The 288358-nt window shown below is 46.7% G+C and overlaps 3 protein-coding genes across 4 annotated transcripts; 1 reads left to right on the plus strand and 2 right to left on the minus strand.

Moving 5' to 3' along the window:
• Positions 1-53074: 53074 nt before the first annotated feature.
• Positions 53075-210893, minus strand: LOC8054090 (nuclear factor NF-kappa-B p110 subunit). 2 transcript variants are annotated; one of them, XM_040501061.2, is made up of 18 exons: positions 210788-210893; positions 200693-200867; positions 197461-197594; positions 183287-183438; positions 175232-175329; positions 170909-171058; positions 169248-169343; positions 153719-153816; positions 149543-149684; positions 139677-139757; positions 116097-116150; positions 105902-105961; positions 102298-102378; positions 95965-96172; positions 83583-83691; positions 68773-68839; positions 55567-55751; positions 53075-53197 (listed from the first exon to the last, which is right to left on the minus strand). In XM_040501061.2, the coding sequence occupies exons 2-18, from the start codon at positions 200733-200735 to the stop codon at positions 53141-53143; spliced, it is 1815 nt and encodes a 604-aa protein (XP_040356995.1). In that variant the 5' UTR covers positions 200736-200867; positions 210788-210893; the 3' UTR covers positions 53075-53140. The 2 variants fall into 2 exon arrangements, with proteins under 2 accessions (XP_040356995.1, XP_040356997.1); XM_040501063.2 differs by lacking the exon at positions 116097-116150.
• Positions 118483-120029, minus strand: LOC121837145 (piggyBac transposable element-derived protein 4-like). Its single transcript, XM_042292651.1, has one exon. The coding sequence runs from the start codon at positions 119902-119904 to the stop codon at positions 118543-118545; it is 1362 nt and encodes a 453-aa protein (XP_042148585.1). The 5' UTR covers positions 119905-120029; the 3' UTR covers positions 118483-118542.
• A 34117-nt stretch (positions 210894-245010) lies between the features above and the next one.
• LOC121837352 lies at positions 245011-250804 on the plus strand. Its single transcript, XM_042292945.1, has 6 exons — positions 245011-245193; positions 248203-248342; positions 248692-248898; positions 248971-249430; positions 249493-249668; positions 250037-250804. Exons 1-6 carry the CDS (start codon positions 245011-245013, stop codon positions 250518-250520), a joined length of 1650 nt encoding a protein of 549 aa, XP_042148879.1. The 3' UTR covers positions 250521-250804.
• The last annotated feature ends 37554 nt before the right edge of the window (positions 250805-288358 follow it).

Consider the following 288358-nt stretch of genomic DNA (forward strand, 5'->3'; position numbering starts at 1 on the left):
TCTGAGTCCACAGCGTGCGTTGAAGGATCCGCAATGGTTTCTCCACTTCTGTCTGCTTAGTTCCTTGGAGTATTTTGTTGCCTTGGCAGTTGCCATGTTAAATTTAATTTTCAGTTTTGTTGTCTTCTTTTTCTGGAACCTTTTAAAGGCTTGTAGTCTGCTAGCCCATAGGTTGAGGAGGTGCGTGTCTAATGTGGGGTCTCCTTTTTTAACTAATACTTGTGTCTTGGCATTCTTCATAGCTTCGCGAATGACATTTTCTTTGTCCTCATTCAGCTTGAGGCTCTCTTCGAGCATCTCACGAAATTTGTCCCATTTTATGAATGTTCTTGATTCCTTTCCATTATTTCCTCCTGTATGCTTGATTTTTATCTCAATAGGGTAGTGGTCGCTGCCGTGTGTGTCTCTCCATGGAGTCCACTGAATATCAAGGTTTGCTGTGGCCCAAGTTGGTCTGGTGTGGTGTCTTTGTGGTTTTTTTTGTTTAGCCAGCCTTGTTTTAACGCCCGGTTTGTTGCAGAGCTCGAAGTTTTTGGTTTGCATGGCTTCTAAGATGTCTCTGCCTCTCTTGGCGTTAATTTCGTATCCCCATTCGCGGTGTTGCGCATTGAAGTCTCCTCCGATGATCGTCGGGTCTCCTTCCGCTAACTCTGACATCTTACGGATCCACTTCGCCGTTTCTCCGTCGTTTGGAGTAGCTCTTGGTCGGATGTAGACCGAGACTACAACGAGCTTCATATTACCCCTCTTTAGTCTCACTGCAGTCACTTCCCGTTCGTCCGAACAGAGTTGGGAGGTGTCGAGGTAAGCATGTGGTATGTGTCTTCGTACGCCGATGGCAGTCCATCCTTTTTTCTCTATGGGGTTTTTCTCTCTGTAGCTGGGATTTGACTTTATTGTAGGTGTCACATAGAATTCAAACCCGGGTAGTGTCATACTGGGCGTTTTTGTTTCCTGTAGGAGCAGGATGTCAGGTGGCTCCTCTCTATCTAAACGGAGCCTCATCTCCGCCATTCGTGCCGAGAACGTGTTGCAGTTCCATTGAACGATTCGGGTGGTTGCCGTGTTTGTCGGTCCGGATCTTTTACCTTTATTTACCGTGCTTGAGGGCGGCAATGTCTTTCTTGAGATCTGCAATAGCTCTGAAAACTGCCTCAAAGCTCATTGTCATCTCCGTGCTCATCTTGGCTACCTTTGTTTCCAGTCTAGTTGCTCTGGACTCCAGGTCTTCCTGCTTTTTGGGCTGTTCTGTCATTCCTTTCGTTGTGCGTCGAATCCAATCAGATGGAATCCATTTCGGGATCGTTTCTTCGTGGTCACCTTTTATTGCCGAATTTTTCATATGATTCGCGTTGAACCGGAAGACTTCCTGAAGACTTCCTGTTATGTCGGTTTGGTTTATTGGAGGGGCTGGTACTAGCTTGGCCGCCGCCGCGTAGCTCGCCCTTCCTTGTTGCGATCGCTGCCGCTGATTGGTCTTGTTCTTGGGGATCTGTCTCTTGGGGCATTCATTGCTGAGTGCCACATGAGGTCCGCCGCAGTTTCTACACTGCGGTTCTCGTTCGCATTCCTCCATGTCTTCATGTGCGTGTCCACACTTCCCGCAGCGGCGCTCCCTATTAGGACAGACATCGGTCATGTGGCCGAGACCGTGGCAGTGGAAGCACACTATTGGTCTCGGGAGGTATGGTTTCACATCGCAAACCTCCCTGCAGAATATAACTTTTCTTGGCAGTGTTGTTCCTTCAAATGTTATGACCACTGTATTGCTATTTTTTCCCATGAGGCTAGCGTAGACGATCTTGTTTGTTCTACAATCCATGTCTTGCTTGAGGGTTTTGGGGGGTCTCATCATTGTTGTCACCATGTAAGTATATAACTCCACGTATTTGATTGTTCCCCATGGCCTTGTATGGGCGCAAGGCATATGAATTGTCGCCTTTTTTTACCTCAGTAATTTGGAGAAGCTTGTCCGTTATTAGTCCATTCCGAGTCGTTAGTGCGATGGTGTTGGTTTTTGGTTGTATTTGGATCTTGTAGTCGTTCGGGCTGGCGATTCCTGCCCCTTTTACTGCCTTCTGTATATTTCGAGTAGTGAAGTCTTTGACATTTTCTCTACAGATCGGCTTCAGAACTATTGTCTCTGTTGGCAGTTGATCTTCGTGTTGTTTTTCCGCATTTGTCTTCTCTGCTGTAGTGGACGCCAGCGGGCTCACACACCGGCGCTTGCCCGCGACTGCTTGTCGATCTTCTGCCCTGGAATGTTCTCCTAATAAGGAGAACTTCATGCTATCGGGCTCGTCACTTCCCCTGGCAAAAAGCGGAATTTCCAGCTTTTGCTTTTCTTGACGCGGGGCTAGTGAAGGAAAATCGCGAGCGTATTGAGCGCTTACTTCATCGTTTCTTGAGGCGTCGCATGTCCGTTGGCTTGCCGTCTGTTCCTGGGTTCGTGTTCCTCTTATGTAGCCGCGTAGAAGCTCAGGCAGTAGTTTTCCGACATTCTCTTCGGAAATTCCCAATTCCTCTAGAAGACCGCAGTCCAGTTTTACCATCGCCATCTGCTTATCGCTTGTTTCTTGTGAGTTCCCTGTCGCGCCACCATTCCCCGTCAGGCTTAGGTCAGCGTCCATAGGCGTTGGTTCCGGTCCTCCCAAATATGGGTTCGTTGGGTTCAAAATTGGTGGTCGGAGTAAATCCGGAGGTCTTCCGTGTTCCATGTCATTTTAGGACTCGTGATGAAGGTGTTTCGGGGGTGCAGGCCTTCCGGGGCGATCGTAAATATCGTTTTCGTTTAGGAGCGTTCAGAAAACACGACAGATATCTAGCAAACTTCGTCTTCTTCCTCTAACACCCTAATAAGTGTAGCAATAGACCTTATAAAAAATGTAAACCTCACAGCCTTAAAAATGTGTGATTTTTTTAAACACGTTTCTTAAAACGTGTGATAATGAACTACACCTTTTTATAAACATGTAAAACTACAATACACCTTCTCGTAAAGGTGTAATCACCACAGTACACTTCTTTGTTTTTTGGGGGGGGGGGGGGGGTGTACACAGTGGCCCGGGACCCAATAAAATGTCTGAACAAATAAATTACACAAACGAGTCGCCGAAACAGCACGTCGCTACTTGGCCAATGTCGAGGCAATTTCGGCCGAAAACCGGCTCCAATATTGGCCGGATGCACGGTTTTGCGCCTCGTCCCGACATCCAGCAGGTATGGGCGTACCGATGCAAATAAACGATTTATGTCTAATAGCACTGGCACCAATTATCTATGTGGAATCTTGCTACCAACACAGGTACCGATAAAGGAACCAAAGGGTTGTCTCAACAGCGGCGGCGATCTCAAAGGAGCCGTCAAACCTAGTAGCTCGCGGTCTCCACATCTCCGCGGCAATATAGACGACGTTTAGGGCTAGATTACCGCGGGTCGGTTCGATTAATTACATCCGTCGGTGCCAATGATCGTCTACCTTGTCTCACTCTCTCGGATATAGCGGAAGAAAAGACACACGTACCAGAGTAAGGACAGAGTGCAAGAGCATTTATTAGAATACTCTTCTAAATGAACTACAATGTCCCCATCCAAAATGCCCCACTCTGGCGGTCACCTGGTCGGCCAGTCTGTCGGCGACAGACTGTTCGGCCAGACGGCGAGAGAGAGAGAGAGAGAGAGAGAGATCGCGTTGTTAAGAAACGCGGAGCCGGAACTAGCTTGCCCTCCACCGATTGGCCGGGACACAGGAGCGCCCTTCTACGTCACCGCGCGTTTTTGTGCGCGTTGAGAAAGAAGTTGAAATCAACCAACTTTTTTTATGCGCGCCCGGAAGGAGCGAAGAACCGGCGCGACGTCACGAATTACGTCACATCCGGGGCGCGCACGACCTACAGCCGCAAAAAGAAGCGTTGTTTTGGAAGCGGATCCGCCAACACGAAGCGTATCCGCGCGCTATCAACCGCAAAGCGGCTAGGATCGAGCGGTTGGAGCGCGTTTTTTCCAACCGCTTCGGGACCGATTTCTCCCAATCGCTTTCACGAACCGCAAAGCGGCAGCCAATCACAACGCGACGCTGACGTGACCTGAGTGACTTTCGAAACAAGATGGCACCCTTCGCTGGTGACAAGCTCAAAGCGCTGTAGTCCTAGCCCTAGCTTTCGACAAATCAACGGAGAAACGTGATGTTCACCTCCGTCATTTGGATCCGCCGCGAAAAGAATTGAGTCGTAATTTTTAACGGACTTCGCACCGGTGATTTGGTTCCGGTAAGAGTTAGTTTTTTATTCCGGGTGCCACAGCCCAAGCTCGCTGCCTTGTTAGTCTCTGCCCGTAGAACGCCGGAACCCGCCCCTAATCGACCAAGGTGTCAGTTTTTCTACACACTAAGATATTCGCGTGAACTATTGAAAGCTTTCGACACCGTGCGTGACCACCACGAAGGCCGATAGAGACGTCGTGAGTTTGCTTGCGTAACCAACGTACTACCGCGGAGCGGGCAGGGTACCTGCGCTAGCTCGACCTGTAACATTTACTAATAACAAAATAAATAAAGGGAACCTAATCAAGGAATAAAGTGTACGTACCAGACGATGCAGAGGTAATCCACACGGTCCCACTGAATGTGGCAGTTTAGGTACTTTTTGGCAGGTCATTACTCATCTCCTTTTAAATACTGCTTTGTGGGATTGACGTCATTTGAAAGGCAATGCAATCCTCTTTCATTTGATATTATGTGTGTGTTGGGTTTTACTGTTCATGCGCATTTGTAGCGTTGCGAATATGGTTGCGCGGACCCGCACTTGCTCCGCTAGTTCATGTTTTATGAACGATCCATTAAAGATAACACGGTTCCAATATAGCAGTTCTGTTAAGATGATGTCTGAGCAGAATGTAACGATACACTTTTTTGGTATTTGCACTACTTTGTTTTTTTCATCCCTCCAAATATTGGTCGAAAATTGACATTTTGCAGCAGAAATATGTTTTTAATGACAAGCGCTAGGACAATGAAATTAGCTACAGATGTGGTGCTTATAATTGGTAATATGCAAAAACAATTTAATGTTGTTAAAATTTTTTTCTTTAGATATTTTATGTCAAACGTAGCACTTTTTTGTGCTTCGAGTCATGGCACTTCAAATGCCGCTGAGAAAATAATTAAACTATGATAAAATCATTTATACATTTAGAGCTACAATGGTTGCCCAAGAGGTGGACGATGGCTTTTTTACATTTTCAAAGTCATAACGCTCCAGGAGCCCTTCAAACTTACCTGTTTTTGACGCATATCTTTTTTTGACATCAAACAGATTTATTGGCATCTAATAACATGTATTGTTTGGAATATATATACATTGCGATGTATTAAATTTTCGCAATGATCTTGCTTTGGTTTTTTTAATAAATGTAGAGCTTAGCTAAATTTTAAAAAAAAAATTAAAAACTGTTTGGGTGTTTAGTTGCGCTACCTGGCGGATGGCAGACAAACTGCTGGTTTCTAATGTTCAAAAAAATTCCAAGGGCGGCGTTGGCGTCTGTATCATCATCAATCTCCGTGTCTTTTTACCTTCATATTTAAAAAAAAATATATTGGAAGATTTACTATCGATAAATGAATGGTTTAAGTACTGGGCCAGGTTACTAAAATCTAAGACAAATAATTACACAAGCGTAGCGTGATATAATGTGTTCATTATTCGATATGATTGAAATCAATAAACAATAAAGATGAAGAGGAAAAGAATACACCCGAGTTCACTTTATGCATACAGTCACTAAATGAGCTTTAAAGAATCGGCACTCCGTTCCCCAATATTGTTTTGGGCGCCGTCATTTTGGATCTCGTTCAGATCAAACGCAACTGCCGATCGTCATGATCCAAAAGTACGACTTCCTCAGCGTTAGATGCGGTGCTAGGTATTTGCACTACTTTGTTTTTTTCATCCCTCCAAATATTGGTCGAAAATTGACATTTTGCAGCAAAAATATGTTTTTAATGACAAGCGCTAGGACAATGAAATTAGCTACAGATGTGGTGCTTATAATTGGTAATATGCAAAAAAAAAATTTAATGTTGTTAAAAAATTTTTTTTTGGATATTTTATATCAAACGTGGCACTTTTTTCTGCTTCGAGTCATGGCACTTCAAATGCCGCTGAGAAAATAATTAAACTATGATAAAATCATTTATACATTTAGAGCTACAATGGTTGCCCAAGAGGTGGACGATGGCTTTTTTACATTTTCAAAGTCATAACGCTCCAGGAGCCCTTCAAACTTACCTGTTTTTGACGCATATCTTTTTTTGACATCAAACAGATTTATTGGCATCTAATAACATGTATTGTTTGGAATAGATATACATTGCGATGTATTAAATTTTCGCAATGATCTTGCTTTGGTTTTTTAATAGGTGTAGAGCTTAGCTAAATTTAAAAAAAAAATTAAAAACTGTTTGGGTGTTTAGTTGCGCTACCTGGCGGATGGCAGACAAACTGCTGATTTCTAATGTTCAAAAAATTTCCAAGGGCGGCGTTGGCGTCTGTATCATCATCAATCTCCGTGTCTTTTTACCTTCATATTTAAAAAATATATTGGAAGATTTACTATCGATAAATGAATGGTTTAAGTACTGGGCCAGGTTACTAAATCTAAGACAAATAATTACACAAGCGTAGCGTGATATAATGTGTTCATTATTCGATATGATTGAAATCAATAAACAATAAAGATGAAGAGGAAAAGAATACACCCGAGTTCACTTTATGCATACAGTCACTAAATGAGCTTTAAAGAATCGGCACTCCGTTCCCCAATATTGTTTTGGGCGCCGTCATTTTGGATCTTGTTCAGATCAAAAGCAACTGCCGATCGTCATGATCCAAAAGTACGACTTCCTCAGCATTAGATGCGGTGCTAGGAAGCTGATGCAATATTGCAATGCTCTGTCGCGGGTTGTTTAAACATTTGTGGGGGACGGAAAAGCGTTTCCTGTGATTTTAGATAAAGCTTCAGATAACTGGCAACCGTGATTTTAAGCCACAATATGGCCAAGTGTCGTTACTCTGAACCGTACCTAATTTACTGGCACAAGCGGGAACAATGAGGAAGAGGCAGGTGTCCAAAAATAGTGGCTTGTGGAATCCACGGGGCTTACATCATGGCCCCTCCAGGTATTACAAGCCTTTTGAACAAGAGCATGAATAGTGTCGTTAAATAAGCTACGCTTCAGAGTAGGAACACTTGCCCATATTGTGGCTTATAATCATGGTTACCAGTTATTTGAAGCTTTATCTGAAATCACAAGAAACGCTTCTCCGTCCTCCACTTTAAACAATTTGCGAAAAAGCAAAGCAACATTACATGAGCTTCCTAACACCGAATCTAATGCTGAGGATGTCGCACTTTTGAATCATGACGATCGGCACTGCGCCTGCTCTGCACAAGCACCAAAATGGCGGCGTTCACAGCACTGTCGGGGAAGAGAGTGCCGATACTCTAAGCGGAGCCCACTTATTGGCTCTAGTTCCCGCGAAACTCCTTTTCCCTGACTGAAACTGAAAGTAAATATGAATAATACACCATTATTACAGCTTATTTAGTTATAATTAACTACACATAATGATAGGAGTAAGCGGCCGGGTAGGAGAAACGCGGGTTTTATGTGCGACCGTTCTAACCGTCTCAAAAGAGAAAACGCGCGAGCTTTCGCTGGTTTAAAGAAGGCATCCAAAGAAAAGAGGCGGCACGCTGTGTCCTTTGTTATTATGCGTCTAATTGCAAATTGTTGTGTGTATGTTTATACAGCCGGAAGTTAGTCCGCCTTAGTGGACGTCTGACTCTCAGCTGTAGATGAGGAATTTAACCAGTGCGGTACCACCGCAAACCTGGGGTCTTTAACGTGCACCACGCAGTAGGGATACACGACCGGAGGCCGGTACGATGCTCTTCCAGATCGAACCGGGCAGGGGCGGGGTGAGTTCTGCAGCGCGAGCTTTCGCTCCAAGTGCTCCGAGCTGGTGTGCGCTAGACCATGCACTCGGCCACCGACCCCCCACCCCCCCCCCCCCCCCCCCGACCCCCCCCCCCCCCTTGTGCGTCTAATTTATATACAGGTATAAGTATTTCAAGATCGACGATGGACGTCGATCGTCTCGAGGTAATGTAACGTAATAACATTATATAAATAATAAACCCGTTCAAGGACTGAACGACTCAATTTTTCAATTCTTGGATTGTAATATGGCGGTAGCCTATTGTACTTACTGTTTATGAAGAGCAATATCAGGTGACGAGGTAATGATTAAATGATGAGGCTCTATAAGGACGACGACATTAGTGGGTGTCGAACCACAACGTACAGTGCCAGACTTGTTTTAAGTATCTTGTACCCAAATATTTTTTTCACCCGAAACAGAATATGGTAGAATCAACGAGAATGCTGCTTTGACACTGTGTCCTTCACAACTGAGTCTTTACAGAAAGCGCTCTCCAAAATCAAGCCCTCTCACAGCTGCGGTCCAGACGGTATCGCGCCGACGTGGTTCAAAAGGCTCTGTCCACTAATGCTGCCGACCACCTGCCAGATTCTGCAAGGGCTGTTCGACAGCGGTACTGTGCCAGGAACGTGGTAACGAGCTTTGGTCACTCCGCTACACAAGGGTAAAGGGAAGCCGACGAATGAACCAAAACATAACCGTCCTGTGTCAATCACCTCGATTGTCTGTCGAACATTTGAAAGGATAGTTAACGGCCAGCTTCTCAACCACCTTGAAGAATCCGGCTATCTCTCCGACAGTCAGCACGGCTTTCGAAGAGGTCGCAGCTGCGAATCAGCACTGGCAACTATTACCCATTTTATCAGTGATCACATGGATAATCGAACCATGAGAGATCTAATCCAACTTGACCTATGCAATGCATTCGATACGCTCGACATTAATCTCCTGCTTGAGAAGCTCACACACGCAGGCATACACGGCTTCCTATCCACCTGGATATCAAGGTTTCTGCGGAATCGCAGCCAACAAGTTGTGTACTGTGGGGCACGCTCTACAAAGAGGGTCATCTCATCAGGAGTGCCACAGGGCTCTGTCCTCGCTCCGACGCTCTTTCTGATGTACGTGAACGACATGCCACGCAACGACAAGTGTATTCTAGTGCAATACGCAGACGATACATCGATCGTGACGACAATTTCGTCCCAGTCTGACGCACGTCGCTTGCAAAGCTATCTAGAAGATATAGAGAGATGGATCTCGAGACAACACCTAAGCCTGAGCGCATCCAAGAGTTCCGTGATACGTTTCTCAAACTGCAAAAAACCGACAAGCCCTGTATACAGTGTAGTAGGCACTCCATTACCCGCATCAGACCACCTGTCCATCTTGGGTGTCACGTTTTCCCAAAACTTGGATTTTTCCGCACATATTGCCGGCGTTATCGCGAAGTCCCGCAGGACGCTTGGCTTCATCACCCGCGTCGCAAGGCCAGGTGGGCCGGCGGTCCTGCAGGCACTATATACATCCTTATTCCTGCCTTCATTGAAATACTGCTCTGCAGTTTGGTCTCCCCCTCAACAACACCTAATCGAGAGACTGGAGAGTGTGCAGCGCCGCGCAACCCGCAAACTCTGCGCCTAGTCCCCTGGCACGACCGACGTGCCGCAGCACACACGGCTCAGAACCCTTGGCTGGCGGCCCCTCGACCAGAGACGGCGGATTTCTCGAGTTCCCGTACCGTGCCGATTGCTCGACGGATCTCTTTCGGGGACTCGCCTATCGGCAGCCGTACGTCTCGGTAGATCAGGTCAGCCCGAACTTCTTCGAAGCAGGACTGTTCGTCACACCGAATCCCTGCTGCCTGCCGCCATTAGAGACTTTTTGACCATACCATTAGCTTCTCGTAGCCCTCTGCCCACATCACACGATGAATCCCGGGAACTTTGCAAGGTATTTGCTAGACTAATGCCTTCCCGTCTGCTGCCATCATCATCTTCACTCCTTCACCCCCTCTTCTTCGTGAATCATAATCATCACCATCACCATCGTCATCAGCAACATCATCGTCATCACCACCACCTTCATCATCACTTCCATCATAATTTTAACGCTTCTAAAGCTGGGTAGTGCTATAACTCCCAACGCACACGGCGGCAGGCTGGCAGACGCACACGCGTAAGGGTTTTTGCCTATCTGCTTTGCCTGGCACGCCGCCGCGTGCGCACTAATTTAAGTGCAAATAAATCACTTACTCACTTACTCACTTTACAATTGTACGTGGAACAGGAAAGCTGCACTGTGCAGAAGTGCAGTTTATTCGTTAATATGAGGGACGGATTTCTAGCAGCATTGCCTGATTGACTTCTTGGAACAAATGGCCTCGTTGACGTAAAGTGTCCCCGTTCCAAAAGATTCTTGGAGCATACTTAAACCGCAAAGGAGTATGAGGCGAAAAATAAAAAAAGGAGCCTGATGTGAAAGGTCCAAATCACCACCATAACTTCTACTATAAAAAAACTAGGCAGTTACACAATACACAACGAGAGTTTTGTGATTTAGTTATATTTACACTCAAGGGCATTGATATGCAATGTATTCAGAGGGATGACCTTCTGGTCAACCAACATAGAGCCTTTTCTACTCAAGTTTTACATGGAAGGCCCGACTTCCGCTGAAATTCCTCACGTAGACGAGTTGTCCGCCCGAATAAACTGCCATTACTCCCGATATGGGAATCTCTCTATCTTCGTTTGTAGGCCATAGTATCATGAGATCGAGGGGTGTGGCTCTTCGTCCGCCGAATATTTCTTCGGCGGGTTTTTTTACCAGGGTATTGAACCGAACCCGATCCGTGAACCGAAAACCGGAAAAAAAACGTTATTTTTGCGCGAACCGGAGTTGACCCGGAACTAAATAATTTTTCTCGCTCCGGAGCGGAACCGATATGTTTCCTATGCGGTTTTCGGTTCATACGCGAAGGCAGGTTGCGCGAAAAGTGCGTGGCGAAAAACACAGTAACCTTAAAAGGAAACAAAAGAATGAAAGAAAAACCAATATTTTTGCGCAAACCAGGAGTTGAGTTGGACCGAAATAATTATTTTTTCGTTTCTGGGCAAAACTCATCAATTATTTTCGCGGTGTTTCGTTCATGTGAGAAGTCAAAAAGCGAAAAAAAAAAAAGAAGAAGGCACCGGAAAGCTCTGTAACGTTGATAAGAAGGGAGCGCGTGCACCGAACTGATCGGACGCACTTTTCCTTGCTCTGGGCATTTTCGATTATTTTAGTCATCAGTCGCAACTACGAACCACCGGCTGCAATTTACAGCGGCGCGGGTTACTTCGAGTAACCCGGCACATGACATGACCTTCCAACCCGGTGCAAACGTACTGGAATCAGCGACCAACCTTCCTTCGTGCTCAAAGCAGACTCCTGCTAGGAGGGACCACACATACAATGCAGCTCAAGACACTCAGACTGGACTCTCGACCCTTGGAAAACGTCGCAACGACGGGGACGGTGAGCCTGCGGACTTGCTGGCGACTCCTGCCAAACTGCAAGCACCACCGGGTGACTCAATGGAGGAAGACTTAATTGAAGGTGGCCTAGAGGGCTTCGTTCTTGCCTCACATCGCCGACAAAGAACGACAGGTATCCCAGTACTCCTTACACCGGTCAATGAGGAGCATCGTCTGCAGCGACAGAATCCACTGACCTTGAGTACCGAGGTGAACGAAGCAGCAGCTGCTGCCATTTTGCGACATCGCTTCACAAATAGAGGTGGCCTTATGGTGGAGGTTGCTGAAACCACCACAGTCGACCGACTCCTGAAACTTCGCCTTCTCGGTGGGGTTCCCATCAAAGCTACAGTGCCGAGGACTTACCTACAGAATGGTGGTCTTGTCAAGGGAGTGCCCCTTTGGCATACCGATGCCGACATAACATCATTTCTGCAACAAGACGGAGTTATTGCAGCCCGCCGCTTATATCGACGTCAAGGAAAGTCCGGAGAAGCTGCGCAACCAACAGACCGTGTAGTCCTGACCTTTCGCCCAAATACAGACCGCCCAGTCCGAGTAAATCTCGGATTTACAAAACATGACGTAACAGAGTTTATTGAAGCTCCAACCAGATGCTACAACTGCCAAGCACTTGGTCATGTCGCTAAATATTGCAAAGGTGCCGCAAAATGCAAGAAATGCGCCCAGCAACATTCCACCAAAGACTGCAAGGGCGAAGCACCATTCAAGTGCGCCAACTGCGGCGGAGATCACCCAGCAAGCTACGTCAATTGTAAAGCGCGGCTGACGGCTCTTGCAAGAACCAAGAGATTCGTCCATGGCCCGAAAGTTGCGCCGTCAACAAATGAGGCAGAGGTCCCTCAAGGCCCCTGGCCTCCTCTTGAATCATCCACCGCCGACCCTCAAGCAACACAAGACACGGTGTCCCCTGCGTTAAACATCAAGGACTCACCCCCCAAGGGTAAAGGCAAGAAGTCTCGACCTGCTGCGAAATCCACCCTTATGGCCAACCAATGGCCTCCTCGTGACCCCGCACCCGCTTCAGGAGAGCTCAACGCATCAGGCGTACCTCCTAGCACTGCAGGTACGCGCCCACACAGCAAAACCTCCGCTGTAGTCCTGCCTCGCCAGCAACAGGTTCCCTCTGTCTTTGGCGCAATGACAATAGGTGACATCATACGCATTATATTCTCCGTCCTTCGAGGTCTCACGACCCAACTGCCGCCATGCACATTCAAAGACATCTTGCAGAGAATCATGGCATTCGAACCGGCAGTTATTGCAATGACCGGAAGTTCACACCAGGGTACTGGATGATTCCTCATTTGATGAAAGAGTCAAAGGAGCGACCGTTTTTCAATGGAACGCGAGAGGGCTTAGTGCCCGCCTTTCAGACTTCCGACAATTCACATTCAAACATAAGTTCCCAATTTTAGCTATTAGCGAATCGCGTGTAGCATCAGACTTCCGGCTTTCAGGTTACGAAGTATTTCAATCAGCTCGTCCCTCTAACGCCAGTCGGGTTCTTCTTGCCTAACGAAAAGACTTGACATATGTTTCCCATAATATCACATCACATCAAGACAATGAGTACGTCGGCGTTACTGTTCGCAAGGGCAAACTAACTTTTACTGTAATCGCTGCCTATATAGCTCCAGCTTGCAATTTTGATGCTACGCGACTTCATGATATTATTCAACAATGTAACTCGCCAGTTTTGGTTGTTGGCGACTTCAACGCCCATAATATAGCTTGGGGTAGTGTAAGAACTACACGTCGGGGTCGTGAACTACTTGAGCTGGCAGATTCTCATGACCTATGTCTTCTAAACGACGGTTCACCTACATTCATCCGAGGCAGTCACTGTAGCAGTTGTTTAGATATTGCCTTCATGTCACGCGAACTCGTAACTCGAAATTCCTGGTTTGTTGACGTAGAGAGTCATGGTAGTGACCACATCCCTACCTACATCACAGTACGCGGCTTCCAAGCTGATAGAGCCAGACATGATCGAACCTCATATATAGACTGGACATGCTTTCGGGAGAGTGTCGAACAGCGCATACATATGACAACGACCTACGAAGAGTTTGTTTCAGTCATGAATCAATCAGCAACAGAAGCAACCAGGACAGTCAATCTCTCGGCCTCACGAACTGTTGTAGATTCAGAGTATGAAAAACTTCGAGCTATTCGCCGAAGGGCTGAGCGACGCGCACGTCGAACTAAACTACAAGCTGACATTAGGGAAGACAGGCGCACACAAAAACATATTCGCCGTCATTTAGATAAACTCGGACAAAAGAAATGGAGGGGAACCTGTGCGTCATTTGATCCCCGTGCTCCCCTCTCAAAAATATGGCATATTGCACGCGGGTTAAGATTTCCACCACAACAGAGAATGCCTTTTCACGCGATATCACTTTTCCTAAGACGCTCGCAATTGCACATTGCTGAGGAATTCTGCGCATCTCTTGTCCTATCAGCAGTGAGTGACAGTGATATCTCAGATATAGGGCACCAAGCCTCAGTTACTCCATTTTCACGTTACATGGATGATGTATTTAATGCCCCGGAATTGGATCAAGTTCTAGCTTCCCTCAGTCATTCTTCTTCTCCAGGTTCAGATAACATAACCTATGGCACACTCGCTCATTTGGGGCTTGACGCTCGCCAGCGTTTGTTGGACATATTCAACACTTCGTGGACAAGCGGCAATATACCACCTGACTGGAAAACGGCCTGCGTTGTGCCCATCCTTAAACCGGGCAAGTCCCCCCTGGATTTAAAGTCTTACCGACCAATCGCTCTAACAAGCTGTGTCAGCAAATGTATGGAGCGATTAGTTCTATCACGGATTGAATGGCTTCTTGAATCGCAATCGATATATCCAGCTACCATGACAGGATTTAGACAGGGTCGTAGCTCCATTGATAATGTCGTAGACCTTGTAACTCATGTTGACGACAAGAAGCTTCGCGGGAAAATTACAGTAGCTGTATTTCTTGATGTCTGCGGAGCTTTTGATAATATCAAACATTCGGCAGTCTTACGGGGACTCCAATCTATCGGAATTGGCGGTCGTCTTTACGCATGGATATCTGACTACCTTAATAATCGAACGATCTACATGCGCACAAAGGAAGGGGAAACTTCTCGTCACAGAGTGACCAAAGGAGTGCCTCAGGGGGGTGTTCTAAGCCCGGTCCTCTTTAACATTGCTCTCATTGGGATCACCGAAATTCTCACAAGAGCTGTACACCTTACAGTCTACGCAGACGACATTTGCCTCTGGACGTCTGCAGGCTCACCTAAGCTCGTACATGCACGCCTACAAGATGCGCTGTCCAAAATTTCTCAGTTCCTTCACACACGGGGGCTTGAGATTGCGCCAGCAAAATCAACTGCCGTGGCCTTTACACAGATGAAGATGACACGATATCCACTTTCCATTAATGGAACCCCAATCCCATATGCGCCGAATCACATATTTCTTGGCGTTTCCATTGACAAAGGCTTAACTTGGAACTCCCAACTGAAACACCTAAAGACTAAGTTGTCCGCATTCACAAGTTTGGGGCGATTTATAAGTGGTACAACTTGGGGGACGTCTACCTCTGCTCTTCTTCGTTTATACAACAGCCTGTTTGTTGGCATCCTTCGCTATAGCTTGCCTGTTATGCACGGCTTAAGTCTGACCAACATGAAAGCACTCCAATCGCTCCAGGCCCAGGCACTCAGAGTATGCCTTGGGGTACCGCGAGCAACCGCGACCATAGACACGATTGCAGAATCTCATTGTCTACCTTTGAAAGCTCTGCGTACCCAAGAAACTCTACGACTACATATGCGACATCTGACACGGCATCACTCTCATCATCTAGCTGACATTCCGGATAGTTGTTTTTACAGCCGCATCTCTCAAACTATAATTGACAACAAGGATGTCCTTCCAACAGTGTTTCAAGATCCTGTGGTACTCAATACACCACCCTGGTCACTGCCTCCACTTCTAATCTACAAGACTATTCCTGGAATAACAAAAAAATCGACGCTCTCTTCAGTTGTCCTTCGGCAGCTTTTTTTGTCTTTATTGTACACACGGCACCGTTCTTCTTGCCACATATATACCGATGCATCAACTACGCATAACGGGTCATCGATTGGACTGGCTGCCCCAGTGCTTCATATCAAAGCTGGTTACAAGCTGTCCCACAAGACCTCATCTACGGCTGCTGAACTGGTGGCCATTCGAGAGGGGCTCCAACAGATTAAAAAAGCATCACCTCGCGCTTGGACGATCATGAGCGATTCACAGTCTGCCCTCCAGTCGCTTCAGTGTCTACGTAAAAATAGTCCAAACACACAAGTAATTTTAGACATATTTAAAGTTCACTCAGAAATCGTTTCCCTTGGCCACTCCGTATCATTCCAGTGGGTGCCCAGTCACTGTGGTGTCATGGGTAACGAAATGGCTGACTCTATGGCTGCAAAGGCTCACGAATCTGCCCAAAAAGTCCTAGCTCCATGTACAAAATCGGACGTCTGTTCAAGAGTGGCGATATTGGGGAAATCGGCCGCAACGAGCCTCTGGAAAGAGGATATCAACCAAAGTTCCTCTCTAAAAAATATTGACCCGCACTTACGGTTTCGAGTACCTCGAGGCCTGAAGAGACGACGGGAAGCGGTTCTCCATAGGATTCGGCTAAAGGTCGCCTACACTAACTATTACTTTCATCTTATTGGGAAATTAAAGTCCCCAAACTGCTCCGTATGTGGAACTGTCGAAGATATTCAACACATTTTACTTCAATGTACAAGTTATGATGATCAGCGAAAACAATTTTTACAAGACATTAGGAAGACTCCGGGACCACCCCTTACAATACAGCACTTCCTGGGGCCATGGAACAGCGAAGACTGTGCTTTAAACACCACAAAGGCCCTCCTCCGTTTTCTTTCAGCAACAGGTCTGGATAAGAGACTCTAATGCTATGTACTGAACTCTCTTGTCCAAATGGTTGTGTGTGTGTTATGTGTGATTATGTCTCTTTTGTTCTTTATGTTTCTTTTCCTCTTTCCTAACTCTGTTATATCCCTTACCCCTTTCCCACCAGAGTAGCCAGTCAGGAGATTGTACTCCCGGCTAACATCTCTGATTTCCTTTTATTGCATCAATAAAAAAAAAAAAAAATCGGTAACGTTCCATTATCAGGTTTTCAGATAACGGTTGTCTTCATAATTTATAAAGCTCGTCTCGAGAGCTCAAAAGAAATGAGCACAGTAACTATAAATTCTCCAGGATTTGTAGTCTTACGTATTTCTTTACCAAATGCCCACATTCGTTCAAACCCTTTCTCGGAAACCGAAAGTGGCTTGTTAAAAAAAAAAAAAAATTAACACCAGAACATACCCAATTTGTACGTCAGCAAAAGTGACCAATAAATGAGCCTGTTTGGTGGCAAAATGGTGAGTTGGGCTAGTTGGTTTTTCATCTCGGACTAAACGCAAAAAAACACAAAAAAGAACAAAGAGAGGTATAGACAACAACACCCTTAGTGTTGTCTAAACCTCTTTTTGTCCTCGTTATTTATTTATTTTTTTTTTTTTTTGCGTTCAGTTTAAGCTTTTTTTTTTCAATTTTCTAGAGTTGTGTGCATTTTACTTTAAACGCCTTGATTTCAGTGTACAACTGATCGGATAAGAAGGCGATACAAAGGCCGATGGATATTTTAGAAGTGCACTGGTTGCCACACTGTGGCGCATCGAATCTGCTTTCAAAATAACTCAGCGAATTTAATAATCTGTCCGAAATGAAAGTCTAGCACCGGGAAAGGGAGAGGGGATTTATTCAACAGTTACATCTACAAAGAATAACAAAACAGCTTCAATCTGTGGTAGCAGAAACAGCAAGGACCAAAACGTTTTCTCCTCAGAAACACAAACATCAAGGCGCACAGCTCTTCTCAGCATTGCTAGACTATAGCTAGACAAGGTGCCGCGGCTTTCAAGGGACGCTAGCGTGTTGCAGTTTTGGGTGGAGAGAAGAGAACGCCATTTATAACTCTACACATTGGCGCAAGTAGCCCTGGAAGTGCATGCGAACCAGGTCAGCGTGCAGCGATCCTTTTCTGCACTGAAGTTCATTCTATCGTCTCAGAGGTGCCGTCTCTACCCGGGATTCACGGCCCTGTCACTCTACTATTCACACCGTCGATATCGTTGCAGCTCGTGCCCCTTCCCGAGGATGACAGCGCCGGTACCAGCTTGACAAATCACGACGACAAACCTCGTGACCCAACCAAGCCCCACCCACGCCAGCACCGACCGAATTCCAGGATCTACAAATACAAGCGACGCAAGGGAAACCGCGGGATTCACGGCCCTGTCACTCTACTATTCACACCGTCGATATCGTTGCAGCTCGTGCCCCTTCCCGAGGATGACAGCGCCGGTACCAGCTTGACAAATCACGACGACAAACCTCGTGACCCAACCAAGCCCCACCCACGCCAGCACCGACCGAATTCCAGGATCTACAAATACAAGCGACGCAAGGGAAACCGCGGGACTCACGGCCCTGTCACTCTACTATTCACACCGTCGATATCATTGCAGGTGAGCGCAAAGCTTCCCGTACGCGGTGTTCTTCTCTTGAAGTGGCTGTGAATCCCCAAATAGTGTTTCTGTACTACATTTTTTTTTTCGTTTGTCTGCTGTGATGGGTGTCGACATCGCTACTTTCAGAGCACGTATAGGTTCTTTTGTACCTAAGAAGAAAGCGACCTCACCTGAACAGTAAAAGAAATCCCGAAAATTCAGGAAAACTTAAGCGCGATTGAAACAACAGTAAACAGCATTAAGTGCGACTCGATATCTTTTCGTGATCACCTGACTGAAATCAATACGGTCGTTGACGACTTAGAAAACCGAATGAGGCGAAATAATTTAATATTCAAAGGCTTACCTGAACTGGAAAACGAGACGTGGAATGATGCCAAAGTCATCATTACTGGCTTTGCACAAGAAATGCTCGGAATCAGTTTGGGAGAAATTGAAAGGGCCCATCGGTTGGGACAAAAACGATCCGGAACAAAGCGACCGATCATTGTAAAATTTCTTGGCTTTCGAGATCGAGAAGAAGTTCTCCGCAATGCGTTCAAGCTTAAAAATGTAACGCCCCCAATACGAATCTCTGAAGATTTTTCTGATAAGGTGCGCTCTGCGAGGCAGAAGTTGTGGGAATTTGCAGAACAGTTCAGAAAAAGCGGAACGAAATACAAAATTACTTATAACAAACTAAACGTTGGTACGCAGTCATTCATTTATTACTCGGCGAGTGATTCTGTTGTTTCCCTTCGCACGCGCCGGGATGTCACTGCGCGGAATGACTGACAAAGGGTAAATCGCAAGTCCACAAATCGCACTGTTCCTGCTAATCTTTCTTTTATTGTTGCTAGCTTTCGAAGTATCTTATCCAAACAAGACGAACTTGAAAACATCACGTCCAGTAGCGAGCCTGACGTCATTCTTGGCACGGAAACCTGGTTAACACCTAATATAACAAATGACGAACTCATCTTAAATCGATCATATGCTATTTTCCGGAAAGACCGAACCCTCGCCAGGGGCGGTGGTGTTATCATTGCGGTCAAAAGAGCTGTATCATGCTTCCAAATAGAATGTTTATCTGACCTTGAAGTGCTTTGGATTCGCGTCAAGTTGGATTACCGCAGTGTCTTAATCGGCGTCTGTTACCGACCGCCTCATGTCAATCGAACTGAATTCAATATATCATTATATCATGTCATTGGGACTGTAACCAAAAATTTTCCCAGTGATCACTGTTTCCTTGCTGGCGATTTTAACTATCCCGAAATAAACTGGTCTACATTACTGCCCTTTCCCAACTATGCTAATTCTCGTCAGTGTACAGAGTTCCTTTCGATAATCAGTGTGTTTGGACTTCACCAGATGATAACCACAGCAACCCGTAATAATGCTATATTAGATTTATTTTTCAGCACTCATCCAGAATGTGTAACGTCTATCAGTACTATGGAAGGTATAAGTGACCACGCTCTGATCCATATTCAAACTTCACAGAAGGTTAACCGCTCCGCGAATATTCCAAAGCAAATATTCGTGTTTTCGCGTGCTAATAACGATGGGATGACGGCAGCCATACTAAACTTCAAAAGATATTACATGTCATCTCATGACGAGAGAACCGCAAGTGAAAACTGGCTCCTTATTAAAAACATGTTCATAGAATTACTTCACACTTTTGTGCCAAAAACTGCTATTCCATCTGACCTTGCATCTCCATGGTTTACCAACAGTCTAAAACGTATGTTAAACAAAAAGAAAAGACTATTCTTAAAAGCAAAAAGACTGGACGACTTCACTGCTTGGTCATCATATCGCTTTCATTCAAAGTTGTGTAAATCCGAAGTAAAAAAAGCAAAATTAACATTTTTTTCCGTCACCCTACCTAACATTCTTTCCACGGACCCCAAGACGTTTTGGAAAATAGTTAATCCAAAAGAAGCTAAGAATAGCCCTTCGTTTCTAAACGACCAGGGGGAGGCACTTAGTGATGACCAGACGGCCAATTCGTTAAATTCATTCTTTTCCAGTGTATTTACACGTGAAATATTTCCACTGCCATCTTACTCTCTATCTCATCAGGAAATATGCATGCCTCCAATCTTATTCATCCCGGAAGGAATCCACAAGGCAATTCAAAACCTGTCTTCTAATAGCGCCCCTGGAAATGATGGTATCTCGGTCAAACTACTAAAAATGACACAGCACTCAGCATCAAAAATACTCAGCGCTCTTTTTCAACAAAGCTTAAATTCTGCTGATGTACCAGCTGACTGGCGATTCGCCCGAGTTCAACCCATTTTCAAATCAGGCAACAAATCAAATCCATCAAATTACAGACCTATCTCACTCACCAGTGTGCCGTGTAAGCTTATGGAACACGTTATTTATTCTAATATTATCTCATACCTGGATCAACGCAACTTTTTTTTCCCCAACCAGCACGGTTTTAGAAAGCGCCACTCATGTACTAGTCAACTGTTTGAGTTTGTTACGGATCTTCATTTTAATAATCATTCCTCACTACAAACAGACGTTATATTTATAGACTTTGCCAAAGCATTCGATACGGTCCCCCACCAACGACTACTCCTAAAACTTTCTCTCCTCCAGATTAACCCTGTAGTAATAAAATGGATAGCTTCGTTCCTAACAAATAGACAACAGTCAGTTTCGGTGAATGGTTCGTCATCTAACTCAGTCCCAGTATCTTCAGGCGTCCCCCAAGGTAGCGTTCTCGGCCCCCTTCTTTTTCTTATTTATATCAACGATCTTCCCTCTTCGATTACCTCAACTATCCGCCTATTCGCAGATGATTGTGTTATTTATAGAAAAATCTTAGACCCGACAGACCATAACGTCCTCCAAAATGACCTTGATGCTATATCTTCCTGGTGCTCAAAATGGCAGATGACGGTTAACCCCAACAAATGTAAACAAATGACCGTTACTACGAATTCAAACAAATCATACAGCCAATATACATTACTCATGCAGCAACTTGAATGTGTTCCACTATACAAATACTTAGGAGTAAACATCTCTGAAACTCTCTCATGGAAACAACACATCGATAACTTAGTCACCAACTCATTTAAATCTCTAGGTTTCTTAAGGCGCACCCTACACTTGGCCCCCACTTCAACAAAACTGCTAGCATATAAAACAATCATTCTCCCTAAACTAGAATATGCAAGTATCATATGGCATCCGCATCAAAATTATCTTTCTTCGAAATTAGAATCTGTCCAAAGCAAAGCAGCCCGGTTCATATCAAACGACTTTTCGCCTCAAACTAGTGTCTCAGCTTTAAAAACAAATTTGGGTCTCACTCCATTGTCTACCCGGCGCAATATTTACCGCATATGTTACTTTCATGACTTATACTACAGCAACTCGTGCTTTAAAAACACCTATTGTCATTCCGCACATTATATTTCTCCTCGAACCGATAATTCCTGTAAGGTGCAGCAATACCAGTCACACACTAATTCCTTCCTGTTTTCACCCTTAATATTATCGATTACTGAACGGAATAACTTGCCAGACGAGATGGTTACTAACACAAATCCCGTTGAATTTAAAACAATGTGCGAGCGCCTGTGGCATGAATAGTACACGTACATGCTTGTTTGTTATTTTCATAGTCGCTTTTCGTTTCTCCATATTGAAATTGTTGTTTTATACATAGTTACGTCCAGTTCAAAATTGCAGTTGTGTACGTACAATGTGATTTCCTTTTTGTAAACTGTGCTGGGCTGATTGCGATGATTTTGTTATACCAATGATTGTGTTTGGAAAATTGTGTTACTATGTTGTTACAAATGCATGTACCACCTACCCCCCTCATGTAATGCGTCCTCAAAGACGCCCTTGAGGTAAATAAATGAAATGAAATGAAATACATTCTTCAGTCAGCTACCTGACATTGAACTGCGCTTTCACTCACGTCCCGAGGTGCCCCAGCACTAGATCGTTCGTTCCACACACTAATCTGAGCATTTGCTTTCTATATGTATCACTTTTACAAAATATGCATAGTTTATCTTTTGCTGTCAATTGTTTTTGTCGCATATGAGTACGAACCGGTTGGAACCGGTTTGAACCTTTATTTTTTCACTTCGGAGCTGAACCGGAGCTGAACCGTTTACCCTGAACCAGAACAAAAACCGGAACGAAAAACATTTCGGTTCGACACCCTGGTTTTTACCGTGTAATATGAGACCGTCGCGTGCTGCTGGAACAAGAACCTGGCGATTCTTCACTGAACTGCTTCTTCCGTAAGCTTCAAAAGGGCTTTTTTTTTCGTTTCGCACACCATCTGGTCTGCTTCCCCGTTAGTTGCAGGATGGTATGGTGCACTAATGTGATGCCTGATGCCGGTTTTTTGTTTTCTTCAAAAACTTGTTTATTTTATTTGAAGCAAGATTTGGCGCTTTATCAGAGAAAAGTATTTTCGGTAGGGCAAAAGTAGGTAAAAGAGACCGTAGAACGTCAATGACGTGTTCGGACGTCGTGGCAGGCATCGTGTAAACTTCCAGCCACTTAGAGTACGCATCGACCATGACTCCACAGATGCGGATACGTTTCGCCACCCACCGACTGAATAGTGAATCGTTTTCAGTTACTGTTCATGATGGCGTTGGACTCAATGAAGACTTCGAGTCTTTGTAACAACCTTTACAACATCTTCAGGACCCCGTGAAACACAATATTACGTGACGTTATTTTAGTCGTCATTAAAATGGTGAGGTAATTACCTTAAATCGCGAAGCAGTTTACTTGACGTCCGCTTCCACTGGTGTCTTGGAACATTGAGTCTGCTGAGCGTGCATTCCTGCAGAAGAAATTTTCATTGATAGAATATTGACACGTCAATCAACATTTGATTCCTTCTTGGTAAGATTTATTGCAAAAGCCCGTTACAACCGCCGAGCCGCATCTCCCTATTGGCGACGTGCGCGATCGAAAGCGTCGCTGTGGTCGACCTTCCACGATTGGCCGAATGCTGACTACGACGTCAGCAAAGGATTTCTCATCGACGGAAATAAGAGGAATGGAAGAACTTCAATTTCGACGGTGTTGTTAGTGTTGATTTAAGAGCGCAATGATTTCAAGCTTCCACCATGCTTCTTACAAATACCATCGAACTTGTTGTTCGCAAGGTAATGACGTCACGAAAGGTAACCACAGGAGGGCGCCACTAAAACATCTCGCCGCTAATAGCAGAGAACAATTTATACCCAGCCTGACATTCTCGCATACATCCGTTTGCTGGGCCACGCTACTTGAGCCAGCTGAGCACAGCTGGCAGTGGCGCAAGCAAGGCCACGAGGGGAACGTGATGGTGCTCGAGCCATCCCACTGTGAACCAATGTTTCGGCCACCCCCCGGGTGCGTGTCGCCATCTATTGGTTGAACTAACGCCTTGTTCAAGATGGCTGCCGTGGGACCGCAGCCTTAATGTCAAACAAAGAGTAGACTCGATCGACGTGCGAGTGACGAGAGGAGTCCGCCACCAACGAAGCCACGACCGGCTAGCACCGAACACATCCCCCTGCAGCACGGTCCACCCCACCGCTCAGTCACAACTTCGAAAATGATAAGAGTGAACAACGAGGGGGGAAAACTGGCCCTCTATCCCGAAAACAAGGTCAGCTATTCGTGCGGGAAGGGTCCACTTCGAAGAAAAGGTTGGGGGCATCCTGTTCTGAGTTAGCAAGGCGCGCCTAGCTGGGCTTTGCTTGTGGGCGAAGTCGAGGGAATCACAGGCGAGTTTGGCGGATCCATGCTTCTTTTTTCGCTGCCTGAACTCGATATGCGAGCGAACATCCCGGCAAAAATTCTCAGAGTGGCAAAACAGCAAAAGTTCGGCTTTGGATAGTGGATTAAAGTGGATTTTGGGTTGTAAAACAGGGTTGCCAAACGCAAGTCACAAAAGATCACGCGTGATCGCCCTGAAACCGCCAACCGCCTCTCGGTGTGTCTGAACGGGGTCGCTCGGGAACCGCATCCGCTTCGCGAACGCGGATCCGCTTCCAGTGCGAATGCGCCATAACCCGCTTCATAACTAATATAAATACCTAAAAAAACAATAGACAGATCTCACCAGCCAGTTTGACTACGCCACCGTTGCCGCAATGAATCGAGGGAACTTTAGTCTCTCGGCACGTGCGATAACCTCGCTGGGGCTTTGCGCGTGTAGAGCACGAGACAGGACAAGCCAGCTTGTGCACTATCGTTAGCCTCCTGTGAACTAAAGTTATGGCGGCGGCACGCATGCGCCAAAAGTACGGTGTACTAGAATACTTGGGTAGTGTTGGGACCGGAGCGGCTCGGCAACGGGAGCTCGTGAGGGCGCGTGTATTGACAGTTCGTGGCGGCGCTGTAGTCGAGTTATCCGAAAAAAATCGCGCAGCCCGCCTTTTTTTTTTTCACTTTGAGAGAGAGAGAGAGAGAGAATGACGTTTTAATAGTAAGCGGTTAGCCTAACATTGATGTGTTGGCTTTGTTGCTCACATACAACCTCACTCATACATATTCACATTCACACATATTGTCCTAAAGCAACACTTGTGTGCGCTCCAAAGTACGCAATTACATCGGGAGCATCTAGCGGTGCACGCGTCGGGACCACGATTTTATACAGTTGAAACTAAACATTTGAGAGAAATCTCTCTGGTTGGGGAATACAATAATTAAAATATGGCAACCAACCAATTCCTAAACATGTAGGAGCCCTACGTTTCGAACCGACTCGGTTCTTCGTCAGGGGCGACTGTGGCCGTTGAGGGGCGGCGTTTTTCGATCTTCTTTTTCTTCTCTCAGGGATTTGGCGCATTTCTCGATCTTCTTCTTTCATGAATATGGCGAAGCCCGTTCACATACACTGTTGGTAAAGCACCAAGGCACCTATTTATGTTGCCTGGCGTCGTTTGAATATGCCAGGACTCGATGAAAAGCCTATGTCGGTTGTTAGTCTCTGCGTCGATAATGCTGGTATTGTCGAAGTCAATCCGGTGGTCTTTGACTTCGCAGTGCTCGGCGACTGCGCTGCGCTCGTGGTCGAGCTTGCGAACGTCGTTTTTGTGTTGGCGTATTCTTTCATTAAAATTCTTTGTCTCGCCGATGTAAGTGGCTGGACAATCTGCACAAGGGATCTTATAAACCACGCCCTGCGCTTTTTCTTTCGGAGGGCGATCTTTTGGACGGGGCATGAGTAATCCAAGCGTGGACATCGGCTTGTGGGCTACGCGGATTAGCACGCGTGCAAGCGCCTCGCTTGTTCCTTTGATGTAAGGTACGCAGATGCGCGAGGTTGGGCGTGGCTGCGTACAGGCTTGTGGTTGCTGGTGTCTTTGACCTCGAGCTTGACGACGTGCAACGCGTTGGATGTAGGTGCTCGTGTATCCGTTCTTTTTCAGATCAGCACGGACGGTTTTTTCTTCCTTTCTTCTGTCATCCTCAGAGGAGCATATAGCCTTCGTCCTAGACAGCAGTGTCCTAACCACCGATGCTTTGTGGCAGGCTGGGTGATAGGAATCAAACTGGAGATAACGTCCAGTGTGCGTGGGCTTCCTGTAGACTGAAAACTTCAACTTTTCTTTTTCTCTTCTCACGAGCACGTTCAGAAAAGGCAATGAATTGTCTTTTTCAAGTTCCGCTGTGAATTGGATAGCCGATTCGATGGAGTTGAGGTGTGAGAGGAATCTGTCCACTTCAGATCTTTGAAGGATGCAGAAGCAGTCGTCCACATACCGCACAAATATTTTGGGCGCAGTGGCAAATGACTGCAGGGCCTCTTCCTCAATGGCTTCCATGCACAGGTTAGCCGTGGTAACGGAGACAGATGCGTCCATGGCGGTTCCGCTGGCTTGTTTAAAATACTCTCCCTTGACGCTAAAGTGGGTGTTGCTAAGGCAGAACTGAAGGAGGCGGCACAGTTCCTCCACACTAAGGGCGGTCCTGTTGTGCAGGTCTTTGTCTTTTTCGAGAGCCTTCCTGGCAGCTGTAACTGCCAGGGGAACCGGCACACTTGTGAAAAGTGAGATGACATCAAAAGAGACGGCTTTCCTCAGCGCTCACCTTCAATTTCGAGATGCGCTCCACGAAGTCGCTGGAGTTGCTGATGTAAGTCGTCGTTTTTCCGACGAGAGGAGAGAGGGTGTGGTGAAGATAGTTCGACACGGCTCGAAGTGGTGAGGTTCTAAAGTCCACAATGGGCCGGAGAGCAAGGCTAGGCTTGTGGATCTTGGGAAGGCCGTGTCTTGGTGATTTACCAACAGTGTATGTGAACGGGCTTCGCCATATTCATGAAAGAAGAAGATCGAGAAATGCGCCACATCCCTGAGAGAAGAAAAAGAAGATCGAAAAATGCCGCTCCTCAACGGCCACAGTCGCCCCTGACGAAGAACCGAGTCGGTTCGAAACGCAGGGCTCCTACATGTTTAGGAATTGGTTGGTTGCCATATTTTGATTAATGATTTTATACAGTCCATTTCACCTTATGTTGTACCGCAGCGAAGGCTAGAAGCGCGAGCTCATAGCGTTGGCAGCTGCCCTTAATGCACGAGAGCTCATGCCGCCGAGATGTGCCATACAACAAGGAGCTCGCGCATGTAGCCTTTCCTGCGGGTCAACACAAGGTGAAACAGAGTATAGGGTACATAAAAAAAACGGTACTTTCAAATCTTTTTTTTTTTTAACTTTTGTGGTAGGCAAAGGGTTAAGCTAGTGCCACTAAATAAGCTACGCTTCAGAGTAACGACACTTGGCCATATTGTGTCTTAAAATCATGGTTGCCAGTTATCTGAAGCTTTATCTGAAATCACAGGAAACGCTTTTCCGCCCTCCACAAATGTTTAAACAGTTCGTAACAGAGCAAAGCAATATTGCGTGACCTTCTTAACAACGAATCTATATCTGAGGAAGTCGCACTTTTGAATCATGACGATCGGCAGTTGCGTGTGCTCTGCATACGAGCCAAAATGGCGGCGCCCACAACAATACCGGGGAACGGAGTGCCGATACTCTAAGCGCAGCTCATTGTTTGTTTGTTTGTTTGTTTATTTTGGGATGAAGAGAAAGGGGGGAGCCAGGAGATATGTGGGCCTCCAGTCAGGGGCAAGTCGCTACCTGGCTTTTTGGGAGATGGGTAAATAAAGGAAAAAGGAAGAGGAAATGGTTATGTACAAGTTCGAACATATCTGATGCATTGTAGTCCAAAAGTCAACGGGCTTGTTTAGAATTGGGCTTGTGAGAAAATGACTCCACAGCGAGCAGGAAGATAGCATCCACTCCTATCGAAGTGCCGATCCGAGATGGCAAAGTCCGTCAATGTACCGCGGAGGTTCCCATCTCGGCTCCGCACCAGACCAGAATGTTGCTAACTTGCTGTGCTACCTATTCACCGCATACGTTAATTTAAAAGTAGAATACTTGTCCTCGATCCGTCGTGTAAGTTTTGTTTTGTGTCTGCGAACATCAGAGTCGATCCGAGAGCTCACTGTCCCGGAGATATTGGAGGAGAGCACGAAAGGCCTTTTCAACTATTCCCCGCGTTCCACTGGGGTTCAAAAGCTCTTGGGCAGTGGAGTGGGGAAGTCCACTGCAGCGTAGGATCGCAATAGCACTTTTCGGAGATCCTCATGGGTTGGGCACAAAAGTAGTGCATGGGTTGTGTCTTCAGGATCACCACAAGTTGGGCATCCGGGATCTGTCTTGCGGCGGTACATATGGAGACGCTTTGCGGTATGCGGGCAGCCAGTTCGAAGTCTGTGAAGGAGTGATGCCTCTGAACGTGGGAGTTTGCATGGGATGCTTGGAGGTGATCTTCCTGTCGCTACCCCTGTGTGGGGGTGTTTTTTGCGGATGGTATCCCGTATAAGTCTGTGTGCCTCATTAAAGCGATCTAAAATGAATGTAGGGTCACCGTCATTATGAGCCCGCGCAGCTAGCTCGTCTGCTCTCTCGTTGCCGGGAATTCCAACATGGGAGGGAATCCACTGCAGAGCCAAACTCCAGCCAAGGTCTTCCACCGTTGCAGCTGTTAATGCTACTCTATTTAAAAGGGGGGTGGCCCTCTCGAGGCGTTGAAGTTGTTGTAGTCCGCCTCTGGAGTCCGTGAGCACCACAGCTTTGGTTGGCGGAGTGATGTTTTTAATGGACTCAAGCGCTGCCCAGATAGCAACAAGTTCTGCAGTAGTTGATGATGCCTCGAAGTTAAGCCGGCCAGACACTTCGAAGTCTATTTCGGGAATAGTAATAGCAACAGTTGCTGTTTTCTTGATCGCATTGACTGAGGCGTCCGTGTATACGTGGATCCAATCACCGTAAGCTTCCTCCAGGCGTTCGAACGTGATCGATCGGGCGACTATCGTGGGGACATTCGCCTTACGTTGGAAAATTGGTAGTGTTTCTTGTATCAACAGGGGCGCTCTCTTTGAATGTGGGGGAGGTGGATATAAATATTCCCCTGGTGCTCCAATCTCGTGCTGAAAGTTGGATGCCATCTGTCCGAGGTGAGAATTTTTACGGGCCAACAGGTGGGAATTAATATTGTCCACCGCAGGAACACTGTTAATGCGAGCAATGTGACGCATAGCTCTCTCCTCGAGTTTTAACGATAGAGGCCATTCTTCTGCCGCAACAAGGGTCGGGCTGTTTGCTGAAGATGGTGGAAGTCCGAGGCAGCAACGCAGCGCCTTCCTGTGAAATGTGTCAATGTCCCGAATCTGGGCCCTTCCTATGTTGAGGAGTGGCAGGGAGTACAGGAGCCTCGACATTATTAGACCTTTGTAGAGTTGTAGGAGAGTACTTTGTCGCGCTCCCCACGAAGGGCCTCCGAGATGTCGTATGACTCGTAGTAGCTCACGACATCGCTCCAAAGTCCTCCGAACCTCAGGTCTCCAGGTCACGCGGTGATCCACCTGCACCCCAAGATAGAGATGACTACCAACTCTCTTAACAGGAGTTCCAGCAATCACTAGCCGCAGTGCGTGCTCGGGTGCTCGTCCTACTGGTCGGTAAAGGAGCGACGCGGTTTTTTCCACTGATAGGGAGAAACCGAGTTTTGAAATCATCAGAGCCGTAGCATCTAGGCCTACTTGAAGTCGATTTCGGATAGCTACGGCACTTTCGGAGGGACCCTCGCACCACATGGCAACGTCGTCAGCGTATATTGCCATGCCGACATGGAGGGTCTCGTTGTTGGTCGGAAGGCATTGAGGAAGCGATGCCATCACCACGTTGAAGAGTAGGGGGCTGAGTACGCTGCCTTGGGGAACACCTTTGGTGATTGGACGTGAAGTGCTAGTTGCACCAGGGATCTTGACAGTGAAGCTCCGTCCAGTGAGGAACGACTCTATGAATGTGAGGATTCGGCCACAGATAGCAAAGTACTTGAGTCGCTGGATGATGATAGAATGAGGCAGTGTGTCGAACGCACGACTAATGTCTAGAAAGACACAGTGCACCATTCGGCCAGTGGATTTGGCTTCTTCTAGGGTCGACACGAGGTCTCCTATCGCATCGGCTGTGCACCTCATTGCTCGAAAGCCCGCCAACGAAGGTGGGGAAGCATTCGCTCGATCTAGAAGCCACGCGAGGCGCCGGAGAACCATGCGTTCTAGGAGTTTTCCAAGGCAGCTTGTTAACGATACAGGCCTGTAGGATGAGATTTCGTCCAGTGGTTTTCCTTGTTTAGGTATTGGGATGATTATTGACTCTTTCCATGTATTTGGGAGTGTCCCATCTTTCCAGATGGCGTTGAGTTTCTCAAGAATGTCGGGGCGATAATCTGGGTCTATATTTCGGAGAGACTGATATGTTATACCGTCAGGACCTGGAGCGCTCTTCCTTCTAGTGTAATTAAGTGCGTGCGTAAGCTCTGCCAAAGTGAAGTCGGTGTAGCTGGCCATTGTGCTCTCGCTGTCTGGAGGGGCACTGGTGAACTGTGGGGCATTCAATGTTTGCTGGTGTACAGGCTGTGTAATAGAGGACCGAGCAAACTCGTCCGCCAGATGCTCCGCCACTTCAATCATGGTTTGACCTGTCTTGATTGCAAGTGCTGTTAGGATGCCGCGGAATTTTGGCCCCTTTAAGAGCTCGAACGAGCCCCCACGCCCGTCTTCCTCCCCCAGGGCCACTCAGCGATGCACAGTCACTACTCCATTGCCACTTTTGCAGCTTTTTTGTGTGGCGACGGAAGCAAGCATCTATGCGGTTGTATCGTGCCCAATCCCATAAGGCGTCCGTATGCAGTGCCCTTCGTTGGGCTTGTCGTCGAGCGGCTCGGAGATTAAGCCACTCAAGGTCAGGTGTAGGACGTGTCGCTAGAACCTTAACAATGCGGGTCGCGCATTGCAAACACTCCGCAATGCAAGTAGTGATGTCTGTATGGCTTTTACTATCTGCGGCGGAAGTGAAGTATTGACGAAAAAGGTCCCAGTTAACCACCTTGCACTCCTTGGTGGTCTTCGGAGCCGCTCTGGGGTGTATCACGTTGATTGGAAAATGGTCACTTCCGCCCGTGTCCGGCTCCACAGTCGAGAAAGCGTCGATTTCTACCGAGACCAGCGTTATGTCCAGGGTGCTCGCCTTTGTGTGCCGTCGGCAAAATGTAGCCGATCCGTCGTTGAGAGCTCGGAGATTGAACGCTGCTGCCGTTGTCTCTATCTGACGTCCTCGCGTGTCCGTGCGAGTGCCACCCCATATTTCATTGTGAGCATTGAAGTCTCCACAAATAATTAAGTTTCCTCGGCTTCTGTTACTTATTTTTTCAAGTGGCTTTGTGTCCCAGAGGCCTTGTGAAGTGACGTACGCTGATACAATTGTCGTTTCATTCTTTCCCATTCTGATCGTCACTCCAATATACTCTTCACATGGTGAACAGAGGTCCGAAAGGTCAAGCTCAGAGTGATGTACTTCATCTCGCAGAAGTATAGAGACTCTTGATCTTCCATTTGGGTTTATAGCCGCGCTATGATATAACACGTAAGGTGATAAGCGTATCTCCCCGGGCAAGACAGTCGTTTCCTGAAGGGCCAGGACATCAATTTTCTTATCTGTGAGGAATTGCCGCAGTTCAGAAAGTCGAGTGCGCAGTCCGTTTACATTCCATTGAAGCAGTGGAGGAAACAATGGACTACGCCTGTGCCATGCTGTGCCGCAGTGTTGAAATTCGCTTGAAATTCCACACTTAGAGGCTTCTCTTCGTTGGTAACGATGCGCACTTGTGTTGAGTGATCCTACTGACAGCCTGCTAGAAGGTGAAGCATTGTCTGGATAATGGATGCAAGGGTACCCGCCCAGGAGGCTTCAATTTTCGCCAAAACTGCAAGTGCTATACTAGCACCTGCCTTTATGATTGATATCCATCCAGGAGCTTCACTTTCCTGTGTCCCTTGGTTTCTAGCTTTGTCTTCTTTTTCAACTTGGTCTTTTCTGGCACAGGGGCGTGTCGAAGGTCCCGCGTTGGGTGATGGCTGATGTATAGATTTTTCTGACGAACCTTGCGTCAAGATCTGACTGATTGTGGTATTGGTGTTCATCTTTTCTTTAGCGTTTTGGCCAGTTCTTTTGAGCGCTGAAGCATAAGTGTCCTTACCAGTTTCTTCTGAATTTGGCTCTGTTCTTCTGGTGCCCTCGGTGGTGTCCCTGGTCGTTTTTTGACGGAAGATAGCGGATCTTGCTTCAAGAAACCCTACAGTATTCATCTTTGAATATGTAGCTACAGACTGTGCTTCCTTCCACTTCGGGCATATGTGCGATGTAGCCTCATGATTGCCGCTGCAATTCATGCATTTCACTGAACTGGACGTGCATCCCTCAGCTGTCGGAACGTGGTTCTCGGCACATCGATTCCAAGCTTGGGCGCGTTTGCAGGCGATTTTTTTGTGTCCGAAACCGCCGCAGTTGTGGCATTGTATGGGCTTCTCTTTGAATGGGACAACAGAGTGTCGCACATATCCTAGTAAGACATGGCTCGGAAGGTGGCTGCCGCTGAAGACGACTTTGACGACTCGAGATTTTCCAAGTCGTCACACATTGGCAATCTTGGCTTCTGATCGTAGGTGTTGTGCCAGTTCTTCATCGGTGACATCCGCATCAACGTCGTGAATTACTCCGACGCTTGTTTTGCCTGACAACGGAAAGTATGGTCGAACTTGGATACCGCATAGTAGTGTATTGTTCATCAGCACTTGTGCTGCATGTCCGTTTCGGACGTCAACTGCAATAAGGTTGAGTCGTTGATTGTAGCGCACTTGAAGAATGCATTCTGGACTTATCTTCTCGAGAGCCTATGTGACCTTGAGACTGCTAGGGGACGTTAATTTCTTCTCTGAGTCAGTCGGGGCATATACGGCGGTGAGACTGTTGGAGACGTTGTTTGACACACGTGTTGTGCCAGAATCGGAGAGCGAGTCATCACTTCGGACACGTTTCCGATTTCCAGAGACGCACCATTGTCCTCCAGAGTCGTTGTCCTGCTCCATGTCGGAATGTTCTAAGTTAGAAAATTCGGGTGAGGCGTTTGGAGTGGCAGCAGGGCTGTCTTCCGTGGGGTTTACCGTTGGGCGTTGCCCAGGAGTGACATCAGAAGATGAATGGTCGCCGATGTTCGCTACTTTCTCAGATGAAGACATGATATCTTACATGCAGAGGCGTTTGGTAGTAAGAGACAAGCCCAGTTCCACTTGCCGAAACAAAATGCCAGGTCAGCTAGGATACGAGCACATAGGTTTGAAACGTAAAAGATACCGAGAGAGCAAAAGTTTGTGTTCCTTGCTCAAAGCACTTCGTCGTCTTTTTCCTCCGCAGCTCATTTAGTGACCCTAGGTTAAGCCACTGTAGTTTGGTGTTCGTATTGATAGATGGCGCTACCTCCTTATCGCGATGGCTCGCGACCACCGTGGTTTATTAAAATGAACATAATCTTTTTGAAATGTACCTTTGGTTAAATAAGAAGTACGAACAATAAAAGCAAAACTTAAAGTGTAAAAAAACGCGTCTGCATAACCTCGGCGCTTTTGCTGCCAACGAATATCGTCTGCTTGTCGTCTGCTTTCTTTCGCTGGTCGGCTGCGCCTTCGGACGCTGCTCTCGGCGACATCTATCAATGCGAACGCCAAACACACCCCGCTACTGGACTTGGTCGTCTGCGTCGCCGCCCGCCTTAGACCCTGGCAAGCTTCTTGGCCCTATTTTTTTACAGAAAGAGAGCTACGCTTTGTAATTTTACAAGAAAAACCCGATCTGTGAAGACTGCTGACTAGGCGTATTGGTAGTTCATGTTAATTAACCTTACGGCCGCACCACAAGAGAAATACTCACAAACACAGACACACTAAAAAATGTACACTCACTCGGCGCTGGTACAACAAGAAGCGGTGAGCGAGCGAATGCGGGACCACAGCTGGGAGGAACAACCGGAGCGGTCGGTTTGGGAGGGACCCTGGAGTTCCTGTATAAGTAGGCAGCTATACAGGAACTCTAAGGGACCCGACACTTCGGCGCCATCTATCTCCGTGCGAGTGAAGCGCTCGGTGCGCCGAACATGATGTGGTCGCCGCGTCGGACAGAGTCATCACTTAAATGTATTGCTTTTACCGTGCTCAAGACTCATGGTTTGCACTGTCTTCTTTTATGCGCAAAGAAACACCTTCCCTTTTTTGACGTTCTAAGAGCGAGATGACGACATCAAATTAAATTACAAAAATAAAAACAATTTATAAAAAAAATTAGGAATTTTTGTTTTTGTAACTTCACTTGATGTCATCTCGTTCTGACAACATAGCAAAAAGGAGGTTGTTCTTTGTGCATAGGAGAAGACAATACAAACCATCAGTTATCAGCCAACGCCGAGTGAGTGTATACTTTTTTAGGGTATCTGTGTTTTTGAGTATTTCTCTTGTGGTGCTCTGTAATGTTAATCAACACGACCCGTGAAATACACGTTTTACGAAAAGTTTAGATTGCTACGTGCAGGCGCCGATTTTTACGGTCCATTTTAGATCGAGCCTGGTGTCTTGGGTCACCCTGTAGATCTCGGGAGACTTCCCCTATTACCGCGGCTTAAAGTTGTGCCATTTTCGTGTATTTTTTGGGGCGACCTACCATACTTCATGTTAACCTTTCGATTGTATATATGTGACTGAGATAAACACATGGATGTTAAGTCGTATAAACACGACGTTTAGTATGTTAACCTAGGCTTTCTTTTACTGTTTCGTCGAAATAAAACGGCACAATTTTTTATTTTTGCTGCATCAAAATAAAAGTGGATTGTATGAATGATAAAACGCTCTCGAGACCGGCTAAAGCGAAGTCAACGGAAATCGGAAATCACTTACCTATATCCCCTTCTTCGTTATATATAAACTCATAAAAATACCATGAAAAAAAAAAACGATAACACGGGCTGTCACTGCCACATGTTTATCGAATCTGCAGAAGGCGGTCGAGGCTTCCCTGCACGCGTCCTCTGCTAGATTGGAGCCGCCTCTCGCCAACTGCGACAAGCTCCGGTCCAAAAAAGATCCTGCTATGTACGGACCGTGTCGACAGTTGTGACAGCCCCACGGAGGACGCCGGCGGTGGACGGCATTTATTACGTTTATGCGCAATCCTTCGAGGACGGCACGCTTTTGATTCAAGGAGATTGCCTTCTTCCCCGTCGAGGTGCCGGCAATGCCGGGACTCTCCATTGTTGAGTAACGATGATTCGCCGAGTCGGTGCTTGAGCGAAGTAGACTTCCGCGCAGGAGCGAGCAACGAAAATTATCAGCATCCACAACCCACTCTCTGTTTCCCAATAACAGCAAATACGTGGACGCTGACTTCACACACGTCACTTTGACAAGCAACCATCTCACCATATCGCCACGCACAGAGTGCACAAGAACAAGCCCAGCCACAACAAAAAACCTCGGCACAGATCTGCGCTTTTCGGGAAATATCTTCACTTTCTCCGTTTTCTCACACGTTTCACTTGCCATGTCTGACCGTAAGAACGACAAACGTGTCCGCAGTTTCCTAAGTAGGAATAACTATGTAGGTGTGTTTCCCATGGATGTGTATGGCGTTGTTCGGCAAAAAAATACAAGGTTGTCAATTCGATGTTGCAGTAATCTTCTACTGCCTTTTTTTTTTTTGTCCTCAAGCAACTGTTTTACAGTGCTTTTTGGTTGTTTGGACCTCACGTGCGGGCGCTTCGTTTGATTACGGATGGTGAGGAGGCTTAAGGCGGGTGCTTGACACCGTGTTCTTTTAGAAAACCCTCAAACTCTGCACCTCGAAACTGCGGACCGTTATCAGTCACAACGATCCATGGGTAAACCAGGAGATGCGAACAAAGAACGAAGCGTTTCAATCGCTTTTCCTGCTGTAGTCGAGTGCATGATTTTGATTTCGAACCATTTTCAGTAGGCGTCAATCACGACAAGAGACATCTTTCCTTCTGGCTCCGCAAAAAACAAGTGCACTCCCTCGCAGGGGAGTACACCTGGAGACAAGGGTGTGGGCTGGGCTGAGGGCAAGTCGCTTGGACAGATTTGACACTTTCGCACAGTTTGTCCCAGTTTGTGTCTATACCCGGACACCAGATCATGGACCGTGCCACTACTTTCAGTTTCGTTATTGCGGGACGCTGTTTATGCAGCAAGCCCAATACAACATTTTGCAGACGTTTAGGAATGACAATCTTGTTTCTCTAGACAACTCGGCCATCATCGACAGAGAGCTCAAAACGACGTGTCCAAAACGGCTGCAGTTCCTCCGACATTTTTTTTTTTTTCGGCCAGCCATGCAAGATCATGTTTCTAATAACACTTAACTGGTGCTCGCCGGTTACTTCATGCTCAAAGTCTTTAGCTGTAATCGGAATAGCACTGACTGTAGAAAAAAATAAACAGCGTCTCTTATGCTATCCCTAAGACGACTTGAAGGCGAAAACCCAAGCGCCGATCCCGGTGACAGTGAACCTCCGAAGATAGTGCGCAACGCTCTCGCAACGCGCTACGATACCCGGAACTCTACAGTCAAGGCCATCGCCGCAGAGGCGCAGTAGCGGTTTCTCCGTTGCGGAGGGCTTAGCGGAGGGGGAAACGCGGTCTACGAAAACTCCCTATTCTCACGGCATGTCGCACGCCCGCTCTTCTCCGCTGATCGAGCGAGAGTGTCCTCCTCTCCCGCTAGGTTTGCGCCGCACGCGCGCATCACCGATTCTGGCACAAGTAATGCCATCACGTGGTCCAGTGGCGAACAGTGGGTTTGGTACCTTTTGTGTCGCCGACGTGTTTTCGCTCAAGGACTGAACGATGGGACAGGCTTTCTTCTTAATAAAAAAATGTCTTCCGACGATGCCTTAGTGTCTGCCAGCGGAAGGCGAGACAAAGCATCAGCGTGACCGATATCTGCTCCTCCCTTGCTCTTCACATTGTATCCATAATTGGCTGGGAATGGAAACCATCGATGTACTCTAGCTGTGGCAACGGCACTTCCCTGCCAGTATGAATCAAACAGAATCGTCAGTGGCTGGTGGTCTGTGAATACATTAAATGTTGGACCGTAGAGTAGGTGCCTGTGGAACTTTTTTGTCCCGAACACAATGCTCAGGGCTTCTTTTTCTATCTGATTGTCATTACGCTCGGACGCAGACAGTGATCTAGACGCGAACGCGATGGGTCTTTCTTCTTCGTTCAGAACATGGGCCAAGTCTGCCCCAGGTGCATACTCGGGCCCGTCACACGTAAGCCGTATCTCCTTTGTAACGTCATACAAAATCAATACACTCTGATATGTCAGCAACTCTGCACTTTTTGCAGCAGGTCGTGCGTAGGCTCTAGCACAGTGGCTAGACTAGGTGAGAATTTCACATAGACATTTATCAAGTCCAAAAAGGTTTTCAGCTGGGTCACGTTGGTCGGGGTTTGCCGCATTTTTAATGGCTGATACCTTCTCTGCAGTCGGGTGCAAACCATGTTAGACAATTTCGTACCCCCAATATCGTAGTCTCTGCTGAAACAGTTTGCATTTCTCGGCGTTGACTCTGATGTCGTGATTACTTAGGCACATGAGCACGTGCTTCACCCTCTCATGACACTGCTTGTAGTCCTCACCTGCGTCATCTAAGTAGCAGGCAGTTCCCGGCATATCGCGTAGGATACGATCCATTACGGCTTGAAAGAGCCGGCGCGTATTCCACGCCATATGGCAAGACCAGGAAGCTAAATGGGCCCAAGCGCGTGTTGACAGTGAGTAATTCGAGTGCTCGATCATCCACTTCGAGTTGCAGATAGGCCTTTGACAACTTCAGCACCGAAAAAATACTCCCACGTAGCAAGGCTCCGAAAATATCCTCGGGTAACGGCAGAGGATAGCGGTCAACTCCTATGGCAGTCTTCACAGTGACCCGGTAATCACCACAGGTCCGAAGCACATAGCTGTTCTCATCCGGCACGATAACGAGTGGAGTAGCCCATTCACTCTGCCTTACCCGGTACACGACACCACTTTTTTCTACACTTGCCAATTCCCGCTCAACCTCTTCGCGCAGAGCGTATGGCACTTGTCCCGCTCTACAGAACACTGGGCTCGAGTTTTCTTTCATGACAATGCTTGCCTTAAATCTCTTTATCGCCCCTTATTCGGGCGCAAAGACATCGCGATGCTTTTCGGTTAGCGGCATTTCAACATCCACTGCGTTCACTCGCACTGCTTCGTGCCATCTGAGTTTTATCTTGCTCAGCCTGTCTCACCCAATGAGCGTAGGTATTCTCACGCCTTCAACCCCTTTTCGATCACCAACGGCAAATGAAAGCATTGGTCGTGATACTTAACTTCCACGTTCACAATTCCTTTTGTCGCGACATGCGTGCCATTGTAAGTCACGAGTTTGACATTTGATTTTCGGAAGCTGGCATTGGGAAATTGCTTCGCACACTCATCGCCTTGTATTACCGACACTGCCGCAACTGCATCGAGTTCTATCGGAACATCCTTTCCATTTATCTGGACTCGAATTACAATGGCAGGCGTGCCCGAACTCCGGCTCGTGTGACACAACGTGAGCAGCTCGCTTTCGCTGTCAAGCCAGACTTGTGCCTCTCTCAAATACTCTACTCAAGATACTGTATTCCAAATACATTTTGAAGTATCTTGGTATCTTGCAAATACTTTTGATAAAGAGTATTTGATACTCTATCTTAATTACAATTCTGAGTATATTGTACTCATTATCTCAAATACATGTTTGACATTCGGCCATTTTCCGAGTGTTTCGGTATGAAGGGGCGTGGGCGTGGCACGAGCAAACGTGAACACTTCCCACCAACCAAATCCCGGTGCTAGCTGCGATTGGCTACGGTTACTTTCATTGAGCTCATGAAAACATCGCTTTTTTGCCGATTTTGATTCATATTTCATATTTCAGCCCAAAGCTCGTACAATGAATGTTTCCCCTCACCTTCCCAAAGGTGCCTTTTGTTTCCTAGAGTTTCCCCAAAAAAAAATCCTCAAACAAAAGGGGTGGTTTTACGGAAGTAAAGATTGCCACACTGACGCTCAACGCAGACCGGGAAACGACCTACCACAACAATGCAGACTTGAGCTTCGAAAAAAAAAAAAAAAAAATAGAAGAAGATGAGAAGTGGACACAAAAATAAGACTTTTTGTGCTTGTATATTTGACAACGCTACCGCAAAACGTCGAGGTTTTCTTTTTTTTTTCTTTGCGTCGTCACTCCGGCACTTATTGCTCTCGCGAACACTGTGTGTAAACGATCATTGTTAAGCAGAGAACAGGACAGGAAATGAACTACGAGCTTGATGACCACTCAAAATGCCAACAAAGCATACCCCCAACGTTGAGTGCTTTTCTGAACGCAACCTACTTGAAGATGCGACCCCTGCTGTGGCTATTATGTCGGTTCTTTTTGTTATTCATTCACTCATATCCGTATCCCAAGTTCGTTTATAGTGAACTCCCCATATAGGGAATATGGGTTGTAGTTAAACGATGCGTCTAAGGTGCGCCGCAGGACATGATATTCAGCGATGTCGCTACTGGCGAGGCGCTGTGTACCGTTTGTTGTCCCCACACCTCGGTGTTTACGCAACACAAGGCCTGCGCACGTGCCCACAAGCCTTGTGGGAATGTTCATGTCATTTTCTTCAATAGAGCGCGGGGCAAAGTGTGATGTAAAAATACAAACAATAAACGAAGTGAGGTTAAAGGGGCGGTGCAACGATTTTCGTACTTCAGTCAAAGATTTCTGGAAGTTGCCCTCCGACAGTTCTGAAGTAAAGAACAGAAAACGGATTTCGCCTGCGTGTTCTAGTTGTTGCGTAAAAAAATGATAAAGAGTGGCATTTGTTGCACCCCTCAACTCACTCCCAGCCTTCAGGGTCACACCTGGTCCCCCTCCTAGTGACGTCATTCGGAGTGCCATGTAGGTTCCCGCGTGCTATCTCGGAGGACGCTTCCTCTCCCTCTCTCTGCTGACAGTAGCGGGCGCTATGCTGCAGCTTAGAGCCGAGCGAGGTCACGTAATCTTTTCGCCGTAGTTCCTTCGGCTGCCACTTGGGGCTGCAGGTGGGGGAAAAAGCTCGACTTTTGCTTTGCGATTATGCAGCGGCATCGCGACATTTTTAATGAAAGAGGTGTTTTCTCTATTCTCCGGGACACGATAAACTACGTAAAAATGACGAGATGCAAATTATTTCAATCATAAAATCGTTGCACCGCCCCTTTAAGTGCAGGATCTCTCCCGAAAGCAGTCGTCAGAGGATGCGAGCTTGACCCACTTCGGCTTTTGTGCTGATCTGAGGACCCTGCATGCTGCATTGTTCATGCAAGCCGGAGTGGTAACAAAAGAGCCCCTCCTCCCCCTCACCGGAGAACACGAACTCCAGCCGAACGCTGACGCCGCGTTCGGTCATGTCAGCCGAGCGCTGAGTCATTGTATTTGTTGTCCCCATCCGTGTAGTTCTAAAGTTAACCACTTAGGGCGCCACGGTCTGATCTCCTCCCCAAAGCGACATTTCTTTTTGTCCCACAGATGTTTTTTTAACATTATCAGGGATATTGCCAGGCGCGTTGCAGAGCGAATGCGTGTCCGAATGGTTGCCGCGCTTGGCAAAAAAGAGGAGCGAACTCCTCTTTTTATTTATTCTTTCCACTCGACATTCTCGCAAGTTGGAAACCTTGTCGTCTGATCGAGTTACGAATGTTCTCGAACAAGCAAAGAAAAAACGGAGGAAAAGCTGTTCGGAGGCCCACGCGGGGAACGAAACAAGAGAAATATTTGGTTGTCGCGAGTCCAAAGGTAGGATTTTGTATTCAAACCCACGTCCAGGCTGTGTGACGTAAGTTGAATCTCCTAAGAGAGTATTGTTTACTATATATCCCAATAATACACTCTGCTTTATTATACGTGCGAGGTTGGTTTGAAGGCCGCTTTCAACGCCGAGAGTATGCGCGCGTGCATAATAAGTAGAATTAAAAAGCTTTTCTGTTTTGAGTATTGTTGTCTGTTGATCGTGTAACATTTCGGTCTGCGACAGACAACTTCAGCTGGGAGTTAATAGTCTGATGAGGTGGGCTGAAGCCAATGGGCTTAGTTTTTCACCAGAGAAGTCAGTATGTGTCAACTTTTCATTACGTCGGGGCATGATCCTAGAGCCTCGTCTGACCTTAAATGGATACTGAACCAAAGAATTTAGTGTCCATAATAAGTGGCGCACGTTCTTTCCACGATCCAGCAGCCGCCGGTGTGCGCGAGCACACGCAACAAAAGTGCCGTCACAGACCTCCATTCGAGGTTGAGATGACAGTGAAATGCATGGGCTTCGGACTAAAGGAGAATAAAGACAGGATTTTCATCTCTACAAGTGAAAGCTGCGTGCTTGTTAGACCAATTCATTGCTCACTTTTTACACCAGGCACCACTGTGTAGATGAAAAACTTGTCTTTATTCTCGTTTGGTCCGAAGCCCATAGATTTCACTGTCATCTCAACCACGAATGGAGGTCTGTGACGTCATTTTTGTTGCGTGTGCTCGCGCACACCAGCGGCTGCTGGATCGTGGAAAGAACGTGCGCCACTTATTATGGACACTAAATTCCTTGGGTCAGTATCCCTTTAAGGGGGCAGGCAATTCCTGTTCGTAATGAACACAAGTGTCTAGGAGTGATATTTGATAAAAAGCTGAACTTCCGTAGTCATGTGCTTTACCTGAAACAGAAATGCTCAAGGTCAATGGACCTCCTAAAGGTGCTTTCACACAAGTCTTGGAGTAGCGATCGGGAATGCCTCGTTCGTCTCTATCGCTGCTTGGTTCGTTCGAAATTGGATTATAGGTGCGTATTCATGGATCCGCACGTCAATCTACCCTTCAGGTGTTAGACCCGATCCACCATCAAGGTCTGAGGCTTTCCACTGGTGCTTTTCGGATGTCCCCTATTCCTAGCCTATATGCTGAGAGTAATCAATATTCACTTCAAAAAAGACGGTTTTATTTAGGCTTCAAGTATGCATTAAGAATTCGCTCTATACCTTCTAATCCGATCCAGGAAGCAATTCAGGATTCTCGCTATGAAACTACATTCCAGAACAAGCCATCTGTCGTACCTCCTTTTACGCAGAGAATTAAAGCATATTCACGGGCTTACAACCTTGACAGTTTCAGCCTAGTTGCCCAACTTCCACTGGCAGTAGCTCCTTGGGGGTGCGTAGCACCCATAATCAATTTTACTCTGATCAAATATAATAAGCGGCAAACTCCTGTTGCTGCCCTACAGCAGGGGTTTTCCCAGGTTGCTTATACGTACAGCGACTGTAGGAGCTTCTTCACAGATGGTACTAAGAGTGATTCTGTTGTTGGTTGTGCTATTATAAGCGAGACATGGAAGGTTGTTAGGCGTTTTGATGCCAGAGCCTCAATCTTTACTGCAGAATTATATGCTTTAATTTTAGCTGTTGAATTCATTAGAGAAACTCTATCCAGCATTCTGTTATCTACTCTGACTTTCTAAGTGCATTAAAGGCGCTTGCTTCTTTGGAAGTACCGAGGAATACGTTCGTTACTGGGCTCCGGAGCATTGTCCGCACTGCAGTAAAATTACACCTACACATCAATTTCTGTAGGGTGCCTAGTCATGTCGGTATTCAGGGAAATGAGGATAATGATAGAGCTGCCAGTACGTGCATTGGGAGGCAAGTGGATATCAAGTGCATTCCATACACTGACTACAAACAGAGCAATCCAGAAAAAACTGGCAGTTAGAATGGGACACGGAAATACACAAGCTTCATTGCGTGGAACCAACCCTACGGGAATGGGCAAGTTGCCGACACAGGGAGCGCTTTTTTGAGGTTTTGCTCTGTCGTCCGAGATTGGGGCACACCCATCTCACGCATGGGTACCTCCTACGGGCAGAGGCAGCTCCAAAATGTGAATATTGTAACGAGTCGCTGAGTGTCATGCATATTCTACCTTTTTCGGCAATCACGTCCCGTTTCACCCGGCATCATTATTGGGTGACGAACCTCTTGTGCCGCACCATCAAGTTTTTAAGTTTTTAGATAGCATTGGCATCCTACACGGCTATGAATTTTAGTTTGTTTTCACTTCTATTACGTTTGTCTGAAGAATAGCGGTGGAAGAGAGCCGGCGATCTTGTATCGTCAGCACATTCTCCCAAACTTCCCAGTGTGAATGAAATTCCTTTAGAGTATCTCTGGTTAGCGGAGCATCGGTTAAAATTTTCTGGAGGCCTTCATAGGCTGTATCTTGTAAAGTTTTTAAACATTCATTCCCGATATTTTTGATGGAACTACCTACTATAGGCCTTTTCGGTATTGCCTTTAACCTACCCTGTGTCTGGCACACTATGGCCTTAGTTGCCGCTGTGCCATTAAACACCTCATTTTCTTCGTTTGCTTCAGTGTCCCGTGTTTTTTGCGCTACTCCTTTACCGTGTCTTTACGTATTGGGTGTTCCAGAGTGAAAACGTGTACAGTCGTTTTTCTGGCACCCTAAACTAATTATTCCTCCGAATAGAACAACTTGCATGAATACTTCCGATGGCAATATTGAATTTCAACCTGGGGTTTCTGGTGGCTGCAAGAATTTAGTCAGTGTCTGATAAAGCAGGCCAAACTGTCCCAGAAATGCATTTTAATGTCTGAAGCAACAGCTCATGGGACAGTCAGGAAAGGTCAGTTTTACAAATTGCTGAATCATGCTCAAAGAATGATTGCACTGCTACTATGTATTATTTGCACTACTGGGTGTTCGGTTTCTTAACCTATCACGCTACGACTATGCGCGGCGTTGCCCACAGATGGTGCTTCTCTTTTCTTTTTTTTTTTTTGTAAAATTTGCAAAGGACGAATTTATCTGAGGAAAAAGAAAGAAAAAGGCTTAGCTCCTATGGAAACGCAGCGAAGCCACCGGTCTTCAAACGATAGGGCGCCGTTTCGCACGGGAGACAAGAGATGGCGCAAGCGGTCGCGACGCCAACTGCCGCCAACGAACGGGCATACGGCGCCGAGAGCCGGCGCCTTTAGCAGGCGATATTTTTGACTCAAACACGGCGCGAGCTTTTCTGATATCAGTTGCCAATGCATTATTTTATCGTCCTTACTAATAAAACATATTGAATGGATACATAATCGATTAAAAAAGTGGTCTGTCGGGGTTTGACTTTTTTTAATGGTACTTATGTCGTCTGCTTTGCAGTTCCAAGTTGTTACCGCGTCTGTTTTTGTTTCTGCGACCGTCGCCGCCTGCGGAACGCGCGCCGCTTTTGAGTAGAAAGATCGTCTGCTAAAGACGCCGGCTCTCGGCGTCGCGTGCTTTTTCGTTGGCGGCAGTTGGCTTCGCGACCGCTTGCGCCATCTCTTGTCTCCCTTGCGAAACGGCGCCGTATTGTTTGAAGTTAGTTTGAAGACCGGTGGCTTCACAGCGTTTCCATAGGAGCTAAGCTTCGTTCTCTCTTTACTTTTTCCTCGGGTAAATTCGCTCTTTTGCAAATTTTACAAAAAAAATGCATCATGTGTAGGCAACGCTGCACAAAGTCGTAGCGCGATAGGTTAAAGGGGCAATGACACATCAAAATCAAATTCTTTTTTTTTATAAGAAACGATTGAAAACGATGTCGGGACATTACCCGCAAAATTCGAAGCTTGGGAATTCAGTATTTGTGAAGTAAAAAAAAAAACAATTTCCAAATGCCGCGCCATTGCTAGTGACGTCAAACTTTGCGGTCTCCTGAGAGTCGACTTTCTCTCGGACCTCCGCTCCACGCTACAAAGCAAAGCGCCGTTGCCACCGCGACCCGAAGCGCCGGCGGACCGGGAAAAAACCGGTTTCTTCTTCCGACTGACCGATCATCCTCTGCTCGAGCGCCGCCAAGTTTTTCGAGGGAGGATACAATTCCAGGAAGCGACATCACAACGCACTGATTTTTGGTATTTCATACAGAGGGGCCCTAATTTTTTCGCAATTGCGTTAAAAAGATGTTTTAAGATTGCCGTTATTAAATGTTATAGAAATGTCGCCTACAGAGCTTCTAAATTTCCTGATTTTTGACGTCACCGATCGAGGAGGCGAAGAGCGGGAGAGGAAAACGCCAAAAATAAAAAGGCGCTCGCGCGCGGGAAAAATCTTTTTTTCGCGATGCGTTATTTTTTTTTTGCGTGTCTACTAAACTTGCATCGTTTTAGACAATAAAAAAATAATACGACACTTGGGGTGTCAGTGCCTTTAAGAAACCAAATTTTGCGGTCGATTTAAAGAGCCTGGCCGCTCCTTGGGACACCCAGTATATCTAGAGCCACTCGATATGGCAGCGTAGCTACGCTGCCATATAGAGTGGCTCTAAGTATATCTAACAAATATTCCGCAAGCACGTGTGATTGCACTGCTACCATGCATTCTCTGCAGCATACTTAACAAATACTCCTAAGCCTGCCTGAAACTCTAGCGCTATTTATGCTCATAAACAATAAACTAAAGCCAACATTTTGATCCTTGCATCATCTGTCGCAGCTTTAGATGCAAGTAATGGGCGATAATATATATGCAAACAGATTCTGTACCATTCTTTAATTCTACAGTATTAGCCAACAGTTTTTCGTTATGCTTTCTTCATATTTTATGTTGGGTGTATTTGCGCGCTTTGTGTTGCACTGCCAGTGCTCCTGATGTAAACTTGCTTTTGTGCATGCCTGCTCGCAAGTGTAATGTGCCTGAAATAAATGGATGGATTTGTAAAGTTGTGCGCGAGAATGATGGCCAGTCATATTCCAAGGAATTTTACTCTCGGGTCTGCTGCATATAGTCGACCATGCTGATCATATCTGGGAATGTCTTGCCTCATATATTTTCCCTACTGGTTTCAGAAAAATTAGGCCAAAGGAAGGTCAAGCGGCCAGAAGTGCCAGTATTTTGTACTGAAAATTTGGGTTGATGGAACCTTGCATCACCAAGTTATGAAAAGAGCACAAACTGAAATGAGAGTGCTTATTCTTGTAGTTTCCGGAAAATGAAACCTCAATGGTAATGTTTAAAGCTGTGCCCAACATGCAGTGCATCTTTTCGCAGCTGCATTTTGAAACCCTGTTGCTGAAGCAAAGTTCATGCTAGCTGAGATCGGTCTCCCTTTATGTCTAGGCGCTGCCTATTCAACACTGCCTGGTGTGTGCTGAGAGAGACGATAGTTGAATGGCCCCACCTACATACCACATCGTACACGAACCCGTAGCCAGCGGAAAGCAAGCTGCACGCCGAGCAGACAGCTAGCACAGGCGGCCCGGTGCGCTGCCGGATGGCCTGAAACTTACGGCGCCATCTGGGGGTGGCTCCGTGAAGCCAAGCGCGCGGGATGTCATTATCTGGTCGCGGCGGAGCGGAGTCTCTACACCTAAAGAGCCTTCCTACACCGTGGAAGAGCCCCTACTGCGTCAGCCAATCACGGTATTCTTTCCTCCTCTCCCTCTTTCTTTTCCTCGCGGCTCTATGCTAAGACCCTTCTAGCAGCAGTCTCGAACGAAGCGATTTACAGCGCGCGTCCCTGGTTTTGAGAGGGTACGTCAGTGTTGTCCGACTGCGCTGGGCTGTGGGTTTTCGCGTCAGTGGGCTGTGGCAGCCTGCGTAGGCGCACTTGCGGACGCTAAATTGCCGCGTTCTATTTTTTATGTTGTGTTCTATGGCAAATAGATTTTCTCGGGGCTTTTAAGAATGGATTGTACTATTTTTGGGAACAAAAAAAGTGAAAGCTGCTTACAACTCCCTGTAACGCCGAATTAGAGCGCAGCTCTTGAGGAGGAGGAGGGAAGGGCACTGGGGGGGGGGGTCACGTGACCTTGAGGGTCACGTGACCCCCAATGCCGATGATGTCATCACTGAGGTCACTGATGACGTCATCATTGACGATGACGATGCGGGTACCGATAACGTCATTAGTGACGTCACTGATGACTTCACCAGTGATGATGACGATGACGATGCGAATGTCGGTGACGTCATCAGTGACGTCGCTGATGACGTCATCAGTGATGATGACCATGACGATGCGGATGTCGGTAACGCCATCAGTGATGATGACGATGACGATGCGGATGCCGGTGACGTCATCAGTGACGATGACGATGTGGTTGCCGGTGACGACATCAGTGACGTCACTGATGACGTCATCAGTGATGATGACGATGACGATGCGGATGTCGGTAACGTCATCAGTGATGATGACGATGACGATGCGGATGCCGGTGACGTCATCAGTGATGATGACGATGACGATGTGGATGCCGGTGACGTCATCAGTGATGATGACGATGACGATGTGGATGCCGGTGACGTCATCAGTGATGATGACGTCATCAGTGATGATGACGATGACGATGTGGATGCCGGTGACGTCATCAGTGACGATGACGTCATTGGGGGTCACGCGACATCGGCGGGGGTCACGTGACCTCAGGGGAGTCACGTGACTTCGGGGGGTCACGTGCCCCCCACGAGGTCACGTGACCCCGGTGGGGGGCTCGCGCGGTGCATTATGGGACATTTCCCATGATGCGCCGGGGTCACGTGACCTGGGGGGGTCACGTGCCCTCACGAGGTCACGTGACCCCGGTGGGGGGCTCGCGCGGTGCATTATGGGACATTTCCCATGATGCACCGCGCGGTTACGCCGACGCCGACGGCGACGGCGACGGCGACGCCGCTCAAGCCGGAAAGGGGCCCCTAAGAGCTGCGCTCTAAAACAAAGAAATAAAAGCTGTTTTCGTGAGTCCGTGCGCGACAGAACAAAAAATACGCAACTGGAATGCTTGTTTGATATTAGGTTGATCTTTTTACGGCACAATACACTCAGCCGTGTCAATCTACAAAGGTCTTAATCGTCGAAAATATTTGACGACACTGAATATCCGAACTACATGGATACTCCCCGCTCACAACGTGAAATTCAACGAGTCTCATCAATTGAACAACATATATTGTACGTACGTACCCTGCGGTGCCCAGTTATCCGAACATCATTTGAGGATGGTCTCATAACACAGCATATCCAATATACAGTGTCGACGATAGTCACTTCACGACGATCAGACGGAATCCGGAGTGTTTTGGGGCACATGTAGAAGAGAGCTGCTCTTTTGCGCAGCTTCAATGCAAATGAACGAACGTGATTATTCGGTCCCCACATCTCGAACCCAACCCTATCAGCTATTTTTCGCGAAGACCCGGAACATAGCCGGGACGGATATTCGGAGATTATCTCAGCAGAAATAATCCTCGAAGAACGTCGAATGGCCGGCGTCGTTGACTACTTGACGTTCGCTTTCTTCGCTCGTTTTCTGCGAAGGCCGAACAGCCTTCGTATTCCTTGGTTCTCACAGTGGAAGAAAACAAAGAAAGGGTAACCATCCTGAACAGGCAAATAAAGTAAAAACTTACAAGAAAAACTGGCGAACTCCGAATGCACAATACAGGTGGGGAGTCGCGCGGAACGGGTTTCCACAGCTCAGGCAGGTGGCAGAAAATTGTGGCTGATAGGGGTCGCTCGGATCGTGAAATGGCGGTGGCCAGAGAGCTCTTTTTGCAAAGGTCTATCGACCTTTTCATTTTAGTAATTGCCTCACCGGCGGATAGAGGACGCTGGCGCACATGGCACCATTAGGTTGCTTCAATGCGGAGGGCAAGTTCGTCTGCTCCTTGCGCAGGGGGTAGCGGTGACGTCAGAACGCCGAGCCCTGATTGGCTGATAGAGCCTCCCTATCTGAGCGTCGTCTGCTTCTTTGCAACGTCGTCTGCTCGCAACGTCATCTGCGTCTGTCTTACGTTTCCTGCGACTTTCGGGAGTGCAGAGGCCAGATTCACGAAACGATCTTACGCCAAAAATGTGCGTAAGACAAAACTTAAGGACAAATTCGTATTCACGAAACGAAATTTTCGTAAGTTTTGCGCAGGTTACGGCGAAATCCTACGACAGCTCCGAAGCTGTTACGCACTTCTTACGATCAAGTCAGCATGGCCGACAGCGTCGCGGTCGCGACGACCCACGGACGTTTATTTTTCTACGTGAGCTTCTCACGCGTCCTGACTTCAAGCAGCAAAAAAAAAGTAAAAATTATTTGAAACAGAGCACGACGAACAAGAACGCTGGATCCACAGACACCGGGGAAAAGCTCCAACGGCGACGATTCCACCGAACGCGACCAACCGAGCTGGGCAGTTAGGCCTAGCAGGCACTCCGCGACTCGGCGACCGTCTGCCCACGACCGGCTGACGTGCTGAATGGAATATGCCCGCGCGACCCTTGTGAACCCTTCCCGTGTTATACTTTGATCGCTGACCTCAATTTTAGATTAAGAGGTCAATTTCTTCCTCTTGTTATCTCCTTGTTTCCCGAGGCAACGGTGACTCTCGCCGGTGAAAAAGCGGCGAATCTCCGACAGACGCAGGAAAGGTAAAGCAGCCATCGCTTTGACTAGCAGACGTAAAGCAGACGACGTTAACTGCGCCAACCCGCCGGCGCCGTTAAAGAGTGAGGGGTCTCGCCGCACACGAATGGAGGGAAACGTATTTGGGAGGGAACTTGCGGACACAAAGCAAACAAACCTTGGCGCCCCGGGACACCTCGCCAATGAGTCCTTTGACTGCCCTCCTTGATGCGCGTCTGCTAGTTGTTAGACGAAAACAACGTACCGCTCGAGTTATTTCGTCTGCCCTCCCTTAAAGGCCAAGTCGAGTTCGCTCCGAAAGTCGCAGGAAAGGTAAGACAGACCCAGACGATGTTGCGAGCAGACGACGTTGCAAAGGAGCAGACGACGCTCAATAGGGGGTCGCGATCAGCCAGTCAGGACTCGGCGTTCTGACGTCACCGCTACTTCCTTTCTTATGCGCAGAAGACGAAAATGAGCCCCCTTGCGAGGCGTATTAGGTTGGTTTCCGTTTCAACGGGAACGCGGCTGTGTTGCTGTTTTACGTTGTTTGTGGTTAATTTCGTGATACGATTATTTTCCTTGTAGCACACAACCAATGAAACAGTGGTACTGAGCCACTTTGAGGACTACGAGGCGTATTTTAGCCTATATTGAAAGCTATTTTACCAAATTCTTTGATGTATTTGATTATGGTCGGTTGCGAAACGCCTGACTGATGTACAGGGAAGATTACCATCGTCCACGGCTGTACCCGATGATACCAGATTCCAGAAAAACAAACTAATGAAGGGACTAACACGTGAATATAAATAAGCATGTCGACAGCTTGATTAGCAGTGTGTTGAATCGATCAGAACAGATGAAATCGCGAGTTTACTACTCACTGTTTGGTTTTCGTTGGCACCCAACCTTTAGTGAACTTAGCAGACCAAAAACGTAGCGTGTAATGACGCAGATAATTGATATAAACAAGTAGTATCGTTTCAGCCACTTTTTTTTTTAATTCAGTACTTGAGCATGTTTTGGCAGCCGAGTAGGAAATTTTGTAAATTATCCACCCTGCTAAAGTACTCATAAGCATCAATTCGCAATATTGACCCTATGAAATAAATTATTTTTATAAGGCTATCTGTTTATTCAAGATATGATATAAGTGACAGGCCCGTTAAGTTAAATCTGGCATTTATCTTCCGTAAAATTGGCCAAATAAAATGAAATGGCGCTGGAGAAGAAATACCTCGGAACGTTTGGCTGAATTCTAGCACTAGGCACCACTTCACGGACCCGGGTGAACAAATATTTATTTGTTTGAACAGATTCGCTTTGTAAATTTAGGCGTCGCCAGCCACCAACAATCCTGGACTCAGGTAATTGCTATGCAGACGACACTTTTTTTTTTCGGTATCAAATATTGCGGATTTTACATACTGGCAAAAGTTAAAACAGCGTAAAAAAAAAAAAAAAATCATTATTGCGCATGCGCCGAACCCAAACGGCGTTTTGGATTTGCAGATAGAAACGACTTTATTTCTTTATGCACGCTATTCTAAAACTCGCTACTGTTATTAAGTGTCTGTGGCAGTTCCTTACGCAGAAGGTCCCAACCATTGTGTTAAAATAAATGGAGGGATGGCACTGGTTATCTAAATATAATCAATGAATCACCTAAATGACTGACGAACTGTCTTAAAATTCATAAGTAAACCGACCAGCCAAATGTTTACGTCGCAAAAAAAAGAAAAAAAAAAGAACCTCATACAGATGTAGATGTACTCTTACGAACGAACAAATCGCCTGATGTTGACCTACCATTAGTTCTAACCGCAGATAGAATAAAAGTTAAACGTTCGTTGTTTATCTCCTCCGCGAGTTTCCTCGCATAATCAAAAGAAGCTGTTTTCGATATATTATGAGTACAAATAACAATACTTGCAGGAAATAAAGATAATCTCCTTTTACTGACTATTCTTGACGCGTTCCGATCCTCAGTGTCCAATATAAATATACGGGCTTCTTACTGAAAATTTTCCGCCACTATTACTAAACAAACCTCAGTTGTCATAAGGACCTTTGAACCCTCGTCGAGTAGACATATCGAACTACAATTTCCGAAGCAAGGCAAGAAAGTGCGGTGAAACACGACGCAAAACACGAATACAACGCATCCGCCAAGGCGCAGAGGGGAGAGCGGAGCAGCAAGTTAAAGTACGTTAAAGCAACCTAATCAGGGTTGCCAGGTAGTTTCCAGCTGAAACTGCCAAAAGCCAAACGGTGTGGCCCAAAAGTAGCCAAAGGTAAGAGATTTATATAGCCCAAAAGTAGCCATATTCTGCAGAGCCTAAAACATTGTGCGCTTGAAAGTGCGAGCTCAATTCGAAGGCAGTGCGTCTGCATGTCTAGGGTTTAGGAGCAGCTTCCAAGATCTACGTCATCTTGAAAAGTATTGGACGTTTTATTTCAAACACAAAAGTACAAAAATTCTCCACACGCGTTTTTGCAGTCACATATAGTTATAAAGCACACGCTTGTGCCCGGTTTACCCGCCTCATACATGATTTCCGTGTTAAAACGGGCAAAAACTTCTTTAGTAGGGTTGATGTCCTTACTGAATTCCTTCCTTCCAAGGAAAGCAAAGTTTACATAGGGGACGTTTTGAAGAGTTGGAAGGGACATGTTCTACCTTAGGACTGACTGTGTGAGGGACACGTGACTGAATACTCTCTCCACGGCGGCATTCGACATGGGCAGTGTCAGGAGCGCGATGGCAAGCTCGGATAGCAACGGAAACAGGGCTGCTCCTGCGCATTGATCTCGGCCTTGTTCGGAATATTCATTGTCCCAAATCTGTTGTCTTTTGTTATGGCTCATTGTGCTTTAAGAAACTTTCATGTTCCGCGGAAAAGCCTCCTTCGTTATATCCGGTACAGCACGCGTTATCGGGCGACATCAGATTCTGCAGGGTGTCTTGAGTTGCCCTTAGTATCATTTTTCCTCGGATGATGTGCTTCCTGTAGGAGGATGGTGGAAAACTAGTGGAATTAAGAGACGCCAGTAGGAAGCAGAAAGAACTTGGGATCATAAAATAAGCCACAATTACTACAAAAGCGATGTCGACGGAGCTGAATCTAGGTCACACTAGTTCACTTGAGCTAATAGGTTCTGGCATCACGCCCACGAATCTTCACGCAGAAAATCCCTGAAAGCGGGAATCCAGAAAGGGTGGACTGTCGCTTTGTGTCCATGCTGAAGTGTCTTTGGCACAACTACTCTAAACCAAGAAGAAAAAAAAAAAGTGCCGCATTAGGATTTAAAATAGTCCAAAAATAGCCACATAGCCAACCGCCAAATTTCGACGCCAAATACCTGGCAACCCTGAACCTAATGGCTGCCGCGTCACGTGATTCCAAGATGGCAGTACCCATGCAGAGGAGGATGAAAAGGTCATCCCGCGTATGGAATGCAAAAGACTTCTAGAAACACGAGCAACGGAAAGCAAACGAGACGAGGATATCGATTCAACTATGAAAGGGACGAAACTGGACGGAATATGTATACCGCTCCCGTATCAAATTATTTCTTAGTTTTTACTAAACCATTTTACAGTCAACAAAACCGCTCATTCTGTTCAGACAGCAGCCCTCACGCTTCAACCGTGTTTTGTCTTCCTAAAATTGAGTGGCTCAGAGGTTTTCGATGATGCTCAGCAAGTTTCAAATTGAAAGAAGACGTCTATTTTCAGTTAATGAGTAAATTTTAGTTAATTAATTACCTAATACTATGTTTTATGCAATTCATTGCAGGTGGTACTTTGTTCTTAAGAAGTCTTTTTTCGCAACCACCTATTGGCAGAGATATTTTAAAATCCGCTGAAACACCTGGGCCAAGCTGGGTTATACTACTAACCACCTCTTCAACCAGAATGACTTGTAATGTTACATAATTTCTCTTTAGGGTAATTAGCAGATGACACAATGAGAGTAAGATTTCTGCTTCAGGGGTATTATTAGAACACTAGCAGACACTAAGCATTTATTGTAGTTTGCTGGTGATGTCAGCTCAATGCCTGACTTGCGATGCTTCAAGAAGTGCTTGAACCTCGTCTCTTGTTCTCTCCTGCAAGTGAAACATACAATGTTCACGTTAAAAGAGGCAGACTTAAGCAGCTTCCCAGGGAGCCCATACCAGCTGAGGCCCTTTTACCAGCCTTCTCAGATGCAAACTCCAAGGGGTGTCTGACTGGCATCCCTCACTCATTTCATGGAAACTCAAAATTAATAGAATAATGAGTGAAGAGTGCACACAAACATTATTATTTGTTAAGCAATCAGATTCTGTTCACGACATTCAATGGAACCATGGCTGTCACTAGTGAAGGTACCCAGGACCTTCTGACTGGTTCCCAAAATTGAGTAGTCGACAAGTCGGGCATGGTATGGCGTACGACTTGCTTAAAACAAGTTATACACCCTACCAACTAACCCGCACAGAACCTACGATTCCGAGTGGGTTAGGTGTCCTCACTAGAACAAAAAAGCAAAGTATAAAGTCTACACTTTGGAATGTTTAATGTACAAGGGTTCATTTAAAAGAAACACTGCACTCCCAAAGCTATTTTAACTGCATGATACGACACAAACATCACAAAAAGCATTGCCCCCCTTAAAAAAGAAATTTACAATTTTATGGAATATTGACGAGGTGACACAGCTCTTTAGTGTGGAGAAATACCAGGTGCTTCTTGTGTCAAGCCTGGCAACCTTCTTGTTTCAATTCTGCTTGTGCTAAATTTTGTATCAAGGGTACATATATGAGAAAAATAAAAGGTGTTTTCTTTTTCCTAGGATGCAAAGGTAGTGCATTTGTTTTATGATCCGTTCTGCTCTGTTGTTTGTGCAGTAAACAAAGTCACGGTTCAAAATCATGGCGGCTATAAACTAAAGCCGACACCTGGTACAGAGTATGTGCTTAAAGCGGCACTCAAGTGCTTTTTGGAGAAGTTTCTTTTTGAAAGCATATTGTTGGTTGGGCTTCAGTCAATGAAAATGACCAGTTCTAGATGGCAAGACACCGAAATAATAATAATTGTTAATTTCGTGGACATTCCGAAACTTACTAGTATTGCTCTTTTTAGACACATGCACATTATATTTTGACAACCACGTCAAATCTTAGGATGTAGATGACGTAATACAGCTAACATTGTTTGAAAACGAGCGAAATATGTTTTCTCCTTGCCTTGTACATGTGAGTGATATGCCCGCGCAGCGACGCGGCTGACGCGGCCGCGTCGCTCGTCAAGTTCAACTCTGTCGTCTACCGGTTGTCTTTCCGAGGCTCCCACTCCATCCCGTTCTCGAAGCAAGGTCCGCGAAGACGCGGATGGTTACGTTGCACCAGGCAAGAAAACGACACCGAGGACTTCCTCCACATTCCTCGTTTCCGTGCGGACAACTTCGAGGCATTCGCCAGCGGTGACCGTAGTTCTGGATGCCATTAGTCTGCTGTACCGACGCTTCTGCTTCCAGTCGCCGACGGGACGGACGGGACCGAGCGAGGAACCCGCGAAAAAGTCCTGGTTAGTGTTTTGGCGAGTTTCGTGAGTTTCATGAACGTCGCATTTGGCAGCAGTCTGCATGACATACGTGTTCGGAACTAAGGGTACATATTTGGTAGAGGAGAGAACCGTGTTTTTCAACCCGCGCAAATAAACTATGCGTCTTGGAAAACTGAATACCGCTGAGACGCTAATGGTGGCGACAGAATGCGAAAGTTTGCGAGCATGACGTTACCTGAATCAAAAGGATACAAATACTTTATCGGTACTCAGTGGGGGAGGATTAACCACGCGTACAGGGTCACAAAAGGCAATGCTGCCCATACCGGAATGGAGCTGATGTCCATGCTTATCCAATTTGCGTGCTGTCCTTTGTATTTTGTTCCTAAATAACTTTGTGAGGGCATGACAATCTTGTTTTTTTTTCAAAAGTTGAACTAAAATGTTTTAATAAACCCCCCAAAAATTATGAATGTGTGTTTGATCGAAAACTGAAACTTCAACGTTGTGCTAACATTTTTCTGCAAAGAAATTAAAAAAGGCTCTGTTATGCCCTGGGGTACCTATCCAGCAGTCACCATGACCAATTTCACATTGCCACTGCCTTTTGCAAATTTTCCCCGACGGGGATAGGCGACACATAGTACCCATCTCTCTTATAACTTGAGAATGAATAATGACAGTGTCATGAAACTTTGCCATTAGTCTTAAGCAACTGTTATAAACATGCCCAAAACATTTCATTCAGGTATTTTTAGAATTAAAAAGGTTCATTTTCCGTCCCCACCTCCCACCTTATTTAAGCATACTTGAGCCCTCATTGAACGATCAAAAAGGTACTGGGTGAAATACAAAGCCAACTGCCAAAATTATGTCACCATGAAGGCATTGGACGTAGCCCAGGGCCCCGAAATATGATCTTCCTTGCCTTAAGGAACCTATTGAAGATGGCTTCTCCTAAGCCCTGTGCTTCGAAGAGGGAGAGCATGTCAAGAACCATGGGCAGTTCGTCCGGTTCCAGCAGGACTTGCAGCAGCTTGCTCGCATTCTCGTAGGTGTCCAGGAGGCTGACAACGTGAGTTTGGAACGACGGACTGCACAAGTCCTCACGCTCTGCAATGGGTTTCAAAGACGGTAATCAGAGACGGAACACAGGCCACTTTGCCATTGCAGGTATATTGCTCATTCATTAAATGAAGCTCGTTTTTTGCCTCATGCAACTTGCCAGCAAGCGTTACATACTTGCTCGTTTCCTATCAAGTATTGCACAGCGTGAGCCAAAGTGATGGTTGGCCGTTTGAAGGGACCACATAAATGGGTTTTGAATGGTCATACGTGAATAGCAAATTTTGAGTTGAAATCAAATAGTTTTTCAAGCCTTTCTAAACGACAACAAAGCTAAACTTACAAAGGTTGTTCCCAAGCTTCGTCCATTTATGCGCCAATATAACATGTTTACGAACTGCGACCTTAAAAAGTCCAATGCCTTGGAATGGCAAGCAAACAATGTATGTGGCATAAAATGAAACCTATTAAGATGGCCAGGTACACCTAATTGCAATGGAGTGGATTTAAAAACCTCGCTATCTTTCTTAAAATCTCGAATGATGAACAAAGGTTGTCAAGGCATCTACTCTTGCATAACAGCTACAGTTTTAAAGATATGTAGAGATGAGCATTCACAAAGTTTCTTTTGAAATAGACCAGACATGCACATGCATCATCCTGTTTTGAAGCTGTTCTCCCAAGCAGCAATTGCAATATTCCTACTTCTTCGAGTGGTGATCGCCGCAGGTTTCCCCGTTGAGAGCGCTTCTTGCTAAGCAAAGCTCGCATCCGCAGGTGTTGCTTCTCCGCAATGCACCCATGCTCGGTAAGAAGCGCACTCAACAGGGTAACCAACAGCAATCAACATAGTGAAAAATACAAATAGACTGCAGTTCATCCCCAAGCGAATATTGAGTAGTGGATTATTCGAAATTACTATTCAAAATTTTGAATATTCTCACAACACTAGTGTTTAACATATCGAGCTAGATTTCTTCCAAGAGGTGGCCAAAGAATATGCATTAAGTGTATCAGCATTTCACTATATTTCTATTTTATACTGTTTTAACATCACAATAAAGATAAGTAAAAGTGTGCCTGATGCAGAGAATGAGTAATTTTACGCTGCAACAAATCATTGTTTGCGGGTTTATGGCGCAAGAGCTCCGAGGGCCCTACTGCGCCAAACTAGGTAAACTAAAATCCACTAGAAAAGGTAGGCTAAGGAAGAAATTTCACTATAGTTTGTGTAAAATCCCTACATTTTCTAGAAAAGCTAAAAAAACGGTCAATTGACATCAGAGGCTGCTCTTTTAGGAACAGTACTGGAAAAGCTCAGGAAAAAAGGACTTGTAGAATAACAGGCTGAAGTTGAGCTAGTTGGTGTCTCTGTTTCTCCCTGTCTCTGTTTTGTCCCTATCGTCTAGCTGAACGTTTATTCTTTTGTTTTGTTGTAGAAGACCAGGGAAAAGAAGAATATGTGGAACAAAGTGCCTCCACAGTGGTCGCACACCGGTGGTTCCTCACCAACAAGCGGGTATCGATGGGTGAGGAACGTGTGGCCAATCCCCAAGCAGCAACCTCACAGAAACGGTTCCATTTATGGCAAGTTTCCCAGGCATCAAAGCCTGGCTTGATGGTATGTGTTGTTATCGGTCAAATCGCACTCGGACTGCCAGAGTTTTAAAAGCGCAAGCCGTCTGGACATTGTAACGTCTTAGTTGTAAGGGCGTGTGATGGTAACAGGTTATGCAAGGAGGCGGCCAGTCTACCTTCACTGCCTGCAAAACTCGCATGGCTAGGGATCCCATAAAACTTAATTTTCTTCCCATTTCTGAGGCCCATTTGAACTTTAGCACATACCAGTTGGGTCAACTTGTTCTTGGTTGGATTATATATCCTGTACATTTGCTAGTTGATTGTTGTAAACCTTTTTAATGTTGTGTTATTTGTTTGTTGTTGTATGTGTGAATTCATATGTTGTACCCCACTCCTACTTGGGCCTTCAATGGCCTGTAGTATCCTCTAAATAAAAAAAATAATTAAGTGAACATGCTGCAAGTAATAACGCTCCGAGTCCACAAAAAACAGCTTTCGTCACTTTGCTCCGGATAATATAGTCAAGTGCTGACAGTACGCCATATGGATCGGCAGTAAAAATGCTGGCAACACTATTCCGCTGTGTCACACGTGTAAAAGAATTTGAATGAACAGCAGAGCCTACATAGGACTTGGCCCCATCAGTGTAGTGGAAGAAATTGCAGTGGAAGAAATTCCCGTTGTATAATGAGTGGGGAGACATTATGTTTATTAAGTTTTTTGAAATACCAATCACAAGCGCTTGATACCGCATGGGGCAGTACAACATGCACCTTCTAGGAGGTGGACATTTTCACGAGGCAGGTCAAGGAGAGACAAAGGTTCTCAAAACAAAGATTCAAGGGTCAAACAATCAAAGGTATGACAAAATCTAGACTCGTGTATATAACTGTGGACTGGATGACTAGAATCCGATAGAACCTTGTTTTCTCGAGTGACATTTCATTACAGTCTAGATACAGTCTAGGAGATGTTCGAAAAGCACCACTTGGTAGATGCAAGGTGGCGCACCGGAGGAAGCACCTTCAAGGCCAAGCAGATGCATACACGATATGTGACCGTACAAAAGACGAGACAAAGCCTCTTGTCGGAGCCCCAGGACTTGGGAGAAACAACTTTGAGGATGTTTGCCGTCTGCATACACTTTGGCTTCAGCTACTTGAGCTGAGATACAAAGCTAAGTTTGCAGTCGAAAATCACTCCCAGGAACTTATGCTATGGTCTAACCGCAATGTTATTTCCGTTTAAAATGAAAATCAGATCTAACCGATGCCCACATTGCACAAACGGGACACAGATTGTTTTTTCTGAAGAAAACTTAAAACCATTTTCATTTGCCCATTTAGTCATTTCCTTTATGGTGGGCAGTAGCTGCCTTTCACAGCTACACATATTACGAGACGCCAGAGAAATTTGAATATCATTTGCATATAGAGAGTATGATACAGAAGAAGCATGACCTGACAGAGAGAATTAATTTTTATGGCGAAGAGAGGGACACTCAGCCAGCACTCCACCCTGAGGAACACCGTTCTCCTGAACAATCGGGCACGGAAAGTGCGTCCACACAGGAGGTTCTTGATGCAATGAAGCAATCTGCCGCATACTCCATGCATAAAAGGTCACGAAGGATGCCAAGTTTCCGAGTGGTATTCATAAGTCTTTTCTTTTAGTAGGGTACGTTGTTGGGCTATTTGGTTCATATTAGTTAAACATATAAAATAACGCAAAAAAGACAAATACAAGAAGTATACAGGTAGCGCTTGTCCTGGTATACTTCTTGTCCTTGTCTTTTTTGCGCTATTTTGTATGGTTAACTAAAAAGTCTTTTCCAAGTGAAAAAAGACTGATACACAATGCTGCTTATTCACAAACACCTCGCATACAAACTGAACCGTCGGTCGTGCAGCGTCCACGTCAACAGCCGCACTAATTTATATCCAAAATATTAGTATGTTGTTCGAGGAAATAAATGACCGTTTATTAACTAACCTTTCAAAAGTCTACCCAACCAACTCGTCAATGCTATTGGCCTATAACTAGAAGAAGGGTCTTTTCCAGGCTTCAGCAGCGGAATAAACTCTGCCCGCTTCCACCCGGCACGGAAGTAGGAATCTTTCCACGGACCACTGAAGCAAGCGAGAAGGGCAGCGAGTGATTCCTTCGAAAAGTGCTGAATCATCTCGTAATGTATCTGGTCATGACCTGGGGACGAGTGCTTCCGGACACTAAGAGCCATTTGGAGCTCGGCCATTGTAAACGGTTGATTTTAGGGCACAGAGGCTCCTCCTGCCAAGCTGACTTTCGCTCTTTCCACGTCTGTCCTAAACTTAAAGGCACTGAAGAGTAATGGAGGAGTTAAAAATGGCTGCAAAATGCTCGCCCAACACATTAGCCTGGTTGCGCAACGAGTCCACTGAGGGAAAAAGAGGAACTGTAAAGCAGCGGTATTTCCCTTCAACTTCCCACGCTTCCTTTGCTGGGGCTGCTGAGAGAGGTCAGATAACCTTTCCAAGACTTCCTCCTTGCCTACTTCCTAGTTGAACAAGCTTAAACCCATTTCTCTGAGACTCTATCAAATTCACAAATGTCGGATATCTCCGAAATATACCTCAAGCCATATCCTGTTTTTTTTTAGTGGTGGAACATTCTACAGTCAAACCCACTAATAACGAACCCACATATAACGTTCATCGGTTATATCGACCAGGTTTCAGGAAATGTATGAATTCAAGGCTCTACCCATTGAAATTGCTCCAGATAAAACGCTTTTCAAAGCATCATACTGTTACAATGAACACTCAAAGTCCGCTTTCTGAAGAAAGAAAAAGAACTCCCGCGCGCGAAAAAAAATAAAGATCAAGAGAGCTACATTCTGGGCGCGGCGCTCCGGGAGATGCTCAAAGTCATTTCCACGGACTTCCTTAGAGAGGAAACAAAACTACAAAAATGCCCTCCCGAGTCGTGGATTCACTACAGTGTTTGCATGATTCTAACGCACACTTTTTTTCCCATAATTCGTGCCCAAAACTACATGCGTGTTACAATCGAAACTGAAACTCAAGAAAAACTCTATGCTCGGTGTAAAGGTGGCTAGCGCTAGCGCCATCGCCATCGTGACCATTTGTTTATGTTCGCCATTTTGGTATCTGTATCGTGCACGTTCTCTCGCGTCTACGAACTCGTGTCTGTCGTTTTAAGATTGAGAAAAAGAAAAGAAATCCAATAGGAGGCTTTATTTAAACGAAAGGGCATCAAGCTGGCGGAAAAATATAACAACAGAGCAGCACGGCGTGCAATCCCAGCCACCCGACGAGCTCGCAGTGTTGTTTGAAAGACAACCCTGTCAGAGGCAACGGCCGCGCACTCGTACATGCGCAAGAAGTGCGGCACTTAAAACGCTTTAGACGAAAGCAAGTTAATTACTTGTGTGGACAGCGAAGAACCATCGTCCGACACGGCATTTATTTTTGTGTTGGCGTTAGTTTCATAAAATATGCTCTATGAGGTATGTGGTAAATCTTCATTATTTTACCTGCACGGTAGGATCGGCAGCAATTTACTTTTTGATTATCTGGAAGCTAAATCTGCGTGCGCGTTAGGATTGGGGGCGCGTTAGAGTCGTACAAACAGTTTCTTTAAATAAAGAGCTGGTAGAGTTAAACTACCAATACCAGCTTCATTTATAACATGTGTTAAAGGTAAGTTCAGATATAACCAACTACTGATTAAACCATCAATTTTCGCGAAACTATCGCATTTGTTATAAATGGGTTTGACTGTATATTCCACCATGGCTTACATTTTTTGGCATCTGATTGGGTTGAGCGAAATTCGGCATTTATGATCTTATCGGTAATGTATGTGGTGGCTTCACCATGTGTTAATAGCAAGAACATGCAATGTTTGAGCTCTGAGTTTAGGCTAAAAAGACCTGTTTTAGCCTCAAGGGAAAATTTCAGTCTCACGCGGCTTGCATGTTTATTCGATGAAGCCAAGAATACAACAAGCCCGTAGGCACACTGGCAGGTGCTCTCATACTGATAGCAGCTGCGCTATCTACAGGAAAGAGTGACGTCACAGTTAACGAACACATGGCACTCGATGCGGACACAATGACACAACATTCCTTGCCCTCTAGAATGTTTGTGGAGTCTAAGGCTTGTAACGCTCCGGAAGTCGGCTTATCCGTGTGGTGCGCCGAGGCAAGAGCGGAGAAGCCGGCGGAGCTTCTGGTCTGGAGGCCCCGTTGTCTAAAGGTGGGGCATTGTAACCAACTGTCACAGCACTGGCAGGCTGGGGTCTGGGTCTCCGTGCTCTGCTTGTGCCGGGTCACGGTCGTCAGGTGATTCATTTTCAGTTGTAGCCGTACCAGTCTTGATGTCCGGAAGCGGCTCAGTCGGTTAGGTGCCCTCAGGTCAGTCTGACATGATATCAGCGGCAGGTTGTCAGCATGAATGTACACGAACCACATACACAGCTCGGCTCACACGCTTGTTTACTGTGCCCGTACGCCATTTGGAATCTCTGGCCCTTAGGCCATTCACCATAACTTGGTCACCTTCAGAGAACTCTCCAGGCCCCTCGGTCCGCGCATCCTTTGGCTAGCTGGAGTCTCTTTTTCATTCGTGGCTCGATGTCGGAGTGTAGCAGACACAGTCTTGTTCAGGGCCTCCAGGACAGGAACAGCTGGGCCGGTGTTTCATCTGTTGTCCTGGTGGGTGTGTTCCCATTACTAAATAGGAACTGATCGACACGATGCTGCAGAGACTTCGCATGGCCGCACCAAAGCTTTTTTCACAGTTTGCACGCAGCGTTCCGCACTGCCATTGGAGGCAGGATGGTAAAGCACAGACTTGCTGTGTAGGACGCCATTCCTACTTAAATAAAAGACAACAAAGCACTTCTTAGAGTTGTGAATGCGAAAGCAGGAATGGAACGTCATGGAGTGACCTGAGGAGTTTTGTGGCCCGAGTAAGTTTTCGAGTTGTGGCAGAAACACCGGCGACGATGCGGATGCTAGAGGTGGCGCCATGTTCGTCGGCGACGAGACGAGCAGAAGCACCGTTGACGATCTGGATGATGGAGGCGACAGCATGTTGGTCAGCAGCGAGACGAGCAGAAGCCTCCAAGTGTGGGCCGACGTGTCCATTTTAACCGGCGTGGGGCCCGTAGTGGCATAGGGTAGCAGCGGTTAGTTTTATCAGCACGCTTGCGGCACGGACACGCAGCGCCATCTGGCGGCGGTCATTGAAACTGACGTGCGCAGCGGACAATGGGAGCCTCGTCGCCGCGTGCCAGCGCGGCCAGTGGCACCTTTGGGACCAGAGAAACTAGGTGCCGTTTTCGCGCTTCAAACTGATGACGTCGGCTCGCTCCATGGAACCGTTAATGCTTTCGCATTAAAACTTTCAGCCTTTTCACTCTGGTGAAGAAGGAACACCAGCGAAGCTGCACTATGGTGGGACGACCTGAAGGACTTCTTGGACGACCTCAGGGACGCCTAGAGGACGACATCTAGGACGACCTCAAAGACAACTTCTAGAACGGCGCCTAGAGGAATTCAGCCTTTCCACTCTGGCCAAAACCAGAGTGGAAAGGCCTGGAAAGGTTGCTACTATTTATGAACGACGGCGGCAAACAGACAACCAGCAAGCCGGTTGTCTGGTTGCTGTCGTCACTCACAGATAGCGGCAGCTGTCCAGAGTTTTGTGCTGACATTTACTTGATGACGGACACGAAATTGGGGAAACTAGCCCTTAACAGCTCCGCTGTAAAACAGTTCAAAATCTGTTGAAGTGAAATGAGGTCTGTTATCGGTTACAACCTCTTCTGGTAGCCCATATGCCGCAAACAGAGTGCACAGTTTTTCCACGGTCTTCTCACTACTGGTACTGTTCATCACAAACAATCCAATCCATTTAGAATGGGCATCCACCAGCACAAGAAACCATTGCTGATTGCGATACGCATAGTCTATATGCACGCTCTCCCATCTACACGTAACAGCTTGTGTGGCTACGCTTAACATCTCCAGCAGGTTGAATCCAGGGATGAGGTCGCGTCCACACAGGTTGGGGCCAGAGCAGCCAAGGTGGCCTTGGTCTCCCAAAAGCACCTTGGGCTTCAGCTGCCCAAGCACGCTTTCTGAGGAAACAAGTCAACTTCAGAGGAGAATCATGGAGGCTCAGCCACGCAGCCTTGTGCTGCATGTAGGTAGGCCACGTTATGACCGACATTGGAAACTCCGTATTTAGTAGTTGAACGTTGACAGACACACTCCCCCAGTCCAAACTATGCACAATAGGCTGAGTGGCATCCATGTGCCCGACATGTTCAATCGACACCCCCAACATGAATGAGCCTTCGGTGTTGGTATTCTAGTCTTGCTCACTCTGCGGTGCCAGGTGCTGTTGGGGTGGCCTCGTTTCCGTCGCACCGACTGGTCTGTCGGTGCGACGGAAACAGGCCTCAGCGATATGACCTCGCTGGCGGCAGTTGTAGCATTGAGCTGATCGGAACCGGCACGCGTCTGGCTGGTGTACACCACTGCCACATCTGGAGTTATTTCCGTCCTGTTCCCCACAGCGTGCGTGCCCCATCCTCTACCGTGGAGCGTTGCTTTTCCTCAACATTTTCTTCCGCTATCTCTGCTGGTACGGCGATTTCCCCTGCTTCGGTTCTCGCCAAGAACGGCTTGGCCAGAAGTTGCCAGCGCACAGTTGAATTTTGGAGGCCGCAGACTATCCATTCTCTCAGCATCAGGTCCAGTGCGTCCCCGAAGTTGCACGTGTCTGCTATTTGTCGGATGGCCACAACCAAGTCTCTCACCAGTTCACCCGACAGCTGGTTGTATGAAAGCAACTTGTACGACAGAGCCGTTTCATTCAGTTTTGGCCAAGAGTGTTGATGTAGAAGGTCGACCACTTCACTGTACGGAAGTTCATTCACCTTTGCTCGTGCACACCGTTTGCTGATGACGTCCACAGTGTTGGTGCTCAGCGCCGCGACGAGCGAGGCAAGTTCCTTTTTCACATCCGTCACCTGCAAAGAATGCCTCCAGTCGGATCTAATGGGCGGGCCACTTGTCAACAGCTTCGTCGAGCTGCGGCAGACTTGAATAGCTAGCTGGCCACGTTTGCTGGGACTGAGCAGCGAAAGACACTATCCCATTGTCGTCACCACTGTTACGACGCTACGGAAAACATGACAATAGCAACTGGCAACCAAACATGTTTATTCCTGTGCAGCTTGCACCTAACCCTTTCGCTTCTGCGGCATCGACGCCCGTTCCCGCAAGCTGCACCCCGCAACTTTTCCACCACGCGGACTGCCGCGTGTGGTGTCGTAAAGAAAGCTCTATAACTTCTGCTACAGTGTAGACCGCATATAACGTATGTCGCGGGAGTCGCGAAAATCCGCACTATAAGCGGTACCGCGTTATAACCAAAACATCAACTTTTCAGGCCAAAATACATGCCATGAGACAACTTACCTTTGTAAAACAAATTTATTTTATATTAGATGAAAAATAAAGCTTAGTTTTAGGAAAGTCTTTATTTCACCAGACTAGTACACTAATTCTCTCTCAAGTGTATCACACATTTCGAAAGAAATGAGCGACTTTTGCCTGGCGCAGCCTTTAACGGCGTCGCAGGTTGCGGACGGACGTTGCTAGCGTTCAGGATTGCTAACCCTAATCACTTTTCTGCGGTGATGAAAACGCGTGAAAATTCGCATCCTTTATACGGTACGCGCCAGTAATACCTTCAAATTTAGCACAGGCATGAAATGCTCCAAATAAGAAATCCGGGCGATGTTCGAAAACACAAATGCAGAAGTCACCACTGTTGTCGAAGTAAACGAACACGACGACACGGGCGTTTCTGCCGTCTTGAGAGTGCCGCCACGACATCGCCGCACGAGTAGGTGGATCTTCCCTTCTAGTACGTGCTGGGTTATCATAGCGACACACAGCGAAAATTCAGTCAAGGATAGCGCTTTTACGCGGAACGATTTACGCGGAACGAACCACACCGTCCATGCCGACGATCACAACCGACGCCATGTTTGCGGATAGAAGTAGCCGGGCCGGGACCGGCATGCAACGCGCGCGAACACTTCTCCTCGACCTGCGATTGGCCTGTCGTTGCGGTTGCGGAGGGACGCACGCACGTGAACGACACGTGCGTGCGTCCCTCTGTCGCTATGGCAACTGAAGCCTCTCTCTTTGTTTTTCACCGCTTCTTCGAGCACCCTCCTTGCCCCGCGAGTGCTGCGTGTTGTTGCGGCTCGCGCCGTTATCTAGTGTCGCACAGGGAAGCGTGCTCTCTGCGTCGGTCAGTCGGCGCGGTCGCCAGGCTGTTCCGAAAACCGCACTATAACCGGTATTTCCCTTCGCGCGCCTGCATTTTAAGCGGTATGTAATTACATGGAGTTCTATGGGAGGCAAACCGGTGGTTTAAAAAAGCCGCGTTATACCCGGTCCTGCACTATAAGCGGTTACGTTGTAAGTGGTCTATACTGTATATGACTTGCAGGTGAACACTTTTTACTTTATTTTGTTCGGGAATGTCTTCCGGAAGCAATGCACTCCGAGTACCTTGCAGGTGTGGAAGGTCTTGAAGCAGACAGACATGTGGATTGCCACACACATCGCCCTCACAATCCTGCAGCTCTCACCGTAACTCTCATCGTCACTACTTGCTTGGTCCGATATAGCTTCTGGATCGTCACCACGGTCACTTTCGTAATCACTTTCCCACACCAGCTCGGGAATTTCCTCACATGTGAGCATCTTCTTCTTTCGCGACGCCACGTTTCTGATGCAGCGAACGAATCGACAGAGAAAACGAAACTGCAAACTTTGTTTTCTTTTCATAAACAACCGAAGCTCAAAAATAGTGGACAACTATGTCCATCTGGTGTGAAAAAGAGGCTAAACAAAACAACCAGATACCAGTGTACAGGAAAGCACCATCTACTGGGGCTTTTTAAAAACAATGTGTTTTCCGGAGGACGGCGATTCACCAAGTTCTTGCACTTTGGCCTTGGCGGAAGCGGCCGGCGAATTGCCGGCTTTGAAAGCGAATGGGTTAATGTGAAAGCCAGGTGAGGGGAAGAGGAAAAAAATTACCGCATCTCCACGTGGTGAATGATGTTGATTGGGGTGAAGCTCGGGTGGTGCTGATGATACTGATTTTGGTCATAGGTAGTGCTGATGGTGCCGTCTTCATTCACGTCAGTAGGAAAATGTGTGGTATTCTTCTTTTTCTTTTTTTAAGAAAACAGATGGGATGGCATTTCAGAACCCTCTACTTTTTTTTCTTCTTTTTCTTTTTTTATAATTTTTTTTCATCTTTTTCTTTCCATTTTTTTTTCTTGCTCTCGCTGCTGAACTCACGAGCAGGGGCACGCCGGACGGCGGACGGACATACGGATATGGCTAGTCCCTAAGGAGCTTCGCCCCTAAAAGCAAGAGGGAAGGCGCAAAGAAGGCAAGTGTCAAAGCGCTGCGGTGATCTGCAACAATGGGAAGCGGGTCTCTCTGACCTCTGGGGTGGCCTCTTCGGTGTAGCGCTGTGGGCTTCTGCAGGTCTTGCACAGGGCTAAAATCGTTGAATTCCCCGTCGCCAGATTTTGTGCTGTCTTTGCCTCGTTTGAGGCGTCCTGATGCACTGGTCACTCCAAGACAGATGATTCCCTTTTATTATTACAACTCGTGAGCTCCATCAATGGGTCCCCGGCCCAGTCCCATCTTGACTTCCGACATGACAAGCCTGGCCTTTCAGGTCCTTTTCCTTTTGTGCCACGTGGCATAGATGCGTGCCCTTCTAGTGTCCGACGACACTAGAAGACCCATATGCTGATAGACAGATACGCCGATACACCAAAATGCCGATAGACAGATACGCCGATACACCAATATGCCGACCGTACCACTACACAGATACACCAATATGCCTATAGACCTGCTGTAACATCCTCAGTCATCGCCCATCCCACTTTTCGAGGCAATATGGATTTCCAAAACAAACACAGAGTCATCGCCCACCCCTACTAATACCCCAATCAAGACTCCACGATCCGCAAACATTGATCCTACCTGAATGATGCAGCCGCAAACCTTACAGTTGGAGGACGTCCGTGACTAAGTAAAACGAAGGAAAGAAAGACTTTTCTCTTTGTTTATGCATTTCCTCCGCGAGTGACCCCAAAGTCGTAGTGCATCCATGCGAAAACAATATAGACAACAGTATGAAACTTTGTTTTGCTTACAAAAAATCTGCCCAAACAAAAACAAAAAGAAAAGTCGGAAAGATAACACAACACACACATTCGGGGATTGCAAGGTAAACGAACGCCCCATATCCTGGAATGAAACTGCAGTGTCTGTCTCCGCTGATGTAAGGTCGCCGCAAACCCGCTCCTTCTCTCAGCACGTTGCGACCCCAGTTTTCAAATGTTTAAGACAAAGCCAACGGGTGAAGAAAGATTTCCGGGGACGCAGCACACAGACAGTTGTAGAGTGTCCCATTTCGAGCTCCGTGTTTGTGGTGCCGTCCACTTCACACAGAAACGCCGCCTTAACCCGCGTTGATAGCACACCGTGCACGAACGCACGCATGTATGCACCAAACAAGAAAGTTGCGCAAGAGTTTGCGAGTGACAAGGCGCCCAACTTGGTGCGACGCCAAAGTATTTGCCAAGGCGATCGCCAACTTCCCCACCATCGCCCTTCGTCACTTCTTTCGTCTGCCCGCTCGCTCGTAGCGCCTGGTTGGGTTTCCTAGTCTATTGTGGACTTATTTTATTTTTTTACTAACGAGGAGAACATTGCAATGTTAGAAACGTGTTTTGTTCACGCTGTATGCCAATCGGCAGTGTTCATCACACGTATGCAAGCAACAGACTTCGCGATACTAAAACATTCTTTCATGAGCATATTTTGCATGAAACAATGAAACTAATTAGAGTTTTGAGTTTAATGTATCTCCTGTGCAGCTGCGCTAGATTCGCGCAGAAGAAGGGGCGTTTTTTTTTTACTTTTCATTCTCACGTATGGAGACATGGCCCACCCCTTTTTTAGGAATTTCAGGCGGCAGGGGGGTGGGCAATGACTCGGCATATTATGGTATACGTCAACAGACCTACGAGTGTCAATAAACCGAGAGGCATATTTGGTTTACTCTTGAGAAATAAGACGGTCAATGCTGGATGATCGCAGGTTCTAAAACAAAAAAGTTGCTGCACGATAATCATGGCAGAGCAGCCTCGCCTCAAAATACAGAATCAGCTACCGAGATGGCCGCACGTTTCGCACATCCCCAATTGTGTACTGGGTCAGTGGAAACTTGTGGAGGCGACAAGCTGCACAATATATTTGGTTCGGGTTTTGGCGGGGGTAAACACATTGTGATGCCTTCTACCTTGGTGCGACAATCTAGACGCTAGTGCCATAAATTCCATTTCTGGGAAAGCGTCTCACTTGGGACAACCATTTCACCGAGAGAGCTCCGTTGTTGCTGGCTGTGCTCCTCCCTCTGGTGTGGCTCCTGCAAAAGTAGTTAACACCTTGCTCATTACCCAGAACCCTGTTTGCAAGGGGGTGGCACTTTACTGGACGTTTACACCCACGTATGAGTGCAACGCACAAAAGTACAGGTGTAAACATATTTTTTACGCTCTTGGAGTCGTTTTGCTGTGAACTTTTCTAAGCGAACCCGCACGTGTCTGCGTACAGACTTTCCCCGCTCTTCTGATGTATGATATCCACATAATAAAAACAGCGCAAAGACGAGGACAGAGTAAAAGGTAACCTGTAATACCTGGCTTGCACGTGACGTCATCCAAAGAGCGCTCCGATAGCCACCAGAGAGGAGGTGAAGGAGGAGCTCCCCCCTCATTCTCTTTTGCATCTCCCAGATTTGTCCAGATGTCGCCCCTCCCAGATCACAAAACCCGTCACTCAAAATCCCTACATGGTGGTCAGAAGTAGTTATGTGACCTCAGTGCAGACCAAGTACAAAGTTGAGAGTCGAGCTAGTTGTTGTACACTGTGATGAAAAAAAGCACAAAGGACAGGACAGTGCCTGTCCTGTCATATAAGTTTCTCTTTTGTCCTCGTATTTTTAGCTGCTTTTGATCACCATGGAACCGACAGCCGCGATGAAAGCAGAATTTGACCTTTCGTAACATGTTCTATAGCAGGCAAAATATTGGTTTCAAGCAGCCACTGACACTTTTGGGGCAGATGACAACATCTGTTAGCACATCATTTGAGAATGAAAAAGTGATTGCATCTCTAAATGACTTAATTTATGATAATGATCGAGGGTTCCTCTTTGATAAGAATAGATAAAAGAAAGTCTTCTTAAAGTCTAGGTAGGACCAATCGGACAGCGTCAAAGGCTCATAGTGTTTGTCATGTTTCTGTATGTGTTCTATCATGTACAAGAAAGTGACATGCGCTTTTGGCACTGTTTTGCTTCGGCTGCATCTGGACTCAAGCTGAAACAAAGTCAGAGTAGGTTTCATGGTATGACTATACAAGTTTCAATTCAGCTAACACTTGCAGACGCATTATCGCGTGCTCCAAGGGACACACACCTGAGGAACATGATGCCCATGCAGTCGCAACACTGTTAAACCTGGTGAGCAATACCACAATGAGCAAGCTCGCAGCTGCATCAGCCAAGGACACTGCTTTGGCAGAGGTAATCAGCTGCCTTCACAAACGCCGGCCACTGCCTCAGTCATGCCCATACAGGTCGTGTGCTGAAGAAATTTTAGTCGTTCTAGGAGTGCTTCTTAAGGGACTCGAGGTGGTTATTCCAAAGAGGCTCAGAAGGGAGACGCTTACACGGTTGCATGACGGTCGTTTGGGAACCAACAAATGCAAATCAAAAGAGCGCCTTTTAATGTTCTGGCCTGGAATGCCATCGGACATTGAACAAATGGCCAACAACTGTTCAACATGCAAGCACTATGCGCACCAGCTGAACCACTGTAGAGAGCAGTGCCGCTCATAGGTGCGCAATGGTGTGGACTGGTTTAAGTGTGGTGGACACACATACCTACCGTATTTATTCGAATATAGGTCGACCTTTTTTTTTTCGGAAATCTTGTCAAAAATTAAGGGTCGACCTATAATCGTGACCAAAGAATTTCGACCTAATTCGCGACCAAAATTTGAAACCCTACCGAGGGTATGGAGTTGTCAATCACCTAGCCGGCGTCGCGGTAGAGCCGCGCGGCTTCTTTCAAAAAGCTTTTGATGCACAAAAACAACCGAACAGCAGCAGCCGACAGCCCGTGGCCGCCGGCTACGGCTCTCGTGCACATTCCTCCGGCGTCGGGTTTCGCCATCACGCCTGTAGCGTTCCCCTCGCTGGGCAAGGGGGAAGGGGAGGGAGAGGAACGCGATGCGCCATGCACTTTGCCCTCCTATGCGCTCCATTCCCCTCTCCCTCGCAAACGCGCAAAAAAAAAAAAAAATTTGGAGGTACTTTAGTTTGTTTTTCTTCGGCGGGTTGCGTGTTGCTGACGGGGCTCGCAGCGTTGCTCATGTCTTTGTATTTTTTCTTTCGTCGCTCGCCCGTCTCCACCTTCTTTCGTTTCTTCTTGTCGTCATTTTACAACGGTGTCAGTGAGGTATTGTTGCCAATTTGCGAGGATGTCTACCAAGCTGACGAAGCTTCGGACGACGATAGGTCCGGACGTTCTGACGATGAATAAGTTTTTGACATCACCCTGTGATTTAGCTGAGAGTGCTGTAAGTAAAGGTTTGTTTCTTTTGCCCTAACTTTCCCCTGTTCCTTAAAAAAAAAAAAAAGAAAGGTCGACCTATATTTGAATTATTTTTTTTTTATTCTCGGTGGGCTCAATAAATAGGGGTCGACCTATTTTCGTGGTCGACCTATTTTCGGGTAAATACGGTAGTCACTTTCGATGCATTCTCTAACTTTCTGGAGGTCGAGCAGCTCACAGCCACCACAACAGATGCAGTGGTCAAAGTGTTATCAGCGATCTTTGCAAGGCATGGACTACCGATGGAGGTGCGTACCGACAACAGACCCAAGTTCGGTTCTAATGCATTTAAGACTTTCGCACGTCACTTCAAGCCCACACTTCCCGCGCTCAACGGACTAGCCGAGAAAGGCATACAAGTCGTTAAAAGGATCATGAAAAAGTCCACCCATGCACAGGAAGACTACAAACTAGGCCTTCTGAACTACAGGTGTTCACCGTGGTAGATGGCCGATTGCCATGTGAACTCTTGATGGGGAGAAGAATCAGATTGCGACTGCCCGACTTCACGGAGCAGGCCCCAAAACCAGTGCACAAGCCAAAACTGAGCATGAGGTACAACTCACACTATCTGCTTTCGCCGCAGAGTAAACAGTAACGGCAGAGTTGAACGCCGTCGATTTAGAAGTGTGACGACCCTGAGCTTTCATTGTGCTTTCTATACCCCTGTCAGACGGGCTAATTTAGTGCACTTCAACGAGTGCACTTGGCCTTTAATGACATTTCTGTAGCGTGCCACCTGAAGAACACGCTCGGCTTCAAATGAGTTTGACGAATTCACCTCACACGATCGAGCACATACCCTTGCGTTTCAAGAGCAAAACAAAGCTCGCAGTTCACGCCGACGAATGCATTGGATGCACACCTGAGTTCCCGGGAACCAAGACAAAGGGGGAACACCGCAATCGCTACGGACGTGAGATCATCGAAACCTTCCTTATCGAGAACACAGAAAAAAAATGTTTCATTGGCTTTCTTATTAAAGGGACCATGAAATGATTTTAAAATCGAGTTTCATCCACCGCACGTCGTAAAAGGTGTGAAAAGAAACACAAAAACACAAAAATAGGGAGCCCAAAAAAATTATTTGCTATAGAACTTTTAAAAGAAAACTGGACTCTTTTGCGCCTTCCTTCCTTGCCTGTTCACTACGATGCATACGCAGAATCGGTGCACGTCAGCCGAATCCACATCGCCTATTGGGTAAGAGCCTACCTCACCAGCACTGCGATCGTAAACAATAAATAGCCGGCGAATGTTTCCTAAAAGTTTTGTTAAATAATATTCAGATCCACATTTTGTAGCATAATTAGAGATGTGTGGCGAAAATTGCCAAATTTGATAATGCTGAGAGCCAAGCGCCATCTATCGTGTGGTAAACGAAGCAACTACTGCGCGTGCGCAGTAGGGCAGGGCCGCCAGTTACTTGAGTGACGGCGACCGACGAACATTTATTTTCTTTGTTTCCCTTCCTCTCAAAACTCTGACTGACTGAACGTTTATTTTTCTACGTGTTCTTCCCGCGCGTGCCGACTTCAAGCAGCAAGAAAACAGTACTTAAAACAGACCACGACGAACAAGAACGCTGGATTCACCGACTCCGACGAAGCGTATAGGCCTAGCAGGCATTCCGACTCGGCGCTGCGTTGCTTCGTCGCAAGACCGTCTGCCTACGACCGGCTGGCGTGCTAAATGGAATATGCCCGCGCGACCCTTGTGGACCCTTTCCGTATTATAGTTTGATCACTGACCTCAATTCTAGATTAAGAGGTGAGGAGGTCAATCTCTTCCCCTTGTTTTCCGAGGCAGTGTTGACGAACACTCGTCGAAAAGGGACTCTCGTCGATTCTATCTTCTTGTTTTGTGTGATATAGAGCTGAAATAAACGCCGTATGGATTGCCTTCGTAACACGGTATGTACACTTTGTTATTGGTATGCCATTTTTATTCTGACAGACTGCACGTCACTGTCGACCCCGGTCCAACCTTTCTTTGCCGAGTGTCGCGTCAGTATCGAGTTGCAATCGTAAAAGAACGGTCCCGAAGCGCTTACCAACAGCGCGAATACAAGACTTCCATCAAGCGCGCGCGTCCGCTCCGAGTGTAAACAGGCCTGACACGGGCCGGCCCTTCTGCCAACAATGACGGGGTGGTGACAAGACTCGCTGCACTTCCCAACAGGCATACCGGCGTATGGGACTAGTCCCATGCTGTCGCTGTAGCGCAACATATCTCATTGAATTTCGCTCAGCTGCGACGCGGCGATCAGAGGCGCCGATTCAGGAAATACGTCGGTGACATCAGCGCAGTAAAACCTACCGGCGCACCCCAACTCGTTGCCGCTAACACTCCCATTCTCCTACTGCCGAGAGAACTTCCGGTTCCGGAAACGGTTTACGTCACGGCTTCTTTTGCGGTCAGTTGGAGAGAATGAAAAAGTCGATATTTCAATAATTTTTTGTGTAAAAGTTAATAAACCGAGACGAAAACGGATGCCTGTTCGGCATTCAGTGAACATTGACGGTTTAATGTAAAAGTTATCTGGAAAAAGTAAAAAGGTCATTTCATGGTCCCTTTAAGACTGGAAATAGAATTCATCAGGCCTGAACTTGAAAAATATCGCAACTCCCTGTGAAAAAACCATCACTGCAGTTGTGCCTTGTGGTTTCCTCCTGACCCTTCCCATTTTTCCTTTCCCCACCCTATCTTTGTTGGGATCTCGTTCAGGGTGCAATTTCCCTGCCTAAACCTTGGTGCTAAATGAAAGAATGTGGCAGTGATGTGATTGGCCTAACCCGTTTTGGAGCACCTTTGGAGCAGCCAAAACAGTGTTTTGGAGCAGCAAAAGTGGCCTTTGGAGCAGCCAAAACAGTGCTTTGGAGCAGCAAAACTGGCTTTTGAAGCAGGCAAAAGTGTGTTTTGGAGCAGCAAAGTGGCCTTTGGAGCAGCCAAAACAGTGTTTTGGAGCAGCAAAAGTGGCCTTTGGAGCAGCCAAAACAGTGCTTTGGAGCAGCAAAACTGGCTTTTGAAGCAGGCAAAAGTGTGTTTTGGAGCAGCAAAGTGGCCTTTGGAGCAGCCAAAACAGTGTTTTGGAGCAGCAAAAGTGGCCTTTGGAGCAGCCAAAACAGTGCTTTGGAGCAGCAAAACTGGCTTTTGAAGCAGGCAAAAGTGTGTTTTGGAGCAGCAAAGTGGCCTTTGGAGCAGCCAAAACAGTGTTTTGGAGCAGCAAAAGTGGCCTTTGGAGCAGCCAAAAGAGTGTTTTGGAGTAGCAAAAGTGGCTTTTGGAGCAGCCAAAACAGTGTTTCGGAGCAGCAAAAGAGGCTTTTGGAGCAGATATTCATAGAAAAATAAAAATAATATTTGTTTTATGTCCTGGGCAAACGAAAGGCACTTTGCTCGCCGCAATAAACAAATTATGATCAAGCTAGACCACCTGGGAGTCTTTCAACGCGTAACTGAAGTGCCAATGACATGACACATTTTGCAGTGCTTCAGTTAAATTATACATAAATAAGTACCCGCTATAGATTAGTAAGAACCAAACTGCAGATATTAAAATTTATTTGAAAATGACCAGCTTAGTAGTAAATATCACAGCAGTAGGTTGATTAGTTATATAATATGATAAATGGAAGCAGTCTCCTACTGATGAAACACGTAACTACTGCAGAGCAATGCCAAATTGTACACAAGACAAAGGTGCATTACGAGTCTTAGCAGGTGCTTTTCTTTTCGCTTTTCGAAACTTTCTGCAAGGCTGCTGTAAGTTTCGCTTTGCCTTCGGCTAGTAATGAATGTCAACTTTCAATGTCTCCAAGGAGACATTGAGACATCCCATAAGTGTACAGTGCTGTAGGCGTTGCCGAGCGATTCCGAAAAACTGCTTGCCGCCGTTTCACTGGTTGCCGACGTGCCAGATTTTCTTCAAAAGTAAGCAAACGTAAAAGAATGGATTGCAAGCGTCCCGGCTGGTGCCTTTGTCGTGCAATCATATTTGCATGCACATGAGGGCAACTTCGGCAGGCTTGCAGTTGCACATGCTTCATCATGTGAGTGGAGATGGCTGTTCGATCGATTTCCCAACACTATTAAAGAGTGGAACGCCCTGCCAAATGACACCGTTTCTACCTTGTCAAACTCACTTTTCTTTGACAGACTGTCACGTGACAGCTGGCCAGACTAACATGACTAGGAAAATGTTTTGATCCTCGCGATGTGAATTTCGAGTGATTACTGGGCGCAATACTGTTGTATGTTTATTTGTTCCTACTTCAATTACTTTATTATTCTTTGAACGAAGTTGATAAAACTACATCTGTGTTTGTTTTTTTTTGTTTTTTTTTGTGTGTGTGTCATGCGCCAAGTGAGTTACTTAATTTCGCTGTTAGCACATATTTTCCTCAGTTCATTCTTTTATCTGGCACATACATGGAATGCGAGTCACCGATGTTTCTTTTATCAGATTCTGGGCTTGCTTTTGATTGAGTGTGTTTTCCTGTGGGTTTGCGTTTTTTCTTGTCTTTTTTGGTACATATGCACGTGTGTATTTCTACCCTCACAACTATGTACCTCCCCCCCACCTGCAATAATGCCTTCGGGCGCTGCGGGGTAACCCGAAATAAATAAGTAAATAAAAATAAATAACCATGCCACTCCGCTCCACTGCCAACTGGTTCCCAAAACTGTATGCAAAATGTAACTGTCCAGCCTACAACAAAAAAGTCCAGCGGCACGTGCTTGCCAGGCGGGCAAACAAGGTACACATCGCAACACTGTTAGCGCAAACACGACATCAGTACCTTTTCTGATTTTATTAGGAAAGAGTATTCGTGGGCACACAACTTTACGCCTTATATATTAGAGCCCTAAATGAGCTCTTTCTGTAACAAAGATATCTTTGATGATAACCTTTCGGTTCTAAGAGAAAAACACAGAAAACTGTTGATCGCTTGTTTGCGCTAACAGTGTCGCGCTCTGCACATGCTAAACACACACAAAAAACAGAACCTGAGTGCATTGATGCAAGACATCGTGAGCCAAGGTCAAAAAGTTTTAGAGTGCTTCGTGCAACGACTGAACTCGAGACAAACAAGCGTACTGTGCGGGTTCAGCGTGCATACTTTGCCTTCTTTGTTTTAGCTCACTTTTCTTCACCCACTTTCTTCCGCAGGAGATTTTTCACGTACTGGGGGTCCCTCTCGAAAAAAAAACCTACAGAGAGAAACCTAGGTAATCAATAATTTGACACAGCAGCCTTTAAGTTTAAAGTTCTAGGGATTCTTGTAGTAGCGTATGATTTAAAAAAGAAAAGGAATGTTGATGAGCATGCGGCAGTCCTTACATTTCAGTTTAGAAAGCGCCACATCTGCAATGACGTGGGGACGGCAACGCCCAACGTTGCGCGACCACGGTGACTGGCAGACAGAGACCAAATATAGTTTTCCAACGGCCGTTGTGTTCAGGAGCGAGTGCTTCAGCTCGCAAAGTAACTCCTGCCGCGCAAAAACGCGGTTTCGTTTCACAGTATGACGGCATGGCTGACCTGGTACCCGGTACGCTACCGTCGGAGCATCCACACATGCCCGCGTCTATCGTTGAAAAAGTTTTAAAAAGACGCAAGACCAGACTTATGAGACGACAAGAGCGCGAAACGAGAGACGGCGGTAAAAACATGCAAGACTGAATGGACCATTGATGCAGGGTACTTCGTGTCGGGCGGCCGCTTGCGCCGCCTAGCTCACACGTGCTCAATTATGGTACTCTGTTTAGTTTCGGTTTCAAAAAGCGACCTCCTTTGGCGCAGGCTTGGCGCAGATTACCCATATTTTGGCAAAATGTACCAGGATGTAGCAGGGTTAGTCCCTTGGCGCAGTTTGGCGCAATAATCACATCACTGATGTGGTCGTCCTGTGCTTGTCTTCTGCGTTTTATTCTTTAGATTTTTAGTATAACAAAAAAAAGATTGTAGAGCCCCTCCAGTTCACGTGAAGATGGAGGATCAGCGAAGCTGTTATCTTTACGATGTCTAGGACGGTGCCTAGAGGATGATGTCTAGGAAGACCTCGAGGACGACCGCTAGGACAACCTCGAGGACCGTCGTACTCTAGGACGACTTCGAGGACGACGCCTAGAGGACAACGTCTAGGACAATCTCAAGGACGACCTCATGGACGACTTCTTGGACAACCTTGAGGACGACGCCTAAAAGACGACGTCTAGGATGACCTCAAGGACAACTTGTAGGTTGACCTCGAGGACGACCACAAGGATGATTTCAAGGACGATGCCTTGGACAACCTCTTGAACGACCTCAAGGACGACTTCTAGGATGGCCTTGAGGACGACGTCTAGGACAACCTCAAGGACGACATCTAGGACGATGCCTAGACGTCGACCTGTCAGATGACCTCAAGGACGACTTTTACGATGACCTCGCGAACAACTTCTACGACAACCTATGAACGACTTCTAGGATGACATCTATGACGGCGCCTAGACGTCGACTTCTCAGATGACCTCAAGGACGACTTCTGGGATGACCTCGAAGACAACTTCTAGGACAACCTCAAGGACAACCTCAAGGACCTCTTGGATGACTTCTAGGATGACCTCGAGGATGACATCAAGGACGACCTCGAGGACGACATCAAGGACGACCTCAAGGATAACTTCGAAGACGACGCCTAGGACAACCTCTCGGACGACTTCTAGTATTACCTCGAGGACGACGTTTAGGACGACCTCAAGGACGACGCCTAGACGTCAAACTCTCAGATAACCTCAAGGACAACTTCTAGGATGACCTCAAGGACAACTTCTAGGACAACCTCAAAGACATCTAGGACCACCTCAAGGACGACATCCAGGACGATGCCTAGATATAGACATCTCAGATGACCTCAAGGATGACTTCTAGGATGACCTTGAGGACAACGTCTAGGACGACCTCAAGGAAGTCTAGAATGACCTCAAGGATGACCTCGAGAACACCAGGAGGACGACCTCAAGGACGACTTCTAGGACGACCTCGAAGACAATGCCTACAGATGATACAGTCAAACCCGAATATATCGAATTCAAAGGGGATCGTGAAATAATTCGATATATCAATAATTTGATATAGAAAATTATGTTAACTTAAGCCCCGTTGAAATTTCCGCGCATCTCTGCTAATACTGAAGGCTGCGACTAATCGGTCATTACCAAATAGAGCCTCTAAGAGCCACTAAATACAAAAGAGCTTAGTTGGTAAAGATCACAAACACCGCAGCATTTAGGCGATGGTGTTTGCAATCCAGCGGCAGTTACAAAACATGAAAATAATTTTTAAAAATGCAAGAACGGAAAAAGCGAGCAGCATAAGAAAGAACACTGGGTCCATAGAATAAAGTTAAGCAAGCAAGAAAAAAGAAACCTCACTAAATTCAGGCAGCAAAAAGAAAGGCAAAAAAATAAAAAAAAAACTGGGAAAGCAACACAGAGAAAGAAAAAGGTAAACAAAGATAAGGCGTTCAAAGTGTGATTGCTCAACCAGGGTGTCAAGCAAATTATTATTTTTAAATTCCCTGACTTTTCCAGGTTTTCCCTGACAAATTCAGGTGAAATTCCCTGACTACTGTAGAGGCGGTTAAGTACATAAGACCATTACAACAGAAGGCATTGAGCATTAAGCACTGTGAGGATCACAGTGCTCATCGCGCGCCTAATCGATATTCGGGTTCGTCCAGTCCGGATTAAACAAGCACTTTCTTGCCGTCGACACCGTCAGCGAAGAGGCCACTTCCAAAAACACGACGAAAACGTGACACTCAACAACACACACCTTGTTAATAACCCGATGGCAGCATGGCCGTCAAATGAACACTTTCGCATAGTTTCGGCTTCGATTGAATTGTGGTCTGCGGCTTTCCTATTTGTTACAAAATCTAGTAGCTCTAACTGAACCTAGCCTAGCGTTGCACCCTCAATTCAATCAAATCCAATCCAAAGCTTGGACTGGATTTGTCGGCTGTTCCCTTTGCCTTGGGTAGCACACTCTACATCGGGTCAGCGGAAAAATAGGCAATTTATTGCCTATTTTCTTGCCCCCAAGTCCGCAAGTCTTTGCTCAAGGCACTCGATGGCGTTTACGGCAAATTTTCCCTGACTGGGCTCGCTCTTTGACAATATCCCTGGCAATTCACGGTAATTCAAATTTCCCTGACGATTCCTCGTTTTACCGGTTGCTAGACACCCTGCCAACAGTTGTTGTCAAAACACTCGACCTAACAAAAACTTTTAGAGCGCAGCTCTTAGGGGCCCGTTCCCGGCTTGAGCGGCGTCGCCGTCGGCGTAACCAACGTCATCCCAAGGTCACTCGACCCCCAAGGTCACGTGACCCCAAGGTCACGTGACCCCTCCCCAAGGGTCACGCGACCCCAAGGTCACGTGACATGCAAGGTCACGTGACTTCCCAAGGTCACCCCAAGGTCATGTGACCCCTCCCCCAGGGTCACGTGACCCCCAAGGTCATGTGACACCCAAAGTCATGTGGCTCCCCAAGTCACGTGACCCCCGGGGTCACGTGACCCTTGATGACGTCATCAGTGACGTCACTGATGACGTCACCGGCATTCGCATCGTCAGCGTCATCATCACTGATGACGTCATCAGTGACGTCACTGATGACGTCACCGGCATCCGCATCGTCATCGTCATCATCACTGATGACGTCACCGGCATTCGCATCGTCATTGTCATCATCACTGATGACGTCATCAGTGACGTCATTGATGACGTCACTGGCATCCGCATCGTCATCATCACTGATGATGTCACCGGCATCCGCATCGTCATCGTCATCATCGCTGATGACGTCATCAGTGACATCACTGATGACGTCACCGGCATCCGCATCGTCATCATCACTGATGACGTCACCGGCATCCGCATCGTCATTATCACTGATGACGTCATCAGTGACGTCACTGATGACGTCATCGCTATCCGCATCGTCATCGTTACTGATGACGGCATCGTCATCGTCACGTGACCCCCACCCAAGGTCACTTGACCCCCCCCCCCCCCGAGTACCCTTCCCTCCTCCTCCTCAAAAGCTGCGCTCTAATTCAGCGTTACAGGGAGTTGTAAACGGCTTTCACTTTTTTTTTTTTTGGCTTTGTTTATTTTGTGGTTAAGAAGTCGCGCAGCGACAACGGTGTTCGGAGAAAGAGCGCACGCTACCGTTTGGGCACTTCCTGCCCTCCCTATGTGCGCGCGTGCCCTTTCCCTTGCTTTTGCCATCCTCCACCTTTCTTTTTTTTTTTTTACGGTTGCTTTTTTCTTTCTTACAAATGTTCTTTCGCTGGGTATCTCCGTGCGCGTATGCTGGCTTGGCGGTCTGCCAGCCTTGCAACGCAAACTATGTGCTCGCCGTGGGCGCAATCTGACCGCGGGAGAAGCGACGGGCGGCCGTGCCTAGTTCGCTATATCGAGTGTCCCCGCCATGGGAGTTTGATACAGAAAAACAACGCTCCTATACTATGACTTGTGATTTTTAAGGGGTTGTTTGGACTGTTTGATACAGTGTAGACCGCACTATAAGTGCATATAACGTATGTTGCGGGAGTAGCGAAAATCCGCACTATAAGCGGTACCGCGCTATAACCAAAACATCAATTTTTCAGGCCAAAATGCATGCCATCAGACAACTTACCTTTCTAAAAGAATTTATTTTATGTTAGATGAAAAATAGAGCTTAGTTTGAGGAAAGTCTTTATTTTACCAGACTAGTTCACTTCTCTCTCAAGTGTGTCACACATTTTGAAAGAAATGAGCGACTTTTGCCTGGCGCAGCCTTTTAACGGCGTCCCGGGTTGCGGACGGACGTTGCGAGCATTCAGGATTGCTAACCCTAATCACTTTTCTCCGGCGATGAAAATGCGTGAAAATTCACATCCTTTATACGGTACGCGCCAGTAATACCTTCAACTTTAGCACAGGCATGAAATGCTCCAAATAAGAAATCCGGGCGATGTTCGAAAACACAAATGCCTAGGAAGCACCACTGTAGTCGAAGTAAACAAGCACGACGACACGGGCGTTTCTGCCGTCTTGAGAGTGCCGCCACAACATCGCAGCACAAGTAGGTGGATCTTCCCTTCTAGTACGCGCTGGGTTATCAGAGCGACACACAATGAAAATTCACAGTTAAGGATAGCGCTTTTACGCGGAACGATGAGCTTCCACCACGCCGTCTACATCGACAATCACAACTGATGCCATGTTCGCGGATAGAAGCAGCCGGCCAGCGACCGGCATGCAATGCGCGCGAACACTTCTCCTCGACCTGCGATTGGTCTGTCGTTGCAGTTGTTTTCCGACGCAGCGAAGGGACGTACGCACGTGAACAACACGTGCGTGCGTCCCTCCATTGCTATGGCAACTGAAGCCTCTCTCTTCGCTTCTCCCCGCTTCTTCAAGCAACCTCCTTGCCCCGCGAGTGCCGCTTGCGGCTAGCGCCGTTATCTAGTGCCGCACACGGAAGCGTGCTCGCTGCGCTGGTCGGCCGGCGCGGTCGGCGGGCTGTTCCAAAAACCGCACTATAACCAGTATTTCCCTTCGCGCGCCTGCATTTTAAGCAGTATGTAAATACATGGAGTTCTATGGGAGGCGAACCGGTGGTTTAAAAAAGCCGCATTATACCCGGTCCTGCACTATAAGCGGTTACGTTGTAAGTGGTCTATACTCTATAAACAATAATTCGAAATGCGCGGGTGTCATATAACCGGGCTCGACTGTAACAAGAGATCAGGACCTTACTATCTAATAATGCCAAGGAAGGCTGACTCATGCTGGTTGTCCTCTTTTAGGGGCGAAGCTCCTTAGGGTCTAGCCTTGTCCATCCGTCCGGCGTCCGTGCTCACATCGATCGCACTGCCTCTGGGATCGGCCAACTTTAAAAAAATACCGCATCTCCACGTGGTGAATGATGTTGATTAAGGCGAAGCTCGGGTGGTGTTGATATGATAATGATTTTGGTCATAGGTAGTGCTGATGGTGCCGTTTTCATTCATGTCAGTAGGAGAATGTGTGGTTTTCTTCTTTTTCTTTTTTAAAGAAGACAGATGGAATGGCATTGCAGAACCCCTACTCTTTTTTTTCTTCTTTTTCTTGATACTGATTTTGGTCATAGGTAGTGCTGATGGTGCCGTTTTCAATCACGAGCAGGAGCACGCCGGACGGCGGGCTGGACATGGCTAGCCCCTAAGGAGCTTCGCCCCTAAAAACTTACGCCCGCACCGAGGTTAGAACTCAGGACCGCTTGTTTACGAGGCAGACGTCTTAACCACTACGCTACACTCCAACGTTGCATGTAGCCGCTCAACGTCTATACAGGAGAGGGCGCTGCGGTCCAATGCGCGTATATAATCGCATTAAACTTTGCATGCATTGGCTCAACGCTTATAGACGAGAGGGCACTGCGGTCAGATGCTCAATTGCGTATATAACCACGATCCATACCACACATTCTCTTTCTGACATGGACCGTTGACTTAAGCGGTAAAGATGCATTCTCACGGCTTCTAGCGGATCCAAGCTGATCCGCTAGAAGAACCACTGGCTCTGCATTTCACCGACCACAAAGCAGTAATAATGAAGTCAAAATGCAACCCGGAACTCAGCACTACCTATTAGCAATAAAAAGAAATCAGCACCATCAGCACTACCTATGAACAATAAAATCAGTATCATCAGCATCACCAGAGCTTCGCCCCAATCAACATCATTCACCACGTGGAGATGCGGTCTCTTTTTCTTTATTCACACTTGCCACGACCAATGAAGAAGTTTTCTGTCGACATGTGAGGGCGCATTTTTTCCGAGACCCTAGCGCATAACAGCTTCGCTGTAAGATGTGTAGTAAATCTTTTTCTCAAAAGAATTCTATATTTCTGAAGGAGGAAAGAGCGAAGTGTCCTTGCAAAAAAATAGTTTGGTGGACTTATATTTGGTTTTAGCTCAAAACGGGACGCAGCCGACGCTAAGAGCTAATGAAACCATTCATCAAAAGCAAAAGTCCCTAGGCCTTTTCTGTTCATGATTTGTTCTTTAGTGATGATTACAGAAACATGACGACCACCACGATGGTGTGCTTTTGACGCTGTCTGATTGGTCCCATCAGCATCGTCTGGACTCGAGGTGAAACGAAGCCTTACAGTTTAGGGCTTCCAATATTAGCGGACAACCGATAAAAGGAGACGACAAAGTCAGTCATTCCAATGTGGTTAGCAGAGAAGGATAGAGCCTATACTTAAGCATGTACAAGACAATGATCATGATCTAATGCATAAGGCCCCCTCGCAGACCTCTGTGGGACCAAGCGGAATGCCACGGAACACTGGAAGTGACATTCAGTGAGCTCAAGTGCACTAAATTAGCCCATCTAACAGGGGTCGCACGACTGTAATCTCGTTGCCAGTGGACAAGAGGAAGGCAAGAGCGGCTCACCTGCCCCGTCTCATTTGGCTGGTTGATGTCTTCTAGGCCCCCTGCCGCCTCCAGCACTGGCAGCAGGATGCTTGGGACGCGATGCTGCAGGACCGCCAGGTGCAGGATGCTGGAAGACATGCATTCTGTCGACAGACCTCCCTGGCACGTCTGGGCATCACATCCCAACAAAGTTTCTTTCCTCCGTTTCCTTCTTGCTTTTGTATGTCCTTCTCGCGAGAGACTGTCACTTGACTAAGGCAACACTCCATATTTGGTTTCTTTTTTTCTTGAGGTGTTGTGTGACAACATCTCAAGAAAGGCCCACTGCCTCGGAGAGGCAGAGCAGGCCTTTCGTGGTAAGGACACCTAGTGAATCATCTTCGTGTTCAGCATTTGCTTCTCTTTGAAAAGGATTGAACATGGAGAGATATCATTATCGGAATCATCGGAACAATCTACTTTAACTCTGTCGTGGCAACCTCAGACTAAGCTGATGCTATGCGGCTGTCTTCAAGAAGGATGTGCAATAAAGGCTCAGAGACCTCAGCATTTCTTGCACTGTAAACAACTTTATTTTTACGGCAACATAATTTCCTGGATTTTGCTAAGAACCGGGAATTTTGGGAATATTTAGTGGGCAGGACATTTTACAATTGGAAGTGGTTCTCTATGCGCTCCTTATGAGGGAGTTCATTCTTCCACCAGGTTTTATGTGTGGAAAATAGCATTCAGCAGGAGGTAAGTGACTGGAAAATCTCAAACTCTTTAGTAATTAATACAGATAAGAAAGTTTCCACCCAAAAATAGTGTTTTCATCATCTACTCAAGGGCTCTTTCTCCAAGGACGAAATATTGACTTTGTACAAAATGTGAAGGTTCTCGGTGGGACATTTAATGAGTACATGTGCTGGGACGCCCAAGCACAATGTATGGCTGGAGGACTTTCAAAAGTTGCCAGCTATACTTTCATTATTAAATGCCCAGATATATTACCGCTTTCGGTATTTTACTCTCGCTATAATTACTGCTTTCTTGTTTGGGGTGGCACACAAATGTGCATCACCTGCACGTTCTCGAGAAGGAAACCATCCAAATCTAACATATCAAACGTCTGCAAGGAAAAATCCACTTTCAATCAGTATGAAGCGGAGGCTGTCTGCATATGCAGGCCGTCGTGTCGACACACGGTCTTGCTTGACAACAGGGTGCTGCGGTTTCCCTTGTCTAATCTTATACACACAGTCTGAGTAGAAAGGATATTCATTCTTTGTTTCTCCAGTTTTATATTTTTGATGGGACCTCCAACCTGTCAGAAATGTTTGTATCTCGGATATTTTTTGGTTTAATGTTGCGTGTTTAGCTTCTATGTAAACTTTGTTGGACGGATCACTAGTACGTAAAACAGTTTCTGTCATTGCTGGTGGAAAGGGGAAACTCTGTCGAACGACAACAGTCTGCTCTTTTTTCGTCCCTCCCACTCTCCCCTGGGGAGAAACAATAAAGTTGAATCTGCATGCTAAACTTTTCTAAATAATTTTAAATTGTGAAATTTGCGAAAATAAATAGATTTTCTTTAAATTAACTCATTTTAGTACCTGATGCACTTGCTGAAGCAAAAAAAAAAATACTTTGATTCTACAAGAAAAAACTTAACAAAGAAAAACTGAGATTTTTTGAATGGAAAACGTCGGACAGAAAAAACGTTATCATTAAAAAAAAAGCCGTTGTTCCAGACAGACGTTGAAACGAAGGAACCATGTGAGATGCCCAATGGGGCAAGCAGGTTCCAGCATACGAGAATAGTGACCTTCTTGAGTTCTAGTGTACACTCTATGCGGAGCGCAAGCTCGTCTGCTTCTTTTGCAGAGGTTGCGACGCCAGAAAGACTCCGAGCTCCGATGAGTTCTGAATGAAGGATAGTGGGTAGATCTGAAGGCAGTCTGCTTTGAGGTCTGGCCACTAACCTTCAATCAAAGCCAATCAGAGCTCGACATCTTTCTGACGTCACCACAACTCCTGCCCAAGAAGCAGACAAACTTGCGCTCCGAATTCAGTCCAAAGCTGACAGTGCAGTGGGAGGTATGCGCTCGGCGGACCAATCGACCGCTTCCCTTTGGCCGACTTCGCCCTCTGCGTGTAGGTATGGGCATAATCCCGTGGGGAGATGGGCATATGACTGGTACGACGTAGCTTCCACCACACTGCCGACTTTGGGTACCGTATTTGCACAAATACAATGAGTCCTTTTTCTTCTACATTACGCGCTCCAAAACGCACCTCGCGTTACATTCAAATTGAGTTCAGAAACAAAGTGCGCGGGAGAAAGCCGTCCCTCCGGCTGAATGCAGGAGGTCAGGCGGGAAAAAAAAATGGTGGTGCTGGAGGGAATTTATTAGTTATTGGGCCACGAGACGGGAGGAACAGAAAACATAAAGAGCATTTTCCTCGCGTTTGTGTTTGTAGGACGCACGCCAAAAATCATGCCGCAGAAATGCAGCGTGCCATGCCGGAATGCGGGCGCTGGCCGATTCGAGCCAAGTCAAGCCAGGCCGAGTCAATACAAGCAAAGTCAAGACCACTTTCCATGTTAACGCAGTCCCGCATCGCAAGATCTTTGTTTATGCAGAAGGACAAGAACAAGAATGTGATCGTGTATCAGGTCCAGCAGTCTTCTTTCTGCCGGTGCATTTTTTAATTTCTGCTCCAGAGTGGTCTGGTGTTTGTGTACTGGTGCTTCTGCTTCGTGCCTTGCTTTGCTGGTGGGAAGCTGAGTAGCTCACGCCGAAGAAAACAGACGAGCGGTGCCCTGCTGCGTATGTGCGAAGTCACCGAGTGAATTGCAAATGCGACAGTAAGGTCTTGAGCGGCGAGGATGAGTGCATCCGCCCTATGTTATAAAAGGCCGAATAAACCCTGAAAGGAAACTTCCCCGCCTGGACTAAGCCAAAGTCGCCACCCACTCTACATGGCGCCAGAAGTGGTTAGACCCGTATCGCCGCTGATCCTGTACCCACAGCTCGGACAGCTCGGAGGCAAAGCCTCGCTTTCACTGTCAACCACTCTGCTTCACCGCACTCAGCCGTGGTGGAAGGCTTCACTCTCGCCGCTTGGCCATGATTATCGCTGAAAATCATGGGAATCCCGCCGCTCCAATCCCGTCGAGCCTGGTGCCAGAATGTCCACCGCCGGCGTTTGACTTTGACAGTCCCAGCGCTTGGCCCATGTCGCTCGTAGAGTACGAGGACTATGCAGAGAACAAGTCGTCCGCTTCCTTTGCAAAGGTTGTGGCGACGTCAGAACGCCGAGTTCTGATTGGTTCTGAATGAAGGATAGTGGGTAAACCTCAAGGCAGCCTCCTTTGAGGTCTACCAACTATCCTACTTTCAGAGCCAATCAGAACTCGGCATCTTTCTGATGTCACTGCAACTCCTGCGCAAGAAGCAGACGACTTGCTCTCCGCATTAGTTTGCCACTGGCCACAATGCCGCTGTGCCAGAAGACCAAGCGCGTGATATAACGATCATAAAAATATGTTGATTAGGTCACACAGCACAGCTTGCTGAACTTCATCAAATATCGTCGCAGAGAGGCGGTTTGACAAACAAAAAAAAAGTCATTAAGAATGTTATGACCTTGACACTTAATTAGCACGAAAAAGCCTATGTCTAGAGTGTTCCCAAAACATTATATTGATGTAGCGTAAAAAGTAGGGAAAAGGGGTGGAGCGAAATATGGCACCTCCGATAAGCTGAAAAAACGTCAGTTTCCACCTTGGCCGCTTCAACGGTCCATAACTTGAAAACAAAAAATCCGAGTAAATTGTTGTTTGCATCTACTTTTATTATAGGAATTGCCCCAAAACATATATTTTTTTCGTAAAAATTAAAAATTCTACCCTAAATCCGTGCCTGAGTTTAGATGAAATTGCCCATATAGAAACCTTTTACGCAAAAGTGCCAAAATTCAACTTTTTAAATTACTACAGTCGAGCGCGGTTAAATCACACTCAGGTATTTCGAAGTATTGTTTATATCAGACAGTCCAAACATCCACTTGAAAATCACATGTAATACTATACGAGCGTTGTCTTTTTGTATCCAACTCCCATGGTGGCGACACTCGAAATAGCAAACCAAGCCCGGCCGCCCGTTACAATCCAATTGCGCCGGTGGCGAAAACATTGCGTGGTTGTGGGGCTGGCAGACTGCTAACAAGTAGTATATGCACCGCAAGAGAGCAGTTGTAAAAAAAAAAAGAAACAATTAACCGTAAAAAAAAGAAAAAGTGGAGAACGGCAAGGGAAAGGGCACGCGCGCATGTGTAGGGAGAGCAGGGAGAGCTTGCCAAATACTTTACTAAAAGGAATACAGGAAAATCCCTTCATTTGCATTAGACAGAGCGATGGCCGCGCTGTCCTTTGGTAGCGCGGGATAATTTGGGTGTTGTAGTATTGTGAGTTTAGCAGTCGTGTGGGCACGAATTGTGAACGAGAGAAGTGCATGCCCCACTCAGAGTGGCGCGTGCTCAGCTCGTGCGTGCTTGCTTTGGAACAGTTGACCCAGGGATTTGGACTAAACAAGTCTACAGTCACCGGTGTCTTTCCTCGCCCTTGGCAAGGCCCGTAAGCAAGCGAGCCCCTGCCGCTATCGTGTCGCCTTCGCGGATAAACCCGACATCTACTCCCCGGCCACGACGACGCCTGCAGCAGCGGCTCCTTTCTCGACATTGACGAGGCAAGACATCGCCACCACCGGCCTTCCAGGCCATCCACGCAGCCCTGAGCCGGCACCCGACACCACCTATCGGACCACCACCTCACAACCAACACTGGCCACCTACAAAAAATACAAAAGGTGTGTCCCTCTCTCTATTTTCTCTTCCCTCCCATTTTCTCCTCCCGCCAAAACATGTGACCGATATGCGCCACCGACGATGCCAAACACGGGTGAGCGATCACGCGGGCACCGGGCTAGGCGTGACGACTATCAGCGGCCACCATTGTGCGACCTGTCACCGCATGTTGATGCCGGTGTCCTTCTCTGTGGATGACACAGTGTCCTGTTGTAATGCACCAAGTATGACGCGTCTTCCGCTGTAAACAATCAGGGAAAATGGCAGGAGGGACAGTGTGCTCCGTTCTCCACTGCAAGGACCGGACCTTGCAGGGCAAAAACCAGTCATTCTTTTGGTTCCCTCGAGGTTAAATCACGCAAGTAAACAACTTCGGCATCTTGTTTCTCATGCTGACCTTTTATCGTAAGAGATAACTTGACAACATGTTATCGTTTCAGATGTCAGGAATGGGTCGTTTGCTGCAACAGGTCGGACATCAATGACAGTTTTAAAAGTTGTGGAGTGAAGTACTTGAACAGCAAATATTGGATGTGCTCCGACCACTTTCATGACAGTTGAATGCTGAGGTGTACATATTTGTTCGAAGCGTTATTGTGTGTGTAAACACAGATCTGTGTTTGTTGAATGTAAAGTTGTACATATTTGTTCAATGTGCAATAAATATTGTTTCCCCAAACAAAATTGTCGATGACATTTATGGGTGGAATCTGAGTTCGCACCTTCAATTATCATCGTAGAAATACTAAAATAATCCAAACCAACTTTGTTCAAGGCCAGCATGGTCTATTAGGAATAATGTTGACTATCCACGAAGTAACGAAAAATGAATCCTAACTTTCTGAATATTTTTCCTGTTGCCTTGGGCTGCTGCAAAGCACCACCTATTCGCAATTCGAAAATAGTGAGAAATGCATCACTCGATTAAATCACCTCATATATAATACACAGAACCCCACTCCTGATTTCGGAATTTTGCGCCAGCCAGACATTCCCCATACCAGCACTTTGAAAGATTCCCGACATACCGAGCTCGCGAAAATAGGGTCGTTTACCCACGGTGCCGTCTCGCGCACTTCAGCGATAATCATAGTAGCAAATACTTTGCGGTGAAGCATATGACAATACGTTGCTGTGGCTGCTAAACATGCCTCTCGTGTCGACATAGTTCCTTAACATTAGTTGCTCCGTACTGCTTTGAAGTGCGATTACGACTAACCACACTTAGCAGAGCGGCTTTCAAAACCGCTCGTACAAACTTCGATACCCGCTGATCGAGATACATGCGTGCTGTTTATACAAAAGAACGTAGACATACAGCTCATCCTACGTATATGCACCCTCTAAGTGGGTCACCAATGAAGTGCCCGCTGGTTTTTAATTTCAACAGACGACCTACGTCGCCGCGACCAAATAGCGTGCACATATTAAAAAAGTTTGGCCGGTATTAAAATATTCCGCACCGAGAGACGGCGCTAGCCACCAGCCGATTCCAAAGGAAAAAAAACCGCAACGCCATGACACATCCAGCCATTCAAAGTGCGCAAAACCTGTCGTCCCCGAGGCCATTGTATTCTCGGGGAGTGTCCTGTATTCCCCCTTGTAAAGTACTTGTGCCCGCTGTCGGAAGGGTAGCCTGCGCCCTTTCCCCGAACACTGCTGATGCTGTGCGACTCCCTAGCTCCAAAATAAAAAGAGCAAAAACAAAAAGTCTTTGGCTAGTCGAGTAAACGTTGACAACAACAGTTGTGCAATCGCACTTGGAAGGCCTTATCTTTGCTTACCTTTTCCTTTTGCCGTTATTGCTTTGCCAGCTTTTCTTTTTTGCTTTTCTTTTTTTCTTGTTTGAATTTAGTGAGTTTTCATTTTTGTTGCTTGCTTAACCTTTTTTTATGATCTTTTTTATCAACTTGCTTTTCCATTTTTCTTTCATATTTTTTGGTGTGTTTTGTTGCTTATGCTGTGTGGAGGTCCGGGTCAGGTGCGCGTGTAAGCGCGGTGGTGTTTGCGGTCTCGGCCAACTACGCTCTACTGTATTTAGCGGCCCTTGGATGCTTTATTGGGTAAGCTCCCAATTGTCGCAACCTTCGGTATTATAGCAGGGACACTCGGAAATTTGATCTCGAGCTTAATTTAACATATTTTTTTATATAAAATTATTGATGTGTCGAACTATTTTACGATCCCCTTTAATATCCGGGTTCGACTGTATTCTATCCCATCTTATGCTACATGCACCTAATGTGGGAGTCTACTGGTATAACAAATTTAAAATACTCCGGATATTGCAAAAAAAACAAGCTCTATGAGCCATAGCAAACATCCCTTTCACCTCTCCACCCTTGCCTCTCTTTGATAAACAATCGATACTTGATGTAACAAAAATTTATTCTCAACGAGTAATATGAACTTTCCAGTCAGCAATGAAAGAAAAGTTGGAAACGTTTCTCACTATTGCTGACCGTGACACAATTCAAATCGTCAAACCCGTCACATACATCAATGGCATATACCACAATCACAAACAGACTAGACAACAAAGAATTAAACGAGCAGTTTCCAAGCCACTAAATCATATCACGTTACTAGAGATTGATGTTATGTCATTGAGCAAAAATGATGTACCTAACATTGTATATAACTTACTAATTAGACATACCTCAAATGGTATGTATTTGTTTTATTGACTGATATCTTTTTTTTTTTTGTATATCTTTTTTTTCCTCTTACATTGGTGTTGCTTACCTTGTAGGGGTACCAAGCCCTGGTCAAGCAGCGGAGAACAGGTTTTTCCTTTGGATTTCCCGCTCATTGTGGATGGAAATAAAGCAATGTTTCAAGGCCCACCGTCGTTCCAAATGTCCGGCATCCAATGTGAAATGTTTCAACTGTAGCAACCGTATTTGCGAGGCTGTGCAAGAGACCACAGCAGGGTCACCAGGATAGACGGTCGTCAGTCCAGCAGGTTAGCAACACCCGGTTTCTCGACTCTATTGGCAAGCCGGACGGGAAGAAAGTAACTCTTATTGGTGTGCCCTTGCCAGCCAAGATCGACTCCAGTGCCCAAGGATTGGTGGCGCCAGCATCCTTCCGCGTCGTCTCGAAAAGGCAGACAAAATTTTGACGGGCCCCAACGGACAGCCATAAGTTTCGCAGTAAAACAAACCAGTGTCGCCATAGGCCAGGAACGTGGATTGAAGAGCTCATATGTGAACCAATGCTGCTCTGCACGTAGCCCCATATGAGGATCGCATCTGCTGCGTTGCGACTCGGTTTTCAAACGAAGCTTGCCAACCCCCAGACATGTCCCATAGGGCCAATGGAGTCGACTTTTGTACAGCAGCGCCAAATTCCTCTTCCGTAATGGTCTCAGGAACGACCAAACGACGCGCAGCGATGCAACCTTTACAATGGGCGCATTAAGTCTGCACTTTTTTCCTCCTACTCCGACGCTCCGAGTCTCATACTCCGAGCGCAGCAACTAAACGACAGATGGCGTACGGGACCCAGCTGAAAATTCCCATTAGATCCAATTGGAATTCTAACTGTTTTTAATTGGAACCAATTGGTTTTAGTGGGTTTCAACTGGAAGCACACTGGCCAATGGGTCTCACCAATTGGAAAAAAATTTCCAGTTGGAATCTTAATAGGTTCCAATTGGTTCCCATTGCAGTGACCAATTGTTTGTCCCATAACCTAGCTGGTACCAATTGGAAATTCCAATTGGAATCTAATGGGAATTTTCAACTGGGGAGCGCGACACACCGAGGCTGCGTTCCAAACCTACTCAAATGGACCCGAATTACCCTGGCGGATTATGTCACATGACAACAAAAATAGAGAAACACTGGACGCGGGTAGGTTTTCGAAAACCACCTTTACCTTAGAGTTAGATTGAGTAAGTTTTGGAACACGGCCAGAAACTATCGACGAGCCACACACGCTCCTTCCGACCGTGGATACGGGTGGCAGAAGCCGAAAATATTTCGAAGATAAATAATTAGGCCCGTATGGCGCAGCAGAGTCTAAAGCAAAAGAGACGTCGATGTTATGAAGTTTCTACAAACGTTTTAATATTCCTGAAAGGTTTGAAGACTAACATTGTGCCCACATGTGGATGGTTACCTTGGCCAATCTATTTATTGACTATGCATGCTGTTCCGATTTAAATTAAAGACAACGTTCTAGAACCTGCTCGTCGACGCAGGAAACCTTCAAATTTATCAGAGATTCCGTGGCTCTGTCGGTTCCGTCTCGCAGCGAGACGGAAGCTACGCCAATACCGGCACACTGTCGTTCGATAGCACGTCAATTGGTTTTAGGCGGTATACATGAACAAACCTTTCCCGCAACGCTAACTGGTGTTTCGGCTTTCCAATCTAAGTATCTTTATTCGCTGCGCCTGGGCTAAGCATTCTAAGCGAGGCAGCGGTCTGACTGTCTTTTCATCAGAACTTTTCTGTCGCCGAGCTATCGGCACGCTCGTTCAATGGATCAATTCATTTCCAGGCAAGACGCACGAACAACACTTTTCCTCAACGCTCACTGAGGCTTTCAAATCAAAGTATTTTTATTCATTGGGTTAAGCAACTATTCCGTCGCTGTGCTATCTGCACGCTACCGTTGGATAGATGAATTTGTTTTTCAGGCGAGATGCACGAACAAACCTTTTTCGGAATGCTAATTGCTGTCTTGGCTTTCAAATCAAATTGTTTTTACCTGCTGGATTAAGCACGAATCAACTGAAAAGGGGCGCGGTCCGGCTACCCCTTTTGTCTCGACAGCAGCGCAGCCATCTTGTTTGTTTACGTGACGACACGGAGCGCGAAGAAGTCACTCGCGCTCCAAGAAATTCTCGGTGCACATAGAGCGCGCTCGAGTGTCCGTCTCCGGTGGCTTTTGCCTGTCCGTTTAGTGAAAGGAGCGCCAAACTCTCGCGCTCCGGAGCACGGACTTAATGCACCCATTGGTTACAATGTTGGGAGAGAGAAGCAGGGTCGGGCGACCTGACAGCTCACGCAAAAGCCATCCAGTCGTTTGATGGTTTTGTTTTCAGACCAAAAGAAACACAAACGGAAACAAAATTATTAAATAAATCATGTAGCATTTTCACGACGTGCCAAACACATTTCATAGAAATACATGAAAAAGTTTAATATTTTCGTTTTTAGTTTAATGAGAGTGCCCCAGCACCAAAGCGCAGCTGCCGGTGGCGACGCTATTGAGAGCGCCGCTGATGTTGGCGATGCTAATGTCGACACCCCGATATTCCGACTGTGACCGGGGGTTGGCTCAGGAGTTTCGGTACTCTATGGAAACATAGTGACTCTAGCGTCACCTAGCGGTAGGGCTTATCAGTACCTACTGAAGTAGTGCTGCCAAACCGAGCCAATTCATGTGGAGCCAACGTAGAACCTAAAATTGCAGCTTTTCGGTGGTGTTTCCCGCTGACGGTTCGCAACAATTTTGCCCGAAAAATACAACTTTCAGACTCGAAGCTCTCCGAAAAATTGGTCGTGAATTTTCACTATTAATATCAGGTAGCTAACGGTTCCTCCTTTAGGTCCAAAATATCCAAAAAGTCTGAATTATCGGCGTCCGAGAAATCAGTCGGTGACTATGTATACAGTCGAACCCAGATATACTGAATTCAAAGGGGATTGTAAAATAGTTTGATATGTCGATAATTTGATATAAAAAAATATGTTAACTTAAGCTCCAGTTGAAATTTCTGCACGTCTCTGCTAATACTGAAGGCCGCGACAAACGGGACCTTACCAAATAGAGCCTCTAAGAGCCGCTAAATACAGTAGAACTTAGTTGATAAAGATCACAAACACCGCTGCATTTAGGTCATGGTGTTTGGGGTCGTTTAATCGTTTACGTTTGGCCACAACCTCCACACAGCGCCAGCAACACAACCCAAAATAATTTTAAAAAATGAAAGAACGGAAAAAGCGAGCCACATTAAAAAAGAAAAAGAAACTCTCGATTCATAGCATAAAGTAAGCAAGAAAAAAGAAACCTCACTAAATTCGGGCAGCAAAAAAAGAAAGGCAAAAAAAGAAAAAAACGGGCAAAGCAAAAACGGTGAAAGAGAGGGGTAAACAAAGATAAGGCGTTCAAAGTGCAATTGCTCAACCGCTGCTGTCGGCACACTCAACTTGACGAAGACTTTTGTTTTTTGCTCATTTTGCTTTGGGGCTAAGGAGTTGAATAGTTACAGCGGTGTTCGGGGAAAGAGCGCACGCTGCCCTTCCAACAATGGGCCCTGCCCTCCCTAAGCACATGTGCACATGCCCTCCCTTTGCTTTTGCAATCCTCCACTTTTTTTATGGTTGTTTTTTTTATTACAATTGCCCTTTCGCTGTGTATCCCCGTGCGTAGGGTGCCTCCATATCCGAAGGCACCCTACACATAAACACGAAGGCACTCTACCCGCACGCGTATGCTGGCTTGGCGGTCTGCCAGGCCCACAACGCAAGCTATGTGCTCGCCGCGGGCGCAATCCGACCACGGAAGAAGCGACAGGTGGCTGTGCTTAGTTCGCTATATCAAGCGTCCCCGCAATGGAAGTTCGATACAGAAAGACAATGCTCCTATACTATTACATGTGATTTTCAAGGGGATGTTTGGACTGTTTGATATAAACAAAAATTTGAAATACCCGTGCGTGATATAACTGGGCTCGACTGTACAATAGCAACGAAGACAGGACGGTCAATTGTAGGCCCAAGTTTTAACTTTCACGCCACAGTATTATCACAAGTGCATTGTAGAGTGTGTGTCTGCTCAACTTTGAAACAAATGAATGGAAAATCTGCTAGCAACAGCAAAGCAAACCGTGCGGACGGGGACTGGATGGGCTCAAACGAGTGAGGCATCATAGCCACAAAGCCATGATTACTTTCTGGTTTAGTCACAAAGGCTGTTATACTGAGATCTGTCTTCATTGTACAATGTTTCCCTAAGCACACCCCTTCAACTGAGACAACGCCACAGCAAAAGTTGGCAAGATGCGGGCATGGTCCATAGCCAAAAAATTCAAAGTCAACGGAATTGATATGTCTATCCAGTTCACTTTAGTCTCCAAATATAACAGAAACTATATGCTCCCTCTCTGCAAAATCTATCCGGAATAGGTGGTGCAGGAAACAATTATTCATGATGGAGCGGGTGTAAATATGTTGTGTTCCTTGCGCACCTATATTATGCAGGCTAGATCATTTCTAAGCTGTCTAGAATGCGATATTCAATTTTTGTTACTTTCGTTAGGACTACTGCAGGAAGTAGCAATCACCGAAACGAGCAAACAGATGGCGGCACTAGTCAAAATCCACAGCGGAAAAAACTGAGAAATTTTTATATCGTCATCCCTCAAGTGGAACCACCTATCAGTCCCTACTGTTCCCGCCGCACATTTTTAGCAAAGTGTTAGCTAGTCCCAATTTGTTTTCTATTTCTTTCTTTCCACATGCACTCGCAGTTTTGAGAATAAACAAATAAAATAGGGTTTTCAAGAAAGAGCAAGTTGCTGGGACATGCTTACTTGTTTCCCCGCTTCCTTGTCAGAAGAAGGAGCTGGGAGAGCAGCTTTATCACGAAAGCTCCCGATCCCTGCTTGACGAGCAGGGAAAGGAGCCAGCCAACGGCCACGCATGCCAAGTGCTCCAATTGTGCCGTGGGGTCAGTCATCCGCTCGGCCAGCGACAGGGCCCCCATGGACGCCTCCAGCCGCTTGGAATCTGTCGCCATGACTGGGACGCGTAAAAGCAATCAGGCAGAGCTATACCGCGAGAAACCTACTGCCCCAACCCCAAAGATAATCCACCCCCGTTTTTGGCAGACAACTTGGTAATTTATTTTAAAAAAAATACCCCTAAAGGCCCTCTGTATAGGGGCATTACATGGGGGGGGGGGGGGGGGGGGCAAGCAAATACAGTGTAGACCGCATATAACGTATGTCGCGGGAGTCGCGAAAATCCGCACTATAAGCAGTACCGCGCTATAACCAAAACAACAATTTTTCAGGCCAAAATACATGCCATGAGACAACTTACCTTTGTAAAACAATTTATTTTATATTAGATGAAAAATAAAGCTTAGTTTGAGGAAAGTCTTTATTTCACCAGACTAGTACACTTCTCTCTCGAGTGTGTCATACATATTGAAAGAAATGAGCGACTATTGCCTGGCGCAGCCTTTTAACGGCATCGCGGGTTGCGGACAGACAGTGCGAGCATTCAGGATTGCTAACCCTAATCACATTTCTCCGGCGATGAAAACACGTGAAAATTCGCATCCTTTATCCGGTACGTGCCAGTAATACCTTCAACTTTAGCACAGGCATGAAATGCTCCAAATAAGAAATCCGGGCGATGTTCGAAAACACAAATGCTTAGAAAGCACCACTGTAGTCGAAGTAAACAAACACGACGACACGGGCGTTTCTGCCGTCTTGAGAGTGCCGCCACAACATCGCCGCACGAGTAGGTGGATCTTCCCTTCTAGTACGTGCTGGGTTATCATAGCGACACAACGAAATTTCACAGTCAAGGATAGCGCTTTTACGCGGAACGATGAGCTTCCACCACGCCGTCTACGTCGACGACCACAACCGATGCCACGTTTGCGGATAGAAGCAGCCGGCCCGCGACCGGCATGCAACGCGCGCGAACACTTCTTGACCTGCGATTGGTCTGTCGTTGCAATTGTTTTCCAACGCAGCGGGGGGACGCACACACGTGAACGACACGTGCGTGCATCCCTCCGTCGCTATGGCAACTGAAGCCTCTCTCTTCGCTTCTCCCCGCTTCTTCGAGCAACCTCCTCGTCCCGCGAGTGCCGTTTGCATCTCGCGTCGTTATCTAGTGTCGCATAGGGAAGCGTGCTCGCTGCGTCGGTCGGCGCGGTCGGCGGGCTGTTCCAGAAACCACACTATAACCGGTATTTCCCTTCGTGCCTGCATTTTAAGCGGTATGTAATTACATGGAGTTCTATGGGAGGCGAACCGGTGGTTTAAAAAAGCCGCGTTATACCCAGTCCTGCACTATAAGCGGTTACGTTGCAAGTGGTCTATACTGTATATAGTACACAGATAAAACAAATTATACGAAAGACAATTTGAGAACAAGGAATAAAAAAGAACATTAAGTATTACAGTAAAACCTCGTTATAACAAAGTTGAAGGAGTGGTCGTAATTATTTTGTTATAACCATTAGTTTGTTATAGCCACTGTCCATTTCTTCCCACTATTAGCAAGCAAGGGGAATTATGATTGCTTTGTTATATCCATTAGTTTGTTATATCCAATTTTGTTATAATGAGGTTTTACTGTAGTATAACTATGCACGAGCTCTTGAAAGTTAGACATATCTAGTTCAGTTGCAATGCGAGGCGGTAGGTTGCTCCAGTCGATTATGGTCCGTGGTATGAATGATCGTGCGTAACTAGATGAGTGGCATGTGGTGCGCACTACTTTGAATGAATGATCGCGACGTGGAAAAATAATGGGTGGTGTTTTAAAAAAATCGTCGTGAAGCGATGCATGGTGATAGAGCTTGTGAAATAATGATTGGTAATTGCAGTGCCCAGGTCAACATTGGCGAAAATGGGGATAGTTAGCCATGGTGGAAGATAAGCAAAAGTTTCTGATAGGGGGGGGGACAGTCATCTATGCTTCATTGCCCCTCACTGAAACAGCAAGCTTAGCTTGTCACGTGATCTAGAAAGAGTTCAACTTTGGCTGGCTGCACACCGAAAGTTATCCCAGTACTCATTTTCACTCGGTTGGCTCTAAATTTCAGGTGAGCTAATTTCAGGTGAGCTATCTCTCGAGATGTTGTTGCGTGCATGAGTGAGAAGGAACGGTTCAGCATACATCTAGAAGAATTCTGTTCACTCTTACCCCGAATGTACGCGAGATAAGGGATGACATTGCAAGTCAGGCCCAAGCTCATGCCTGAACATTCGAGGTTGAATGTTCGAGATGCCCAGTGTAGTAGATGACTGCTGCCTTGCCGACTGACTCAGACTCTCCCGACGACGACGCACACTCTTGCCAACGCTCAACTCTGCTCTTCCGCCTCCTCCGATGTGCGCGACGCTCCGTAGTTATCTTCGTCTACACCATTTGGTTGTTTATTTTAGCGTAAGTTCGCCCCGTTAAACATTATTTCGGATCGTTATTCTTCGTCTCCTAGCCCTCATCCATGACATTTGTGGTGGAGGTGCAAGGTCCTTTCCTCAAACGTTCCCGACGATCGTTTGGACCAGATCCATTTCAAGCCTTGAAGAACTTCCTTCTGTGAAGTCACATGAAGCTCGAGCGAGCCGCCGCACCACAGACCAACCCCTGGAATATGGACTTTCGCCGGCCCAAGAAGAACGACGCTGCTGGCTCTGTCGTCGTTTTTGCACCCCGGGTGCCCACTTCCTTCCACGGAGACGAAGGCATCAAGGACTGGATCGACCAGTATGAGTGAGTGGCACAATGGGTGGGGTGGACGCCCAAGCCTTTGGAGCATCCGCTTTACCCCAAAGACATCACTGGTTCGAGAATCATAAAACCTCGACTACGTCATGAGACCAGCTGAAAGAAGAGCTTTGACGGATGTTCGCCGGTTAGCACTGACGAGAGAGAGCCAAAGACCTCCTTCGAACTCAAGGCCCCAACGAAAGCATCACCAGCTACGTCCAAGATGTCCTACGCCTTAGTACGTAGGACGGCTCGGGCTTTGTAAGAAAGGAAGCTGAATGACCTCGTGTGCAACGTAAAGGAGAACGTCTTGGAGGCCTTGTGCCCAAACTAGCTGCAATCATCGAGGCTATAGTGACGAAGGCGTCGAACATCGAACGTGCCCTCCTTACGAGAACCAGTCACTACCAGTGATTTCCCAGTGTCACTGGCCCCATGCTGTCCATGTGCGACATTAATTGGCACTAGTATTCTGGGCATCCGCAAGATTATCCGCTACGTTGTCCGTGAAGACCTCAAGAAGCTGCTTCCTACTGCCAAACGCCCGGCTTTGCTCTCAATTACTGAGGTCGTATGAGAAGCACGTCGAGCCTTCCAGACACAGGCTCCAGTCGACGTGAAAGCCCCTGAGGAACCGACACCAACCTACGCCGCAATGGCCTGACGACCGCCGCCAGCTGCTCGACGTTACCCGGTGGTGCCACGACGAGACTCACCAATGCAGCCGTACCCCCGACGAACAACTCCGTCTGCCGAAAACGACCGGCGCCGAGGAAAACTGACATATGGACGACGGCGGATCGACGACTTGCCTGCTATTGTTGCGGTAAAGTGAACCACGGCTATTGACCATGCCCTTTCCGTTAGCCGGGCCTGCGAGGGTTTGTGCCCAATGACTCTCGACCACGTCTTGGAGAGCGACCTCGGGACGTCGAGGACTACCTACGTCACTCGACATCTGAGCTGTCTCCCCGCCGAAGATATCGTTCGCCTTCTCCTTGACGCCCATCATCACTCTTGCAGCGCTCCCGCCGGGAGGGACTGTCGCCTTTCCCTCCTCATCAAGAAAACTAAGGGCGGCAACTCCTGGTATTGCCGTAGACGGAAGCAGCAAGTATCCTCCAAAAACGTCCGAGGGCTCCCAGACTGAAGACAATGTTGAATGATCTTGACATTGCCAATGACGATGGCACTGATCAACACCGGACTATTTTTATTCCCGGCTAAAAATTGCCATTAGATCCCATTTAAATTCCAATTGGTTCTAACTGGAACCAATTAGTTCTAATGGGTTCCAACTGGAAGCACGCTGGCCAATGTGTCTCACCAATTGGAAATATTTTTCCACGTCGAACCTAAATGGGTTCCATGGTTCCCATTGGCAGTGACCAATTCGTTGTCTGAAAACTTAACCGGTACCCATTGGGAGAATTCCAACTGGAACCTAATGAGAATTTTTAACTGGGTTGATTTATTCAGTTACCTACATCGCCCAGGGCATTATTGTAAGGGGGCGGGGTCAAATTTGGGAGTTTTACGTGCCAAACCAACGACGGGCATCTGGCCCGTCCCAGCGGAGGAATGAGGAATAATTTGGACCACCTGGGGATCTTTTGACGTGCAACCGAAAGCTCAATTACACGGCGCCTTTTCCGCAATAAGCCTCTGTCAGATTGCGGGCAACTCGGCCGGGATTCGAACCCGCCACATGGGGATCCGTAGGCCGGCGCTCTCGCCTCGGAGCAACCGAGGCGCCGGGGGGGGGGTGACAAAATAAACATATATAATAAAGTTACACAAAAAAAATGTGCACATGATTCAGAAAAAGTTCCAATCACATCAGGAATGAAAATAGTGACATAATAGGAAATTTGCAATAAAATAAAAACAGCCAATCGGCAAACAGGCCAGCAATCAAATTCACGACACTAAGCCAAACAAGAAGCCCTGCAAAACCAAGGAAAAAGGGACAAAACTGACGAGCAGACAATTTCATCTGGGAGGCTCTTCCACTCCTTTACAGCTCTCCGAAAAATCTCCATTTATTAGTGATGGCCCAAACTTTTGCTGAATCGAAAGTTTGCGCCAAATCTTAGGGTTCGGCAAAGCCAAACTTTTGCCAAACTTTTCTAAAGATTTGGCAAAGATTCACCAAAAATACATTGATACCAGACTTAATGTTGATATTTAGTTCTTTCTGGCAAAAAAAGGCTTTATGTTTTTTTTTTGTTTTTTTTGAACTTAAAGGGGTATGAAAACGAAAATTTAAATTTCGTTCAGAAATGAGTTAAGCATGACGGATAATAACCGTAAATGATAAACACACGTTTGTATTTTGAACTACTGGCTATATTTTTCGTTCCAAACAGTGCACTCGAGCAAGCGCTCGAAGAGAAGCGAACAGAGAGTGCGATGCGTCATGGGATATCTGGCGCAAACAAATACAGAAAAAAAAAAAGATTCCCCGCATTTGCAACACGGCAACACTGGCGCGGTTGTGAGCTTTGTCATTGGTGGCATTGTCAACATTGTGATGATGTCAATAGCGCCAACATGTTACAACCGAGCCATTCGAGGTGCCCGTGGGGTGACGAGCGTGTGGTTGTGAACGGGGTGGGGAAAGCAATTTTTGTCCGAGTTTTGAGCAACAAGCTAATCTTCTAGGAGGAGAATGGCTGTGTCCGGATACACAAATGAGGGTCCGAAAAAGAGGGGAGTCTGTCCTTTCCGTCATCTTGAACTGTTTGGTACAATGTGTGATTTGTGAGCTGAGGAGGAAAGCTAAGAAGGAAAATGTTGAAATGCCAAAGAGCGGCGCTGCTCCGATAGAACTTGCTATGTCCTGACCACGTAGCAAGTTCCCCAACGTTGCTAGATTACCTCCCAAATAGGCTCACATGCATCCACGACATTGAAAGACTGTTTAATTAGCTTTAAAATTAGTTTTCTTGTGCCTTTCATCGAAAGACTGGTAATTTTGAGGTTATGCTGCAACATGCAACACATTAAAGCTAAAAAAAATGAGCGCTAGAATTTCGTTTCTCTACCCCTTTAAATGCAACATGTAATGCATCATATTGTTACAGTTATTACTAAATAACGTGATATTCTACAAGATAATTGTATCGTGCTGTTTTTGTGTGTTTACTGGCAATTTTAGTGACTCCTTGCAGAAGTGGCGTGAAAACGAGGTTAGGTAGAAGTTATAAGAAACTTGCTGAAATTTTCTATGAGAAAATGGGACCCGTTCTTGGTAACAGACGCCATAGACCTCGACATATTTGAGGGATTCGTTGGCTTTCCCTGTCGAAAATTCCCATTTCCATCTGTGCCAAGCTGTGAAATCTCGGCGCCTGGTCGCAAACACCAGTTAGGACTTGTGAGAAAAAGTGGGGTAGACTCACTGTTTGGCATGACAGGATCGTCCAGCATCATGAAGGCGTCCCTGATGTCCTGCCAGCCTTCCGGAAGGGGGACCTCGTACCCTGAGGGGAAGACGCCAGTGTTCAGAACCTTCTCACACTGTCGCAAGAGGCTTCCTTCCCTGCCATCGCAACAAGTTCAAAGGGACTCCCTTGTATTTGAATTGGGCAGAATTACACGCGCTTTTATTTTGCTGAAACATCCGGGGCACTGGACGAGCCTCCGAGCCGGCCGAGTGAGATTGAGCATCCCCGCTAACAACCTCACATGCACGGTAGCAGGCCGGTCTACCTTCAAATATTAAATCGTGATTAGGACGCTCCAACTTATTAGGTAAAAGAAAAGCAGTCACTCTTAAGGACATTCAAGCTTTCGCAGTTTCCCCAAATTTAAAATTCTCTTAAGTTTCCCTCTAAGAAATGTGCTCATTTATGAGGAATGTAAATAACGACACGAATTAAGACTAATGTGCAAAGCCAGGATTAAGCTGCGAATGCACTCGGCCTGAAAAAATAAAAAGAGTGCATCGTTCTGGTGGGCAGAAATACAGTAAAACCTCGTTAATTCAACCCCTGCTAATTCGGAAATTCGGATAATTTGAACTGCCGATCCGGTCCCGTCAAACGTGTGTATTAGTCAATGGCAGCAAACACTCATTAATTCGGAGGGAACGTGGCGCGCTACGGTTAGTTCGGACGAATTCGGCAGGTGGCGCAAGCTACCGTCCGTTCCAAAGGGTATGACCGCTATCCATCTGGTGCATAAGTGGTTCTTCCGGTTTTCCCATGGTTCTTCGCTCTTCTGGTTCTCCGTGTTTCACACCAGTTTTGTTCCGGATTGCCGTGCATTAGCGCGCTACTCTCCTGGCATGGAAACGGCAGAAGCATAGCTGCGGAAAAAGAGTAGCACAAGTGACCAACGACCGGAGCGGCAAAATAAAATATGAATGTTAGGAAGTGAGCCAAGCATTTTCTTTTTCATCGCTACCATTTCGTCCTGGGTCACACAAATGCCACGCACGTTCACACTGTAAAAAAAGTGTTAATCCTAAAGGATCCAGGTGTTTTTCAGCCAATCCGGAAGCCTTACATAGCCCCCATTAGCACTTTCTCAGGAGAGCGAATGTAGAGAATTGCCTGCCAGTCGTACGAGCAGCTCTTCTTGCACCCTCGCCATTGGCACAGAAGACATTCAATGCTAGAGAGTTCATGTCCAAATAGAAAGAAAATAGTGACAGCTAGACAGGCCCACCTTCCCAACGGTCTTGCCAGTGGTGCCCACAGCTACCAATGCAAAAGGTGTGTAAAGGTACACTGAGAGAACATCAAAATGCAGGTTCTCTTGCCATATTACTCATTGTATCACTGCTGTCATCGGCATTACTGCTCGTAGTCCCCCGTTCCGCGATTGTGTAACCATGTTACAATTCCTGCCCAATCTCAAGAATATTGTGCGTCCCGTGTCGTAACTATTGCATACTGTCAACCTCAGATCTAGCATTCTCATCAGTCTCTTGCCCTCTGTTAGTATGTCAAATCTGCTATGCAGTTTTGATTTATGTCTGGTGGGCTCTGTGGGTCACAATTATTTCGTAGCGTCGTAATTAGCGACATAAAAAAAACCGTACGTATTCATCCACCTTACACTTTCTAAGAACTTTCGCTCTATTTATGATTTCTGCTTTTAAATGCTCATTTAAAAATATTGATTTAGTATTTGCTCGTTTCTTTTATGGCCCGCGGTGCCTCTCAGACAAGACATTAGGAGAGCCTTGCTCTAGGTCGCAGGTTCTCAAATTCGGTTTCCTCGAGTCATCAACGCTGTCCTTTTCGGTATTGCCGGAGTTGAAACATGGCCGAGTTGTGCATTCATGCCAAGAGCCAGTTGAAAGGTGAGCACGATTAAAGGGTCACTCAACCATTAAAAAACATTCCTTCAGGAATAAAACACCCTCCAAAAAATTACTTTTACCGCAACATCTATGTCGCGAGACACGTTTGGAGACAATTCCAAACCTATTTCTAGATGTCGATCCCGAAATAGAGGTACCATGGTGAGTCGGTCAAATGACAGTTACTTTGACACGCGATTGAGGAACTTGCAAAAGGGCCAAAGTCAAACTTGGTGGTTTTACGCGCCAAACAAACACCGGCATCTGGTACACCCCAGCGGAGAGCTGAGGATTTATTTCCACCACCCGAGGACCTCTTGGTGCGCAACCGAAAGCTCGGTTACACGGCACTATTTCCGCAGCTTGCAAAGGGCAGTGGCGTAGGCAGAGGGGGAGTTCGGGGGTCAACCCCCCCCCCCCCCCGGCATTGGGCCCACTCACTACCCTGCTTACGCAGTCGGTCTTGCATGGGGCACGAAGCAAAAAGGGGAGTGCGGACTAGCTCCAACCCATATGCCTTTGGGAGGAATGTTTGTTGGGTAGAAAATGCTCAAATAAATAAAATAGTCAATATTCTTCCTTCATGCTTACTTGATGGGATGCGGAACTTGATCTCAGATATATAGTGAATGGATATTTTGAAAGATTTGTGGGGTGAAGGATGGCAATTTCAAGGCAAAGTATAACAAACTATTTTCACTGAAATACATAGTTAAATCAAACTAAAGTGGACATAACAAAATGCACACATGGTGATAATATAAAACAATGTCAGTGATGTAAGGAATATTAAATGAATTGCAAAAACAACTGCGCTGTAAGCAATGGATGGCGCTGCGCTTACGCACACCTTGTGTACTGATCAGAATTACGCGCTTTCGACTAGAAATTGCCGCAAATAAGTAACCATGATAGTTATTTCGGAAAGCGATTTACAGCCTCTCTTGGTCATTTCGTTTACGCCAAGGACCTACATTTTAAAATGCAACCGCCTGCGTTCACAGCAAATAATATCCAGGATGTCCACCGCTTGAACTTCAATGTCGCGGTGAACATTCAAAAGCACTAGACTGAGCAGTCGCTCGTTCAAAGTGCATGCAACCGTCGTAGTGAAGAGAACGAGTGCTCAGCTTCCGCCGTTGTTAGACGCATAGTCGCTAGGATCCTGAGGAGACGATAGATGTTTGGGAATAGGGCCTCCGAACAGAAGGGCGACCGCCCGTAAATTCCTATTCCAGTAAATAAAGCCTAATAATTCCAGTAAATAAAGCCAGTAAATAAAAAATAACAATGCAGCTTTGACCGTTTTATCCTAACAGAGCCTCCGTAATCTTGGCGTGAGCATCCATACTGCCGAGCTCACCCTGCTTGGTCATTGAAGGAAGGGGGGGGGGGGGGGGGGGGATTCATACCATTGGACCACTTCCAAAATAAAATCCTGCCACTGGCAAAGGGGCAGTCAAGCAACCCGTAAGCATGTGGATGCTGCAAAAGGAGCGAGGTTCTTTGGATGTCTTTTGGCTAAGGGCTCAAACTGGCCATTGGAGGATCTCTGCTCTAGCTTTTCTATTATGCGAGAATATTTTAATGAATAGACTAGACAGACTTTTCTACTGCCACATGAACGGTCCAAGCATGTCCCTCAGTACAAGACACAAAGATCATCTCATAGAACAGAGTTTGCGAACGGTTACCTGGGGTAAATGGCGCATCCGGTGGAGTCCTCTCGTAGGCTTGCGACGTCGTCTCACCATCTGGAAGCAGAGCACCAAACACTTGAACGAGGCGGTTTCAGAGCCGCTTACAAAGGGGCCGCTTCAAAATCAAGGCCCCTGAGCCCGTTTGATCAAAATGGCCGAAAAGTGACCCGGAAGCTATGTTCAGCTGCAGCACCGCACTCTCTGCGAGGGTCTCTTGGGGAACCCGGCTTTTTTCCTGCCCCAATAAATGCCCAAGTGTCGCCCAAAAACCACTTCCCAATTCAAAGAAAGGCTGGAACAAGTTGTTGAGAGAGCGTCTGTTGCATGGATCCCTAGCAAAAAGCAGGTAATAACAGTAGCAGCAGCGACTTCCACCCAGGTTTTGACAGTAAATTCTTGACAATACCAGACTAGTGGCATCCAATGCCACCAAAGGGTACTCTACCAGCTTCAAAGCACTGCTGTCCACAAACTGTTGACAAGATACCTTCAGTAGGAGTCACGCAGCCAGTTTGGTACGAGGGCAAAAGCTTTGCTTGGCCACTTGACTCCAAACTCGCCATCGCGAGCAGTTTAAAAAAAAAAACAATTTCTTGTAACCTGAATTGCGTTATGCCTCTAGTTGATCACTGTATGTAAGCACCAGTCATTTATTACTTTAACCAAACAAATCAGCTTTTCTCTCGTTTCCTTCAAATAGAAAGAATAAAAAGACAAAAGACTTTCGCAGGCAGTCACATTCTTTCAAATAGTATAGACGAATGTTCATCTCCGGGCGGAAAAAATTCACACATTGACCAGAACGGGGGAGGGCTAAAGGAGAGGACACAATCGGAAGCACCGGTGAGGATTGAGTCACCCAACCGTGACTGCCCAAGTTTAGAATTTTTCTTTTTCCAGTTCTGGCCAAATAAATTATATTTTGCATCTTGTCAGGGCTAACGACGCAGATGAGACATGCAATCTCTCCGATTTCACATCCGGTGATTGCATAGGTACGGGTCTGGCACCAGTATTAACTGAAATCTGTCCTACGTAGACCGGGTCCCTGAAGCAAACCTAAAGACCCCCAGTGTAAAGTCTTCCGCTACGTAGACCATGTTACGTTTCTTCGTTAAGAGGATTAAATGTAGCGAGTTCGTCGAAGAAGGAAGGGTTTATGTACAATATTTACATGTTCGTTCCAGTTGCTGACGGAGTCACCATCGATTCCTCCGTTCTCGTCGTCTATATATATCTTTTGTTTCTCGTTACATCTTCTTCTTCTTTTTGCAATAATTGTTCAACAAACTCCCCCGAAAATGAGCACAAGCTCATTCTTACAGTTCCAGGGGATATAATAACTGCATCGGCTGGCAAAGTTCACGACCACTGAGTGTAATTATTCTGCAAGACCGCACCTTGCCGTCCCTTCCTGGGAATGTCTCGTTGACCCTGCAGAGTTTCCACATGTGTCGCGGTAGTCTATTGTCCTTGAGAAGGACCAGGTCACCGGTTTGTACACAGCTTGAATTGCTGGGTTTAGCGATGTGGGCTGACCTCAGTTCTAGTAAATATTCTGATCTCCATCTTCTGCAAAATTGATTCATAACTGTGTTTCGATATTTCCAACCTCGCGCCAAGTTTTCGGGGCTTGCTTGATCTTCTTCTGGCATTTGATGGGAGGGAAGGCTGGTCAATTTGTGTCCCACCAGAAAGTGTGCTGGGGTGAGAGCCTCTCGTTCTTTTGCATCGGTGGAAATGAAAGTCACCGGACGGGAGTTGACTACGGCTTCTACCTCCGTGAGGACAGTTGTCAGTTCTTCGAAATTCAGACTACTGCGGCCTAGAACCTTACGCAGCGAAACCTTGACTGACCTCACTAGTCTCTCCCAAAACCCACCCCACCAGGCAGCTCTCGCTACGATCGTTTTCCATCTAATTCTATGGTTTGCAAAGTATGTTTGCACTTCCTCCCCTTCTATCGATTCAAACAATCTCTGGATGTCTTTGGCTGCTCTTTTGAACGTTGAGGCATTGTCGGAATAAATCGTTTTCGGGATACCTCTGCGTGCCACGAATCGTGTGAATGCTAATAAAAATGCTGTTGTTGTTAGGTCACTTACCAGTTCGAGGTGCACAGCACGTGTCACGGCACAGGTAAACAGGACGATGTAAACCTTGTAGCTTCCGCAGTCACGTCGACAGATAAGCGGCCCAGCAAAATCCACCCCTGTTTTTTCAAACGGTTCGCACCTTAATACTCGGTCTGCCGGTAGTGAAGCTACAGGCTCGGAGGCTGGTGCACAAGTTTGCCTTTGGCAAGTTATACAGCGACGTATGACCTTTCTTACGGCTTGCCTTCCCCTTAGAACCCAATAAGTTTCACGTATTTGCGTCAACGTGTCTTGAACTCCGGCGTGCAGTAGTCGACGATGTTCTTCAGCGATGAGAAGGAAGGTGAATCGGTGGTCTGCAGGTAAAATAATTGGATGTTTCACTTCTTCTTCGTTGTCGCTAAATTGCAATCGGCCACCAACTCTTACGATCCCATCACAGTCTATATTTGGGTTAAGCATCTTGAGTTTTGAAGTCTTCTGAACTTGTCGTTGATCTCGCAAGAGTTTGATTTCCATTGAAAAGGACTCATTCTGTGTTGTTTTTATCCAGAATTTTTCAGCTTCTATAATTTCCTCGCTCGTTAGGAGACCACTTCGTTGGCCTTGTTGTTTTACGTTGTTTGTACACCGTTTTATCCACGCCGTCACCCGAATCAACTTAATAAATGAACTGTAGTTTTCCAAGCTCACCAGTTGATTATCTTGCGGTACTGTGAGTTGTATAATAGTCTCTTTCTTTTCTTCCGCGAGGTATTCATTGCCTTCTGGTTTACCCTGAATTTGACTCGGCCATGATGTTTCGGAGCGATGCAACCAGATGGGTCCATTCCACCTTGTCTTGCTCTGTACTAGAGACTTTGGCATAAGTCCCCGTGTTAGGAGGTCTGCTGGATTTTCTGTACCAGGGCAATGCCTCCAGTTCCTTGGTTCCGTCAGAGCTTGGATTTCCGTGACTCGATTTGCTACGAATAGCTTCCACCGGGTTGTTGAACCACGAATCCAATACAGGACAATCGTAGAGTCCGTCCACAGATATATTGAAAGTCCTTCTAGCTTCAACTTGCTTGTGAGGAACGGCATCAGTCGAGCGCCTATTAATGCCCCCATGAGCTCTAGTCGCGGAAGAGTCAACCGTTTGAGGGGTGCCAATCTCGATTTTGCCATTACTAGAGCCACCCTCTTCCCATTTTGTTCTTTTGATGTCAGGTATGCTACAGCTCCGTATGCTCTTGTACTTGCATCGCAGAAGACATGTAACGCGTTTTCTGTTTCGTCCTTGGAGAAGTCGAGAGCAATGAGTCTTGGGACCGCGATGTTTTTTAGTGCAGTGAGGTCTTTACACCATGCGTCCCACTCTTCGTAAAGGTCAGCAGGTAATGTCTCATCCCAATCAACTCCTCGCTGCCATAGCTGCTGAAACAGAATTTTTACAGTGATTATTGCAGGAGCCAGTAGTCCCATTGGATCGAAAATGCGAGATGACGCTTGCAACACAAAGCGTTTGCTGTCCTCTCTTGAGCACAGAAAGTTGATGAGAGAAGTGAGATCGACTTTGATCATGTCCGTCCGTGTTTCCAAACCAACACCTAAAACTTTCGTTGGACCAACCAGTTCGATTAGTTCCTCTTGGGCGGAACTTTCTTTCGTCAATTCCTCTAATAATATTGGACTATTTGACTTCCACTTCCGAAGCTTCATTCCTGCCCTCTGCATTATTTCCCTTGCTTCTCTGCAGAGGACTTCTGCTTCTTTCAAATTTTCCGCGCCCGTTATCAGGTCATCAACATATAGGTGGTCCTTTAAAATCTTCGTGGTTTGAGGAAATTCTTCTTCCATTAGGTCTAAATGGTGTCTCAGCGTGGCCGCGAGGAGAAACGGACTTGATGTTGCTCCAAAGGGACCTCTGGTCATTCTCCACGTTACTACTTGCGGTAGTTGATGTCCTTGTTTGGGTGTGCTGTCATACCACAAGAAACGTAATGCGTCTCTGTCTTGCTCCGCCAAGGTGACTTGCAAAAATGCCTTCTCGATGTCAGCTGTTACTGCGATGTTGTGTGTACGAAACGCGATCAGTAGATCGATCAAGTCAGGGTTTAAGTTTGTTCCGCTGGACAAGACGTCGTTCAGAGAAAGTTCCCCAGCGGTGCTAGAAGACGCGTCAAATACAACCCGTAACTTTGTTGTTTGTCGGTCTTGTCGCACAACCGCTTGATGTGGCATGTAATATACGGGATTTCCGGCTTCCTTTGTATTTACGACCTTTTCTGCGAAGCCATTTACCAAGTATTCCCGAATGGTGGTGTCGTAGTCCATCATAAACGCTCTGTTTTTCATGAGGCGTGCGGTTAACGACCTAAGTCTTCTTTTTGCATTATCCTTGTTGTCGTTCAGCTCTTCAACTTGATCATTCCATGGCAGAGAAACTTCATAACGTCCTTCTTTATATTTTACTTTGCTCTCAAATTCTTCGAACAGTAGATTTCCTTTGGTCGGCGACTCTTTTGCAGTTATCCCAATGTGTTCTAGTTCCCAGAATGACCGCAGCTGTGCAGATATGTCAGTTATGTTAGCTGTAGTCACTTTCAATACTCCTGTAATCGATGAGTATATAGCAGTAGACGAAGTTGAGGGCACGGGACCTTGTAGAGTCCAGCCAATGATAGTGTCGACGGCCATCAGCCCTTTTTCCAAACGCTTTACACTTCCACTTACTACTTCCCAGTAATAGTCAGCTCCGATTAGAAGGCTGATGCCTTTCTCACATTCGTTGTTGCTGAAAGTGCTATCCGCAATGAGCATGTCTTCAGGTATGCTCAGCGCTACCTCTGGTGGTGCGGCAATGATGTCGGCACAAATCTGTGGGACCTCTAAAGGTTCAATGCGTACGTCTTTTCTGCTGTATTGATTGCGCAGCCATAGTTCAACTCTTCGACACGTTCTTGGAGCAGTTGCTGCGCCTTCTCCAAAGGTAAATATGTTCAAGTTTTCCTCTCCGAGAACCTTCAGGTGAAGCTTCTCCGCGATGTCCTTTCTAACAAAAGTGCGTTGACTTCCACCGTCAATCAGGAGCCGAACGAACGCACGGTCTCTTTCTCCTTCGGTCCACGCTTCTGCTGTTTGTAGAAGCACTTAGCAAGGCCCTCTGTTTTCCTTATCAGTTGCCTTTAGAGAGGACTGGAGCACATTTCCGGTAGGGACTGCTTTGTTACTTCTTATTAAGGGCTTGTTCAGAGTTTGCTTTTCCAATGCATTGTAATTCGGGTCGCACATCGTTGTTGCATGCCTTCTGGAACAATTATCACACTTTAGCCACCTTGCACTTTTGCAATTCTTCGCACAATGGTTAGGTTTAGTGCATCAAAAGCAACGATTGTTCCCTTTCAGGACTTCTTTTTTTCGGTCCAGGGGCATGCGCACCGAACAGTTGGCAGTTATATGGTCAGCTGATCCGCAGAACAGGCACTGGTTTTCGTTGGTGTTCGTTCCTGTCGCGAACATAGCTGTCGAAGGTGGATATCGTCTAGGTCGTTCGTTCCTCCCAGTTGAAGAACTGGCCATACTGGCAGTTGGTTGGACTCTTTGGTTTCCATGCTGAGTCCGCTCTCAACTTTCAATTTCGCTTTTGAAGAAGTTCAAAAACTGTTTTAGTTCGTTGCCTTCGTTTGTCTCTTCCGGTGTTGTTTTTCGATGATATTCTAGTTCGAGGTCTGATGGCACAGCCTTTCGCAGGACTGTTAGTAGGAGTGTCCCGTAGGTGTTTGAAGAGACACCAGGCTCCTCAAGGCTTCGGACTCCTGTCTCAACTTCGTCATACAACAACCTGAGCTTCTCCACGTTGTGAGAGTTACTGACTGTTCTCACTGCCAGTAATCGTGACATGTGTTCTTCTATGATGAGCCCTTTTTTCCCGAATCTTTGTTTTCAGGAGGTCCAGTGCAACGGTGTAGTTTTCAACTGTCAGTTGTAACCCCTCAATTGCTGTAGCAGCTTTAGCTGTAAGGTAACTTTTCAGGTATTTAAACTTGTCAATTTCAGACAGAGAGACGTTTTGGTTGATTGTAGCGTCAAACTGGTCCCAGAAACCTTGCCATGACCGTATGTCACCCGTAAATTTTGCAATTTCCAGCTTTGGAAGTTTGACCGTTGCGTGTTCTTGACCGATGGGCCGTGGTGGTCTTGAACTTGCGCCTGGCATTGAGGTGTCCAACGTCATATTAGTCATTTGTTCATGCTCTTTTAGTTTCCGTAGGACTTTTGTTTTCGTTGAGCTAATTCTTTCGGCGTAGCCTTCTGCGTTTACCATCTCCTGTTCCAGCGTGTCATCGATGATGGCTCTCTCAATCTGATCGTCGATTTCTTTTAACGCAGATTCTTTGAGTGTCAAGATGTTAAGCCTTTCTTCCAACTCCACTATGGACGTTGGTTCCATGCCTAGAAGAGTGACGATTTCGGAAATGATCCTGGTGGTCGCCGATCGAATCACGGTTCTTCTTCTTTTAAGTTGTTCGATGGCGGCTGGCGTTAGTTGATCCATTTTCGTTGAGGTAAGTCCACTCGGGTGATCGTTCGGTTTTACGATGGATGTTCCAAGTATTTTTTTTTTTTTTTTTTTGCCTTTCCTTGACTCAGCTACTCCCGGGTTTCGGCACCAATTTTATGTTACGTTTCTTTGTTAAGAGGATTAAATGTAGCGAGTTCGTCTAAGAAGGAAGGGTTTATGTACAATATTTACATGTTCGTTCCAGTTGCTGACGGAGTCACCATCGATTCCTCCGTTCTCGTCGTCGTCGTCGTCTATATATATCTTTTGTTTCTCGTTACATCTTCTTCTTCTTTTTGCAATAATTATTCAACAGACCACTATCTCATCGTTTTTTTCCCTTTTTTGTCAGGCGATTCATTATGAGGTCGGAATACTACCCAATTAATATTTTGCTACAGAGTCACGTATTTTTTTAATAAAGCCAAAAAACGCAACTGCCCGAAACCGAAACTCCCGCACCGCACATAGAAGAGGAGAGGATAGAGCGAGTGGCAGAAGTCACGTGGCTACACCCGACCGTGCGGGTTTTTTTTTTTTTTTCTCCGCAGGTAGCAGACGAATTGCATTTGTTTGCCGTGCAATTCCTTAGCAGTTATGTTTGTTCCGCTCGCTGTTCTGTACTTCAAGATGAGTTGCTCTAAACATTTAAGTGTTGGCAATTAATAGTGAGTGCCCGAGTGCCGTGGTGAATTCTCGTGATCGGCTCCGAAAAGAATACCCCCAAGGTGTTGCAAGAAGAGCTGCCTCACAGCAGAGTTTGCACAAGTTTCGGAAAGATCAACGGGTCGGGATCAATGGCTGGCTGCAATTCCTGTAGAACATTTACGGGTACCTCGGAAAGCGGACGCTACCCGATTTATTTGCTCCTTGCTTTTTGTGGAAAGTGACTACATTGAGTTCGCAGGTGTCAAAAATGGAATCCCATACCATTTAGTTCAGCGACGTATCGTCCACAAGAATTGTTTCTTTGTTTTAGAGCGCAGCTCTTAGGGGCCCGTTCCCGGCTTGAGCGGCGTCGGTGTCGGCGTAACCAAGGTCATCCCAAGGTCACGTGGCCCCCCAAGGTCATCCCAAGGTCATGTGACCCCCAAGATCACCCCAAGGTCACGTGACACCCAAAGTCACGTGACCCCCCTGAGGTCACGTGACCCCCCGAGGTCACGTGACCCCCCCTCCCCCCCAAGGTCACGTGACCCCCCCGAAGTCACGTGACACCCCCCAGGTCACGTGACCCCCGCCGAGGTCACGTGACCTCCCCGATGACGTCATCGATGACGTCACCGGCATCGTCATCATCATCACTGATGACGTCATCAGTGACGTCACTGATGACGTCATCAGTGATGATGACGATGACGATGCGGATGCCGGTGACGTCACTGATGACGTCATCAGTGATGATGACGATGACGATGCGGATGCCGGTGACGTCATCAGTGACGTCACTGATGACATCATCAGTGATGATGACAATGACGATGCGGATGCCGGTGAGGTCATCAGTGACGTCACTGATGACGTCATCAGTGATGATGACGATGACGATGCGGATGCCGGTGACGTCATCAGTGACGATGACGTCATCGGGGAGGTCACGTGACCTCGACGGGGGTCACGTGACTTCGGGGGGGCATCCGCATCGTCATCGTCATCATCACAGATGACGTCATCAGTGACGTCACTGATGACGTCACCGACATCCGCATCGTCATCATCGCTGATGACGTCATCGGAGTCCGCATCGTCATCGTCACTGATGACGTCATCAGTGACGTCACTGATGACATCATCGGCATGGTCACGTGACTCCCCAAGGTCACGTGACCCCCCCCCCCCCCAGGTCACTTCACCCCCCAGTACCCTTCCCTCCTCCTCCTCAAGAGCTGCGCTCTAATTCGGTGTTACAGGGAGTTGTAAACGGCTTTCACTTTTTTTTCAGTGATAATTGTTAAAAAAGAAATGTAAACATTGCAAAATGCTCAACAAAAAAAAGGTAAGCCTACATCAGGGATCGAACCCGTGCCCGCTGCATGTGAGTCGGACGTCTTTCCCCTGAGCTACTGAAGGAACTCTTTCATGCGTATAAATAGAGCCGGTAGGCTTAATGTTGGAAGTTTGATGCCGATTTCCCTTCAATACATGCACTCCCGGCTTGAAGTCGGGCAGGCCACATTCGCACCTCGTAAAGAAACATACGCGTGCGTATTCAACTCAAAGTACGCACTCCGTGCTTGACGTTTGAGCGAGCGATGTCTTCAGCCACAAGAAGGGACGACAACGACGGCTCGCCGACGTCTTCGTGCAATCGGCTTGCTGGTCGGGCGTGTCATACGAGATGAATATCGGTTCTTTTGATCGGTCCAAAATTTTGCTTTCGAAACAAGACAGAATTTGCCGGTACCGTGAACGACAGTTCTGAAGTAGAGGTGCAACGCCCGTTGTCTGCTGCCATCCGCTAGTCCCACGATACGCGAAACAACGCCATGTTGAGAATTATGCAGTGAACGCACAGAATGCTTCCGGTGGTCTGTGCTACCTTTTTTTTTTTAAATCAACATATTTGCAGCTTTCTGGAAGCCACAAAAAATGGGTTTCATGTTTTTTTTCTATTTTTATTATTGACTGTGTGGCTTCAATGACCGACGATTTTGATTAAATTTGGTTGTCGCATCGAAACCTAAGAAAACGACCCGTGACCACACAAAAGAGAGTGAGCGCGACTCAAACCGGCCAGTTCTCGATCGGCGGTTTTCGGGCGGAAAGAAACCGAATTTCGAGCCGAAAATTCTGTCCTGGGTAGTTGGGCTCTCATATGTTACGTACAACTAAAAACCTCGGCGAGCATAAATACCCTGTCAGTGTCCCTTTAAGGCCCTACTCATCTCGGCAAAAACTAAATCATGTCCACATTCAGCAACCGAAACCATAAACACCCAAACTTCTGAGCTCAGGATATTTAGTGAAACGGATCGCCTCCTGTTTTCACCAACTCGTCACACCAAGAACTACCAGAAACTCGCCACTTGCACGACAAAGGATCACCAGCATCCCCTACTTTCACAAGGTATCCGATCAATCGCTACCCACTTTAACACAAAAGTGGTCTTCTCCAGTAGACTCAAACTGGCGAGCCTGTGATCAACCGGCAGGAGACTAAGCCGCCCGGCGAGAAAAAACACCCACTTCAGAGAAGGTGTATTCGGTACCCCTCTAATGCGGAGCTGAATGGATTGGGCAAACAAGCCGACGCACAAACGACCGTCTACCAGAGCATCAAAATGAGGCAACATTGAAAGCATCCCACACATCATATTGCGGCTCATGCCAACAAGTGTTTTGGGTGCGCACCCAACTTCGGCAGACCCAAGATCCTGGGAACGCATCATCATTTGATTCAGACATGAAATCATTCAAACATTCTTCCTCCAAAAAGATAAAAAGAAGGTCTCATCCGCATCATTAGCCCTGAAAAGACGTAAAATAAAATTTTCCTGGCCAGAACTGGAAAAAGAAAAATTTTAAACATGGGCGGTGACTCCGTACTTACCAGTGCTCCCGATTGTAGCCTCCTCTCCTTCAGCCCTCTCTCGTTCTGGACAACCTGCGACACCCGGAAATATACATTCGTCATTGCGAAATGAAGGAGCGTGGTTGTCAGCGAGTCCTCTGGGTTTTAATTTTATTTTAAGTATTCATAATCACAACAAACTGGACTTGACTCATTTCTTGTTTGTTTTCAAAGAAAATGAGTTTTGCGAGCAAAAAAGAGCTCGGCAATTGAGTGTAGAGATTAGCAGTGCCTCTACTTGACATCGCTGCTCTTGAATTCTGATTAAAAAGTCCTCTTAGGAAAATAAAATATTATTATTTTTTGGAGATCATTGCAGATACTCAACTTTGGGCAGTTGATTGAGTGTATATACAGAGCCAAAACGCTTTCCGAGAAACTATGTCAATGCAATGACAAGTCAGCTCTACCTACGAGTGGCTCACTCGGGTTCAAAATTCTACCACACTTTCTGGTTGCTAGACCTCACCTCTAGCAGTGAGATTGGTGCACGCAAATCAAGCCCTCCCATAGCGTTACAGAAAAGTTTTGTAACCAGTAAAGGATGACAATTAGTGGAACACACATTACAGCCAAATTCATGGAGAAAAAGTAACCTGTTTTTGCAAGTTTTCATTCAAGTAAGATAGGAAAGATGAAGCCATCTGCAAGGAGATGTTGCTACCAATATCTGTGCTTTTGCAGTTTTTAACAGACGACACACTTTCTTGAAAGAAGCCGTCCGAGCCATCGGCGTCCGAGCCTCCATTCATATTTTTACAAGTTTTTATCATTACGTTTTGTTTGTTACGTTATAGAAATATGCTTTGACCTTTGCCTATCTTAGTGCACCTTTGACAAAAACATCAGCTTGCTAGGTTAAAACACCAATGTTGTCAACTTGTTCGACAGTATGCCATTTTATTCTTCATTTTGAAAAACTTTGGTTTACATAAATTGACCCTGCGTAGCTTCGTACATTAAATGTTTTTGTGGCTTACCATACGAAGAAAAAGCAATGAAAGGCTTTGGGTCTTTCTAGACCGCCAAGTCAGAGGCATAGTGGTGCATTATACTTGGTGCACACTTTTGTGTCAATAGACCTCTTGAAACCTAGATCCAGCTCACCTAAACAGGCAAGCTGGATATTCGCAACTCCAACGCCCTATAGGTGGCGGGGCGGTAGTTCCAAGATGGCGGAAGAGACGGGGATAGATTCTCCAGGATATCCCGTGTGCCTGTTCGCTGACGCTGTTCAGCGCGCTCAAAATAATTTATTTGTCTACAAATGCGAAGCGGTTAGGGAGGGATAATATTACAGGTGACGGAGATGCTGATGCACGTTAGGAAAACGAGCATGCTGTTATTTAGAAGTTGCAGAAACCTCAAAGTGCGAAGTTTTGTGGTGAGCCTGCGCGTTTTTGGGCACCGGCCACTTTACTGTTTGTGGCAGAATATTTTCGAGGGTAATGAAGATATGTTTGCGCTTTGCCTGGCCATTAGTGCTCAAAAAAAAAGAGCCGCGAACGGTGATCGTCAAGCTTCGGAAGAGCAGCGTTCACAGTATTGGTGTCTTCGCGTCACTGCCTCAGAACTCGCAGCTGACCGTCTCGGTTTTTGGTGTATTGCAACACGTAATCAAACTGCTCTATGGTTATTGATTGAAAGTTTGTTACCGCAGGCTACCGTGCGGTGTAGCATTACAGCTGCAAGCTGACGCTGCGTCTACGAAGCACAATTTTCAGTGCGCGCCAGGAGCGTTGCCGTGCTCATTATTAAAAAAAAATGTTGTAGTCCTTACACTCCTCGTCACATATACGACACTCCAAATCTTCAGTTCGCCGTGAAGCCCACTGACGTCAAACTGACGGCCCCAACTTTTACAAGACGCTTGATGACGACGCAATATAAGATATTAAACAGCTAAAGTATGCGTCAAAGAGAAAAAAATAAAAAAAACAACACTTAGGTTTTGCAATAAAACCAAAAAAAAACGATTACTCTTTTTTTTACAGTCATTTAGACTTAAGCTATTTTAATAAGTTGTACAACTCCCTTCTTTAAAACATACACTACCGTCACTTTTAACTCTTTCGTTACCGCGGAAAAATGACTGATTTTCAGTGCTTCTAGAAAATATTTTTTTTCTCTGCGACTACTAGCCGCATTAAGCTTTGCTATTTATCAAACTGTAGGTTATTAGCTGGGCATCATAGTTAAATAAACTGTAGTGTTATGAGTGCAAACAGTGAAGAGAATTTATTTGTCAAATGAACAAAAAGTTGACAAAAAAAGTACAAACAAAACAAAAATCAGTGGCTGTACTGAGCCAGAAAATTATTTTCGAAATTCTGAAATATACAAAATGTTGCAAGTGGCCCTAGCCATCATTTCAATATCTTCCAGTTCTGTGCGCCGTGTTCTGTATTTTTCGTGGCCAGCAAAGTTAGCGGTTCCGAAGGCTGTGCCACTCAGAAAAGCAGTCACGTGAAGGTAGGAAGCAAAGATAAATTTCGCATGTGGCGCAGAAGACGTTTGTTCTGGATTGGGATTTTGTCTTTCGATAGCAGAGCTTGCAGTTTCTTCTCCTCTCCATTCTTTTTGGTTGGTGGCAAGCAGGGACATGAGGTGAGAAGGGGGTACCACTTTGCGCTGCTCCATCGTACTCAAAGATCTGCTGAATTAGCTCTTCTCTAAATGCCAGCTGGTCAAAGTAGGCACTTCTGGAAAGTTCTGGGACGTCTGGGTTCTCTTTGCGGTGTTCTTGGAAGAGTATAAAACTATTTACGCATGCAATGTCCACACAATGGAAAAATAGCGTCTTCCACCAACGCACACATTTCCTCAGGACGTTGTATGTTCCAATAATTTGGTCCGACTTGTCGACTCCCAACATTCCAGCGTTGTATTCGTGGACTAGAAGCGGCTTTTTGATGGTCCTCAAAGTCCACTTGTCCCCTCTTTTTTCTCTTCGTTGGGCCGAAACATGCTCGTTTGCTGTATGCATCGTGCTCATCAGGTTTACCGCACGCCTGTCTTTCCACTGCATGTAGAGGATGTTCCCTTCACGAATCCATCTAACATCTCCCCGCTGAGCTCTTCTTTCCCATTTAGCATCTTTCAATTCAGCTGGAAAACATCGGCGATCTTTGCGAGATGTGCCGCATGCAAACGTCTTGCGCGCAAGGAGGTGGTCGAAAAGTTTCGTTGATGTATAGAAGTTGTCCATGTAAATCTTGTACCCTTGATCAAGGTACTCTGTGCAGAGCTTGGTGACTACGTCAAAAGCTAGACCATGAGGTCCTGGTGTCTCACGCTTGCCAGTGTACACAACAAATTGAAGGGTGTAGCCTGTTCTTGAGTCTGCCACCACCCAGAGTTTGTATCCCCACTTCGTCACTTTGTCTCGAATGTATTGCCTTATTCCTGATCGGGCTTTAGATTTTACCATGCGTTCATCGACTGAGAGATCACGCCGTGGTTGGAAAAAACTTGCTGATTTTTCATTGATGTGCTTCAACAGCCAGTATACCTTCCAGGTTTTGCCGACAGAAGCTGCAGCTCCACAGTCCTCCGGGTCCGATACGTGTAAGAACGCCAGCAGCGCAGAAAAGCGCTTTCTTGGCATAATATTTGGTGGTAGAAGGCCTCTGAATATTCCTGTTGTTTTCCAGTATAAGTGCAGTCGCGGAACTTCAACCATTCCCATGTAGATGAGAATCCCAATAAATTGCAGCATCTCGAGCGGTGTGACCTTCTCCCAGGAGCCGTCACGCCGAGCGTATGTCTGCCGGTCCAAAATGTGCATCCAAGCATATTTGTTTGTGTTCTCACACAAAGTCCTTACCACCTCGGAAGTGAAAAACAAAAGAAAAAAATCTAGTGCTCTTGAGAAGCGCCGTGAGTCGCTCCGCAGTGCTGCGCCAACATGGACACCGGGCTGTCTCTTGGGCGAAAACTGGATACGGCGCGACGCATTCGGAAAAGTATCCTTGCCGTACGTTGTTGAGACTCTAAACATGCAAGAAAAAACGCTGTCGTCAAATACAAAGCGCGCGTTTGTATAAATACAGTGTGCAAGCTAAAACGAAACACACCTGCGAGCTCCTGTTGACGTTCCCGGACCTTGAGCTGGAGTGTCGCTGTCAGAACTAAAATCTGACGACCCTGCATCGTTACTGGAGTCATCACTGCTGCTTGAGTCACAAAAATCGGCAGAAAAAGCGGCCGAAGTGCTTGCAACAGCCTTCCGCTTTTGAGGTGCGCGCGGCAAACTTGACGCCATGGCTCCCGACTACGCGGTAACTTTTGGTTTAAGTTTCGTTTTTAACAGCGCCGTCTCACGTCAGAAGATGAAAACCAAAACCGAAACTGAAAAAGTAGATGTCTACGAGCAAACTAGGTGGCGCTGTCTGTCTTGACGCGCCAATTTTGATTTTTTCAGACGCTTTGAAAGTCATTGTAACTCCGTGTCCGATTTTCTATGGCGCGGTACTGAAAGAGTTAAGGAGCTCGAAGGTGAAAATATTGACATTACTAAAAAATCAAAAGGTATGCTACGCGAAATGCTATCGGAAAACAGTGTTAACACTCTTTTTGTAGATAATCCATGCAATAAGGTGTAGTACTTTGTTTTTTGCTTGTCCTGTTTGAAATGTCTCTGCTGCTTTACTACACGGAGTAGGGCCTCGTCAACCTGCAAGCCATGCAGCTTTTTGCCCTATCTTCCTCCTTTGTAAATAAAGGAAAATAAAATTATTGATTAAAAAAAATTAATTAACTCGGCTATCAAGCAGCTCGTGAAAGTTGGCTGCGCCGGTTTAACGTCAGTGCGCTGTACGTCCAACTGAAGTTTAGGGGAGTCGTACGCTATGCAAATACTTCCTATTAACATAATCGGCGTGTTTAGGGGTTTTATTTATTGCTCTATCAAAAGTAAATATTTTAATATACCGAACATTTTTTGTACCATGTTATTTGCAACATTCCAGTCCTTCTGGCCAAAACTGCGCGTTCTAAGCTCTCGTCACGAACGGCTGGCTAGCACAGACGCGCTTAAAATGCTTCGAGCATTTCTTTATTTGCTTTGTAATTACCTGAAAGCAAGTACGGATATTCTGTCTTTTTAAAGTGCTTGGAGTAAATGGTAATGTTCCTTGTAATGGCCTTAAAACGCGAACCCATTCCCGATTTGTATTGCTCGACATACCGTTGCACGACGAGTTTTCTCCTACTTATGGCAAAGAATAGACTTTCCGTAGTCCGTACTATAGTTTTTCAATATTTACCGGGTGCGTTTTCCGTCAAGTTCAGCACAGATTGAGCTGGCAGCCATGCGCAAGACCAGAAATCCGCAGCGTATGCGATGCACGAGAAGCACTAATGAAATTAGACATCCCGGTCCTTCGTGCAAAGCTGTTGCAAGACGGAGCATCAGAATTACTTTTTTAACGCACTCACTTTTTTCGTCAAAACGGCTTCCCGCATCAAGGCAGACAGTCCCTGCCACCGTTTCCGCGCCGCCGCCCCGTTCCTCTGGTTCTCCATGCGTCCGCTTGAGGGCGAGCGGCGCGCTGGAGTTGCGAATAGGTTTAGGTTTTTGAAGGAAGGTGAATACACCGTGAAGCCGAATTCCGTAATAAGTTTTGACGACGGCTTAAGTATATCAATGTCCAAGTGCAAGCTAGCATGCGTTTCAAGGAGTTACGATGGCATTGAATGCCGCTGCTTCGCTGCACCTTTGAGTCATATGAACAAACTGTCCATAATAGAAATAATTACCCAGTTCTTTCGCTATTTGGGGTCCTGCTGAGAATGGAAGGATCAGCAGGATCCTTCTCTTTCTTACCGCGATGGTTATGAGCAGAGACGAAACACACTCCAACATTGTGAGTTGGAAACAAAATTGTTTCCAAGCTGGAACTCATCGTGGCCGAGTCAATTCAATAGCCATTTCATTGCAATTCACATCAATCTGCCAAACCAAAAGAAGCCCGACACTGCTCCAATATCATGTACTGAGCAGATGCTTCTCTCGCCGATACAGTACCACGTTTTTAGTATACATGCAAGTTTTCTTTTTCCGAGACCTGTCATGTTCCCAATAAATAAAATATGAAAATTGTATCAATATGCAAATAATTCAAACTGCTGCAGACGGCATATGTGATTCACTGCACATGTGTTCATCGTCTGCTGCAGGCACCACGATACGACTCGGGGCCAGTGGGCGCAGATATTTCGGAAACGACCAATTCTCCACAAGCTTCTGTCGGGTTAAGTGAGACTGAGGCTTCGTCTACTTTTTAGACATTTAAATTCCACATCGGATTTTTGAAGAGTCATTCTTTTGGAGTGGAATGCTACCCCATGTAATCATCCATAGCGACACCCCCAGCAACTGTTCGTTTGGACCAATGAGGCCACACATAGCCAATAGTTAATGCCTTTTAAAGATATATGAGCACAATAATGTGTAACTGTGCGTCTATATAGTGCATTCATCTATAGTATCACCCCTAGCAACGGTTCGTTTGGACCAGTGACGTCACACTTACAGGGTCAATGTTAAAGGATTTGTTGACAAAACAACAAACATCAAGCGGGCGCTTGCGGCCCGAGCTCACCACTACCATCGGCTCCACAACGTCTCAAGTCTGGCATCGGTCCGCTCCGAGCTCACCATCTGCGTTGACAAGCTTCGCAAGATCATCTGCGACGTTGTTCGCGAAGAACTGAAGAAACTGCTGCCTGCTGCCGACCGCCCGCACCGCTGCCCATCGCCCAAGTTGTGCGGGAAGAGCTTCAGAAAGCCATTGAAACCCGGGCTCCTGTCAACCCTGCTCCGCTCCAGCAACCGACCCTGAGCTATGCCGCCATGGCTCGACGACCACTGGCAGCAACCAGCCAGTAACAGCACCCCTTGAAAGGAAGCCCCTATGCCGCGTTACGCTCACCGCACTGAGAAACAAGCTCCGTACGTCCGAGCCGAACCGCCGGCGCCAAGGAAGACGGACAAGTGGCACACAGCTGACCAATGCCCACTGTGCTACCACTGCAAGGAAGCCGACCACGTGTGTCGGCAATGCTCCTACCGGCAGTTTTCGCTTCACGGGTTCGCACCAAATGCCCCCCGCCTGAGGAGCGGGCAACGACCGCTGGACATTGAGTAGTACATGCATCGCCCGCCGTCACCGGCACCCGCTTCCCCCCGAGAATCCTGTTCGCCGTCACTACGACATCCGCCGTCAGACAATCTGTAGATCCCGCAGAGAGCCTGTCTCCCCTACCTCGTCGGGGAAATGCGGCAACCCCTGAAGGTGGAGTTGCCAAAGACGAGCGTCGGAAACGTCCCCTAAGAGTATCGGAGGGTCCCCACTCTAGCGACAACAAGCATCGGAACGACGATTCTACAACGGTGCCCAACTACCTCAACGTTGTCATCGACGGCCACGACGCGTCGGCACTCATAGACACCATAGCACATTACTCCATTTTGAGTGGGAAGCTCTCTCACCGACTTCGGAAAGTCACAATGCCCTACGACTGGGACGGCCCGCAAATATGCACCACCATAGGGCACCACATCACCCCTGTTGGGACGTGCACTCCTCGCGTCGAAATTCATGGGAAGACCTGTCCAGTAAAGTTTGTCGTCCTTCAGGACTATGCGAGAATGTCATCCTTGGCATGGAATTCCTATGCGAGTACAGTGCCGTGATTGACCTTGGGACAAACAGGTCGACGCTGTAAAAGCCCGTCCTACCTCCGGGGGGATCCAAAACAATGCCAGCCGCTGTCCGAGTCATTGCGGACCACACGAACCTGCCGTCGCGGTCAAGTACTCTTGTGCCCGTCGTAACTGATGCAGTCGCCTACAAAAAGGTCCCTCTGAAAGGCAACGTCCAACTGCTTCTAGGTAGAGGAATAGGTGTTGCAAGGGGCGTAACGCAGCTGCAGGTTGGACGTACTGTGACCCTCGTGACAAACTTTGGCTGGGAGGCACATCCCCTCAGGAAGGGTGCTGCTGTAGGCCACATAGAAGAACTCCAAAACACCGCCGAAATTGCCGCACTCTCTGATGAGATAACTTAACTCAAGGAAGAAAACAAGAAGGACAGTGAGACCTCGCCATCTCAGCCGTAGAGTACACCGCCGCCACAGCTCGACGTTAACCTCAATCTCCGACAAGGAATGACGATAGCTCAGGGACCTCCTCATCGAATACAGCGACTGCTTTCCGGCGACGTCGAAAGTGCTTCAAACAACACTTGCGAAGCATTGCATCGTTACCAATGACGATGCGCTCCCTGTGCATCAAACGCCGTACAGAGTCTCCCAAAAAGAAAGGGACGTGATTCATGAACAAGTGCAAGAAATGCTCAACGACGACATCATCCAGCCGTCAAGCAGCCCGTGGGCCTCTCCGGAACGCTTCAATACTGCATAGATTACTGGCGGCTCAATGCGGTGATCAAGGACGTGCATCGGCTCCCTCGCATCGACGACACACTGAACACTGGACCAGCTGCGCCACTCCCGATACTTCTCATCAATGGACCTGAAGAGTGGCTACTGGCAGATCGAAGTCGGCAAACAAGACTAAGAGAAGACTGCCTTCGTCACTCCGATGGACTGTACGAGTTCAAGGCGATGCCCTTCGGGCTCCCGGCGCCAGCAACTTTAGAGCGTGGCTTGGATACCGTACTGGCAGGCCTCAAATGGCAGAGTTATCGTTTACCTCGATGACGTCGTGGTATTCTAAACCAACTTCAACACGCACCTGCGACGCCTTCGGGCAGTTCTTGAGGCCAACAGGACCACCAAACTCATACGTGTTTGTCTCAACCCTGAGAAGACTCGCGCTGTAGCGGTGCTTCCACCGCCCACCGACAAGAAGTCCATCCAAAGATTCCTGGGACTTTGCGCATACTACCGGCGATTCGTTCGAAATTTCACCAAGCTTCCTGCGCCGCTTACGCACCTCACGAAAGACGCCGTGAACTTTGAATAGGGTGGAGAAGAACAGGCATTTGACAAACTAAAGGAACGGCTCCAGTTGCCACAGATTTTCGGCCATGTCGACCAATCAGACAAGACGGAAGTTAACACAGATGCCAGCAATACAGGGCTCGAAGCGGCACTGGTCAAACAACGAGGGTGCAGAGCGCGTGATCGCATACGCTAGTCAGACACTGTCCAACACGGCACACAATTACTTGACGACTGAGAGGGAATGTCTGGCAGTCGTCTGGGCCATCCTGAAATTCCACTCGTACTTGTACGGGAGTCCTTTCTGAGTGGTCACCAACCACCACTAGCCGTGCTTGTTAGCGAGCCTGAAAGACCCATCGGAATAGGAGGTAAAAGCGCTAAAAAACGACGGACAAGTTGAAGAATGACGAACACCACAGAGCGCTAACATGGCTCGGGATGCCTTGCTCGATGGATCCTACGACTGCAAGAGTACGACCTGACTGTGGTCTACAAGTCGGGCCGAAAACACAGCAATGCGGACTGCCGTACAAAGCCCCCGTCGAATCAGCTACCGGCTGTGCCAAAGACGACGACGACAATCGGTTTCTTGGCGCAATGAGCATTAACAGCATGGCAGCACTCCAATGGGACAATCCTGAACTCTGCACTGATCGACCACTTGGTGGGATGAGGGGGAACAATTCGTTGAGCCTTTTCCCATGCCCTACCAATGTTCGCCGTTCGGCAAGGTATTCTCTACAAAGAGAACTTGGAGGACAGCAACTCGACATGGCTCTTGGTGATTCCTACTAGTCTTCGAGAAGAGGTCTTCCAAGCCTGCCACAATGACCTGACACCTGGTCACCTTGGCTACAGCAGGACTCTTGCATGGATACGAGAAAAATACCACTAGCCCAAGCTCCCGAAAACTGTACACCTCTACGCCCATTCGTGCTGCGAATGCCAACGATGCAAGAAACCACCGACGAAGCCGGCAGGTCCCCTGCAACCGATCGCCCCGAATGCACTGTTCCAGCAGATTGGAATGGAACTACTTGGACTTTTCCTGCCGTCGACGCAGGAAAATTCTTGGATAATTGTGGAACTGATTATCTCACCTGGTACACTTAGACAAAAGGACTCCCGTCGGGAACCACTGCGGAAGAAGCCAAGTTCTTCGTTCAGTCTATCGTCCTCCGACACGGCGCTTCCCAAGTCCAGATTACGGACCGAGGCTCATCATTCATGGCGCAACTGACAGAAGAGATAATCCGCCTGAGCCACCCCGGCCACCATCAAACAACGGCATAACACCCACAGACCAACGGGCTGACAGAGAGATTAAACAAGACCATCGCTGACATGATCTCAATGTAACTGGACGTGGAACACAAGACGTGGAATGAGGTGCTGCCCTACGTCACGTTTGCATACAACACAACAGTTCAGGAAACCACTGGAATTACACCCTTTCAGCTCGTGCCTGGCAGACAGGCGACGACGATGCTCGACGCCATGCTGCCCCAAGACCCGACGCACGACGGCACCGATGACGCCTAGCTGGTCACCCAACGAGCATAAGAGGTATGTCAGCTAGCCCGCCTTCGGATAAAAGACCAACAATGTGTCCACGCTAGCCGGTACAACCTTCGTTGCAGCAATGTGGAGTTCCAGCTCAGAAACAGGGTGTGGGTGTGAAAGCCCATTCACCGCAACAGCTTCAGCGAGAAACGGTTGAAGTGCTACTTTGGACCCTACAAGGTCATTAGCCGCCTTGGGGACATTAACTACGAGGTGCTCCCCCGATGGAACCAGACCGTCAGGACACCGCCAGCCATGACCCAGAGACTTAGACTCAAGCCTTTCTGTGCGATTTAGCATTGTGACACTGCATGTTTATTTCGGCTCACCATATTATTTGTTGTTTCTAGCCATTTTTGTTTTCCTTTCGCGTTGCATTGGGACAGTGCGCTTTTAGAGGGGGGGATAATGCTGCCCGCAGGGTCGAGAAAGCAAAACTCGGTCACGGGCTTCTAGAAGATCTGCGTTCGTTCTTGCACCGAACGTAACTTTCATCATTTCGTTCTGCTTTCTTGTTCTTAAACATACCTGTTGATTCTCAATCGTAGCGCGCTATGATCGAAGCTTCTTTGCCGAATTTTCAAGATAGTCACGCACACTAGACAAGCTGCGTCCTGCGACCTTGTCAAGTCAGTCTCGCTCTTGCTTGACACCCCTAGCAACGGTTTGTTTGGAGCAGTGACATCACACTTACGGGGTCAATGTTAGTGCATTTTGATATATAAGCAACACCCCTAGCAATGATAGTGTCATTTAGATATATAAGCACATTAATGAGTAACTGTGTGTCTACACAGTGCATTCATCCATAGCGAGACCCCTGGCAATGGTTCGTTTGGAGCAGTGACGTAACACTTACAGGGTCAATGTTAGTGCATTTTGATATATAAGCAACACCCCTAGCAATGATAGTGTCGTTTAGATATATAAGCACATTAATGTGTAACTGTGTGTCTATGCAGTGCATTCATCCATAGTGACACCCCTAGCAATGGTTCGTTTGGAGCAGTGACGTAACACTTACGGGGTCAATGTTAGTGCATTTTGATATATAAGCAACACCCCTAGCAATGATAGTGTCATTTAGATATATAAGCACATTAATGTGTTACTGTCTGTCTACACAGTGCATTCATCCATAGCGACACCCCTAGCAATGGTTCGTTTGGAGCAGTGACGTAACACTTACGGGGTCAATGTTAGTGCATTTTGATATATAAGCAACACTCCTAGCAATGATAGTGTCATTTAGATATATAAGCACATTAATGTGTAACTGTGTGTCTATACAGTGCATTCATCCATAGCGACACCCCTAGCAACGGTTCGTTTGGAGCAGTGACGCAACACTTACGGGGTCAATGTTAATGTCAATTAAGGATATTTAAGCACATTATTATGCAATTGTGTGTCTATTCAGTGCATTCATCCATAGACACCCCTAGAAACGTTTTGTTTGGAGCAGTGACGTAACACTTACGGGGTAAATGTTAATGTCAATTAAAGATATTTAAGCACATTAATGTGTAACTGTGTGTCCATACAGTGCATTCATCCATAGCGACACCCCTAGCAACGGTTCGTTTGGAGCAGTGACGTAACACTTACGGGGTCAATGTTAATGTCAATTAGATATTTAAGCACATTTATGTGCAATTGTATCTATTCAGTGCATTCATCCATAAACACCCCTAGCAACGTTTTGTTTGGAGCAGTGACGGAACACTTACGGGGTAAATGTCAATGTCAATTAAAGATATTTAAGCACATTAATGTGTAACTGTGTGTCCATACAGTGCATTCATCCATAGCGACACCCCTAGCAACGGTTCGTTTGGAGCAGTGACGCAACACTTACGGGGTCAATGTTAATGTCAATTAAGGATATTTAAGCACATTATTATGCAATTGTGTGTCTATTCAGTGCATTCATCCATAGACACCCCTAGAAACGTTTTGTTTGGAGCAGTGACGTAACACTTACGGGTAAATGTTAATGTCAATTAAAGATATTTAAGCACATTAATGTGTAACTGTGTGTCCAAACAGTGCATTCATCCATAGCGACACCCCTAGCAACGGTTCGTTTGGAGCAGTGACGTAACACTTACGGGGTCAATGTTAATGTCAATTAAAGATATTTAAGCACATTTATGTGCAATTGTATCTATTCAGTGCATTCATCCATAAACACCCCTAGCAACGTTTTGTTTGGAGCAGTGACGTAACACTTACGGGGTAAACGTCAATGTCAATTAAAGATATTTAAGCACATTAATGTGTAACTGTGTGTCCATACAGTGCATTCATCCATAGCGACACCCCTAGCAACGGTTCGTTTGGAGCAGTGACGCAACACTTACGGGGTCAATGTTAATGTCAATTAAGGATATTTAAGCACATTATTATGCAATTGTGTCTATTCAGTGCATTCATCCATAGACACCCCTAGAAACGTTTTGTTTGGAGCAGTGACGTAACACTTACGGGGTAAATGTTAATGTCAATTAAAGATATTTAAGCACATTAATGTGTAACTGTGTGTCCATACATTGCATTCATCCATAGCGACACCCCTAGCAATGGTTCGTTTGGAGCAGTGACGTAACACTTACGGGGTCAATGTTAATGTCAATTAAGGATATATAAGCACATTAATGAGTAACTGTGTGTCCATACAGTGCATTCATCCATAGCGACACCCCTAGCAACGGTTTGTTTGGAGCAGTGACGTAACACTTTTGGGGTCAATGTTAATGTCAATTAAATATATATAAGCACATTAATGTGTAACTGTGTGTCCATACAGTGCATTCATCCATAGCGACACCCCTAGCAATGGTTTGTTTGGAGTAGTGACGTAACACTTTTGGGGTCAATGTTAATGTCAATTAAAGATATATAAGCACATTAATGTGTAACTGTGTGTCTATACAGTGCATTCATACATAGCAACACCCCTAGCAACGGTTTGTTTGGAGCAGTGACGTAACACTTTTGGGGTAAATGTTAATGTCCATTAAAGATATTTAAGCACATTAATGTGTAACTGTGTGTCTATACAGTGCATTCATCCATAGCGACACCCCTAGCAACGGTTCGTTTGGAGCAGTGACGTAACACTTACGGGGTCAATGTTAATGTCAATTAAGGATATTTAAGCACATTATTGTGTAATTGTGTGTCTATTCAGTGCATTCATCCACAGACACCCCTAGCAACGTTTTGTTTGGAGCAGCGACATCACACTTATGGGGACAATGTTAATGTCATTTAGATATATAAGCACATTAATGTGTAACTGTCTGTCTATACAGTGCATTCATACATAGCAACACCCCTAGCAACGGTTCGTTTGGAGCAGTGACGTAACACTTACGGGGTCAATGTTAATGTCAATTAAGGATATTTAAGCACATTATTGTGCAATTGTGTGTCTATTCAGTGCATTCATCCACAGACACCCCTAGCAACGTTTTGTTTGGAGCAGCGACATCACACTTATGGGGACAATGTTAATGTCATTTAGATATATAAGCACATTAATGTGTAACTGTCTGTCTATACAGTGCATTCATACATAGCGACACCCCTAGCAACAGTTCGTTTGGAGCAGTGACGTAACAATTACGGGGTCAATGTTAATGTCAATTAAAGATATTTAAGCACATTAATGTGTAACTGTGTGTCTATACCAGGGGTGGCCAGGCTGACCCGGCCTTTGAGCCGCAAACAAAACTAAGAGACTTGTAAGAGCCGCGGGGGGGGGGGGGGGGCTATAAATGACTTCAACTCGGGCTTCCACGACCTTCAACAAGAAACGATAGGGAACGTCCGTTATCTAAAGGGGACAAGTATCACTGGCGAGTGGCAAAGGCCGCGAGACTGAATATTTCCTCGACCCCAAGCCAAAGTGCATGCATGGTTTGACAGTCTGTCCTTGATGCCTTCCCCCCTAGGGTCCGGCCAACTCCCTCGAGCAATGAAAGAAACAGGATCTGTGGAAACATACGAGTGAAAAGCGGTTTGACTACGTATGGGGGCACAAGGCTTCCAAACCACAAGCTGCTCTTTATTCTGAAATCCTTGGGAAACGCGGAAAGGGCGGAAGGGGAGGGGGGGAGGGGGGGGGTCCCCTTACGAGGGATCCGCGAGCCGCACATGGACCAGCGAAGAGCCGCATGCGGCTCTCAAGCCGCGGTTTGGCCACCCCTGGTCTATACAGTGCATTCATCCATAGCGACACCCCTAGCAACGGTTCGTTTGGAGCAGTGACGTAACACTTACGGGGTCAATGTTAATGTCAATTAAGGATATTTAAGCACATTATTGTGCAATTGTGTGTCTATTCAGTGCATTCATCCATTGGCACCCCTAGCAACGTTTTGTTTGGAGCAGCGACATCACACTTATGGGGACAATGTTAATGCCATTTAGATATATAAGCACATTAATGTGTAACTGTCTGTCCATACAGTGCATTCATACATAGCGACACCCCTAGCAACAGTTCGTTTGGAGCAGTGACGTAACATTTATGGGGTCAATGTTAATGTCAATTAAGGATATTTAAGCACATTATTATGCAATTGTGTGTCTATTCAGTGCATTCATCCATAGACACCCCTAGAAACGTTTTGTTTGGAGCAGTGACGTAACACTTACGGGGTAAATGTTAATGTCAATTAAAGATATTTAAGCACATTAATGTGTAACTGTGTGTCCATACAGTGCATTCATCCATAGCGACACCCCTAGCAACGGTTCGTTTGGAGCAGTGACGTAACACTTAAGGGGTCAATGTTAATGTCAATTAAAGATATTGAAGCACATTTATGTGCAATTGTGTCTATTCAGTGCATTCATCCATAAACACCCCTAGCAACGTTTTGTTTGGAGCAGTGACGTAACACTTACGGGGTAAATGTTAATGTCAATTAAGGATATTTAAGCACATTATTGTGCAATTGTGTGTCTATTCAGTGCATTCATCCATAGACACCCCTAGCAACGGTTCGTTTGGAGCAGTGACGTAACACTTATGAGGTCAATGTTAATGTCAATTAAATATATATAAGCACATTATTGTGCAATTGTGTGTCTATTCAGTGCATTCATCCATAGGCACCCCTAGCAACGTTTTGTTTGGAGCAGCGACATCACACTTATGAGGACAATGTTAATGTCATTTAGATATATAAGCACATTAATGTGTAACTGTCTGTCTATACAGTGCATTCATACATAGCGACACCCCTAGCAACGGTTCGTTTGGAGCAGTGACGTAACATTTACGGGGTCAATGTTAATGTCAATTAAGGATATTTAAGCACATTAATGTGCAATTGTGAGTCTATACAGTGCCTTCATGCATAGCGACACCCCTAGCAACGTTTTGTTTGGAGCAGTGACATCACACTTATGGGGTCAATGTTAATGTCATTTAGATATATAAGCACATTAGTGTAACTGTGTGTCTTTACCAGGGGTGGCCAAGCTGCGGCTCGCGAGCCGCATGCGACTCTTCGTGTGTTGAAGTGCGGCTCGCGGCTCCCTTCTCTAACCTCCCCTCCCCCGCCCCCCTTCCGGAGCACTTCCCACCCCAAAAAAATGGAACGCGTTTTAATTCGAAAGACAGGTGGCGGTTTGGCAGTCTTATGCTACTGCTACCTTACATACAGTTGAACTGCTTTCGACTCGGATAGATTGAAAGTAGTTTGAGTTTAATTTATTGCTCTGGACAAATGTTTGTCCCCCCCCCTCCGTGGCTCTTGGAAGTTTCGTGGCTTTGTTTGTGGCTGTTAGGCCGGATCAGCCTGGCCACCCCTTGTCTATACAGTGCATTCATCCATAGCGACACCCTTAGCAATGTTTCATTTGGAGCAGTGACGTTACACTGACGGCGTCATGTTAATGTCAGTTTCCATTTCGTTTTAAATACACCGGGCACAAGCGTGCACCATCCTGCTTTAAAAGTGTGCTTTCTTTCCTAAGCTCTCGACCGCGATATTTACTTTTCCCGAGTGTCGATCGCGGCAGCTTCACCGTTGGGTGCGCTTCTTATCGAGCACCTGTGCACTGCAGAGAAGCAACACCCACAGAGCTTGAGTCACCTCTCCGCAGCGTACAGCCGCTCGGCAGAGGCGCGCTCGACGGGGCTATCCCGCTACGATCGACACTTTAAGAAACAAATATTGCGCTTCATCTCGTATCAAATACCATACTATTCTACTACTATTCAGAAAATCTAACATTCACACAGCCCTAAGAACTGCAGGAAAGTGTGCAAAAACAATTTAAGAAATGTCTTTTTCTCATTAACAGCTCGGGCAGCAATGCCCCCATGACCGGCACGTCCTCAAGATAGGACTCCCGTCATTCAGCACCTGTTGCCAATTCCACTTCGGCGACGTGGGAATGCAGGTAAACCTAAAAGCGGCCACGGGGCAGCCGCAAGCTTGCCTCTAGATGAGTACCCTCAATGAGGAGGAGCAAAACGCAATCAAGCAGGGTGTCACAACACGCAGGAGCTGAATGCAAGTGCCACACACAGAGTGCACAACTGCCCCCCTTTCTCGCAGCCTGTTAATATCTACTGCGGGGACAGACTGGAGCTCTACCTTACGACAAAAACTGCAAAAAAATGCAAGGTCAAGGTCACACATTCACAGTAATCGAGCTAGTTTTTTTTTTTTCTTAAAAAAACAAAAGGATACCTTTAGAGAAGTGCCAGGATGTATCACCCGATTTTTAGTGACCCAAAATTGAGACAAAGCAACAAAGTGACATTTTTATTCGTTTCTCTGCCAGCCCTCACAGGGTGAAGAAACCGGAGTGTGATGCCAAACAGGTGGTTTCCCTAAAAACAATACAGCACTGTGATGCAACCTTTATTCTGAAAACAATGACTCTACTCTTTTATTTGTTTCTACTTGCGCAGTAAACCTCAACGACATCCGTTTTCGTGCAGCTCTTTTTCTTGGTGCTCTTGGCTCGAATGCTCGCAAGGTGCTGCGGCGTGTGAGCGGCAACTCTCTTGGTCTCATTGCGTTCCCACAGAGAGATTGCGGCCCTCGCTGACCCAGTGACCTTGTCACGAGCTCAGTGAGAAAAAGCACAAACATCCACGGAGCGGCACTGTATCCATCCGGTGGGCCCCACTGAGTTTGATGAATCGCAATGCCCACACTAAGTCAGCAGTAGAGCAAAGAGAACAAGCCCCGAACCAGTGTGACAGCTTAGAAGCATTCCCTACGTAAATCACGAATAAAAGCAACAAGCACCCAGTTGCAGACTCAAGCGAAAAATGCGGCATGAAATACAATACACTCGTCATCTATGCAGGTTCAAATCCCAGAAACAACTCTCCAGGTAGTCAAACGCCCTTATAACCAGGTCCGCAAGACCTGCGAAATCTTTCTTGGTACAGGTAACTTCATTGTAGTAGTTGAGCGCGAAACATCTATCGCGCAAAACCGAATTTCTGCTATCGCATATTGAAGTACCTACGCGACATTCAAGATGTAAAGAGTATACAGTCGCAGACTGCTTTTTCAGACTTCACAGGGAGAAAAAAAACGTTGGAACAATAGAGCAGTCCGAAAAATCTGCAGATTAAACAAACTTTCCTCTATCGCATCGAAGCGGGCTTAAAAAATCTGCAAATAGTGCTATGCACCAAGTTACGCCGACACACCTCGTTTCAGGTTACCGCTCTGTTTGCGTTGGGCCACTTTCTATTAGCTTGAGAATCGCTGCCTTCTTTTCTAGCGTAATGGTCGAGCACTTTCTGTGCTTCTTAGCGATACTTGGCGCCAGCGGAAGAACAGATGGGGACATGATGTCTAAGTCAGCATAGTCCGAAAACACAATTCACCTAGACGAGATGTCTCCTCGACCGCAGATTATCGCTTTAAAGGGCCCATGAAACAAATTTTGGGTTGGGATGAATGATTTTAAATTGGGACTTTACTAATAGCATATTGCTTAGTTGGCCAAAAGAAAGAGGCTAGAAAGTCAAGAGCCAGCTTTTTGGTACGAACATTCGAAAATATAGCGGACTATTTTGTACCTTCTTGCCTTCGAAAGCTCTCCGCCTTTTCACTATGATACATCCGCGGTTCCAAAAGCGCGTCACCGGCGCCAAACTGATGTCAGCAGAGCCCAGCTCACGCATTGGACACAAGAACTGCGTCACTCGGACGTATGCGCTCGTCAACAATCAATCCGTCGACGAATATTTGGATTCGCGTTTGTGGCCAATGAGCGCCCAGACGGAACTTATCGTCACTGGGGAATGACAAGTTCTATGGTGTGCATAAAAAGCACGGTGGAAGCAAGGAGTCATCGCACCGGTGCCTAAGGAATGTCACGACCACGTGATTTCACAATTTGCATTTGAGTTGAGGATTAAAGCTAAGGAGGAAGAAGTAGGAAAATCGTTTCATGACCCCTTTAAAGAGAAACAATTTGGGGCTCGAATCTCGCAAGATTGGGAATCTTGGTGGATCCTGACGAAGGTTGGCCTGTCGGTCGAATGAATGCCAAGACAGCATAAAAAAGTTGCAACTGGCCATGAAAATACATTTTTTTTTATATATACTCTCGTTTGCACGAGTCCTTCCAAATGCGCCCACACATGCAGAATAAGAAAACGAGTGCTTTGCGCATTGCCTGGACAGAGCGTTGAAAAAAAACAATCCTGGAGCGGAGTGGCACGTACTCAACGGCGTGAATAAAACTAAATTATGCACGAGCACACGCAGGCATTTCGCAGCAACTTAGTCACATAGCATCATCTGGACAGAAGGTCTAACAAATGATTTGAGGCCAAAAACGTGCCACACTGTGGCAGCAGTGGTTTCAACTGTCGCCACTGCCACAATATTTCTGTCTCCACAAGTGTCACTACAAGAGCAATCATTAACGTGAAATTGATTCACACAGAAAATTCATAATACCAATCACTTTTGCTTTGCGAGGTCGCGCAACGGCTTCGTTAAAAATAAACATTCGTTAAACAGGAATTTGCTACAGTAGTCGGAGAAACACATTGACCACGGGAGAGTGGCCGGGACTTAATTTCATTCGGTTAAACGGGTGCTTTCGTAATAGAGGCATTGCTTATAAAGGCGTTTGACTGTACTAATGCACACCGGAACATGTGTTCTGGATTCGCAGGTAAAGGAGGTACCACTTTAGCAGGGTTGGCCAGAGGTAATTCAAAGGCAGCATGCATCTTAAGGTCAAGGTACAGACACTGAGATATGTTTTTTGTTGGATATCGCCGCTTTCCCACTTGATCTGTTCACAACCACCAGGTGGCTAAAAAAATATTCTCACGGCCAACGACTGGCTCCCCCAGTCTGCCCAAGCGAACTCTGTTTGGCTCCGAGGGTGCACCTCCAACTCGTGTGCTTGGGGGAAGTCTACTCATTTCCTCCACCTCTCTAGCAACTCTCAAGTCCAAAGAGCAACTATGCTCCACTCCTATACATCCTAGAGAGGAGGATGTGTAGCAACTAAAAAAGCTACTTTTCAGCTTATCCTACAAACCCCAAATGTAACGAGATGCCTAAGCCTAGCAGAGGACCGCAACAGAATCGATACGCTCGAAACATATTTTACTACCAAGATACCAAAGCACTTTTCTCTGTACCTCTGTATCTCGATAGAGAGGTACAGATACTTCAAAGTACCTCTAAGGTACTGTCGGGACACTGGCCTATGCTTTAGCAGACAATATGTAGCTCGTGTCAGTGCTCTTTGAAAAGTGGTCTTCTTGCTGTCTGGTTAAGTCTGCTAACTGAAACAGTGACCTGCTTCAGCCTCCTGTCTTCTCTCTAAAGTTAGGTCTGCCACGTCTATATGGCTAATGAGAAAGCTTTATGGAAGATTTTTAGCTGAACCCTACGCTGTTCTTAGAAGCTGCACATAGATGGTCAAAGGAATCCATTGGCCTCAGAATTTGGAGGATACCCTCCAAATTCTGAGGTCCTAGCATGACAGAGACATTAGAGGCAAATGTAGTAGCTTCAAAAAAGACAGCATCTCCATCTATTCACTCCTACATATTTATACATGCCTTTCTCCGTAAAGCGGAATCGGCCACTTGGAACGTACCAAATGTGTAAAAATTGAGCCACGGAAGGCCTCGAGAAAAGTCTCAAATTAAATTATTCCGGCACTCCGCATATTCGTAGCACCACAAAGTATTCCTGTTGGCAAACTTCCCAGCATCAACAGCCAACACTTTTGCGGCAGTCTTCCCCAAACAGAAAACATGCATAGACACAACATTGTATGGGTACATAAATTTTTTAAAAAGTCACAAAAAATGCTACTTCTAAATTTTATGGCCCCTGAAACATGCGATCCCAGCTAGGGGCAATGAAGCAAAGATCCTTCCAAGTCAGCAGTCAACTCTCATTAATTCAAACTTGCGGATAATTCAAACTAACATGCAGGTCGCATCCTATGCATCCCTATGGGAAGAAACTCCCAATAATTCAAACTCTGCTTTATTCCATCAAATTTTCAGCCCAATATTCGGCCCCCCTCGAGTTTGAATTAACGAGATTCCCGTCGTTGGTAAGGGAACACCATTTCCGCCCAGGTCCCCATTGGTCAGGGCCCCGCAATTCCTAGGGGTCTTCCGGCGTTATTGAAGCACTAAAAAATCTTGCCGAAAATAACGGTGGGTTCAGGGATGTAAGAAAAGTTGTAGAGGCACATTTTAAATATCAAATACGACGTCAGCATTTTTATTTGCTGGGCCCTTGCAACCCCATCGGCAACGAGGAATACCCGACATGTGGATGCGCGCACTTCCAAAAAATGCTAATTGTAGCACTGGACAACCTTTTTTTTTTTTTCTTTCTGCGGCATTAGAATGTGCAACAATGTCCTCCCACAAAAACAGCGGAGTGATCAATGGAATTTGGTGAATGCACAATGTGTATGGCACTATGCTTTCGTCTAAAACACCACTGCAGAATGCCTCCGCTTGCACCTGATGTCGTTTTGCTCCGCCACTGCTAGGTAGAATAGAGGACTGTTGAGAATTACAAACTCCGTGTACTGAGGCAGTAGACGGGAAGTGAAACTGAGCTTTTGAAGCAACTTTTGAGAGAGACCCACCTGGTAAGTTTTGGGGCAGTCGAAACTGGGTGCGAGAGCGCGGCTTTACTACAGACTCAAAACATCTATGAAGGTGACCAGTATGCTACTGACAGTGGAAAAATTTCTCAGCAGTGTTAGGATTTTTGGGAAAAGCAAGGTTTTGGGACTCGAGACTCGACCGATAAATTCTCACGAGCAGTTGGCTCACAAATTCGAAATTCAGGTGCTTTGTGCAAGGCTTTGGTACGAGTCTAGGCTCACTTTGGCATCAGGATGGTGCAGCCAAGGTACTTTAGATGTCGGGGAAACGCTACCCACGGCGACACTGCCAGAAGGTCAAATGACGCGAGTTCGAGTCACATTTTGAAACGCGACAAACAAATTGAACTTGCTACCAAATTAGCACCGGGTGCCGATTTCACTGATTTGGGCGAGTCACGAGGGCATCCTACCTCACGAGGGCATCCTACCTGAGATCACTGCAATCATGAAGGGTGTAGATTACGAAGGGTGTACACAAAATCACTATAAATAACCGGGACATGGCCTACTGCCCTGGAATGGCCTCTGAAATCGAGCGTTAAATACATTCATGCTCAAATCTGAGCCCGATTTGTCTCGTAGGTAATCGCGGTATTTCATATAATTGTTGCCTCAAACTATCGCTGCGATCGGGCAAGTTGGCGAGAACAAACGTCCCGCATTTCTTGTGTCCCAGTTTTGCTTTAGAAAGCTCCCGAAACGAACAGTAGAGTTAAACAAAGAATAACAAAAGCGGGGCTTTGCCCTGTAACACAGTCCAACCAAAACGTCCATCCCAGGCAAAAAAGAACAAAGGGTATGTACGCACTAGATAAATAAAAATATAGAGGAACTCATATTATCTCGCTGAGCAACGTCACTCGCCGACAAGAGCACAGTCCAAGCTCGTTATAACAGACCTTGATTTTGACCAAGGTTTCGGTCTGTTGTAAGAGGACTATGTTCTATGCAGATATGAAGTTGAGTCAATGGTGTGGAGAGGAAAACCAACCCAACTTCACAAATCGGTATGTTATATCCAAATGTCTGTTGTAATGAGCTTAGACTGTGTGCCCATCCGGTTGGCAAACAATAAATAAGTAAAAGGGTCGTACCCCATCGTGCTCTCCAGCTGTCAGCTCTCTGCCCTTTTGCCACGGTAGAACCAACTGACAATGAAGCTGTCAACTTTACAGCATGCTTCAGTTTGTCACGCCACTAAGTCACGGAAGGAAATTAAGTGTCGAGAAATGTTAAAAAGCGCGTTTCGTCGCCCAAAATGGAACGAAATTTCCCGGTTTTTTTAGGATCGCCAGGATTCCCCAACAATGTAAAGTTGGCAGGGCGAGACAAGCGCCCCTTCTTCAGGAGCTTGTAGCAACGAAGGGAGTTGGGCAATCATGTTGCTAGCTTATCCAGACACGCGTCCAAAAATGACGCAAAATACTTTTTATCAAGACCGACGGAGAAGGTGCGTATGTGCGGCTAGGGCAAGATTTTGATGCAATTACTCGCAGACTTGCGCACAGTGCCCGGCCCTCGTTATCGTCGGGCAAGGGGAGACGTGCGGGAGCAGGCCCCATGACGAGAAATTACGGCGGGCAGGGCCAAAGCTTTCGGGGCACCGGAATTCCCCAAAACATTTGACTCTCTAAAAGAAAATTTTAAAAACAAAGTCCGAGGAAACGACGGGGCAAAAGGCAACCTCATCCTAGCGTGGTACTCGAGCGACAATCTTTGAGCAAAGAATGGTTGTTCCCTCCTGGCAGCGCTAGGGCGGGGCCTGCCCTCAGCTGCGCTTGTCCGTGGCCCTCCCATCGAGGGTGAGCAGGGCCTTGGCACACTGAAACTCCTGGTTAGACAGGGAGGGCCCAAACTTGCCCTCGGGGTCCGACGAGGAGCCCTCCAGGCAGGGGCTCGGAGAGACCAGCTTCCGCCGCTTGTGCACCAGTCCGTCGTCCTCTGCGCAAGAATGCCTGTTAGTCTGCGTCTCCGCTCAGCTCACTTTAGCAGAGTCAAGGCCAGGGAGGAGGTCCCCTCCGGCATTTGCTCTGCTCAAAGACAAGTTTCCCCTCGCCGACTACAGTCTCGGAGCTTTCTAGCTTGCTCGGCCGTCGAGCATGCTGCCAGCCAAACCCTCCCCAAGACGTCGTCATGATCTGCGAGGTTCATGGGATCCCTGGCCAATCGTTTCACTTGAACGAGGCACAAATGGCCGAGCTCCTCTAGAGCGGGGGTCTCCAGACTTTAAAGAGGCACTGACACGTCAAAATCATTTTTGGTTATTATCCGAAACGACTGAAAACTATGCCTGGACATAACCCTCGAAATTCGAAACTTGGGAATTCAGTATTTGTGAAGTAAAAAAACAATGTCCAAATGCCGAATTTCAAGTTCCCGAGCGATCCGCACCAGTGCAGTGACGTCAATATTGAGCAGCCCTGCGACTTCCTTTCGTGCCTCCGCTCCAAACCGCCGTCCGACCCGAACCGAGGAGGTGAGGAGCGGGAAAGAAGGCCTTACGGAGCCTTACGGAGTCTTTTCCAATATTTGTTTCGAGTGACAACCAGAAACTTGGTATCATTGTGCTTGTATGGATTAGATCTAGCTGGTGATGCTATTTATATGGGGCTAACACTCTTTGCCATATCATAATCGATAATAATAACAAAGTAATTAATATGAAATTTTAAGGTCTTCAAACATTGATGTCTTTTTGCGTTGAAAAGGGCTTTTAAAAGAATACAATTAGCATCACTGGCTAAAGCAAGTCTTAGGCATTATAGCCATGTATTTCATGTTCGTGTTTGATGAGGTGAAATTACCCTAAAGCCCCGCAAGAAATGTCCTAAATATATATCTAAAAAGCTTTGTATCTTTTGATTGCATGCAGCTATTTAAAAAGTACCGTATTTACATGAATGTAGGTCGACCCATTTTTCAATTTTTGAAAATCTGAAGTGGGGGTGTCGACTTATAATCGAACCAAAGTATTCCACCTCCGACAAAAACGAAAGAATCGCGATATCAAGAACACCTCTGCTTGTTATGAGTACAGCCAGCTGTGCCTGCAGCATTGCGCTATTCTCCACGTTTAATTTACAAATTCTTTTCTTTATAATTTGCGCGAACGCGTTTTATTGATAGCGTTTCCGCAAATTAACTTGAATGTACGGCTGTGCACAGCGCACCTGACTTCCGGGGGTGGCAGCACTTCTTGTAAGAGCCAGTCCGGAGGCTCCTGAAACAGCCTCACTGCTCACTCCCCGCGGCGTCTTTTCGCAGTTTTTCGCGCAATTTACGGTCGCACGTCATTCGATCGAGTGTCGAGATCATGCTGGAGTGCTAACTACGTTTCTTTTTTTAGGGGCGAAGCTCCTTAGGGTCTAGCCTTGTCCGTCCGGCGTCCGTGCTCACATCGATCTTGCTGGTGCTCGTGCTCGTGAGCTCACGTGCTCACGAGCACGTGAGCACGTGCTCCTGTAGGGCAAAAAAATAAATAAAAAAAGATAAAAAAAAGAAAAAAATGCTTGCGCAGGTGACAGGATTTGAACCTGTGCGGAAAGACCCCAATGGATTTCTAGTCCATCACCTTAAGCACTCGGCCACGACTGCAGGACGAGTAGGGGGCTCTGAGATGTGGTAGTAAATCAAGAGCAGGGGATGTCAAGTGGTGGTTGGCCCTCATGTCGTTGGAGGTGATATGGTGATATGTAGCTATGACCGCATCGTGCATGGCATCGACGTCGCCTTCGTGAGGCTTAAGGGCCCATCCGTAGTATGAGCTCAGTCTTGTGATGAGCTCTGCTGTGAGCCTCCCTTTGCCACCAAGGCTGGTGCTTGCTGCTCCCTTCTGCTTCTGCACAAGGCTCCGCAAAGCTGTCGCCATTCTTTTCTGTACGAGATTAACGCAGTCTTCCATCTCTACGGGAACAAACCCATAGACGTTGGTCTCTTGGAGGGCTGCGAATGAACGGCTGTCACCATCTGAGAGCATCGTGGTGTAACGTAAGCCGTGCCGCTCCCAAGACCTTGCAAAGGGAATGAGGGCAGCTTCAACCTCCATTTGGCCAGCCTTGCTGTTGGTATTTTTCTGGCATTTCCCCGTAGCCTCGTGAGAAGACTTCCAGTCGCTGTAGCCCACGGTGCCCTCCTTTGGCCCTTTTTCGCAGGCTAGGCAAAAGTTTGAGAGCACAACATGGTCTAGCACAAGCCCAGTGAACAGCTCTATTACTGTCCCCACTCCAATGTGTGAGCAGTGGCCCCTTGTCTTCCAAGTGCCGTCATAGGAAACTGCGATGTTGTTCATACTTCCGTAGGACAGCTCCTTGTACAGGGTGCTCACGATCGTTGCGCACTCCGAGGAGATTTTGCATGCAGCTCTCTTGGTTGCAGGATTGACATATCGCTGGTATGTCTTATTGTGCAGGCTTCTATGCGATATGTTTAATACCGCAAAGATATCATTGAGGGCTGTTTGTCCATTGCCGGTAGACTGCATGGCGCACGCCACGCGAACGTTGATCTCAAAGGGGGTGATCTTGTTCGGTCCTCAAACCCGCGGCGAACTCCACTCGGATGCGACATCCCCGCAGATCTTGCAACATACAGTTGAACCTCGATTTAGCAAAGTCACCGGGACCCCCTAATTATTTCGTTAAATCGGGAACTTCGTAAAGTCGAGAAAGACATTCTTCGGGATAGGCTGCGCGGGGAATCCGAATTTGTTCGTTAAATCAGGAAACTCGTAAAATCGGGTTTCGTTAAATGGAGGTTCAACTGTAGCTTGAGTTTCACTGCAAGTCCATACTCGCAATCACATTTTATGAGTTCGACATCGCCGCAACAAGCCTTACACTTTGCGAGTTGAAGGAGCGAGTTCACGACGTCGAGGCTTACGACGATGAAACTCTCTGTACTCTCGGGAGCTTCTTGATCGGCGCCCGAGACGCCAACCATCAGGGCAGCTTTCCGCGTCATAGCGGACGTCGACAAAAGTTCTTTGAGTTTTTCCTCGGCTTTTTTTTCTTTCTCGTCGATCTCGGAAGCGCTGAGCATCACCGTGTCGAGCCGCACTCGCTCGCTTGAAGTCACCGATGTCGACGGCGCCGTCGATGCGACATCTTCGTGTTCGGGCTCCCGCACCTCGTCGTCGACGTTCAGGCTCGCGGGAAGTTGAACTGCGCCGTGGATTAGCTTCCTCGGGCCTTTTTTTTTTTTTGTTTTTTTCCGAACTTGTAGGCCGTGTGAAGCTTTTTCCGCGGAGTTGTTGTGATCGGCATGGTCAGAGACGCGCACGAGAATCAAACAAGATGGCGGATCGGAAACAACGAGCAGACGCTGCGTAACCCTAACGGCCAATGAGAAAGCGCCATTTGCACACGTGATCTGAAACAGCCAACCGCGTGGCAAGATTTAGTTTTTTATTTGTGCTTCGTTCTCGGCGGCCAATCGCCGTCTAGCATCGTGAATGGCGGGAGAAAAAAGAGCGGGAGCGGAGCTTTCAAATGAGACCAAGATGTCCCCCTTCTATCGCGTTGTTCTTGAGCTACCGGCGGTCAAATTGTACCATTTTTTTTTTTGCTTTTTTGGGAGGAAGCATTTCTGTTTAGATACTTCAAATCAATACCCCAAAATAAATAGGGCGTATTTTGAGATAATACTTAGAGAAAAGATGCGAAAATACCTGTAAATATTAAAAAACATAATTTCAAAAATTCGATTTTTTTGTCATTTTTTTTGTTTTTCCCCTCTAACCGGACGACGCGGAAACCTCCTCCACCTACGAGGGCGACCCGCGTTGCTGAAAGCGCGCAAAATGTGACGTCTTTGGTCCTGAGCTTACTACTGGTCAGAGCTGCTAAACGCTCTCTTTTAGTCGAAATACAAAATATAAGTGGCGCAAACCGTTTATATTATTTATGAAAGTAGTTTTTGTTCAGTATTTTAGATGAGAAAATAAACAAATGCAGTTTAGAAAGTATGAAAAACAAGAAATGACCCGTCGACATACCTGCCACCAAACGGTGGAAAAGGCGGCGCATACTAGAAAGGGGTAGTGGGATCAGGCACCGATGAGCGGCGAGCATAGAAAGGTCCCGGATGAGTGCAACGGCGCTGCGGTCGTGTACGGGCTCAAGGATCCGACCGGTTTCGAGCGTTCCGAAGGCCTTCGGCGAGAAGGTTTGGCTTGCAGTTTGGCCGTTTGGCGGTAAGGCAGTGCAAAGTGGCTCCCGCTCTGATTTTATCTTTACCTCGTATTTGCAGTCGTTTGTGGCCATTGAAGTGTCATGCCGGATTAGTGCTCAATCGCGCAGCAAATGCAATGTGAGCCACCCTGGCTGCCCGCTTCATACAGCCCATCCGGAACATGTTTTAGTAGCGCCCTCTCGAGCCGTCGACACAGAGTGCGTCAGCCGTGAGCACTCGCTGAGCTCACTACCCCTCCTCTAGTTCACGGCCACTCAAGCGGCCAAAGACGTCATGAAGGAGGTTATTTTTTGCTTGCTTTTGTAAACTTAATTAGCCTAAAAATTTTATAATAAAGCGAAATACGAGAAAAGAACAGTTTCATTAAGTTACTACCTTCAGTGCGCTCAGGTTCGGTGCAAATTAAGAGCCAGTAAAAAAGACCTTGCAGGGCCCCTTTAAGGATGTTGCGAGACTTGCGAGCTCAGTTTCAGGTTTTTTACACGAGCATTAAAATTCAGTTTACTCTCAAACGTGAGACCCAAAATTTTGTGCTGAGGTTGGACACTAACATTACAATTGTAGATTGTTAGGGATGGTTCAAGAAGGATTCCACGTTTGCGGGTGAAGCAAGCACATGCAGTCTTTTCAGGAGAGAACTTAAACCCATTACAGTCAGCCCACTTAGTGAGTTTGTTGATGCCTAGCTGAACCCTGCGTTCACAGACTGAGAGGTTACAGGAGGAAACTGACATTTGTAAATCATCGACGTAAAAAGAATACTGAACCGACGGAGGGATTACAGAAGCAATGGAGCTTATTCTAACTATGAACAAGGTGACACTCAGCACTCCCACTGTGGCACTCCATTTTCCTGCAGAAATTCACGAGTGTGTGTTTCCCAGCTGGGCTTGAAAGGTGCACCTGTCTAAATACCTTTGAACTGTGCAAAGTATGTGACCCTGCAGTCCGAGGTCAAAGAGGCATTTCCAAATGCCGTAGCACCAAGCCGTGTCATACGCTTTCTCGAGGTCGAAGAACACGGAAAGGCAGTGGTGCCCGTGCACAAAGGCTTCAAACACAACGGTCTCGAGACGGACCAAGTGGTCGACAGTAGACCTATATGAACGATAGCCGTACCGAAATCTGTCTAGCACCTCCCCATGCTCCAGAGAGTAACAGGCTTGAGCTGAGCTAGTTGGTTCATAGTTCACTTAAGGCCAGCTGAACTAGAAAAAACATACACATAAAGAAAAGACCATTCACACCGCTGGACTAACAACTGATTTTCTTTTTCCTCCTCTTCTACTACAAGCCACACTTGAGGGAACAATTCTCTTCTCCTCTTTTTTGCTTTCTAACCCACCTTAATTTTTTTTTTTTTCTCCTAATTTCCCTTAAAATGTTAACCCCGAAGAAATCTTTTTTCTTTTTCGTGAAGCACGAGAGAAGGTGCACTAACGCAGTCATCCCCTTTTTCCTCAATGGCAAGTACCTCTAGGATTTCACGTCCCAGTTTTGTTTTGAAAAATTTTGTTTTTCAAAACAAGACAAAAAAAAAAGTTTTGTTTTGAAAAAACAAAACAAAGAAAAGAATGGTCTTTTCTTTATGTGTATGTTTTTTCTAGTTCAGCTGGCCTTAAGTGAGCTCCAGAGAGTACCTACAATTGATCATTCACTCCAGTGTCTTACAGAGACAGCTGGTGAGAACAATGGGCCCATAACTGGAAACAAGCCTTCAAAAGTGGTAGGACATGCCTTCCAAGATGAAGGGAAATAGCCCCCCTGCCATAGTGCTTATAAAGATATAAAATGACATCGAGTGTAGAAAGATGGAGATGCTGTAGCACTGAATAATGTAGACCATCTGGTCCAGGAGTTGACGGCTTTGTGTTACGAAGAACAGCCAGGAGCTCGTGCAAGCTGAATGTAGCCTTATATTCCTCATGGTCAGCTCCTGAGGTTTTCAAGGGATTCCTCTCAGCCTTCAGTTTGTGTTGAAGAAAGGCAGATGAATAATGATGTGAACTGGATACATACTCCAAATGTTCTCTAAAAATATAAGCTTGTTCCTCGAGAGTGTCTGGACATGTTCCAGTCCTAAAAAGCAGGGGGATTTTAAATGGATGATAATGAACCATTGATCTTGCGCATTCGATCCCTGACCTCCTTAGGTGACGTACTGCTATTTATAGTAGAACCATAGCCTTGCCAACTTTCCCGTTCGGCTTTTTTCCAGACGTAGCGTGCACGGGCCTTCATCTTGCGAAAGGATATGAGGTCATCTCTAGTGGGGTATCGTCTCAGAATACCCCAAGCCCAATTTTGTTTGTTGCGTCTCTTCACATTCCGAATTCCACCAAGGTTTTGGCCTCCTAGGGAGAAATTGAGATGTCTGCGGGATGGACAGCTTGGCTGCTGCGATGATGTGCTCGGTTAAAAGACGATTGAGTTCATCAATTGTGAAACTATCTAGAAGAGAATATACTAAAACCGACGCCCGCTCAAAAGGGCCCCAATCAGCCTTGTTGACCTTTCAACGAGGAGGGCGTCTATGAATAAAAGAAGGGCAACACTGCAGGTTAAAAAAGTAGGAAAGTGATAGCTTCTATGTGGATTGCAATCCACACTCCAGGAAAAATCTGCAAGTAAAGTAGCAGAGCCAATTGAAAGGTCGATGGAAATTGATGACAAAGACGACGGACTAAAATAGGTTGCCTGTTTTAAAACCTGTATTAAAACTTTGTGTGGTTACAACTGACTCAACTATTTTTGTTTAACATCCCAACGTGTGATCCCCCATAAAGGGTTGTCACAATTAAAATCGCCCATCAAAAGGAAAGGCTCAGGAAGCTGGTCTAACAGCGAGTTAAAATCTGAACATTTCAAAATAAAAGGAGGTGGAAGATACTGTCAAAGCTTTCTAATGCGTGAACCGAACAGCCACTGCTTCAAGTGGTGTGGACAGTGGAACCTCTGTGCAGGGAACTTCTCTCGGGAAAACCAGCGCAACTCCCCCAGAGGAACTGACAGAGCTCGAATGATCCTTCCGGGAAACCTGGCAACGTCGCACAAAATTAGTACGATTGCGACTCCAATGAGTCTCTTGCAAGCACAGTGCTCGTGGCTTGAACTCTTCCAGAAGATGCTCTACATCGTCCAGGTTTCTTAGAAGGCCACGACAGTTCCATTGTACGAGCACTGAAGCAATTTTAGGGACAAAATCCAGATGGAAAAGTGAATCAGTTGCTTCACTTTGGAGGAGTTAAAGAGTTTTTTTTATTTTTGTTTCTTCGGAGTTTGCCACTCCATCTCATCCTGGTCAGAAACCAGAGTCGATGAGCGGGCAGACAAGGCAGCCCCCCTGTTCTCCTGAGCCCCGCAGGCAGAGTCGCCTGCTGGCCTGGGAGGGTCCCTGCCGCGGGGCCCCAATCCGCAAAAGTGCGCAATCGGTCCCTACCCGTGACGTCCAAGGCGACTGCCGAGCAAGTGGTTGATGCTGTCATTTGCAAAGTGCCAGATTTCGCTGGATGACGCTGACAGCGTGCTCCGAGAACGTAGCAGTGATGACAGGACTGACAACACCAGTGCGTAGAGGGCATAGCCTAATCGCGGACAGAGTGAGAGTGACAGGGAGCAGCCTCAGTTGTCCCGCCTCCAGCGTGAGCTTCCTAGTTCCGACAATGCCTGGGCATCTCATGCACCTCGTCCCTGCATGTGCAGCCAAAGCACGCCAGAAGGCATCGATCGCGTATTGGAGGCTGGGCTTTCAAAACGAATACTTTGCCGTTCTCACGTGTTCGCAATAAAATGCGCATCTAAAGATTTTTTTTTTGCTGACGTAATGTGAGGGGTTAACTTACAATTGTGTAAATACAGTATGCCAAATGTTTCATTTTGTAGAGTAGGTAGTTACCGCTTTACCCAGAGTTCAGATGCTAGTGAACACATGCCAGCAGGCTCTTAGCTATGCTGATATATTATAATGTCCCGAAAGAACGCCCACGGAAAATGAAAAGAGAAATGTTGAAAAACATGGGTTAAGTCATGCATAGCAAAATTTTATGAAAAAGATTGGTGATATGCACGACGCGGGGGGGGGGGGGTCCTACAAATTACGTGAAACGGGAACTGTACGCCTTCAAAGCTTCCTACTTTTTTCCGTCACCAGACTCGGGTTTCAAACATCACAATTAATTATCGCCAGCTCGCCCGCACACTCCTTATCTCTTCATTTCAGATCGCAGACAATCTCGTCCCAAGGTGCAATAGGTATGCGGGAATTCGCTCTAAACTCCCCTGTCATGGGTATGGCAGCAGAGCGCGGACCTAGCGCACTCGGGCTTCACAATGCTATGTACACGCAGGAAACCGCCACAAATAAACTCGTGTGTCACGGGAACCAATGTTAGGAGTTTGTGTGTCACAGGAATGCATACCGGAGATTGCGGACGCTGCAGATTCACGTGTCACGGTGCGATAAGCATGGGGGTACCCACGGTGAACACGCTTAATTGTCATTCAAACCAACACCACATATATCACACGGTTGATGCGAGTCCCGTCCGATATCGCGCGATCGATATCCGGCCGGACTCATTTGCAATAGGTTGATCACAATGTAACTAAACTGCATTTTACATGCGTCGGAATATATGCGAGGAAGAATGCTTATCAATATGTTTCGAAATTTCTTTTATGTTACGGATACTATTCAGCCCAAAACAGAATGGGTGATTTCTCGGCGGCGGGCATTCATACGAGACTTTACGGTACGCGCAATTTAAAGCGAGCAATACTTCGGATGCACGCGGCCATGCTCGGTGCCAATGCGCGAAGAAAACAAATAAATAAATAAATGATTTGACATTTGAGTGCTTCTGACAGCGCAACCTATGCATGTCCCGCTTTCGGAGACACCTATACGGCGTTGTTGGCTGAGCACTAATGGCACAAAGAAACGCGCCCAAACAAGTTCTTCCAAGGCACTGGTACGGGGAACGGAAAGAAACGCGCACCTTTTCTTCTGGGTTGTTCGTATTCGTCCAAATACGGTATATTTCTAAACAACAACAAAAGCCTTTACATTTCCTCGTGTTTAAAACGGACGACTTAAACAACCAACTTGCGCGGTTCTCCCTCATGCTGCTGGTGCTTGACGGCTTATCATTACGGGACCACAAAACGAGCCTGGCCAGGTATAAATCGTGACCATTCTCATTAGACAAAAATGGGCACTTGGCGCCCGTTTTCATCCGAGTCACGTGCCTTGACATTAACGGAAGCTTAAAAAAAGGAAAAAAAGAAAAAGCTGCCTACTTTTGGCGCAACATTAGCATTTTTGAGCAGCATGGCGCAGCAGAAGTGGACTGGCACACAATGGCACAATCGGTCCACAATGGCACAGTTGGCGCAGCACTTCCGCCCCTGCTGATTTTGTGCTCACGACAACGAAGCTCCCAGAAAAAGACACCGTCAATTTCGTTGTAGCGGAATTGGACGGTTCCAGCTTCGAGTAGACCATCCCAGGGCACCAAGCGTGGGCAAAGACAGCTCACCGGTCAGAGCGCTAGGCAGGTAGGTGAACTCGACGGGCTCGCTGAACTCGTTGTCCGACTTGCGCAACAGCTGGAACTTGACCTTGGCCTCCTGCTGGAGCTGGGGGTCCCTGTAGCAGGGTGTCCGGAAGATGATTGCAACCTGGGAGCATTCACAGGCCGTCACCAGAGGTGCCTCCCTTGCCCCACCCACAGGGAAGCCCCCACCAAGAAGCGTCGCAGAAAGCTCAAACTCCAATCGCGGTGCGGGCGCTAGCAATGGCCACGTGGTGGAGAATGTGGCATTGCCCCGTTGCGAGACAAAACAGAAAAACTAAATCTCTCTACAGCATCCATTTAGGCCTAATGTTCGTCAAACAAAGGAAGGGGCATACGTGGCATTTATTTTGAAGACCAAGGCAATCTTTTGTCCCTCGGCGAGGGGATTTATTTTCGTCAAAATCAATGCCACAGAGTCCACAGTGTGGAGTCCACAATGCTATTTCTTTGTTCGAGGGATCTAGAGCCACATAGGTCAAAAGTCAAGTATTTATTTCTCTCTGTTTAGAGAGGGGAGGCAGAGAAAAAAAAAGCAACACTGTTGCTTGACGAGCCTCTGCCCCCCCCCTCCCCTCTACAGCAGCAGAAAAAGAAAAAAAAAAACACACATATACATACAAATGCACAGCCTCTACACTAATAAAAAAGAAAATAAGTGAGCTAAATCATATAATCAATTTATGCTTTAACTATTCAGGAACGTATTTAAGAAAATCATTAACAAAAACAGAATGTACATCCTTCCGAGTTCCACCCAAAATATTTATATTCAATTCACTGCAACAATTTAAAAGGCGCGGTAGTGTATATCTCAACATTTGATCGCCGTAATTGGTCCTGGAGTGCGGTATTGCCCACGCATCTTCAGAACGACTGTTGTAGACCATTTCCTTAAACTGAAGATTTGAGATCGATAAAAGTAAACTGTTGTTACAAAACAACTTTTTATATGCAAGAGGTAATTTGTAACTATAGTGACTGGTAATTGGCACAATATTAAATATCTGAAACAATGGTTTCGTATGGTTGTCGTAGCTAGTATGACATATCATACGAATCACCCTCTTCTGAAGAATACGCATTTGATTGATATTCGTTAAAGTCGTATTTCCCCATACCAAAAAGCAATAGTTGTAATGAGCGTAAAACAGAGTTGTAAACGAGTATCATAGCCGAACTAGGAATCATGTGGCAATCATAGGTCGGCATTTTAGAGCCCCTTCATTCACCATCATATCACAGACAAAATCACGCCTCCAAATTCATTCGCATTCACGTCACAAGGTACTCTGACCTCCCAAATTCGTAGCCCTTCACATCGCGGCGTTGAACCGCGCCAAAACTTCATCCCCTTCACATCACGGCTTTCAAACTCCGCCGAGAATTCATTCTCTTCACATCATGTCGTTCAACCGCGCCAAGAATTCATCCCCATCACATCACCGCCGCCTCCAAGTTCACTGAATCATTCACCATCACATCACCAATTCACGAATTCATTCACCATCACCCTGAATTCATCAGAATTCACCATCGTGAATTCACCATCACATCATGAATTAGTCCGAATTCACCATCACTTCACGAAGTCATCTGAATTCACCATCACTTCACGAAGTTATTCGCCATCACGGTCAACACGAATTCACCGGAATTCACCATCACATCATGAATTCCGCATGACTCATGAAGTCATTCAGGTTCATCCTGACTAAATTTGACTTCACGGCTGGTAGCCGTTCACGAGTTCGCAGTTCTCGTGGAATAGGACTGTGGCGCCATTTTGTGTCAGCCACTTAAAACCAGGACCTGACTCGACAAAAGGCCACCGCACTGAGGCGCGCACGGCTACGCAGCGAGGCTGATGCCCAAACCGCTAAAGTCAAATGGGTCCCTGTCGAGCATAGTTGTAACCCGAGACTGGGGATACGGACAAGGGACAAAACACAGAACGACAGGGACGAAGTCTCAAACGCAGCTACAAACTTTATTTCACAGGACAAACATATATGTCACTCGCCACCCTCGTCCCCCTCTTTTTCCCTTCCTTTTCCCAAAACTCCACCCCTTCCCTCTTCCTTTTCCCAAGCCCCCGTACATTCCAGTCAAAAACAATTTTGATGGCGCCAACTCCAAGTTGCCGACAGATCCCGTGTCAACAGCCCACACCGCGACATCCCGAGGTCACTCCGGCTCTCCCAAACACAGCCGCAAAGACGCAATATGCTCAATTTACACCAGCTAGCCTGCACCCTCACCATTGCTTCATTACGGGTCCCTGTCGTTTGCGGTGAAGGATGAAAACAACCAGCAAGCAAGCAAGCGCCTGCGTAACATGTTTTCCGCCTATTCTGAATTCATAACCGTACTCACTATCACGTCGAGAATTAAGTTTACGGTATTACTTCCCATCACGAACTTGTCAAGTTCAAGAGCCACTCACATCACAGATTCATCGTGTTCACCAGCCATTCACCATCACGTCACGAATTCATTGAGTCATTCACATCACAATGAATTCTTCACTTCACGAAGTCATTCACCATCACATCACGACTTCATTCAACACCACATCAGGAATTCATTCAAATTCACGAAGTCATTCACCATCACGTCACGACTTCATTCACCATCACATCACGAATTCATTCAAATTCACGAAGTCATTCACCATCACATCACGACTTCACGACTTCATTCACCATCACATCACGAATTCATTCAAATTCACGAAGTCATTCACCATCACATCACGAATTCATTCAAATTCACAAAGTCATTCACCATCACATCATGATTTTTTTCAATTTCAAGAATTCATTCAGGGCCATTCAGATTCACGCCGTGAATGTGAATGAAGGTGAATGAGCGAGTTCATGAATGAATTTGCCGAGGTATGGTGGCAATATCTGTATATTATACCCAAAGCCTTCCATAGCCTTTTACATGTGTATTGCACCATATCATTCCATGTACTGATTAATAGTTACCCCTGGGACTTTCATGCTCTCAACTAGTATATCAATATTGCCTGTCCCAAGCAAAACTACAGACCTAGGACTGCAATTTGTATTTCGAGATCTAAATACCACGACCTTTGTTTTACTTATGTTTAATTGCAGGGAATTTAATGATGCCCAAGCTCTTAATTGATTAAGATAATGGTTTGCATTACTTATATTTTATCTATGTTAACACCGGAAAAAAATATACTCGTATCGTCCGTGTAAATAATGCAGTTCACATTATTGTCAATATTTACTATAGTCGGTTGCAAGCTAAGAAAAAACCGGAAATGCCTCCCAGAGGAAAATGTAGTCCTACACCGAGAAACGCCAGCCAATCGTTTTCATGACGTCACGATTCCGTAAACCAATCGCGATCGTTTTGAAAAAAAAAAAGCTCAACATGCCTGCTGGCCTTAGCAACGCGACGCTAGTTTCTCGTGACAATTATTCAGCTTTTTTGCACCGTGTTTTACGTGCCCGAGGTTACGTCACGAAATCTTAATGGTATTGGCTTGCAATTGAAGCAGTTTTTGCGCGACAACGTGAGAATCCAGCGACGCTATTGCCAACGAAAATTTCGAAGCGGGCGCGAGGCTCAGCACTGCCGAGAGGTGAGAAGCTACGCCGGACGTCGTCTGCTTCGTTGGATTTCTGTCGCCTCTGCCCCACATTGCTACTCAACATAGTACCGGCACCGCTGCTTCAATTCGCTGTGGTTTCCGCGGGCTGAGCTGAGATTGCCGTGCTTATCAGTCGCAGGTGAGATCTGTATACCGGGAGTCCCAGCGCGCTGTTCCGTCGTAGAATGGACCGCGTAAATCAGTCGGTGAACGGAGCGCGATAAAACTTTCCACGAAGGTGTATTTAGACGGTGCGTTTATCATACTAAATTTTAATGAGCCTAGGTTTCCTAAACGAAAAGCGAGAAAAGAAATGCCGTAAATCCATGCAGACTGGGACGCGGTCTGCGTCCCAGTCTGTCTGCCCATAGAGATTTACGGCTTTTCTCGCTTTTCCGGGTTACCGCTCTCTCCCAAGCAGCATTCCCGGGTTACTGTCGCCAAGAGCACCACAACGTCAGGAGACTCCAGGCTCCGAAGGCCCAAGCAGTGGGCCCAAGAGCGCTCACCTGGTAGTGGACGTCCGACTCTGCGAAGGAGGCCAGGGCCTCCCAGGTCCGCACCCGCGTCTCCTCGTCCTCCTCAAAGAACTTGATCTGGATGTCCTCTGCAACCGTTCAATGCGGTTACACTTCCGGACAAACCACTGCAGTGGCAGAAACTTAAGAAATGCACAGGCGTAACAAAGACTCCGCAAGCCTCCGCACACGCCGCACAAACAAAAGATCCCAAGTCTGCGCATCTGCTTTCCCTCTAGAACCATAAATAGAGCCGGGCACAACGTTCCACTTAGTTTCGTATTTTGATACATCGTTATCAGTATCAGTGAGGCAATCGGTCCGAGTCCTTTTGGAGCACCTTCTGGGGCAGCCCAAAGTTCACTTCAGAGCACAAAAATAATCTTGGATCCTTAGACCGCATTTGCTTATTTCACTGAAATAGAATATTATAAGTTGGCCCATTGAACTAAGCATTAAACTAGAGCTGGAAGGGGGATTAGAAACTTTCCAAAATTGATGCGGATAATTTGGCAATATGGATGATAACATATTTAAAAAAAAATTGCGGGAGGACACTTAAGGGGGGACACGGTCTTGGGGCCCAAAATATTAGCAAAAAAAAATATTTTTCATTTTTTTTTTTTTTTTTTTAAATTCTTTATTCCCTCTTGCATATATTGACCAAACTTGACGTCCAAAAAATGTGTGCGTTTATATAAAAATGGTTATTTATTAGCTGAACAGGCGGGGCCCGCTCGCCAAAAATACTCCAAAATCCTCGACATTGCACCGTCCGTCATTTCGAAACCAATCGGCAGAGCACCGCCATCTTGGTTTCGTTTCAAAGAGCGTCTCTTTGGCTTGCTTTCCCACCAAACACGAGCGGCCTACGCCGCGCAGTAAAAATATACAAAGCAAAACGCAAAAACGAATAAAGCTACGCTATTTGTCCTTAGCCGACACGTTACGAAATGGCCGCTTCTGGTTGGAGCACGACTACTTCCGGTGACTTCCGGTCCAAAAGTGGGCCGCGCCATCTTGTCAAAGCCATCGCTTCGCGCTATCGTCGCTATGCCTAACCCTAGACCAAGCCCGCGTCGAAAATTTAAAACCGTGCATAAGTTCGGAAAAAAGCGAAAGAAATGTGCGACGCGTCGGCAGGAAGGGTTGTCGCAATCAACGGTGACGATCGCAGATCCCCTCGCAATGACGGAAAGCCTGCTGACGACAGAACGTGAGCCGGCGAGCGAGACGGCTGTCACGTCAACGATTTCACAACCGCCCGTCTCCCCTGTTCCGGACAGCCGAGGCAGACGCACGAGGATCGACTCAATGTTCCTTACAAGTAAAGATTGCAAAGTTCTCCAGCGGCAAGCAGAAAAAAAAAACGCCAAACTTTTGTCGACTTCTGCTACAGATCGCAAGATGAAGATGCTCGCAACTGAGTGTGATGCTGCTCCAAGTTCATCACCCCTGACATACACGATCGTCGGTCTCGACGCAGTGAACAGTTTACTGGAACTGACTGCGTGCCTGGTGTGCCGCGGATCAGTGAGCATTGAAAGGGACACGCATGACTTCGGGCTAGCTATGAAACTGAAAATGCACTGCGGCAACTGTGGCAATATTGGATCCGAATGGAGCTCGCAACAAGCCGGGGGCGAAGCGAACTGCAACCTCTTCGCGATCAACCTCCTCGTGGCGCGTGCTATGAAGGCAGTGGAAACGGTCAAACGGCACTAAACAACATTTTCGCTGATCTGGGAATATCCCACAGAGGTCTCCATAAGACCTTCCAACACTACCTGAAGACAAACCTACACCCAGCAGCTAAAAAGGCCTGCAAGAAGACTCTGACCAAGTGTGCAACGGCAGTGAAGGAAGTGTATGAAGAACTGATCTTTGGAAATCCGGGGAACATTGACGTTTCTTTCGATGGCACATGGCACACAAGAGGACACTCATCCCGCATAGGGGTGGCCACAGTGATTGAGCTGTTCTCAGGCTATGTTCTGGACTATGTTGTGTTGTTGAATTTCTGTCTTGGCTGCGAGTGTGGGCCACAACCAGGGAACCCAGAGTACGATGAATGGAAGGCTCGGCACTTGTGCCAGAAAAACACGACATGCAAGGCAGGTCAGATGGAGGTTGAGGCGGCACTGATTGTTTTTCAGCCCTCGCTCTCCCTCCACGGCCTAAGGTATACAAGAATGCTTTGCGACGGCGACAGCAGATCCTACCACGCCATCGAGGAGGCCAAGGTGTATGGTTATATTGAAGTGGAGAAAGAGGACTGCACAAACCATGTGCAAAAGCGCATGGGAACCGCACACCGCAACCTCATGCAAAAGCACAAGCAGGACGACGGAGGGCGGATCAGTGGCAAAGGAGGACTCACTGGAGACCTTATCAGCAAGTTGATCAGCTATTACGGCTGGGCGCTCAAGTCGCATGCTGGCAACGTAGACCGAATGTACTCACCAGTGATGGCCACCTACTACCACATCACTTCAACTGACGAGAAGAAAAACCACAGTCTGTGCCCAGGTGGTGTGGATTCATGGTGCAAGCACAATGCCGCCACTGCAAGGGACGAGCCCCCACCAAAACACAGATACAAGCTACCAGACGTCACCAACGCACTACTTCCAGTGTATCAGTGTCTTGCTGACAAAAGGCTCCTGCGGAGACGCCAAAGAGGCAAAACTCAGAATGCTAATGAAGCACTGCAGTCCGTCATCTGGAGCCTAACGCGGAAACACAAGCATGCGTCACTGTTTGCTGTGGAGACGGCAGTTGCAGATGCCATCATGTGCTTCAGTGTCGGAAAGCAGCAAGCTACCTCGAGCATCCTACAAGAGTTGCAACTTGACCAAAGCTGCAAGGGCGGTCAGCGGGCAGCTGAGAAGGACTGTCACCGCAGTGTGAGGGCAGCAAGGAAGCGTGCAGCCTTGGCAGCTTTCCAAGCGGCAGCAAAACGAAGGCAACGAGGCAAGCCTCACGGAGATTACTCCCCGGGAGCATTCTGAGCTGCCTGCATGTTTCCTGGGCGTGTTTTTCATTATATTCATTGATGTGTCTATGGTCGTTTGTTTTTTGTGCTTTTCTCAGATAAAGGTTTTTGTTACATGCAAGTTTTGTGCAAGGCGTAACTTCTCTCCTACTTACTGGATTCTCATCATTTTTGTTTTGACTGGGTGCTGGCTGTGCAAGGAGTGCAATAACGGTATAACATTGTGACTCTATGTACCAAAATATATTGTAAATTTGAGAAAACAAAAATATGAAGGATGAGCACTTATTGAGTCATGGCTTCGAACTTCCATAACTTTGGATAGAATAAAGATAAAAATGTAAAACCTCCCTTGTTGCACTCCTTGAACATTCAGGAACATACACATATATGTTTCAGACATTTCCCTGCTACATGTAGTTTCCTGGCCTTCTCACAATTGCACAACTGGAGAAAGGCTCTAAAACATGACCTACTTCGTCTAGAAGAAAAATAATTGCTTATTTGAAGTCAGCCAACCAAGTTACATGTAGCCTGAAAGTTATTTCTTTATTGGCCTCGAGATCGACCTAGAGGTGGCGCTACCGTCGCGCTATCATCATCATCAAAGCGGGGATACGAGAACGGCCGCCCCATAGGCTCTCCACGTTCGCGCGCGAGACGGCGTAGATTCTTCCGTTTATTTTGTCGCATACTATCGGAGGGAAAACAATTCTTGCGGAAAAGGATGCAGTACTGTTCGGTGCTTCAGTGAAAATCAAATCGTGTTGCCAGCGTGCGGCCTAAATTTATATAATCGCTTCTGTGGGTGCGTCGTCTGCTCTTCGCAGACGTTGGAAAGCATGGATCACCACAACTGATGCCTGTCTCCAGCTGAACTGGAATATTTATGTTAAATATTTGTTTCTTTTAAAATGAATGTATCGGTTCATCAACGTGCGAATTAAAAACAAGAATAAATTCCAGCCCAGATAACATAATCATAGAAGCTGTGAAATCGCAGCTTCTATGATTTTTTAACTTCTATAGCTTTTGCAGCAATATACATATTTAGAATAAAGATAAGTTAGCGCTGTATTGGAAATTACCATGCTATTTAGTTCCTCTGCCCTTTTACTGTGCGATAGAGTGTGTAAGTTTTTTTGGAGTCTGAACAAATCTACTGCGTTGCGATGAGGAGAGAGAGTCTCTTCCAGTTAAATTCTGCAAACTGCACGGTTGACAGGACAACTGGAACAAGTGAAACAAACTCTTCTAATATATCTGCCGTGACTGTAATAAACGGGTGTGACCGAGCAACGCAGCAATGTTCCTGCTATTAAATGCTTTTCTCGGTAGTGTGGGTTCACCCGCTTCAATTTTCCTGGTGAGGGCCGCGGATGTCAAGAGGCTACTACTATAAATTTCTGGCTATATAATTGTAGCGGCAGCTCTCGGCAGCGATCTAGCGCTCGAACGGCGAAGGGCCCCTCGATTAGGTAGTCAAAAAGGACAGTGTAAATATTGTAAATAAATATGTAGAGTATGATTTACCGAGCCTCTGCTCCTACATAATCTTGTATTCAAACACAGTAGACACTGCAACCCCAACAAACGACGCGCACCACGACAGAGACAGCATCGGCCGCAGCGATACTCTTTTACTGATGATGGCTAGCGACCTTCACGACCGATCACCCTCCGCCCTCACCTAACGTATATCGGGACTGGGCAGTTCATCGATTTACTTTCAGATTATTCAAATAATGCTTTAATTGCAATTTTTTTTTTTTTTTTTGCCAGATAATTGGAATCTTGTGCTGGAGAAAGTCAACAAGGAGTAAAAAATGCCTGATTTAATATTTTTCACGTCTTTATTTCTTTTGTGAAACAGGCTTGCACGGTGAATCACTTCAGCGTGCTTGTCATTTCGTCGAGGGTGATTACACTGTTTAAATATAAATAATAACTAAAAAAATACTTCATTTTAAAAGGCTTAATTCCCGCGTTCATATTTACGTAGGACTCACAATAAAGTTTAGAATGGGAATGCAATATGCCATTTATGGCATAGTAAAACCAGTAAAAAATGTGTAGTTTTAACCTCTTTCACGCATTATGACCGGCGAAAAATCAACATACGGACTTATTGATTGATTAGTCTATTAAAGGATAGCGATCAGCCTGGTTAATTTTCTGCTCAAACCACAGACCCACTCAAGGTTCAGTGCTTTATGAAAGCCACGGTTTGTGCGAGATAACAAAAATATGTGGGACCAGCGATTGTATACAAACCAACACACTAAGATTATGGAAGCTTCCGACTTAATAATAATCGCTTTGCTGAATTTTTATCCATGGGAAACGATACAACACAACCTTTAGTAAGAAGAAACGGCAACAAAAACATAAAACATTTAATAAGGAATGTCAAGCTCAGCCTGAAACTGGCTTGCGTCGTCGAGATCCATGCTTCTGAGCGTGCCCGTAGCAGACGACGTACGGCGGTATCCCCGCTTTCGCGCGTTTCCGATTTCGGCCGCACGGTGGCGACACGGTTCGATCTCGAGGCGAATACCCAAAACGCTTGAGCAACTTTTATTCAAGCCCCAGGTCTCCCCTTAAAGGACACATGCAAAGGAAAAAAACGTTTTTTTTTAAACAGCTTAGATAGAAAAAGGATGTCATAAATCAATTTTACAACGAAGAAAAAAAATTTTAGAGCTATATTTACGGCGCTATACGAATTTGTAGTTGGCACCCGCGGGCGCCGCAAAGAAGTGGTCCATATTTATCACGTGACTGGCCCTTATTTGTAACGTGGTGCTTGCGCTCTTTCAGAAGCTTCCTATGGCGTCTAAAAGTAACTTATTCATCCTTGTTTGAAGTATAACAAAAAAACTAAGATGAATAAGTAACTTTTAGAGCCCAAAGGAAACTCCTGAAAAAGCGCAAGCAGATGTGAGAGACCTGTGCGCCGGTCAGACGACGGCGGCGGTGCCCCGAAGCAGACGAACTTGTGCGGCAGCGGTGATGGCGGCGTGGAGAAACGCATTGAAGCGGCGTCGCAAAACACTCAGCGTATGGCCGCGGCGGTGACGCAGCGCGGCGGTGCGCGGACGCCACCTACAAATTCGTTTTGCGCCGTAAATATAGTTCTAAATTTTTTTTCTTCGTTGTAAATTCGTTTTATAATATTCTTTTTCTATCTAGCCTCTTTAAAAAAAAAAGTTTTTTTTGCTTGCATGTGTCCTTTAAGACTGCTTACGAGCAGGAACGCGAAACCATTATAGTCCAGTGCGCGAAATGTTTTCAAGTAATATTTTTACATGTATTAAAGTTTAGGACGACATATAGGACGACGTCCTAGAGATTGAAGCCAAGTACGGCGCAGGAAGACATATACGACAACTTGTAGAACGACCTCCAGGACGACATCTTAGACGACATCAAGAATGACATCTAGGACGACTTCTAAGACGTCGGGAACGATGCCTAGAGAACGACGTCTACAGCGTTGAGAATGACGCCTAGAGGACGACGTCTAGGATGACCTCAAGGAGGGCGCCAAGGATGGCATCGTCCATGAGCATAAAACTGATGATGCCGAGGGGGTCAATACCAAAGTCCCCCCTCATGTGAAACAGCTGCGCGTACCGGTTGACTACGTTAGACCTACAAGCCAGCGCATACCCGCCAGCAGTTCGGCTGGCTCTTTAGCAAAGACCGTTGCTATGAAGCTACATGACGCGTCGCAACCAATGGCAATTTTTTGCTCGTTCGCTGCTACAGAGAACGCCGGCTTTGCTCCACCGGAACGCATTAAAAATAGGCCTTTTCATCCTCGACTGCATATATTTGAGCTGCAAGGCTGTCTAGCATTGTTCGTCGCCCAACAGCTTGGCAGCAAGAAATATGCATTTTTTCTTGGCCTTTTCAGTCAGGGCGCAGATGATGTTCATGAGTGACGCAACTTCTTTAAATAAACGCCAGTTAATATCTACCCAGCACTCCCCCAAAACAATGAGCATAAAAATCTAAAAAAGGCAGTTCGTTATTGATTTCATCAAAATCAGCCCTGCAGTAATCATAAGGAATGTGCGAATATTGTAATTTACAAAAACACAAATAGAATATGAATATTAAGAAATACATAGTTTTGAATATCGAATCTGTTTCACATATATGTAGTCCATTAAGAAATGAGAAAATATGCAAATACTTTTTTTATTGCCTTCAAAACCAAATATGATGTTAACAAATTTAAAAAAAAATGAAACCACCTGACTAAGCAGCATATACACAATGCAACTGGTAACACAGCTCTTACACCTTGACTAGTAACCACCCGTCAACAGTACATGAAAGCAGGCAAAAGGTGCAACTGACGAGTTATGCAAATTGACAAAATTAAGAGTGTACAAAACTGCACATGTCTAGAGACTAAGTTTAATTAGGTTACATCAAAACCAAGTACATATTTGTAGTCAAATTGAAATGGGAAATAAGCTATGTAAATTTCATTTGAATTAAATTGCAAGTGATATAAAAGAAAGCTCTAGAAGCAGTGTTGCCCCTTACACAAGATAGTTAAGGTCCTCTTCCCATTTCTCTCTCATGGAGGGAAGCTGAAGCTCTTTTGTTGGGTCACCGCAGATGTGGGGACGGTAACCCCATATCCGCCTTGGCCAACGGAGATGCAGTGGCGACACCCAGGTGGAGGGTACGAATACACCCGTTTATAACGAACAGCCAGGAAACGCTCCCATCAGTTCGATAGAGCAAGTAGTTCAATATAGCGAAAAACATTTACAACAAACTTCCACGATGCGTTTGTTGTAAGGCGAGAGCTTCTTTTTCTCTCTCATCTTTCGCTTCCGCCTTGTAACAAAGCGCTGGGACGTGTTGTTTCTTTTCATGCTTGCAGAGTTTTTTTGCTTTTTTTAGCTTATCTCCTCTTTCGAATCACTTCTCTTCGTAGGCAACCGCTTTGGGATGAAGTTTCTTTTCTTTCTTTGCATGCGTGCAGTGTTTTTTAGTTTTTTTTTAGCTTTCTCCTCTTCTGAATCGCTTCTCTTTGTCAACTTAGTTCGCGGCTCGAGCTTTCAGAATTTTCTTTCTTACCTAGATTTTTTTTGGGGGGAAGGGACAGGCTAGAAGACGATTGTTTGCACGTTTTTGGAAGCCTTCCCGTTTATGTTGCTATGTTATAAAAAGTACTTTTTACATGCCTTTCTATTTAAATTTTCCGCGAGTTCGATATCGACAATAATTCACTGAACGTGGGTTCGTTCTCAACCGGTTTCACTGTAGACATATCTGATTTATTTACATAGACTGGTTTCCAAACCTTAACTTTGAGCCCCGCGAGTCCTCTGGGAGTTTGACACCATCTTGTCCCCTCCTATGATGAGCGTGCCTTTCTCTTTCCCGTCCCCACTTCCCCAGGCACCTGGTCAGCCTCACTTCGCTGGGTCGTTCCCCTCCCCGTGTCCTTCTGGACCCTGCGGCAGTTGTGGCAGCCTCCCCACATTTCCAACCCCTGTGCTCAACAGTTGGGTTACTTTGGAATTCTTTAAGGGGGAACACTACCCAAAAAAGTGAATGTTTGAACTGTTCACTTCATTTCTATGAAAATTGCAGGGTATGTTTATATTGCAGCTGAGGCCATCTATAGCAAATTTCATCATTCTAGCTGAATTGTGAAAGAACTTATGCATTTTAGAAGATGAAAGAGGGTCAGTGTGTCGTTTTGTAAAAAAAGATAAATTTCAAATCTTTTTGTGTTGCACAGCCTTAGGAATGACCACAGCACTTAACTGTAATGTAATTTTTTTATGTTTTACCTCTTCTCATAACAAAAACATAATAATCTCTTCTTCTTTGGTTTTCTAACATGAAAGAAGACAAATTAAAAAAAAAAAATAAGCAGTGTTTTTCATCACAAAATATTAATCCAGAAAGACCCCTAATACAGTTACCGGTAAACCCCAATCTGACAAAGTCGTTCTTCGAGCGGGAAACTTGGTTAAATTAAAAAATTTGTTAGACCGAGGTTTCTACTCTTTTGCACTGTAATTCCTCTCCCAGGTTCCCAAAACCCTCCAACTACATCGGATGTTGTAAATGCGCATTTAAAAATAATATTCCACTACAAACTGCGTGGTAATACGGGAGTGAGCTGCTTCGATCCTTATACTCCATAGTTACGGGAGCAGAGACTAGAACCGCACAAGCGCATACAGCCCAACGCCAACAGGATAAGCGCTGCACGACGCAGGCCATGGCTGGTGTTCGGAGTAGACGTCAGATGGCACCACACGCAAAGAAAAAATTGTAGAGCCCTTCCACCTCACTTGAAGATAGAGGACCAGCAAAGCTGTAATCTTCACATCTAGGATGATGCCTAGAAGACGGCGTCTAGGACGACCTCAAGGATGACGTCTAGGACGACCTCAAGGATGACGTCTAGGACGTCTACGACGACCTGAAGGACGATGTCAAGGATGACCTCAAGGGTGACTTCTAGGACAACCTCAAGGATGACCTCGAGGATGATGTCTAGGACGAACTCAAGGACGACTTCTAGGACGACCTCAAGGACGACTTCTAGGACGACCTCAAGGACGACGCCTAGGACCACCTCTCGGACGACTTCTAGGACGACCTCGAGGACGACCTCGAGGACGACTTCTAGGACAATGCATAAAGGACAACCTCTCCGACGACCTTAAGGACAACTCCTAGGATGACCTCTCAGACAACCTCGAGGACGATGCCTAGAGGATGACGCCTAGGACAGACTCTCGGACAACCTCAAGGACGACTTCTAGGACGATTTCGAGGACGATGCCTAGAGATGTTAACAAGGAATCAGGACCTCACTATCTAATAATGCCAAGGAAAGCTGACTCAAGCTGGTTGCACCCTCTTTTTCTTTTTATTTATTCATACCAGACCCCTCTTTTTGTTTTTATTTATTCATACTTGCCACGACCAATGGGGAGTTTTTTGTCGACATTTGATTGCCCGTGGAGACGATAATAGGGGAAATAGCCCTTAACAGCTTTGCTGTAAAATAAAAAAGAAACTATGACATCATCACCGTTTGTCAACATGCCCCGTTCGTTTGTTTATGCGCCAGACACAGTCGTGCGGGTACGTTTTGAAGCACCTCAATACGGAACACCCATTCCAAGGTCAGATCGAGTAAGTTGTGGAACACAGCTTTAGGGTCCCGTGTGACTCCCAAGTTTCGAGGCAGCGAAAGTGACCAAAGTCGATCGAACGAACAGATCTAGAATCAGCCACGCTGACAACGGCTCCGAGTCAAAGAGTTTAGAGTCACGATCTCATGATCGTGATGCTGTCTTTAAACTTCAAAATTCTTGAAAGGGAGCTTTGCGAGATGCCATACTTCTCGGCAACTGTCATTTTCTTCTCGCCGTTCCTCGCTTCGGTGATTATTTTTACTTTAATGTCAAGCAACAGAACTTTTGTTTTATGTGGTGCGTCACTCGTTCAAAGAAAAGCAGGGATCGAGTCACTAAAAGATCCTTATTGCCGCAAACGTAGTAGACAGCGTGGACAACTGAACGCACGTCAACTGCAGAGTTGCGGAGTTGCTTCGTTCTTGATGCATTATGGCGGGCAAATTTTTCTTTAATGCAAGCTGTCATTATCACCGGTATTGTTTTTTTAATTTTTAAACCAATAAAGGCTTTACGTTTTTATGTTTCATTTTCGGGCAAGAAAACTTCTGTCAAACACTTTGTTTTTTCTGGTGGAGGCTGCCGAAATGTCCATAGGCGACGCGCAAAGACTTCGTTAAATTGAAATTGCGGTGCAAACTGATGTCGCTAAATTGAGAGAAAAAATACAGGGTCTTCGATGGAAGGACAAAATTGCGTTACATCGCAAATTTCGTTAAATCTGGGTTTGTTAGACAGAGGTTCAAATGTACAAGATATGAGTTACAAATATGGAAAGCACAGTTTTCCTAAGTGAACGGTTTGCTAAAAAAAGCATGAAATGAAAAAAATGGTGTCAAAGCGTCACGTATGTCCCATTTTACTCTAGGAGTGTGTATGCTGTTAGAAACCACCAGGGGCAAAGGTGGAGCCTTGCTCTTCAGCTCGATGCTGCCGAGTGACAATAGTTTCGAGCTACCGCTCCTTCTTTGCCACTTTGGAGCTCTCCAGTGCCTTTACTCGTGTTCGTGACTTGCCGTCTTGTGGCCTGCTCCACATGCTTGCTGGTGTGTGCACCACAAGCTATGCCCAGTTTCTCCAAGACTCGCTTGATGCCCTTTGGGCCAGCATTGAAGTCTAGAACAGTAAATTCTGTCTTCGGGCACCTTTTCCACACCAACGGATTATGATTCATTACCATTCTGCATTGTAAAGCGGCACCACCTCCTTGGCGATGCCCTCCCTGAACGCATGGCGGTGAACCCTATGCGCCGACGGCTTGCCAGCGTTGAGCAGGGCCTGGTGCCTGTTGTAGGGGCACCAGGAATCCTCACCACGAGGACAGGCAATGTGCCCAGGCGTCTGTTGAATAGGAGTGCAACAAGCTCGCAAAGACGGCCCGCTGCATCCTCTTGACGTCTGGAGAATTCTCCTTGAGGGCAGCAGCGTAGTAAGCCGTTCTTCAACACAGCTTTTGAGTTTATCCATGCCCGCTTTTTCATGCTCTCAATGCCATAGAAGACTCGTTTGGAAACCTGGTTTACGCAGTCATCTTTCACTATCTCTTTATCATACTTTATCGTAAAGATTCAGCTTAGAGACATGCATAAACACCTTACTTCCTCCATCGCCGAGTACAGTGGTGCACTGCATTTTGTGGAGTTCTATAGACCGGCTGAATGTGGTCTCAGCAGTCCCAACTTGCATGGCATTTGACGAACTGTTCCAGTTCTTTTGCACGTCTCCCTGCAAGCTTCCATCCACTCGTCGTGCCCATCTTCACCCTCCTTAGGGAGGATGCAGCAGCCATAGCAGCGATTACTCGCCATCGAGAAATCAAGCACAAAGCCAGAGTCCAGCTCGATCACAGCCCCAAGTCCCAAATGGGAGGTGCGGCTCCGCTTGTGCCATGTGCCGTCGAAGCTCACGCACACATCAACGACGCCACTACTGTCTCCCGCTTCCAATTCTCTCCTAACCGCTTCCGCGGATTCCTGCATAACTTCACGCGCAGCATCCATGGCGGCGCGATGAACTTTGTCCGAGACGGCTTGGTATGCCTCGAGGTGCATGGGCGAAACGATTGTAAACAATCGGCATCGATAGCACTAAACGTGATAACAAACGTAATGGTGGTGCTGGCAAAGCCTCGCAGGGTGCAAAATGGCGTTTGAAGGGTCACGCGTTGCATCTGCACCAACCACAGTTCGAGTTTCGTTTCCCTAGCCAATCGGGACGCGTCGTTTCTAGATCTTTACTTCTAGTTTATTGGGCTCTGCACACGCCTCGCTGCGCTCTCGAAAACATTGCGCGTATGAATTAGAAAGAGAAAAAAACAAAGCTTCCAAGGAGAATACACGTGCCGCACTAGGGCTACGCAGCATCCCCTGGGCGCGAATTTAGAAACGGTGTTTCCTGCAACTCTCCCCAGACCCAAAGTGGCGTGCGGGCGTCTGCGGCACGTCAATAAACGTAAATTCTCACTTTTCTACGGCACAAACGTCGATAGAACTTTGTTAGTGAGGATTAAAAAAAAACAATCCAAAAAGAGGTTTTCTTTTCTTGCACCGTGTCCCCCCTTAGGGGCACTGACTTGCGTCTAATCCTCGACAGAGTGCAATGGCTTGAGGGTTGCCATGGCAACAGCTGCCAAACTGGTTTGCTTGGAGCAGCTGTTGCCATAGCAACCTGCACAAGATGTTGCGAACGTCAGTGTTTGACAGTGATAGAGATATCAAATAGGCTATTGTGTAGCTAAATCAAAGGTTCCCGAAATTCCCACAAGCGTACCAGGACGATCCGGACGTGTGGTGGGGCCCGAGCCCAGTATATTTTCAGCATTTAAAAAAGTAAAATCAAGTTTTGGCAAAATATTATCTCAAGTTGCTCACATTTGGGATGAATATAGCAGGATCTAGCAGGGTACCGTATTTACTCAAATGTAAAGCGAGTTTTTTTTGTTTTTTTCAAATTTCCCTTACCTAATTTGGGGGTTCGCGTTATAATCGAAACGCCTCAAAAATTGCCTTAGCGGTGTCGCAGCACAGGCTCTTTAAATGGCTACGACAAATCTCGCAATCTTTCAATCTTGTGCTGGCAACATATACACGCCGGAAACAGCCAATCCAATCCTATTCTTGTTTGCAACTCGTTGCGCCCATGTTAGGGTTATGGGTTACCTTCACAACGCTTTTTCTTTCTGTTAGGGTTACCGTACCCATGTGCCCGTGTTGTCCGCGTTTTGTGAGCTGCTGCTACGTGCTCCCGCGACTGGACTCGAGCAAATGGCGACGCAACGAGCTCAGTACGACGCCCGCTTTAAAAGAAGTGCAATTATGATGGCTGGGGAAATCGGAAACTCTGCCGCGGTTCGACGGATAGATGTGACAGAATCGACTATCCGTGGGTGGAGGCTCCAGCGTGAAGTGCTCTTCAAGTGTAAACCCGGCCGAAAAGGCTTTTGCGGACCATGTTGTAGTACTTTTTGAGGTACTTTTTTCTCCTCATGTAACTCGCGTTACATTCGTGTTCTGTTTTTTTGTTTTTTTTTTCGCTGTGAGAAGTCACCCCTCGCGTTACAATCGTGGTCGCGTTACATTCGAGTAAATACGGTAAGTCCTCTGGAGCAGCAATCGCATCACTGTACACGTCTTGAATGTCAGAATTAGAGGTGTGTTGCTAAACATATATACCTCTTTGTTTTTTCGCGACTCGTATTTTCCAGACTATAAGTTGCACATCCGTATATTGAGTCGTTTTTACAGAGGGGTCGGTAGATAAAGGCCCGTTCACACTCTAGCGACCTCTTAGAACTGGGTGCCTAGAAACCTCTTACAATGACAGGACACACTGGCGCCACCTATTGGGTAGCAGTGCAAACTTGGCAGTCAGGCATATTTTCTATTTTTCTCGCGCATTATCCCGTCTTTCTTGGCTCAAAAACCTATTGTCAACGTTATAAACAAGCCTTTCTTATAGGTATTATGCACATTTCACCTCGAAAATTGTGCAAAATCTTCACTCTTGTGAAATGCAGTTCCAGGGTCACCGCATAGATGGCGCCAGGGTGCCAGTGTGTTCTCTCGTTGTGAGAAATTTTAAGAAGTTTTAACAGATCTCTTCTCTCTCGGTCGTACACGGTTGCAAGAGTGTGAACAGGCCTTAAGACGCACCTTCGTATAAGTCTTTGCATGGTTCACGCGATGAGTTTTTTTGTTTTACGTGCACTGGTGTCGTGAAATTGGAATTTCTTACAATAGGACAGATTGCACGTATTTTCGGATGCGCAACTTTGACGTTTTGACTCGCAAGAAATGCCCATAGCACGGCGCTGTCTGGCGGGGGCAATCGAGTGTTTCGCAGCAAAAGGACATAAAACGCACAAAATGAGAGGGCAGTCGGCTTTCTTCGAGCGAACGCAAGTTTAACGTGCCAGACACTAGTGGACCAAGCCTAGGCCAAGCATCGATGCGCAGGCAGATAGATAAATCTTGACATACTTCTCTCTGTACCTCTAAAAGATTAGCTGGCCACAATTCTTCCTTTTACACGTAGCAACACGGCTGGAGCATGGCAGAAAAAACTGCTCGTGAAACGAAAACTAAGAAAAAAAGTTGCGAGAAAATATTTTACCATGTGTATGTATATCAGCCCACTTACCTTTGAGTGTTACTGGACTGAAGCAAAAGAATACAAAACCATGGCTGAATTAGGCTACGTCAATCACATGCTGTAAACATTTTAGTCGCACGGTCTTGCCTATCCACACTGAGTCGCTCCTGGGGAAACCGTAAAATCTCTCGCTTTCCAAGTCAGGTGGGAAAAGTGTAGAAAAGTGCGGTGACAGCAGTGCCTTTTGGAAGGGTCAACACCACCTATGGCTACGTAGTTACGGGGCTCAACAAAAGATGGCGTACAAAAAAATGGCGTCGCGCCGTGAATTTAAAAAAAAATACACGTAAGCCGCATTGTTGCATAAAACGCTCCACGAAAAATGTTTGAAAAAAAAAAGAAAACTGTGATTTATATGCCGGAAATTAGGGTAGTTTTGACTACCATAAAATAACGCGGAAGCTCCCAATATTAACATTTCATAAATTTGGAAATTCTACAAATTGTATGTTAAGTGCCCGATTTTACCGTTGAAGTGCCCGTGTCTACGTTAGCCCAGTTTTCAGTTGAAGTAGGGTGGGGATTCCCCCGGTATTTTACGGACATGAGAAACATGATACTAACCAGCAGACACAAAAACACAATGTTACATTTTACGTTAATATTTCCTCGCAGGTCTTTACACTACCTAGCCCTACATAAGTACAAGTTTGAAGAATGAAGATCCTAAAACAAAGAGGCTCACTCTTGTTTATCTTCTCGCAAAGTATCCAGACTTCGTCCCCTCCGCTGCACGAACCAGAGGTCCTGTTCACTTTGGTGATCTTGAGTTTCCCAGCCTCTACACGAGCAAAAAGATACATTCGTCAGAAGAAGCGCTATGAAGCTCTGCGATGGAAGTAGACCTTTTGTAGCCGGCAAAATACTGGTTTGGTGGAGGATGCTTTGGGAGCTCATGCCTACAGCCGTTAGCACCTCCCTCGAAACTAAAAGATTAAAGAATCGCTAAATGATCTTTGGTAATCATTATCTGTTTCATACTCGGGCATATTACTTATTATCTAATAATGCAGAAGGAACACACCGTTTTCTCTTTTAGGGGCTCACGTCAGAATAGGTCCCAATTATAATGGGCATTAAAAAAATGGTTAAAGAATGAAGTCGAGATAACACTACGCTGTTTATTTAGCCCGTAAAATGCCAGCAAAATCCAGCATACCGTTTTTGCACGAATATAACGCGAGTTTTTTTCTCGTAATTATGCGCTCCAAAACGCACCTCGCGTTATATTCGGAACTGAGCTGAGCCACGAGGTGCGCAAGTCTGGAGAAAGCCAGAGGATTAAGACCCCCACCGGCTCAATGCAGGGGGTTGCAGGAGGCCGGGTGGGAAGGGCTTAGCTATTGGGCCACCTGAAGGGGCCAAGAGAAAACATAAATCAAGCATTTTTGTCCCTTTTCTGTTTGTACAACGCAGAAACGCAGAGCGCCATGCAGATATGTGGGCACTGGCCAATTCAAGTCAAGCCAGGCCAAGTCAACAAGACCACGGGGTTACGGATTACGCAATCAAGATGTTTGTTTATGCGGTGGGACCAGAACAAGAAGAAGTGCGATCGTGTATGGGGTTCTGCAGTCTTTTTTCTGTCTCCGCATTTCTTAGTTCCTGTTCCAGAGTGGTTTGATGTTTGTGCGTAGGTGCTTCTGAGTCCGGCCTTTCTTGGATTGTGGGCTGCCGAGGAGCTCATGCCAAAGAAAAAGGAACTACCAGACAAGCCACGCTGTGCTGCTGCTTATGTGCATAGTCGCCAAGTGGACTGGTAATGGAAGGACCTGAGCAGTGGGGATGAGTGCAGTCAGAACATAAACTGATATTTCTTCTACTTCCATTGCCTTTTCACTTCTGCTGTGGCCCCGAGTGTGGGAAAGAGATGCAGCCTCCGCTCGCTTATATAATAGTAATATTATTTTTTTTTTTCCTTTTGAGGTCATCAAAACATGCCCTCGCGTTATATTCGTGGTTGCATTATACTCGTGCAAATACGGTGTATCCTAAAACCTCTATCAATAAAAATATGTTCCACCAAGTTTTATGAACACCAAACACAAGGTTTTAATATCGTACACTGCAAAGTATGACAGCACAAAAATCTTATGAAAACCCAGAGTTGGGCTTTTAAAGTGACACTGTGCTTTAGCGGCATTGGAACCGGAGTTGAGTCGCAGTTTGGTTCCCTTTCGATGGACTGTCGCAGGGAAACTACCTCGACTAGCATATTTTTCAAGTTCTTTTAAGCTTTTAAAAGTTAGAGGTGAACCCGGAGTTGAGACCACATTACAGAAGCGTTCCAGAGAGCCGGTCGAGTCTCGTCCGTATCCACTGTCTTCGAGGAAGGAGACCACTCACTGGAATTTGCCACGGGATTGGAGTAGACGCAGCAGAGGGTCCTCCAGACGCCGTCCTGGCAGCACTCGGCAGAGAACTGGATGCGCACCAGGTTCAGGTTCAGCTCCGCCGCCTCCTTCTTGGCCTCGCCCAGCAGCCTTCTGGCCTCCTCTGCAACACGGTCCACTTGGCTCCCTTTTCTCGCTAGACTGGCAACATTGCCACGAGCCAGTGCACTACCGCAGCCAGGTTGCATAATGCAGCGGTAACGGGCAGAGGCGTTTCTTTCCAAGGTAGTAAACATGCATCCGGGACTTTAGGAGCGATACCCACATTTAAGCAAATACAGCTTCCACCAGGAATTTCTTGGGCATAAAATTAGTCGAGCGGGCTGACGAAAAAGATCCCAAGGTTACAAATTTGCGGCATATACACGCCGAAATAAATTCTCGAGTTAGAGAATTAAAATTAACCGTTGGGCTAGTTGGCTGAACAAGTACTGAAGCGCAAAGGAGGAGATGCAAGAACGACAAGGACACGGGACAAGTGCTACTTACAACCGACTTTTACTAACCTACACCCGAGGGAAGGCAGAAAGGAAGTGAAGCTAGGAGATTAGCAAAAGAAAAGAAAATTAGAAAAATATATTCTTGGGTGAAATAAGAGATGTGCAAATAAGTAAAATGAAACAAAAATAAAATAAATTAAGCGAAAGAAAAACGCAATCAAACTAGGAAGTAAAGAAAGATGATGTTCAAGTAAAAGAAGCCGTCGTGAGAAAACATTCAGGTGTTTGTTTGCCAGGGCCACAGAGTGATGCTTTAGAGGCCTAAGCTAGTCAAAAAGGGAATTGTGAAAAGCTGCTCGAGCGTGGAACTGGTGAAATCCTGCGGCCAAGAGGAGCTTCGACTCACGAGTGGAACGACTAAAGAAATCTCAGTGATGTGATTAGCCTAAGCTGTTTTGGAGCACCTTTTGGAGCAGTCAAAACAGTGTTTCGGAGCAGCAAAAGTGGTTTTTGGAGAAGATATGCTTAGGAAAATGTAAACAATATTCATTTTGAATGCTGGACAAATGAAGGGCACTTTGCTCGCCGCAATAAACTAATTATGGTCAAGCTAGACTACCTGGCAGTCTTTCAACATGTAAATGAAATGCCAATGACATGACACATTTTGCAATGCTTCATTTCAATGATAAATATATATGTACCTAATATATATAAATAAAAACCAAACTGCAGATATGAAAATTCATTTGAGAATGACCAGCTTAGTAGTAAATATCACAGCAGTAGGTCGACTAGTTATATAACATGATAAATGGAGGCAGTGTCCGACTGATGAAACACGCAACTATTGCAGTGCAATGCGAAATTTTACAGAAGACAAAGGTGCATTACGACTTGCGGATGCTTTTCTTTTTGATTTTCAAAACTTTCTGCAAGGCTGATGCAAGCCTCACTTTGCCTTCGGCTAGCAATAAATTTTTACTTTCAATGTCTTAAAGAGACATTGAGACATTCCACAAGTGTACAGTGCTATCGGCGTTGCCGAGCAATTCCGAAAAACCACTTGCGACCGTTTTACTGGCACCCGAAGAGCCACATTTTCGTCAAAAGTAAGCAAACGTAAAAGAATGGATTGCAAGCATTCCGGCTGGTGCCTCTGTAGTGCAATCATATTTGCATGCACATGAGGGCAACTTCGGGAGCTTGCAGTTGCACATGCTTCATCGCGCGAGCGGAGATGGCTGTTCGACCGAAACCATGCCACTCCACTCCATCGCCAACTGGTTCCCAAAACTGTATGCAAAATGCAACTGTTCAGCATACAACAAAAAACAGTCCAACGGCACGTGCTTGCCAGGCCGGCAGGCGAGGTACAAGTTGAACTCAAAGAGAAAAAGAACGTGAGCACATCAATGCAAGACATTGCAAGCCGGGGTCAAAAAGTTCTTGGAGCGCTTTGTGCAACGACTGAACTCGAGACAAACAAGCTTGTTGTGCGGGTTCAGCGTGCAGACATTGCCTTCTTTGCTTTAGCTCACTTCTCTTCACCAACTTTCTTTCGCGGTAGATTTTTCACGTACTGGGGTTCCCCTCGAAAGAAAACCTATCAAGAGAAATTTAGGTAATCAATACTTCGACACAACAGGTTTGAGTTAAAGAGGGATCTTTGTAGTAGCGTATGACTTGAACAAGAACAAGAATGTTGATGAACATGTGGCAGTCCTTACGTGTCAGTTTAGAAAGCGCCACATCTGCAGGGACAATGGGGACGGCAACACCGGACGTTGCGCAGGGACCAAGTAGAATAGTTTTCCCACGGCACTTGCTTTCAGGACCGAGTGTTTCAGCTCACTAACTCCTGCCACGCAAAAACGTGGTTACGTTCCACAGCATGATGGCATGGCTAGTACCTTGCACGCTAGCGTTGGAACATCCGCACACGCCCGCATCTATCGTTGAAAACATTTTAAAAAGCTGCGAGAGGAGACACACGAGACGGCGAGAGCGAAATGAAAGGGGGGGAGAAACCATGCAAGACCAGATGGACGACTAATGCAGGGTACTCTATGTCGGGCGACTGCTTGCGCCACCTAGCTCACGCATGCTCAATCACAGTACTCAGTTTAGTTTCGGTATTGAAAGGAGACCAAAATTGGTCCTTTGGCGCAGGCTTGGCGCAGATTATTCATATTTCGGCAAAATGTAGTAGGATGTAGCAGGGTTAGTCCCTTGGTGCAATTTGGCGCATTTGGCGCAGCAATCACATCACTGGAATCTGGACATCCACATTCTCTTGTTTTGGATGTCGCAAAATGCTCGGCAAATCCCAACGGACGAAGAGAAATTGGACCCGAGAAGAGACGTCGACCGGCAGTTGCCCAGAGATCCACAGACTTTCATGCAAGGGTTCCTTCCGTGTTTGAGGTTCCTGTAGCCCTTCCTGGATAAACTAAAAAGACCGTGCCCCAAAACTGCGAGTCAACCTATTGTTCGGTCAACTCAAAGTCCTTCTTTAACCAGAGAGCTCCTCGAGACAAAAACTAGAAAATCTAAAGGCGTACCATGCAGCGCGAAGTCAGTGGCCCTGTTGGACAAAGAATTCCAATACCCGCACTTTTTCTCAGGATGGCTTCTTTTACTTGAACTTCGTCTTTTATTTATTTATGGTACCACAAAGGCCCAATTAAGGGCATTACATGAGGGGGGGTACATTCAGGGTAAGTATGACTCAGAACAAAATAGAAACAGTAAAAAAAAAAAGCATGTACACATGCACACACCGAAAAAGAAACTTTTATTACAAGGAAAGAAAGCAAATGCAAAGCGAAAGTATGTAGATAAAAGAAAACGGATGTGAAAATGAAGTTATAATGCTAGCATGCGCGGCAAGAACCCAAAAAGCAATTATTCAAACTAAATGATAACAATGGCAAGACAAAAAATGCACTTTAATGCAAAAATGACAGAGTAAAAAAGGCAACAGAACAACAAAACAGCAAAATTCAGGATGCAGTGGGAGATCATGGGGGGAAAAAATGATCGGAGAGGGCATTGCGAAACATTTTTTTATCAGATATGTTGACGATGGCTTCGAGAAGACCGTTCCAGTTCTTGATTGTGTTAGGAAGTGCCGAGTTATTAAATTTCTTTACTTCCTAATTTGGTAGTGTTTTTCTTTCGCTTAATTTTATTTTATTTTTGTTTTATTTATTTTCTAATCTTTTACTTCACCAGTGAATATATTTTTCTCATTCTTTTCTTTTCCTAGTTCCTTCCCTTCACTTCCTTCTTGTGGTCCCTCTCGTGTTGGCAAGTAAACGTCAGTTATAAGTAGCGCTTGTCCCGTGGCCTTCTCGCTCTTGCGTCTCCTCCTTTACGTAATTAGAATGCTCAAATTAGAGGTTCGACAGACTTTTACGCATAATAAATGTGCGAGTTTAAAAGCTAGCCAGCCTTCCTAACCTCGGATATGAGGAAAAAGTTCTCCAAGAGCCAGCATGCATTGGGACTCCTCATACCCTGACGGCAATCGGGCGAGGATCCCTTTGCTAGCTAGACCACCCGGGGTCTGCCGTCAAAAATGGAGAAAGTTTCTCCTTTGAGACGCCATTCGGACAACTCATTGCTGCATGCCAAGTTATTTACAAACGCGTCGAGAGCGCCAACGTCAACACTCAGTCGTGGGAACTGCTTCCGGTTATCCACTTTTTCGTGGGCACTCTGTCGACGCGAAAACATTCAGTGCACTAACCGCAGAAGTAGAGCATTGCTAGTGGGAGTTCCATTTATTTTGAGGGCCAGAAAGTGCCCAATGGGGTTTGCCAAGTGCTCACCTGGAGACGGCTGCCCTCCGCATCTCTCCCGCTTCCGCTTGTACAGAATGTCCGCCACCGTTTTTTTCTGCTGGAAAACAATGGACATGCTTGGAAACCTGAAACATACGACGACACCGTTGAGGGCATGCACCTCCTTCAGCCCAAACCGACAGCAGTGCCATGGGTTATCCAGATGGCCCTTTGGAAAGCTCTTTCCAATCTCCCCTAGAGGAACTTTACGCGCTTTGCAGGCAAAGCAGAATGTCGCAACAATCTCAAATTTTTTTACTAGACGTAAAGCACTTGCAGGCGGGGTGTGCAAGCGCCGCCAGGCATGCACCGTCGTACATCTCCCAAATCTCTCAAGAGCTGTGAAACTGCACTCGCGTAGCATCACAGTTACTCCTATCTCTGTGGCACACATAATGCGCCAAGGTTCGAGAAGAGCTCGTCATACTTGGGTGCAAGATCCCGCGAACACAAAGCAAAGCACATTCCGCCCCAAACCCGAAGCTCTCAAAAGCGGCTTCCCGCGAAAGTACGCGTGTCCAATTTGCCAATGAGGAGTTGGCAGCGCGAGGAAAAGAAAGGCTCTGGCTTCACCATTTGGTTACTATCGCAATTTCGCGGCACCACTGTTGGAGCGTGACACAAACTGGGACAGTGTGAACAATTTCCGTACGCCACGGGTTTGTGCGGTGGTTACAATTTCGGCCGGTATCTTCTAAACAAGTGTTCCACTTGTTTAGAAGTGGAACACGGCGGAGAACTCTTACGCAAAAAATAGAGATCCTACCCAGCACCGCAACATTTCACCAAATACGGGGAAGCCTTTCGACGAATCCACCCGAAGGTCTATTTTCTCGCGTGAAAAATATAGAGGAGGCCTCACCAATCTATGTTCGTAAACTCAAACCATCTGGGCGTGCCGAATGAGGAAGGCTAATAAAAATATATTACGTTATCGAAGGGGTTTGCAAACTCTTCAATCTCCAGAAAGATTCGCGGACAGACTAGGAAGCCCTTCCGTTCTGGGGACCGACATGAATGAGCGGCGCAAGAGCCGACGGACCTAGCAAATTATAGTGTGCATACGTTGGACTCCCATAAAACAAAACTCGCTCAAACAAAAATTGCAGATGAATGGAACTATGGTGGCTACTTTGGTCGGCTTGCTCTTTATGTAATGCTAAAAAATTTGGTATAATCGGAACATTGTCTTTCGCTTACTTTGGTTGAACGGGACAGAAACCGAAACTACCCTGCCGACAACTGAAATGATTGCGGCATTTTTACTACCAAAAGGAAACTCCATAGCCAAGCAGCTGTGGCCGAGGCAAAAGTGAAGATATTCAAAAGCTGGATTGTGGCAATCTCACAAAGAGTGAAATCACCGAGAAGCTGGGCATCTCGAAGTCCATGCTCCCGAGGATATCGAAGGAAAAGAAAAAAGATGCTGTCAAGGTGGGAAGCTTTCCCACAGCCCCAAAGCGGATGTGGAAGACAACGTACGAGGACGTGGAGAATGTTATTTTCCGGCGGTTTAAGCACAGTGCGAATCTGCCGATCAGCAGGCCCATCTTAGAAGGGAGGTCGCCTCTCAGATGGGAATAAAAAACTTTAGGATGCACGTTACGAAAAATGGCCCAGACTTTAAGGCTAGGAGAGAGTGCAGCGGTCAACAGAGACGTCTGTAGCAACTGACTGCAGGGGCGGCTGCAAAAAATTCTGCAAACCTTTGAAGCACAAGATGCCTTCAACACCTACGAGGGAGAAGCCTGCGCAGGAGCAAAGTAAAGAGCACATTTCGGTGCTCTTCACAGGTACCGACATGGACGGCAGCGAAAAGCTGAGGTCGGTGCTTCGAGAAAAGCGGAGAAACCTCGTTGCTTCAAAGGCTGCCTGTCACTTATTACGGGAAAGCCTGGATGATCTTCGAGTCCCGGCTGCGTGACGAGGATGCGAGGTTTACCCGGGAGCACGATAAAGTTGCCTCGATTGTGGACAACTGCCCCGCCCATGGTCGGGTGGACGGACCATGAGCCTCGAGTTCCTCTTGGTGAATGCAATGGCAGTAATCCAACCAATGGACAGAGGCGTTATCTTCGGCGTTTATTACCGCCGCCAACTGCTCCGACCAATTCTTCTTTGTGCGGACAATCTACAACGTGGACTTGCTCTCAGGTCTTCCTATGTTCACCTTTATGAAGAGCAGCGTAAATTGTGCAAAGATGCTTTTACCATGCGGACTTTGCGAAGCAACGAGTCATTCTCGAGGAGGAAGAACACACTCCCAATGTCCTTTATAGTAAGCTGGTCCCCTCCACAAAGTTCACACAACAGGACTATGAACACGAACGTTGGCACATGCCGCAAGGAGAGCATTCAGGAGTCGGGGATCATGGTGAGGACCAGTGACGAAGACGCAGAACAAAATGGCCCTGTGCCTGTTGCCGTGCCGCTCAGGCTGTCCATCTTTTGTGGCGCTACTTCCAACGCGAGGGTTGCGCCCAATTTCTGCCCAGCCTCCAGGGACGCTTCGTAAAAAAGCTCTAGCAAAATGCCCAACCACCATTAACACTTTTTTTTCCTAGTGAGCCATAGGAGCTGCATTCATGCCGTTGAAATAAAGTTATATTTCTCCAATGATATGTACACTTTGCTTAAGGGGGGACACTACCCAGAATAAAAAATTTCTGCAAAAAAAAGTTGATTTTGAAAAATGCCATATTTACATCCACCGACATCTAGAAAGTATTCTTAAAAAGTTTCATTAGGTTACACTGCACAGTTATTTTTTATAAATTATTTTCGGTCCAGTGAAGGTAAAGAAAAGGTAGGGTTTGGGGCACTTTTAATGCATTTTTCTCCGTTCCACTTTTTGGCATAAATTTCACATTAGGGAAACTATCATTTGTTAATGGGACAAGAGAAAAGACTCACTCATTGTTTTTCCTATCTGGAATTTTATGGACAATGACACTGCGAATTTTTTCTCGACTTTGTGGACATGTTTTATGAAAGATGTTAAAATTTTCTTGGCAACATAAAAGGCAAAAAAATTATTTGATTTTTCACTGCGATTTTAGCATAAAATAAATTACTTTTTGGAAAATTTGTTTTCCCAGTTGAACTCTCCAGACACTGCTGCAGATCTAGGTGATTCAAGGAGATCAATTAAATCAACCGCAAAATTCGGTTTCTTAACCTATCGCACTACGACTTTGTGCAGCGTTCGCCACAGATGGTGCATTTTTTTTTTTGTAAAATTTGCAAAGAGTGAACTTACCTGAGGAAAAAGTAAAGGAAGAAAAAGGCTTAGCTCCAATAGAAACGCAGTGAAGTCAACGGTCTTCAAATAACACGTCGCCGTGTTGTTTGAAGACCGGTGGCTTCGCTGCGTTTTCCATAGGAGCTAAGCCCTTCTCTTTCTTTACTTTTCCCTCAGGTAAGTTCACTCTGCAAATTTTACAAAAAAAATGCACCATCTGTGGGTAACCCTGCACAAAGTCGTAGCGGGATATGTCAAAGGGGCGATGCAACAATTTTTGTACTTTCAGGGGTGGAACTCATGAAATGTGCTTGGGAGCAGCCACGGGAGCAGCTAAAACAGCTGTTTTGGAGCAGGTTGGGAGCAGCTAAAACTACACTCTGGAGCAGGCAAGGAGCAGCTCAGATCAGTTTTCATTGCACTCCAGCTTGTATCTTAGACAAGCACGGGAGCAATTTCAGTTGTGCTTAGCAGCCCAGATAAACATGAGTGGTTAGGGACCTAGGCAGATGGGATAACAGTGTAACAGATGCGAAAACTTGGAACTTTGTGACCCTTGATATTTTCTGAGTGGCTTTCAGGTGCTCAAAATGCAAACCAGCACCGCTTATCGCACAGACCACACGTCCTCGACAGAGTGATTTTATGTGCGAACCACGTGACATGCGTAAGCAACGGACGTGCAGTTGCGCGGAAGAACAGGGAAACAAATTTCGAGTTTCTCATACTGCGCAACTCAATATCGCAACAAAATTCAAGTTTATCCTATTGTGCAACTCAATATCGAAGCAGCAGACTACGATTAACGGAGTTATCGTATTCGAAGCGATAAGCAGGAGCAAGGTTAACGTATGCCGAGCAGATCTACCGCTCGCGTGAGAGCTGCTGGCCGGCAAGGTTTCGGATCGGACTGCGTTTCAGATCTATCAAATCACGATTTATCTTGCAGGAATGCGGTTGCAACTTCTAACGATGAAGTGCTCAAAGGAATCTTTTGCTCATTTGTTTTCAACTGACTGACGTCCGGATCCCGGGCTTCGGAGCCTCAGGCAATCTGACACTTAACGACTCGACCTTACCTCGACCGACTTGTTTAACCGCTTATGGTTGAAAAATAACAATCCAGAGGCAGATGGTGTAGCGCTTGGAATCCGAACCCCGAGGTTTTTTCGCACACTTCCTACTCGGGATACACAGGGAGAATAAAGAGAAAAAAAGGATTGCAAGGCCGACCAAGCTAAACGCGATCATTGTTGCCAATCGAGTCGATAGAAACCGAAACCAAGACAAAATACAATTTTTTTGGCGCACGTTTTCCAATTTGGTGCATAATGGCGCGAGGTATTGACTGTGGCGCAGTTTCCGAAACATGGCGCAGGATGGCACAGACAAATGCGTCTGGCGCAAAATGGCGCAAATGGCGCAGCCGTTCCACCCCTGACTTTGTGCAAACATCGTTTAAAACGGATCCCTGACGTTAATGACCTTTGAAACACGCGTTCGTTTTTCACCCCACACAATAAGTTCCAAAAAAAAATTAAAGAAAAACGAGCACCGTTCATTCCCTCAACTCGCAGCGAGAACAAGCTGCCACGTGATCTGGAGCCGATTATATGCCGCCAATGTTGATCATAGCCACGCACTAGGGTTGGCAAAGCACACAACAAGCGCTGAGTTCCAGATATTGTTATGGCTCGGCTATTGTGGTCGTTGCAGCGATTGGACACGGGCCACTACCCGAATGCATGTCGAGGCATCGATTGTCACGAGCCCAGATTGAATGCGTACGCAGTCTTCGCGTCCACTGTGTGAGCAGCATTTGAACATCATCGCCGCAAAGCTCGATGACGCATTCCTGGGGATCGTACTGTTGCCATTGTCCCCACAGCTCCGTCATCAAATTTCGCGAAGGAGCAAAAGGCGGCTTTGGAAGGGGAGACTGAAAGAAAAGCTCCGCTTTCATCTTTTAAATTCCCCCGCGACGAAGACGCTTCTTGGTCAGTGGTGTTGCGTTCGAGTATTCTTGTGTCCTACTAGTGCCAGGAAGCTGGTGTAAAGTAAGAAATATTCCTACCCAATGCCGTTGCACAGCCCCTTTAAGAAACCAAATTTTGCGGTCGATTTTAACCCCTTAAGTACTTTATGGCGAATTTGCGTGGTTCTTTCTGCGCGCTCTCGAGCGCTCTTTCCAGATCGCACACAATCAGGTGGTTGAAAGAGAGTGCTGTGGCCTGATCGGGTGGTTTATTCCGAGGGCGCCTATCCCTCTCAGAGCGCTCCCTGGCACTCCGTCTGTAGCCGTTGGAGTGCGGAGCGATGCAGGCATCACGTGGTACTTGGACGGTGATCACGTGGTTTTGTTGACGATGGCAGCAGTGGTCTGCGGTGGTGTGTGGGGTACGGCATGACGGCGAGTGATATGTGGTTCTACAAAGTGCTTGTGCATTCGACAGTGCGAGGACTACAACGGACAAGACGACATTCGTTTGCGACCGTAACAGGAAAATTTGACGTGTGAAGAATTTCCAGTGCTTTCACGAGATCGTTCATCTCACGGCAGTGAATCCGCTAAGCCTAACCGACGACGAAACTCCTCGCAGAGCTCGCCACTGTTTTACCGGGTTTCGTGGTCGCTTCAAGAAATTTTGAGGTTTGGTAAAAGTGCGTTCAAAGGTTTGTGTTGTAAAACAAAGGGAGAGCCGAACATAATGCACTGTGGTTTGTGTCACATGGCGATGCTTGCACAATATTTTGCCGTGAAAAAAATGTGGTTTATTAATTATTTTATATTTGCCTGCTCTATCGTACAATGACCGCTATCGCAGTGCATTCACTGCCGAAAACGCGATGAGTTGACAACTCTTTCTAAGCGTTGGCTTTCGTTCCGTTCTGCAAAAATCAGTTCGCATACAGTTTATTTCTCTTTTTACATGCCGATGCTTAAAGGGGCACTGACACATCAAAATCATATTTTTTTTTACTATCCGAAACGATTGAGAACGATGCCGGGACATTACCCTCAAAATTTGAAACTTGGGAATTCAGTATTTCTCAATTAAAAAAACAATTTCCAAATGCCGAATTTGAAGTTCCCGCGTGATCCGCGCCAGTGCAGCGAGTCAAATTTTGCGGTCGCCTGCGACTCGACTTTCTTTGGGACCTCCGCCGTTTCCACGGCGACCCGAAGCGAGGAGGAGGTGATCGGCGCCGGCACGGGAAAAAACCGGTTTCTTCCCCGAATCGCCGATAAGCCTCCGCTCGAGCGCCGCCAAGTTTGCCGAGGGAGAACACAAATCCAGGAAGCGACATCACACCGAAATCTGATTTTTGGTATTTCAAAAAGAGGGGCCGTAGTCCGTTTGCCATCACGTTAAAAAACATGTTTTACGATTGCCGTTATTAAATGGTATAGAAATGTCGCCTACAAAGCTTCTAAATTTCCTGATTTTTGACGTCACCGATCAAAAGAAGCGAGGAGGTGAGAGCGGGAAATATAAACGCCAAAAATAAAAAGGCGCGCGCGCGCAGGAAAATTTTTTTTCGCGATGCGTTTTTTTTTTCGTGTCTATGACTATAACATGCATCGTTTTAGATAATAAAAAATAATACGACCTTTGGGGTGTCAGTGCCCCTTTAAAACAACTTACGTCACAACCGTTATTTCATCACGTTGCGAGCGTAAATGTTACTCAATAGTCCACCGTACGCTGCAAGATCGTGTTGTTTTTAATGCATTACGAATGTCAGGAAATTTTAATTCCGTGACTGGTCTGAGAGTCTCGGAGCGCTCTGAAGCCAGCAGTTGTGATCGGCTGAAAAGGATCCCGAGTAGCTCTGGCGGCGAGGAGGGGGCGCTCTGCCGAATCGAGGTCAGAGGAAAGAGGTGACCACCCGAATTCACCATTAAACGAGCTGGGCTCGTTGGCCACTTTCTGGCTAAAAATGCCGTGGACGAGCTCAGCTCGTCCAGTGGTTTTTTCCATAGCCCTCAATTCCACGGACGAGCTAGGCTCGTCCGAGTAGTTTTGCGGCACTGATTATAGATGGCAGCACTCGTTTTAGTTGGCAAATATTTTTTTCGCCTCCGCTGATTTTTGCGTAATAAACTTTTCAAATTTTATGTGTACTACTAGAGGAATAACAATTCAAAATAAAAAAAATATGGCACTTTTAGGTTATTTTTGGAAAAAAATTTAGGCACTCAAGGGGTTCAGAGCCTGGCCGCTCCTTGAATCGCCCAGTAGAGTAGAAAAATGTCGGTTATTACATTATTCGTCTAACAATAGTTTTCCTAAACAAAGTCTGTGTGTTCCTGATAAAAACAACTACCGCAAAATACCGCGCATCCGCCCATTCCACAGCAAGCGCCCATTCTCAAATTAGTAAGATCTGAGAAAATATCTAGAAGTGATGACTGGACAAGCGCTCATCCCCCACTTTTCGCGATTATCTCTAAATTTCGAGTGGGCGCTTGCCCGGTATTTTACGGTGTAATTTGTCTTACAATTCATGCACACAGATGAAACTTTGCACTGCGTTCTGCCTAGCAACTGCCAGTATATACTGTAAATTTCATTCATATGAAGCCCTAGGTTCAAAAGTTAACCCTCTTGAATAGTGTCCCTTCTTAAATGGAACAAATTCTCCCGTCCCTTGGAATTTCGTTCAAGAGGAGTCCACTGTACTGAGGAGTGTCTGGTTTGCGGTTACGCATGAATGGATGGCTCGCAAAAGGGTTGGGAGTACGACTGAGGGTACTCCCAATCGCCTTTGGCCCCGTCCAAGAGAGTGAGTGCACTCACGTGGCCCTGCCGTCCTCTCTGACGGTGACGTAGCAGCAGTCCTCCTCGTCCCGGCCCTTCATGGTGAGGCGGTGCACGTGCGGCTCTTCCCGGTCCGCCAGCCACAGGCTGGCGCGGATGCGGTGCGGCAGCCCCGGGTCGTGGTTCTGCAGCTGTGCACGAGGGTCGCCACGCTTCACCTTGGTCACCCGCTCTTTTAACTCATCCCCAAAGTGGCGCCCCACCGGCTCGAGGCAAACTCCCGTCCAGGCCGGCTCCCAGACGACGGGAGCTTCCAGAGCGGATTACTTTGGTTACCTCCTCGCGATCCAAAAGCGCAAACTCCCGGTGCCACGTGCGCCTTCGGAGGGAGCGGAACCTTCTCGCCAAGGCACACCCCTCGCGCTCTTCTTTATACGTTTCAGCTCAAACTCCATCTTTCAGACCAACCCAGGAAGCATGCGAGTTTGTCATGCGTGCAAGTCGTCCAAAACCACCCCAAGCTACCGGTAACCTAGCGTGACAAATCGGGTGCACGTACAATGCACGCACGTTCCATGCTCCCTGGGTTGTTGACTGGAATCATCATCACTACCATCATTTATTTTCTTCAAGGGCCCGTGGGTATAAGGGGGTGGCAATAGAACAAGAAAAAAAAAGAGAACAGTCAACACAATTATAACACTGTAAGCTGGCTAGGTAGGTTAGATAAAGAGAGGGTAATGGCTTTAACAAATTTAGCGGTACAGTATAGACCACTTACAACGTAACCGCTTATAGTGCAGGACCGGGTATAACACGGTTTTTTTAAACCACCGGTTCACCTCCCATAGAACTCCATGTAATTACATACCGCTTAAAATGCAGGCGCGCGAAGGGAAATACCGGTTATAGTGCGGTTTCTGGCACAGCCCGCCGATGCGACACTAGATAACGGCGCTGACGGCGCGAGCCACAAGCTGCACTCGCGGGGCAAGGAGGTTGCTCGAAAACACGGGGAGGAGTGAAGAGAGAGGCTTCAGTTGCCATAGCGACGGAGGGACGCACGCACGAGTCGTTCACGTGCGTGCGTCCCTCCGCTGCGTTGGAAACAAAGAAACAAACAATCCCAACGACAGACCAATCGCAGGTCGAGGAGAAGTGTTTCGCGCGCGCCGGCGGCTGCTTCTATTCCGCAGACATGGCGTCGGTTGTGATCGTCGTCGTAGACGGCGTGCATCTCATCGCTCTGCGTAAAAGCGCTTTCCTTGACTGTGAATTTTCGTTGTGTGTCGCTATGATAACCCAGCACGTACTAGAAGGGAAGATCCACCTACTCGTGCGGCGATATCGTGGCGGCGCTCTCAAGACGGCAGAAACGCCCATGTCGTCGTGTTTGTTTACTTCGACTACAGTGGTGATTTCTAAGCATTTGTGTCCTCGAACATCGCCCGGATTTCTTATTTGGTGCATTTCATGCGTGTGCTCAAGTTCAAGGTATTACTGGCGCGTACCGTATGAAGGATGCGAATTTTCACGCGTTTTCATCTCCGGAGAAAAGTGATTAGGGTTAGCAATCCTGAACGCTCGTAACGTCCGCCCGCAACCCGCGACGCCGTTAAAAGGCTGCGCCAGGCAAAAGCCGCTCATTTCTTTCAAAATGTGTGACACACTTGAGACAGAACTGTACTAGTCTGGTGAAATAAAGACTTTCCTCAAACTAAGCTTTATTTTTTATCTAACATAAAATACATTCTTTTACAAAGGTAAGTTGTCTCATGGCATGTATTTTTGCCTGAAAAATTGATGTTTTGGTTATAGTGCGGTACCGCTTATAGTGCGGATTTTCGCGACTCCCGAGACATACGTTATATGCGGTCTACACTGTACCATTAATAGAAAGGATGTTGTGAGGTAGTGAATTCCAATCCTCGATGGCCAATGGTAGTGTGGAACTCTGGTGAGAAACAGTTGATGATCAAATTGGACGTAGGTAGTTTACATAGGTGATCTAGACGCGGGAAAATACGACGGGCAGGTGATACCAGTGATTCTTCAAGGTGGCTATTGCGATAAAAAATTCTATGGAGAGAAATGCGTGATACTCAGCAGTGAAGGGATAGTGAATGAAGGTTAGCTGATTGGCGTAACCCTGATATGCTGGTATATGGTGAGTTGTTGTAATAAATAACACAAAGGGCTCTGTTTTGGACGGATACTAGATTATTGGCAAGGTAGGATTGGCATGGTGACCATAATGATGAGGCATATTCTAACTTCGATCTTATAAGAGTAGCATATGCTAGTTGTTTTACAGAGGGTGTAGCAAGTTTCAGGTTACGGCACATATATCCGAGAGAATGGTTAGTACCAGAAATAACAGAAGTTATATGAGTAGTCCATGATAGATCAGAGGTGAGATGAACACCCAACTATCTATAAGATGAGCATGCTATTACTTGAGAATTAGTGAGGTATTTCAAAAATGGTGTAGCACGCGAACTGCGAGAAAATGATAGGGATCTACATTTATTAAAGTTTAATGTCATCTGCCATTTTTCACCTTAATGAATTACAGACTCAAGGTCTTCCTGGAGAGCATGATGATTATGGTATGAAAGAATGAGTCAGTAAATGACACAATTGACGGCGAACAGAACAATCTATATTAAGGTGAAGATCATTAATACAGATTAGGAACAAAAGGGAGCCAAGTACGGTTCCCTAGGGGACACCTGACGTTACATTAGAGGTGGGAGATTTTACGTTGTTAAGGGAAGGATATTGCTAACGGTTAATTAACAATTCAGAAATCCACTTAACAACAGAGGGGGCGAATATTAATATCGGTAAGCTTTGTTAAAAGACATTGGTGTGGAACTTTGTCGAATGCTTTGGAGAAGTCAATGAAAATGGCGCCGGTCTGCATATTCGAATCGAAGCTCGAATAAATATCAGTACGGAAGGTCGAAAGAAGCGCTTTAAGTTAAGACAAGTTCTTTAATGATTGAGACAAGTTCTTTAAGTGCTTAGATGGGACAAGTTGCAAAAAAAAAAAAAACTTCCTCAAAAAGAAAACAACAACTTTTGAGCGCAATATTCGCATCACGAGAGTCATTTCAAGTCCACCGAAACGCTAATGGTTGGTTCAACGAACTAAAAATATTAGCGAATGAATGTTCGAGTGATAGGCTATTCGATATTCGCTACGAAGTAAACTGCGACACCCCTATATTTCGAAGCGTCGATTGAGGCGGGTCAGTCAAGTGCACTTCTTGCCGAGCACCTGTGCAATTCTGAAGCAATACCCATTGCTTTCCCACATTGCACAGGTGCTCGGCGAGAAGCACACTCGACGGGGCTATGTGAGAGTACCAACATGACACGGCAAGGTACTGTGGCACACCTCCAGTGATGGAGGCGTGCCCATGGCTGGTCGGGGGCGTCCCTCAATAACCATGCTTTATAAATTGCAAACCTTTTTAGGGCGCTTTCAAGGTGCCTTTTGCCGAAGGAAAAGCACCCTACGAAGCTCACTCAGCACGAAAAGCAACAAACCAACACGACCGTTCTTAGGCGATATATATTGCTAGTATCCGGTAGGCACGCTCAGGTATATCCGCGACCACCCCCGACCCTTGAAGCCCGCTCGCACGGATCAAGTTTCGTTCGAGGAGAGAATACCAGACATTCTCAGCCTACAGCCGAGCGTGTACTCGCTGTGCCGTTCTGTTACAGATTAAATAAACGCATTTCCCCGGAGTATGTGAAATTAGGCCTAACCACTTTCACGATTTCACTGTCCGAAAGAGAGCAAAGACCCACAGAAGACGGCTTGTTTGTTGACATCAATGCATCCGATAGGCAAAGAATGTCCGGGGCTCGGCAATTCCTCGACTCAAGCTTCATCAAGTGTGCGCGACACTCGTTTTCACGGTTGATCACTTCCAGAACTACCGCAATTACGCATTTGCGGCCATAAGGAGAGCGGCTTGGCTTGACTTGACCGCTTGGCGGCCAAAGAAAACTGGCTCACGGATCAAAAATTGGAGGTGCGTTGAATACGGGAGGGAAAGAAAGTCTAAATACCGTATTTACACGAATGTACGTCGACCCTTTTTTCAATTTTTCAAAATCTGCAGTGGGGGGGTCGACTTATAATCAAACCAAAGCATTCCACCACCGGCAAAAACGAAACAATCGCAATATCATGAACACCCCTGCTTGTTACGAGTTCAGCGAGCTGTACCTCTAGCACTGCACTATTCTATGTGCTCATTTTACAAATTAATTATATTTTTTATTTGCGCAAACGAGTATTATTGGTAGTGATTCGCAAATTAACCCGAATATACGGCGGTGAACAGCGCACGGCACGCCCAACTCCCGGGGGGCGGCGGCACTTCTTGTAAGACCCACTCCGGAGGCCGCTGGAACAGCCTCATGGCTCACTCACCCCGCGGCTTCTCTTCGCAGTTTTTCGCACCATTCACGGTAGCATATTGTTACAATTTCTGCTTTCCTTTTTAACTGGTTTAATCACCACCCAGGGAGGTCCGACATCTTCGGTGGCTGGCTTCCAACTGCCTCGCGCACACGCACGAGCACGACGAACGTTCCCTTCGTTGCATGCCGGTTGCTTCTCTTTTATGTTTTTTGTTCACCCCGCAATCAGCGTCTCCGCTACACTATCCCCCTCCCGTCCTTTGAAGACCAAGCAAGTCCTACAGAAGTCCCTGATACAAACACAGCCGGTCGCGGTGGACCACGAGGGCCCGTGATCTATCCTTGCGACGTATGCGATAGACCACATCACTGAGACGTTTGATGACGATGAAAGGTCCTTGCCAGTTACGCTGCAGTTTCGGAGACAGTCCTTTCTTGCGAATCGGGTTGTAAAGCCATACTCATATGTGGTGATTAAACCAGTTAAAAAGGAAAGCAGAAATTGTAACACTGGTGTCAGAAGTGGAGCTCCGTTCGGGCCGACGCCTTCCCCGGGCAATGGAACCTCCTACCAGTCCCGAAGGGGACCACACCGCAACTACCGGCGCCGAAAACCTCGCTTCTTCAGACCCGACAGCGTCCGAACCCATGGCTTTCTTTAAAAGCTGGCTCCAACAAGCCGAAGCGTCCTACGCTCGACGAGAGAGCCTGCTTCTCCAGACTATGACATCATCCATTCAGGACTTCACTGCCTCCATGACAGAACGTTTTCAACGCTTGGAGTCTCGATTCCCTGAACTTGAGGAGCAGCGCACCGCAAGCCCCCCGGTTCAGAACGCTACCCGACTTTCAACCCTGCGTCTCAAGCCATCCACATTTGACGGTACCGTTCCTTGGGCGCCTTACGTATCCCAGTTCAACCTCATTGCTGACGCTAACCAATGGTCTCCGGCTCAAAAGGCACAAGCCTTGGCCGCCCATCTAACCGGACCAGCTTTGACAGTACTACACTACCTACCACCCGACACCCGCGATTCCTACGAAGCCTTGGTCGCGGCACTGAACGAGCGCTACGGGGAAGGACCCCTCCGCTTTCTTCATCACGCCCAACTTCGCAACCGTCGTCAGTCTGCAACCGAGACAGTTTCTCAAGTCGCCGACGACATCGAGCGCCTCGCCCATCTTGCATTTCCTGGTTGCCCACAAGACACAATTGACGCTGTGGCAACCATGGCGTTCATTGACGCCATCTCCTCCGTTGAGGTGCAGGATGCGGTTCGCCTAGCACGCCCCAAGACTCTCCGAGCAGCACACACGGGCGCGCTGGAGATAGAAGCTGCTCGACAAGCATCACGATCTACGGTTCTGAGGCCTCCTACGCAGCCGCAAGCCCCGACAACAGCAACACATGCGCCTCCAGCCCCAGTTTGCTGGAACTGCCATCAGCAGGGCCACACGCGGGCACAATGTCCCACGTATCACCCCAGCAGCCGGAACCCAACAGCAACATCGCCGCGGATAATCACATCAACGCGTGTCCTGACAGCACCACTTACATCTATCTACCTTCAGGGCGTCGTCAACGGAGTTTCGGTACGCGCACTTGTTGATACCGGAGCTACAACCTCGGTAATTAGACCGGAAGTTTTGATGAAAGCGAATCGTGCTGTTCCACAAAGCTCTCACAGCTATGCTCTGCAAACCGCAACGGGAGACATGGTAGCTGTACTAGGCTCCACAACTGTACCCTTCTCCGTGGGTAGCCTTCACGCTTCGCTGCCTGTTGTCGTTGCCGCTATCGAGGAGCAGTGCATCCTGGGCGTCGATTTCCTCAAAGCACACAAGTGCGTGCTCGATTTCAACGCTGGATTGCTGCATCTCGGAACTGACTCGTTTCCCCTAGGCGCCGCCAAGGTGACGGTCCTCTACGACACTGGGCTGCCAATAAACGACACCCTCCCGTATATGTGTCCTCGCACATCCTCTATCAAGCTAGCTGCGCACGTATTACCATTATACGAAGGCGCGTCTGCTTGTCTCGATAAACTCGATGCTGAGAGGTTTTGCCAGCTGCTTGAAAAATTCACAAGCCTTTTCAGCACGGGAGACGCAGATATAGGGCTGACATCGGTGGCGACACACCGGATTGTGACAGGACAGGCTTCTCCGATTCGACAACCCCCTCGGCGCATTCCTCTCACACAGAGGTCTCACGTCGACGACTTGGTGAAGACAATGCTTCAACAGGGCGTGATTGAACCAGCATGTTCCCCCTGGTCATCACCAGTTACGCTAGTGACAAAGAAGGACGGTACAACTCGGTTTTGCATAGACTATCGAAAACTCAACGACGTCACTAAGAAAGACTCTTTTCCACTTCCTCGGACTAATGACATCTTGGATGCCCTCGCTGGGTGCACATGGTTTTCGACACTCGACCTCAAAAGCGGATATTGGCAGGTCCCGGTGCAACCAGAAGACCGCGAGAAGACTGCCTTCACCACAGGTATTGGCTCGTATCAGTTCAGAGTAATGCCATTTGGACTCTGCAATGCTCCAGCTACATTTCAGAGGCTAATGGAATCTGTCTTGAACGAGCTCATAGGCACTATTTGCCTTGTATACCTTGACGACATCATCGTCTTCGGCAAGACAGTCACAGACCATCTGGCGAATCTAAACTTGGTTTTTTCACGCCTGCAAAATGCGAACCTGAAGCTCACACCGAAGAAATGTTCGCCGTTTACAAGGCAAGTGGAATACCTCGGCCACATCATTTCGGCGGACGGCGTTTCCACAGACCCTCGGAAACTCTCTGCTCTCGTTGATTGGCCAACCCCGAGATCCACCACGGACGTGCAGAGCTTCATTGGACTGGCATCGTACTATCGAAGATTCGTCTCCGATTTCGCTCACATCGCCAAGCCTTTGTATGCTCTGACTGAGAAGAAAGCGAAGTTCGTCTGGTCCTCGGAATGCCAGCGCGCGTTTGAGACGCTCAAAACAGCCCTCACGTCTCCGCCAACACTTGCGTATTCGAAGGAGACTGGACGCTTCATTCTTGACACCGACGCCAGCGCCTCGGCAATTGGCGCAGTTTTATCACAAGAGCAGGACGGACAAGAACGCGTCATTGCTTACTATAGCAAGGTCTTCACGAAGCCCGAACGAAATTGTTGCACCACCCGACGGGAGTTGCTGGCCATCATCAAAGCCATCACCCATTTTCACCACTATCTACTGGGCCGGAAGTTTGTTATTCGAACCGACCACGCATCGCTGACATGGATGCTGAGCTTCAAGACACCTGATGGTCAGGTCGCCCGCTGGCTGGAACGCCTGCATGAATACGACTTCGACATACAACATCGTTCCGGCTCAAAGCACACCAATGCCGATGGGCTCTCTCGTAGGCCATGTAGTGAAAAGTGCAAGCAGTGCCTGAGCATTGAAAAACGCAGCTTCGACACGCTTAACGCACTAACCAACCTACCCTGCGACTACGAAGCGTGGACGCCAGAAGAGCTCCGAAACGCTCAACTTGACGACCCGAACATCGGCCCATTAGTAAGATGGAAGAGACAGAATAACAGGCCCCCTCCTAAGGAAGTATCTCGGCTGTCTCCGGCCCTCAAGAGTTACTTGGCGCAATGGGACTCTTTGCTGCTGCGCGACGGTGTTCTTTACCGACGCTGGGAGTCCGCTGCGGGCAACTCTGTTGTATGGCAACTGGTGCTGCCACGAAGACTCTGCTCTCAAGCGTTTCATCAGCTGCACACAAGCCTTGAAGGAGGACATTTCGGCGTGAACCGCACCCTGAAAAAGATTCGGCAGCGCTTCTACTGGCTCCAGTACCATAATGACGTAAAGCAATGGTGCCGTCTATGTGACATGTGCGTCTCACGGAAAGGTCCTCACGTAAAACAGCGAGCACCGCTTCAAGAACATGTCACGGGAGCACCTTTTGAACGCGTCGGCATTGATGTGCTTGGACCGTTTCCTCGATCTAAGCTTGGCAACAGGTTCCTGCTGGTCATTGTTGACTATTTCACGAAGTGGCCGGAAGTCATTCCTATACCGAGCCAGACCGCCTCCGAGATCGCCGACGCTCTGGTGAGGAACTGGATTACACGGTATGGAGTTCCTCTGAGCATCCACTCGGACCAAGGCAGGAGCTTCGAATCTCGGGTGTTCCAAGAAGTCTGCGAATTGTTCAACATCAAAAAGACAAGAACGACGCCTCTCCACCCGCAGTCAAACGGTTTAGTCGAGAGGATGAATCGAACGATCCTACAACATCTGTCCATGTTCGTCAGTGATCAGCAAGATGACTGGGATAGCATCGTGCCTTTGTTTTTGTATGCATATCGCACGTCTGCTCATGAGGTCACTGGCTATACGCCTGCCACAATGCTCTTCGGTCATGACCTTCGCATGCCCTGTGATTTAGCCCTTCCACGAGCATCAGAGCCCACCACAAACCCTGCGTCCTACGTAGGTGAACTGAGAACAAACCTCGAGCGGGTGCACGCATTTGCTCGACAGCGTTTGGCGAGCGGCTTGGATCGCATGAAAGCCCGGTACAACGCGCATGTCACAACACGCCCGTTCTCTCCAGGGGAAAGAGTATGGCTTTACAACCCGATTCGCAAGAAAGGACTGTCTCCGAAACTGCAGCGTAACTGGCAAGGACCTTTCATCGTCATCAAACGTCTCAGTGATGTGGTCTATCGCATACGTCGCAAGGATAGATCAGGGGCCCTCGTGGTCCACCGCGACCGGCTGTGTTTGTATCAGGGACTTCTGTAGGACTTGCTTGGTCTTCAAAGGACGGGAGGGGGATAGTGTAGCGGAGACGCTGAGTGCGGGGTGAACAAAAAACATAAAAGAGAAGCAACCGGCACGCGACGAAGGGAACGCTCGTCGTGCTCGTGCGTGTGCGCGAGGCAGTTGGAAGCCAGCCACCGAAGATGTCGGACCTCCCTGGGTGGTGATTAAACCAGTTAAAAAGGAAAGCAGAAATTGTAACAATATCGTTTGATCGAGTGACGAGATCATGCTGGAGCGCCAACTACGTTTTTTTGTATTGACACGCGTGATCCGAGCAGTTTAGGTTTTCGGTGCTCGTTTATGGCCATTCTTCACTCAGAAGCAACCAACAACTGCGCTGTTGGACGCAATTTCGACCCGTCAGAGCGGGTGATGCCCCAGCAGAGTCTGCAGTGGTGCGGGATCTTAAACTGTGACGGCAAACAAAGAGGCTTCCGTAGGCCAAAGTCTGGTTCCAAAGTTGGAAGTCAGGCTTGCAACGGTACGCCGTAAAAGTGCAATCGGTCCCTACCCGTGACATGCAACGCGATCACCGAGCAAGCGCGGAAGATGCGGTCGATCCTGATTCCTGTCATTTGCGAAGTACGAGATTTTGTTCGACGACGCCGAAGACGTGCTTCGAGAACGTAGCAGTGATGACGAGACTGACATCACCAGTGCAGACAAGTCGTAGTCTAGTTCCGGACGGAGTGAGAACGAGAGTAAGCAGCTTCAGTTGTCCCGCCTCCAGCGTGAACTTCCTAGTTTCGATAACGCCTGACCATATCGTGCACCTCGCACGTGCATGCACAGCCAAGGCAAGCCAGAAGGCATCGATCGCGTGTTGGAGGCTCGGCTTTCGAAACAGATACTTTGCCGTTCTCACGTGTTTGCAGTAAAATGCGCATCTAAAGATTTTTTTTTTCTGATGTGCAATGTGGAGGGGGGTCGACTTACAATTGTGTAAATATGGTATTGATGCCCGTTGTGGGGGGTACGTTTATTATATGAGTAACTACGGCATACACCTTTTTTTGCAAGGGCGCAGCCATATTGAAATATGTCCACTTCCAGTATGGGCAAAGGCAATTTGTTTTGTCGTTGCCAATAGAATACAAGAGCACAACCGTCACCCATTCTGGTTTTGTCTCCCCTCTATTTTTCTTAATATTTGGGGGTTGAAACGTTTCATTATTTTTTCGTCGCCCATACCGGATATGCCTACCAGGTGGCAAAAGTAGGCAAAAAAGGTGTATAGAGGGCACTGTTTAGAGTGCATGCTCCTAACAAGTTCACATTAGTGGGCTGCTAAGACCGGCAATCTTGATGGTGCAGGATGCACACTGCAAAACCTGCACAAATATCACGTCTTAAACAGCCAGAAAGGAACGCTAGGGCTGTATATTGCTGCTACCGTATCGCCGATGGGATGCACTGGGCACCAAGTCCAAACCACCCAATTGGCGACGCGGGCTTTCATTGGCTTTGCTCTTCAAAACCGCAAGCAGAACTGGAGCTTTGAAATGCGTTATCCAATATTCTGCTTGTCTCGAACATTCGTATCGTTCCGAATATTTAAAAATACCGATGACTTACTTTACGAATCGAATACGAATAATTAGTTATTTGAAATTTCAAATATTTGCCCACCCCAGCATACAGCGAGCATATGTACGTAAATCCCCTCGATTAGGATAGCCGCAACAAATCTGTCGTTTATGTGCCGCAGTTCATATAGTTATATTCAAGATAACTGAGCTTGGAAGTGGACAGGTGGAAGGTTGGAAATGCAAGTTCAGCTGAATTTTCGTTTTAGCACGATGCACAGCAGAGGAAAATCTTGGAGAAACTAGTCAAACCCGGCTATAATGAAGTCGACGCAATTTCGAAATATGTTTGCTATAGCCGCGTTGTGCTATAACTGGGATTTGCCCAAAAAAGTAGTGCTTTTTTGCACACACTACACGTCACGGTTATGCAGCATATAAGATAGGCTTTCGTAATGGGTGCCATTCTGTTATTGCATATTGAAAGCGCAAAGGAGCCACAATAAAGCCGCTTTTCACTTCATTAGAATAAAAGTCACGAGCACGCATTGTAACACAAACTTTGAGAGCCCGCGTTGCAGCGTGCCAGAAAGCGCTTCTCTTCCGAGAGCTCGCACGCTGCGGGGAGAGCGTACGTAAAACATGGCGCCTCGGATGTGCACAATGCGTGTGCACTACCTTGGCGTGACTGAACAGCATGTTGTAAATACGCTACAGTATCTGCAAAAAGGAAGAAAAAAAAGAAAGTGGATTGGAGGGAGCTCCAGACGGTAAGAGACTAAAAGGGAAGAAACTTTGCGCAAGTTCTTTCTGCGTGTATGTTTGCAGGTGGCCATAAGCACGTTCGGCAGTCTGGGCAAGCGTTGGAAACAGGCTGATCACTGCAAGTGTGTTTTCGCATAACTTAATTCATCAGAAAGACACACGCGATTCCACCATTCTCAGGCGCATTTGAAAAATTGTTTTCTCTCCCTCTTTGGGACGATGCCGTAACGCACCCGTTAAGCGCATAGAATCTCGATGTTTGGAACACGTTCCAGTGACTCTCGCTAGCTCTGCAAAGCAAGCAATCAAAATGCACGCAGCGTGTCGAAATCCGGAACAGGCTCGCAAGAGGCGCAGGGAGAGTCAACTCTCGCTGACTCTGCGAGGCACGTGATTCAAGCGTACACCGTCTCGGCAGCGAGTCTTCCTTTAATGATAAAGCCATCAACCTCTGCGACGATTTGCTGGATTTTCAGTCGCCCCTCCGCAAATGCGGGCACCAGTCGGCCATCTTACGTCGCCAGCTCTAGCACCATTGAGCCTAGACAGTTACCATGGTTACCATCTATAGGTCACGCGACAACTGCATCGGCGGTTGGGACCGATAAGACACAACTGGCGAGGTATGCGTCTTGTTGGCCGGCTGCATCTGGCAAGTGTACTGGATGGTTCTGAGTGTCACTCGTCCAGGCAGCGAGACAGGTACCACTGGCCCCGCAGAAGCCGGGAGGAACGCATGGAGTGGGCAGCTGTCCTGGGCGGGTCCCCCGGTTATTGTTTCGAAAAAAAGACAGCGAAATCCGGGTACGCATCGACTCCAGGAAAAGCAACGGGAGCTTAAAGAGCAATCACTATGTAATGCAGCGGCGGGAAGATGTAGAAGCTAGCCTGTCGGCAATAAAGTGGCCAAAAGAAGACACAGTCCAGACGTGGACCTCACGTATTCTTTCATGTAATCAGTGTAACCTTTTGAATTTTAATAAACAGTTAAAGTAATCGTGCTAGAAATTATTATTTAATTGGACCGAACGCTCTAAAGCTCCAGAGATCCAATATTGAAAGAAAGGGTAGATGCAGCGACAGGAAGACATTGGTAAGCGTGATCCCAGAAAACAAAATCTCTCAAAATAGACGTGCAGACGGTGTTCACGCAAGCAACCGCGACAACCGACCACGCGCACAATTGTTCCTTCCATTACACCGTCCCGACGGATACGCGAGTTGCTGGCGTCCTACGACAGCCGCCAGGGCTTCCACCACAGTGCTTGTCTAGTATACTCGCTAGAAATCATTTCTATTTTTAGCGAGGCAACGCGTTAAAGGCCGACGTACACTTTGCGCTTTCCCTTTCTGCCTACCTCCTCCTTCCCTCTATCCTCTTCACTTCAACTTGACTTCCCCCGCAGCTTAGGGGAAAGGGGAGCTAAGAGGATTATCTTCCCTGCAGAAATCCGAGGCTATACGTCGGCCTTTAGGGAGCTCGTGTCGCAGAAAAGAGTGACGCGAAAATCCCGATCGGTCGATAGGGTCACGAGGTCACAGCCACGTCACCTCGCGCAGAAATTTCGAACAGCCCACAACACTCCTGTGAAATGTGACGTCGCGCGTGGAACGAAAGTGATTAAAAAGCGTGACACATAATGCGAATTATAGGTCGCCGCGCGTCTCAAATGATATTGATTCATACATTTGCCTTAAAGAAAAAGTGGAAAAAATTCAGCCTGGATTAAAAACCCCTTGGTTGCAAGCCAGACACGCCACTCACTAGGCCGTGCCTGCCGCATTTCCTGCTCACTCGCAGAGAGAGTGGGAGAAGCGAATGAGAAGGCCATGCGAACAATAATGGCATTCCACTCTTAAAGGCCTCCTCCAAGTTTTTTGTGTTGCGGAGTCTCATTTACGGTTGAGAGTCCATTTCTTTCGTTTCCCATAACTGTGTTCTCTCCCGCCTGCAATACTTTAGAGGGCGGGTGGCAACGTCTGCTTCGCACGCAACGAAGGACGGAACGGCGATCGCCGACTGGGAGACAGGTCGTGCGTTTGGGGGCGTCCACAATAATACCTTGGTTTCACTTGCCCAAAAGGACACCACCTCCACCTTATTACTGAGGACGTCGGTGTCTTGCCGGCAGAAGGCCAAACGCCGATTGTAAATTGATCCCAAAAATTAATTTTGCGAGCTATGATACTGTATAGCAGCAAAAGGCAGCTACGGGGTGCATTTGTTTTTTGATAATGTCAAAGGGAGAACTTGTCTCGAAGAGAAGTTACAACTAGAAACAACCAAGCTCCTACGGACCGATACGGAGACAGACTTTTTCCCCGCCAACGCAAAAGGGGTTGTAATGAAAACAAAAAGAGAGTGAAGCAAAGAGCCCCCATTTTGCCCAATCAAATGCCCCACAATGGCCAATGGGAAAAGGCAAGATTGCCTTTTGCCTTTTCTCAATTAATCCGAATAAAACTCCGTCCCGAGTGGCAGAAACATTCCCCTTATGAATCTGCGACTCACAATGACGACGAGTTTCCAACCGGACATTTTCATGACCAAACACAGCGCACGGCCACGTATTGGTACTCCAAGTGGGAGCTGACGGGGCCGAGATTTCTTCAGAGTGGGTGTAATATGCAGAGGCCGGGAGAGCTCACCCTGACGCTGGGGTAGGTCTTCCTCTGGGGCGTGCTCGACTCGCCGATGAGGGGTCCGTGGGAGCCACTCTCGCTCTTGTAGCGGTACCGTGTCTCCTTCATTGGCTGCTCCACGATGGTCAGGGTGGCCGCACCTGCGCAGGGCACCGCGCTCAGTCCCCGGCTTGACTACGCCCCCGGGAGTGTCCCGCCCGCACATCCAGAGTGGTCCCGGCAACGAACGACCTCGTACGAACCAGAGTGTCCCGCCGTCAGACGTCTGCGGGCATGACACTCGCACAACCTCGCCGGGAGGAAATCGAGGGATTTTGGATGCAATAAGCACGCCGGTCGGAGACATGGGCACCGAGCCCCACTGCGCCCGCACGATAGGACACGCACCGTGGAACGCAGCGGGGTGACACCGCGTCATCTCCGCTCGCGCGTGTGTGGAGAGAGTGCGGTCGTTCGACGACTCCTAAACTACTCCGTGCAACATCACCTCTGACGAACGTGCGGCAGAATCTGCCACTGCGTCCTTGTCTTCGTTACTAGTTTTTACATTGAAAAGGTTTTAGCGCTCAATAGGTAACCAAATTTGCTGACTCGAGAACTGTTCCCAGTAAAGGCGTCTTTTTAAAATTAAAACGCAACGTGGCACGCCCATCTGTACAAGAAACGAGTGCCACGGGACCCTTTCGCGATGCACGAAGTACGCTGGGAATCAGCCTCTCTGTCGGCCGCTCCGTCGTCTGCCGCCTGGCCGAAGGGATACTCCACGTTGCGAGCTTCCCTAATCCCCTCCGGAGGCCCGCTCGCAGACTGCCGCGATCCTTCGGCCGTCCTCCATCAGTTAAGGTGCTCCGAATTTAGATGCACGCTCAATATTGACATGCATGCTCATTTTAACGGGAGCATGTTTTGCACTCACACACAATGTACACCGTTGCCAGTAACAAGAATGCAGAAACTTATAAACAATTTCGGACCCGCGAGCCTCTATTTTTAACAACTACGCTAATTTTAAGAGGAAGTTGCGCAAGGTATCTTACCTTATTTAGTGGCGCTTATCTGCGTTCACTCGCTCGTGAGCTTGACATTCTATACGCATTTTACTCCGCATAGTTGAGCACCCTTTACGTTTGTATATCGGGCGTTGGAGAAAAAAGGGAACTTTCCTCACCACAAAAGTCTTCAAACACTCCGTCTCCGTCCAAATTAACGTGCCCTAGAAATGACCGGCGGGGGGCACCAGAGTGCTAACTCTAAAGCTTTGTTAAGAATGGAGGGCGCTACGAGTAAAGTGGCTTCAACCGGGTCCTGCTCTGCCATGCATCCTTGATTCGGGGAAGCATCGGGGTATGATTCTAGTTCCTACTGGCATTCTAGTTCCTACTGGTGGGGTTCACCAGCTTGTCCCAGATGTCTCGGCGTCCATCCGTGGCAATAAAAGAGGAGTACCAGGGCCATAACTCCATGCTTACTGTCTGCAATACTGGGACCACAGGGACCATCGCATAGTCAACTCCTATTTGCATAGACCATCGATAAATGAAGGCTATTACGGGAGTTTCAGCGAGCCATTTTGAGGGAAACAATTCATCTCCGACCATTCGCCAACGCATTCTCGTATGCCATTATAGAAAAGGCTCGCCATCTTCCCAGACACTTGGGCTCCTCGGATTGGCAGAAGACTGTAGCCGCCATCACAATGCCCAGATTTCAGGTGCTCTATTTCGACGAATGCAAGCAACTGTTAAAATTTCCCTCTGAAGGTCGTTACCTAGGTAGTTTGTTGTTGCTGTCTCGCTTTAGTTGTATTCGTCGCTACTGGCAGGAGGCATCGTACAACCTAGAACTAATATGAGGTACTTTCCTTCCAAAGCTTTGAAAGTAAATGTTCAACACCGCCAAACATGCACTTCGAAAACTACGTGCCAATGTTTGAAAGGGAGTATGATAACATATGAACTTGCTAGCTCTATAGTGTTATTCGTGTGTGACGTGGTGTTATAATTTTCAGTGAGTGTAATTTTGGAACAGACAAGTTCAACAGAACGCGTGATGACTGAACTGCTGTTGTCAGCGACCACATCCAGAACACGGTGCAAGATATATAAATAGGTGTGGGCACCGTGCACCCTGCAGCTTCTCCCTATGCGGCTAATGGCAGCCTGTTGCGCTTCTCTCTGGAAGAGATGCTTGCTTGTTAAGTTGTTTTCTGGGCGTACCACATCATGCGAGCTAGGCGCTACGTGCATTTAGATACTGTTTCGTCATTGACCCTAGTTTCAGGCCTCAACGATAAAGGTTTTACGAAACTTGGGTGAGGAAGAGGCCAAGTCTGCTCCCATTATTGCCAATGCAAACAATTTGCTACGCCGAAAAGCCACGCGAGCCACTTGGAATCAACCGTGCAACCACGCCAATTTTCTGCACGCTTCAACCGAAAGAATTAGCGGAGCCTGTGGCCTGCCCACTCACTAAGCTCTAGTCCAGACATAGCACCAAATCCTCAGATAAACTACTTACTGGTCTGGAAACCTTGTCAGTTGCCGCACTAGGAAAGGTCACAGGCGGCACAGATGAAAAAGAAAACAAAATCTAAAAACATTTATGGTAATGTTTTCAAAGCAGACTAGGCACTCTTAATGTGGCGTGTCAATTATTCCAAAATAATACAACATGTAAGCCTCAATATATGTTTCCAGTCATACATCTTTTTCACGATTCTAATGGATTTTATGAACAAGCACATGTGTTTTTCTCCACAACGGCTTCGATCATCTGCTAGGTTCTCCGAGCGACCCGACTGGTTGACTCACAACGTCACCAACTCCTAACGTCAGTGCTTCCATTTTTCCCTAGAGAAACTTCCCAATGTGCAAAAAAATTATTCCGGATCCTGTACTAGGGACTGTGGAGGCGCTACCAGTTAAGACCAGATGACAGAGTTGAAAAAATTACAATCACTAACAGGAATTTTCGGAAACTTATTAGAAAAAGCAAATAGGGTCTGGTCTTAGCAGCACACACCATTTATCTCCATCTATTTGCGGGCTTCCTTAGCCGCAATTTCCTCATTGAAAATTTTTATTTCTAGCAACTTTTGAACTGCATAATGTCGGGAAACCATCACCTGGTCTCGGCCACTACGATTTGGACGGAGACCCCAGTGTTTGCAAGTCACTTCTTTTGATCCCCCGTTTCGCGTGCACAGCAGACTGCCTCGTGGACACAAAGGAAGGCTCACTGGGCAGGCAGACGGGAGGGGGGTACGGCGTGGAGATGGGCATGGCGAGGTCTGGCTGAGGCTCGAAGGTCCTCAGGAGCAGGTCCTGGAACGAGCGCAGCTGCTGCTCCTCCGCAGAACCGGCCTCCTCCGTCACCGGGAAGGCAACGTTGCCCAGGGGCGTGTAGGGCTCCTCCTGCAAGCAGACACCCCCTCGGAGCTCACCACTCGCAGTTGGGCTGGAGACGTATTACCACTGCCAGAAAACACAACCAAGTAGGTGCGTGCAGACGGAACACCAAGTGGTAACTATTCTCCAAGTCGTCGGGCTTTCCCCATTTCTGTGCGCGTAAACGATTGTCCGTAATATGGCATAACCATTAGATGGCTACGTGGCCCTTAGCAGTGTTGATAAAGCCTGGAAGCGAGAGATGTTGGCAAGTGCTGTTCGAGGTCGTGGCACGTGCCTCTGGAACACCTCCAATTAGATACGATCCGTTATTCGCGAGAGACATAGAAAAACGCCCAGAAGACACATTGCAATGACTAGCATGCCTGATCAGTAATCGGGAGAACAAAAGGTGCACACCTGGCACCGCCAAAAATGTTGTATTTCGTTTGGTTCATTTGTTCGCGTATTTTGGGTGAAGAGAGCAGATATGCCGAAATTGTGCATCCAAAGAGAAGCTCACCCCCTCACCCCTGCATCCAAAGCTTATGAACGCTGCTTCTTTATGAAAAAACGCACTCATCCTTCATCTCCAAACAAAAGACGCTTGCGTCTCTGGTCACCTCTCCCAGGATTCTCGTTCTAAATGGGGTGCAAACCTAAATCTCTCACAACGCACAGCCTCCGATAGTAACCAACAAAGGGCATCGCTCCTTATCACCTCCAACTTGCTGGTCTTCCATTTGACTATGGGTGTGCCTGTGCGGACATTACAGGGAAACATTTTGCTGCGTTTTTACGTCTGGACCCCGACCCAGGGGCTTTGCGCATGCCATCCAGATCACCCCTACTTCCCTGTGTCTTGTGTGCCTTTTTGAACTAGTTATTTGTAGTCGAAGCTCGTTTTACTGTGTGTTCTGTTTCCTTAGTGACCATTGGCATGTGCTGTTAAGGGCACAGGGCAAACAAAAATATTTTAAGGAAATTATTTTAGTTTTCTATTAAAGTTCATTTCTTTCCACACATTTTCCATTGTCACACTGTTCTTAGAAAGTCACAGTTCATACTAAAAAAAATGTTCTTTCCTAAATCAAGTAGCGGGTGGCCACACCCCTTTAAGATACGCTCCCTGTTTATCCATAAATTTTCCAACAAAAGAAAAAAAAAATCATCACCATATCTCAAAGCATGTCCAGAATGAGCTACGTCTTAGAAATTACCTGACTACTATTGGATAGCCCTTTTTTAACCAAGACAATTCCAAGACGCTGTGAACATTCTTTCTGCGTGCATACTTTCAAGCGCCCATGTCTTTGAACGACGAAATGGCGACATTTGATGCTGTTCCTTCATTCAATGGTGGTAGCGTCGCATGAGCACATATTTTCCAAGTCCTGTGGATTGAACCTTAGGTGGAACACCATCAAGTGGCTGAGGGAAGTTGACCACACTCAAATAGACAAGCAAGGCGATGAGCCAAAAAGTGAAGACATGGCTAACAAGCTGGCCGCCATTGAAGATATGATCGTCTCTGAGGGTGTTGCCACCAATAGCAATTTGTTATTCACCCTTTTTTTTTTACTTTAAACTCAATTATGTCAAAACAGTGTTTTTCAGTAAATAGGTACGATTATTTCCTTAACCCGCCATTATAGAGGGTTGATGTTTTATTCCTGCCATCTACATAGGTGTTGAAAAGTACTGAGCTAGCATTAAAAATATGCACCTAACAGTTTTTGTGTTATACATCTTTTAATACATTAATAGAGCTAAAATTTCAGTGCTATGAAAAAAAAAAATTATAAAAAGTTTACTTTTCGATTGGTTTAAATAATTTTAGTTAAGTGGAAAAAAACAAAAAATATGGAACAATATGATATACTGGGTGATTCCAGGAGACGGCAGGCTGTTTAAATCGACCGGAAAATTCGGTTTCCTAACCTATCGCGCTACGACTTTGTGCAGCGTTGCCCACAGATGGTGCATTTTTTTTTTGTAAAATTTGCAAAGAGCAAACTTACCCGAGGAAAAAGTGATTAAAGAAAAAGGCTTAGCTCCTATGGAAATGCAGCGACGCCACCGGTCTTCAAACAACACGGCGCCGTTTCGCACAGGAGACAAGAGATGGCGCAAGCGGTCGCGACGCCAACTGCCGCCAACGAAAGAGCAGACGACGCCAAAGGCGGCCCTTTAGCAGACAAGGAACTGCAGTTTCATGCTGTTACCGCACCTGTCTTTTTTGTTTCTGCAACTGCGGAACGCGCGCCGCTTTTGAGTCGAAAAGATTGTCTGCTAAAAAGGCCTGCTCTCGGCGCCTTATGCTCGTTCGTTGGCGGCGTTTGTTCCGCCATCTCTTGTCTCCCGTGCGAAATGGCGCCGTGTTGTTTGAAGACCGGTGGCGTCGCTGCATTTCCATAGGAGCTAAGCCTTTTTCTTTCTTTACTTTTTCCTCAGGTAAGTTCGCTCTTTGCAAATTTTACAAAACAAAATGCACCATCTGTGGGCAACGCTGCACGAAGTCGTAGCGCGATAGGTTAAGAAACCGAATTTTCCGGACGATTTAAAGAGCCTGCCGTCTCCTTGAATCACCCGGTATATATCGCAGGAATACTAATAGTTATTGAGCAAAGATGTTCCTCAACATGGCCAAAAATCAGGGTGTCTATCAAATTATTATCTTGAATTTCCCTAACTTTTCCAGGTTTTCCCTGACCCATGTAGAGGCGGATAAATATATAAGACCATTACAACACAAGGCATTGAGCATTGGGCACTGTGAGGATCATTTTGCACGGGTTTAATCCAACTTGCATATTCCAAAATATTCGGGTTCGTCCAGTTTGAATTAAACGAGCACTTTCTTGCCGCCGACATCGTCGGTGAAGAGGCCACTTTCCGAAGGAACTTGCCGTGTGCGGCAAGGAACTTGGGGCCGAGGTGCAACTATTGGGGTTGAGCTGCCGCTAGCGGCAGCAGCAGCATGACAGTCCCTGTATCACATTCGCTCTCCCGCGTAAATATAACTACAGAAACATCCATCACGAGTCGTCCGGTTCCACGGGGCACAAGGGGTGCACAGAAACGGTCTACTAAAACTCTCTCTCTATTAGCAAGACTGCCTGCAAAATGTTGTTAGAAAAATGTGCGTCGGCGGAGTGGAGCAGTGAGGATATCGAGAGATTGATTGTATTGAACGCGCATTAATTTCAAACATTGAGTCGAAGAACAAACTCAGAAATCCCCCTTGCGGTCTTTAGAGTGAACGGAGTGCTTACCTTACGCGTCTCGCGGCGTTTACTCATCTCCGTCCGCGTCGCATTTCCCACGGCATCGAGTCGACGGAAACCCGTGGAACTTCCCTCCTGCTGGGCTTTCGAGCTTACAACAGTCCGACACGCGACGGTGCCTAGAGCTTTGACATTTGCTCTTTTTGCAGAGGCATCCAGGAGTGTATGTAGCAGCCAATAGTGACGATAAGCTTAAAAGACCAAGTCTAGGGGTCTAGAGTCTAGGGCATTCAGGTCTATGGCATCGTCACACACTTTCATTTACTCAAACTGCTCGGCAGATCGGCTCATCCTCTCGTCGTGGCCCATCGCCCATCCATCAGGGTCTCGCCTCAGCTGACACCTAGCGCACTGCGTTCGCTCTTTGAGTTTTGTGCGTTAACAAACCTTCGGAATTCGCGACGGACCTCAACGAGCTGATCGCAGTCTTTCGTCCGCTCCTCGGGGCCTGGCCGCCAAGGCCTAGCCCGTCCTGCCTTGGCTTCACTCACGTAAACCCTACCAGATGGAAGCGAGCACGAGGCTAATGCCACGTCCCATGCAACCAACCACCCAACTCACACCTGAGTGCACTATCATTTAAACCACTGCCACTAATAAGCTACGCTTCAGAGTAACGACATTTGGCCATATTGTGGCTTAAAAGTATGGTTGCCAGTTATCTCAAGCTTTATATAAAATCCCAGGAAACGCTTTTCCATCCTCCACAAATGTTTGAACAGTTGGCGACAGGGCAAAGCAATGGTAAGTGAGCTTCCTAACAATGAAACTAAGGCTGAGGAAGTGACAGTTCCATCTGCTCTGCACAAGCACCAAAATGGCGGCGCCCACAGCAATGTCGGGGAACGGACTGCCGATACTCTAAGCGCAGCTCATTTTGTGGCTCAAATTGAAACTTTTAATGGCTGGGCATCAAAAAAGTCACGCGATGCCCTCCCCGTGCATCCTTCCATCCATAAATCGCCGAACACTCATTCTCCGCCCAAATGTAGCGCTGGAGCTGCGAACCAGATGCCAAAGTTTCAACACCAACCGTTATCTTATTCAAAAGTTACGAGCGATTTTCTAAAATTTTTAATGGGAAAATGGCGCCCATTTTCTTTTACAGGCACCACAGAGCTCCACGTATTCGAGAGCTCTGTCGGCCGTCATTTTCCCATTGAAAATTTCAGAAAATTTTGAATAGGATAATTTTTAGTGCTGAAAATTTGGCGTCTGGTTGGACCTCTAGGGCTACGTTTGGGGAGAGAATGAGCGTTCTGCAATGCATAGTTTATTTTTGCTATTGAAAAACACCGTAAATTTATTTTCGGAGTACACCCTCTATGGAGCTGCGTAGCGAGCACAAACATATTTTCCCATTGAAATGAAAAAAGTAAAGCTATACGCACTACATTGTGCATCTCGACAGGGAATGGCTATACGCACGACACGTTGAACTCATGCCACTTGGGCCACCCTTTTCGGAAGGCGCATGTATCACTGGGGAGCACATTAACCTACCCCCCGCCTGCGTTTACTCCGCTTCGCGGCGACAGTCTGTGGCTGCTACTTACTAACCTATTAACCCACTTGGCTCTCCGTACACGTTACTTTGAGGGGTCCAGCCGGCAACCCAAGCCCCGCTGTCCCCCATTGCACCTCCGGAAACGGAGGCCCATACCATTTAGTTTAGTGAAGTGCCCATAGACGCTGCTTGCACGAGCAGTACCTCCCTCACTCACCACGGCCGTGTTCCAAAATTTACTCCACCTTACTCTAGGGTAAAGGTTTTGTATCTTGGCGTACTAAAACCTACCCGCGTCCAGCGTTTTTCAATCTGTGTTGTCACGTGACACGATCCATTCGGGTAAGATTTGGAACACAGCCCACGACTCGCCTCACGTCTTTTGACGCGCCGGACGGCTGCTAGGGTAACTGCAATATGTAACTGCTATGTAATACGTACAGTCGGGAGCAAAAGTTTGCGGGGCACCAGAGCGCGTGCCGAAATGCATCGCTGCGTCGTCTAACGGTGCGCCGCCATCTTAAAGAGCCCCGCTTTCCGCATGCACGCCCTTCGTGCTTGCAATCATGTCGTTTTCATTTGATTCCGTCCGACACATTCCCGATAACCGGAACCGGCACCAGGGGCGCAAGTTGCCGCTTGGCCAGCTGCCATGTCGTGCGTCTGCTTCACCTGCCTCAGCCGCCGCTTTAGGCGACGGAGCTCGCACACTTTCCTTCGCAGAGCGGATCACTCTCGTGTTAACGTTTCACGATAGGCTCGGCTGCGCACTGCGCAACAACTGACTTTTACTTTTAATGTACAATAGCAACCTTACTGAAGCCCACTGATTTTGCCAATGACCGCAGTGAAATGTCCCGTGCCACGGCCAGCTTCGAAACATCTGCGCCGCGAGCTCCAACGAGCTAAATAAAGAAAAAAGAAATGGTGCCAAATAAAGAGGAGCCTTATTTTGCACCCTAATTTTTTTATATGCATTATTTCCTCGGGTTAGTTGTGGTAAACGATGTAGTATCGAGGTGTGCGAAGAAAGTAATTAAGAGGGAACACGAGACAAAAAGAACGACAAATAAAAATATATTGCGAGTCCTCTTATCGCATAAAGTTAAAAAATAAAGCTAGAAAGAAAGCTTATATGGTTCTACCAAACATGCGGGAATTACTGCGGAGCAATGTTAATAACGACTGAATTTGCCAGCAACGGAAATCACTCGGACCAAACGTCACGGATCCAGCCACGGTGTCAGAATGTCCACAAAGAATCTCTCACTCTTGTCTTATAAAATCCCATAGCGAGTCTGCCGTGAGGCTGCCGAGATTTTGTGATGAGAGGCGTTTTTTCATCAGTCCCCATACGTTTTCTATTGGTTTCCTATCGGCCCCATTGGGTAGCCACTGCAGCTGCCGCACGCCACGAGCTCCCAGCATTGTGTTCACCCTACACGCAGGTAGGCACCATCCGGAAATGGCCCGTCCAGGACGTAGGGCAGCAGAGTCTACTCGATCAAGTCGCAGTAGGCAGAGGCGCTGAAGTGCCCATAGAACCGGATGGCGCCCCAAGTGGAGACAGAACACTGGCCACTCTATAGCACACTTTGTGTGTACTCTGACAGGTATCTATATAAAAATGAGTGGCAACAGTGACAGAAAAGTATATAACTCGTGGCGTGTTAGGGTTTCCTATTACCACAAACAACTGCACTTATTTATAAACGTAACGTAGAGCTGTGCGAGTCATTTGTTAGCCAATAACTGCGAACGTAGCGTCTCGCCAGAAAAAGAAAAAAGCTGCTGCAATGATACGTGTAAAATCCAAACCGGAAACGCGCTTATACGAGCACAGATAGACGCTGCAAAATAAAAAATACAGTTAGTTTGAGCAGCTGATAAAGCCGGCTGACTACACATTTAAGCATTCATTTCAGTTAACAAAGTAATTAGTCATCCCTACCAGACACTGAAGGGCCGCCAAACATGCTGCTGTTGGTCCCACCGGGTAGAGAATGTGGACTCATCCGTAAAAATGATTTGACAAAAATCGAGCAAATTCGAGCCTCTGCCGGCGCTGCCTGTCGGTTAGAAGCAGCTTTTGTGCTGTCATGCAGTTCTCCAGTCCTACTTGCTCAAGGCGACGCCGTATCGTGTCCCAGGAAAGGCTAAGATCCAGCTGTGCGCTAATCAAGGGGTCTGCTACTGCCGCGGCTAAAATTAGCCGGTCTCCTTCTACAGTTCCTTTCGCCGACCAGAACGATGAGCATCAGCAATCCTGCCCTCTCCCCCCAAAAGCCAGAATAATTCGACTCACGGCTGTTTTCGATCTCCCTGTACGGCGGGATTTCATGCTGTGACACTCCTTCTGTGAAAAGCCCTGCGATTAATCTTCTTTCACTGATCTGAACTCTAGGCGGCATTTTCGCAGAATAAAGAACGTGCCAAGATGAGTTAGTTAATATATGATTTATTTGTATATCACTGACCAATAGACACTGTTAGATCTTTGCTATTGAACATCGAAAAGAGGGGCGTATTCACTGCAAAAGGCAGAGAACAGCCCGGAACACGTGGGCAGCCGAACCTGATGCGAAAAGCTATCTGGAGAGTGACCTGCTCGGTGAAGGGGAACGTGCGAGCCCCGTCCCCAATCGCGGTGGCTAAGGCGGCTGAAGCAGAACCACGGCATGCTGACGAAGCGTCAACTTGTGCCCCTGGCGCCGGTTCCAATCATCGGGAGTGTGATGGATAGAAGCGAGCAAAAAACACAAGATAGGAGGCACGAAGGGCGCGCATGCGCAAAGCGTGGCTCTATAATGCTGCGACGCATCGTTAGAGAGCACAGCAACGCAATTCGGCGCACGCTCCGGTGCCCCGCAAACTTTTGCTGCCGATTGTATGTTTCGAAACACGGCGTTCCAGCTCTGCTCTATGGAAAACACAGTTATGAAACGAAAATCTAGATGGCGCTTCAAACGACGAGAGGCGGACTGAAGTGAGTGAGGGAAGTGCCCCCTTCCGCGGGAGTTCCACAACTGAGGTAACCTAGTAATGTTGGCTATGCCACCGCTTGAGAAGCTGGTTTTGGCTAGGGGTGTCGCGGACTTTTGTTGAACAGGATTTTTAGATCAAACTTTCAAGGTTCGACGGAAGTTCAAACTTTTAACCACATTCGAACGGTTTGACTTTGTGGACGGTGTGGCCAGACCTTGATACAAGCATGCCTAGGTTTGGAGAATTTTTTTAATGAAAGGGTTATTTTAATTTTATGAACAGTTGCAATTAAAAGAAACTAATTCTAATCACGAAAGAAGTTAATAACTTAATTTTGTGTACAGTATTAACTGAAATAACCAATCAGTGCTACCCTTAATTCAGCCCTTAGCCAAAGTAAACTGGCCAGCCTGTCGCGCATGCCCATAGCAGTCGAACCTGAGTCGAGCTCGAACCTCCACCTGTTCGTGACACCCCTAATTTTGACCATTAGTTTTAAAGGAGACCCAACAAGTTTAGCGCCGTGCGTATACCAGTTTCCGGTCGAGATGCACGGCGTAGTGCGTATAGCTTTACTAAGAGTAAAGCTATGCATAGGGCAAGTTCGTCTGCTTCTTGCGCAGGGGGTAGCGGTGACGTCAGAACGCTGAGCCCTGATTGGCTGATCGCGACCCCCTATCTCAGCGTCGTCTGCTCCTTTGCAACGTTGTCTGCTCGCAACGTCGTCTGCGTCTGTCTTACCTTTTCTGCAACTTTCGGAAGTGCAGAGGGCAGATTCACGAAACGATCTTACGCCAAAAATGTGTGCAAGACAAAACTTAAGAACAAATTCGTATCCACGAAACAAAATTTTCGTACGTTTTGCGCAGGTTACGACGAAATCCTACGACAGCTCCGAAGCTGTCTTACGCACTTCTTACGATCAAATCAGCATGGCCGACAGCGTCGCGGTCGCGACGACCCACGGACGTTTATATATATTTCTATGTGCGCTTCTCACGCGTCTCGACTTCAAGCAGCAAGAAAAAAGCAAGAAATACTTGAAACAGACCACGACGAACAAGAACGCTGGATCCACAAACACCCGGGAAAAGCTCCAAAGGCCACGATTCCACCGAACGCGACCAATCGAGTTCGGCAGTTAGGCCTAGCAGGCACTCCGTGAATCGGCGACAGTCTGCCCACGATCGGCTGGCGTGCTGAATGGAATATGCCCGCGCAAGCCTTGTGAACCCTTCCCGTATTATACTTTGATCACTGACCTCAATTTTAGATTAAGAGGTCAATCTCTTCCTCTTGTCATCTCCTTGTTTTCCGAGGCAACGGTGACTCTCGCCAGTAAAAAAGCGGTGAATCTCCGACAGACGCAGGAAAGGTAAAGCAGCCATCGCTTTGACTAGCAGAAATAAAGCAGATGACGTTAACTGCGCCAACCGCGCCAAACCGAGAGTGTGGAGTCTCGCCGCACATGAAAGGAGGGAAAAAGTTTTTGGGAGGGAACTTGCGGACACTAACACGCTCACTCTCGGTTAATAGCAAACAAACCTCGGCGCCTCGGGACACCTCGCCAGTGAGTCCTTTGACTTCCCTCCTTGATGCGCGTCTGCTAGTTGTTAGACAAAAACAACGTACCGCTCGAGTTATTTGTCTGCCTTCTCTGAAAGGCGAAGTCGAGCTCGCTCGACTTCCGAAAGTCGCAGGAAAGGTAAGACAGTCGCAGACGACGTTGCGAGCAGACGACGTCGCAAAGGAGCAGACGACGCTGAGATAGGGGGTCGCGATCAGCCAATCAGGGCTCGGCGTTCTGACGTCACCACTACTTCCTTTCTCATGCGCAGAAGACGAAAATGAGCCCACTTGCGAGGCGTATACGCACTTTGTCGTGCACAGATTTACTAAAAAAAAGAACACTTTTGATTAAGACCACAGTTAGTGCTGACATTTTGGCATTTGATTCGGATCACTAGCGCTACATCTGAGCGAAGAATGAGCGCTCGGCGATGCGTTTTGCGGTGAAAACACTACTAACTTTTGTGTTTTGGTGGGGACACACTGCCATCATCTGACGGCCCATCAGAAACTTTGCCAACCTTTCACTGCCGCGTGTGCCTTGGGACGATGGTAGAACACTTACGTTGAAAAGAATCATGCTTGCGTATACCACTCACCTCAAAGGCAAATGGTGTGAGGCCACAGCGACCCGAAAGAGAACAACCCGCAGAAGCAACGCGCAAAGCGTGCAGTACGGTTCAGCCAAAGTAGCCCTTACGATTCCGAAACTTTGCAATGTCCTGGTTGCCAGAGTGCCAGTGTGGGCGATGCTGTATTTAGGTTCAAACTCCCGTAGGCCGAGAGCATTTTGTTTAGTTTTAGTTTACTTTTGATCAAATAGATTTCTTTAAGTATCTTTTTTTTTTCTTTTTTCATTAGGTGTCTTTAAAACATGCTGCGTTTCACGGCGGTTGTGTATTTTGGAGCCAATCGCGGACCGGCCCGGACAAGACCATGGGCACAGTTCATAGCGGTGACACGGTGACACGGTGAGGTGCCGCAGCGCGGAGTCAGAGTCAGTGGCTTTTTCCACCAGACGGCAAAAGCTGGCAAAAACTGACTTCCGCAGGTGTTGCTGAACGTGGTGTGGGCCCATAGGCCTCCTGCGTTGCCCAGGGGGTGCTGCGAAAAGGGACTTGCTAGGACTTGTTTTGGGTAGTACAAATTTTAGCGTCACCAACTGTCACGCATGCAGAAGCGTGCCTGCTCTGGTTCGGAGCGCGAGATCGCAATTAAAATACAAAGAGACAACAAAAATTCGAACGCCGTCAAAGCTAAAACGCTAACCGCTCATTCACACTGGAAGCGGATCCGCGTTCGCGAAGCGGTTGCGAACGCGGTTGTATAAAGATCCAGTACAATTGCACGCGCACTTGATGTCATCGAGTGCGCGTGCAATTGTACTGAATCTTTATACAACCGCGTTCGCAACCGCTTTGCGAGCGCGGATCCGCTTCCAGTGTGAATGAGCGGTAAGGGCGTGAGCCAAGAGAGGCCGCTTCACGCGTTCCAAAGTAGACATGAAAATGAAAACAAAATGAAAGCGTTGCGGCACAGGTGTTCTGACGTCACCACCCAGACAAAAGGGACGCGTGCCCTTGCGGTGGTGTCATGAATTTGGCACTTTCGATTGTCTTGCGGCGTTGAGTCAGGCCCATTTCTGACGTCCAAAGGTGTTTTTTCGTTCTTCAAAACCACACAGAATTAAAAAAGATCAACCAACGTTCCATAAGTAGTGCGAGGCTTAATCAGGTGAGCTTGTACTACCCAAAATGAGGGCGCTACAGTTTGTTCAAAGCTTCAGCGCAGGAGGCCTATCGCTTTTCGACTATTTTCGACCGGCGGCTTGACGGCTCTGCTTGACGGCTTGACGGTCGTTTTGGATCGGAGGAGGCGTCGTAGCATCGTCGCGGCGCGATTGGCTGGCCATTTCGTGTCGGTGACGTCGATTTAGCGCGTAATTCAAAACTACTTTTGTGCCGAGGTTGAAACTATGCGCCGAGAAATCAAGGAGACGAGAGCGCGCGGAGACACCTGAGCAGACATGGTAACCAGTAGTGTACCAACAACGTTGTGTACTAACGTGTTTTTGAGTGGGAGTGGGGGGGGGGGGGGGGGGGGGGGGGGTGGAGGGATTGCGTTTTTGGTGTTAGCTAGAGCGCTATATAGCTCCGTCGGAGCAGAGTAGCGCAACCTAGAACGCCGTCTCTCGGCGACTAGCGGCGAACGCCCGGGGGTTCCAACTCCGGCCACAAATGCATGGGGAACGTGAGAAAATCGCTGCTTTCTGATTATTTTGGGGATCTACGGTACGACAATAGTTTTTGACATAATAAGGGAATAGTTTACAATAATTTGCGCCAAGTTGTGAACCATGAAATAACATTATTTATTTATTTTTTAAGATTGCCTGAGCAGCATCATACAGCAGACGACGCGGCGACGTCACATCCATAAAGTCCATCGCTGCTGCGTAAAACAATCGTCTGCTTCAAACGCCATTGCTTTGAAAATTGCCTTCGCAAAATTTCACACGCATCCAATATTATTAAAACTTTGATAAAGTGTTTAGTGCTTTACCAACTTCACGACAGACTGGTTTCGAAAAGTGTGAACTTTGCGTTTATTTTTTAATCAGCCGTGTTGAGTCGATCTCCGTGTATTCTCCCATAGGGCGGGCCGCTTCCTGGTACCCTGAGTACCACGTGACTCGCGCCGAGCTGCTCTGTCGGCCATGTTGCCGGCGAAACACGCGGATCAAAGAATTGCGCTACTCTGCTATGTAGGAGCTATATAGTGCTTTAATGTTAGCGGCTGTATTCTTTATAACATATACGGCTCTGATGTTAGCGGCTGTACCCTTTGTAACGGGCGATAGCTTTCGCCACCTATCCTAAACAATCTTTATACCCCCTTCTGTATTTCTGCAATCATCACCGGGTCGGTGGAAATAACTACCAGGATGATCTTCGGGGATCGGACAAAACAAAGGAAGAAGAAAAATAGAAAACTCACTCCCGCCTTCCCCCCGGCGAGGGAGTCGCCAATCCTCCTTTTGGCGAATATGTGCTGCCACCTAGACACGCGACTGGGTTCGAGACTAAGTGGCTAGAAAACAAAGCGCGCGCAAGGGGTCTCCCACCCGTTCGACACCCAAAATGTCAGCCACATCCTGTTCAAAATTAACTGTTGGGCTAGTTGGCTACACTTTTCCTTGGTGTTTGCGCTTTTGAATTTTTACACATCCTGTTCGCCCATCGAGCCGCTGGGACGGCTCCCCCAAACTCGCCTTTGTCCCCATCGTGGATTAGCTTATGCCCCGAAGTCGACACAAAGAAACCATCTTCCATCTCTGCTCGGCCAGAAGGAAGAGAGAGAGATTACTAGATCCACTTAACTCTCGTACCGATGTTTCTGCCCAAGGTCCATTTTCCTCTGGTTAACCTATTTTATCGGTACTCCCAAAATCAGAACCACTGGGTGACATGCAGGGCCGGATTAAGGTACGGGCTAAGGGGGCTGCAGCCCTGGGCCCCAGGCTGTCAGAGGGCCCCATGCTGGCCCCTAAAAATTTTAAAATGTTAGTCTTCTTTTAATTTTTTTTATTTAAGAAAGTTTAGGCAGAAAGCAGATGAAACATTCCAAAGGGCCTCTGGCGCAATGGCCTTCTCGTTCTCTTTTCCTCAACAAGGAAACAATGATGCCATAAATTTCCCGTCTCTAGATCAGCTGGCGTTTGTGAGCTTGTAGTACAAGGGCGTGCCAGAACAACAAAATTTAACACGGCCTCCCATGCCCCTTGTAAGACTTTTTTCTTTTAATTTGAGCTTGATGGAAGGACGGTTATGGAGCTTTCTTTTGTACTGGAGCCCCCTTAGCGTGTTTTACGGACAATTGTGGGCAGGAAGTTAAGCAAGCGTCAAGCAAGCAACGCAGATGGTTCACACATGTTGTTTTAAACCTTTTCGGGAAACTCCATATGAAGTTCATCAAAGAACGATAAGTTTGGAAGAAGTGAAAAGGTGCCTGTAAATCTTCCGGGCACCGTCTCTATAGCCACCAACAAAGAGGCGTTTCAAGGAGCCGGCTCATAAGACGCGCCTCAACAGTTTTCGAAGGGTACTGACTCTCTGGTCTGCCAGTGCAACTGAACACTCTTCCTTTCAGCGACTGATACGAATACTGCAATGGTTTCACCAACCTCTGAGATATAACCTCTTATTTTTTAACGTTGAGTCACAGAACAAAATGCCCGCCGAGGTCTAAATTACTGCATTTAAAAAGAACAAGATTAGCACTACATCTGATGCGAAACATTTTCCCCATTCAAAAAGACAAAAAGACATCTCGATTCTCATGATAAATTCTTTAAATGCATATGTGTCCGAACGACAGCGGTCGATGTCTTAGAATCGCACGCAGTTTTTTCTATGCTTTAAATGTGGGAGTCTGTTTGCCCCGATAAAGACTACTTCAACCAACAAAATTTCTCTCTTGCCTATGTCACTTCCTTCACTGTTCACACCAGTAATTAATTAACAGAGGGCTAGTTAGAAGTTAAAACATTTCCAATCATTTGGGGCAATTACAAGATTACTGGTTATAAATTTTCGTGGCAGTTGTCGATTTGCGAGACATGCCATTTAGGGGAAGCGAAATTAGAATGGGAATTTCGCAGGTACCTTTTCGGTTGTTGCATAACTCAATTCATGTGTGATTAATGATGTCACTCGACATGTTAGCAAGAGGGTCACCTGTGCTACAAGTCGACATCGTGACCAATTTGTACAAACTGGTCCGGGCATGTACTTTATGAATCTAGCTGTAATTCTAGTCAAACAAATTCATGAACGGAATCAACATTTTAAACGGAAACAATTTAGTGTTTTTTGTTGTTGTTGTTGTTTTTGTGGTTAAGTTGCTGGATGTGAACGACAAATCCTAATATTTTCCACCTCAAAATTACTATATTGTAAATTTCTAGAGCGGTTGATTATTTGCGAAGTAGCTTCTAAACAATCGCGTCCGCCTCAACGCCAGCAAGGAAAGCTTGAATTCCATTGAATCTACGGATCTAGACAAGGCTTGAGAATAATCATAGGATGAAACATATCTAGATTTAATAAGTTCAAAACTATGCATATTCCCGTCGTCATCGTTACCTCCACCCCCACCATTATCATAGGTAGAGGCCTCATAACAGCCTAGGCCCAGGGCCCCCAAATGCCTTAATACGGCACTGGTGACAGGGTTGAGACTTCGGGCCGGAGCCACGCGGGAGGGAGTCCCCATTTGCCCATGTCCTCCCTCTCCCCAGTCGTGCTAGCTGCTTTAATCTATCTCAGTTTTCCATGGTCTGCTTCCACCAATTCGGTAAAGAACAGATGTTACAGTTATGGGGCGATATGACTTGATATTGTCCTTGTCCCCTTTACCCTTGTACAATAGTCTCATCCTGATTTGTCGCCACGTCTCAGGTAAGGAACTTACCTGAGACGTGCCTGTCTCAATTTCAATTTACTGATTTTACTCAGGATTTTTACTGGTCTCATTGGTAGCCGTCCGGTCAAGTTGGTGTTCCTGCAGCCACTCTACTTTCTGCTTTGTCCCGTCGTGTTGTTCATTGCTGTCGTCGATTCCCTGCGAGGTTTTCCGGTTTTCTATTTCTGAAAAAGCTAGCATATTTGGCACCTCCTTTCCCTCTACCCGAGAACCATCGCGAGTAATTAAAGCATTATGTATTTTCTTAAGCGTGTTTCACATGCAGCGGTTTTGGCCCTAGAGCGGCGCGATTTCTGCCGTCGCGGCGCTCCAGCACCAGCGGTTGAGTGGCACGAGCGCCGTGACGGCAGAAATCGCGCCGCTTTGAGGCCAAAATCGCTGCATGTGAAACACGCTTTACTTCCGTGCGAACTAATCTGTTTCCAAAACGTCTTAACCGCATTCCTGTCTTTGTTTAACTTCCTTTGTCCACTGCATCTCTGCTCTCGATCCCGACCTTGTCTCGAATTAGTGCACATTCCTCTATTTTCTTTAATTGGAAAACACCCCATGTTGCCTCTATTTCTTCTGACGTATCACCGCTTTTCTTTACCAATCTATGTTCCCTTGATGGTTGGTTCTGGCTGCCTTAGCCTCCTTATCCCAGCAAATTTTTGGTTTTTGTCTACGCGCGTCTCCTTATATTTAGGGTTCTTCGTTTTCGGGTAAAACCCGGCATTACCCGATTTTTCCACCCCAAACAGTTTTTATGAAAATCGGGTTTAACACGATTTCTCCCCAATTAATGGTCTTGAAATCAGCTGAAATAATAGAAAATAAGAACAGTTCAGGATCTGTTTAAGAGCTGCTTCCTCGGTCACTCGTTTGATGGTAACGAACTTCTTCGATTTGCGTTACCTCTGCATGCATTAACTTCAGAATGAATACGAAGGCAGAAATATACTGTAAGATCGAGCACCATTGCTATATGCTATATTACATACTTTGTTGAATTTTGTTCGTGTAAATAACACATTTCAGGTACTTGCTATTCATAAATAAGACCCGAGAAAACTCGATTTTCTGATGTCTTTAGAAAGACCCGATTTCTCCCCGATTATCAGCCTAAAAAATATAGCGCCCAATTTTTACCCGCCGATTTTTGAAAAATATAAAACGGAAAACGAAAAACCCTACGTATATTTGGCTTGGTTTCGTTCTAGTTAATACTAGAAAGAAATAATTCTATAATTTCTATACATGCCTTGCAAGTGACGTCACGCTAGAAAAGGACGGGGCCCTGCACCATACTGCAGGTGGTTGACTTCATACCGCGCGGATGCGCTTACCAAGGCGTACGATGCCGCAAACGGCCCGGACATGCGCTGACGTGCACCGTATTTTCAACAAAAGGTACCGTGAACTTAGGAAAACGTGCCGAGCTTACGATGATGACGTTTATCCAGTACGTGCGGAATTTTTCGGCACTGGTGCGATTGCGCTACGAGCAGAAAGTTTCGAAATGCCGCCGACGAAGTTTTGACGCGAAGGGCTGCCGTGTCGCCAAAAAAAGAACAAAGCTTAATTGCGCACTTTCTTATTTGACGAGCGGCTCTAGGAGTCGCTTGCAGAAAAATTGTTCCGCTTTTGCGAAATACGGGTAAACAACGCAATGTTACCGTCATAATCTTAACCTCGAGGCAAGGATAACTCAAATAACGGACAAGGCAACTCTCATTGTCTCAGGGTTTATATTATGATGTTTCCTAACCGGCTCGCCTGCATACTTTCGCTCCTAGCAAAGGTTACTGGCTCGCGGACGGCACAAACCGATGACCCGGCGGCGGCGGCTCGGCGAGCTCGGCGAACCGATGACCGATCGCCGTCGGGACGGGCTCGCGGCGCGGCACTCGCCCGGATTCGGCCGGGAGCCCCGAAGGTGCGCTCGAAGCGTGGAAACGGCATTATGTAACGAAGGCCAAAGGTCATATACACCACGAACGAGCACCACGAATGTAAACAACGGTAGAAAAGTGCCGTCGCTCGCCGCTATGAAATGCGTCCCGCAAACTCGATAATCCGCGGCAGCATCCCTTTCCTGCCGCTAGTACTTTTAACTTGACGGCTACTCTGTCTCGCGGGGCATGCCGACAAAACGATCGGACGATTCTCTGCAATGCGGAGCATTGCAGAGAATCGTCAGAATGGGCATGCCGACGAAACGATCGGTTTACAATTCTCTGCAATGCGGAATTAGAGCTGCGCTCTAATTCCGCATTGCAGAGAATTGTAAACCTCTTTCATTTTTTCCTACCTCCATGCTTTATCCTTCGTTTCAGCTTAAAGGGGCGGTGTAACTGTTTTATGATTAAAAAAGTTTGCATCTCGTAATTTTTACGTAGTTTATCGTGTCCCGGAGGATAGAGAAAACACCTCCTTATTCATTAAAAATCTCGCGATTCCGTTGCATATTCTCAAAGCAAAAGTCGAGCTTTTCCCCCCACCTGCAGCCCCAAGTGACGGCCGAAGGAACTACGGCGAAAAGATTACGTGACCTGGCTCGGTTCTAAGCTGCAGCATAACGCCCGCTAATGTCAGCAGAGAGAGGGAGAGGAAGCGTCCTCCGAGAGAGCACACGGGAAGCTACACGGCACTCCGAATGACGTCACTAGGAGAGGGACCAGGTGTGACCCTGAAGGCTGGGAGTGAGTTGAGGGGTGCCTGAAATGCCAATATTTATCTTTTTTTTTTACGCAACAACTATGGCACGCAGGCGAAATCCGTTTTCTGTTCTTTACTTCAGAAGTGTCAGAGGGCAACTTCCAGAAATCTTTGACCGAAGTCCGGAAATCGTTGCACCCCCCCTTTAAAGACCGACGACCATGCAGTTGGCGCTTTCCACTTTTGCCCCGCTTCCTCTCCCCGCTCTACGCTATCCACCGTTGCCTGTTTCCTCATCCCCCAGGGCAAGGATGATCTTCTACCTTGCAGAATCTCGTGTCTGGTCGCCGGCCTTTAAGTCCAGACGCAGCCGAAGTTACGAGCAAATGGGACCAATCAAGCAGCGTCAAAACCTCAAGTCGATTTTTTTTTTTTGTTTATGATTGGTTCAGAGAACACGTACAGAACCATGATCAACACTATGATGGTGCGCTTTGACGCTGTCTGCTGGGTCCCATCAACTCATAGCGTCGGCTGCGTCTGGACTTAATGTGAAACGAAGTATAGATGCTCTCAGGGGCCGGGGCCGCACTGCGAGAAGCGGCAGTTGTTTTTTCAGGAGTCACAGAGGCACGGCTGTTTCTTGACGTGTTGGGGCGTGCGGAGCAAAAACTAGTGCTGCGACGCGCCGCCCGTGCGCCATCGTCCCGTCATTTGTCTCCTGCCTCCTCTCGACGCCCTCGGTAGAACGTAGCTGCCGACGAAAATGTCCTATCTACGCTTTCGGTTTCCGAGCAAGCCGTAGCTATACTCCGTTCACCAATAAGCTGAGACTACATTGGGAGCTACGTGCCCGCCAGACCAACGAGGCGCGTCCCTCTTATCACCTGACCCGACTCTCTGCACGCGGGTATGGGTGGGAGCATGATGACGTGCGGAAGAGGGGAGTATGACTGCTCCTAAGATTGTGAGATGAATTTTGCTTTGTTTCAAACTTGTTTTAATTAAAAATATAAGTAAAGAATATCGGGAAACAAGCGTGCCCTTAAATATAAAAAAAAACTGGTTTGTGTCGATTGATATTTCCGCGTTTGCATTAGATACTGGCGACCTTGCCAGTGGCAACACTAACTGTTGCACAACAAATCTTGCATAAACTCATTATTTCAATTAATACCAGTACTTTGAAATAACTAAACATTGGTGAACGTAGTCCGTGGGCATCATTCAAGCTCCAGGTGGCCTAAGCCCTCCCTATATAATCTAAAGGATTGTACATACCTTTCACTCGCCCCTCCAAACCGGAAACCGTAACAGTGACTTTTGTCGTGACGCAGATGTACAATGACACGTTGTTCTGAACGAACCTTGACGAGATAACCAGTAAACCCTTTGGTCAATAATCCGAGATTTCAATGGAAACTGAAGTGGTCGCTCCTCATGACCACCAACCCTGTGATCTCAAAAAATGTTTTTCGTAAAACAGCATCTTTCGTGTTTTTTATTGCTTTTTTTTTATTTTGCCATCGTGACCTCGAAATTTTAAGTTTTCTGAATAAATACGAATTGACGAAATGTTAACCTGCGAGTATTTTTCGGAGTCGGAACTGCAGGAGGGCAAGAATGCTTCCGGTTGACCAGCTGTCTGCGCTTTCTGTTTATGTTTGAATGAGCAATGTTGAGCATTTCGTCTTCTTTCTCGGCGAAGAAGTAGAAAAGATATGTCGAAAACCTGACGTAATATCCATTGATGTGTGTTTCTGGACGCCGAGAAAATGCACGTTTCTCGTTTTGTTTGGCCTCCGTGGCGAAACTGCGACCCGACATGATGGCCCAGCGGAAAGTTTTCACACGCACCACAATTCAACTGAGGCCTCTGTAATTGTTTCGCGTTTTTCGTGCACGGGAGAGTGTGTGACGACCAGCCAACGTCGCTTCGTCAACTGCACGCCGTCGCCGTGAGTGTTAACTGGCCAAAGCGAAGCTGCGCTACGCCTGGCGGACGTGGTTCATCACCACTGTGCACCTAGACCCATTAGAGCTCCCTACCACTGACTGCAATCTTTTGCTTTTCCTGCATCGCAGGTTTGGTGGCTGTCGTAGTAGAGGGCTGCCGATCGGCCCCGCTGCCTTTGCCGCCCCACTTGTGTCTATGTCCTCTGCTCTCTCGCTCCCTACAACCGGCACTGCGTCAACTGCTCCTCCCTCCGTCTTCTGTTTCTTCATCTCCTGCAGCTCACGTCCCTCCTTTTCTAGCTCATTTTCCTCTGCCTCTCGCCCTTCCTTCTTTTTCGTTAACCTCACCTACGGTTGCTACATCATCGCTTTATGTTTATCTTTGTTGGACCTTTGCGTCGCCTTCACCTCCTCCAGCTCACCTTGCCAGGCCTCCTCTAGCACGTCTCGCTTCTTTCTCTCTCTAGTCAATTCCGTCCGTATATCAACTAATTCCTCGAACATAACTGCCCAATGTCTTTCTATCCTCTTGAAACCTACCCCAAGATTTTCGAGTTTGGCCCGCTTCTCCCGTTCAGCTCATCGTCCAGCTCCTTGACCTGCGTCTCGAGCACAACCCGCTTCCCCCTATCTTCCTTGAACTCCCTCCTCAAACTTAGCCGCTCACTCTCCTTCTATCCTCGTAAAACTGACTCAAGAGTTTCACAGAGACGGCAAGTGAAGCTATCCTCCACCGCGTCAGCTAAGCTCTCGAAGTCGGTCTCCTCTAAATAGAACCATCGCTTACACTCTTCGCACTCTACTAATTCCGCTTCCCCTTTTCCCTTCCGTACTTTACTACTCATCCCCCGGCAAAATTTGAACAAAGCCTGACCCTAATGGCCTACCCGGATGCCGGTGCCTACGCTAACCTAATTTCTTGGCCCTATTTAAAACTTGCACCGCAACACCTCGTACGCTCCACTTAATAAACACCAAAACTACTCAAAGTATGGGTCAGCAAAGCTGGTAGATGCTCCACCGAGTGACCTGCCTATCGCCCTATCGGGCACACAAGACCGTATGAGGTAACAATTGACACGGCACATATCCCGACAAGTATTCGAGCAAAGCACTGTCCCCTGATATCGCAGAAAAGAACTATAAACTATTGTATCTTGCTGTCCCTAATGGTCTTTATATATTTATTTACTATCCCAAGCACACATAATCACGCAAGAAACATAGAAAAAAAATGACCCCATGTCCACGTGCTGAATGATGTTGATTGGGGCGAAGCTCTGGTGGTGCTGATGATACTGATTTTATTGTTCATAGGTATGCCGATGGTGCTGATCTTTTTTTATTGCTCATAGGTAGTGCTGAGTTCCGGGCTGCGTTTCGACTTCATTATTACAGCTTTATGGTCGGTGAAATGCAGAGCCATGCATGCAAAGTTTAACGCGATTATATACGCATACGACCGCAGCGCGGACATGCAACGTTTCATCCATGACATCCCCAGCTCTTGAGTTACTACCACATCTCAGAGCCCCCTACTCGTCCCGCAGTCGTGGCCGAGTGGTTAAGGCGATGGACTAGAAGTATATTGGGGTCTCCCCACACAGGTTCGAATCCTGTCGACTGCGCAAGCAGTTTTTTTTGTTTTTTTTTTGTGAGCACGGACGTTGGACAGACGGACGAACGGACGGACAAGGCTAGACCCTAAGGAGCTTCGCCCCTTAGACGAAACATAGCTTCGGGGATTCGGGGAGCTTCTAGAACACGTCCGATTAGTCTGAGACGATGCCGATGATCGCGCGAAGTCGGTGGCGGTATCGATGAGTCGTGTTTAGCTGACGACAAGCTCAAAGTCTTTGTTACGCGGAATTCATTCGCTCCCGGAAAGCGGCTGTCAATATGAAACTTTTCTGATCTGCTGGCTTTGTTCTCCCAGTGTTTCTTATGCTGCAGTTCTCTAAGGTGACCCCATTGTGGAAGGTCCGATCAGGGTTTCCAGGATGGCTCTTGCTCAAACCGCCAAATGCCAGACGGTGTAGCCCAAAAGTAACAAAATGCAAGAAATTAATATAGCCCAAAATTAGCCATATTCAAAATATATGCAGAGCCCAAAAAATCGTGCGCTCGAATGTACAAGCTCAAGGCGAAGGTACAGCGTCTGCATGTCTGAGGCTAGCAGTTTGCAAGATCCTCGACATCTTGAAATGTATTGAAAATGATTTATTCCAAACACAAGTACCAAAATTTTCCACACGCGTTTTTACAATCGCACGGTTATAAAACGTTCACTTGTGCTCGGCTGACTTGTCTCATACATGATTTCCGTGTTAAAACGGGGAAAAAATTCGTCAGTAGGGTTGATGTCCTTAGAGCACTCGGTATTCCCAAAGAGAGTAAACTTTACATACAGGATGTTTCGAAGAGTTGGAAGGGACCTCCTGTTCCTTAGACCTGACTTTGTGGAGGTCACGTGACTGAAAACTCTCTCCACGGAGGCATTCGACATGGGCAGTGTCAGGAGCGCGATGGCAAGCTCGGATAGAAACGGAAACATGGCTGCTCCTGGGCTTAGAACTTGGTCTTGTTCGGATTATTCATCGTTCTAAATCTGTCATGTTTTGGTATGGCTCATCGTGTTTTTTAGAAACTTCCATGTTTCGCGGAAAGGCCCCCTTTGTTATATCCGATACGACACGCGTTATCGGACGACATACAATTCTGCTGAATGTCTTGAGTTTCCTTTAGTGTCCTTTTTCCTCGGAAGATGTGTTTCCTGTACGAGGGTGGTGGGAAACTCGAGCAAATAAGAGACGCCAGGAGGAAGGAGAAAGAACTTGGGAGTATACAATAAGCCACAATGAATACAAAACAGGTGCGGATGCAGGAATTTCCTGAGGGGGGGGGGGGGGGGGGTCAGGTGTTGGTCAGCGTACCATATGTTTAGGCACCGCCTCCCCCTCTCCCTCGTTTAACGCCCTAAATTTTACACATGCAGAAATCAAGAGGGGGGTCAGGACATCCGGACCCCCCCCCCCCTCTAAATCCGCCCCTGCAAAAGCGATGTCTTCGGTGCTGAATCAAGGACGCAAGCTCACTGGAGCTGATAGGATCCGGCACCTCGCCATCGCATCTCCACACTGAAAATTCCTAAAAGCGGGAATCCAAAAAGGGTGGACTGTCGCTTTGTGATAATGGTGAACTGTTTTCTGTACATCCACCCTAAAAAAAAAAAAAAAGAAAAAAAAAAAAAAAAAAAAAATTGACGCGTTAGGATTTGAGAAAAGCCGCAAAAATAGGCACATAGCCAGCCAACCGCCAAATTTCCACGCCAAATGCATTACAAAATAGCCCAACCTGGCAACCCAGGGTCCGATGTCGTTTACTCATCTGTTTCAAACGAGAGTGGCGAGATTGGGGAAGCGTCTTTCTCTTCAGTTTGTTCAACCTTTATATAAAGGGTTTTGTCCAGACCTCCTAGATACGAAAGCCTAAGTGCCTGTTGCATCACTCAAGACCGTCAGCTAAAAGTCATAACGATCGCAGCAGAATGTGACGTTCAGCGAATTCGTCACAAGTGGAGCGCACCCTTTTGACTATTTGTATTATTATATTACCAGTTTGCCAACTATACTTGCCAGTACTTTCTGAAGTTCGTAGTAAAGTTAGTAGTAAAAGTAACTTGAGCACTACTTTAAATACATTTTCAAATGGGTAATTGGTTCGGCACTACACTGGATTGTGATTTTGTTGCTGTTCGGGTTGAATATGAAATGTTCGATTGATGTTACGGTTTTGTTCCTGTTCGCATAAAAATAATGATTTCAATCTGTTTTTGAATCCGGTTTCAATTCCACACCCCGAAATAAGACCAAAACCACCTAAAAATGTTGTTGATTCGGACTTGGCTCTGAATTTGTCCGAATAATTGGGCAAAAAAGAAATTAACAGGTTATCAAAATATCAGTTACGGCGCTGTGTAAGGCAACTCTGTTTGTTAGTCAAAACGTAGTAAAAAAACAAATACCTATGCCGATCTTTACTACCCAGCTGTACATCCAATATACTCATCTGCACAACAGCCTCGAGGGGACCAGCCGTGTAAATCAGGGAATGATACAGACCACTACAAGCAAAACGTGTCGAAATATTCTGTCTTTTTGAGGCTAACGTTGTTGTGCCCTACGTGAAATAAAGTGACAAGCAATCTCTAAATGCGAGCGGGCAAAGGTTTAAAAAAAGTACTGAGATGCTACGAGCAACGTGCACATACCGCAGCCGGGCTGTCTGCTCCCAGGGGGCTCGAAGACTTAGACGTAAACATTCTTGTCAGAAGTTTGTCTTGTTGGGTTAATTTTTTGATAAAAGAAAGTAGCCACCAACTAATCATGCGAGCGGGTCCAAAGAGGGTTAACCCACGCGGTGTCTGGCAAATCACTTTACATTTAAGAACTTTTGTGAAAATGTACGAATGGTAAAACGGATTGAATATGGAAAGATTCGGATATAAAAAAAAGCTTATATTCCTCATGGATGAGAAGAAGGTAAAGGTAAGAGCGCAGTTTCTTAGTGCCCCTCGAACTGAATGAGAACGAACGGCGCAAATAATCTACCAGAATGTAAAGAAGACACGTGTCTCGGTGAATTACAGCATCGCCTGCTGACGATAGCTGAACAGGTTAACTATGTAGAGCTGAAAGGAAAAACGACTCAATTTGGTGACGGGTTAAGGGTTCAGTGGAACCTCCTGCCACCCCTTTTTTACCTTAAAAGATAGAACGCTGTAGAGGTGGTCGCCTCCTTTCCAGCGTTTTCTCCTCTTGTCAACACCTCCTAATAATAAAGCCTAGGTGCTGAAGTTTCCTGCGTCACTAAAGAAGGAAACCCCGGGGCACAGATTGGACACGATACGGCGTCAGCGTTCAGCTAGTAGTCGTGTTCAATCAGTGAGAACACGACTCTGAGCCGAACGCTGATGGCGTAGCCGTGTCCACACTTTGCCCCGGGGTTTCCTTCTTTAGTGACGCAGGAAAGCACTCAGCTTTCTTACCTAGGAAGTGTTGCTAGCATTCGCTCTGATAAAGGGGATAGAGGTGGGACGAGCTTCCCCTAAACTCGTAACCTGTCACTTAGTATATACCTTTGCGCCTAAAATGCGTTATCGGTATACTTGCACCATATTTAATATATATTTATATATATATATATTACACATGATGCAATTATATCATTAACATATTTTATAGGTCGTATATGCAAGTTTTCGGTGTCAATGGGTTTACTACCTTTAAGATTAATAATTGTTGAGCACACTTCCGACTCATCAGTGGGGAACAAAAAGATTGTGTTCGTTTGCGACAATGGCATGAAGCGGTCTGTCCTGTCCACTCTTCTTTTTCTTGGTGTTTGCGCTTTTCATTTTTAACAATGTATAGCCAACTAGCACAATCTTGATTGAATGGCATGAACTTTAGAGCTTTATCTATACAGGAAGTCAAATAGACGCACTAACATTTACAAAAAAAAAGCCATATGTAAGTTATCTCCTGACGAAGCCAAGTCTATCGGCAAAACTGTAGGTTAAACTTCCGCTGTCTGTTGTTTCTCACCCTGAGTTTTTCACTTCGTTTTATATACACCTTAGGCCCATTGGCTCCTATGCCACCATGTAAATATATATATATTGTCACGAATGACAAGTGATGAGGTGGCGAATAACTGAGTAAACTGAACATTTAATGGGGCGAACTTGTGCCCAAAAGAAAATAAAAAGGAGACAGTAGACAACAGCAGAGCGTCGCGAGCGTCGAAGTCGGCGTAAGAGCAGAGTCGAACGCAGGAGCGAGACTGACTCCGCTTGCCTTGCGGAATCTCTTATGTACCCTCGTGGGTTTCTGGATCGTTCGGCGTATAACTTTCGGTGCGTAGAACATTCGGAACTCGATCAGACGAGATTATTCTCGAACTTAGGAGAAGGCCAAGTTGAAAGAATAAATAAAAGGACAGTCCGCTAACTGGAACGGAACCTACACCTTCCGCGCGACAGTCAAGCGCGGTAACTACTCGGCCACGAACGCGCTTGCTCGCCAACGCGCGTGGCAATATGTGTATATATATATATAAGACAGAAAAACGTACTTGAGATGGTTGTTTGGAGTTTTATAACATGTTATTTGTAAAGTTCGTCGACGTTTCGGCCTGAGACAGACCTTTCTCAAGACTGGTAAGATGGGACGAAATATTGACACACCTTGGCTAGATCACGCGGCCCATGACGTCAAGGGATTATGCTAATTCACACACACACAGACACACATACACACACACACACAGATATAGAGTATATCTATGACCTTGTATTTAAACCTGGCTTTTTTAAAAAGTTAGTATCCTACACAAAGGCGGGGATTTATTCGACATGAGCCTAGGTCTATTTCAATGCTACCTGTCTTTTCCAAAGCACTCGAGAAACTTTTGGATCAAAGGCTCCTAACACATCTTGATAAACATCCTTTAATTTCTGATTCACAATTTAGAATCAGTAAGCATTGATCTACTAAAATAGCGCTAGTGAATTACGCAATGCAAAGGCACTCGACAAAAAAAAAAGAAAAAAAAAAGACAAAGGCGTTTTTCTTAACTACTGAAAGTCGATTGATTTCATATATCATAATAGTTTACTTGCAAAATTACTTTTTTTTTTTTTGAATAAGAGGCATAATGTTTCATATTTTAATATCGAACTTAATAGAAATAAGTACAAGTCCTTTCCAAACTCAAGCCACCCAGGGTCGGTCAATACGCTAGCGTCCTCTATACGCCGGTGGAGTAACTACTGAGATGGAAAATTATATAGTCTATAGCGAAACGTGAATACTGCAAGCCGCAGCAGTCTTAGAAGCTATTGGGGCAAGGAGATGAAATTGTTGCAAAGAGACGGCAGACACAGATTTTTTTTTTGAACATTTCTGGCGCATATTTTAGACAGTTTTAGTGGACCGTGCGCAAAAGATTAGCGTACTCACGAACGTTGAGCGTCGAGACTGCGTATGCGCATAACGCTGAATGGTAACGTACTGCGTACGCACGCTACGCTTGGGATTTTGCTTTGCAGGCTTTGCTGGCCCCTTGCGGGAAGTTCTCGCGGTATCTCGGGCCCAGCGAGAACACGACTTTCAAGATGGTTGCATCCTCGACAGACATCATGGCTGATGGGGTGTTCAGGAAGTTCAGTGTTACGCGCAATTAAATTGAGTTCAACTCGGCAATTGTTACCGAAACCTACCGCAGTTGAGCCAAATGCAATTGCAGCTGCCAGGGTGCGCAGTGAAAACATATTTACCACCCGCAATGTGCTTGAGCGGTGTGTCCTGCTCACCGCTAGGCCATACTCATCGCGCAGTTCGTCGCGGACGGACGGACGACTCTTAAAAGAAAAATCGGCGAAAGCTGTCGTCCTGTATCTGAGATGAATAGGTGAGTAGGTAGGAAACCCATGGGTTTCTTCCCGCGATGATATCCCACAAGACGATGACGGAGGCAGCGTGGTCGAATTTCGCTACGCACTCGTAGCCCCGCAGAAAAGCGCGGTTGATCAGACAGCTGCTGCTTATTTTAAAGAAATGATTGGAAACGTTTTTATTTATGGTATCCCTTTTTGAAGGGCACTCGAAATAAATCAAGACGAGAAATACACTTGGCAACGTTTAAACAACTAAAATCGGTCCAAGCAGCATTTTTTTGGCCCATTTTTTTATTTTTAGGGTACGCGTGAGCCAGCATTGCTCTACTAAAACTTTCTATTAGCTTCACGGCTCTATCATTCCATATCGGAGTGAGTGTGTTAGATCCCACGGCATTATCGGTGCTGTGAAAAAAGTTCAAGCGAAGCCTGAAGTTTTTTCACTGCATATATCATTCCCAAACCGGAATCCCACGTGACACCTATCATTTTTCACCACATTATCAATCCGCCCGAGCGAATACGGACATAGAACTGCAGTTTTTAGTAGTGCTTTCTTCCCGAAAACACTTTGCCTATGGAACCGGTTACCTTCTGCCTTAGTATCAATTTTGCTAAACGATGCCTTTCATTCTGCCCTGGAATCAGTCAAGTTGCTGAAATAAAAGTTATGCAATGTGTGTCACGGATTCGAGATCTGCTTCGATGTACGTAAACTATCCTGCCGTTATTTGTAGATATTAGGGAGTCTTCGTAGACCGCGTTGCCCCCTCCGCTAAGCGTTCCGCAACGAAGAAGTTGCTACTGCGCCTGCGCGCCGATAGCCTTGACTGTGGAGTTCCCGCTATCGTAGCGGGTTGCGGAGGGCCTTGCGGGACGGCGAAAACGATCTACGAAAACTCCCTATAGATTGACGCTGTGTGTTGCGAAGTTGTGATTTGCTTCCATATGTATAAGTAGTCTTGCCGTCTTTTAACCCTACTGTACTTCACAAGAAGCCTGCTTGTGTGTATTCAAGTAATGTTTGGCGTGTGTACCCCCCCCCCCCCCCCCCCCCCCGGCTGTATTGCCGAAAGGCGCTCCGGGTATTGGGTAAATAAATAAATAAATAAATGAAACGACAAGTTTCAAAATGGCGGCGACACCGTCGAGCCAAATGCCATTGCAGCGGCCGGATGATTGATTGGGAGTGGGTAAATTGGTGCTCTCGGAACCAGAGACTCAAGTAGGCTCGTCACAGAGGGGAGTTCCCCGCATTATCGCGTGTCGAGGGGCACTTTCTCGCGACGGTCGCTCTCCCGCACCTCGGTAGGACCCAGGAGACGTACCTCGTAGTATGGCCAATCCTCCATTGCTGCGCAGCGAGAGATCCAGCCGTAATCCAACAGAAGCGACATCCCATGGAAACGCACCGCCGCAGTTCTGAGCTGTCACGCCGAAAGTCCTTCTTCGAAGTTGATTGCGGCCTCCGTGAGCGACACCCACTCATACGTTCGAAAGCAGGCCCTTTCTGCAGCGATTGCACCACGTGGTGTCCTAGAGGACTGGCGGCGCCTGGGAGAGCGCTCTCTGAAGAGCAGCCGTCGTCTGCTCGGACCCGAGGCGAAAGGGCATCCTGCTGCGACCACAACAGAACCAGGAGAGGAAGTCCAGAGGTTCATGCGCTAGCAGCGACCGCGGAAGGGGAGAGCGCGGCAGCCTCTCTGGGCCAGCCCTAGTCCCCCCGGGGTCATCTCCTCGTTCGTCTTCCAGTGCCGGTCAAGCCGCGCAGGCATGGCACCTGCGTCCATCGCTCTCCAGACGGAGAGGAGAACCGCCTGTTTTTTCCCGCGCGGAATATCCGTGAATGAACCAACCCCCGCTGGCCGTGATTGAGTCACACGCGACGTACGTGGACGAGATCGGGCCGCTAATAAGATGCGCTCTTTGTCGGCGTTCGGGCGTCCGTGGCGACGGCGGCGTTCGGCCGCCGCTCGGGTTTCGTCGGGTTCGGGAACCGGTTTCGACGTATACACTTGGGCGGGATGACGGCGTCGCTTTCGGGCTTTCGTTCCACAGCCTCCTCGAACTTGGCACGGGAGGGGTTTTTACGGGCGTAAGCGCGTCGTAACGGACGGACAACGTCACGGTAGCGGAAAATTGGCGGAGAGCGCGTCGCTTTCCATAGGAGGCGCCCCACCTCTGTCAATGTTTGGCGTTGCGAGCGCGGGAGGGTGTTGCGGGTCGCGGGGACGCTCGCCACTTCTGGTGGAAAGTCCCGATTGCGACTGCGGCACTGTGCCCCGGCTGGTCCGCCGCACTGGCTGTGGTTTTTCTGGCATCCTCGTACGCGTTGCTCATGTGCTCTGGCTTGATCATGTGCTCGTTGGGAATGTACAGAGTCTATGCGCGATTCCGTCACGCTCGTGAGATTGGTTTTTGTCCAGCCTGATACTTCGTTCACGGCATGATTCATGATTCAGACATTGTTTCTTGTTTTTCTCGTCACGAAGGAGACAGCACCCCCTTTATGTGGTTTTCAGAAGAAACTTTGCCGCCGTTTGGTGAAACAACCGCTCGAACGTCGCTTCCATTGCGCATTTAGAAAACAGCGGCTGCCGCGCACGAAGAGTAAAGAACTAAAAATGAGGTCATCGAAATAACTAAATGCCTCCGGTTTCGGTCCTTCAAGAGGTGCGACTTTTACGAAAGCGTTGAAGCATTTTGGACTGTATACATTGAGACATTTCGAAGACCTGCCAAGTCTTTCCGACGAGCCTAACTACCCAGGCGATATCCGTGTGCACTTGTTTGCACTTAGGCCTCTGGACGGTCTGAAAACGTCCATCGAAATTAGAGCTCAAAATTTAATGGAGGGGGAAGGTATATTCAGCTGAGTATTATATGACTCTTTTAGCCCCCACCCTATTCTTTTAGATCTTCCGTTTTTGGGGTTTGGCTGTTCGAAGTTTTTTTACGCAGTATAAGGTTTTTCCTCTAGAACCTAAAGAGCCCAAAATTAAAAAAAATAAGAGGAAGTGCGTTAGCATTCCTTTAGCCCTGGAGCTAAGAATTGGGACGCATGGTTCACTAGAAAGCGACATCAACATCCTCATTAACAAAAAGAACAACAACAAAATAATAATAATAATAATAATAATAATAACAACAATAATGATAATAATAATAATAATAATTTTTTTAATCGACATTGAAAATATAATTACTTGAATATCGTGTCTGATCAAAGCAACAGAGGCTTGTGGGACCAGATCCAGCAATTGATGTTGCAGACCGGATATTCGCACGGACTCACATCACGTGCAAAGAGGGGAAAAGACACACAGACACATATTTCAATGTATCATCACAATACAGGTGGAAAGTCAGAGTTAGTGTTTTATCCGAATTTGTATATAGCTTGGAGGTGAGTCTTAAAAAAACCCCTGACTTGTAGACACATCCACATACAAAATCACGCAAAAATGCAAAAAAACAACACCAAAAAACACTATATGGGAGAGTGGTTTCATAAAATAGAACAGCTTGTCCGCGTGAGTCTTTCGATTTTTTTTTAATATATGTAATTGCTCCATTTTTGCTAAAAACAAAACCGCTTTCCAAAATTAAAAAAAAAAAAATCGCTTCACAAAAAAATTATTAGTTGGACCAGGGTGAAAATCTGTTTTTTACTCAGTGATTTCTGTACTGAGTTCCGTACGCTGGTGTGAATACGGAAAGCATAATAAACTCACAGTAATTTTTGTGTGTGCTTCCATACTGTGCCGACTATTTCTTAGTATAATGAAAAATATTATTGTATTTTTGTTTACTGAGGTAACAAATGTCAAACCCTGTCTTTTTGACAATCCGGGGGCATATTCAGAGCCTTGTATCTCATGAGTTATTATATTTGTCGCTTACCAAATACTATCCGGGTGTAGTCCTATACATGGGATATCGACGGGCATAAGTTTAGTTTATTTTATTTTCACGAAATATTTTATAAACAAATTTGAAATATCGTCAAAAGTAAGATTTACCGATATTTTGAACCAACTTTATCGAAAAACCACATTTCTCATTTCGTTAAATTTGTTATTGTTGCTGACGATCGTATTAACTTTCAGTTGGCTCGATGTAATTTCCCCCTTTTTTGTTGTATCTTCTCAAGAAGTGATCCAAATTGCACCCACGCTCTCGGAACGGCCAAACGCAGTTTCCGCAGATCGGCTTTGCTGCAAAGACTGTACCGCTTATTTTTGTGTTAAAATGCAGCGGGCACATTTACTCTGATTGAGAACACTCGTGCTTGACTACATATTACGCGCCTGCGCTGTGCCGGCGCCCACCTCGCACATGGTCTGGGAGTGCCCGACCTATGGCAGAGCCCGGGAACGCATTCTGTCGGAGTTACCGGCAGAACACCGACCCACCAGCTACATCGACTGGATTCTACCCCAGGACACGTCGCTCGGGACTGTTCAACTCCTGTGGAAGCACCTCTGCCTCTTCGTCCACGCAGACGGAGGGCCTGGAGCCCTGCTTCTACACGGCCCGCCAAGGAAAGAAATCCCCCGTGTCTCTCCCCCGCCGCTGCTGATGCCGTAGGACAAGAGCAGCCTCGAAAAGGCCCAATAAAGACGTGTACAAACAAACAGACTACATATTGTATATTCTTAATTTTCTGATGATGGCAACTCACATTCCTTAATCCTATCGTTAGCGGTGCAGCGGATGTTCCATTATCCGGTGTGTAAAGCCGGGGCACAAAGGGCGGAGAAAACGGAACGAGCTCTTCTTGTAGGGAGCGCTTGGTTTTGATGGCAGCGATGGCCGCCTGCGGGAAGCGGTCGCCCTCCTTGATGAAGAAGTGGTCGTCGATGAGCTGCTGCTGCGTCTTCTTGACCATGCCTATTAAAAGCATTGTCCGATAATCCCAAAGAGTTCTGGATTATGATCAATCCTAAACCTCTCACCCCTCTCGCTTTCACTAACATCGAAGGCCTGGCTTTAACTGACAAGCAGTGCTTGAGCAGTGTGCTGATTGCTTAAATAAATATTTTTGTTCTGTATTTACAAACGAAAACCTTAATAATGTTCCGGAGTTTCGTATTCCTAATTACAAACAAATGGAAGCGATTACTATCAACTCGTTCGGTGTCTTAAAAACCATCGAAAATCAGAAATGTACCTCAAGTACAGGGGATGACCTCATCAATTCCAAGTAACTATTCAACACTAAACACATATCATCTCTCTTCCTGTCTGACATTTTCCGTGAATCCCTTGCTTCTGGCTACATTCCCCTTGACTGGAAAATCTCCCGTGTCACCCCTATACATAAGTCCGAAGACCGAAATTCACCTTTTAATTATCGCCCCCCCCCCCCCCCCCATATCGCTCATTCATATCCCATCCAAAATTATTGAACACATCATATTTTCAAATGACATAAAATATATTGAGACCAACAGCCTTCTCAACGTTAATCAACATGGATTTAGGAAAGGACTATCATGTGAAACGCAACTCCCTAGAATTTGTACAAAACATTCACTCAACCTTGAACATAAAAAAACAAAACAAGTCGATGCCATTCTCCTTGACTTTGCAGAAGCTTTCGAAGGGTACCTAATAACTGTCTTTTAACAAAACTTGAGAATTTTAAGATGGATCCCCTTATTGTCGCCTGGATATCAGGATTTCTTTCTGGTCGCTCCCAATACACCGTCGCAAATAACTCAGAGTCGTCTCGATCTAACGTAACATCGGACGTCCCTCAAGGTAGCGTACTCGGACCACTCCTTTTCCTAATTTACATTAATGATCTCCCTCTCTTCCACCATCCGCCTTTTTGCCGATGACTGCTTAATTTATCGCACAATCACGAATACTGACGATCATTCATCTCTGCAAACCAACTTATCAACCACTGCTCATTGGTCTGACAAGTGGCAGATGTCCCTTAACTTAGATAAATGCAAAGTGCTAACCTTTCCTCGTATTTTATCACTGTCCTTTTACACCTACAGTATTAACGACACAGTATCCAGTACTACTTCATCCTACAAATATCTTGGTCTTCATATAACAAACGATTTAACATGGGTCATTCATATTGATCACGTAATCGCTAAGGCAAATAGCACACTGGGTCTTCTACGAAGGAAGCAAAGACTCGCCCCCCTCTCCCCCTAAAGTGAAACAGATCACGTCCCTAAATTTAGTCCTCCCAAAGCTAGAGTACGCTGCATCTGTATGGTCCCCGTGGAAAAACTACCTTAAACGAGCACAAGAAAGTGTGCAAAATAGAGGTCTGAGATTTATTTCTTCTTATTATTCTTTTTAGACTAGTGTTTCTGGTTTGCGAGAGCGAGCGAATCTTCCTGAGCTGGCTTTCAGGCGGAAGATATCTCGATTGACTCAGTTTTACAAGACCTAGCACCTCAACCCTACGCTTAGAAAAATTTCACTCCCACGTCCCATTTCGTTTTTCCCACGACTAGACAACAGCTGTAAAATAGAACCGATTTTTGCCTCCATTACCTCCTACGCCAATTCTTTTCTCCCCTTTGACAATATCAGAATGGAAGGCTTCACCTGATAAGATAGTTACAACTGACAATGTAAACGTATTTAAAAATCTACTAGATGAACATTTAGATCCCTGTGCAAACGATGTTGAGTCTTAGCATATTAATAACGTGTATTGAATTTTAATTTTAATTTTTTAGTATTTATTTGTATTTTTGTCATCGCTGCTCACTGGTTTGTGTTACTATATTTATACTAAAATAATAAGGTGGGCTAGTTCGATATCCATTTTCGGAATAAATAGCGCAAAGGTCAAGTACAAACTGACGGAACAAGCGCTAACTCACAACTGTCGTTTTAAAAATCACACAGAAGACGAGAAAGCGGTAGGGCATCCCTCTCGTCTTTCTTTTCGGTATGAAAAAAATTCCAAAAATGAAATTGCCTTCATGCGAAGAGGAAGTGACGTTGAGAGAACTGAGAAATAACAATAAAGGAAGAGGGCGATACGTTAAAAAAAAAAACAAACAAAGAATTAGCAAAAAGGAAGGAAGAGGAAGTTGTCTACAGTAAACCAATAAAACAACCTCAAGTAGGGAAGTTAAAAAGACCATGAAGGCAATTTAATTAAAAAAAAAAGGTGTTTTCGGAAGCATTGGGGTCCTGGCATGCCACACAATTTTTTCTAGAACTTTGTGACTCTTATTTTTGTACCTGCAAATAAATTTGCGAAACCGAAACAAACATTCAGATTTCTTCCCTTTTTCGCCTCTGGAGAGAGAAGTGACGTCAGGGAGCACTGTCGGCATCGGTAGGATTTAGTGCACACTCAGTGTGGTTCCCGTGGTTCGCTCTAGTGCACGGCGGTCTGTGAAGAAAACCTGGAAGAAATGGACGACAACGCCGCGCTCGCAAACGAGTTTGAGCTCCCGTTCAGCGACCTCACGCCGATTGAACGGGAGATGCTGCTAAGGACGCAGAACTCTGAATTGGCGACCGATGCAGCAATGCTGCGCATTGCTGCCTCGGTCGGCAGTTTATGCAAACTAACGTCGCCCGATCAACCGCACGTCTTTAGCCGACCTTTCGCGCAGCCTACTACTGCACATAAACGCGGCATGATTGGTGAGACACCAGTTCGCAAAGCGAACACGAGACGACGCACGAAACCAAAACCAAAAGTCCGTCGCAACCGGCGCTCGTACCTCTTTCTTTTTTTTGCCCATGGTTGCTCGATGCTTGTTGCGCGCCCGAGGTAGCAGTGCGGGATGCGTTCAACCAGTGACAAACGGAGGGATCGCTTCAGATTATGCTTTCATACACGGTATGAAACCTATTAATTCCGAACTACAACTTCAAAATATTATCCAACGTTCAAATAAACTTTCTTCATCACATCTCACCACCGAAATCGAAACCAAGAGCGCGTCTATCGTTTGAACCAATCGCCAGACGAGGTGCCCGTTGTCGTCACGCTTCGGCGCACTTTAGTTCACCTTTCTGCCGCCGCCTCGGTGGGGTCTCAGGCATCGTTCCCGGCGCTATTATTACCGCGCCTGTTTGCCCGATTGGTGCGGCACCCAAACTTCTGTTCGGGCTAGAACTTGGTCAACAGTATCTGAGACGTGCCTGACATCCATTTCAATCGTCGAATAAAACTTCGAAACTGCCTTCATGGTCCCTTTAAGGTAATGAAGTTCTTTTTCAGTTAATGCCACTGATGGTGCACTGACACACGAGTTCTCCTTTTCTTTTATGGTCATTGCTTCGTATAGTTCCCTTGATATCTTCTCACGGAACCTTCTAAGGACGTCTTTGTAAGTATAGGCTTGCAGTGACAGTCTCTTACGTGAACTGCGAGACGCCCCGATGGTGTTGATTTGAGTGACGCCGCGTGTTCACGTAACCTGGTGTTCCGTGCCAGAGCTGGCAGTAATGTAATTACTGTAATGAAATTACAGTAATTTAATTACTTGTTCCAGTAATTAGTAATGTAATTCATTACTTTTGTAGCAGGTAATTTAGTAATGTAATGAATTACTCCAGCGACGGTAATTGTAATTAAATTACCTAATTACTTTTTCGCACCAGGCATATTTTTTGTGTCCACAATACACAAGAGCGCTTTTCTTTTTATTTTACTTTTTCTTTGTCCTCTACACCTTTCCAAAAAATGCTCTTTGGCCGCCGCTATGTTGCTGATGCTAATGCGGCTGGTGCGACTCTCGCGCCCGCTATCAGCTAGACATTTTCTGTCACTCTCTTGAACTGAAAACCCGCTCAGCGCGATTTTCTACCTATGTTTTGCGGTTTTGCATTCGACGTTTTCTGGCCCCTCTTGAAAGTTTCCGCTTACTTTTTCTGATGCATGCTGCGTACCCTCTCTGTGTTATCTTCCACTGTGAGAAATAGGGCTGGTAAGTGCCTGCCATTCGAGCATTTCTGCTCGACATTCTCGGGAAACGAAGGAGGGGAAGTAGGTCGAACTGAGGCCCCTGGTGGAACGGCCCTCGACGCGATTTTGCGAACAATGAGAATTGTTCTCCCCCCTGCAAGAGATAATCCGCGTAGGGTCCTCAGCCATCTCCAAAAATAGTTGTCCGGGTTGCGGTGGGAAACGGATCAGTCGCGTGCGTTCCTCTGTCCATCGGTAAACATGTTATTTGTGAGCGTGAAAAATGCATGCCTTTCGGCTATCTTCTGTTGTAAATTATTTTCGACAGCTAAACGCTTTGTCGTTTGACACGCGGCTAATCGAACGGCGCCGTCAAAACTTACCGTGAAAAAACAACAACAACAACTAACATTCCAGTCGCATTCGTTCTGTCGCGCGCGTACCCAACCAAAAAAGTTTATTGCTTTTTTTTCCAAATGTGGTACAATGCTTCCCAATGTCCTCGGGAAAATGCATGCACCATGGGACACAAAATGCAGTGGGAAAACACGAGAATTTAGCCGCCAGGAGTGTTTGAAGCTGCGCCTACGCAGGCTGCGCCTATCGAAATCACAGTCCACTCGGTTAGGGTTAGCAGGGACGCCGGTGAGAGTCTAGCCTCAAACCCAGTGACTGGGCTTGAAAACGGTTTGTTGCCCCTGGGGTCGAGTGTTTCTTGGAAAGGTGTATAGTCTGAGCGTGTCCGCTCGCCCCTAAGCTGGCAGTACGGTGGAAGCTACATGCTCGCTCGACCAACCAATCTAATGCCGCTTAGCGCTTGACCCCTTTGTCCCCGCACAAGTATAGGGAGAGGGTGTGATCACGAAAGGGATTTTAGGCGCAAAAAGAAATAGTAAAAAAAAAAAGAAAAAAATATATTAGGTGACTCACGGAGGGGCGCATCCTCAAGATAAGAGACACTTCGGGCTGTTGGAAACGCAAAGCCGAAGAGGAAATTGGGACAAGGCGAACACTCAAGTGCCTGGCTTTTGTTCCCACCGTTCCACTGTTTACACAAACTAACAGACAAGCTCCGTTTGTAACACTGGCCGTAGGGGCGGTGCAAAGCTCCGCATTTCATTGTAGTACTCCCGGAGAGGACGAACCAGACGAACAACCCGATCCTTGCTGCGCTGATCAGGACATAACATTTCAACAGGGGATTAGTCAAGTGCTGAAGTACACGTTTCAGAAGAAAGGTCTTACAATAAAGCAACCATCAACCCGGTTCTGGTATTTTTTTTTCTAGTACAAGAGCCGACTTGGCAACTGCCTTTTTCTTATTTTTCTTTTGGGACGAGTATTTTTGGGAAAGCGGAACCAAGCATGGGAGGCAAGTAAGGATACAATAGCCCAAACACACAAAATGTGTGCGGCATACGTGTATCTCCTAATACAATACTTGAACGGTAAGCGTTCTGCCGTAGGATTCTCGCCTCCTCTCCCGATTAGTTCAGTGAGGCTTGATCTTCGGGACGGCTACATAGGCCGCTGCACGGAGTCGCATACCGACACTCCAGTCAAGATGGATTCAAGATGCAACGAGCTGCCATGGCCCGACCTAGCGGCCTATTTCAACTTCAAGACCAAAAATGGCGAAAACATTGTGGTAGCTTGCAAGTTGTGTCCCCGCGGATCAAAAACTTTATCCGCCAATGTCAAGGCATCTTCAAATCTGCGGAAGCACCTGCAGGTAAGCTTATTTATCTCGTTTTACATAAGCTTTTCAGGCAAACACTGAACTTTGTGTTTGTGCAGTTATCCATCCGGATGTCCTTTTCAAACGCGCAAAGAAATGTAAGCAATCTAGTGCAATTTTAGTATCATTTGCGCTTTGTGTTTTGTGCTTCGATTGTTCGGTATACTTCGTTTAACCTTATCACCTTTATAATAATTACAAAGACTACAAGCACAAGCAAGAACTTTGGTTGTTTCTAGTATAACTTCATGGGGGCATTCATGCAGTTGAGGCGTATTTCGAAGCAAGTAGCTAGGGCCTGTAGCTTTTGCAGACATTCAAACAAGACATTTCCATTATTTTCTGTTTTTGTGTTACAATTCAAATGCTCTCATGCGTGCTGGAATGTGCTCACCGAAGCACCAACGTAAGCGGTACAAGTTAGGCTTCTCAATACTCTGTCTGAGCAAAATAGGAAAAATTGCGATGTAATGTTCGATCAAGCTGTGTCGCGTAGTATATGGCTCTTGAAAACACCGCACTCGCAGAACTGTAAGAGTTATAGAAATACGTTCCTGCATATGACCTGTACCCATTCTCCTGTCGCTGGTTAAAAGAACACATAATTCATGCTTTTTAAACCATTCCTTTCTTTTTTTTTTCAGAAATAAACACCAACACGTATTTAAGGAGCTTGAGAATCGCAGAGTAAAGAAGAAGGACGACGGTGCAAGCACTAGCTTGTCAGAAGCCAAACAATTAAGACTTGATAGCTTCACGGGACAAACATCCTCTAAGCAAGAGATTGACAAAGCAATCACGAAGTTTGTAGCCGGCTCGTTCCAGAGCTTCTCAATCGTAGAGCATGAGGATTTCATTGAGCTCATGCAGACGATGCGACCAGGAGTCAAAATACTCTCACGTAAGGAAGCAGCTCCCCGGATTAGTACGATGTACACAAATATGAAGGAAAGACTGCGAGCCACACTGAGGGACGTCGGTACTGTCTGCTGCACCGCCGATTGCTGGACGTCGTTCCGTCGGTATGTTGCATTACTGTTATTCATAGTTTTGTTAGGGCTGTGATTATATTATAACCGTGATTTATATACTAAGTTGAGTTTTGTTTCAGGAGTTTCCTTGGCGTAACCGTTCACTGGATCGACAACGAGTGCCACCGACGATCTGCGGTGTTGGCGTGCATGCGCTTAACCGACCACCACACGCACGACGTGCTCGCAGCGGCACTCCACGGTGTCTTCACAGACTACCACATTCTAAACAAGGTCTGCACGACTGTCACGGACAACGCGTCTAAGTTTGGGAAGGCCTTCAGGTGAGAGATGTCTATGTGATTCAATAACTGAGCCTCTCACACCCATTTGTGTATATTTTTGACCTAATCAGAATATATGGGCAACCACAAACGAGCGAGGAGGACGATCTCGAAATGGTTAACCTCAGCCTGGCACTGCATGCACCCTCGTAGTTGGACGCCACACCCGACTCGACTGAAACGCGCCTTCCGAAGCATGAGCGGTGCGCAGCCCATACCCTGAACCTGGTGGCCACAGCCGACGCGGACCGGGCTCTGGAGGACGCGCAGTACAAACGGATCTACACGAAGGTGATCGCAAAATGTAAAGCAGTCTGGAACAAGCAGCAACAATCAAGCATTGCATCAGAAGTTGTGAAGAAGAACCTCGGTCGGTTCCTCCTGGTGCCGTGTCCAACCCGATGGAATTCGCTCTACAGAGCTCTAGAGCACGTTCGTCAACTAGGAAGCAAAATCAAAGCACTCCTAGATGACTTGAACCTGCCAAGGATCGTCACCGAAGACTTGACCTTCCTTGAAGAGTACACATCGGTAAGTCGAATTGATTTATGAATACTGTTGCATGCGGTTTTGGTTTCCATTCTTCACACTGATTTTCATTTTTCACTGAGTTAATATCTCTATTTGGCATAATCTCGCAGATTTTGCAACCGGTGGTGCAGTCTCTTGACATTCTTCAGGGCGAGAAGTATATGTACATGGGCGTCCTGCTTCCAACACTATGGTCGCTACAGCGTGCGCTGCACAAAAGGCGGGAGCTGCAATTCTGCAGGCCTCTACTTGATGCCCTGAAAACCGGCGTGGCAAAAAGGTACGTTCAGTGCATACGTTCAGTGCATATGCGCTGTAGAGTTGTGTCCCCTACAATGTTAATTATTTACTCATTTTAAAGCTGGGTAAGTATTCAGGCATTGAGTTTTTTATACCGGGTGTTTTTTTTTTAATCTTAACAACTTTGCTAACTTCTCAAGAAAAGAAAAGCTGCATTAGGATGCTTTTAATTTTACCATTAGCATACCCGTCTTGTCGGCCACTAGAAACTAGTTTGATTTTGCAATTAGGCAACTAATTAACAAAAATAGCTTAAGTAACTTTTTAATTAATGACTCTAGAGGGCATATTGCATTTACGAAATTTTAGCCCAATCGTCATATGCTCCAACCGCACGCTGAAATAATCACATAAAAGATCGCTGCGGGTGCTATACACGACATTATTCGACGATGCTGTCGCTCTTGGTGAAAATGGTGCATGGTGAAAACTCGTTCGGAGGCAACGAGGTGGCGAGAACGCGACGAAACAATACTTTTGCGCTCTCTTTAATGGGGTGCGAAGCCTGCGCACGCCGTTTTATGAACATCAAAAAATTAATCGCCTTGTGTTAATATTCCCCAATACTAATCAAGCTATTTTATTTTTCAGGTTTTTGAAACAACTTAATGATCCAGAAAACATGAATGCGGCCGCCACACACCCGCAGTTCAAGCTGGCATGGCTAGCAGACAAAGAACTGGAAGAGAAGAACTGGAAACTGGTGCAGTGCCAGTACAATGCTTCGCTTCCCGTGCAAGAACACGTGAGACCAGAGCCGGCAACGGAAATTTCTGATCCAGACCATGATTTCTTCATCATCAGGCGGACAGAAGCGCATCGTCCAGACGCTGACGAATTCCACCGTTGGAAGCACAGCGATACCACAGAACTTTCAGTTTTGGAGAGCTTTCCGAAGATGAAAGAGTTCTTCGTGCGGTTCAACACCGGGCTACCTTCGCCTGCTCCGGCCGAAAGGTTGTTCAGCATGGCAAGGGACACGTTGTCCTGCAAGAGGGGATCTCTCTCCGACGAAAATTTTGAAGCGCAGCTGCTCCTGAGATGCAACAGAGTTCTAGCTGTGTGCCATGAACTGTTTAAATATTGTAATAAAGTTATCTGTAAAAGGAAGTTATCAATAGCTCCTTTATATTTAAAAGTACACAAAAGTAATGCGAAAGTAATGTCATTACTTTTAAAAGTAATTTGTAATGGTAATTAATTACTTTCTGGCTGTGGTAATTTGTAATGTAATTTAATTACATTTCAGCAATTTTCAGCAAAGTAATTAGTAATGTAATTTAATTACAAAACATGAGTAATTTAACCAGCCCTGGTGTTTACGCACCGGCCAGACTAACCAACATATACTCTGCCACAGGTGAAAGGTATTTCATATAAAACCTGTCTTTGGCAAGGTATATATGTTTGCTTATGCCTCTGGTCGCATTCTTTGCGACGTTCTTGTGGGGAATTTATCATAGGACAAAGCTTATTTAGCTTGTCTGGTTCTGAAAAGACGACAGGGAAGTCATACCTGGCAGCCACATTTTTCATGTTGTGTGATACCCGGTGAATGTAGGGTATTACAGCCGGGCGTTGTCCTTTGTCCTTGGCTTTCTCTTTCTGTCTGTGGGTGTTGATCATTCTTTTTACTACATCGTACAAGGTGGTAATTAGATAACCAGAAGTCCTGAGTCGGTGTATTAGTGTCTCAAAGCTCTGTCTTGCCGTGTGGTCGCATGACGGTTTAAGGGCTGCGCTAAGGCAGTTTTTGATTATAGCCATTTTAATGAGTTTTGAATGGGATGACTCATATCGGAGTAAATTTTTTCTTGATCGTGGCATGTACATCCAGCAAGTGTGGTTTAGTTGGAATATAATCCGTAGATCAAGAAATTGAAGGCTGATGCCTGTCGGTAGCTCGTGTGTAAAGTTGAGTCCTTTTGCGTTTTCAGTGAAGATTGAGCGTATGTTGTTGATTTGTTGCTCGATATTTACATCAGGTCTATTTTTTAGTAGCACGAGAAAATCGTCCACATATCTGTATATTCTTGACACCTGGTTGTTCGATACCCGCTGGGCAATGGCCCGATCGCATTTAGATAAGAAGATGTCGCATAGCACTGGTGCCACACATGATCCAATGCAAATTCCTTTCTTTTGCAGGTAAGTATTCCCGCTGAACGGGACGACTGTAGATGCTAGCTAAAATGTTAGTAACTCCAAGAATGACTCAAGATGTAGACCGGATCTGTTTTGGAAGGGCACTGTACCATTTTCTTTGATACATTTTCTTACAGCTACGAACAGTTGGTCATGAGGTATTGAATAAAACAAATCTTTCACGTCAAGGAAAAAACCATATTGTATTAGTACGTTGTCATTTTTTAGATAATGTATAACTCGTTCTGGAGTTTGAAATCAAAAACGGATCTTCCAGGCGGAGGTTTGATAACTGACTAAACAGGAATCTTGACATATATCTCCTTGCCAGGAACCTTTTTCGGTTACGACTACACGGAAGGGACATTCCATTTTGTACACGCCACGATCAAGAAAACATTTACTCCAATATGAGTCATTCCATTCAAAACTCATTACAATGGCTCATATCATTATAATAAAAAACTGCCTTAGCGCAGCCCTTAAGAAGTCATGCGACGACACGGCAAGACAGAGCTTTGAGACGCAAATACACCGACTCAAGACTTCTGGTTATCCAAGTACCACCCTGTACGATGTAGTAGAAAAAATGATTAACACCCACAGACAGAAAGAGAAAGCCAAGAACAAAGGACAACGCCCGGCCGTAATACCCTACATTCACCGGGTATCAGACATGAAAAATTGGCTGCAAGGTATGACATCTCTGTCGTCTTTTCAGCACCAGACAAGCTAAATAAGCTTTGTCCTATGATAAATTACCCACAAGAACGTCGCAAGGAATGCGACCAGAGGCACAAGCAAACATATATACCTTGCCAAAGCCAGGTTATATGTGAAATACCTTTCACCTGTGGTAGAGTATATGTTGGTTAGTCTGGCCGGTGCGTGAACACCAGGTTACTGTTGTTATGAGGCTTTCTGATCTTAGAAGAAGAGGACATCCAGTGAGCACGCTCGCAGGAGGTGGCACGCGCTGTTGCGTTTGGAACTGAAGAGCATTCGCCATAGCTGCGGCTTTGATCCCGTATGTATTTATTAAACAATTTGCTTAAACCATCCTCCTCAGCTTAACTAGCAACATAACAACTGTGATATCTTGCGCTGTACACACGAGGACGCCAACGCGGTGGTAAATTAACAAACAACGAAGACGATGCCTGACTAGGCCAGTCAGTGCGGTCTACGTCCTCGATTTGGAATGTTGTCCCTCACCTTGACTTCGGCAGCGTGCCTGGCGTGGATTATCACAACTGGCGACGAGTGATAAAGAATGGTCGCGCACGTCTTACCTGTTTGTCCTGGATCAACTTCAGCAGCCATGCCTGTCATCGGGAAGGTGGAACCATTCGACTCGGCTACGTTGGATTGAACCGAGTACCGCGAACGGGTAGAATTGTACTTCGCCGTGAATGACATCGCTGCAACGAAGAGGACTGCCGTGTTTCTGACGTGCTGCTGGTCAGAAACTTATTCGCTGCTGCGGAGCCTGCTCGCCTCCACGAAGCCTGCCGATGCAACATTGGCTGCGATTTTCGAAGCTTTGAACAAGCATTACTCGCCGAGGGTATTGGAGGTGGTGGCCAGCTTCAAGTTTTTTTTCTCGGCATTGGCGGGACGAAGAGCCTGTAAACGATTACATCGCATCGCTGAAGAAGCTTGCCGAAGACTGCAAGTTCGCATCGTTTCGGGAGTGCATGCTACGGGACCAAATCCTGAGCGGAATCAACGACGTCGCAATGCAGACTCGCCTGCTGGAAATGGCCGAGTTGGACTTTGAGACCGCGAGGAACACCGTAATCGCCATGGAGGCTCCCAAGAAAGATTCGCGTGCATTGCGTTCTCAGCTGGCTCAAGCGAAACCTGTGCAGGCCGGGGAGTCTGCGAATGTTGTCAAGACTAAGCCCACCAAACAGCAGGCAAGTGGTTCTTGCTTCCGCTGTGGGGGTAATCATCTAGCACACCAATGCCGTCACGTAGGCAGCGTCTGTTTCAATTGTGAGCAGAGAGGGAGGGCATTTGGCCCGGGTATGCCGATCCAATACACGTCAAACGGAAAAGGCGAGACCCAGGAGTGGATCGAGACCTGTCCACAACGTGGACGACGAGCTGGCAGCGCCGGAATCCATATCAGGAACGCAGGAGGCGTACGACCTTTGGGCGCTTCAAGCGGCCGGACCAGAGCCAATGCGAGTCGAAGTTGCCGTCAACGGAGTGACATTGAACATGGAGTTGGATACCCGTGCCAGCGTGTCAACCATTAGCGAAGGGAAGTTTACGGAGCTGTTTCCTTCGGCGACGCTGGAGCCATCGGACGTCCAGTTAAGAAGTTTTTTTGGCGACATGAAGCCTGTGGCAGACAAGCTTGAGGCAACCGTAAAGCTGGGCGAGAACGAGCGCGTTCTGCCCTTGTTCGTCGTGAAGGGCCCGTGTCCTACGCTTTTAGGAAGAAACTGGATGAGGGAATTCAAGCTAGGAATCGTCAAGCCAGAAGTCGTCAACGCTGTGACGTCCGTGGAGGAAGCGGTGAGTCAGTTCCATGAAGTATTTTCAAAAGGACTGGGTACCTTTGATGGCGTGGCCGCCCAGATTACCGTACAGGAGGGTGCTAAACCAAGATTTTTCAAGCCGCGAGTCGTCCCGTTCGCGTTACGAGACAGAGTCACTGAGGACCCAAGCAGCACGTTGTGAATGGGCCATCGCTGGCAAGTGTACTATGGCCAACCAGATTTTCGATGGCCCAAGCTTGGCCAAAGTGCTAGGCAATAGAAGTGTTTTCGTCCTCGTCTGGTGACTTGCCATTCACTTTAGGCCAGTGACTGGCCATTCACCGTTGTCCAGTGGCTGGCCATTCACTTTAGGTCAGAGACTGGCCATTCACCTTTGGCCAGTGACTGGCCATTCACATTTGGCCAGTGTCTAGCCATTCACTTTAGGCAAGTGACTTGCCATTCACCTTTGGCCAGTCACTTTCGGCCAGCCACTGGCCATTGACTTCCGGCCAGTCACTGGCCGAAAGTGGCTGTAGTTATACACTTAATACATAATTTATCACATACTGCCTCAGTGTTCCTCAGAAGACTGTCAAGAGTTTCGGGAGGTCATGTTTTATAACTCTACCCCTGAAACTCTTACATAGTAATGACACGCGAAGCTGCTGCAAGGCTGCTCAATATTTATTGGACCTTTTGAGTACTAAGTCTTGCGACCACCATTTCAGTCGTCATAGGTTCAGGGATTTTTATGTTGTCCCACCATTAAGATCCCCCGGTAGTGCAGCAGTAAAAAAAATAAAAATAAGTAACTTTAGGTGAAGGGACAGTGCAACAATAGAGAGTTTTAGTAGATCGTTCCGATACCTCCGATAGTCCCGATAACGATACCATGCATGCGCAAGGGAGGCGGTGGCGGAGTATTGGGTATCGTTATCGGAGTCATGGGAGCGATCTACTAAAACTCTCTACTGTTCAGTTACAATATTTTTCACTTTACACAAGCTTACTGGCATTAATGGGAAAGAGAAGCCTTGAGTACAGAGTAAAGGTTTTTACACACTTAAGGGTGTAAATCAGTTTGTCCCTGGGCTAACACCCTTATGGCGTTCAGGCAAGCACCCTTCACAAAGGGTGCTTGCAAACACCCTTGGTGAAGGGTGCTTAGCATGAAATGGGCACCTGCTGGGGTGGCCCAGTGGATGCTGGGCCACCCCACCCAATCTGGCGCCGGGAGATTATCATGCGACGTTTTGGTTATGTGCAGTTCAAGGTCACATGACGCTCTCTCGACGCTGGATTGGCTGGTAGCGTCCGCCGCGCTCGGACGAAGGGTGAAATGAAGTCAGTGTTGGCGGTAACGCGTTACAAGTAACGGCGTTACCGGTAACGCGTTACTTTTTTTGGTAACGTCGTAACGTACTCGTTACTTTTCCAAAGAAGTAACGGGTAACGTACTTACGTTACTTATTTTGAGTAACGTGTAACGATATTGCGTTACGTTACTTTACTTCCTAAAACTTAAAAAAATTTAATTTAAATTCTTTTTTGTGTGTTTTTAAGTTCCCAGTCATAAATTCCTTAGTCCGAAAATGCCGCTGTCCTCGACTTTTCTTTGACGTCGGTGCTCGTCAGATTTGACGTGACACGCCACCTGCCACTCGTTTTCTCCCGCGGCTCGTTGACCTCGCTACCGCCGTCGCCTCGGCTGGAAGGCCAAAGAGGTCCGGCTTCGGGTGGATATGGGAGATTCCTGCGTCGAAGCCTGCGTTTCGCCTCCCCCTGGGAAAGGGAATGACACCTTCGTGTCATTCTTTTTCCTGTTTTCGGGACTTGAAAAACGGAGGCGGCCTTGAGCGATTGACCGACAGCTGTGTGGCTCTCCGGACTCACGTGATGAGCAGAGCAAGGCCACCGTGGAGGGCACGGGCGAGATTTGACAAAAATAACTTTCCCCCGGCAAAAAAACAAACAAACAAACAACAACAACAACAACAACAACAAACAATACGGCCGGAAGCAGAGCGCCGAACGATTCGTCGAAGTCGTGTCGCCTGGCGATTCTTGTAGTGTCCTGTTTGGACATGCAAACATTCCTGCTTTACGGAAACCCCAACACCACGCCCATTGACCTACTTCGACGAACGCTGTCACGGGCAGTGGCAGGCACAATGATAGAAGTCCTCCGAGGTCAACTCCTAATCCTCCGAGGAGAGAGGGTTCAGTTTTTTCTACTATCCTAATCTAACCCTTTCGTGGAACCCCAGTGGCTATTCTTTTTGCGAGAGTGAACCCGCAATCCTACTGCGCCAGAGAGACGCTTCCCAACAATTTCTTCTGAACCGTGCTGGACGCGGATCTTCAAGGTCGCGCACCAGTTGTCAGAGCTGAAGACGATAAAACCCCTCACGAAAGCCATTCGCAAGCAGTTGTCGTCACCTGTAGGATGGCTACGGCAAGTGCAGCTTCATCGCCTTGGCCAGGACTCAATAAATACTTCGAACTGACAGAAGCCAAAGATGACAATTTAATCTTTAAGTGCCTTCTGTGTCAGCCACAGCTGAAGCTCTTAAGTTGTGCCAAGTCCTCAAGCTCCAACCTGAAGAAGCATGTAAAGGTAAGCAAAAATTTTTGTTTCTTGCTCTTTATATTTGTAATTTAATTCCGATTTTGCATTGAGTGGGCCCTCAGATGTTATCAATACAGCTTTGGCGGAGTGTTGTGTTATTTCATGTCAGAAAGCATATCGCCATATTTTTAATCAGCAATCTGCTTCTTTGTTTTGCGCAGAAACTACACAAACAAAGCTTGGCTGCGTTCGAGGCCCTTTCAACAAAAAAGAGGGGAATCATTCAAGCGTACGAGAGCCCTGGAGCGAATTCCACACAGCCAACAAAGCAAGCCAAGATCGACGACTTAGTCCGCCATCAGTCCGTGCCTCAGGTGCAGCTTGACAGACTGGTTGAAGATTTTGTTATTAATGCCACGCAGCCTTTCTCGGTGGTGGAGGAGCCTTCATTTGTGAAGTTACTAAAAGCAACAGCCCAGGAACGTGCTCACGCGTCCGATGCTCATGACACGCCTTAAGGCGCGCTTCGATGCCCTGAAGGACAGTTTGCGCTCAACGTTTCAGAAGCTCCAGTTTGTGGCAGTCACCGCGGACTGCTGGACTCGCTTTCACAGGTACTGTTCTTAGCTCAATTGACATTTATTTACAACCATACGATTGACGGTTGACCTATCGGCACTTCTACCATTTTACTCAAAGACATATGAGTCTGTTGATAGCTACTACGTTTGCTTCCCAGAGTTTTGATGTTTTTTTTTTTACCTTTTTGTCTGTTTATGGTGTTTTTCAAATATCTAAATTCACGTGAAATTTGCTTTGCCATAATCTACGAAGCCATATTTTTCTTAATATCGATTTCCCTAGCGCAAGCACTTCATTATAAAGAAATACGGGTATCATTTCTAATGTGGCTAACCTTGATCATTATCATATTTTATAGTTCGCTTGCCAATAACTTTCCAGGTGTTACCTTGGTGTCACGGTCCTTTGGCTGGACCCGACAACTTTAGAAAGAAAGGTCGCTGCCTTGGCTTGCCGCCGTATGCACGGGAGCGTAACTTTTGAGCGGCTTGCCACCACTCTAGAGGAGATATTCAACGAGTTCGACCTTCTGGGCAAGATTACGAAAGTCATCACGGACAGCGGGTCGAATTTCGTGAAAGCTTTTCGGTGAGTCTCTGTTACATTGTTAAAAATGTTATTCCTTGGTACACGCGTCTATATATTGTTGCGCTTGTGCAGGATCTACGGTGAGGAGGAAGCCAACGATGAAGACGAAGAAAATTGTCAGCCAGTGCATTTATGTTCGCTGATCGAGAGCGCCGAAGAAGGAAGGCACCGCCTGCCACCCCACCACCGGTGCTCAGCACACACTTTGAACCTCATCGCTACCGTTGACGCGGCTCGTGCAGAGACTGTTGATCAGGAATATTCCACGATTAAGCAAAGTGTGTTCTCCAAGTGCCAAAAGCTCTGGAATAAGCAGGGACAGTCCGCGCAAGCAGCTGATCTGATCAAATCCCACTGCGGAATCTACGTGCCTCGGCCAAATGTTACAAGGTGGAACTCTACCTTCAAGGCCATGGAGGCTATCAACACGTTTCTAGAAAGGGGAACAGACCTAGACGTCCTCTTCTGCAAGCTAGGAATTCCGAGGCTGCTGCCACCTCACGAGCCCAACTTCATCAAGGAGTATTGCAGGGTACATTAAATTTAGGTAGTTTTCGTGACTTTCTTGCTAAAATATTTGTCGTTTAATTACAGGTCATAAAACCTGTCTGCTGCGCCCTGAATGTCCTGCAAGGTGACAACCACATTCACAGTGGCTATCTGCTTCCGACGCTGGACGTCCTCATCAAGACGATCGAGTATGAGAAGATGGCTGGATTGCGCTACTGCGGACCTCTAGCTGTTTCTCTGTTGGCCGGAATTCACAAAAGGTAAGTTGTGACACGCGTAAATTGCATGAATTGCTTGAGAGAACTATGAAATGTGATGTCGATCGGGAGAGCCAAAAGGGTAAAACCGTCGGTTGAACGGTTTTATGATCAATGTTTCTCGCGTAGAGAGTACGTTTTGAAACTTGTGGCCTGCGAATTCCGCCGTAGGTGATCGCTCAGACGACTCGTTTTCTTTACTCAGTGGTGTTTATTACCACTGCACGCAAAGAACCCATCCGATATGAGGCTTGTCTTCTTTCGCCACGCTCCCCTTGGAAGCGGGGAGTCCCGCGCGCCTACGAACTTCGCTCCTTTGGATGAAGTACAACAGTTATTTCGCTAATACAATATACATTTCGCTGCTGCAGGTTCGACAATGTGATGAGTCAGAAGGACCTGCTGGTTGCCGCTACACTGCTCCCGAGATTCAAGCTGTCGTGGATTTCGGATGAAGCCAAGCGAAATGCGGCCCTCGCGGCCGTCAAGAGCGAGCTGACAGTCTCTTCGCGGCTTGTCGAGAGCCCGGCTTCCCCACTAAAAGCGAACGCAGCAGAAGAGGATTTCTTTGGAAACCCGTTTGGAAATGCATGCACCTCCGTGTCCGGGGATGATGAGCTTTCACGGTACTTTCTGGTACCACACAACTTTGCACTGACGGAGCTAAAAAACAGCTTCCCTCTGATGCACAAGCTGTTTCTCAAAGTGAACACGGCTGTACCATCGAGCGCATCCGTTGAACGCCTATTTAGCGTAGGCGCGGACGTGTTTACCAAGAAGCGAGGTAGAATGTCTGATGCCAACTTCGAAATTCAGCTGTTGCTGAAGTACAACAGCGGAGTGTGCTTCGGGTAACGGAGGAACTTGTTCACAGCAACTACCGGTACTTCGACATGTTGTGAATAAAATACATTCAACGTTTCAATCTCGGCTGGTCTTAATTTCTTTGCTAATGAGGGAGGTCGGTTCTTCTGTTAAGTTCCGTGCCAACATGTCATAAATCAGCTTCATATATACTTCCGCGTTTTTCTTTTAACTATTCGGGTGAAACCCTAAAAAAGAGAGCGTAATTAAGTTTCCGCATGGACATATTTTAGCTATGGCGCTTACGCACATATCAAACGTCGAAACAGCAAATGTTTTAGTTCGTGAATAAAAAGTAACGCAACAGTAACGTGCGTTACTTTTTATCAGTAACGGTAACGGTAACGCGTTCCTTTTATTTTGAGGTAACGTAGGTCGGTAACGCGTTACTTTTATTTGCAAGTAACGAGTAACGTATTTAGTTACTTTTTTTCGGTAACGCATACAACACTGAATGAAGTATAGACCCCAGTGAACATTTCATTGGAATCTGTCGAATACACATATCAGAACTTGTAAATTGTACGAAAATCATATATGGTATTGCATATTCTTATATTATTATTATATGATTTACAGCTTATCATGTTTACAGAACACATTTACACTTTTTCACTTAGAGGGATTGCCACATTACCACATACGAGGCACGTGATAAAGAAATAATGAGTCACACTAAACACAACTCACTTCATGAAGAAGTAATACAAAAGAGCTCCTTGCAGCCACATCATAACCCCGTGGGCACTTGGGAAGTGTTACGGCACCCCCCTTTCTCGAACTCTAAGTGAGCAAGCAGTGGCCCCAAGCATCGCACTGCACGGCTGAACCATTGTGAACATCATGGTCTGCCACGAACGAAGCTTTCCTGTTTGGAGATCAAGTGACATGTTTTGTTTGTCTCAGAGGATTGCAGGCAACACGCTTCGCTTATCACTTGTCTCCTACACGCATCTGTTTACTAAGTGGAAGCAGGGTAGAGGGGGGTGGTTTAGCCCTTGACTGAACCACAGCAGTATTTCATTAGGCGAAGCTCATTATGACATCAATTAGAATGTGTTAAATTGAACATTTATTGAACCTTGAGAAATGGAAAATACAATGTATGCCATTCCATGAAATAAAGAATGCTATATGCAAACATGTAATGAAAAATATTACAAAATAAACTTGCACTCTACGGCAAAAAAGCAAACGTTTCAGTAGAAGATGCTATCCTCATGCTCACGTACGAAGAAAATTATAAAGTTCTGGAAGACGACTATGGATAAGGAACTCGTACAGCTAAATTCTAAGCACCTCGTCAACAGGAGGTCAGCATTAGTTATCACAGAAAGTGCCCAACATTTAAAGAAAGAAAAAGAAAACATGCCTCCATAAAACCTTCTATCATTCGTTCTGGAAGCAAAATAAAAATTAACCTGATAATACTGGCGAGAAAAGTGGATTATACACTTTTAAAACGGCTCACAAAACATCTCTTCAACCACATACCTTTCTGCAAACTTTGTTGAAAAATTTAATTACGACTGTCCTTGGATTGGTGTCGCTCAAGACAAGGAAAATCCTCTCCAGAGCAACCAGTGTGTTGGAGGCCTTGCATTCGTACTGGATGCTGAAAACTGAAAAGTTAATAAGCTCAAATTATTATCCATAAGACAAAATCCATGATTCGCACATGCCTATTATTTTCAGAATGAAGCCAAAGACGAACCAAGTAGTAGTCCGTTGATTTATTGCCGAATAGAATACACTTTGAATACCAAACTGGATGCTTTGCTTATGTTTGGAAGGGTACAATGACAAATGCAATACTTAATTGGGTGAAAAGCAAAGTTTTGCAACAATTATGTGCATGATTACATTGTACAAGTCGTTTTACGTGTATACACTCTAAACAGCATTCTATTTGAAAGCTAACAAAATTTAAAAAAAGGCTGTGAAAGTTCTGTCGATGTCTTCACTGCGTGTTCGTGGGACTCGGTGGACATTAGTAAAGGGGATAACTGTCACTGTACGTTGACTAATTGACCAAAATTTGTTAGCTTTGTAATTCATGGCTTTATGGACCATGTTGCAACTGCATTGTTAAAAGCCAGTCAATATTAAAGGCTATCCCTATTTAAACCATTCACAAAAAGCCAAGCGGCTTGGAGATATTCATTGTCCAACTTTTGCGTTTTTAATGTCGGATGCAAAAACCGAGCTCAGCTTGAGCTCAAGATTTCGTGCCGTTAATAATGGGCAGAAGAGTCCCCTAGTCATACCGGGTAGGTCGTCACTCTCTCGACAGTGTGTCCTTGGCGGAAGCATCGGCGTCATACTTTCAGGATAGTGAGGTGCGTCCGAAGCAACCAGGTCCGCACGACATCCTGAGGCCTTCTGAGCGCAAGATTTTGGAAATGGGCGACAAAAAGGCAGATTTTTATCACTGAATATTTCGAAACTTGTTGCCGTTCGGAAATTGTGTCAATTGTGTTAGTCTTTAATATTCACTGCCTTTGAAACTAGAATTGAAACATACCCCATAAAACGATTATTAAAACTTTTGGTTAATTAGTTTTGAATAACATACTGCTAAGGGTTTTCCCCCTATGTAATGTCCTCTGAGCCCCACAAACACACATTGAAGTCAACATCCAAGTAACACTCACGCCGTTATTTATTTTTTTTTACTTTGTTTGAATCAAAATAGAAAGCTTAGTATTTATGTATATATAAATATAATAAATACCGGGTGCATGTGCATGTAGCCGAGCACCATCCCACTATAAAGGTCCACTTTTTTCTGAAGTAAAACTGGTTCAAACGGACAAGGCCAGTTTTACATAAACCCCCAGCACTGCATGTACCAAAGACTGCCAAACATGATTGCTCACCTCATTGAACACTCTGCGCGGCTTGAAGATAGCGGCTTGCGGTCTTTGACGGTGAGTCTACTCGCTTGGTGCAGCTGGGACCTGCAATAAATTCAATACCGCTTGCCATATCCCACAAATTAACAAAGAAAAGTCAGTAATACATAAGTCTACAGCACGACATGTCCCAAGGACCGCTAGAAGTTCTCGCTCGACTCATAGAACACTTCACGCAACAAAACCCTGCATTAAGGACCGATTGAACTTAGTATAAATGTTGCAGAAAAATAAGGATCTGTATTCAGCTGTGTCAAAACACGTGATCTAATGTAATAATTGTGTGGCCTTAAAGGGGCAGGGAAACGAAATTTCAGCGCTCATTTTCTAGCTTGAATGTGTTGCGTGTTGCACCCTAACCTCAAAAAGACCAGTCTTCCGTTGAAAGGCACAAGAAAACTAATTTTAAAGCTAAATAAACGATCTCTCAATGTGCACCTGGTGCACATTGAGAGATCGTTTAGCCTATTTGGGAGGTAATCTAGCAACACTGAGGAACTTGCTACGTAGTCATGACGTAGCAGATTTCTTCGGAGCAGCGCCGCCCTTTGCAATTTCAACATTTTCTTTCTTAGCTTTCCTCCTGGCTCAACTCACAAATCGCGCATTGTACCAAACGGTCCAAGAAGACGGAAAGGAAGGACTCCCCTCATTCTCGGACCCTCGTTTGTGCAACCGGAAACAGCCATTCTCCCCCTAGAAGATTAGCCCGTCGCTCAAAACTCGAACAAAAGTTGCTTCCCTCATCCCGTTCAGCCCTAAGCTGACAGTGTCGTGGAAGCTACGTGCTCCTTGGGCCAGCCACGTGTGCCAGCCACACGCTCGTCACCCCACGGGTACTTCGAACGGCTCGGTTGTAACGCGCTGACGCTATTGACACCACCAGAACGCTGACAACGCCACCTAGGGCAAAGCTTATAACCACGCCTGCCTTGCTACTCCATCAACGCGGGGAATCTTTCTGTTTTTGTTTGCGCCGGATATTCCATGACGCATCGCGCTCTCCGTTCGCTTCTCTTCGAGCGCTTGCTCGAGTGCACCGTTTGGAACGAAAAATACAGCCAGTAGTTCAAAATACAAACGTGCGATTATCATTTATGGTTACTATCCGTCATGCTTGACTCGTTTACGAACGAAACCTGAATATTTCAATTTTTGTTTCCGTACCCCGTTAAAAAACACAACTGTGATGATGAATTAATGAATGATGACGATGAAATAATTTTGACTAAAGAGAGTGACCACAAATGTATACTGAAAGAATCACTAACAATGATGAAACCTAGAAATCAATTAGTGCCTTCCCTGTGTTTTGCCATCGAGTGGAAAAAGTTTCTTGGCCTATATTTTTGTTAGAAACAGGTGTGATGCGTCCGTCTGTTTTTTTTAAATCTTGATGTTGTGCATATTTTTTATTTCCTAGGTTGAAAGCTCAAGGCATCCCCTGTTGTTTGTTCAATCACATTTACCCAAAAGTTAGTAGGTTGCTTTTTTATGTTTACTGTCCTTGGGTTGAGAACAGTAAAACGCTGTAAGGCCCAGGAAGGAATTCCCTTTGTAAAGTGGTGGCAAGGAGAAGAGGAATTGTACTTCATGTCATCCCCTAAGTTTTCTTTTTTGGGTCGCCTATTTATTTTTTGCCCATTAATACTCAGCTGTGTTTGATACTTTTCTGCGTTTGTGTCATCCTTCAGAGAATCCGTCTTTAATAAATTATGTGTTTAGCCTGTTTAGCTAGCTTGCACCCTCGTTTTTGTTTATTAATAAATGACTATAGGATTCAACTGCAAGCACGGTGTTAATGCATACTAATAAATAGCAGCATACTTTTAATGACTAGTGCTGATGATTGGACTAGTTAGTAGCCAATTATTGAAAAGAAATCATGAAGAATATGGGAACGGAGGATATGAACACAACACAGCACTGTGTTGATCTCCTCCTTCTTGTCCGTGCTATTCCCATTCCATGTTTTTAATAACACATTTATTAATAATTTCCTGCTTGGTATCATCTGTATAGGGGTTCACTGGAACGACCCACTTGCTATTGCAATCACTTTAGGGCAGCTCCCCCTACCTCATGGTGCCATCGTTCAGGAAGTGCAAGGCGGGTGTCACTCTCACTCTTGTGGTTCAGTTCCCCAGGTTCCCATAGGTTTCAAGCTGCTAGCCAAACTGAGTCAGGCCTTCCAGCCCTGCAGGAAATGTCAATTCCACTCTTTTAGACGTAGACACCCACATTTTGCATGTACGTGAAAGAAGTTCTAACAGAGAGGAAACAAAATGATTGGCCTTTTTTTAATGCATCCTTTGCTTTTGCTGAGAACATACATAAACGTTACACGCTATTGTACATACAGTGGTGCGGCTTAATTTAGAAAGAGCACTTTTTTTTCATATAACTTTTATATAAAGAAAAAACTCAATATAATGGGTCGGGCATAAATGGTTGCTATGAACTGCCCTATACATTTACACATTACCTGATATCATCAAAATAGTAGAGTAGCGTAGGGCTGCACTGCACCAATTACGACTTTGTAACCAATTAATAGTTGGCATTTATTTACTTATTACTATTGGCTATTATTCTTTGACAGAAAGAATAACTGAGCGAGTTGGTACGGTGGTAGTCTTTGAACCCCATCAAATATTCAGGTTTGGCATTCGTTAATTTTTTTCCACCTTTTTTCATGTTTTTGCTTTTTCTAGCTGTTCTGAGTTTTGGAAGGGCTTTCGCCACTACTAAAAAACGTGACCTCTAAACTCCTTTTATTTTTTGCATCACACAATCGTAAACTTAAAAAGTGTGCCGGTTCGGTAAACGAGAAGAGACCTAATTTTGCGAGGGTAAAAGCTCTAAAAACAACGGACAAGTAAAAGAAACAAACAACACAGGATGTTGTTTGTCCGTTGTTTTTAGCGCCTTTACCCTCGGAAATATGACGAAGAGACCGCGCGTCTCTACGGCACAGGCATTAGCTTATGCAAAAAATCATGCTGCATGCTCGCTCTTGTAACGTTTTTCTCGCTCCCGCTTTATGAAACAAATCGGTGGCGAGCGGCTGTTAGGACAAGACGTCAGAACTAGCATGACCTGTGATTAACACTTTGGGAGGGCGACTGAATGCTTGAACTGCCGTCAGACGGCACTTGAACGCTCCGCACAAGCGTCGTCGGACGAGCGCCTGCCATCGAATTTCCCATAGACGACCATAGGCCATTTTTATGTCTCGGACTGGTTTATTATGGGATTTGCCTCTTTATGTGTGTGAGTTTTTGTGCATGTCACCATATTCTCAAATGAATATTTTACTCAGGCTGACATGGTCATGTGACAGGTTCTAGCAGCATGTCATGAATATTTGTCAAACATTTTCACTATATTTTGATTTCATGTTGCCAGATATAAACTCGAGACTAACTGATTTTTTTACTGTACACTTCCATCAATAAATATTTGTAAAAAATGCTAGTATAGAGCATTTCACCCTACTTTGCAATTTCTGAGCATGGAGTGATTTGTAAGAAAATGAAATATGAACTGATATATAAAATTTTGACTGCAAAGATAAAAATTGTATGCAAAAGAGGCACTTTATTATCAGCTATTTGCATGAATTACAACTGACATTATAAAAAACTAGACTGCTAAACACTGTTGCTTTTCAAGCAGAAATCTTACCTATACGTTATGGACAGAGCCATATATAAGCTTTCCAAAACCATTTCACATTATTTATTAGCACCCTCTTCTACACCCTTCTCACATTCTTCACTAAATGTAGGGTGTAACACGAAACAGCGCATTGAGTCGTTGTAGATTGACAGCGCCCTGTGTCGTTGTCAATCTACTCTTTGTCCGTGTTTTTTTGGCGCTTATTTTCCCACGATGTACCAACTGGCCCATCTAAGCATTTTATTGAAACAGCACCCTTTCGTTAAAATTATGAGGTTGTATTCCTAGTTTTTAGGGTGTTAAAAGGGTGTAGCCGAGGGTGTAAGTTGCTACAATACCCCTTTTACATTCTTAAAGGTGTAAAAACTTTTACTGTGTAGTACGGCCGAGCATCAGTGGCGTCAATCACCACGATAGCGTCAATAGCGTCACGGCGTTGCCCACCACCCGCCAACAACCACGTTGTTAACAACAAAACCAGCGTTCTGCACATGTAGGTCGAGATGTTCATTTTCTTTTTCTTTTACGTGTGGTTCGATTTTGAACGTTTACGTTGCGGTTTTAAAGGGGTATTCACACGAGGGAGAAATCCCGGGGATTTCTCCCCGACACGCGCGCATCACGAGATGAAAACGCGAGGCTTTTGCACATCGCAAAGCCTGACGTTTTCGTCGTTGGATGCGCGTGCCGGGGAGAAATCCCCGGGATTTCTCCCTCGTGTGAATACCCCTTAACCGAAGCTGTTAGCTTTCGTTGGCTCAGGAAATCAGTATCCTAGCACCTATATAAAACATTACTGAGACTAGCTTAAGTTTAATCAATATATGAGAAACGTCTTGTTTAGGCTCTTCCAAAACACAAAGCCTGAAATATCCGATCTTATCCGATTCAAGCACAAGCTGATCGGGAAGCGTGGCTAGCGTGGCGGTTTACTAAGCTGAATGCATTGATACACCTATAGGTTTTTAAGGTAGAGAAGGGGGCTTATGGTCGGTGTACAAGTATACACTGGCTGGGTAACGGAGGGTGCGTCTTCCAGGAAAGGGGAGCATGTGCGCCCGATGCACCCGACTACAACTTTTTTTTCTTCGAGTGCAGTTGGGAAGTAAATATGTGGAGCACTAACCGAAAAATCGCGGGTGTGGTATTCGCGTTAAGAGTACCGCGCAGCGACAGAGCGGTATTGTTAGCGCGAAAATGACGTGGGCGCTGTTTTCGTATTTTATTTTCATAGAACAACGACGGGTACAATATTTTCCCACTTCTGGTAATGTTCCAAATGAACATATCACACGAAAGTGCTAGTTAAGACAATAGCCTTTCAAGTCTAACGAAAAAAAAAAAAAACTGAATAAAACGGTGATCGTTTGCTTGCGCTAACAGTGTTCGCGGGATGCACGCACTAATATCCTGCCAACCACTCGCTCATGATGCTTCTCTCGCTGCCCGTCGTTATGCCAAAGTTTCGTCATCGCGATGAAAGTTTAGATCATGGGAGTCCCTGCGTCGAAACTGAAAATCAGCACTTTTGGCCGAACACTTGCTGGCCGTGTTTATGTCCCCGGCGGCCAAGTCGAAAATCAGCACTTCTGGCCGAACACTTGCCGGCCATGTTTATGTCCACGGCGGCAAAGCTGAAAATCAGCACTTCTGGCCAAACACTCGCCGGCCGTGTTTATGTTTCCGGCGGCCAAGCTGAAAATCAGCACTGCTGGCCAAACACTTGCCGGCCGTGTTTATGTCTCCGGCGGCCAAGCTGAAAATCAGCACTGCTGGCCAAACATTAGCCGGCCATGTTTATGTTTCCGGCGGCCAAGCTGAAAATCAGCACTACTGGCCAAACACTTGCCGGCCGCGTTTATGTCTCCGGCAGCCAAACTGAAAATCAGCACTTCTGGCTAAACACTTGCCGGCCGTGTTTATGTCCTCGTTATAGCGAGTTCGTTTCACGGCACTCGTGTCCACGCGTGCCCACTCGCGGCGTAAAGCGGGTTCGTTTCGGCAGGCACCCCACGAGTGGTTGCACTCTCCGAGTTCGTTTCAGCGGCGGCACCCCACGCGTGCATGCACTCGCTGCACCTAGAGCACTATATAGCTCCAACGGAGCAGAGTAGCGCAATCCTTTGAACCCCGTGTTTTGCCGACAACATGGCCGACAGAGCGGCTCGGCGCGAGTCACGTGGTACTCAGGGTTACAGGAGGCGGCCCGCCCTATGGGAGAATACATGGAGATCGACATAACACGGCTGATTAAAAAACTAATGGCAAGTTCACATTTTTCAAAACTAGCCTGTCGTGAAGTTAGTAAAGCGCTAAACACTTTATCAAAGTTTTAATAATATCGGATGCGTGTGAAAATTTTGAGAAGGCAATTTCCAAGGCAATGGCGTTTGAAGCAGACGATTTGCTCGCAGCGGAGATGGGCTTTTCGGGTTGGCCGGAGCGGGTCACGTGAATGGTGTGACGTCGCCGTGTCGTTTGCTGCAGGATGCCGCTCAGGCAATTTTTTAAAAAAAGTTACGTCCTTGTATGGCACAACACTTATCGCATATTATTCTAAAATGTTTCATTATTATGTCAAAAATGATTTCCATTCCGCACATCCTCACAAAACTGAAGAAACAACGATTTTCTCACGTTCTCCATGCATTTCTGACCGCAGTTGGAACCTCCGGGCGTTCGCCGCTAGTCGCCGAGAGACGGCGTTCTAGATTGCGCTACTCTGCTCCGAAGGAGCTATATAGTGCTCTAGCTGCACCGAGAAAATCGGGCGTGCGCCGAAATGCAATCCCGTCATGCCTCGCTCCGGCGAGGCCGGCGAGGAGCGGGAGCAGACGACGAGGGTTCGTCTGCTACGATGTGTCGCGGAACCGAAAGGAAAACAAGCAGACTTTCTGATAGAAATCGCGTCCCGCGGGCAACGGAATCAAACCCGAGCTTGAGTCGTGAGCGTCTGCTATTTCATGAAGGAAGCAATTGACATCCCGTGCTTTATTTACAGGTTTTAAATCGCTCTGTTGCCGTACAGACGCTGAAATATATCAGTGTGTCAAGAAATGCTCAGAACAAACACATCAGCGGCTTCCGAGATGTTTATCACCATCCGTGTGCGGGTAAAAAATTGAACATTTGTCGACAAAACTCTCCCAGCAGAAACCTCTGACTGCCCAATAAGCATCAGAGAAAGCTAAACATAGTGACTTTACCCGAGGCTTGGGCAATATCATCGTGTTTCAAATTTACCTACGTCAGCTAACTTGCCCCGTCGTATTTTGTTCGAGAAAGCTCTCGTTCTCCACGTCCTAACCAAGGCAAATATCTGATCCACCTGTAATGACGATCGAAATCAAAAGTCCCACGAAACGATTTGCTGAATATTCCAACAGACTAGTTTTAAGCCGCACCCTTTCAGTGGTTCAAGCATACCATGCTCAAACGGATCAAGCTTCAGCTCGGACAGCATCATCAGTTTTCTTCAGTGTAAACGGCTGGGTGCGGAAATTTTCGCCGTCTGCAGTGGCGTAGCCAGGATTTTATTTCGGGAGGGGTTCAACGGTATCTCCTCCCCCCCTCCCTCCCCGTCAATGACGGAGGGTGAGCTCCGTCACTGACGGAAGGATAATCCTATTAACGCTCCCCCTCTCCTAAGCTGCGGGGGGAGCCAAGTTGGGTCAAGCTAAAAAGGGGAGAGGATCTAGGAAAGGAGAAGACGGGTAAAAGTGGAAAGCGTGAAGTGTACGTCGGCCTTTGTCATTTTTAAAAACGGAGCGGGCTTCATTTACAGGAATACGGGCGGGGGGTGGCTCACTGTTTTACTGTTGTTGTAATTGCGGCCCACTAACTTCAAACGCTTTCTCACAACACAAAACTCCCTTCGCTTTTCGAAGTAGCACCGCAATACCAACGCGTTGGGGCAAAAGAAAACACCAAAAATAGCTATACATTCACACACACACAAAAAAAAATTAAACAGCAAAAAAAATCTTTTTTTGACACTGAAAACTTGGAGCAACCGGCCACGCACAAACACCAGGGGCCCATATTTAGGGCGAAGGTAATTCTGAACAATCACACAACCAAAATCTATTATCTATTAAAGGTTTAACAAATTATTGCTACAGAACCAGATGCCGAAGGAAAGAGAGTGATTTCTTTGCTAGCTAGGCAGTTTTATCTTGCAGCATGGTCCAAAGGCAGCAGCAGCATATCCTCGGGGTAAGAAAAACTCATCAGTCCGAACTCGTCGTTCCGTCACTCGGAGAAATGACTTGACACACCACAAAGAAACTACGCGCCGAACGTGGAAAGGAACTTGACTAGCCTTGCACCTGTGCCTAGTGAAAATAGGAATGCTTGTCTCTTCAAGTTTCTGGTGTTCCGTGCAGTGAAGAGATTAAGCTAATAGTAACAAGGAATTGCATCGCATGCCACCTTGACATAGAAAGCAGAAAGCAAGACGGACTTCATCGCATCCGTGAGCGACAATTTTCGCAAAGTAAGGGAAACTTCGCCAAAAATAGGAAAATTTTAGGCGTCCAATCCGATGCAAGAGGGAGAAACGTGTAGCGCCCGTCACATCGCCCTCTGTCCGGCGAGGGTCCATCGTCTCCCCAAGATTCTACACTGTTAGCAAAAATAACACGCCCAGACGTGTAAACCGTTGTCCCATAGCGGACACGTCGAAACGTGTTCGTTTTACACGAGGCCATCTGTGTTTTTCGTCTACACATGAGGTGCTGTGTAAACTGAACACGCTACACCGTGTCTGCCTTCCGCAAAACCGTTTCGAGCGTGTTCCTTATGAAACATGGCGGCCAGCGGCCGAGAACAGGCGAGAGACGAGCCCAGCGAGCCGCGCGCCTTTCAGCCGAATTGAAAGCACACAGGGCGCGTTAGTTCTCGTTCGATGTCTTTTATACACAGTAAAGTCTCCAAGCGGCGGACGTAGCTACTTGCAAAGGTACGTACGTGCGTTGTCGGCGGTCGGCGGCGTCAATAGCTTCAACGAGCCGCTAGACAAAAAAAAAAAAAAAAAGCGAATGCCGAACTTACATGGATAAATAACTTGAGCAAACTATTTAGAATCGGGCGGTAACTTGCGCCACCTATCGAGATTTCTAGCAGCCTGTTTAAAAAAAAAAAAACCCAGTCTGTTAACACTGCGAACGACCACGACTACACAGCAACCCTACATACAACGCAGGCAACACAGCACACAGCTACACAGCACCGACATGTACACAAACACAACAACCGACACTACGCCCGACACTTCCTACTCGATATCCATTTCTCCCCGCGGCTCATATAAGCTTGACATGTGCGGGTGAGCTCTTTGGTCGCTGACCATTACAGATTTATAGAAGAATACACAAAACACGGCGCAATGGACAGCCGTGTGTTAGAACTGTTTGCATTTAAAAAGTATGGAGGCAAAATCTATAATGTTAGTCCGTTGCAATAAATAACGATATGTTAACAATAAATCTCAAACCGGTCATGAAAAAGTTCAAATTTTTGTTATTTTCTTGCTTGACCAGTGTTATGAGCAGTCCGACTAGCTTGAATCAGATAGGAAAACAAATTATTGGGATTTTGTCATTACGTATACAAAAATAAATGAAAATGATCCTTGCGCAAAGCATTTTTTAGATATTTTTGTGAAGGACATCCGGACATCCGCCCAACACTTCACTTCCGCTAGTTGCAGCAGTTGCAGTACGGGAGCAGACGCCTTCACTTTTGGGACGTTTTGACGCAGTTTGTTGTCGTATGTCGTGTCGGTGTCGAGAAGAGCGGTGGGGCTTGGGAGTTTGTGACCGGTGTTATTCGTGAACACTGGTGTGGGGCGCTGATGCGTCTTTTTTTTATACTGCCACCACCCCGAACTTTGAAGGTACACGGGCCCGTAGCAGTGCATTATGCTGAATCGCGAGCTCCTTCTCTGTTGACGTCGCTTTCCTGGTACCACTCGTGGATACTGCAAGCGTTTAAACAGTGTGCACCGTCTCGCCTACATCCCCGGTGACGTACTCGACCTGTTGAAACTTATTGCTTCCGCCATTTTAGAGTACGCAAGGCAGTTATCTCGTTGGTCTGGTTTCGGTTATAAAAGCAAGGCAAAACGCTCGTAGTTCCCGCCCTCAGTACACGTTGGACATCTTCCACACTTTGACACCGGATAACTGAATGAACGAGGATTTACATTCACTTCCGAGGTTACTTTCGCCGCTTCCTCACCGTTGAGCAGCAGGATGAGCTGGCGACAAGCCGCGGATGAAAGGCTTGAGCATCAACAACCCAAGCGCACTCGGTGCCGATGCGGGCGACGCGGGTTTCTGTCAACCGGGAGGCCAGCACAAACCGTGACCATTCCAGCTCTTCGTCATGACACGGTGTTGCAGAGAGCAGGGTAAAATACAGCTACACGGATCACCGAAGCAAACGACTGCTATCTTAAATCTTGGCTTGTGATTGCGCCTTTGTAGTAGATCATCTTATTCGTTTTGCTGGAGAGACGCAAACGACGGGCATAACAAAATCGCTTGCACATTCCGCATATCTCACAAAAGCATTTACCCTGTCACCTTGCGAAAAGTGCGAAATACGGAGTCCGCACCGTCCTAAGCTTCCCGTTTTTTACCTGCTTTAGAGCAGTTTGTACCTGCTAGTAGATATGCCTACTGAAACTGAAACAGGGCAGTGCCAGAGAGAAAGAGACAAAGTTGAGAAAGCTTGCTCGCTCTCCAATTTCTCAACTCTCAAGTGATTGCACCATAATAAATGCACCAACGCGTCTTCCAAAATAAAGAAAGAGCACTACGTTCACAACATAAAAAATGGTCTCAGTACATGCATCTGTGGGCAGGTAGGAAACCTTGCCCTAATTTATTCACGCCGCATGATTGGCGCAACAAACGCGTTGCAGGACCGAATCATCTACTCGAGCGGTGTGCGTCGCTATGCAAACGCAGTCCAACACGAAGCATAAAAAACGGCAGATTTAAGACAACAATTCGGAGTCCATTATTCAATTAAAACGACGTAATTTTGTTGAAAACGCCCGCTGCTTCTTACTCACGGTATGTGTCGGGATACTTCCACAGTTTGAAACGGAACGAAGGAAGATTTACTTTTAAAAACGCTCGCTGCGTCCTCCCGGACCAGCTGGACCGGATCAGCTGACGACGACGGGACTGTACCCGTTGAACCTCCACCACGCAACAAACAATTTGCGCTCCGTGTTAAAAGCGTGGTTCAAACAGACCCAGAATACAAAGCACCGCACCACACACGACGAATGTTTCAGCTCTTTTTCGCATCGCCGGGTTGCACCAAACAGAACGAGATCGCCGAAGTCAACGCCGCGCTGTCGTGAACCTTGGCTTGTGGTTGCGAACTCGTGGACCCTGTGACTCCCTTCGCTTTCAAAGCACACACGACGATTAGGAATGCTACTTTCCGTCTTCCAGGAACATCACAGGGGCACTTCTCCGGTCACGTCTTCACTATGTGCTCGCAAACTCCGAAGCTCTATGCGAAGCTTCTCGCGTCCCGTCAAACCAAAACAGTAGCGGCGCCATGCGTACTTGCGAGATTTTCTCCGGTCAAACAAAAACAACGAAAGCCAACCGGCGCTTGCTTCCAGCGTACATCGGCGTTGCGCTTGCGCCGTGGCCAGATCGCTTGCAGTTGAAGGTTGAAGCAAAAACGAAACCAACTGCAATGTCACGTGTTCACATCGAGGACACGCTTTTTATATCCATTTTAACTGTTTGGAACGAATAATTAGACCCATAACTTTATTTGTGGTGTCTAAGAAACTGTTATCAGGACCCCTAAACTAAATACAAACATGGGCGACATGAGGGAAGCCGCATTGCCATCGACCAGAAGATGGCGGTGAGAAACGGTAAGCGCGGGTTTCGTTAAGGTCCTGCGACATGGCGCAATTGCTTTTGGTGCATATCTGTCTCCGAGACATGTTTCTTTCCGCGGCATTTGTCTCGACGGTCCTTTCTAAGTGTGTCCCCAAGCATTCCGGTGCTTCGATAGCCGGCAATGCCGCGGTCGTCGCCGGGGGCGATGCGTGTTATCGAGGTCGGCTACACGGTTATGCGTGTTATGAGCGAACCAAAACACGTTTTTTACAACCTCGCATGATTTTTGAACGAATTATCCGTTACTCATCGTGTAAATTTATGGTAATTTGTGTAAATAGCGTGTTTTTCACCCCAAATATTCGCCAAATACACGGGACTTGCTAACAGTGTAGTTTCTCTGCCCTTAACAACGGCGGAAGCTGAGCGCTCCTTCTCTTCACTACGACGGTTGAAAACACTTCGAGTGAGCGACTGCTCGGTCTATGCTTCGTTCCAGCTTAATTCCAGACGCAGCCGATGCTACAGGCGTCGGCTACGTCTGTAACATAGACATGTGGCCCTGAACAGTGCTTGCACTGCACAAGCGTGCGTGCTTGGCAGGGACGCTGAAAGCCCGGAGCTCGCACTTGTACCATCGGCTACGTCTGGATAAGCTGAAACGAAGTATAGCATTTTTGAATGTTCACCGCGACATTAAAGTTCAAGCGGAGGACGTCTGGGATATTTTTTTACGTGAACGCAGGCCGCTTCATTTTAATGTGTAGGCGCTTGGCATAAATGAGATGATAAAGAGAACCTGTAAATTGCATTCTAATATCACTAGTCACAGTTACCTATTTATTCGCGGTACCTATTTATTCGCGGCAATTTCTAGTCGAAAGCACGTAATTCTGATCACAAAAGGTGTGCGTGAGCGCAGCGCCACCCGTTGCTTACAGTGCGACTTTTTTTCTACAATTCATTTATTATTCCTTACATTACTGACATTGTTTTATATTATCACCGTGTGTTCGTTTTATTATGTTCACATTGGTTTGATTGAACTGTGTATTTCAGTGAGGATAGTTCGTCATATATTTGTGTTGAAATTGAAATCCTTCAGCCCACAAATGTTTCGAAATATCCGTTCTCTATATATCTGAGATCAAGTTCCGCATCCCATGAAATTAACATGAATTAAGCAATATTGCATATTTTATTAATTTGAGCATTTTCTACCCCACAAACAATTTTTCCGAAAGCCTATAAGTTGGAGATGGTCCGTGCTCCCCCGTTGCTCCGTGCCTCATGCAAAACCGACTGCGTGAGCAGGGCAGTGAGTGGGCCCCGTTGGGGAGGGAAGGGGGGGGGAGGGTAGCTTTGGCATTTCGGGAGGGGTTTCGACCCCCCAATCCCCCTCTGCTACGCCACTGGCCGTCTGTAACTATCTCTACGGCAACCGAGTTGCTTAAAGTCATCGCAACTATAACCTACAGGTTGCAGCGTTCAACGCTTGTAGATAAACGTTGGTAGTGACTGCACTCTGGCATTCCCACCCATCACTCCGAACATTAAGGCGCTAGTTTCGGTTTGAGGTCGGTACCTTTTCTATAACATAGATGACGCCAGCTTAAGTTTTCTGCACTCGGTGCATTTGGCGAGTTCGTTTGACTCCAGTTTTCCGTGCAACACTCTGCGAGTGCGATGCATTGTGGGAGAGAACTCGAACGGTGCCAGTGCGTGTGAAACGAACTCGCTATGAAAATCAGCACTTTTGGCCGAACACTTGCTGGCCGTGTTTATGTCCCCGGCGGCCAAGTTGAAAATCAGTACTTCTGGCCGAACACTTGCCGGCCATGTTTATGTCCACGGCGGCCAAGCTGAAAATCAGCACTTCTGGCCAAACACTCGCCGGCCGTGTTTATGTTTCCGGCGGCCAAGCTGAAAATCAGCACTGCTGGCCAAACACTTGCCGGCCGTGTTTATGTCTCCGGCGGCCAAGCTGAAAATCAGCACTGCTGGCCAAACACTCGCCGGCCATGTTTATGTTTCCGGCGGCCAAGCTGAAAATCAGCACTACTGGCCAAACACTTGCCGGCCGTGTTTATGTCTCCGGCAGCCAAACTGAAAATCTCTCACTTCTGGCCAAACACTTGCCGGCCGTGTTTATGTCCTCGGCGGCCGCGCTCAAAATCAGCACTGCTGGCCAAACACTTGCCGGCCGTGTTTATGTCTCCGGCGGCCAAGCTGAAAATCAGCACTTCTGGCCAGGCGCTTGCCGGCAGTGTTTATGTCTCCGGCGGACAAGCTAAAAACAGCTAGTTTGTAGCCGGACTCTTGCCGGCCTTGTTTATGTTTCTGGTGGCCAAGCACTTAAAGTGGCCAAGCTGTCCAGACACTGGCCAACCGTCGGCCCATCGAAATTCACTTTCTGGTGCTGCTTGGGGAGTTGCAGAGGATGGAGCGCGAGGGCGTCATTCGACCAGTGAAGAAGTCCGAGTGGGTGGCGCCTATCGTTCCTGTAGTGAAGCGGGATGGCCGTGTTCGCCTGTGTGGCGACTTCAAGATAACAGTCAACCCTGTGACGGTGCTCGAGTCGTACCCGATCCCTCGCATCGAGGAGCTGTTCGCAAGTCTAACGGGGGGAGTCAAGTTTGCGAAGCTCGGTCTGAAAGATGCATACCAGCAGGTCAAGTTGCACGAGGACTCGCAAAAGTTTGTTACCATTAACACCCCGAAGGATTTGTATCAATTTCGTCCGCTCCAGCTTTGTTCAACGCGCGATGGAGAACCTCCTACACGACCTTGATCATGTCACAGTATACCTTGACGATATACTCGTGACCGGCACCAACGACAGCAACCATTGGGCAAATGTGTGCCAGGTCCTGGAGCGACTGAAGAAAGCTGGACTGCGACTGAAGCTGTCCAAATGCGAGTTCATGGCGGCCAAGGTGGAGTATCTGGGGCACATCATCAGCTCAGCTGGTCTTCAGCCAAATCCAACCAAGACAGAAGCCGTGCTGGAGGCACCAGTGCCTCGGAATGTGAAGCAACTGCAAAGCTACTTGGGCTTGATCGACTTTTATAGAAGGTTCATGCCAAATCTGTCGGATGTGTTGTATCCTTTGAACTGCTTGCTGGGGGCAGGAGCCCGCTGGCGTTGGACATCTGAAGAAGAGCAAGCATTCCAGAGAAGTAAAAAGCTGCTGGCATCCGCTGGAGTCTTAGCATATTTCGACCCTGCAAGGTTGGCAGTGCTGATCACGGATGCCTCACCCTGTGGACTCGGAGCCGTCTTGGCACAGCGAGAAGCGTGGGGGAGGAGCGTCCCATTGCTTTTGCATCTCGAAGCCTTGCAGCTGCGGAAAAAAACTACAGCCAGCCGGACAAAGAAGCGTTGGGCCTCGTGTTCGGGGTAACGAAATTCAGGCAATACCTGTGGGGCCGACCATTTAAAGCCATCACAGATCACAAGCCGCTACTGGGCCTGCTCGCGTCGGACAAGCCTGTTCCAGAGTCGTGCTCTCCAAGGGTGCTGCGATGGGCCGTGCTGTTGTCTGGGTACCGCTATAAACTGAGCTACCGGCCTGGTAGCCATATCGGACATGCGGACGGACTGAGTCGTCTGCCACTGCCAGCAACAGATTTTCCCGTGGACTGCCCTGCTGAAGTCTTCATGCTGGCAGGGTTGTACCCACGTGTGCTGTCGTCAACAGCTGTCGCTGAGGCCACCGCCAGGGACCCAGTGGTTTCACGAGTGAGAGAGGCCTTGTGGACTGGCCGCCGGTCGGATTTGGGACCAGAGGAAAAACCGTACGAGACGCGGTTCACAGAGATGAGTGTACAAGGCAACTGTGTGCTCTGGGGCAACCGCGTGTTGGTTCCTGCATCTCTCCAACGCGGCGTCCTGAGGCTTCTTCACGAAAGCCATCCAGGGATATCCAAGATGAAGGCTGTAGCGCGGAGCCATGTTTGGTGGCCTAAAATAGACGATGATATTGTTGCGGCTGTGCAAGAGTGTCCCACCTGTCAGGAGCAGCAGTGAGCATCACGGCCAATACCCGTCATACCATGGCTGTTCCCAGGCAGACCCTGGTCGAGACTTCATGTCGACTACGCAAGGCCTTAACGCAACACTTATTTTTTTATTGCAGTTGATGCATTTTCCAAGTGGATTGAGGTGTTTCCGGTTTCAACTCCGTCTGCGGAGGCCACCATCACGTGTCTGCGAGCCATGTTTGCAAACCAGGGTTTGCCGAACATTGTGGTGTCAGACAATGGCCCAGCGTTTGTGAGCGACATGTATGCCATATTTTTTAAGAAGAATGGTGTGAGACGAATACTGGTACCACCGTACCACCCAGCGCCTAATGGCGCTGCAGAGCGTGCAGTTCAGACTGTAAAAGGGAAGTTGCAGAAGGCTGGATCGGGGGACCTTCGTACACAAATTGCGCGCATGTTGATCACTTACAGATCGACGCCACATGAGGTCACGGGTTGCAGCCCCGCCGAGTTACTGCTGGGGCGAAAAATGAAGACTGCGATGGACCTGCTTCGACCTGACCTGAGCATCATGGTGCAGCAGAAGCAGCTTCAGCAGAAAATCAGATGTGACAAAAGAACGAAACCTCGGATTCAAGCACAGCCTAGTGATCAAGTATTCGCCAAGAACTTTCGTCTGACCACAGTAGACATGCTGGAACAGCTGCAGACATTGAGAAGGACCCTGACATTCCAGGCACTGGTCCTGACATGTCCAAAACGGCAGAGCTTGTTATGGCACCTGACCTCTCCTGTCATACGCCTGAACTCACCTGCCCAGAGGTTCCAGCTGGTGAACAACAGCAGCCAAGGGCTGCAGAAAGCATAGCGTCTCCTCGTCAAACGACTATCACCACACCTCCCTGTCGGGGCACCAGGGTGCGTCGGCCTGTGCAGCGCTACTCTCCGTAATCACTTTGATTTATTTTCACGAACCTTTTCTTATATCTCTTAGTTTCCACTAACTTTCATTATTAGGGGTGGGAGGGGTGTGATATCTTGCGCTGTACACACGAGGGCGCCACCGCGGTGGTAAATAAACTGACGACGAAGACGATGCCTGACTGGGCCAGTCAGTGCGGTCTACGTCCTCGATCTCGAATGTTGTCCCTGACCTTGACTCCGGCAGCGTGCCTGGCGTGGATTATCACAGTTACGTGAACACACTGCGTCACTCAAATCAACACCATCGGGGCGTCTAGCAGTTCACGTAAGAGACTGTCACTGCGAGCCTATACTTACAAAGTCAATGGTCCTTCGAAGGTTCCGTGAGAAGATATTAAGAGAACTATACGAAGCAATGACCATAAAAGAGACGGAGAACTCGTGTGTCAATGCACCAACAGTGACATTAACTGAAAAAGAACTTCGGTACCTTAACTTTCCTACTTGAGGTTGTTTCATTGGTTTACTGTTGACAACTTCCTCTTCCTTCCTTTTTGCTAATTCTCAGCTTTTTTAACGTAACGCCCTCCTCTTCCTTCATTGTTATTTCTCAGTTCTTTCAACGTAACTTCCTCTTCCCAAGAAGACAATTTCATTTTATGAGTTTTTTCATACCGAAAAGAAAGACGAGAGGGAAACACTACCTATTTCTCGTCTTCTGTCAGATTATTAAAACGACAGTTGTGAGTTAGCGCTTATACAGTCAGTTTCTATTTAACCTTCGCGCTATTTTTTTTTAAAAAACTATATTTATATATTGAAATGTTTAGTTTTTCATTCCTTGTGTCGCTGCTCACGAGTTTTTATGACTATTTCTAAATTGAAACGTTTTGTTTTCGATCCCTTGTGTATTGCCCTGTAATGGGTCCTTCAAGGTGTTATGAAATGAATAAATAAATAAATAAGTAGGGGCCCTTCAGCTCGGCCTCCAGCGTGCGCAGAGTCGAGCTCACTTTCTCCTCCATCTCGCTATATTGGGCCTCCTCCAGGCACGGGTTGAAAGGGTAACCCTGCAACGAGCGTCCGCAGCGCACGCGGGTGGAGATTACGTACGATGGTGGTGGAACTGACGTACGGTCCAAAGGACCTTTGAAAGGGCGCGAAATGGAGAGCTTGGGCCGGCGCGACGGCTGGCGGGAAGGACGGTGGAATCAGACTCTGGCGTTCGGTGCTCTGAGCTTCGACCCTGAGCTTCGACAGGACCAAAACGAACGGGAGACGTTCACTTTGGTCCTGGTGTTAACGTCCACTCGGATGCGCGATCCCCTGATGGCTACGGCGTTGGCAGAGATGTGCTTGGCTGCTAGAGAAGGACTCTGCCGGCCGCTCCTCTCTCTGCGGCTCTATTAGCCCCGAGAAGTTCGCGTGGTGCCCCCTTGCGGCGAACCGGGGTGACGTCACGGCGAGGAGAGAATTTTTCCCCGACTTGGCCCGCTCGCTCTGTGGAGGCTGTGACGACGCTAGCTGATGGCGCGCTCGTTTCTATTTAATTTTTTTTGGCGTGTTTTTCGTAGGAAGTGTAAATTTTTATATGTGCCTTTATTGAGGTATGTCCTGTTGCTACATACGAAACTTCAACCAACATTTTAAGCATGGTTGACAGGGCAGGCAACGCATGAATCACAGCTGGTATATGAAAATAAAGACATATGGCCACGATTGCAGGAGCCTCACTATAGATTTACATCTCGCACAATAAATGCTGCTGATGGTCTGAATGAATTGGCAGGTTACGTATATTTTTTGTACCTCTGTTTTTAAACAAGATCGCCGAAGCAGAAAAGCTGCATGCTGCTCGAGCAATATGTTAAATACAGTCTGGGCCATGAAGAGAGAATCACAAGTAAGACAGCCCAAGTGCAGGGCAAAGTAAAAAAACAAGCAAACAAGGGACATTTATTATATGCATTGCTTGCATTTGACCTTTGCTGGATTCGGATAGTATTTCAATGGACTACCCGGGTGGTATGTGTGGACTTGTTTATATCAACCCTAAACTAATGCAAAACAAACGTAAGCGAAGGTGTCTAGCTCGTTATTAGCCTATTAAGCCCTAAAATTGAGATTTTACTTAAATCGATTGTCCTGAAGCTAAAATACCAGAAGCTTTTCTCACGCAGACTGTCGCCCTTCACAGGTTCCACATTTTCTGCTGCTATAGTGCTGAATCTACCACTGGACAGACGTTCGAATGCTTACTTTTACTCCTGTTTTCCTCTGTTGTGAGAGAGTCCAGCTGTGGGGAGTTTGGAGGCTGAGGAAGCTTTTGGGGACCTGCAGCAGTTTCTATTTTAATTGGAAATGACAATTACGACTAAACGGTGTATTTTCGGAATACCCAAGGCTGGAATAAAGAATGTCTGGAAAAAGTATAAACATTCCATATTACGGCACTATTGCCGTGCATAGTTTGGCAGTTCAATACATATCATACAGACAACTGGGGGCAATTCGGCCGTTTTTGCTGCTACCATACAAACTAATTTCCAATAATTGTGCAGCTTCTAAAAAATATGCCTGCATACGTGTATAAACTATATAATTAATTCACGAAGAAGCTACATTTATGTAAAACAACCCTGTTCCACGAGCACTTTCGAGATCATCAGACGCAGGGCCTTTAAAACATCTGCGAACCAGCGCATGCAGAGTGGCAGCGCAGAGTCAGGGTCGCGAGCTAATTTGCCAACCACCCAAAGGCCCATGATATAAATGCCACTTCAAAGGCCTTGAAAGCGGGATGTAAGATTGTCTTAAATCATGAACGTGCAAGGAACAGAATTCCAACGTCTGAAACACTTGCGCCACCGCTTCAACGACCCCTCGCAAGATTGCCTTGTGTCGTGTGTGGACGGACGGGGAGGTTCATCGGCGGAATTGCATCCACCGAAAGCTTTCGAGATTTGTAACCCAATTTTAAAGGTAAAAGGGACAAGCAGGCTTATAAAATGTACGGAAGCACGTCAATATCGGCCTAACCCAACGTCTTGCACACCAGGTAAACGAAGTCCAGCTTCTCGAAGAGCTTGCGGCACACAACGCCAAACCAGGAAACCGGTGCTGGGAAGCGAGCCGATGCGAGATCGCGGAGCGGACTACTCCCCCTGACGTCACAGTATACCTCAACCAATCCGGGCGCGGCGACCGCAGCGACGCTTGTGTTCGCTCTCGGGACCGTTGCCTGTCTGGGATCCGCGCTCCCGGCGCGAATCCCAGCGGGATCCGTGTCCGGAGCGCAGATCCCGCTGGGGTGTCTTGAAGAGTGTCTACCAGCGGACCGTTAGTGTTAGGGGAGGCGTCTCTCGGTGTCAAGGAAGGGCGCCTCTCTGCCAGTAATTCGTGCGACTAGGGGTGCGAAATATCTGGCTGAGAAGCTGACCCCGACGGCGGAATATCGGGTCGATCTCCAACTGTAGGTGGGTCTTGTTTGATCGGAGGGCCCTCCCGGCAGGATTTCATCCCTGGTCTCGAGCGCGAGTTGTCGGTCGTGTATTACGTAACTTTTAAAGACCGAGTGAAAAGGGCGATGATGTTAGTCAAAGCGCGATAGATTTACCTTGGTCGCGTCGTCGTGTAGCTGCGGTGACGTCGAGCCCCACGTTGGGCACCAAATGTGGAGACAAGAGAACGAACACCAATCCTCGCGGTGTTTCAGCTTCGACTGCCCCGCGCGTCTGCTCGTCACCCGGATTTCGTTCCTCTTCATTCTCCTTTTTTTTCCGTTCCCCACAATATATATACATATTTATACGCATACGTTTTTTTTTATTTTAAATCGAAAGACCCGCCTTGACAAGCGTGTTCGAATTTAAATGAAACAATTTCGGATTGTAGACAGGTATGTTTCTTGCGGAGTCAGGCAAATTCGCGCTGGGTGTGTTCACGCAAAAAACAAAATGAATAAGATCAATGGACTGACTTCACACAATAAATTCGCCCGTCACTTTGTCTGACCACAAGGAAAAATGAAAATAAAAATAAAAAACTTTAAATTCTTTAGTAAAAAAAAAAAGAAAAAGAATGACACGTGCGAAATGTAAGAAAAAAAAATGAAAGCCGTTTACAACTCCCTGTAACACCAAATTAGAGCGCAGCTTTTGAGGAGGAGGAGGGAAGGGTACTGAGGGGAAGGTATATCCTCCCTCCCTCCTCCTCGCCTCCTAATCCTGCCTGCTACTCCTCCCTCCGAGCGGCGTCGGCGTCGCCGTTGCCGTAGGCGTAACCGTGAGGTCACGTGACCTTTGTGACGTCGCGTGACCCTCATGACCTCACGGGGGTCACGTGACCCCCTTGAGGTCACGTGACCCCCCTCAGGACCCCTGAGGGGGGTCACGAGGTCGTTTTGGCGCAGTGCCGAAACATCACCATGCCGAAACGTCGTCACGGTTACGCCGACGGCGAGTGCGGCTCCGCTCAAGCCGGAAAAAGGCGCCTAAGAGCTGCGCTCTAAAAATAATTAAGAGTTAAAAGCAACAAAAATCTCTGTCTATACACGTAACGGAACGAGCTCCTTAGAAATGTTTTGAATGTCTTGTTTGGAGTAAGGACAAGCAAAGAATCTGGGACTTCATTAGAGATTTTTAGGACATAAAATAAACGAATACTTTCACCGTAATGAGTTCTCACCCGCGGAGTTTGAAAACGCGGAGCAGATTTCAGACCACGAAATGGACTTGACGACACCTTGAACTCGCTTCTCCAGAAGTGTCGCCAGATAACAGTTTGGAGAAATAGAGAGTGGAAACAAGGTAACTCGAGCGAGGCAAACAAGTTGTCACAGGATAGAAAATCTTTGTTATGTGCGACACTTTTCAAGATTCATTTTAAAATACGACCAACTCTTAAAAGCCGCAATTGAGGACAGCTAAAAAATGCAGTGATGCCCTTCCTGAGTATACGGTAGGCTAACGCATGCGTAATGCTCTTTTTAAATGACAATGGTAGAAATCCTTTTATATGGTAAAGCAAACAAGAGAGTTTTCGGTCGTTGGCATATATAAGACATGTGAGTGTTCCACAAAATATCACAGCCAAAGTTAAGGCCTGAGTATTTGACTGAGTCAACATATTCAACAGGTTTACAATTATCACGTAAGCAACTGGAGTTATCTAGAAACAGTGGAGAAGTCAAAGCTATATTTTTTAATGGGTCGTGAAAGCATATCAGCTTGGTTTTGGAAGTATTTACACAAAGCTTATTTGATAAGAACCAGTCCATTATTTTAGTTACATCTGCTTGGAGCATTTCTATTGCACGCTGGTATATTAGATGCCGTGAAAATATTAGTATCATCCGCGTATTTCAATATATTGGAAGTAGTCATTACTGTTGAAATATTGTTTACAAATATGTTAAATAATAGTGGAGACAAAATGGAGCCTTGTGGAACTCCGGAGGTTAAGGACGCATGAGAACTGCGGGCGTTGTCTATTGATACAACTTGGGAACGATTAGTGAGAAGACGTTTTAGAAGAGCAAAGAACGGACCGCGAAAGCCCACCCTATGAGGCTTGTCTAAAATGATGGTTGGGTTAAAGGTGTCGAATGCTTTAGCAACATCAATGAAGATGGCACACATATGCATGTTGTTGTCGAAGGACGAGTGTAGCATGTCAGAAAAAGTCTCAAGAAGATTAGTGGTACCACGACCGGCTCCGAACCCGTATTGATGCGGCGAGATTATGCTGTACTTTTTAAGAAACCCGGACATAACGACAAAAGTAAATGTTTATATCTCCTACCAAAAGTAACTGCGCTTCGTTAGATAGTTTTCCCAGACTTTGTCTTAACTCCTCTAACAAGTTCGTGCAGTTCCACAATGGAGGTCTATAGTGTTCTAGCAAGCAAACTGTGTTTAGAGTTGATAACGCTAAACATTAAGCTTTCCGAATGGTTAAATAGTATGTCAATTTGAGTTGTGGACCACGTTTTTTTTTTATAAACACACCAATTCTGCCTCACCAAGTGGTTGAACCATCGTAAAAGAAGTTGCGAAATGTTTTCAGTTTAAACTGAAACCGATGATGAGCGCTGACATTTATTTCGGTTAACAGAATTGCACCAATATGGTCACGTACTTTATCAACAATTATCTTAAATTCGTCCCAGTAATTTGGAATACTGCAAATGTTGATGAGAAAAACTGTGAAAGACTCGGAGGAAGAAGAAGAAAAGGATTCATTAATTGAAAGAAAATTTGCGTGCTGTAAAACCCTAGCCACGCCGTCTATACGATTAGGTCCAGGTCACTTCGCTGCTGAATTCGTACAAGTGGAGAGCTCAGCGGCGTAGACTTTCCATTTTCCCGGGGGGGGGGGGGGGGGGGGGGGGGGGGAGAGGGGGGGGGGAGGGCAGGGGGCAGGCTGAGAAGTTTTCCGGGGGGAGAGCGGGGGGGGGGGGGGGTGCTGCGCGTTACCTTTTCACCGGAACTGGAGTTTGGAGCTAACGAAAGCACGCTGGGATCCCATTTCCCATGTATTTTGTGTATTAAGGCAACGTGCGCGTTATTTTGTTTACATGCCACTACTATACCCTGTTTCACACTTCGCGTGCAACGCTGTCAAAGCTACTGGCGCGAGCATAAGGCTTGATCCCGTTGACCATTTGCACGCGTGCTCGCGCGAACGAAACCATAAAGAAAGCCACGTGCTCCCGCCAGTAGCTTTGGCAGCGTTGCATACTAAGTATGAAACGAAGTATAGAAGCTTGTTACATAGCGCGTAAACAGCGTCTCGGTAAGGATCATCCCTTAGCGAAAACTAGTACGTTTGAAATATACCACATTCTAATTTGAGTGTATTTGAAATACAATTCATAATTGTAAGTTCACGAAAAATATACCGAAAATATAAACTTCTTTTTTTGTTACTTTTTGTTACTAAAATATACTTCCGAAAATCATTTAAAAATACCTTTACTTAAACTACATTTGAAGTTCCCTTCATGCGTTTTGAAATATGTAAATACTAAATTAATAGGCACAAAATACCTTTCACATATATTTCTTGAAATATTTATTTAATTCATGCAAAATATATTCCAACCCTAAAAAAATGGAGCAATCAAGAATACGTGCAGAATACTCTTAAAATAACTGAAAATCGTAAATTCTGTTGTGTTATACTCTAAGTACCTTTTGACTGCAATACTTTGGTAGTTTGACTTAAACTACCAAAATATTTAAAAGCTCCCCTTCTGAAGTTCACTTCAAGCAGATATGGAGTACACTGAAGCGCCTAAATGCATTCGATTAGTTTGGCAATTGAATTGCGCAGCATCGCACTGATAAATCAGCCCAGTTTATATTATTGTTTCCTTTTTTCTATCAAGAACACACCTGATCAGTTCCTTGCACACCAATCACAAACGGGGTTCGGGAACTACAACCACAACATTTGCTGATGCTGGAAAGCTTCAGCAGATGCTGTGAACAGATACGTTTGGCGTGGTTTTGTTAGCACAATGTTAGTTCACTGAACGTGTATACTCACCATTGTACGTGATGTGAATAGTGACTTTAATACAGTGACATTAACTACCATATTAAATAGTCAACTACTAAAAAGGAAAGGCAAAACAACTACTGTAAAATATTTATTTTTCGCGGGCTCAATATTTCGCGATTTAGGTCAAAGTTGGAGTTTTGGAATAATTCGCAAATTCTAATTTTCGCGACGCGCTGGGATCGCAATATAGATTTTAATGTTTTTACATTTTGCCGGAATTGTTCACGGGACCTATTTTTCGGAATTGTAGGCGATTCGCCAACTTTGCGAGAATTAGGTCCTCACGAAAATAAAGTCGTTTACAGTATTTTAAAGTGAAGAAACTGCCTTGATTCGCTTCGCCCTGAGTGGTGCTACGCAGAGAAGCAATAACATGTATTTTATAAGCCGTTTGTGTGGATATTGTTTTAGGGACTGTGCCGAATTGTTATTAGTTGTACCAATGCCTTTTAGTAAGAGATATCGTCCACGAACTTCAAAACACTGTTTCCCCCTTGACAGACTCCCGAGGAGAAGATCGAATACTTGTAACCTTAATAAGCGCAGAGGTGGTCACCGAAGAAATTACCTTCAATATGTAGGCTATATAAGGCTCTAGAGCAGTCAACGGGACTGTGAATGAGCTCTTCAGTGCGTCATGGTGTTTCTCTTTCTGTTCGTTTCTAATGTGGCTTTGTGAGATGTATTTAGTAGTGCCTTCAAATACCACCGGGACACCATTTGCTGACAAAATCGAAAATAAAAAAAAAATTTTGTAACCGGTTTTTAATCCAGAAATGGCCTCTTGAGTGTGAAGGAATAATATTTTTGGTATATCTAAAATATTTTTTGATTCATATTTATAATGTATTTTGAATACATTACGCGCGTATTTCGAATGCGGCCAAAATAATACAGAATAAATACAAAATGAATATTCGTACTAAATATATTTCAACTTCGCTTGAAGTACGGCCTCTTTTTGCTAAGGGATGGCCTGGGCCCGGTGGGGGGGGGCTGTGCTCCCCCCAGATCTCACCAAGGGGGGGGGGGGGGAGGCACGAGCCCCGATGCCCCCCCCCCCGCCCCCCCCCCCCCTCCCCGTAGTCTACGCCTATGGGAGAGCTTATTTCTTTTCTGGCGAATATTCTTGCATTTTTTTCCCACACAAATTCTATGCTCTCGTGCACCAGAACGAGCTAGCCAGAAAAGTTCCTTGTTAGTCTCCGTTAAGCTATCATAGATATAAAACCTTTCTGGTGGGCTGTCACGTGACAATAGAGTGAGCTTGCCACGTACCTACATTTATCTGTCTTTAGCGGTGACGAATACAAACTTCACCAGAATAGGTGGGTTTACCGCTCGCTTTCCCTGTAACCTGTAAACGGAGACAACGTTGGATGGTTGGTGTCCCTCAATTCGGAGATTGCCTGCGAGTCCCACTAAGACGGAAGGCAAAGCTTCGCCTGGTGTGATACTTAAACCATGAATTTGCATAACTTGGAGGCGACTACGTTGTTCAGCGCCGTTCATCCCCGTTTGCAGGCTTTGAATAGTCTCTGCCTGGTCGGAAACCGCGGTCTTCAGAGCCCCCACCTCCTCCTGAAGGTCATGTATGTCCGTCGCGTGGATAGACACCTGGGCTAGACAGTTACCGTACTTCTCCGCCAAGAAAGAGATTGCGATTTGAACCTCTTCTACAGACGCCTTCCTCAGGTCTATGCAAGGTTTCGGTAATAAAAGCTCATTCACCTTCCCGGGAAGCTCGAGCAGGGAGTCTAACTTCTCGTTCATGGTCAGAATCTGCGCTGCGATGGGTGCGGATTCGTTCACCCAGAGAGAGATATAGAGAGAAATAGCTTTTAATAAACAATCAGTTTAGCTCTCCCGAGGCGAGAGGAGCCCTCATTCCAGGGCCCGTGTAGCTGTCGCTGCGCTTCGGGCCCGCGAGACCAGATTACGTTGATCGTCCGGATTCCAGCTGGACAGCGTAGCTTCCCACTGCTCGGCCGTTTGGGTTGGGAACTGGGGGGGGGGGGGGGGGGGGGGGGGGGGGGGAGGGCAGCAGCTTGAATCCTAGGGCATGCCTACGTGATCTGATATTATGAATACTTTTCGGTGCACAGGGGACATTTGTTAGTGGGTATACTATAGGGTACATGGCATGTAACAGGCTGAGGTGGCGGAAAGTATTTGTTTCTAACATGCGCCAACCAACAGCGTCCTCCCTCGTTAGAAGTTTTGTGCGGCGGAGGGAGGGTGCAGCGACTCAATCGGAGATGTTGCAGGATGTCATGATAGGTAAGGGGGATCGGGATAGGGACCAGGGAAGGGTCTTCCTGCGGTGGCGGGGCCCAAAGGGTTAAAGCTCGGGCTGACGCGTGTCCGCGTTCGTTCCTGCTGAGGGAATTATGCCCCGGCGTCCATATCGGGCATACTGCAGGAAGTTGTTCAGGGGGGTGATTAGTTAAAATTCCGTGAGCAAGTCTGGAGAGGCGACCGTTGCCAAAACTACGGCAAGCCGCCTGCGAGTCAGTAATTATTGAAAGAGGTGTGATAGCTGGGGTAAACGTGATAGCGAGCGATATCGCCGCTTCTTCTCCCTCAAGAGGGGAGGTAGGTAGGAAAGGTCGCGGTGGTCACTTCCCGCATCTGTTCGTCGATTACGCTGACTGCCATGGCCAGTCGACCCGGGTAACTGGCGGCGTCTGTGCATGTGACGTGGCGGGTATATTGATGTTTCTTCTGAAGAGCGTGGGCGCGAGTCTGTTGTCTCCCCTGATTAACTCGGGGTGCATGTTTTTGGGTATTGGGGCAGCAGACATTTTGGTGCGATGAGCAGCAGTTAGGGTAATCGTTTCATTGTGGCCCAAGGTTTGAATCGGATAGCCCAGACGAGCTAGAACCTGCCTACTTGCCGATGTGAGCTTGAGACGTTCGCGTTGACTTATGACGTGCGCTTCAATGTGCTCTTCGACGGTATTGTGAATGCCGAGAGACAGGAGCCGCGGCGTCGAGTTGCCCGGTGGAAGACCGAGGGCTTGTTTATAAGACCGAGGGCTTGTTTATAAGACCGGCGAATTAGTACTTCGAGTTTTTCTTGTTCCCGAGGCTTGAGGGTCAGATAAAGGACAGAGTAGGTTACACGGCTAATGATGAGTGGCTGTATGAGACGGGTAGAGTCTTCCTATTTCAGGTCGTGTCGTCCCATCATGCGAAGGATTTGATTCGTGGTATGCGTGAGACGTTGAAGCGCATGGTGATCCTCCGCCGTCTTGTTGGGGAAAGAGGCCGAGATTCCTACTGCGCGTCACTTGCGGAATGACTTGATTCTCGAGTGTGAGTAAGCTGTGGCGGGTCATAGGGAACGTTCCGGCATTTCTTCTTTACAATGAGCAGTTGCGACTTTTCAGGCGCACATTGAGGACCACCACCACGTGCATACCGTTGAACCACATCGGTCGCGCGCTGTAAGGCATCTTGGATCTCCAGCTCGGAGCCGGAGGTGGCCCAAATAGTAATATCATCGGCGTAGAGGGCATGATAGACACCCTCTATTTCCGCGAGATGGGCAGGGAGCTACAGAACCACTCCTTGCGGCGTTCCCCTGTTGGGAGTGGGGAGAGGTTGGGTCCGAAGGGTCGCCAATGCCGATCGGGGTGGTGCGGTTTTGTAAAAATGCTTGAATATAAGCAAAGGTGCGTTGACCACAGTTTAGATCACTTAGATTGGTAAGTATGATGCTGTGACTCACATTGTCGAATGGCCCCTTCAGATCCAGCGCCAGGATGGCTCTAGTGCTGTGAGCGGAGACTTGTTGATTGATATGCTCATGTAGTTGGATGAAGATGTCTTGCGTACTGAGGTGCGGACGAAAGCCGAAGATTGTCGGTGGTGAGAGGTTGTTGTTGTTAATGTATGGCTGGAAGCGGTTGAGTATCACGTGCTCGAATAGCTTTCCGATACATGCAGTGAGAGCTATGGGCCTCAGGTTCTCTGATTTGGGTGGTTTTCCGGTCTTGGGGTTCAGGACTATTTCGGCATTTTTCCCGCTGCCGGTAATGTGACTTCCTCCCGATGCTGATTAAAGAAATTGGTGAGGGCTTGGATGGAAGGGTCGTCTAGGTTTCGAATGATACGATTTGTAATCTTGTCCGCACCGGGGGCGGTATTCTGAGTAAGAGCCTGAATGGCTTGATTCTTTTCGGCCAAAGTGATGGGATTATCATAATCCGCACTGGGGGCACCACGGTATTCTACGGGCTGAGGGGGCGGATGTTGTTGCCCTATGCACTTGTCCCGCAGAGCGTCGAGAATGTCCTTGTTTGTCCCCGAATATTGACGTAGGAGTTTTGTGATGATATGCCGGGTGGCTGACTTGCTCTTGGTGGGGTCAAGCAGGTGGCGCAGCAGGGACCAGGTTTTAGCGGTGTCCAGGGTGCCCTGAAGGCTGTTGCAGAACTCTTGCCAGTTCTGTTGCATCAGGTCCACAGCGTAATGAGCGGCCTCCTCTTTGAACCTTGCTATGCGAATCTTGAGTGTCCTGCTGTGTCTCTGCCGACGCCATCACTTGATCAAGCTTCGTGGAGCTTCCCACAGGTGGAGTAAGTGGGGGTCGACGGCTTGTCGTTCGTCGGTTAACACGATATCTTTGGCATAAGCGGAGACACCATGTTGAAGAGTGCTCACTCTTTCGTCGAAGGAAGTGATCTCCGAAGTGGAAGTGGTTTTTCTTTGCTTGCGAAACTCGTCCCAATTAACGAGCCGTGTCTTCTTGATGTAGGAGTTCTTGCGAATGAGGGGGACCGTAGTGATGAGAATGCAGTGGTCACTTCCGAGCGTCTCCTCGGTATTGCACCATTCAGCGTCTGCGAGCCTCTTGGTCATTGTCAAATCGGGACACGTGTCACGCGACAGACGTGTCACGCGAGAGACAGGAGGCAGGGTTTGTGTGAACTGTGAGGCCCTGTTGTTGGATGAGCTCCCACAATTTATTTATTTCCTTTCACAGTCGCCTTGCCATATCCCAAGCTGGGTGTGCCGCGTTAAAGTCGCCCAGGACGACGACCCCGTTCTGCTTGGCTAGCTTTAAAGTCGCGGGGAGCAGGTAGGCAAAATTCTCCTTTCGTCTACATGGTGGACTGTAGACATTAAGCACGAAAATACTCACCTGACCCTCTTTGCAGGCAGGATCTCGATAACGTTATGGTCGATGTTACGTCAATTTGGTGCAGAACAATGGTGAGTGATTTGGCAGTGAGTGGGGCGACTCTACTATCGACGGAGGGTGTATGACGGTTGTAGCCGGATTGGGATGGGACCGATCCGGTTTCTTGAATTGCTATGACATCAAGGGGGTTTCAGACTCGCATATGTATTGACGAAGAGATTCATGTTTTTGGTCGTACATGCGACAATTCCATTGTCAAATGGTCAGGTTGTGGCAATTTTGTTGGGCCTGATTATTCATCATGACCGGGTATATGAGGAGGAAGGGAGGGTGATTCTAGGTGGGGTACTAGTTTTGCTTTTTTTGCGGTTTGCGTGGTCGGTATCTTCAGCCGTAATGAGAGTATGAAGGTGCTGGAGGGCCTATTGCATTTCTTGCAGCTGTTGTTGGGACTGCTGTTGGGATAGTTGCATTGGCTGCTGGATCTGAATGACTTATTGCTGCTGCATTTGTTGTTGTGATTGTACGAGTTCTACTCCTAGTCCTGTTTCTTTTAGCTAGGGCGGGGGGAGGGAGAAGGGCAGTGGGTTCGGGATCACAGCCACTTCATCGGAAGCTGACACTGGGGAGGGTGTTTTTTTTCTCGGTTGTCGTTTAATTGCGGGTATGATCTGGGAGGGGTCTGGGGTGGCGAGGATTTTGAGGGTGTGAGGAGTGTTTAGAGTAGTCTATATAAGCATTGCTATATATTACCAGCTCGTGTAAAACTTTTAGTTTACAATGCATGATTTAATTCTCGTTTATCATACTGTCATCTAGTTTGGGGAACTACGACAGGTACTAACGTTAATAAATTGTTTTTGCTGCAGAAAAAAACAATTCGCATAGTAACTAATGAGTCGTATTGCGGGCATACTGAACCTCTTCTTTGTAAACATTAAGTAATTAAAATCAAAGAATATTTTAAATATAAGGTAGCAACTATGTATATGGCATCACTTAAATTTCCTAATTATCCATAACGGCAAATTTCCAAATCATCTAACAAAAATATTGCATACGATATCCGCAGCGCCGGAACCTTGAGAGTACCACGTCCAAGAGCTAATTACGGGCTTCAGATGATTCAGCGTACACTTCCAACAGTATTGAATTTTTTCAAAGAACAAGGTGTCGGCATTGAAAATGATTGCGTGAAATATTATCCTCCTCATAACATAATTCTCGGTGTGGTGCATAAATGTTTTTTTTTCTTTCTTTGTTTCAAATGATGTAATTGTATCATGCTGACCGATCTGCCCGTAAAAGGCAGGGCCGGGGCTTCGTCAAGCTGCAATTCTGCAGCTTTTTCTCCTGCCTTCATCGCCCATTTTGTATTGTGAGAGTAAATAAAATGAATTGAATTGAATTGAGCTGCCTGTTCTCCTCTCTCAGTTAACGACTCTACTCTTTAAGTTGTTGCTTCTCAGCCCTTAGTTCCTTTAACTGGTTTGAAATTTCGGTTAGCTTCTGACTTACATCCGGCGCGCAGATAATAGGCGAAGAGTGAGTGGTCTGCTTATTTTGGTTGTTTTGTGGGAATAGCCGCACTGCCCAGCTCAACGTTTTGTTTCCTGGTGGCTGACGGAGTGCCGCTAGTGCCTTGTCGCATTGTGGGTTGATTGATCGTAACCTGTAATCGGACCTTGATCTCAAGGAAGACCGTTACCTTGGCCATTTACTTTGTGGCCCTCTGGAGCGGATCGTGACAAGGAGTTGACGCGACTGTCCTTGCGTCCTGGGTCGTGGTTCGAGACAGGTATTGGTGGGCGGTTAGCCAGCTTTTTAGGGCACTCCTTGGAGCCCGTAGGGTGGGCGCCTGTGCGGAGAGCACATCAGGGCGTACACTCGTGGCCTTTCGTAGGGTTGGAAACGCCGCACTTCACCGGATTTGGGCACACATCGGCGCAATGACAGATCTCGTAGCATATGTAGCAGGCGTGACGGGTAGGTAGATACAAACTGCATGGAAGTGCTACGTGCTCGAAGATGACGTATTTCGGTAGTTGCTTGCCGGTGAAAGTAATAAGTGCTGTCGATGTTTTTCCGATCATACGGGCTGAAACAATCTCATAGCCCGGCGAGTAGAGATTGTCGATTAGTTCTTGGCCAGTGGTGCCGGGCGGAGTGCCGCGCACCAAGCCGCGAGCCGAGTGATCGGGGGCGGCAATACACGCGGTAACTTCACATTCGTTGTCACCAAAACGCAGGGTTGGAATGTCTCTGATGTGTCGGGCAAGGTCTTCACTCGGGGTGCTTGCGATGGCGATATTTCGTATTCTCTCCATGCGGACTCGGAATTTTGTTGAGTTTGGTCGGTCGCGGGTATGTTGCTGAGTTTTCTCCGCGATGGCGCGAGAGAGGTGGAGGCGATGGCGCGAGAGAGGTGGTCTCGAGGTTTGCAAAATTCAAGGCTTCTCGAGGGAGAATAATAATCTTAAAATCGTCTCGAGGGAACGGAGGAAGTCTTGGTTGTCTAGTTAGGGCCCTCTGCGGCGTCGGTCGAGAGCCTGAGATTGTGACCTCGGTATTTTGTGGCTTGACCTTTTTGGATCTTCGCCTGCGTATTTCTACCCATTCGTCTCGTTCGGTTTGGTCATCTTGGAGGGTGGTGGCCGTAGCATCGCTGGCCTTCATGGCCGTTGTCATGCTCGGATCGTGAGCCGGAGGCGGCGTGGGGTGAAGGCCCACGCGGATAAGCCTACCGCAGAAGCACCGGGTAAAATGCTGCGTACCTGGGGCCATATATTGCTCCTTTTGAACTCCCACGCTGACTAGGGAGAAGGAAGTGACGTCAACAACGCAGCAAACGCAGATTGGATGTTGATTGGTGCGAGCGGCTGATGACGAATTTCCGCAGAAGAAAAAAAAAAAGTGAGCTTTGTTTTCTTCTGCGGAGATTTGTCATCAACGACTCTCACCAATCAACATCCAATCTGCGTTTGCTGTGTTGTTGACGTTACTTCCTTCTTCCTAGCCGCCGTGGGAGTCCAAAAGGCGCAACATAGGGCCTCTGGTTAGGCTCAGCGTGGCGGCCGCCGCTTGGGAACTTCGAGAGGTGATATTCCCGAGGAAAATTTACTCACCCACTGGATGATGGTGTGCACTTGTTCCTTGTGACGAACTGCATTGATTGAGACCAGAATTATTGGTGGATTATACCTTGTGCCAGTGATTGGGATCTCTGAAAGCGGGAGCCCGTGAATGGTACGTCAGCGCCAGTTGGTCCTCTTTTTTTTTTCTGTTCACCGGAATCCCGTCAAAACTCGCGTCGACTAGCATCTATAACAGAAAGATTGCTCTTAGAGCGGCAAGCTTTACACCTCCATTTTCCTTTTCTGTGGGGGCTCAGGGCAGGAAACATGGATTCGGCGATGCCAGAATACGTTTTCCCCAGACGGTAATCCTTCGCGCAAACTGAGCACGTTATGTGACGGTCGTTTTGGGAAATGGATTTTACGCAGGCATCACGAAGAAGAGACATGGTCATAGGTTGATATGAACATAGGGAAATATACCAAAGAAACGTAAGCAACCCTAAAAGAGCAACACCGACAAAATGTGCACACCTTGAACGGTCACCGAGAAAATAGGTATTCGCAGTGATCTGGTGGTGGTGGTCGGTTACCGGCAATGAAGGGATGATCATTGAAAGGCCTAGGGTTGGTGTTGGGCCAGGTCACCGATGTTCGCAGTAGCTCATAAGCGGGTATGGATGAAGACCGCTGACTTTGAAGCGAGTTGTGCTTGGAGACCTTATTCTGGTACCAGAGCACCACAGTTGGGATTTTTAGGGCGGCAGACTAGAAGCCACGATGGGGATGCTCTCCTTGTACCTTTTGGGAGGCGAGGTCTAGTTTCTCATCACACAACGCAGCAGGAAAATTTTGGCGCATCAGAGCGGGGTTTTAGGATAAAATACAACGTGATTGAAAGAAACGCCTGAACCCAGCCACTTCTACTATCATATAATATTACTAATATGTATTTACCTATTAAGACTAGAGAAGTAGGAGGTGAATACGGTCACATCAAAGTCAATAAAGGCTTGTGTGACGTCATCCCAATAAAAAATATATGTGTCTGTCTCGGTACAAAGTTAGAGTAAAATTGACACAAGATGCCAAAAATAGAAAGATCAAATTAGCACACAACTAGCACCTCACCAACAGTTCACTCGCGCATTTTGAAAAGGCAGTTAGCTAGTGTCCAAGTTCATACACGAGTTCTTTTTCAAGCGTGTTCCATGATGTGATATGGTAGATAGAGTTCGGAAAGGCGTTGAACAAAAAGGGGACATAGCACTCTCGTGCAGATTTACCATATGGGGACGAACAGTGCTTCTCTTCAAAACGAGAGGAACGTCGCAATGTGCGAGATGGAATCACTGGTGCTTTGAAGTTACTGTTACAAAAGTAAAGAAGCGCGACAATTGGGATAAAAAAAGAACGAAGATTCGGTAGTTTAAGACTTCAAAAGATATCATCACAGGTGCACACATCTTTACTATATGCAACACTAGAGTGTGTGCCCTTAAGTAAAATAATAATTTTTCCTTGTTACCGATTTGAACAGTTGCCGGGCACCGTTACGCCGTAATGAACTACGCTGTAAGCAAGCGCGTGAACAATTAGCAATCGAACACTGACATGCAGAAATACTTAAATGTTATAGAGCATACAGGCTATGTATTGTACTTTACTCTATAGGTAATACATGTGTGTGTTCCTAGACATATCAGAAATAAAATAAACGCCCATGTATTTGACAGTCAACTGACTCGATAGATACAGACTTACACGGGTTGCAGTCTAATGGGTGGAGAAAAAACTACGTTAGCATGATGTTTTTTAAGAGTGTTGCGGAAATAAACCAGTTTTGTTCTATAACTGTTAATGTCTAGAAGGTTGTCCGTAAACCAATCCATTAGATATGTGGCGTTGGCTTGGAGTTAGTTGATCAAACCAGAGTAATCACCACGACGTGCGACAAGGAGGGTATCGTCGGTATATTGGTAAATCTTTCGTTCATTTATAATAATAATAATAATAATATAATAATAATAATAATAATAATAATAAATTTATTTTATAAAACTAGCATGTCCACGTCACAAGTCAGGTTCGTCAAAGCCATCCAGGGATGTATGACTGAACCTATCTGTAGTGGCCTCAAAAATGACTATGGCACGTACTAAAAAAAAAGTTTGAGTCAGTTCCAATAAGATTTGTGACACTTATTACACTTAGACTCAAGGGAAAACACGTATACACACACCTACACATATGCACAAACACGCAAGTCGGTCATTGTCACCATTGAAGAAGGTCTTGATAGATGTTATGTTCTTGGTGTTGTGGCTCTTGAAGCAGAAAGACTGGGTGTTGTAAGTCGTGTTGATTTGCTCAAACATAAACCAAATAAAATAAAAATAATAAAATCTGGTGTTCAACATTCTTTATAGAACTGAAAAGGAATTGTGAAATAAAATTGTGACGGATTACAGGGCCTCGTTGGTAGATAAAAGATGGCGAAGCGCTTTTTTGAGTTTCTTTTTGGATTTGAAGTCGAAGAATTCGGAAGGTAAAGAATTGAATATCTGAGGGTCATAAAAAGATCGCAGGTTCTTGCCATAGCGGGTGTAATATACTGGAACAAGAAACCGTGAAACCGTTCTCAGTTCTCGTG

The sequence above is a fragment of the Ixodes scapularis genome, unplaced genomic scaffold (assembly GCF_016920785.2).
Source record: "Ixodes scapularis isolate PalLabHiFi unplaced genomic scaffold, ASM1692078v2 PGA_scaffold3__209_contigs__length_174095766, whole genome shotgun sequence".
NCBI lineage: Eukaryota > Metazoa > Arthropoda > Arachnida > Ixodida > Ixodidae > Ixodes > Ixodes scapularis.

Bases quoted from the DNA above. Each gene is read 5' to 3' on its own strand.
- LOC121837145 (XM_042292651.1), bottom strand. From the start codon at position 119,904: ATGCACATTTTGGACCGGCAGACATACGCTCGGCGTGACGGCTCCTGG.
- LOC8054090 (XM_040501061.2), bottom strand. From the start codon at position 200,735: ATGCCCATCTCCACGCCGTACCCCCCTCCCGTCTGCCTGCCCA. The intron at 183,439-197,460 runs GTGAGCTCTCCC...CCTCGTGCACAG, and splicing joins AGACCTACCCCAGCGTCAGG to CTGCAGAACCACGACCCGGG. The intron at 55,752-68,772 runs GTGAGACGCTTT...AACCCATTGCAG, and splicing joins CGGTGAAATGGTTGTCCCAA to AGCGTGAGGACTTGTGCAGT.
- LOC121837352 (XM_042292945.1), top strand. From the start codon at position 245,011: ATGAAGCCTGTGGCAGACAAGCTTGAGGCAACCGTAAAGCTGGGCGAG. The intron at 248,899-248,970 runs GTGAGTCTCTGT...GCGCTTGTGCAG, and splicing joins AATTTCGTGAAAGCTTTTCG to GATCTACGGTGAGGAGGAAG. The intron at 249,431-249,492 runs GTACATTAAATT...GTTTAATTACAG, and splicing joins TCATCAAGGAGTATTGCAGG to GTCATAAAACCTGTCTGCTG.